The sequence below is a fragment of the Heterocephalus glaber genome, unplaced genomic scaffold, assembly GCF_053883595.1.
Source record: "Heterocephalus glaber isolate CG9 unplaced genomic scaffold, H.glaber_assembly_v1.0 deba00000347, whole genome shotgun sequence".
NCBI classification, from domain to species: domain Eukaryota; kingdom Metazoa; phylum Chordata; class Mammalia; order Rodentia; family Bathyergidae; genus Heterocephalus; species Heterocephalus glaber.
The window spans coordinates 58,475,460-58,686,378 of NW_028258143.1; the positions used below are offsets into that span (position 1 = coordinate 58,475,460).

Below are 210,919 nucleotides of genomic sequence, written 5' to 3' on the forward strand. Positions count from 1 at the left end.
CTAAAGTATATATTTTTGGGCTGGGGATTTAGCTCAGTGGTGCCGCTGCCTGCCTTGCAAGCACAAGGTCCTGAGTTTGATCCCTGGTACCAAAAGAAAAAAAAAATGGAGTTACAGTAATCTAAAGTACATATTTTCATTGAGTTGCTTTTGCTACCTTGGTTCATAAAAACATGTATATGAAAGTTTTTTAAACTGTTACTCTCAGTTATTCACAGACCCAGGTAAATTTGGCTGTGCAGGTCAAACACACCAGGTGAAATAAGTAGTAGAATGTTTAAATTGTAGAACTAAATGAATCTGATGCTGGAAAAATTAAAGAGGGATGGGGGAAATTGAAATGTGTTAATATATGTACCAGTCCCTACAGTGAATGTAATCATTATGTATTGCAAACATGTACTAACAACAGTCAAATAAATAAATGAAATCCAAATATACTGTACAATGAAATCCCCTCTCCTCATCAGCATCTATAGCCTAGTTAGGCTTGAGGACCATTGAATGTTTGTTAGTTAATTTTCTTTCATTTCTGAGACAAAATACCCGACACTCAAAGTTAAAGGGGCAAAGAGTTTATTTAGCTCACAGTTTGTAGAAGTTTCAATCTGCAATCCAAGGCTACAAGGCAGAGTGGTCATGGCATACTGGCATCGCAGAGGAGAAACAGTTCATGGCACCTACACAGTAGCAAAAGCAACAAGGGACCTTACTAGCATCTTTCTGCCCCTTTTATCTTATCCAGACTGCTGAGATTAGGGTGGTACCAAACCAATTAGTGTACTGGTATAGTAATCACACACCATTAATCCCAGCATCACACACTCTAGATTCATCCACCTCTGACCACATGAGGCTTTGGGGCAACATCTAGACCCAAACCATGTGAGTTATAGAATTATTTGGACAGTTTTAAAGTTTTTTCCTGCCAGGTCAATAGGAGGGTTGGGTAGGTAATGCAGCTGAGGTAATGGTACAATTCAGTCAAACCCAAGGATAAATTCAGACTCATTTCTTTCAAAAGAAAACCTTGAGATCACAGAAATGAAAGGAAAATCTTGATTTAGATTAGAATGTAGTACACTCCAGGATAAGGAAGGTATTTTATTTAGACCCACCCACAAAAAGTATTAAGATGTGTTAGTGTACATGGAGCAACTACCCATGATGAGTGCAAGCATTATGTACTACAAATATGCACTAACAAAAATTTGAAAAAAGAAACCTCCACAGGATTCCATCTTATAACTACATTTGGATTTGCAAATCTTGCAGAATAAAATAGGCAGAATCAGTTTCTGGAGAATGCTTTTGTGCTCTCCTGCTGCTCCTCTTTGGCCTTCTCTGCCAGGGCAGCTACTAGGGTCTCTGTCCTCAATCCCGTCACTCCTGCCTAATGGAGGAGCTGTCATATAACCTAATGCACTAGTTGATGCTGATGATATCTGTCCCATTCTAGATGAGGCTGCATTTAAAGAGGATTCTGGACAAGAAGAAATGGAGTTATTACATTAGGAAAGTGCACTCAAAAGCAAACTTGTGAGAGCTGCCCACTCCCTCCTCTCTAATATGATAGCTGTATGCCTTAAGGAAAGACACCCTACCAAGGGTCAATTGGGCAAAACACAACAGGAATGTAATGGCATTTTAGGTCCATTTAAATACTCAATTTCTTTTTCAACAAATCTTTCTTGAGCATTTCTGAGGTACCAACCATTGATTTAAGTACCAGTGAAACACCAGGGAGGAAGACACTTGGGGTCCGTGCCCTCAGAGAACTTGTGTCTAGAAGCGCACAGAAAATGTGAAAGGGATCTGGGGATGGGATGGAGATGAGTGGGCAGAAAGAAAGGGAAGTAAAAATAATTAAGATATGTGTATATATCAATTAAAGATCAATGAAATTATTATGCATCACAAACATATACTAATAAAAATTTTTAAATGTCAATACATAACCAAAATATAGGGCACTGATCATGTGCCAGCTACCCTAGCAAAGACTTTACAAATCACCTCATTTACTTGAGTAATATTCTCATTTTATTGAGGAAGTTGACCTAGATATATTAAATAGCATATCTAAAATCACAAGGTTAGTACAGCTTAATACCGAGTGCTGATCAGACCCTCAGCTACCTTTTGGGGGGAATGATGAGGAATAAAAAAAAAGAGACAATTTTCTGGATATAAAGGGGGGACCAGGAGGAGACCTGCCTCTAGTGGACAGACTTGAATAAAACGCCACAGTTGGCCTGCAGGGGGAGGAATAGCACACATTTCATGAAAGGCAACCATACAGAATGGGCGGATAAGGATTAAATTAATGAGGAACTAGATTTTCTCTCCACCCAAATGCCTCCATATTGACAACTGTCCTCAGCAGATGCTGTCTTGCCTTGGGAGTGCAGGCTTTTGGGCATTTTGCCCATAGGGTCAAGTGGCCTTCTCCCTACCTCCCTGTTCCTGAGGCAAGATAACACCGTCCGGGGTTACCGGGGATCAAACTCAGGACCTCGCACTTGCCAGGCAGGCACTGTCACTAAGCTAAATCCCTGGCCCTTGTGAATTGTTTTGATCATCAATCCAATCACATACAGACTTGGTTGTGGTTTGCTAGTCTGGGCCCTGGGTTTCTGTTTTAGTCTACTTTTTTCTGTCATTAATGTTGATCACATTCTGGTTTTTTATGTCTTTGTTGATAACATGGGTTAGGCCTATATTTTATATGCAAATTTACTACTGAAAACGTATTTATGCTTGAGAATATATGCTAAGTAATTGAGTCATTATTCTCACTAATCTTAGTTGCATCTCCATTTTCTCCCTCCCTTTCTTTTTTGTGCTATTTTCCTACTGTTCTTTTCTCTTGCACTTTTTCTCTCTGTATCCTGCACATTGTTCTGTTCTCTGTTATGCAGTCAATACTCTCTACAAGTACTACTTTTTCCCTTCCTTTCTTCTATTGTAACAAGGTCTAGGCATATAAACTTTTTTCTTTACTCCTATAAATCTACTGGGACCTATAATCCTCCATGGAGTTTTTATTTACTTTTGTCATCAAAATTTATTTCTTTGGTAGGAAAGACCTGCTTCTATGCAATGTTACTTTTTAAAAAACATTTCTTGATTAAAAAATATTTTTAAAGTCACACTGAAGGCATTGTGGTACAGGTAAAAAATATTAAACATGATCAGCAGGACTATGGACCGCAAAGTCAATATAGTTTCAGTGGCATATCAGAAATCGGTGGGATAGTTTATATTTGCTATTTGGAAAAAAACTATCATATCAGCACTTCATAGAATGCACCCAAAATTGCTTCTGGATAGGAGCTTAAAAATGAAATTGCACAAGAGGAACAAAATTTAACCCAAGGAAGAATTTTCTATCCATTAGGGCAATGTAAAAGATCAAAAAGACAGTTGATTAGTAGAATTTAGCATAAAATGAGCATACTAACATCACCAAAATTCATAAAGATAGAATAAATAGCCAACAAGGAAAAATATTTGTTAGAAATGTGAAGGATTATTACTGTTACACTAAAAAAAAAAACTCCTTCTAACAAGAAAAATATTAGAACTGAAAGAGAACTATACAAAATAACAGAAAAGTCACCAAAGGGGAGCCACAATGTTTTATACTCAATTATTATTTTCAGTCTTATTAGCAGTTAAAGAAATGCAAAATAAACCATTTTGTCTAGGATTTGTGCAGGCTTTAAAAAAAACCAGTGCTTCGTGCTGCCATGAGATGGGCTCAGGACTGAGCTAGCAGCAATTGATGAGAGCATAAATTTGCCTAACCCGCTGAAAACAATTTGGCCAGCTCAAAAGCCTAAAAGTATGGTAAAAATATGGTAAATTCCCAGTCAACATTTCCACTTTCAGAAATCAATCTCAAGGAGGATGCAGTCAAGAAGGTAAGTACAGAGATGTTCACTGCAGCATTGCTTAACATCATTAAGAAAAAAACCCTAAAATTGTCTCCCAATAGTGTTACATAATTATGGTACTTACCACAAAATATTAGTCTTTGATTTGCACCAAAAAAATTTAATAAAGGGAAAATTTTACAATTTCTGTAAAAGGCAGGAAATAAAGTTGAATGGTGGTATGATCTTGTTATATAAAATGCAAAGGAAATGCACAAAGCATTAACTATATGCTGTCTGCATCGATGCATTATGAGAAGTTTGTACTTTTTGTACTTTATTACCCAGGAGAGTGATGGCCAACCTTTTAAAGCTTTCAATGATGCAAACAGCCTGCTTTGGCACATGTGCCATAGGTTTGCCACCACTGACCCAGAGTATTTTTTTACAACAGTAGCTACATATTACTTTTAAATTTAAATAGATATTTAAATAAGCATGCAGGAATTCTCCAGCTGATAACCATCAGTCAGGAGACAGAAAGATGGCAGTTGAGGCTTCCCTGGTTTGATCTGGTAATGTTTACCGGGTTTAACGTTTACCATATACGGGTATGCTTATCTTCCAGAACTGGTAATTTCATATATTTGGATTTAGGGGCCCTAGGAGTACATAACATACTTTCCAAAAAAACCACTCAAAAAATTAATTTACAAGACAATTAGACTGGAGGTGTAGCTCAGAGGTAGATTGCTTGCCGCACATGCAGTAGGCCCTGAGCTTGATCCCTAGCACCTGGAAAAAGGGACCAGATAATGTCTTTGAAAAGTCCATATGCTGGAGTTTTTATGAAGAAAGGATATCACAGAACCTGACAATCGGGTGTGTAGTCTTCAGACTGGCAGCCTTAGCAACACCTAGAATCTTGTTTAAAATGCAGACCTTCAATTCTGACTTAAGACTTACTGGATCAAAATCTGCATTCTAGCAAGATCTCCAATTGATTCACAGGCACACTCAAATTTGAAAATCACTGATCTAAAACAAGTTCCAGATCTGTTTACAATGTACACTGTTACTGTTCTTTCTTTGAAACTTAATCTGTGTTCATGTCCTAAGTATAAAGAGACCCACAAGTCTATGGGCGGTAAACATTTTCTTAGAACAAAGCAGCAATGGAATACATTTTAAAAATCCACTGGTAGATCTGTTGCTCATAATTTGCAACATATAGTACCATTAGAGTACCCTTAATGGTACTATCTATGTCATCCTACAGAAGCTTGCTTAACCCACAATGTATCTCAGAAAGAAAACCAACCCTATTTTAAAAGTTGTTTTTGATGGGATAGTGTAATCCCCTTCTAACAGATTCCAGGAAGCCTGGTTTTGCTGAGTACAGGACTTCCCCATAAGCCCAACAGTTCCTATGTATAGACAATTAGTAGACAATTAGTCTTATTCTGAGAACATTCCTTTTTTTGGAGACAGGGTCTTGCTACGTAGTTCAGGCTGACCTTGAACTCACTAGTCCAGACTGGCCTCCAACTTGTGGCAATCCTCCTGCCTCAGCCTCAAGTGCTGAGATTACAGGCATGTGCCACCACACTTGGCTATTCTGAGAACATTCTAAATAGAAGATTAAAACAGATTTTCTAATCTTGTCTTTCTAGACAAGAATGTCAAGGGTTGCTATCGACTCATTCTCATTTTCTCTCTTTATTTTGGCCAACCATAAGTCTACTGACAAGATCACTTATCTTCAGAGGTTTGGAACAAGATTGTGAATACAAGGAATGATTTTTTTTTTAAAAAAAGATGGTGTGTCTCAATTGTGAAAGACGTTGCCATTGAACTCTATAAAAATACTTGCCCTTGCTTTGAACACACTGATCTCATCATATTTGCCACTTTCTAAAGCAATTCTGGAAGTCCTCTGTCATGCCTTTGCAATGTGATAAAAAATATAGTACATGGTACTGCCAAGTGCCAGCCAACGGAAAGGCAAGACTGTAAAAACATCCACTTTATTCATCAGAGCTGGCAAATGAGACTTCTGGCTCTTCAGCAAAGTCAAAATGACTATGAAAGGTAAGGATTTTGAACTGATTCAGGATGTTGAGTTAGCTACAAGAGCCTACCTAACAAGACACACACAAGGACTTCCAGAACTGCTTGACAAAGTGCCAGGAATGGTGGGATAAGTGTGTTGGAAGGTAAGGACAGTGTTTGAGATAGATAAATGGCAATGTGTATTTTACTGTAATATTTTAAAATTTAAATATCCACATATTTTTCATTATACTTCATGTATCAAGTGCCTAATGGGAAATCTAGGTGTGGATACTGCAACTTGTAAAAGAAAATGTTAATATGAATGCATTCTCTAGTTTGCTTGTATGTTGAATTATCACTCCAATGTACTTCATTTGCCAATTTCCAAACTCTAGCAACAAAATTCCTGATCTCTATTCTCGAGCTCCTATTATTTATAGAACACGATGATCTTATTTTAAATAAGGCTCTGATAAACATGGCTAATATGTTTTCTATGTGTAAGACATACTTTAGTCTTAAAAATGATTTCCTGGAATGGAGATGTAGCTCAGTGGTAGAGTGCTTGCCTGGTATGCACCCGGGCCTGGGTTTGATCCCCAGCATTGGGAAAAAAAAAACCTTCTGGGCTGGATGTGTACCTCAGTGATAGATCTCTTGCCTAACACGTGGGAGGCTCTAGGTTCAACCCCCAGTACCAGAAAACAAAAGCAAAAACCAACTGACTCCTTCGTTGGGACAGAGGAAATTTAAACATTACCTTCTGTGAAAGTAAGTCATTTTTGACAATGCAAGATCTACAGACAGAAAGTACTGAATTTCTGTGCCAACCCTGAAGAAAGGTGGATTTGGGTATGCTGGAGACGGAGGGAAAAGCCTCTATTTTCTAAGATTACAAATCATTTCAAAATAAAGAAGTCACATTTTTGTTTTAGTCAGAGATTTCAGAAGATATGTCAAAAGAATTAGTTTTACAAAAATAATTTGAATTTAAAGATGCAGAATTCATCAGATTGTTATAGAGGAAATATAACTTAATTCTCCCTAGATTTTATGAACAATCTTTATTAAGAGAAATCAAACTTACTGTCCAGTGACAGCATAGCAAAGAAATATATATCAAAAATGCCATGATAGTTTTAAACATTTTTATTGCATATTTACAATGTATGGAGCATTATAAGGATTTACAGTAGAAGCCAAATTTCCCAGCCCTTAAAAATCTAATAGGAAAGACTGGATAAATCATACACAAATATCTCTAAATGTGGGCATTGGAAACATACATATGATAATCATCTTACAGGCTAATATAGGTGAATGCGTTTATGTAATAGAACCGGCAGGAAGGATAAAACACAGTGAAGAAGAAAGTCATCAGAGTGTAGTACTGTAGTGAATAAGAGAACAACATTGAAAATATTGTTTTTAAAGGCTAAAATGTCCTGCAAAAGCATAGCTATCCCCTATGCAAAACTGTGAGGTAGAATTCTTCCCACCCTGTTTTCTGCTTTCCTGACAGCCATCTGGGGGACATACCTGTCCAGATGGCTCTCACACTGCTGTACCTGGGAGTGACTAGTGGTACATGTTTTTAAACTCCCCTCTCCAACCCCATCAACAAATAGTATTTTTTTATTCAATGATGAGAGTCTCATTTCACTTACTGAAAACAGGTGGCAAAGGTAATATGAACAAACCAGTGCTGTTTCTTCTAGCTAATATATCATCATCCTCGGGGCTTAACCTTTCATGGAGAAAAACTAAAGCTAAAATTTCAAGCATAGGAACCTTCTGAGAAGCTGTTTCAGGCAGCAAGTCTTTGCTTCCCTCAAATAATACCTACTGTTAACCATAAATGATGACATTTCTACCCCAAACCTACTTTTCCTAATATTTCAATGTGGATCATAAAAATAGTTTACACCTTTCTAACACACTCAAAATATAAAATTTAGGGCACAGTACAACTGCATTGAAAAAAGAAACATTTTCTTTCAAAACTACCCTATAATCAATCCAGCAATTCTAATCCTATTTATCCAAGAGAAAATAAACACCTATGTTCACAAAGATCTTTGTAAGAACGATCACAGCAACTTTATGTATAATTGCCAATCCCGGAAACAGTCCAGGTAGCCAATAGGAAACTGAGGAAACAAACTACAATATACCATGAATGGAACACTAGTCAGTCCTAAGTAGGAATGAACTAATAATATACATCTGGCTATGTGGCTATATCTCCCAATCAAGATGGCAAAGAAGCCTTGCAGAAGAGCATATGATGTGACTTTATTTACAGTGAGCTGAAGAACAGAAACTCTACCTTATGGTAGAAAAAAGAGCAGTGGTTACCCTTGGAGATTAAGCAGGCGGAGATAAGGACTAATGGAAAGGACCATCCGGGAACTCTCTAGGGTGCTGTTTTCTATCTTGGCAGCATTGTATGCATCTGCCAAAAGAGTCACTATAGCATCAAGTCTTACGTATTTCACTGTATGGTAATTTTACATAAAAAGAAACATGGAAGCAAATATTAAACTCTAGTTAATGATATAGGTGCTGATATAGGTGATTTAGACATCTGCAATTTAAATGAATTTAAGAATCTGGATTGATGAACTGATGGATACGTGATAAAGCAAGGATAGATAGTTAATGATAACTAGCATCTAGGTATTATACAAAATTATTTTAACTTTTTACACGTTTGAAAAAATTTGTAATAAAACATTGGGAAATAGGTATTCCCAATTCCCTTAATAACACATTACCAAAAGATGCTGAGAACTTCATTGTTGGTCTCATGCTAGTGTAATCAACAAATTCTTCCAAGTATCAATTTAGAAACTTAAGTTCCTCTAAAGAGCTTGTGAAAGGATAGTCTAGAGCAGTCATGGTGAATCTTTTAGAGCTTTTAATGGTACCAACAGCCCGCTCTGGCACACATGCCACAGGTCTACACCACTGGTCTAGACTATATAAGGGAAGCAATCAGTTCTCATATCTACCCTGATTCAAAACTGCCGAAGTGCTATTTTGATCCTCTCACATCTGTGAAAAAAATCCATCTATTCTGATTGCATAATCTGAGCAAATTTGTTGGTCATGTGGGACTAACACCAGATTTAAAACAATGAAACATTCAAGAAAAAATTAAGTACAGGAAGTGATCTCACCCTTCTAGACTCAAAAAGAATAGTAACTATAAAAGATATGAGGCTTGATCACATGTGGTGAAGGGGCCACCAGGTTCTCAGTGGGGAGGCATCTCAATCAGCCTCTCTAAGAAGAGCTGCATTTGGACACCCTGCAGATGTGGCATTCGACTTGTAAATATTCTGAGGAGCCCCCTACAGGTTTACTAGGAACTTGCTTCAAAGTGCAGAAGCCCTTGTGTCAGAAAGTTTTCCACATGCCAGACTTTGAAGCCTCTCACACCGCCACTCAACCACGGGCAGTTAGTGGTCATTTTTAGTTGTATTCTTAAGAATGCCTATACCATGACATATAGGGATTATATGCTGCATACTGCCTCATAAAGAGTTCTCACAAAAATAATCTTGATTCTTGAAAAACTCACTGGGTTTCGATATATTCAGCTACAGGTCTGGCTTCCTTTTCATCTCTTTATGTACCTAGTACAGGTTCTGCTTTTTCTTTTTCTTCTTTTATTCATATATTTATTGGTACATTTTAGGTATACAATATGTTTATATTTATCATTGGGTGCTTTACCTGAACATGATGTATCTTAGTTCTTATTTTCCCATTACCTGTGAGCCTCTCACCCGCTCCACCCTTCCCTATTTACATAGACTGTTTCCATTTTCTTTTCTTTCTCATAATTTTTCCTTTCCCTTCTTCCCTTTCCCCTTCCCCTCCTGCCACCCCTACACCTTTGGACCTTAGCTTTTTCTTGAAGTACAAGGACTAGTATTCTCTTTCAAGCTTTCAAGTTGCTTTAAACTACTGCTGTATTGCTGACTCATACTCAGCATTTTATCCATGGACCTTTTTCAGTCTTAAGGCCTCCCCTGTATTTATTATAACGTGTGGAATATCCTCAGTTCTGAGTCTATCACAGGACTAGTTTTTTTCTGTTCATCATCCCTGCCTGAGTTTGTCAAGATGTCTCTTCTCTAACCATAACCAGCACAAATGGTGGTCTTAACGTATCATTTTTCACCTCATTACTGGACTACTTTCTAAATATCCTAAACAGACTTACACTTTTCTTGTTTCTACATGTTAGTGGTGACTTACTAATACATACTCCAACTATGATTTTCTTTTACTTGTGTTTTATATTGAGAATTGTGTCATACCCTGGCACTCTCAGAAGAGACAATATTCATCAGTCTTCATACTACTATCATCTCCCAATAAATCAGCAAATTTGTCATTTTCAAAGCCTTATTATGTACTGATAAACTCACAAACTCTGCTTATAGTAGTTCAGATATGTAATTTTGAATGTATGTTTTCCTTTACACTACCGAAATGGGGGTGTGAAGGGGAGATCAAGCTAAAGGGGTGGTCAACATAAACAATTTGCCATTTCCCCACATCCCATGCCTGTCTTCAGACCCAGAAAGATTAAAGAAGACTTGATATTTTTACTCTGAAAAGATAATTATAGCAATGATACCTTCCATTTTGTATAGCTTTTCGATTTCTAACACATTTTTATAAATGAATTATTTTAATTGCTTGATGAGTTCCCTATTTTATATCTCAGGGGGAATTCATTTATCCTTTTTTGTATACTAGAGTCCCAGTAATTGGTAAAGACATATTTTGAAGTCAAGCACTATATTCAAATTCCAAACTCTACTATATTCATTACAGTTATTTTAGTTTTTATGACCATTCCTTTTCAATTCTTGTCACTAGTTATGCTTCTTAGGAAAACCTAGACTTTTTTGAAGCACATAATGAAGCCAAATGTTAAATCTGTACTTCATTTTGCCTCATTAAGATATGTGTTGGCCTGTATACCAGCAGAGTATTTCTATTCCCAAATAAAACTTATGTCTAGGACTGAAAGTTAACACGAGTTAAGTTTACTCATTAGGTTACCAGCTCAGCTGTATTCAATAAATCTTTTTAGTCCTAGAGAACTTGTCTCGTAGGGGCTTAAACAAAGATACCATAATTATACCTCTCATCACCAAGGATGAAGTACGTACTGGTATTTGTTTCTGCTTGTATTATCTCTATGGGTTCGAGATGTAGGGGACTTTAGCAGTCATAGTATATTTAGTTTTTAGTAGCCATGGTATTTTACTACAGCCCTGTGTACTTTAGGTAGGATATGAGGACAGGAGAAGTACCTAAGTCTGGCAAGTAACTTACAGTGAAGCAAAGAACTCTTAAATTATTTTTTCAAATGTACACTGCACATTTTCACCTAACCTCACAATCATATCATTGGTTATAATGGGTTTAGATCAGAGAACACAGTTTGCTTAGCACTATCAGAAAAGTAACTTGTTATGTTCATATTAAAGAGTATGACACTAGTAACAATAAACTAAACACCATACTTCAGCTGACAAGGCAATGAGCAACAAACACATTAAGACTAGATAACATTTGGAAGCTCAATAGCCAATTGAACTCCCTATAAAGTGAAGGAAGCATCCAATCTTACATCTAGCAATGAAACCTAGACCTGTCATCAATTTCCCAGCTGGCAGGCTGAGCCATTTCATCGATATTTCCAGTGAATCACCCTAGCAGAGTAAGGTTACCAACAATGAGGACTAGAAATGAAGCCAACATTAAGCTATCATCTGTACCTCTTAATTCCACTGAGTTAGACATGTATGAACAAATGTCAAACTGCCATTATATACTGAGTTTACACAGGAGCAAATTTGCAGTAAGAAGGCAAAAAAAAAAAGTCCCTCAAACCAAAACCAAACCAAACAAAAAAATTAGTCCAATCATAGGGCACTGCTGGGTTTTCATTCATAACTCTATATACAGATATGCTTACAGAAAGTTGCAGCAAAATTAAATATGAAGAACAATACGTATTTTCTAAAAGCATGTCTAGTTTCATGTAAAATACTGAAATTACAAATAATACTTCCAGATTTTTCCTTATACTACTCTTTCTGTGGGCAGGAGCACTTAAGATACATAAAAATTAATTTATTTAGCAATTACAAGTCCATGAGTTGATGGTGAGAACAAATCAGTTCCTTTTAGCAAAGTCATAATAAAAACATTATAATGACTCCGACATTCAGTAGAGGAAATATATATTGAATATAATAACTAAATATCTAAAGTATCCTATGTAAGTAAAATGCCAAGTGACTTTCTTATATGGAGATTCATTCATAAGTCAGTCCTAGTTTTAGGAAATAAATATGTTTAAAACATACTTCAGACTGCAATACAGGGATCACTGAAGGTTCATTCCAAATACTTACAATAGAATCCAGGGTAGAAGAACTGAGTGTCTATTACATATGAGCAAAAGCCTGAAACTAGAACAAGTAGGACAATATCATTCCCTCAAAAGAGCTTGTAGTATAGCAGGAGGAGACATAAACACTGTAGAACGTGGTTAGCACCATCGTGAAGACTGAAAAGAAGCATAAAAGTTCCTACTCATAGGAATAAAGTCCTGAAAGGCTGAGTGTATTATCAAGTATAAAAAGAACTTCCTGGATGCTCTTGGAAGGAGTGGCAGCATAAGAGGGAACAGCTGAATTTTGCCCCTAGGCATGTTTGACTAGGAAAAAGGGTTGCACCATTAACCAAAATTATTCCAACAGAAGAAAGGTGGCAAGTATGATAAATCCCCCTGTAGGATGAAATGTAAAGTAGGCAGTTGAAAGTGTTAAGTCTGGCACTTTGACCCAGACTGCAATGGAGGACACTGAGATGAAACAGAAAGCCTAGGGATGAGATACTCAGAAAGAACCACAGCATTTGAGGGCAGACTCTGAGAAAGTGCATGTTTAGAAGACATCTTTTAACTAAAACAAAACTATACTCACAGTTATGGCACAGGATAGCATCTTTGAGGGAGAAGACAGTATCTAGGCAAGGCTGCTCAATGGTCAAATATTACAGAAAAAGACTGAAAGGTAAGGAACGCAGCCCTAAGGAAAAACATTGAATTTGGTAACTGGAAGACCACTGCTGACTTTTCAACGAAAGGTGTTATTACAGTGCTGAGCAAAACCAGTCTGCAAGGTGCTGAGCAGTGAATGCTGAGGATGTGGGGACAATGGATGGGGACTTCTCCAAGAAATCTGGCAGTGAAGAGCCTGGAGAAGCCAGCAGATTCAGGGAGGCTTTTGCATCAGAGGTTACATGAGCTAGTTTGCAGACCATAAAAAGGAACCAGGAGGGCAGGGGATTTAGCTCAGTGGTTTCGCCACCTGCTGTGCAAGGTCAAGGACCCAAGTTCGATCCCCAGTACCAAAAAAAAAAGGACATGAGCAATATTTTACAATTCTTGGCCTAATTTTATACTGAGTCTAAGCCTGAAAGAATTTTTTTAATCTTTAAAAAAATCTGAAATAAAAATTAACATAAAAATTAAATTATATTGGGCTGGGGATTTAGCTCAGTGGTTCTGTCGCCTGCCTCGCAAGCACAAGGTCCCGAGTTCGATCCCCGGTACCAAAAAAAACCAAACAAACAAACAAAAAAAAACAAAAAAATAAATTATATCCATTTTACAATTGAAACTACATACAAACATAAGAGGAATAGCATTTTATCATAAATTTTATTTCTAAAGGAGTTGTACAGTGCTGTGATTAGACTACTTCAGAATTGATTTTGCCTCTAGTCTGTCATGAGAAATTAATTGTATTAACAATTGTTATTTTAGTTCCAGAAAGATTATTCTGATATAAAAGATTAATTACACTGAAGTAATCGTGAATGCCTTCTTCCTTAACTCTCCTCCCCTAAAGATACAATATCTTCAGGGTAATTAATAATTTGGACAGTATTTTTTAAGCTGAAGAAGAGAAAAATTAGAAACCGTGTCCTGTTATTAAGACGTCCTTAAAGATCTAAGTTGTTTTTCGCAATTATTTTTCATGATAAAACATGCTTATTATATATACATGCTTACTTATGAATTTCCTGGCTAAGACACATGCAACCACCATGAAAAAACAATTATTAAATCACCCTTACAATCTTAAGAATGCCCTTTTTAATAAGGCACTCATGTTTGGAGATAGGATATAACTACCAAATTAAATAAGATGTTTAAAGAAGCTTTTTATTAAGCACAATCAAGTTTTAATACATTATCAATACAAATAGGAAAATGTCTTTTAATGAATGTAATATATCAAAGATTTGAAGGATTTTCTCCATATTGACACAATAAAAATAATCAATTCTGAAGAATTACAAATTAAAATTTTGAGAATGCCACTGTCTACTAATAACAGTTTAGTTACAACTAAATTTACTACATCACCTGGAGAAGAAGGGCAACCATATTCTAAAGGAGAGAATTCCTAAACTCTTATTAGCACCATTCGAAGCTTATTATCAGTTGTTCATCTACAAATTGACAGGTCAGGTAAAGCTCGAAAGCAAGTTTTCAGTGCAATGTTTACTGCTCCTTCTTTTAAGATACCTGGAGTCTGTGGTCTCAAAGCATGTTAAATAATGATGCCTTGGTAGTTGTGAGGTGTTAGCATGTAGAGGGAAATGTGGCATGGGAAGAAATGAGGCTTATCCTGCTGTGAGATGCATCCTAATGTACTGTGGCGAATGCTGCAGTGTGCCAATGACATGTAGGAGATGAGCTGCAGGTCTGTGGGAAGCTGGTAGCTATTAGCTCTCTGTGGGCACCATTTCGGGATGTCTCAGCTGCTGCCTTTTGAGACTAACTAGTTTCATCCTGTCTCTGATGTGCTCCGCAGTAGAAGCCATGTCACTTGGACTCCCAAAATATTGTTCGGTTCTAAAATCAAAAGACAAAAAAAAGCCCAGATGAATACAAATTCATTTAACTCCAGGGTATGCAACTGCAAGCAAATATTATCATTAAAAAGTATCTTTGTGATGTAGTCTGTGTTTAGAAATTCAGACTATACTGTTTGAGTAGTAATTCCACAGGAAAAATATTTTTAAAATGGTATAAAGTAAATTAGGCGACAAAGAGAAAAATGTGTTAGTGGTACAAATGCCCTACCATGTATATTTATGATATTTAGGCCTTTCAATTCTCCACCCACCCACAAGCATGCACAAACATTTATTTTGTATGTGTATTTGGTTAAAGGTGGTTATACCAATTGTTGACTACAGCTGGCAAGTACAACATCTTTTTTGATGTTAAGACATGGTTTGACATATGAATAAATGAAAGTTTTGGGTATTTTGCACTTGCAAGATACAAAATTAGAGCTGGAAGAGTTTTTGGAAATTCCTGGTGCAACCTCTTCATTTTAGGGCTGACAATGTAGCTCAGTGACAAAATACATTGTAGCATGTGTGAGGCCCTGGGTCCCATCCCCAGAGCCACTAAAAAACAAAAACAAAGCCTAAAGACTAGAAAGTTACATGACTTAACCAAGGTCACACAGTAGAAAACTCAAGGTTTGAATGTGAGTCTTCAAACAGTGAATAAAGAGATGATCAATTCCTGTTATTTTACCAGAATATATAAAAGATGAATCTGAAGAACTTGTCAAACTCTACACAGGATAAAGAGATTGCTTTGTATCAATAATTAGGAATTGACACAATTTGTGATATACTTAATATCACAAAATACCTAAAATATACATATATATTTTTAATACGATATAGAATAGAAAAAATGAACAATCCTAAATATTAAAAGAGGGTGCTTGCATGCTCACTACTTTATGTCTTGTACCTGTGTGACCTACTGCCCACACGTTTACCTCAGGAACTCCCCACTTGAGGAGGAGTAACTTACCTACAGTACCTCTGCTGGAAAGCATACCCAGACCACATTCTCCTCCTTCACCCTCTGCCACAAAGTAAGGATACTTGTACTCTTCTTACTTAATGGTTTTTCTGTCGCTTGAATTAAATATCACCTGGATTATCCCTAAATTACTGTCACTGAGAAAGCCAGATCACCAGGGATAAAGCTCCTAAATTCGACTGGCCTATGTATTTTACTATTTCATACTTTTCACCACTCACTGGCCACTTGAAATGGATAAAATAGTGGAATTAGGACCCAGGTTTTACACATGAACTTAGGGTGCTGTATAGCACCGTGAACAGAAAATGGGCATGGAGCCAGAGGGCCCTGAGACCACACCTAACTGACATACAAAGTTGTGAAGTTCTGGTCACCTTACTTAATCTTTCTAAGCCTCAGTTTCTTCATTTCTCAATCATAAATAAGAATACCAGCCTGATACTATTTGGTCAAAAGTAATGAAGGACAGCTTAGGGTGGTAGCACACATCTGTAATGCCAGCTATTCAAGAGGCTGAGGCAGGAGGATATCAACTAGTACGGTTTGGATCTAAAATGTCCCACAAAAGTCTCATGATCAGAGGTGGGACTTACAGAAGGTGACTGGACCATGGAGTTGCTATACTCATCAGTGAATTAATCCACTAATGAGTTAATAGCTGAATGTGCTGCTAGGAGGTAGGGGCTAGTCAGAGGAGGTGGGTCACTGGGGCTGTGACCTGGAAGGGTTTACTCTTGTCCCTGGCTCCTCCCCTCTCTTTCTGTTCACTGGCTGCCATGGGGCAAGCAGCTTTCCCCTGCCATGCCCTTCCACCATGCCCTTGCTGTTTCTATCTTGCAACCAACTATGCATGGACTGAGACTTGAACCGAAACAAACCTCTCCTCCTGGAAGTTGCATGTGTCAAATATTTTGTCCCAATGATGGGAAAGTGACTAATACAAAAGGATATGCACCTGTAACCCAGCTACTACATAGTAGTAGGCAGGAAGATACCAAATTTGAGGCCAGGGTGAGCAACTTAGCAAGACTTTGTCTCAAAACACAAATTTTAAAAGTCTAGAGCTTAGTGGGAAAGCACTTGCCTAGCATGCTTTCTCACCAATGCATATGGCTCTGTAGCATGCATGCTTACGGCCCAGGGTTCAAGTTCCCCCACACCTCCCCGCCAAAAATAATGAAGACAAAGGGTTCAACTTGGTGTTTGGCACATATCCCAAGTTCACTAAACATCAGTCCCTTTCCATACCTCCCCTTTCCTGAATAAAGCCCAAAGTCTCAATCTAGTCAATGATCATCGTTCTACAGCAGCTGTCAAGCAATATAGCTGATGTAAGCAAGCACCAACTATTGTTGTGGCTAAAAATTGTGTGTGAATTTCTTTCCAGTTTAAACTATCTGAAGATGTGGGCCACAGTGAATTTACTTGGTTTTTTCCCTAACATTTCACTTTAAGAGCTCACCAATAAAATAAAAATTGTAATAGTATGCACCGTACCCATCAGGATAAACTACAGGAACAGTTAGCCTATCCAAAAGTGATTTCCCAACTGCTTCGATTTCATCAAATTGCTCCTCATCATTAATAGCTTCAGGCTCTTCTGGACAGTCTTGCAAAATCTGCAACAAATAAAAGGGAGACATCAGTCACGAGAACAGAATGGGAAGCAAGTTCATGCTAATTTAGTAAACTGAATAGGTGCTTTTTGTTTTACTCTTAGCACTTATATGGACTATTGTATAAAATCAATCTATGACTTGTAAGTTGGCTCAAGAAATTGTAATAACAAAATGAAATACATTAATCCTAATTCACAATATATAATCAGAATATAAAAAGCTCTATGGGTGATTTCAAGAAAAAAATTAATAGTAGGATATTATCTGGAAAGTAAGTTCAACCTGTGTTTAAGAAGTATTCTCTTACTCATTAGGCAATCATTTATTAATCATTTCAATGTGTAGTATATTTATTTAGCACTTTGGGATGTGAATGACTTATAGACTGTCCATAAGTAACTTTGAGACTTCAAAAATCAAAATATAAATTAAAAACAACATATAAAGTACAAACATGTAACTGATATAAAGATCTAGCTAGGCATTTTATATTTAATAATATATGCTGACTCAAATGATTATAATTCATTTATGGTCTCCCATCTTACTTCGTCTTTTACTATTGAAATTTAAGAAAGAATTGCAAAATTTAGGGGAGAAGAAAAACAAGTATTTATTTTGGCATTTTCTGCATTACATTTTACTTAATCCAATCATATTTATTTCACTAGTACTCCAAAATTTCATTTAGATATTTCCCAATTATTATTACTATATAATTTGCTTATAGTTATGGTTATATTTATGCTTACTGGTATAAAACAGAATATAAAGGAAAATAAAAGGAAAAAATAAAAGAAAATTATAAAAAGGAAAATAATATCTGATAACAGAAGGCTTCAAGTAAGTCTTCATAGTGAAATAATTTTACATAAAATGTATTATAAGCAAGGTAAAAGCCAGGTAACAGAAAAAAATGGAAACATTAATTTTCTACTAAAAAGTTCTTAACCAAGTTGGGCATGGTAGCACATGCCTGTAATCCTAGCATTCTGGGAGCCTGAGATAGGAGGTGCACAAGTTCAAGCACAGCCACAGAATTCAGCAACTCAGAAAGATTTTTGTCTCAAAAAAAATTTTTTTAAGGGCAGGGATGTAACTCAGGGTTCAAATCGCGAGTACTGCAAAAACAAAAACAACTAAAAAACTCTTAACTGTATTTATTCTTAAATAATCTCTAAAGAATTCTACATTTTAAGATGTCCTTGCAAATATATTTTAAAAGTAATATCCTAAAAAGTTATCAGTGGTGTTAGAAATTAGGTCAATCAATGCTCACCCTTTGATGGCGCTGTAGGGACAAATATTGTAACCACCAGAGGGTAGGGGGAAATCCGAAGTTACTGGTAATGTTCTCTTCTTTGAACAGTACACTGGTTACACAGGCATGTTTACTTTGTGACATTTCATCAAACAGTACACTCAAGGTTTGTAAACTTTTCTATGCTAAACTTTTTTATTAATAAAAATTTTATCAATAAAAATAATAATAAACAAGCCAAGTCAACTTGTGTTCTTTCTTTCACCATCTTTAGACCCATTTCAATCAAACATGGATCTGCAGAGATCAGAAACCAGGTGAAAGAATTAACTATAGGCACTTCCCAATAGCTGTACTTCATAACACAGACAGAAACTGCTTAATTCCTAAGATTCCTTTAAGTTTTCCATATCTAGAAGTATATTTAATATCCCCTACAGACAAACACTCATTAAAGGAGACCAATATAAAGTTAACTGTAAGACCAATCTCTTTTTCAAAGTGAAAATATAAACCAACTGGGTGCTGTACATTTTCACTGTGAAGTATAGGGAAAGGGTTCCATTAAAATTTTGCCCAAATAACACTAAATATTTTATGTTTGGTTTTTGGGACTAATTACTTTAACTCATTGGATAATAAATTCCAGCATGTACCTTAACACAGTTTAAAAAAGGATTTCTCATTATTTTAGTTGGACACTCTCTAATTTAAATTGTAAAATTACAAAGTGAGCTTTTAAACTTGGTGATAATTAGTATGAGCTGCCAAATCAGCTTCCTCTTCTGGCATCATGAAAAAGCCTGACATCATGACACCAGGAACTGAGAATGCCCTAGCCATTGGGTTAATGAAGGAGAGAAGCAGGTCTAAGTGAGGACCACTGAATGTATCTTTAAAAACATTAACAATGGAACTCACATAATGCTTTAACAAATACATCAATCATATAATTACACTATTAGAATACATTTTAAACATATGTGCAATAAGTATCGTTGAGACGACACTAAAACAAAAACAAAAAAAAAACAAAAGCAAACCTTTTCAGCATTTGAGTGAAATGCAATAGCCATTTCCAACCTATGTACCCTTTCTTCAGATGCTATGGTAAACTGTTTCCACACTCTGTTCAGGCGAGGAAGCGTATCCCCAGAGGACCTCGAGGTGCAGCGCAAAGACTGACACAACACAACTGTGGCCTGCAGCAACTGTCTACCATAGTCATAAGTACTCTAGAACAGAAAGGGTAAACATGAAATTGTAATTAACTCTGAAGAGAGGTGGCTAAAGGAGTGATACTATCAGAAATCAGTGCTCAATGAACAAGTGGCACTTATTACTATAAATGATCTGCATGAATAAGTAATAGAGGGGAAACAATATGTTTAGTTAGTTCATAAGTTTTTTCAGCCTCCTTTTTTTACTTTGCTTTCTCCATCTCAGGCTGCTAAGTACCACTGGCCAAAAAGAATGCCTGTTCACTAATTACCAAAACAAGTGAAATTAGCTACTTTATATTCCATATAAAAAACTACAACTCTTACAGTGTGAACTCACTTACTAGGAAAAATACTGAGATACTGCTCTTCACAAAACAGTTCTGTATTATTATGCTAACATTAGTGAGAGGGAGAATGTGAGGTTTCTAATTTACTGATATTAACATATTTCATATTAATTTCTGTGAGTGACTAGTTGGACTGCCTAAAGAAACCATAATATCGAACATAAATGTAGGAAGTACACAGAGGTGGTCGGTATTGGAGACACAAACCCTCTCACATTTGTGCAGGCTAGTTTTGATGCAACAGCTGGCATTTTCTTACTTCTGTGATTTCTTTGGAATAACAGAAATAAAGTTCTTTGACTTGCAGGGTTAAGTCACCCTATAAGCATGCAGAAAGCTACTCAAACACTGAGCCTGGAGAAAAGGAAGATAACCAGTCCTGCACCTGTGCAACATCAACAAATTTTCGATGCTTTTCCAGTAAAACTTTCGTTTCCTGGGCATCATCGCCCAATCTGGTGTGGGTCTTAAGGAGAGCATCCAGAAGTTCACTTAGCCATTCTACAGCCTGAATGAAAACACACAATGGTAAGGCTGGATTCACAACTCTTATTATATCAAAACATTATTTTCATACAAAGATTTTTATCATATGATCAACGAATCTATTACCTACTACCTAAATTCTTAATAGCTATTTCATTCAATGTAATGGTCTGTGAATTAATGACCTTTTCTACTTCTCATTTTTTTCATGTTACTATGTCAATCAAAAGTTCCCTCTACATCAAGGTAAAATGATGTTCTGACACTAGCTATACAAAGACATCAAACTGCTTATCTGGTGTTATAATTATCTTGTGGATAGAAAGCAATGTGCATTACTATCCTTTATTCTGAGATGTAACTAAATAACCTCATCAACAATAATAACTATTAATTACTCCCAATCTCTACCTCAGTAGAGGATTTCACTGAGAAGTCAAATAAGGTCAGTAAATTATCTGGGAATACCAAGCTTTATTCTTCAACAGGATAATCTAGAATCTGATTTAATGAATTTATTTTCTTAGGACTGTATGTAGTATACTTTTGTTTATGAGATGAAATCAATCTTCTAAGAATAACCACATAATGTGGCTGACTGCTCCTTACCTGGGCAGCGTCCTCTTCACATTTAAATAGCTGCACCATCTGAAGCATCTTTAACCTTCGCACATCTACCATGTCTTCACATCTAATGAATCCAAACATAAATTTAGTTCATCATTTTCATTTTACAAACTTGTACAACACGATCTGGTGCTTTACAGTATACTAAATTACTTAGTCCTATACTATAGAGATTGCAACTATTTTGCATTGACTTCTAAGAATTTTAAGGACATCTAATCTATATCTATGTTACACCAAAACCTCAAAATACCTGAATTATACTGAATGACAAACCCTCTTGAGGATAGCATGGATTCTGTAAAATATTGAAGCAAAGCATAAATGCAACAGCACACTAAAACTCAAAGAAATCTCCATTGCCAATCTACATTGAACAAGATTCAAAGACAAAGATGTAGTTTCTCAAATGCTAGCTTAGAAGATAGGAAAATTTTTATAATTAACACTTTTCATTAAACTGTATTATTTAGAATACTACATAATTCTGATTTTTTTTTAAAAAAAAGCTTGTATCTACAGTCTTAAGGGGAAAATTTCATTGATCTTTGGTGGAAAGAAACACCAATTTAGAGCATTTTTAAACCTCTAAATATACCGTCTGCCTCAATAATATGCAGGTAAGACTTTACAGGCGTCTTGGCCTTTGATCTCAGTTTTGGCCTATCTCCTTCATTCCCATCCATCTCCGTGCACTGTAGGTGGGAATAGTCAGTGCCAAATATCACTAACAAGTTACCTGACAGGCACTGGGCTCCTACTACAGCTGATGTCCTTAAAGAAAGCTTAATAACAATACAGAAGTGGTTATCACAAAGCTACTTTTGAAAAAGATGACCTTAATAAAAGTCAGAGTCTAATGTTAAGATGCGACCTGGTTAAAGTCAGTCTACAAGGGACTGAAAGTAAGTGATAATAGTTATTTTTAAAATCTGAAACTGAAAAATAACATAAGGCACCTTTAATGATAAAATGATATATATTCAACATATTGTGTGTCAAGTATTGAGAAACTAAGACAGTCTCCACTACTGAGATACTCCTTTAAGGGAGATGGTTTTTAAACAATGTGATAAATGCCATTATGCAGCTATACAAAAATTTTTATGGGAATAGGAAGAAGCAAGTGATTAACTTGCCTTAGAAATCCTAACAAGATTCCTGGGAGGGGTATCACTTAAGTCTCAAAAAAAAAAAAAAGTAGTAGGTTTCCATTGACACACAACTTGAGGTAAAAGAAGTATTCTTAGACATGAATACAGGATACACGAAACAGCATACAGCACTCAAGGAAACTGAAGACAACTGTGTGATTTTGTGGGAAAGATATAGAAAATAAGGATTGGATGATGAATAGTCTGTTACACTATTTCAAAGAGATAGAACTTCATCTGAACAAAATAGGAAGTCACTGGAGGAGGTTTTATACAATCTTTATGCTGTATGCAGATTAGAGTACAACAAACTGAAGAGGGACAAGGCCAGAGGCACAATCTTGAATAAAGAATTCAGTGATAACAGAACTTGATTAGGTTTAAGAGACAAGGAACATGAAAAATTTTAGGATAAATTCTAAGTTTGGTAGCTGATATACTTTAATGTGAACTTGAAATAGAAGATAGTAAGTTCTGAGGGGAAATAATTCTAATCTAGACATACAAGGTTTGAGGAGTATATGGGCTATCTAACAAGAGATACTGAGCAGGCAAACTGAATTATGGGTTTACAACACAGGAAGAGCCATAACTACTAGACTACAGTAATTTTTTAAAAGTCATTAAAACAGTGACTGTCCAGACAGAAAACAGAGAAAAGAGAATTCAGGCTCAAAACAAACTTTGGAAGCAATGACTTCAGTGAGAAGACAAAAACATAGGAGAAAAAAAATAAACAAGGGGAAACTGAGTTCCAGAAAGAGGACCATGAGAGCATTTTGAAGAAAGGCAAGGTTGGCAGGGAGTCTCATGGAGAAAGAGAAGGTCAGTTGTGTCCATTACTATTTAGAACCTTGCACGTCAAGACTAAAATATTCTCTGGGCTTTGGTTAAGATCATCAAATGTCTTATTACGTATCGTGATCAAAAGTTACTGGTGGGCCGGGGATTTAGCTCAGTGGTGCCACCACCTGCCTCTCAACCACAAGCTCCCAAGTTCAATCGCCAGTACCCACTTCCCCCCCAAAACTTACTGGTAACACCAACAAGAGTGATGGAGTGAAATGGCAAGGGTAGAAAAGTCAGACTGAAGACAGATCAAAAGGAAACTGGAAGTAGTAATGCAAATTAGACATGCACATAACTTACTTTCAGGAACACTAAAAACAGAAACACTAGAAACATTAGAAATCAGGCAGTGGAAGAAGAAAATGCTACTTCATATAACCATTATTTATGTGCACTTCAGAATAATTTAAATAAGAGAGAGTTAAGCAGTTAAGCAAGGGCAGATTTCGAGTAGAGAATGGTATGTGACAGCACTGGGAATGAGTCTACTCAGCAGCTGGACTTTGTGAGATGAACATACTCCCACTCTGTGGTGACGAGTCTGCAGATACAGGACAGGCAGCAGCAGGGGGAATTCCTGCCTGACTACTTCTTTGTGGGGGAGAGTTTTCTGTGAAGTTTTGTTGATGACTTTAAAATTTCCGAGTATATAGTATTTCACACAACCATGATAGATAGCTATCTTGGCTATATAGTTAATCCTTTACTTTGTAATAATTTTTGCTTTGTAATAGCAGTTGCTACTGTAAACTGAGTTTCCAAAGAATCCCTTAAATTCCTAGTTCCATATCAAATGAAACTAAATATCATCAGTCCACTGTCCAACCCTTATACAGCAAACATGAGAACAATGGATGTGTGACAAGAGATAAAGAAACAGACCAATATAGAGGACAGATTTAACCCCAACTTTAAATTAAATTAAATTAAATGGAAAGCACATTTCTCCCAAAAGGTTTTCTTAGAGCAAAGCAGAGTCATAGGTTATAGCATATGAAGTATTTAAGTATAACTGAAATTCTTACCAACAAATAAAAAGAGGAAAAGGTACTCATTAACTGAACAAATTGCCATTATCTGTTAGTACAATTATATACAAAAATTATTACAATTACAATATAATAATTATTTACCACAAATCTATTACATGCTTATTATATAGCAGGTAAAAACTTTCAGTTTGTATGCAAAACATAAATTAAACAACTTTAGTTTTATTATGTATCTTGATAAATTTAACATTAACAGTCAAACTTTGCCTTTGTTTCCTAAGTTGCATATCTTCCATCACTCCTTGTATGTGATCCACATTTTCTTTATTTTCAATGGTTACATCCTTTCCATAGGCCCAGGATGCCTGATTGGAGATCTGATCCAGGAGACCTTGACCTTTTTCACGCAAACCTTGCAGTCCTACATCTAAAACAAAAGTTACTATATTTAATATCTTAAACTGCTATAGTCTCTCCTTCAAATCCTCTCAGGAGATAGTGCACTTGGATTCTAGGTGTACCAATTTCATACATTAAACCATGCTGAGATGGAGTTCTCTGAACATCAAACACCTCAAGTAATAAACCCCTTTAAATAGGGCTCAAAGTAGAGCTGTCTTATGAAAAATTCTCCCTAAAGGGAATTTTCAAAACATGAATCTCCATAGATAATATTACTATTTTAAAACTGAAAGGGGAAGAAAGAATAATTTCTACTTTGAAAAATAAGTTTTTTCTATTTTTTCCCTTTCTGCTTTTATAAATTCCAACTTTCAGGATGCCAATATAAATATTTTGTTAAAAATACATGACTGAAGTCAGGCATGGTGACATATACCTGTGACCCCAGCATTCTGGGAGGCTAAGATAGGAAGATCACAAGTTCAAGTCCACTCTGAACAACTGAGTGATTTAATAAGACCCTATATCAAAACAAAAAATTTAAAAAGAAAAAGGGCTAAGGATATGTCACTCAGTGAGAAGGCCCTGGATTCAGTTCCCAATATCAAAATAAAACAAAACAAAACAAAACAAAACATGCCTGTAATGTCAGCTGTTCAGGAGCTAAAAAATAATTACAAACTAGAGGCAACCTGGGCAATTTAGGGGAACCCTGTGTCAGTTCCATGATAAAGTCTCTGGTGGGTTCAATCCCCAATACCACACATGCAAAAAAGTATAAGATTTATAAGATTTCAAAACACTCATAACATATATCATCAATGTAAAAGGATGATGAATACTGTAAGAGGAGTTCAGACCTGCTTACACACCATGTTAAGGAACATACACAATATGTTTATAATACTCCAAATTAGATATGTACATAGAATTCTTTTTTAAAGAATATGTGGCTCAAGAAAACTTCTGCTATTTTAAAATAAATTTTATTTGGCCTATTAAGTATGTATTATACATCTAATCTGTTAAATTATAAAGGTTATAAGTAAAATAATAGAAATATTTTTTTCAAAATAATTCCCTGTAGTTGTTTCCCATAATTAATTAATTTGGTTCAATCACATTCACCACATTGTTAATTCTCTGCTTTAAATTCCTGTTTCCTCTCCCTTGTTCCCCTTCGTAGACATCCCCTTTCCATTTTTACAACCCTATATAGGGCATTCACCGTATTTCCTACCCTAAAAACATGTACAAGATCTTGCTGTCCAATGACAGTAAGCTTAATGCAGTCAGGTGGTTGTTCCCTTGGAGACTATGCAACCTTGACAATATTCCCAGTGTGGAGAAACAAGTGCACAGAACCAAATCAACTATTTTTTCCACAAGGTTAGGGTATAGCACCAACAACAAATCACTGCATAAAACACAGTTTGGGGCATACAGGGTTTACCACAGAACACAACTAATTATAGTGTATACATGCACTACAAATAACTGTTCCTCGGATATGCAAGACATAGCACCTGTAGATATATGGCTGAGTAAACAAGAAAAGCTAAAGGCCCAGTGAAGGGAGGAGTGCCTAATCAACAATGGAAAATAAAATTTTTAGTACAAATTATACCCCCTCTAGGGAATAAAACCTTTTTTCTACTTTTTTTCCTGTGTTCCCTACAAGTAATAATTAGTTCAGTATAATATGACTTAATTGTTTAACTATGTAATATTTTTTAAAAGAACTCTTATGTTTCAGCATTTTTAAAATCTGCTTACCAACACTTTTCAGCTTCTCTTCAAGCAGTTTTAAAGTTTGCTGAATCGATGCTCCATCAGCTGGTGCTACATCTACGCACAACATCCCTAATAAGCCATCCAACTGCTGAGACAACTAAAGCAGAGGGACACCAAAGAGATAACCCTGATGTAATCAGCATCTACAGTTTAATGATTAATGAGGTTCGTCTAATGAAATTATCACAATTACACTAGAAAAGACTATGCTGTTAAAAAGACAGGGACAAATCAGCAGAATACATGTTATCTGGAAGATGGGACACATAGATGCATGCATAAGAAAGACAAAGAAGTACATCCAGGTCAGTGGAATGTAAAAAAATTGACACTTTCATTTATTAAAAATTTATTAAAAAGCATATATACTGTGAAACAGTCAAAATGAAATATATCTACTACTTTGGAGCACTCTAGTTAGACAATAAAAGGTTTAATTGCATGCAGAATGACTTATAATTTTTTGAAATCAAAGAATTTTATCTCATTAACCCCCCAGTGTATTATTTTATTTTTTCCAAAAAATAATTAGAAGGCATGCAAACCTGAAAAAATTATGTGTAGATTGTTCAGATCATCTGAGAAAAAGAAAAGTAATCAGAGAAGACACTTACATCTTGGGCAACACCATGAAATTCTAGAGCTGCTTGTAAAAGATTTTGCCTAAATTCCAGCTGACTGGCCTGTCGATAACAAACATCACTAAGTTGTTGCTGCAGTGACTTCAGTTCCACAAGATCTTCCTCATCTCCAGCATTCAAGAGTGCTGCAATTTGCTGATTAAGCTCCACATATACTGCAAACCATTCCTGTAAGCAAGATGTTGCCAAATCAATTAAGGGTCAAATTAAGAGATGTTTTATAGTAACATACATATATGAGCACTTCTCATATACATACGTATACAAGGCAAAACTGTTTAAATTAAGGATGAAAAGTTCCCTATCCCCTCCCTCATTCTTCACTATTATCCTGGGAACTCACCATCTGCCAACAAGAAACTCTTCTGTATCCTCATCCTGACCTCTCAATGTTCCTTTCTTGCTTGCTCTAAGTGAAACCTGTTCAACTCAGAGAGTATAGAGTATAGAGACTATACTCTATTCCCTCAAACTGATTACTGATTGTTTCCATACCCAAAAACATACACGTCTGCCGGGGGTTTGATAGCTGCCTCATCCCTCATTACTACTTCTAGACCATTTTTTCTCTCTTCTTTCAAAACCCACATCTACTTTGAAGTACTTGCTGTGAATCACAGCCTTCCAGCTTTCCCTGATGCATCTCAACTGCCTAGCAGTTTAGCTACAGTTCCTGCTTTCCTCTGAGCAGCAGCCTTCTTAGCGATGTCCACCATGCAGATATCCACCACACCTACAACTCAGATCTTGACTTCCTCCCTCGCTTCCTCATTTCCTCCCTTCTTCCTTCCTCACTCTCCGTCCTTCCCTCAAGCCCCAGCTATCTACTCCTATGGCCATAAAGACTTGTCATCATACAGTACTGGATAGCTCCAAAAACCTCAATTTCATGAATTCCATGCTTTAATGTCCAGGCACTGCCTCCAATGCCCCTTTTTAGCATGATCACAGCTACCATGCTGTGGAGTCCGCCAACCTACTCACCTCAGCAGTTTTAGGATTCAGCAACTGGCAGCCTTTGTCCTCACCTCCAAAGGCTGTAACCACTTCCCATCATACAACCCATGTCCAAGCCCTACCCCCTTACTTCCATCAGATTCACCTGCTGAATTCCCAAACCTGGATTCTCTGCTTCCTGTGTGCACCTTCAAAAAGACTTATCTGCCACAATGTGTCAATAGTGCTGAGGTCAGGTAATCCTGCTGATGATAATACCTGCCTTACCTACTTGATTATTTATAAACCTAATAACATATATAAAATACTTTTGAAACTAGAGTTATTATGATTAAAATGACTATTTTAAAGTATAAAATATTATCTATAAAAATTACCACTGTCATATTTGCCAAAAAAAGGAGACTCCACTATCTCATTTATAGCACTTAGAAAATTACCTAATGCACTAAATAAATTCTAATTCATTGAAGAAGCAGCAGCAATGATTCTGAGAAGAGATTACAGTTCCACGATAGCACTTCTCTGTAAGAACTACCTGTATCAGACCACCCAGGGTGCTCAACAAAATCCCCAAGAGGTCCTTCTCTCTTGACCTAGGCAGAATCTCTGGGGCTGAAGCCCTGGACTATGCATTTTAGCAAACACCTCTGATGAGTTCTGCCCACTAAGCTTTAAGAACCATCACTGTGGAAGGGCTGGGATTTAGCTCAGCGGTTCCGGCACCTGACTCGCAAATGCAAGGTCCCAAGTTCGATCCCTGGTACCAAAAAAAAGAACCATCACTGTGGAGATGATTTTTTTCCTGGTTTGAAGTTGTAAAATACATACAGGTTCTAGCAACCTGGCCAGGGATATATGTACAATGTAAAAAATTAATCCTCAAGAAATTAATGTGAAAATTGGAGATAATGATGTTACTGACAGGAATTGTCATAAAGAAGTAATCCTTCTCTCTGGGATACTGCGGGGGAGTCTGCTTTCATATATGTGTATGTGTAAAATAAGTCAACATGCCTCTTCCTAGAAAATAGAGGAACACAGAATGTGCAGAATTGCAGATAAACAGGCTGAATTTAATTCACGACGGCCACTCACTGGTCTGTCTCTTATGTACATTTATTGTGTGAAAAATGATTAATGTATTGCAAAATAAAAAGTCAACACCAAGATGTGGGGTTAGATTAAGGAGGTAGGCGGGTAGTGAGCCTGAATGCTCAGTTTAGGACAGAACAGTCAATACTGACACTGCGATCACACGAGATCTGGTGGTGGGTGAAGTGGTTTTTACACTCTACATCAAACAGGAATCCCACTGGAGGAAAGAAACACTGCTGACATGAAAAGCCAACCAAAAATCATTGCACTTAGAATACATATTGGGGAAGGGGTCTTGATTTGCCACAAAAACCTGTTCTGCTGCTTTCTACTAGGCATGACACACCAGCATGTGGCCTCTATGGAAGACACTGGAAAATGCTGAAGGGCTTCACAGACTTATGCTTCCACACACTCCTATTCTGTGCTTCCCCACCACATACTCACCCAGGTGATAAAACTGAGACGGTGATTTGAGGCAAATGGGCCGCCTCCGTGTCCTTGGAGCTAGCATTAAATAAATCCTTTTTACCAAAATATGTGGCTTCCTTTGGTCAGCAGCAAGCAAACAAACCTAAGTGTATGAACCTGAGTGGCTGTTAACAGTTTTGACACAGCCAGGCAGGATGTAAGTCCTGGCTCCTGCGAGGCATGCATCCTCTGGTGAGCACTTGGGAAAAGGGACTGACTACCTGAACCCATGGCCAAAACTCCAGGGACAAACAGTTGCCAGGGACATGTTTGCATTCAGGAATCTCCTTCCTTTCCTACTATTAGCTGCCTATAAAAGCTTTTGTTGGTAAAAGGATAAAAGGTTGGTAGGAGAGCTGACATGCCCTGCCAGGTTTCCCACCGGAAAATGCACTCCAGGATCTACTGTCTCTACCATTTGAACCTTCTCTTAGGTCACCTGGCAGTGGCACGAGTGAGTAAGGTCTTCACCATTTGGGGTCTGATTTCAATTTATACCATAAAGCAACAGTGATAAAAATGGCATGTCAGTAGCATATGAACAGACATGTGAATCAATGGAACAGAGGATCCAGAAACATCCCCAGATACAATGAACTATTTGATCTTCGACAAAAGGGCCAAAAGCACATGTTAGAGGAAAGATAGCCTCTTTAATCAGTGCTGGGAAAGCTGGCTATCCATGTGCAGAAGATTTCAGCTAGACCCACATCTCTCACCATGTACTACACGGCCATCAAAATGGATCAAAGATCTAAATATGAAAATGGAAACAATGAACCTACTGAAAAATAAAATAGGTAAAACTTTTGAAGTCATAGGTGTAGGCAGGGGCTTTCTGAACAGAACTCCAATTGCAAAAGAAATAACAATCAACAAATGGGACTGCATCAAATTAAAAAGCTTCTGCACAGCAAAGGAAACAATCAACAGAATGAAGAGACAACCTAGAGAATGGGAGATGAGTGAAAACTTCATGGATTGCAAACATTTACTAATAAAATAAAACTCCAAAAAGATAGTTATATTTGTTATTGAACTAAAATACTTTCAAATTTATTATCAGACACTACAATTATTTCCATATACCTTGGTATTTTCCTGTTGTGTCATATTTTAAAAAATGAACTTCTAATTCACAATCCTTAACAAGGAGCTAGGTTAGGATATTCATTGTTCTGTAGGTTAGTACTGAATATCCTACATATTTGAGTTTTAGCTTTATTTCTGCATTATGCTTTTATGTGGAATCTAAAATTCAATACCTAACATTGTAATAAAATACAAAACAATATGCTAAGTTTTGTCAAGTTCTATCAATACTGGGATTCTGTCATTATTTCATAAGACCTGAAAAATTTCAATAAATACCTTAAACTGTTGAACTTTATTTACCAAAAGAAAAGAATACTTTTAGAGAAATATTAGCATATCTTAAACATCATAAGCTAACACAATTTAGTCACCATCAACCTATGTTCAAGGTGACAATACAGTGCCACCTACTGGTTAAAATAGTGTAATTCTCTTAAAAAAAAAAAAAAAAAAAACCTTATTGTAGAATGAAAAATATCAAGCCTACTCAAAAGTAGAAAGACTAGTACAATAAAACCCTATGTACCATCCTGCTTCAATAATTATCAATTCATGGCCAATCCCATTTCATCTACATTCTCATTTTATCTGTCTCCACTTACCAATGTTACAACAATTCTCAAATAACACACTCTATTTAAAAAAATTAAATTCATGGTAAATTTTTCTTTTCTTTGAGGACCCTGTGTATGAATGCAGATGTCAACATATATGTCCTCAAACATTAAGAATTTAAGAATTTAATAATTAAAAGAACACCATCTTTCAAGCCTACCCATAAAATTTAGTAGACTTCTCTAAGACAGAAAGGATGCCACTTGGGTGTCTAGAGGTCTGTTTTTCTAACTTTGGTTGAGCTACTCACTGTTCAAAAAATGTAGTTCAGTTTCACATCTCTCAGTTTCTTCATCTATAAAAGAAGGTGGCAGTATCTAAATAATCAAAATTCAGATTATCTATCATCAGCATGTGGTACTCTACAATTCAAAAGTTCTGTGTACTGATTCCACATTACAAGTACATTTAAGCACATAGAAAGGGCCACCCATAAATAATTGGTTTCTTTAAGCTGATTTTAAAATTTTATAGTAGAAATACAAAAGAAAATTGAACCCAGGAATTTCTGTGTATATAACTGTAATTTCATCCATCCCATATGCAATTTATAATGTATTTTTCAACTCCTTGTATGAATTTATGTATGTATATAATCTAATTTCTAACTACAATTATTTCTCTTAGCATCTTTTAAAAATAATAAAAATATATAAATCCTGTCCTTATGAGCCTCATGTATTATATACCCTTTTAAATGAACTATTGAGCCAGGTGTGGTGACTCCCTCCTGTAATCCTAGCACTCAGGAGGCTGAGGCAGGAGGATCGACATGAGTGTAATGCCACGCTGGGTTATACAGTGAGTTCAAGGCCAGCCTGAACTGCATAGTGAGTCCCCATCTCAACAAAACAAAACAACACAACACAACTTTCAGAATACTGTTATAACTAAATCTTCTTGGGTGAAGACTAATATGGTTTTTAAAAACTAATCAGGAAATAAAATTATAGAATCCAACTACATAGTAATACATTCCAGAATAATCACCAAGTTTCAAATAAATTACAATCCATGTCAAAAAAAAAAAATCAACATTATATTATTTTAAAAGTACTAAGAGAATTAAAAGATTATAACCTCAGGTACAGGACTTACAAGTTAAATATAAATTATTCAATTCAATTGTTTTTTACCATAAAAGGAAGAACCATGTTGGAACCTGTGAAGTGCATAAAATATATACATTTTCAATTGTAGGATTTCGCTTTTTAAATCTCTTCCAAGTATTAATTACAAAAATTGCAAAGACTATATATACACTATCTTTAGATAATTCCAAATAATGAGATAGTTTTCTTACATATAATTCCTTCAACTAGATTATAACTCTTAAGGGTACAGTATATAGATTATCGGTAAGTATGGCTAAATCAAATGGGAGGATAACTATGTTAAAAACTGTGGGAATTAAACAAAATAATATATATGTAAAAGGAAAAAAATTATTAGCTATCATTAACATATACCGTATCTCTCGTATGACAAGACTTATTCATTCAAATTTAGTCTCAGGGAAAGTATATTATTTACTCTTCTGTTTTAATACACATTTCCTAATACTATCCACCTTTTAATTACTACTTCAACTGGGAAATTTGATGGGGAAAGAAAAACACTGTGGGAATATAATGTTCACATAACCCTAAAAATCTCATCTGGGTCCAGAGTTTAACATTAGTATTGACCAATTATTGAAGATAGTATGAGGAGATAGAAATTAATAATTCAATTTTATTTCTCCAATTTTATATTCAACGTGTGGGTGTGTACATCTATTTCCCCCTTGGATTTTTGACACAGGGTCTCACTATGTAGTTCTGGCCGGCCTTGACCTTGCAGTAATCCTCCTGCCTGAGCCTCCTTAGTGCTGAATTTACAGGCACGTGCCACCATGCCTGGCTCTTTATCACCATGAGAGGCAATATGGCTGGAGGGAGAAGGGGGTGAGCAAGCTGATCCACAAAACAAAAAAACTACTTTCTCAGGAATGCAGAATTAACTATAACATAGTCTGAGCTTAATAAACATCCATTTCCTCCATACAGCAAGTTTTTGCATTTCAAATTCTCTTGAACAGTTATCACCTAGAATCTGAAGATCACTACATTTCCCCATTCACACCTGTGACCAGTCTCATCAGTCTTTCACCATTACAAATGTGAATTCCTAGATTCCCAGAGAATGAAAACCACCCTGCATCCTCTGTATCACTCCCTGCCCGCGGTGCTGACACTGACGTCACCACACACACACACACACACACACCTCGGAGGCTCTCAGTGAGCAGGAAGGGCCTCTCTCCCTCAGAGCATCAAGGATGACGTTTCTATCACAGAGACTATTGACGAAGGCTGTTACTGTATCATCGCCCTTGTCACAGTAGACTTTAATATTTCAAAGGAATGTGTTTCTATGAGAATATAATTAAACTGTATTGGAGACAAAACCTTAGTAATAACCATGTACTAAGTGGTCAAAATGTACTCTGTGACCCCCAAGCATTCAACATACTGTGTTTTATGCCCCATATCAAAGTTTAAAGCCACCTAACACTAAGTACCATGATGCACATCAACGACAGCACTGTAACTTGCAAAGCAGAAGAAAAAGCCTCACACTGTGTTGGCTCTCGATCTCTTCATGCTTCTGCTGCAGGGCCTGGGAAGCCCTGATGGAGTCACCGATCCCCCACTGGGCTCTCAGTTGTTCAGATCCAGGCCCTTCAAGCCAATTCACAACCTATAAATCAAAGTGGAGATGAAATTTTCAAATAATTGAAAGCTTTTCAAACTTTTATTCTAATTGGTTTTCTCTTCCCAAAATTCCTCACCTATTTTTAAATTCACTATGAGCAGTAAATGTTTCTTTTGGAATTAAAAACCTGTAATATGACATTTCCAAACCCTGAATTTGGAAGAATGTACACTGCAGCACCTTGGGCTTTCAGCTATCTGATCATCTACCAGGCTAAATGAAATCTGGAATGCTTCTATAAGAGAGGATTAAAACTTAAATTATGATAAGAGAATCAGAAAATTACAGGATTTGGAGTTGGAAGGGACATCAGAAATTACATTGGTCAAAGTTCTTATCTTTTAACTTAAGAAAATTGAGTTTCAGAGAGATTAAGTGACTTGCCCAAGGTAACCATCCATTGCACAATGACTAGGACTACAAGCCATGTGCCCTGACTCATAGTCTGACATTTTTCCCAAAGCAAATATAAAACTGAATAATTAACAAAGTCAAAATACTAGTTTCTCACTTTAAAGAATATGAATAAACGAATATATAGAATTATAGTCTAGGTGCCTTCTTAGGATCAACTAAACATTCAGACCCACAAGAAGACCCACCGATACCAGTCTGCTCAGAGGGCTACATCTGCCAGGATGACAGCACCAGGTGTCACTCTTCTGAGCCCCTGAAGCAGGCATAAGGAGGTAAAATCCACATGGCCCAGGTATGGGAGTCACTCTAGCATCAGATTTCATGCCCTGTGAGAGTCACTGAATTCAAGGATGCCCAATATAAATGCTTTCCATGGAAAATCAATAGTTCTCCCAATCCAGATCTAGGATAATTTTTACTATAAGCAATATGGCCTAGTCACATAGTTGACATTCCAATTATTATCAGGTTTTCAGGAAAAAAGAGCTAGTTGGTCAAGCAAAGATCAAATCCTCTGGCAGGAGGAGAGACTTGTTAACTCTTCACCCACAGTCACATAGTGAAGAAATTTTAGCAAAAAATATTACAAAGTTTAACTTTTCTAACTTAGGATAAAGAATTTAAGAAGAGAGGTACTCATGCCCTAAATCTAAACTTAGGGCAGCTCCCAAGAAGTGAAAGCAGGTGTCCGTGGCTTATTATTTTGGATGCAGTGTACAGTGTTACATTAGAACCATGCATGAGAACGGTGTGACTCCACAGTGCACCTTTGCTGTTACCAGGTTAACATGTATTCATTTTTAAATTTTTAACAGTTCATGCATCTTCATTTTTTATTATTATATTAAAATACTTCATAAGGAAAAATCATGTATATCTCATTCCATTAACTTTCCACATGCAGAGTTTCCACATACTACTCCACATTTAGTAGCTACAGCTAATTCTCAGAGTGCAAGTAATTTCTATCTTGTGTTTTTCACTTAACATTAAACTACAATACTCTAATGATTTATCATGCAGCTATAATCATTATATTTCATCGGTTTTATAAACCTCTTTTTATGTGAAGACCCACTTCCTTGTTTGTTGCTTGCCCACCTCTTTCCCACCTCTCTCCTCTGCAACCAACTAACCCTCATTAGCTCCAAGTAATATATGATCTCATCACTCTTGCACCTGCCTTCAAGACTCTGCCTCCCTAATGTTGATCATAAAAGTATTTCCAATTTGCATCAGTTCTAAGCATTTATATGATGAAAACATACAGACAGAACCCACCAAGAAGGCCTTTACTGGATGCTGGTCTCTCAACCTTGGAATTCTTAACCTTCAGAAATGTGAGCTATAAATCTCTGTTCTTTAGAATTACTCGGTCTTAGATATTGTTACAATAGCACAAAAGGGACTAAGTATGGAATTTCAGAAGAGCCATAAATTTTAAAATAAATTTTAAACATAGCAAAGACATTTCCTTGGCACGTATAGCTTTAATGTATGCAGAAAGTAATTTTCCTTAGTGTGCAACATCAGTAATGTAGGCACAGTAAATGTATGACTATTTCCAATAAAAATGATGCAAATTGAGGTTGATGTCCCAGTAAACAAGTCTATTTAAATGCATTAATGATGGTGGTTTGCCAAAATGCATTATAAAACTTAATTTCAATCACAACATCTTGCTCAGTTAATCTGAATATTAATTTACTACAAAAACAGTTCTATGCCCAATCTATAACAATGTGACCCTTCAAATGGTTATATTTATATGCAAAGTATAACCTTGGAGATGAGTTCTTAAAATCTACCAGGACAAATATTTGCATAGGCCTAAAATGTTTGTGACTATCCACTATTCTTTCATAGCTGGGCTGATTTCAAAAGCCTGTATGAGAGAATATCAGCAAGTATGCAAGGACAAACTAAGCAGAAAAGCATGTCAAGCAAATCAAGTATCTAACCTGAAGAAAGGATATGGGGACCAAGAACACAGCCCCTAGCTGTACACTTAGGCAACTCAGAGTGCATTCTATTTTGAGTCTATGGTTCTTCTCTACAATGGAAGAAAAGCACATGGATGACTCTAGAAATAACATTTGCAGTGTTAGCAGTAATTACTGTCATAATAAATAATGAGAAAAACGATAACACATTTCAGTGAAGTGGCACTGTCTCCTACCCCACAGCATGTGAAATCTAATTGTTAACTATCACAGCAGCAGCTGAGTGCAGAATATCTGCATACTACATGAAGTCTGATGCTGCCAATTTGAACTGTGGGGAATAAGTGACTGATAACTGTTGTGTTACTACTTACCACATAGTTTATCTAAAGCTATTGATTCTTCTGGCATTATGTTTTCAGTGATAACTCAGTAAAAAAATTTAGAATAAGTCAATTTTCACCAATTTAATATAAACAGACATTCAACTTTATGGTTATCTTTATATAAAAATTTTTTTACATTTTCCCCAAATTTGCAAGACTAAAGGTGCTACACAATCAATGTGTTAATTATAAATTAAATTTCAGTAATCACTTTGGCAAGGGAAATAGATTTTTCCATAAATTATGATCTGTGAAAAAATGAAGGAAAATATTATGTTGTGAATATTAATGTTTCAGTTAATTCACTTGTACCCTTATAGAGAAAACTGAGCTGTAATGAAGTTTATCCGTCAGACCTTGTGCTTGCAAGGCAGGCGGTGGAACCACTGAGCTAAATCCCCAAACCAAAGTTTATCTGTTTTTTTGGGGGGGGGTACTGGGGATCGAACTCAGGACCTTGAGCTTATGAGGCAGGCGCAGTGCCACTGAGCTAAATCCCCAGCCCAGTTTATCTGTTTTTAACAATAATCTCACTACCATCATCACATCAATATAAATACCATCATCATCTCCCTTGTTCAATTTCTTTATTCAATTGAGCTGGCCCAATCATCACTTCAAAAATATGTTTGTCAATACATTAATTCCTTTGTCCGTCTTTAACCCCATAACCCATTTAGCAAAGCACAAATGAATTCTATCACTCATGTTCTCTTTGCCTACATCTCAACAGCCAGAACTTGCTATGTGACAGGCACTAAACACCTTTTTAAAAAATTATCTTTGTAATCTTGATGATAGTCCTATTAAATAGGGAATGCAGTCAGCCCGTTTACTGTGAGGAAAGTAGGCACGGAACTTCTTCCAAGGTCAGGCTGCTTGTAATGGGGAAAGAGCACTGATCCAGACAACTTGGGCTCAGAATCTGAGTTCTGCACCACTTGTGGTTTTCAAAGATAACCTCAAACTAACTGACTAAAGCTTACCTGGGTTTATCAGAAACTGTTCTTCAACATGAGTACATAGAAAAAGTCACATTTAATTAATGTATACTCAGAAATCTTAAAAGTATATGTGGTTATCATGGATTAGAGATCCAGCATTCTGCCTAGAATTCAACATGTTCCCCGATCCAACTCCTACCTCCAAGTCTTTTTTACTATGGCATCTTGATGCTCTAGTTCAAAGGTCAGCAAAATATATATCCTGTAGGTCAATTCTGCCTCACCACCCATTTTTGTATATAAAGTTTTATGGGAGAAAGGGCATGCACATTCATTAACATGCCTATTTCTGCTCTTTACTATAATGGCAGAGAAAAGCAGCAACAAAGACTGGTCTGTGAAGCTTAAATATTTGGCTTTTTGGACAAAAAAATTCACCAACAACTGAACTAGGTCTTTAGAGTTTTGTTCAACAGAAATAAATATCATAGCTATGATTAATTGAATGCTAGGCTTTTCCCAAACACTAGCCTTTCAAAATAAGTGTTATGATCCCTATTTCAATTAGTAAAAGAAGGAAGAGAAGGAAAGATAGAAGGGAAGAAACAAAGAAGACAGCAAGTCATGAGTAGGTGAAGTAATCACTCACTATAAAAATACTTTAATTCAGATACCTTATATAAAAGATACATAGCTAAAATAATTTTAGAATCCAATTTGAAAATGTCTAAAGATCTCTTTATAGTGTAAATAAAAATGCAAAGCCAGTCACCCAATAGAAATTATCAGGGAAAAATAATTTAGAATTAAAAACAGCTATATTCAAATCAGACACCTACCTGCATCACCTTCTGTTGAATCTCTTCTAATTGTGTGCGCTTACTTCGCTGCCTACAAACTTCCTGGTAGCGAGTATACTGCTCTCGGAGTGAATCTAATAATTTCATAACCTGTGGCTGTGCAAGCAGTTCATCATCCATAGGAGACCATGAGACGCCTCCATCGGAGCCATTAAATCTACGCTGCTGTAATTCGGATAACAATTCATGTCCTTTACAAATGAAAGATACCCATTATTAATGCCCATTAAGAAATACATTTCAGGGCCAGGGACTTAGCTCAGTGATTCCGGCACCTGCCTCGCAAGTGCAAGGTCCCGAGTTCAATCCCCGCTACCCCCCTCAAAAAAGAAAAATACATTTCAGCTGGGGATTTAGCTCAGTGGCACCGCAGCGCATGCTTTGCAAGTGCAAGGAACTGAGTTTGATCCCTGGTACCAAAAGAAACAAACAAACAAAAAAAAATTTCTCACCTCTCAATATTCTAAATTCTATTCTTTCGCTTTAAAAATCTATCCATTTACCTATCCCCCTACCTAGAGGTCATACGTAGTAAAATGCAATTTTAAGTACAAAAACTAAGCAACATACAAATATACATGTGGATACATTATTCTATATATGTAGTACTAGAAAATATATGAAAATGCTGTATCACATACTATAAACATATATGCCAATTATATGCTATATAACATATATGATGTGATAAATTTTTTATCTATTCATTTATCACATTCTTTTTATTGGAGGATTCATTACTCAGGACACTGTGCTGATAAATGATGCTTCCTTATACAGCAAAAGTATACTCTGGGATTCTGATGGTACTAATCCAAGCAGCATGTGGTAGGCTTTCAGTACTGATCCATATTCTCAATCACAGAACCAACAAGGAAGGATGACAGTGAAATGAATGTATGATTAGCATAAATGGAGAAAGTTTTCATTACTAGTATGAAATAATATTTACATAATCTCTACAGCATATTAACTGTTGACTCATGACACATCATACGAACTACACTAAATATGGTTCAATTATAGAAAATTAATACAGGAAATCCACATTTACAGGATAAATTAAAATTAGTAGAATGGGCAACTAGTTCTGTAGGAATATACATAACTTTAAAATAAGTTGAAGTATGCTTTTCAAGAATAAAACTGTTCTGATCATTATTTAGATTCCAAAACAATATATATTTAAACTCTCTTCATCTTTATTTAGAAAATATCCCTCTAAATACAAATATCTTTCAATTTATAGAAACAGAACCTTTATTATGGTTTAGAGCTATTTTTAATTTTTTTAAAAAGTCTCCAGACTGTTCTATACTTCTCCATTTTATATTCTTCCAATCCCTATCTTAAGAATTAATAGCAAATAGAATAAGACTTAGTGGCATATAAAGTTAATTTTAAAATACAAATTTTAAAAGCTTAATTCAATGGGTTTAAAATAAGAAGGTTTTAAAATGTTAAATATGTACATAGAATTAAGTTTCAAATATAGAGTAGTACTTTCACTGATAGTCTATTGCAATTCTACACATAACTCAACAATTACAAGTATTTCTTTGTTCTCCAAGGAAAACAGATCTATTCATACTGGGAAAATTTAGGACAATTGAATCAATACAACAAAAATATTCAAAAAAAATGTTTAAGTCTTCATTACATTTTATCATTGGAAAAATATCTGTTCTAAATATTTGTGAAAATGTTTAAAATATATCTTAATCTTTCCAAAAAGTCTACACATGCACATAGAAGGCATTAAAACGAGAATAAATTTATTTTCTCTACTTTGACAATTGATACCCATAATGTGTTCCTTATGGATACCATTTCCATTAGAGAAGCAGCACAAAGTAATTATTTCAAAGAATACACATATTCTGAAACCAAACTGCCTGGGTTCAGGTCCTAACTCTAATGTGTACTGGCTACATGACCACCATAAGCTACTTAACCTTATTATTCTTCAATTTTCTCCCTCTTAAAATAGGGGTGATAACAGAACCTACTTCACAGGACTGTGCTGAGGAATCCATGAATTAACATATGTGAACTGTTTAAAACAGTACCTGGTATACCGTCAGATTAGAATTATGAGTTGTTATTATTATGAAAATTTGATTAGAAATAAAATTACCTCCACTGGAAACAATTCCAATTTGCTCACATAGAATTCATGAAATAGCTACCAGAGAATATATACCTCATGCAGCACTGAGTATTCACTGTTTGCAAGGTCACTGCAACATGCTAACTTTTTACATAGATGACTACAACACAGTGTAACTACTGGCTTTGCCTTTACGCCCATTCTCTGAGGTATGGTGATAGAGTTTCATACTCATTTGATCTTGAACAAGCTGTTCCTGGGGAGGGTTTTTTAAAAAAATCTCTAAGCATTTGCTTTCTCAAGTATAAAACAGAGAAAAAATATTATTTCAAAAGATTATTAGGAGAATGAAATATGAAAATACAAGGCCTGCCACATAATGGGTAGTCAATAATCTTCCTTACAACTAAATGAAGAAGAAATTTTTATCTCTATTTTACAGAATAAGAAATAAATCCAAGGCTAGGGATGTAGACCAGTGGTAGAAGACTTGTTTAGCTTGTCTGAGGCCCTGGGTTTAATACCCAGCAACAGAAAAGAAACAAAGGAAAAAAATAAGTCCAAATATTTCAAGAGTGAGATAAAGTGTTATTAATTTTTAATGTTATAAAGGCTATTAACATACTGTTAGGTTAAACCAAAAAGGAGTTGAAAAATGTCCTCTCAAATTTCTATCACATGTACCACATACACACTGAATCAATGGACCAACCAATACAACTGCTTTATTGGATTATTATCACTAACAGTGAATATTTTTTTTCATCTCACCTGTCTGAAGAACTGTTTCAGGATCAACTGAAGGAAGAAAGTTTAAGTCCACAGACCTGGCAAGCCGCAAAAGAATAATTTTTAAAACATATTTCTATCTATATAACTTAAGAAATTCCTTTATATATAATATCAGAACAGAAATATGCAAGTATGAAAACCTAAAACATTCTATTTTCACCATGCTAATTTCTCTTAAGTATAAAGAAGCCCATTTAAAAAACTAAATGCTAACAGCCAAAGAAATATTAATGTGACAGAAGTTTTAAATTTTAAAATCATAAAATCACACTATGTGGAAAAATACAGTTAACTGTTATTTATACTACTATCTAAAATACATCAAAGAAATCCATTTTTATATTTGTTCAAAATAAAAATATTTAGCTACATAGCAACCAGAAATATACATTTTAAATGAATGCAAGCATTTTCCACTTATCTATAGCAACTTTTGTCAGCTGCAAATATTCTCTGTACCGCAGAGTTATGGGTATCTGGGCGTGTGTGTGCCACATGGGTGCATGCACACACACACACACACACACGCACGCGGTTATACTCTCTCTTCCCTAATCTAATTATGTTTCTTGTGCAGCTGGATCTCTGCCTTATTTTCCTAAAACACATTTGGGAAAAATAATAAGGCAAAATAAGGAACCTGGCAAATCAAAGCCAGGTAACATGCTGCTATAAGCAGTAACTGATCAGCCTTGAACTAAATCCTTCCTTTTTGTCAACTGATCTAAGCCCTCAACCCTGTGTAGCCTAGATGCTTCCTGAGGATTGACATTAAAAAGCTGAAGATGGGCTGGGGATTTAGCTCAGTGGTTCCGCCGCCTGCCTCACAAGGGCAAGGTCCTGAGTTTGATCCCTGGTACCAAAAAAAAAAGCTGAAGAAATTTTGTGAGAGTGGGAACTTTATTATCTGAGTATAAAAGAAACTAAGCAATAACATTTGAGTAACTTGAAGAGGGACTCACAAATACAAGATGTCATTTAATACTTTGTGTAGACACGGCAAACCAGCATTTCCCAAAGTATTACGATATTACTAGTAAAGAAAAAGGGGTCTTACTCGCACATGAGGATGGGACATTCTAATGAAGCAATTAATTAAATAGGTTTCTGTCCTGCAGTGGTTCCTCAGAACCCTTAATCTATAATGTTTAGTTATTCTAAGGAGGAAAATACAGTCAACAACATTACACTCTAGACCACGGACTCATTTTCTACAAGCACCCTCTTTGGATGTCTTTCCTGAGGAATGGAACTTGGAAACATCAAATTTCCTTTGATGGACTAATCAGAAAGCAAAGATATTTGACTAATTTCTGCTAATTTTTATGAAGTACCTTGTGTAACATCTTCAACTCCTCTGTGTGTTTATGAGATAGCTATATACATGTACAAACCATATTATGTATTTGTTTTCATGTGGTACCTACAGAATAGAATGTTCCTAACTGCTTATGGTAACAGTAGATTTACATTCAAACTCTTTGTTTTCACATTTAGAACTTGTTCTAATAAAGATCTAGTATTAAAATTAGAATCCTTTTACATCCCTCTTACCTTGTTGTTTTGGTTTATTAATATGTGACTATATCTGGATTCATGGAATAAGAAGATACATTTATCAAGGTTCTACTCTATATTCAAGGTCAGATACAAAGGAAATAGACAAGGATGCCTTGTTGATTCTTAATAAAAAAAATTTCCTAATGAAAACCTGTTGTCCTCATGACCAGTAATGAAGAGACCAGAAAGAGCTGATGTGATTCCTAAAGTGCTTTTTAGCAAGAGGAAAGGAAACTGGCCTCTTGATCAAAAGAAAAATAAAAACTGGTAACATTAAATTTAATGGAAATCTATTAAAATAATAAATCTAAGTAGCTACATGGAGAATACAACTCAATAATTATTTCATCCAGTGTTATAAAACAATAAATTCTCTAAGTTAAATCCATTCTACAAAAGCCAGAGGAAGCCCTACAAGCTAGGCATTTAAGTGCTAATATATTTAAATAAAGATACAATAATTTTAAGTTGTAACTGTTTCCATACTGTTTACCAGAAAATATTAGAACTAGAGTAGAATATTTCATTTTTAAAATGTTCTCCCAAATTAGTATTTTCTAGTGTTACAAAAATGTAAATATATTACTATTCATCAAAAAGTGGCTTCTATAAAGAAATGATTTAAATTAGAATGTTTTATAAGAAAAGCAAATTTTTATAAATATCTTATTTCAATTTTTACTGGACACTTGCTTATCATAGTTCTTCAGCACTAACAATACAGTATTCTCTAACAGATCAATCATAACTTTGCAAGAATACCATCATATGCCATCAGCCACCTACCTTTCTTTCTCTTGCTGATTTCCTTTATCACTTCCATTGTTAATCAAAGCAAGTTCATCTAATAATGAAGTAGACTCCTTTGTAAACTTCTCAAAAACCTACAGTATAAATTTAATTAACATAATAATATATTAAAACTTGATATGTAATAGGATTTTTAGTTAAGAACAACAGAATTAGCAATTCCCAGGAAGTCACTTAGTACAATTCAACCACTGCAGCACAGCAGTGTACATAACAAGACAAAGACACATCCTAAAACAATCTAGTTTCAATGGAAAAAGAGTGTTTTTTAAATGTTAAATATATTAAGAAAATTTTTTTTATTCTTTATTCAGAAAAGCTTACTTGTTTTCTGAGTGAAATAAGTTACAAAAGGTTAAATATCACATGGTTTCTCTGAGACCCAAAATATAAATTTACAGAGCAAAATAAAAGACATGCTAAGAAAAATGATCCAAGATGTATCAAGATAATCAAGAGTAAAAATGATTAAGATGCAATATACATGTATCAAACCCCCATGCTGAATATAATTGCTATGTATGGAAAACATATGCTATTAAAAATTTTTGAAGTTTTACAAATAAGCGTGTACTATAAAAATAAATTAGTTCTGATTTGTTCAGTTATTTCTAAAAAAATTAGAGCAAATCTGTTTAAACATATTTAATAAAGTAGATACACAATTGTCTGATATCACTGAGCAAATATGGTAGAAAAAGAACTGGTCATCCATTCAGAGATAACCATAAATTCATGATTTTACCACGGTTTTAACACATAATCTAAACTGACTTAATTTAAGACTGTCTTTCAGCAGTTGATTAAAACAATGTCATATTATGCACAGTAGAAGGTTACAGAAGTCTAGACAAAGAAGACACATTTTCGGAAATGAAAAGTTTATTATATCAAATTACTAAAATTGATAAATATTCTCTGAAAAGTATGTATCAATTAAATTACCTCTGAAGATACTGTGCTAGCTTGTCATTCTACTTAAAACATTTTACAACTTTTATTGATGCTACTAATGACAATGGAAAGGTAACTTTCACAGAGAACTAATGTAACATGTTGGGTACTGTCCTAAATGCTTTAGGTATATGTTTATTTTGTTTTACTCACTGGTTAGGACTATTATTATTACAATATTAGAGATGTAAAAAAGAGACATGGAGAGATTAAACACATCCTAAAGGTCATATACCAGCAACTGGCAATCACATGATCTAATTCCAGACTAACTGTCCTCAAACATTAATGTGGTATGCAATGAATTTCTTCATTTTTGTGAAAAGGAAAATAATCTACATTTTTTGTTTATCATAGTAATAAAAGTGTTAAAATATCTGATTTATATGCAATAATATTTTATCTCATTGAAATGTACTAACCAGCCTCTTATTTAACCAGTCCATGTGATCATAGGTGAGACTCCCACCAAAATCTTCTGTTAACTGGCATGGCTCAATGTACCGGGTCAGTTTATTGGCAGACACTAAAATAACCTATGGGGAAAAAAGAAACATTTACCAAACCACTATTAAAACCAGTGAAGTAGAATGAGATTAAAATATGCAATATTGTTTCAACATTTTCATTTAGTTCAATATTTTCATTTAGTTAATACATCTAAAAATCAATAATTATGAATCAATAAATTATGAATATCTGCTAGAAATCTATCAAAAACCTTTTAAAATGAGATACTAGCAATTCAGATGAAATATTTCAGTATTTTTATCAATATTAATTCTTTCTTGGTAATAAAAATCAATTCCTTAATGTAATAATGTAATCAGCAAAGAATTTTCATATTACCTTAAAATTAGTCATGTCCACTAAAATCATAATGAGATATTTTCTAGTCTGATCCTACAGAAATTTATAACCTTAACATCCATGTTGTGACATTTAAATACTATTTCTCATTAAAAGGAATCAGGGCTCATTGGAGAAAGAAATATACGTGATGAGCTTGGAACATCTTATCTAGATTTTTTTTTTTTTGGTACCCGGGATTGAACTCGGGACCTTGTGCTTGGGAGGCAGGCAGTGGAACCACTGAGCTAAATCCCCAGCCCCTTATCTAGATTTTTTAAAAAGCTATCAAAGCCCACGGTCATGCCAAAAGTGTCTGAAAAGGCCTCCAGTGATTGGCATTGTGACAATTTGCACATTAATAAGAATAATAAATGGCACAGACTAAAACATTCAATATGGGTAAGCCAGTAACCTCTGGACTAAGGTAGGGAAAAACTTTCCATACTGAAAGCCAGAAAATAAAGGGAAAATAAGCCACTCAACAGACAAATAATAAAACTAGGCTAAGTTTATTATTATAAAGCATTTATTATAAAAGCATTCCAGCTAGGAAATGAAGGACTGAATAGAGTAAGTTCATCCTTTTACAACTGTTAATGAAGTAAGGGATCAAGGCTCTATATCACTAAATAACACAGCTGCTAACATTACAGGCAAGAAGAAAACTACTCCAAGTCTTGTGATCAAGCAGCACCTTGCCATTCTGTAACAGCCTTGGAAAAAGAAATCAAATGTGGACGTGATCACTGTCTAAATTCAACTATCAATGTACGAAACACAGAAGAATATGTTAACCTATCCTCAGTGCAATCTGTAGATGATGAGAAACAGAGAACTGTATTAAAAATGGAAAAGAGAAACCAAACACTAAAAAGATTCATTTAATGGACAAATACAGAATTCTACAACCAATAATAAAGGATTACATATTCTTTTCAAGCAAACATAAAATAACGAAAAACTTGCTTGTGAATTAGTCCATAAAGAAAGTCTTGGTAATTTTCAAAGAAGCTAACACATGATGTTATCACAAGAAAATTTAGCTAAAAATCAACAATCAAATCAGAAATCATTAAAATGATTTAAAAACCATATCCACTTAGGTATCCTTACAAGTAGGTCCAATAATCACCCAAGCCATAGTCAATCCTAACTGATCCTCATTCACCTTCTGCAACCCATATTACAGTGAAGGAAACTGCAGATGTGACAATTTATCTGTTGTTTAGGTATGTGTCTCCAAAGCATAAAGACTCTAAAAAATAAAAGCCAACACCACTATCTCACCTTAAAAGAAATAATCCCTTAATATGAAAGAGCCAGTTGGTTTCAAATTTCTATTTGATGTTATAAAACTTTGTGTATTCAAAATGTTTCCTAATAAAAAATAAAAATACAAGAAACTAAAGTAAGTAAATATAAAGTATTTGTGAAAAAAACCCTTCCCAGTAAGAAAATTTCAGGTCGAGACAAGTTTATATGGGAGTTTTAAAGAACAAAGAACAGATCATCTTAATCTTAAAACGCTTTTGGAGAACACAAATGCAAGGGAACATTCTCAACTCACCTTATTAGACATTCTAGAACAATGATACCCAAGGATAATTCAAGAAAAGACCACAATGAACTGTAGAGCTTAAGACTGCCAACATCAGATGACTGTCCACTTTCTGCCTTTGGAAAATGACACAGGCTTGCCAAAATGCAACACATAATGACAGACAGCTGCTTCCAAGAGGGCAAACCAGGTCTGCATGAGCAGTCTGAACTCCACTCTAGTGAGGTGTGACTGCACAGAAACAAACTGGAAAGCAAATGATCAGCAAGAGAACTGACATGTTCAAGAGTTGATGTGGTAGAACAAGAGTAGGAAACCATACTAATCCAGCAAACCTGTGAAAGTTTATTAAAGGAGGAAAAGGTTGGGGGTGAGGCCTGAGCGTAGAGCACTTGACCAGCATGCAGTCTGGGTTCCTCCCCAGCACCACACAAAAATTATGAAAGAAATACAAACAAGATTTCTTAAAAGTCCAGCCTTAAAGAGTAATAATCATTAAAATTAAAACCAAAATTAGAAAATAAAGGCTCCCCCAAAATCATATTTAGGTCCTACCTCTTACGTCTAATCCATTTTCATACCATGATTCTAAATATGAAAATAAAACAGTGACATAACTGCTAAAAATTCTAAAGACACATTTTCCATAATTATATAGCTGACAATCTTTAGTGAAATGGCTAATAAGAAATAACACTGTGAGCCAGGCGTGATGGTGCACACCTGTAATCTAAGCACTCAGGAGGCTGAGGCAGGAGAATTGTTCTGGGTTCAAGGCCTACCTAGACTATATACTCAGTTCAAGGCTAGAATGAATTACAGAGTGAAACCCTCTCTCAAAAAACAAACATACAAGGGCCGGGAATTTAGCTCAGTGGTTCTGCCGCCTGTCTCACAAGCACGAGGTCCTGAGTTTGATCCCCGGTACAAAAAAAAAAAAAACATACACACACACACAAACCTGTGAATTAGAACGAAAACATTAAAGAGTACAAAAAGCCACGTGTATAATTTTAACAGATTATATTAATTAAAATATTATATAGTTTATTATCTTCTTCAAAATATTCAAGTACTTATTGATATTGTCACCTATTCCAAGATGTGATTAATTCATAAACATGTATCCTAGCTTGAAAGCAAACAATTCCAGGCTGGAGGTATCGCTCAGTGGCAGAGCACTTGCCTAGCATGTGTAAGGCACCACAAAAATAAAAAATTAAAATTCCTTACATACAGAGATGATGAAACCACAAACAGCATTTTTATTCATTTTTTTCTCAGAAAATATTTTAAAGAGAAAATTTCCCCAAAGCATTCAGCATTTCTTTAGACTGGCCCATCATGACTCTCTAAAGCTGTACGATTTCCCAAACAGTTATGAAAACCTCCCTTCTACCATCCTCATCATTCTATGGTATTTTTCACAGACCAGAATAAGAGGTAGTATATAGTGAATTTTAAGTTTCCCTGAAAAAAAGATTTACTGCATTATTTTTTACTTTTTTTATTTTTTTTTTGGTACCGGGGATCAAACTCAGGTCCTTGCGCTTGCGCAGCAGGCGAATAAACCACTGAGCTAAATCCCCGGCCCTACTGCATTATTAATATTACAAAATCTTGAATATAAAATGACCTTTATAATACTACTTTTCCTACTTTACAAATGACATTAATGGTTTTTAGTTAATTTTAAAAGTTATGAAAGATACAGGATGGTATGACAAAAAATGATTTATATAATTACTGTATTTGTCAGCTTTCCCATTGCTGGGACAAAATACCCAATACACACAACTGAAAAGAGAAGTTTAATTTGGCTCACACTTTCAGAGGGTCTAATTCATTCTTGGCTGCTCCAATGCAGAAACACCAGGGTGGAAAGGCCTGGAGGAGCTCAGCCACTCAGTTCATGCTGAGGTAAGCAGAGGAGGGGAGCAGAGCCAGGAGATGAACACCCTCCTCCACAGGCTCCGCCCAGGGGCCCGCCTCCAAATGGGCCACACCTCCTGACAGCACTCCACCAGAGCCTCAGTGGATTACCACGGATGAGCAGATGGGGCCCTGTGATCCCTCACCTCCCCAGGAGTCTATAACCTCGTCCAGCTGCAAGTAAGCTTAACTGTCAGAATTATCTGCTTTCATGTTAGATTTTGAGGCTATAGTTAGATTTTGAGGCTATATTCAAACTACAATGAAAATGGTATTAGGCCATCCAAGCTGGGGAGGGCCCTATTTTCATGTCTGGATATTTGAAATTCTTTTATACTTTTTTAAAAAGCTGGCTTTTTTTTGTTGTTTGGTACCGGGGATCGAACTTGGGTCCTTGCACTTTCGCAGCAGGTGGCGAAACCACTGAGTTAAATCCCCTGCCCAAAAAGCTGGCTTTTAAAAATAATTTTTAAATTTCTTTTTAAAAAACTGTATGTAAAAAAAATTTGCAGCCCTGGTCTTCTAGATAATTCTTTAAATATGTAGTCTTTTATTCCCCAGAAATAAACAAACTTGATTTAATCATATTTTATACCTTTTTGTCATTATTTCTGGAGTGCTAGACATCATAATGTGCTAGACAACAATTTCCCTAAGATGAATACAATTTACACATAGAGGGATAACTACCTTGAGGCAAATTTGCAGGGTTATTATCCATACTTACGCTCCTTAGTTGTCAATAGATCAAATATCAGTGACTCTTATGACTGATTATTGACCAATGATTCATTTTAAAATGTATAATAGGGCCAGGGATTTAGCTCAGTGGTGCCACTACCTGCCTCGCAAGTGCAAGGTCTCGAGTTCAATCCCCAGTACCAAAAAAAAAGTATAACAAAGCCATCATGTTATGATTTCTAGCTGAATGATAAGTATGAGCAATGACAGGTCTCCCACTAACTAGTCAACTAACAGATGTTTAAAAAATGTAATATATTTTCAATGAAAAATATTGCTTATATTTTTTAAAAAGGTATTATTTAAACAGAGGATTTTTTTAAAGGATATATAAATCCTCTGGTTATAAAATGACACTGCACTGCCGCCTGCCTCGCAAGCACAAGGACCCAAGTTCAAACCCCAGTACCAAAAAAAATGACATCGCAAAACTTTTTTTTTTTTTTGCAAAACATTTTTTTTTAAAAACTCTGATTTCAGCTGGGCTTATTGTTCAAACCTATAGTCTCAGCACTCATGGAAGCTAAGACAGGAGGATCACAAAGTTTGAGTCCCACCTGGACAGCTCAGCAAAACTGTTTCAAAATAAAAAAATAAAAAGGGCTACTAATGTAGCTCAGTGGTAGAGCACCACTGGGATCAATTCTCTGTACTACAAAAAACAAACTCTGATCTCTGCCTAAAATATAAAATTTAAAGAGATTAATTTGATAGCAAAGTATCAAACTTCAGAAAATAGATCCTATTATTCTGCAGTGAATCACTGTTGTGTATGATGTCATGTCCAAATACACGTTTTACAAAATATCCTTTATGATAAAGGTGTAATTCATGTGTCAGAGAAGTTACCTAAATCTTGGAAATAGGCAAAAGATACTAAGTAGTGGATGTGCTTTCATGTGAGGCTGAGCTCGCACCACTGACTGGCTTTGTACAGACTTATCAACAGGTACTGACCTCTGTAAGGGCAGAGCTTAACGTGCAGATTTTATTCAGAAAAATGCAAACAATTTCTGTTTGGTAAAACTGATGATTTCTGGACAGGAGAATAAGAGAGAACCTCAAAGTTTATAATTTATGGATCAACAGGATGTGTTTTTTAAATCTAACTTAAAAATTTTATCTGCCTATTAAAAATCCTATATTCCTAGAATGCCCTTTGAACTGTAGCTTACAAACTACTACTAGTAAACTGATTAAATAATGAATTCAATAATATACTTGATTTATACTCTTTCCTTATATGATTTTCATCTGCTTTAAATGCTAAATAATTTTTAATTATAGTCATTCATCCCTCGAATTTTCTAATGTTTTGAGACCATTAAATTTACATTAAAAAGTTTATTCATTATATTCAAAGCAGCTATCATTCTACTAAGCAAAAATTTAAATTTCATATTCCTCTCCCTAAAGAACTCTGAAACCTAGGACAGTAACTAACATAGAACAATGAGAACCAAAATACAAGAGCAAAGCTACAGAAAAGCAGAAAACAAGATCACTATCACTATCACTATTTCACTTTTGTCAGGTCCTTTCAACGGAAAAAAATGACATTTTTTAAAAAGTACAATCTTACACAAACATTACTTTTCCTTTTATTTTATATAGAGGTTAAAACAAGACAAATAAAATGAATAAATCACAATGTTATATTAGCTAATATGTCACATTCAAGAAATCTGAAGAGAAAGATATTTACTGTATGATCTTTAATCAAAACATTTGTGGTTTTCTTTAGTCTGGAACTTATAGAGATTCTAAATTTGTTTCTCCTTATCTTACTCTTCCATCTGTAACTAAAATACTTTTCTTATTAAGCCATTCACAAAAAAATCCAACCTGAAATTTTCACTACGCAGACATTCAGATGTTTTCTGTTTTCGTTCTGTTAAGACTGTGTGCACAATATCTAGAGACTGAAAACGCATCTTTGTAGGTATCTGTGTATTTCATAGGCATGTGTTCAAAAAACTATTTTGTGTATATCTGCTTCTAACTGTCTCTTGGAGAATATTTCACTCAATAAAGGAAGATAAATTTCTGAAAAAAACTGAAAGAAATGGAGCCAGTGTTCTTGACAAAAGAACATGAAGGTCCTGGATCCTACTATTAGGTAGACATTAAAAAGGAAAAGGATCAGATGTAAGAAAAACAAAACAGGGCCGGGATTTAGCTCAGTGGTTCCATCTCCTGCCTCACTGGTGCAAGGTCCTAAGTTCAAGACCCGGTACCAAGAAACAAAAAAGGCAGGGGAGAAGAAGAAGAGATCAGAAAAGAAAGCAATTTAGAATGGTGATTGGTTTCCATTACCAATAAATAACACTTTTTTATTGTCAAGAGTAACAATAAAGAAGTAGATCCTTTTGATTATTACCCTTCAATGTGAGAACAAGCCAAATGCCAGTTCTATCTCAATTTTATCTTGTCATCAGACAGAATACAGATGCTATCATCTAACCTGTAAAATTTGTCAAGGTCATCAGGTACAATGCTGCTGAAGGACAGAAGGTTGTAGAATATATTATCTGAGTTACTAAAAGGGCAACTATCTGGTACCTATTCCAGAGATAGGAATAAAGACATATAAAAACCATGAAGGTTAGCAATGAGAGATGAATATTCAATGGCCAAGGAGAAACGGAAAAATAAATAGGACAGGTAACCTAGAAGAAAAAATTTAGAAAAGATGATAGGCAAGAGAATGTGAGATTATGTAGTGTGTCACTAAAATGACTAGTTCATTTGATGAACATTGTGAATAGTTGGTAATAAAACTTTGTTAGACATAAACCTATAAGGTAAAACATACATTCATGCTTACAAGAATAGTAACACTTATAACAAAGTTACACATTTTTTAAAAAGTAGAATGTATATAAAAACACAGGATTAACTACAATGGCCCAAATGATTCAAAATAACGCCAAGGAAAATAATTTTTAATTAAATAAGCATCCATGTTGAATGTAATTACAAGTCAAAGCTCTAAGTATCATTTAATGGCTGGTGCTGAACTACCCCTTAAAGTCAAATAAGTTTAGTGGTGAATTAACCAGTATTTAAAATTACTCTCATCTCTTTAGGATAACAGGCTTTTTCATAAGTGCCTAGTGTTATTTACTTGGGAAAATACTGCAGCTGAATAAGAAAAAATACACCAATACAAGAAACTTTTAACTCTTCCACTTTAAAATAACAATCTGTGAAATAAGACTATGGCAGATAGGAATTCTGTCTTTTCCTATCCTTCAAGATACAAGGTATTTAGCCCCCATTAATTCATACAGCATAAGGCCCATCTAGGTATCACATCCCTGAGCCGATGCTTACGCTTAAAACAGGAGGCTTCTCACAAAAGGCATCTGCTCCCTATTCAGTGTTCCAGGCTTTAGTTTCCGAACTACTGGCCCCTGTTCACTTGCATTCTCTCAGAACATTTCCTTCTTGTCCCTGACCATGAACTACAGACCTCTCTGCCTGGGCTGAAGTGCTCTCTCCATGGTCCTGACTCCTGGGGCAACATTCAGGCCTCCTGGCTTCACCTTCTACTTTCTTTCCTTACTACACCTTTGTCTCTTGTCCTTGGGATACAACACCACTACACTACCAAGGGAATACATACTTGCCCTACTGTAATCCAGCAGCCTGGGCCATCTTCCCTTACACTGCTGGTACTCACTCTTCCACTAAGTCCAGGTAGTAGTCAATTCTACCAGTGACAAAGTTGCAAAATAAAGGGGTTGGGAGATGCAGTTTCTACTCAGGATGCAGATATTTATAACACTGCTCCAAACAAAGTAACTCTAGAGAAATGTAAAGGCTTGTGGTGCCTGATGGAAATTAGCAACAACAAAAAGCCCAAATTGAACTCAGCTCCTTGCTAGAATACTCAACACTTCCCCTGCACTGCTAAAAGCCTAGCAAAAGACACAAATACTACTTACCTCAATTTTTACTGTCCTAAAGAAGATATCCAGCATTCAAAGAAAATAAGATACTCACAAAAAGTAAACAACCCAACATGAAGAACCAGAGAAAATAGTATTACCAGAGTAAGATAGACCAGACACTGGAACTACTAAGTAAGAAATGTACTATAATTATAATATAAATACTGCAAGATAACATATAAGAACAGATGAGGAAGTTTCTCTGGTGTAACAAACTGAAAGTGGAAATGAGGACCAAAATGTATAGTTAATATTGGGAAATAGGGAGAAAATGTTCAAATGAGAAGGAGAAAAGGGAGGGGGAAGGGGGAAAGGAATGAAGGGACAAGAAAATAATAGACTAGAAGGAAAAAATGGAAACAAAGCTTTTGTAAATAAGGAGGGGAAGGGGGTCGAAGGGAGGGGAACAGGATGGGAAAAAAAGCAGCAGCAAGATATATCATGTACGGGTACAAATTCCCTATAATAAATGTGATCATTATGTATACCTAAAATGTACCAATAAATGCTTTGTTTCAAAAAAACTAAAAATAAATAAATAAGTAAAATGGTCCCTACAGGGACTAGTTTCTGGACCCATACCTCTCCCGCAGACACCAAAATCTACAGCTATTCAAGTCCCTTACATACAATGACATTGTATTTGCATATAACCTATGGACATCTTCCTATTTACATTAAATCATGCCTACATTACTTATGATACCTATAAAAGCACTATGCAAATAGTTGTTATACTGCATTGTTTAGAGAATAATGACAAAAATTCTATATTCAGTGCAGAAGCAGTTTTTTAAAAAATTTTTTTCAATCCAGGTTTGGATGCAAACTCTTGGATATGGAAGGCTGGGTACATGAGGAAGAACCAAATAGAAAAGCTATAAATGAAAAACATGGTAACAGAGATGAAAAAATTTTACAATGATCTTGTCAACAAACTCCACACTTCCAAGAAACAGTGAACTTGAAAATGGATCAACAGAAAATGCCCAAATTGAGCACAGAGACAAAAACTTGAGAAAACAAAAACAGCAGATAAATCTAGGGGAAAGAATTATTTTAATTAATTTTTTAACTGTCTTGCCATGTTGCCCAGGATAGTCTGTAACTCAGGGGCTTAAAAGTGATCCTCCCACTTCAGCCTGCCAAGTAGCTGGGACTATGGTTGTATGCCACCATGATCCATAAGAAAACTTCAAATAATCCAATATTTGCAGTTGGAATTCCAGAAGAAGTAGAAAAAGAACATCAGTTCAAGAAAATATTTGAAAATAAAATTTCTGAGAACTTTCCAAAGTTAATAACAGATATCAAACAGAGATCCATAAAATTCAAAGAACACCAAACAATAAATACTAGAGACTTACAGACATAATGAATAAAATAGGTGAAAACTAAAATGAAAATAAAATCTTGACAGCAGCTAAGGGGGGGGAAATGGATACATAAATACAGACAGTTAAAGATACAAATAACAGTAGACTTCTTTTTAGAAATTATGCTATTAGAGGGCTGCCCTGCCTTGAAAGCGCAAGGTCCTGAGTTCAATCCCCAGTACCAAAAAAGAAAGTAAGAGAGAAAGAGAGAGAGAAAGAAATTATGAAAATGAGAAAGCAAAAACATGAGAAACATTTTTAAATACATGTGAAGTACTAGGGGGAAAAACACAACCTATGAAACAAAATGCTATACCCACTGAAAATAGTTTTATAAAAATAAAGGTTTTCAGAAGGACAAAACCTAAGAGAATCCAATGTCAATAGCTTTGCATTTTAAGCTACAGCATACCACAAGAAATACTGCAGGCAGAAGGACTAATACATCAGACAACAAGCTGAATCTTCAAAAAGAAAGTATATCAAATATGGCATGAATGAATTTGGAATGCAGTTTTAAACATTTAATTGCTGTAAAACAATAGATTGATTATAGCAAAGAGTAGCAATGTACTCTGTGTTTATAGTACACAGTAAAAGTAAAATGTCTGACAACACTGGGAGAAAATATTGCCAATAGACTTTAAGGTTCTTCTACCGCATGTAAAGTAGAATATTATTTATAGTAAGTGTATGATTAAAGATGTGTACTAGAGCAATGATCAATAATTAATATATTAAAAGCCAATAATGGAAATAAGATATAATCATAAAAATACTTAATTCAAAAGGCAGTAAACCAAAAACATATAAAAACTAGCAAGATGGTAGATTTTAATATAACCATATCAAAAATTACACTAAAGGTAAATAGTTTAACACACCCAGAAAAAGATTATCAAACTGAAATGAAAGCAAAGCCAAACTATACAGTATTTATTAGAAACTCACATTATAAAAGTAACAGATAAGATAAAACTATCTTAAATATTTATGCACTCAACAATAGAGCTTCAAAATTCGTGAGGTAAAAACTGGCAGAAATGAAAGGAGAAAAATCTACAAGAAAAGTTGGAGACTGCAAAATTCCTATTAAACAACCAAAAGAACAAGTGGACAGAATTTTACCACGATACAGAAGACCTAAATACCACCATGAATTATCTAGACAAGTCACTGAACTCTGCCCAGCAACAGCAGAACACATTTTCTTTTGGGTGCACAAGGAATTCACCAAGAGAGACCATATACTGGGTAAGAAAACACACCTTATCAAACTTTAAATGCCTGAAGTCATAAAACTTATGTTTTCAGACCAAAGCTCACACAAACATTAACTCAAAATGGGTCAGAAACCTAAATTTAAAATCTAAATTATACAACTTCTAGAACAAAACATGAGAAAATCCTTTTGACCTTAGGTTAGGCAAAGATTTCTCAGATGTGATACCCAGATCAGGTATGATTCATAAAAGAAAAACTGAAGAACCACACTTCATCAAGCTTAAAAATTTATGAAAAGTACTATTAAGAGAATGAAAAGACAAGCAGACTTGGATGTAACATCTGTAAATCACATATTCCATAAATGACATATCCAGATTACATAAAGCTCTTTCAGATTCAAAAACAAGAAAACAAAGGCTTTATCTCTTTAAAAGACCAAAAGATCTGAATAGACACCATTCGTGATACTGTGATATAAGAAATACTTACTTGCTCTTCATCCTGCTTTGGTTCCTGACAGAACTCCTGAAATCCTCACAATTTTCTGAGTAATAGGAGCCAACTTTTATTATAATACTTAGTCTTGGTCCCCAGTTCCTGATACAAGAGCTTCCAAGACCCTTGGCATCTCCAGAGTGACGTGTGTCCTTCTGTATGCTAATGAATGACTGCTCAGTGGGAGCCCCTAGATGGCTTCAGTATGAAGGCTAGTGATCAAAAACATAAAAATATGAGAAGAGGGCTGGAACTCTCAGCCCCATTTCCTTACCTCAGTGGAACAAAGGCTGAGGGCCGAGGGCCGAGTCTACAAAAACTCCTAGAATTGGGGGTCTGGAGAGCGTCTGGGTTGTCAAATACACCCATATGCCAGGAAGGTAGTACACCCCAACTCCTTGCCAACAAATGCTCAGGATCCTTCCAGATCTCCTATGTATCTCTTCCTCTGGTTCTTTATTTGTAGCCTTTATAATAAACTGGTAAATGTACATGTTTCCCTAAGTTCTGTGAGTCATCATGGAAAACTACTGAATTTTTGGAGGGGATTGTGGGAACCCCTAATTTGTCACCAGGTCAAACAAAGTGTGGGTACCCGAAGTTGTGCACCGCAACTGAAATGGGGGAAGTGTTATGAATGAGCCCTTAACTTTTGAGACCTTGCTAACTCTGGGTAATATTAAAACTGAATTAAATGACAGGATACCAGGTGATGCCAAGGCTGGTGTGGAGACAAAAACCCCATAGATCTGGTGTCAGAAGCTCTTTGAGTGGAGAAACACTGTTTTCCTTTACTACTAAAGAAGATACATGATGGCAAATACGCAGTTGAAAAGATACATCATTAATCATTAGAAAAATGCAGATTAAGACCACAGTCAGAAATGGCCACACAGTCACTAAACAGCTATAATTAAAGTAAAAAAACAAAAACCCAGAAAATCCTAACAATCCTCAGTGATGACAAAGATACAAATAGAACTTTCCTACAAAGCTGGTGGGAATGAAAAATATACTTTCTTTTTTTTTTTTTTGGTACCGGGGATTGAACTCGGGTCCTTGTGCTTGTGAGGCAGGCGGCAGAACTACTGAGCTAAATCCCCGGCCCAACATATGCTCTCTATATAACCCAACAATTTTACCTGTAAGTATTTCACTTCTTAATATAAAAATGTATGTTCATACCAAACCCTACACGTGAATATTCATAGTGGCTTTATTCGTAAGCATGAAAAACTGAAAATAAGCCATAATATTCCTCAGCTAGGAAATGAACTACTAACATCTCTACAATGGAATAGTACTAGTAAGCAATCAAAAGACTAGAACTACCAATACATGCAACAATACGGATGTCATTCTATTTATTACATTCTGGAAAAGGCTAAACTATTAGGACATGAGGCAGACAGTGGTTGATGCAGCTGCAGATAGAGAAGCTGAGTACAGAAAAGTAGGAGTATCTTAGGGACACTGAGGTACTGGCCTGACTTCCTCATTACGGTAGTAGTTTCATAACTTTATGTTTGATCAGAACACTAAGAACTGTACACTAAAATGAACAATTTTCACTGCATGTAAATTGTCCTTTAACTTTTTTAAGTTAAATAAAGTCAGTATTTTTAAGACACTTCAACCTACCTCACTTAAGGATAAATGATGCTTTCTTAAACCTTTCTATCTAATACACACTGGCAAACTTTCCTCTACACCAAAAATATACTGATATAGCATTGACTTCTACAAAAATAAACACGATTATAGTATGGCAAAGTCCAAAATGAATCTTCATTGTCTGACTCTCATAAACATTCCAAGAATCTATATTCTATCTACAGAGTTGGTGTTAGACCTTGTGCCTTTTCAGAGTTTATACATTTTATTTTAAAAATGCAAAATTTAATATTAACTCTTCTACTGGGAAACTGGGAATTTAACAGACTGTGTTAGGAAAAACATGACAAAATTGTTTAAATTTACATTCCATCTTAGGGTTTTTGTCTAACCTACAATAAGATTCTTTTTCACACAAGAAAACTGAGCGCGAGTAATGTAAAGAAAGAACAGATAACTGTGTTCATATATCAAAATCAAACCAAATACTAAAAATAATTGGGACATATTACATACAGAAAATAGACTCTATCTTCAATTTTATAATGTCTGGGATTACCTAATATTTGTTGTTTCCTCTTAGTAATCCAATAAAATTTTTTTAAATAAAAAGGTTCCAGTTAATCAAAGGACTTAATGAGTGATACAGTATAAATGAAAATAAAGCTTCTGTAGTCTCTGACAAAGAATCATAATTTATTCAACAAGTACACTAATTGAGCACTGCTTAGGACCAATCTGAACAAAATAATACCAGCAAAATACTACTTTAAGAGGTATCGCACACTTCTTTTGTTTTGTAATAGATAATGTTTACCTCAAAGCCAAGTCTATCCTTTTCTTTCCAAAAACAAAAATGTGTTACTTTCTTATCCCAGAACTCATCTGGCTTTACTACACAAACAAGGGACACTTCAGCTGGAACAACATTCTGTAAAACATAAAAAATAAATACAAATTACACATGAAAAATGAATACTTTACTAAATTAAAAATTACTAGATATTAATCCTTATGCTAAGTAAGAGACTCTGGAAAAGAAAATAATAAAGTAGAAGAAATTCTCCAAACTTCAAAACATAAATAGCAATAAAGACAGACATGCAAGACAAGCTATTCAGAAAAGATCTCAAACAATGTTGAGCAGATATTATATATGAATTATTTTTGTCTTATTCAATCTATGTACTAGGAGTATATTTAGATTAAATTGCAAGACTTAATTTTATCTGACAAATTATTTAATTAAATGTTTCTGTGGTACAAAAAAACTTTCTAACACTATCATCTGAAGAACTTCTTCAGAAGATGTATGATCAATTTTCTCATAAAATGTTTATTAATCAGCCATTATACATAAGATTCTGTGCTTATGAATTAGAAGAGGATAAAGAGCTAGTCTTTGACAGAATACAATTTCACATTTACTAGATATGGCTATTCATATTACCTAAAAAATAATAGAAATTAACATTTATCAACTTAGTAAGTACAGTGCTGCCTCAGTTCACACAAGCTTAATGTATTCCACGATTCTGGAAAAGATGGCCACAGTCGTCCTCATCACCCGATGCAGAGCTCGGAAATAAAAAAAAAATTTTTTGCCAAACACTATTTGCAAACCAAGTTGTTCACAAACAAAAGCATTCATGAACCAAGGTACCATTGCCTTTCCCATGTATTTTATCAGGAAGTCCCATAGAGTCTAACTTTGAAATACATCCTAAATCTGACCTTTTCTACCACCTGCACTGCTAACATCCCCAAACTAGCCAGGTTTCTCAAATATCCTTGCCTAGCAGGTCTGCCTGCTTAACATTCTCTTATCTAGGAATAAAATTCAAGCCCTTTACCTAGGCCCCTGAGGTCCACAAGGTCAGTCCTACTGGCCTCTCAGGACCTCACCTTGCACCTCTCTCCCTTAGTTGACCTCCACTACCACCACTTGGATGCTGACCTTCCTTGTTCCTTGAATGCAAGTCTGTTCTCACCTCACGACTATGCCAAGTGCAACTTCCTCTGCATGCGAGTTTTTCTAAGGGTACTCCCTCAGCTATTTAAGATTCTATTCAAAATTCTGTTCTCATAGAGGCCTTCCCTGTCCATTCTATCTAAACAGAGTCTCCTAAGTCTCCTTTTACTGCTGTATTCTTCCTGGCACTCATTGCTAACTCATGTTACATTATTTATTAATTTGCTTAATTGCTCACTGACTCCTCAAATAACATATAAGCTTGCCACTTGCAGGTCCTTACCTATTAGGTCACCCCTATATTTCCACTGTCAGCCATACAAAGACACTCCAAAAATATTTGTTGAAAAAGTGAAATCTCATTAACAAGTGCACCTCATTCTTAAAAAAAAGCAGAGTAATTTTAAGCTTCATTGAACTAAAGTATCTCGTCTAAGCTAAAAAGTTATAGAGCTAGAATAGAATCTAGGTCTGTCTGATTCTGAAGTTCTACTACACCATTTATATGTTCTAGATCAGGGGTCAGTAGATTATTTCAAAAAGGGCTAGACAACAAATACTTTAGGCTTTGCAGACCATGCAGTCTCTGTCACCACTATCCAGTTCTTTTGAGGTAAGGTGAAAGCAGCTATGAACACTAAGTAAATGATGGGTATGACCTGAGTTCCAATAAAGGTTTATTTAAACTCAAGGGTCCACCCTTTACTTTGAATTCTAAAGGGCAGCACTAAAAATAATAATAACAGTGATAATCACTGAGAAAATATAAAGTCTTTCAATGTGAACATATCACTGGGCTCAGAAATCCAGCACTCTCCACAATAATTAGGGTGTGACTAACACAAAATAAGCAAAATAAATTCAATAATGTTGAACTTTTCATCAGAGAGTCTGGGAAATTTAGGGAAGATCTGAGGTTTATTCATATATTAACCACTGGAAGTTTATTATTTCAAAATATCTGAAAATGAAATCTGTGAGAAACAAGAGAAATTGTTTCTTAAAGTTATAGGCAAAGGCAGCACGAAGGTCTGGGCTCCCAAACATCTGGCACCAGTATCTTTGAAGATAAAAGCAACACATGACTCATAGGTAGAAACAGTATGACTAGGAATAAACAACACGCCACAGCAACTTCTGAAAATGTTAACTATTAATAAATCCAAAAGTTGTTAAAATACCTATCAGAAAAGAAATCGCAAGAAGGAATTAAATCCATTGATTGTTCTTCAAAACTGCCACAGTCCAGTTCAAACAGCAAGTCCCAAACAGCTCATCTGTGACACAGTTGAATGACAAGATGAAAGGAAGAACACAAAATCATAATTAATGGATTTCTTAGCTAAGAGTTATTTTAACAACTTTTACAGAGAAGAGTTCATCTTTAGGATTTGGGATACAGAAATGTCAGAAACATATTTGGCAAAAAAGTATTATGGGATATCAATCTGTGCTCCCTTAAAAACTGATCCTGTGGATACACCTTTCTAACCCCACAGAGTGATCCTAATGACAAAAGTTTAGGTCAAACACTCATGAAGAATGAGGCAATGGTTGAGAATCTGGAGACCACCAGAGATACATGCTGTGGATAAACACACTTGGTAAGGGGTAAAGCCAAGGACTGCTCCTTAGGTTTAAGTAACTTTTAAGTTATTTAAATTCCTTGCACTTCAGTTGACCTTTAGAAATAACGTATCCTACTCTATGAGGTAGGCTAAAATTAGAGGAAAGATAATTTATATAACAAGCTTAGTACAGTACCTGAACTATATTAAGACTGGACCTAAAACTAAAAACTATAATCACTTTGTTTCTACCCCTGAAATTCCTTTTCCCAATTATCTTAAGCAAATGGTAAAACATTAAGAATCATTCTCCTTAGTTATCACTTAAATTTTTTAATTATATTTCTTTCCACAGAACCCTAAAGCAGCTAGCAATTGTTTCTCATTACTTTTTATGTCCCCTTCTCCTCCCCTTCCTTTAGTCTTTCTTTGAACATCACTGACACTCACCTGAGTGTTCACTAGCCCATGTCCCCACCAAATTATATTCTCCCTATACTGGCCAATTATCAGCTCCCTTCACTGAGTTTGAGCTACCACTAAGCCACACTCCCTGCCCAGAATGGCTTTTCATTTCTGTTCATTTAAATACTAAATAACCTCTTTTTATATAACTCAAAATTTACCTTCTCTAGGAGCCCTTCTAAGGAAAGCCAGATGCATGATAGCAATCCACCCCCCTTTTCAATCACTCAAATGTTTTATTTTTTTCCATGTCACATCACAATATTTTCAATGCTCTGATAATAAACCAATAATATTTACTGGGCATGTACTACATGCCAAGATCACTGAAACATTCTGTGAGGAACACCAGGAAAGGGTCAGCTCTCAAGAATTTTATGATTGAAGATGTGTATTAAATGCTAATCTGTGACCTACTAAACCCCTGAGGAGATAGCACTGTGACCTACTAAACCCCTGAGTATGTTTCTTCTGGGCGACACACAAATAGAACAATCATCATGAATTGTGATGCATTTTGGAAAAAAAAGAGGGGACTAGAATGGAAAGACATACCAGAATCACTTGAGAAGCCTTCAACTAGACTTACGTAGGCCCGCTTCCTGCCTACTGTACAGAACGGAAGAAATCAGGCAGCGTGATGCAGACACAACAGCATGCAGAGCTGCCAGCGAGCTGCACACATCAAAAACCACTGGTCTCCTTGCTTAGATTACTTCAACATGGCACATTGTTTTCAGTCTTCTACAAACCTTTACAAGGGGGCTGACATTTACTTTAATATATGTATATATATTAAATATATAAAATTTAATATATTTAATTTTATTTAATTTAATATATGTATATATATATATATACACACACATACATACAGCAATGAAACTTAACTAATCCAATAGTTCTTTGTGCATTTTCACAACTCAGATACTACTAAGGAGTCCAAGTATAGTCCAATAAAATGCATTTTCACCATGAACTGTTGCTATAAAATAAAAGCCATTTCCTCCTGATAGACAAAAAAAATTACCTGTAGCATTAAGACTACTGTTTTCACCACATTCCACTGTGATTTTCTGCCATCCACAATCACAGTAAATCCTCTAGCTTTACACTTTTCACTGAAACAAAACAAAATTTTAAAATATTAAAACACTAGATTTCATAATTCTAAGTAAAGAAGGTAAAAGGCTTAATAATCTATGGAGTAGAATTCACCTCAGTTTGGCCTAATATCATTAAGTAAAACTCTTCAGAGTATTCTTTCAGCTTTCTGAAGCAATTTATTTTTCTCTTTTTCAGGAAGTATAAATTCACAAGTTAATATTTTAAACACATAAAAACTTAATGTCTTAAAAAGCAATGAAATCAAGGCAACATTCAAGTAGTCTCACCCATCTCTCAATTTCTTCATGTGTAAATGGGATCAAAGCAAGTAACTAATGATTGCCAAGGGTCTTATGTACTTCCTGTCTCTCCTTCCTACCAGAAATACAAGATTTATGAAGTGACAGTTTTGAAAAGGTAGAAAATAACAACTTTTTTGTTCTTTGTTTATATCAAGGTTTCACTATATAGCCCAAGATGGTATCCAGCTGTTGATCCTCCTGCCTTAGCCTCCTGAGTGCTGAGGTTTCAGGAATGCACCACCAACCCCAGCAGTAAGCTTCTACTAAACCACTGGGAGCTAGCTTCTTGGTGGTCTTTTGAGTAAATTTAATGATACAGTAGTACTTGCTATACAAAGTGACTGTAATCTTGAATATATCACATCTGATCCATCTCTACTCTCTCACTCTCAGTCACCTGACCAGCAAAACACGATCCTGAGTGTTAGAAAATGTGTTGTTTTTAAGACATATTTAATTATTCAATTAATTATTAAATAAATCCCAGAAGTCTACCCTAGTAAAATACAACTTATAGGGCCAGGGATTTAGCTCAGTGGTTCCGCTGCCTGCCTCGCAAGCCCAAGGACCCAAGTTCAATCCTCAATACCAAAAAAAAAAAAAAAAAAATACAACTTATATATAGAAAACTCCATCCTGAAGATGAAACTATATAGCTATTATTATTGTTATTATTCTTCACTTATTAACTTAATGCAAGGATCTTAAGTGGCCTCCCTCCAATATAGAGAAAGGAACTGCAGCCTGACTTCCCAGGGCACAGATATGATAATGGAAGCTGTCCCCACCCAAAGTTCTCCCAATCGCATACTTAAAGGAAAGGTAAACAGCAGACCTCTTCTGGGATTTAAGTCCAAAACCTAGGAGTGATGGAGACCACACTTAGAGCGAGCTACAAAATTATAAATTGGCTTTTCATACTAAAAGTCTGAGTCTGCCTATTAGCCCACAAGGGCTTTCCTGAAGAGCTGGCAGTTGGTGTGTGGGAAAGGAACAACTTCCCATGCCACTGGTCACAGCAGATGTCTCAATGATCCATGACGTTGTGACGTCTTGGATAGCAAGGCATATTACAGCTAAAGGCAACATGACTCGTATACAAAATTTTTATAAAAGCAAAATTTAAGGGAAAAACATTTCCCATTAATCAATGATCTGTTCCTGCTAGAATGTCTTATTCCTGTATTGCTAGGACCCTGCTCGCATCAGTGCTCTCCACTCCACTGTTCCCTAAATCACCCTCACCCCTTCACGAAGCTTTGTGTTTGATAAATAGCAGCAAGCTCTAGGAGACAGCATCTTAGCCTGATAAGAGCTTTGACCATCCTAAGCCTCCTTTATGTAGTAAAGATCTTGTCTTGTCTTTTATTATCCTGCCACTGTACCCTTGGTTAGGTGGTTAGGGGTCTGATCAGCCTCCAATATAGGATATTTTATTGGTCCTCCCCAATGCCTTCTAAGTATTCATATGAGTCCCAAAAGGGTTCTTGTCAAGTAATGTGTGTTCCATTCTACTGAGAAACAGTAAGACCACAAGAATGAGGATGATACACTAAAAATCTGAACAAGTTCGTCTCTAGGTAGGGACAGAGGCCCATCTTCCAAAGTAAATAGAGAAGTATTCAAGAAGTAAGGTAAACTGAAACATATGTCCACAGAAAAACTGCACGTAAATGCTCAGTAGTGTAATTTACAATAGTCAAAAAGCAGAAACAGTCAAAATGCCCATCAACTGATTAACATAGATACAAACAACGAAATATCATTCAGCCACGAGAATGAAGAACTGACACATCACAATACAGATTAACCTTAAAAACATTATGCTAAGTAAAAGAAGCCAGACACAAAAGGCCCATATTGTATGACTACACTCACAGAAAATGTCCATAACAGGTAAATCTACAGAGACACAAAACACATGCGTGGTTGACAGCTGCTGGTGGGGAAGTGGGGAGTGACTGCTAATAGGTACAGAGATTATCCTGGATAATAGAAACTATCTGGAATTAGCATGACAGGTTGTATATGTACCAAAAACTACTGAATTGTATCTTACTAAGGGGTGAATTTTATGCTACGTAAATTAAATCTCAAATTTAAAAAAATGTTCTCTCTTTGGATCTACATTACAAAATAAAGGATCAACTGCACAACTGGAGACTGGATAAAGAAAATGGGTTTTTTTACAAAATGGAGTACCACTCAGCCGTAAAGAATGAGAAACTAGAGACATTTATAGCTAAATGGATGAGCATTGAGGCCATACTCTTAAGTGAAATAAATAGGACACACCGAACAGTAAATACTGAATAGTTTCTCTGGTGTGAGAAACTGAAAGTGTAAATGAGGATCAAAATATATAACAGATAATGTGAAATAGGAAGAAAAATTCCAAAGACAAAGGGAAAGTGGGATGGGCAGGGGAAAGTTAAAAATATGAGCAAAGGAAAAAATGAAATCAAAGTCTTTGTTAACTAGGGAGGGGTGGAAAGGTTGAACAGAGGGCAGGGGAATGGGGAAAAAAATAAGAAACAAGATATATTACGTAAAGGTACAAATTCCCAATAATGAATGTCAGCATATTGTATACCTAAAAAATACCAATAAAATTCATGAAATTTTAAAAAGGTGATACAATACAATGTTCACTTCCAGATTAGTAAGTGTATGAAAATGTTCATGTGTGAAGGAAAGCAAGTCTCACATTTAATTACTAGCTGTGGGCTCAGGTAGGGAGAAAATCCCTGGAGTCTCCACCAGCAAGACCCACAGGAAGACCACTATGAGCCCCAGAAAGGTCAGCCTAGACAGGGTAGCTGACGTGAGTGGCCTCTGGACAAGTGGCAACAACTCAGGGACTCTCCTAGTGCATTATGGGAGTCTGCAGGCAGGGGAGCCTGAATGCAGAGCCGTCCAGTGGAGGGCCTTTCCACCAAGAGTGTGCCATTCCCGCAAGTGGTAGATTCTTGTCATCAGCATCTACATCTCTGAGATGAAAATTACACATCCACTCTGTTAAATAAATTTTACAAAAACTACACATTTATATTTCAAAGCACACTATAAATTAATTGTGCATTACAACTAAGAAAGTAATGAAGCTTGCAAATACCATCTGTAAGGATCTCAAAGCAATAAAACACCACATTTATCTTTGCGAGTACTTAAAAACACCCTTAATCATAATTTTCTCACATTTTACTAAGAAAATAAAAATATATACAACTCAAAGATTAAAAGACCATTTGGTTTTTCAAATACAGAAAGGAAATAGTATTTTTTAACTTTATTCCTACAAGTGGAACAATGGTTTAAACTGCTTTTAAAAACAACTTAACTCAGAAGCATGTTGTGCCTTTATGCCTTTATAAAAGGCATGCTGGAAGACCTAAAGTGCTGTTATTAACAAATCCTCACACTACTGCTAATACTGGCAAGTATTTTTAAAGCAGTACAGAAAAAAAAATCTAGAATCCTGCCTCCTGTGTCAACTCCATCAGAGCCTTTCAAAGGTAACGTGGCCAAGTCAAGACAGCTCTGTAAAAGAAGTGAGGCTCTTTAAAAAGCTCACTCGCTTTTGACACAGATTACCAAGGGATCTCCTGGGTCAGTAAGCATCCTGCTGCTCTTCATAGATTTCTTTGATTAAAACTAGGGGCCCCTTCTGTTCCATCCAGAGTTCTGCTTGGCAGCTTCTAGCGCAGTACTTTAAATTCAGAGGGTCTTCTGAAATGGGAGATGACACACATCACATCACTCCTAAGCCGGAACACAATGGCTTTCCTCCTCATTCAGAACTAAAGCCTGCACCATACTCTACCTGGTTGTCTGTATGACAACTGACCCCAGCCTCTCCTTGGGACCACCTCCCAGCCCTCTTTCAAACTGCTGGAACCACAATGGCCTCCTCACTGTTTCTACAGCATGCCAAACTTGCTCCTGCCTCAGGGCCTTCACACTTAACACCCCCTTCTCTCTAACACTTTTTCACCAGGTAGTGTAGGGCTCCCTCAACACTTCAGTTATGTTGGGTAAAATGCTACCTTATCATTTGATAAACTATCACCACCACCACCCTCCCACTCCATCACTCTCCCGACTCTTCTTGCTTTGGTTTCATAAACTCAGGAATGTGTCACACACTTGTGATGTTTTTCTCACCCTAAGGGCGTTCTGGTCACCCTGAATCTGAATTGGCCTTCTTCCCACTTGCTCAGCACCTAGAACACTAGAAGCTCTTGCAGGTAAGCTCCTTGTAGGCACTCACATATCTACTGAGTGACTGAAATCATCACCTTCACGTTTATGTGATTTTTAGCAAGTCATTAACCACTTACAATCTAATTATTTAAATATAAGATGACCAAAAATTGCATTTCTCCATTAATTTTATAAGATAATATAAAAGGAAATATAACAATGATACTTTCATCAAATTTATTTAATAATTTTTCTGTGTATGGTATATCTTAAAATATTCAATATACAACACAATGTTACAATCTGGACAGTAGTATCTAGTCTCTTTTCTGAATTCTTTTTGCATTATTGTTGTTCTTTGAACACACTTTACACTGTCAGGCTGGCCTTTTCATTTTTTCTGTGAGTGGTATAATTTCAATAAAATGTCTACCCACTAAATTAATGGTGAAGGCATCAATGATGGACGTCCTAGTTGACATTTGGCTATCCTCTTTTTTTCAATTACTCGATCTATTAGACCTACTCTAAACTGTAAATGACTTTTTGAACCCCCTTGTTTTGAATAAATAACCAATGAGTTCCATATTGTTTGGTCCAGAAGGTGCATAAATATTATATAATAATATTTTTTCCTTGCTTTTTGATTACAAGGATAGCTTGTTAGTTGTTGGTCAACTCTGTCAACACCATTCATAGAACTATTACAATCACTGATCATTACTGGAAATTTTTCAGTTTTGTTTCTTTCAAGTTCCATCCTTTCTGTTTTATGAGTAGTTGACAACTTTTAATTTCATAACAGATTTTTCCTCTCTGATATGCTAACATTTCTACCTTTTTTAGTTCTTTTGCAGATCTTTTGGCCCTTGCTTCCTATTCAGTCTCAGTGTCCTAAACGTGTTCATTCTGTATTGTAAAAGAATATTACTGAGTTCTGGAGAAATATAAAATTTATATCTAATATACTTATGATAAGAGTTTTTATAGATTGTAGCACAAAATTACAGGTAATTTTTCACAAAATAAACACAAATCAGTAAAAGAAAATAACAAGCACTTATTAATTTCACTAGAAACAAGTATCAAAGGCAAATACAGTATTCTAAATAAAAAATATGCAAAAACATTTGATATGAAACAGACATATGAGTGTATCTCACGCAAACAAAAATCAATGTTGAAATGACACCTGTTGCTCAGCATAGTTAATATGTAAACGATGCGCTGCCCAAGTGACACGGGGTAAACTGTCAAGTGGTTAAGCCTCTTCTTTCTGATGTTTCTTCTATAACAGAAGTTTTTTTCTACAATTTCAAAAAACTGATTTACATGTAGGTCTCTAATCCTGCTGAGGCGTTTTTCAATAGTAATTCTGACTATGAGTAACTTTTTCATATCACTGGAACATCAGATCCAGAACTACACTGTACTCTACTCCTATGAAGTACAAAAAGTTCTTGGATTGATATCAGGACTGACAGACTTTAGTCTCAGCTTTAATACTAACAGTGTGGTCCCAGACCAGTGACGGTGAATGTTTTAGAGCTTTGAATGATACAAACAGCCTGCTGTGGCATGAGTGCCATAGGCTCACCACCACTGTGCTAGACAGATAACCCTAACCGCTGAGTTAAGAGTTATTTCCCCAAATATAAAATCAGAAAGTTGGTTCAGATAGTTTCCAAGTTCCCTGCAACATTTAACATTCCATGAATCCATCTGTGAATACTATTTTCATTGTTAGCTATTAAATGTGCCTAGTTTCTGTTAACTAAAAAGTAATCAGTTAACTAACAGTAAGCAATACAAATTAGCAATCAGCAGTTCAAAGGATTAGTGAGGTTATTCAAAATTAATACTGACTCTAGGATCCAGTGATTTTCCTGTAAAGGAGGAAGAGGAGGAGGAGGGGAAGGGACCAAAAGAGAGAGGAAAGGAGGAAGAAGAAGAGGAGAAAAGAAAAATTTCACTTTAAGAGATTTATATCCCCAATACTGAAAATAATCACCAATAATCAAATCATAGCTCAATAATGGAAGTAAATGTGATTAAAAGCAGTTTTTCTCAAATACAGTTTTAACCTGATGCTCTGCAAAATGATTTAAAATAAACTATTATAACAATAAAATGCAAATACAGGAAGAGAAAAAAAGAATTGTCAACTCTAGCTAAAATGCTTTCAATTCATTCTAGAGCTTTAGAGCATTCTGTAAGAGACCGGCTCTTTTTCGTACTGCTACCTTTTAACACATACACACATAAACCTGCCCTCATTCTCATGCTTTATTGCAGTGTTTTGCAAATCTGGCTGCATGTTAAAATCATATGGGAAGCTTAAAGGATTAAAGAAAATGGTGCTGAACAGATTTGGATCTGAATCTCCAGAAGTAGATCCCCTGGGCATTAGAATTTGAAAAATAAAACAACAAAAACTCCAGACGATTCTTGTATGTAGTTATAATTTGGCCCTGCAAATAACAATTACGAGAGAGGAAATTGGGCAGGGTTTTGTTTGTTGTTGTTGTTAAAAGTGATGAGTAGAGCTGAGTAAACAGAAAGGTTTTTTCGTTTTTTTGCTTCACTCAGGAACTATGAAAATCAGACATTCAAGAACCTATGAATTAAAATATAAATAAACCTTTTTGTATTTTTAAAATAAAAATATTTGAAACTTAAGCTTTTATTCAATTAGAACCTACTGATGCATTTATATCAATACAGTGAAACAGTGATCTAAAAAAATTCACTTCTCTAATTCTTCTTAAATTCCATAGGACATAGGCACATTACTGAAAAGTCGGCAGTACATTCATTTTACTAATCAATCTGTATATCATGAGCATATAATAAAGCATTTTATCTAGTATGTTGTATTAATTACTGATTCTAGCATTTTAAATTATAATTTCACAGCTAATAAAAGCAGACAAAATAGCTAAGTATACTTTAACAACATCAAGAATAACTAAGCCACTAAAAACATTGGTATTTAAGAAAAGACACCTTTAGAGTCACCTGGGAATGCTGAGTAGGTAGTCCAAAGTGACACTCAATTCATCCATATTTGTTTGTTCGAGGCATAATGGAATTGTCAGAATGAGGCCACTTCGTCTGTCTTTTCCTCCTATAAAATAAGTTTAACATAGCTATTAAGACACTATGTGAATAATATACACTTGAACACAAAGTTATTAAAACAATGATAAGTTTAAGACATAATTTTGAAAAATATCTAATGGTTACTTGTTATTTATAAATGTTTACAATAATACAGCAAAATTATAAACATTTAGAAAAAATTTACCCATGAATCACTCAATACAGCAGTTATCATTCTAATTTTCTCCCATTTAGTCTGCTTCCCAGTGTAATCAATTCATCGAACACCTGTTACGTGTTTACCACAATAAGCATTTTCAAGTAAAATAAATTCCCACCTAGCAAGAAAAGCTTTAAGTCAAAAGAAACAACAGTATAAACATGATAATGTATCTGCTAAGTTGTGTATAAAATACATTAAAATATTATAAAAGGTGATTTAGAAAATGGAAAAAAATGATAAAAGCTGGGAAAATTATGAAGTTTCCCAGAGAAGACTTAAAACAGGTAGAATTTGTAAAACAAGTCAAAGAACATTCTGTGATGAAGAATTATCTGAGTTCATTCACAAAAGTCATAAAGGCATTCACTTTTCATAAGGCAATAAAGAGAAAGCCCTGCCCAGCTTAGAATCTGAAAGCCTGAACTGGAATGTATTTCCATTTTATGTGTGTTCAAGGCCCCTCAGTTTGTCCTAAATGTTAAAAAGTACCTTTTAAACACTATTCACTCATTGCTTTTTTTCAGAAGTTCCCACATGCTTGACTTTCACACTGAAGCCTATCTTCTCACCCAACTGACATTTACAGCAGTTTTAGAAGCTTAAAAACAGCAAATTCTGAAGGAAACAATTCCATATCACCTCTAGAAATCTACACTAAAAACTGAAAGGTGTTAAATGAAAAAGACTCACTGAAGTGAATGCAACTCATGACATGCCAACCATAAATGATCTGTAACTTTATCAGGTCAGCCATACAAATTACTGACATTCAACTACATTGTTTAACATCAATAAATGGTAATCCCAAGAGCTCTAAACTTAATATTAATGCCAACCAATAAGAGAAGCTTTTAAAAATACATTAAATAAAGAAGAAACACTGCTAGAATTCTATTTCTTGCTTTGTCCTTTATAATCTATGCTAGGTAAACATTCCAATTTACAGAAACATGTTAAGATATTTTAAAGAAGGGACATTTTTCAAAACAATTATAACTAGACCTAAAGAGAATAAAAAAGAAAAACTAAGATAATATGGTCCAGAAGAACCCTAAATTGGGAGGGCCACAGTGCCTATTTCAAGGTATGTGCAGATTTACTCAATAATCTGAATTCCAGAAAACGGAATTCATGTACCACACCATTACTTTCACCTTAGCAAGGATCTCACAGCCAATACAGACCTCTTGTAAATTCAAGCCTGTGCCAAAACCAATTTCAAACAGTGAAAACAGTGCAACTGATACTTCCTAACTCCACTAGTGCACTGCAACTTTCTCATAGGAAGATCAACACACAAGGTAAGGCACAGGACAGCACAAAAACGAATTATTGCGGATTCCAGAAACAATAATTTAGGTGTCAATTAGTCAACTACTAGTAATTAGTTTTTATATGAGAAGAGAAATCATGACTTCTACCTGCTAGATGTTATTTTAATCCAGTTACCAGATCAGAACAAAAAATGGCCTGCCAGGTACCAGCACTGTTAGCTCACACAGATATTCATTCCGATTAAAAGAACTTTAAAAACTTTCATACAAAAATAAAGTGTTTTCTGTCAAACTTATCACAGAAATTTAAACAAGCTTATACATCAAACACTTCCAGTTTGAAGAAAACATACCTGAAAGGAAGGCTAGTTTTTTCTTCAAAATGGGTAATATTACTGAGGCATCCATTTCACCCAGTCGATGTCCTCACTTCTGAAAACAGAAAAAGTCAAATGTCAACTACAAGGTAACAATTATTCTGTGCAATGTGTATTTATGATGGTTTATCCAGGGTTTCTCAACCTGAGAGCTACTGACATTTTGAACCAGGTAATTTTTTGACGGAGAGTTGTCCTGTGTGCTATAGATCATGTAAGCAGCATCCCTGGCCTCTACCCAGCAAGTGGCAAGAGCACTTTCCCCTCTGCCTTTGACAGCCAAAATGTCTCCAGTCACTGCCAAATGTCTGGAAGGCAAAATCAAAGCTGGCTGAAAATCACTGGCTGGACTGTTTTTCAGAGTAATGCTCCTGGACAAGAATATTGCTTAGTACACAGCTGTAACTCAATAAATTATTTGTTTAATGAATCAATTAATCAAGCACACAGCCAATTTTCTACTGCTTTCCTTATTAACTACACAGCTCAACGTCAGGTATGATTCCTTCTGTTTTGGTACTGAATAGAATTCTCTGATTTCTCATAGCTTTGCTCCCCCATAACACATGGTGACATTTTATCCTCAAATAACGATACTTACTAATATGCTGTTTCAGTTTTACACCCCTCATTAACTGTCCCCCTCTCTTCACATTTTAGTTTTACATTCTTCAGGGAAAAATCTGTTTAACTCAGTTCACTGTTATGAGCCAAGCCACAATTTATTAATCTCGGTTATTCCAGGGTCCTCTCAGTTGTGGACAGGGCCTAAATACAAAAGGGGAGTGAGCTAACACAGCAGGAGTTAGCGAGTTCCCTCAAATGGGAGTCTGGCATGGCTGGCATTCAGAGACTTGGCCAGCCCAGTATACTGCTAAAACAAGATTTGAGGAGAATAGGACCTTTAAAACAAAACAAGCTGGGTGAGGTGGTACACACGTGTAATTCCACCTACTCAGGAGGCTGAGGCAGGAGGACTGCAAGTTTGACACCAGCCTGAGCAATTTAATAAGATCCTGTCTCAAAATAAAATGAAAAGGGGAAGGGATGTAGCTCAGCGCTCCCTCAACTCGATCCCCAGTACCAAAAACAGAAAAAGAAAACCAAAGGCTCAATTATATTGTCCTCTTCCACTTAGTTTTGTGTCTGAGAGTATTTCCTCTCACATTTTACCCCTTCCTCCTTGCTGCATCTCATGCCCACCAACCATATAACAGAGGCCAGGTCCTGGAAGTACACCATGAAATTTTACTCTATTTAGTGAAAGTACACTCTTTAAATTTTCCAGCAGAGCAGAAAATAAAGTTTTTTGCACGAACATGTATTACTTCTCCAGCAAACGCCTGCTAGGAACTTACCCACTTCAGGCAGCATGCTATCAGCTGGAGCCAACACATCACAACCCTGCCCTGCCAAAAATGGGGTCTCCTAAAAAACTGCAGATTAAAGAAAAGGACACCGTCTTAATATTGTCAGATAATGGCTAAGCAAGACTAATTAAACCAGTCTATTATTTTACAGCTTTTGTACAGTACATACAATAAAAAACCTACTATTTATACCTGTCTATAAAAAAACCCCTGTAAACTAAGTAATATGTTCTTTTTTTTTTTTTTGGTACTGGAGATCGAACTCAGGACCTTGTACTTGCGAGGCAGGCACTGGAATCACTGAGCTAAATCCCCGGCCCTAAGTGATATATTCTTTTCAAGTTTTATTCCTTAAATATTTGTTTGTAACTTAATTCGGTTTTGTTCTATACTAGCTCAGGCTACAAACTTGTAGTAAAGAGGAAAAAGTTCACATTTTGGTTTTTTTGGGTTTTTTTGGTTTTGTTTTGTTTTTTTTGGTACCTGGGATCGAACTTGGGTCCTTGCACTTGTGCAGCGGGCAGCGACATTTTGTATATTTTATCTAAAACCAATAGCATTTCATGTTGCCAGATTAGTATTTTGACTTGATGGCTCATTATCCAGCTATACAAAAACCCAAAAAGCCTAGATTCATGTCTTGGATCCATTCTCCTGTGACCAGCTTACTGGGGACTTGATTTGGTAATGATGATCATAATGAGTATGATAACTAACATTTACTGTTTACTACAAACCATTTACTGTTCTAAATTATGTCTTTGTATTAACTTATTTAATCTCCACAATATCCCTAAGTACTATTATTACTGCTGCTTCACAGCAGAGTGAACTGGAGCTCAGAGAAGTTATATGCTGCCCTATTTATACAACTAGTAAGTGCTGAAGTTACACACATGCAGGCAATCTGGTTCCAGCAAGCGAGCTTTCATATCACACTATCTGCTTATTCATTAAACAGCTATGAAATATCTGGCAATTTAAAAAGATTAAGCTCTAGACTACATGCAAAACGAAAATAGCTAGACTACTATCTAGTATAATAAAAAAATGCATAATTGGTCTCAGTCCCTGGTTCCTGGTACAGAAGTCCTAAAGCCCTTGGAATTTCCTGAGGGGCAGGAATCTCCCTTGTTGTTCCTAACAAGCCCTTTCCTATCTTACCTGAGATTATGTTAATACAGTGACTTAGGGTGGGGCCTCTACAAAGCTCAGGAGGAGGCTGCTGGCTGCCAGAAAGACAAATTGTGATTAGAAGTTTAGAACTTTCAACCTCATTCTCCAAACTCTGGGGTTGGAGAGCCAAATCACCAAGAACCAATGATGTGATTAATCACATCTGTGTGATAAGGCCTCTATAAAAAGCCTCAAACGAGGAGTTCAAAGAATTTCCAGGTTGGGGACCAGTGCAGGTGCCTGGAGAGCACATGCAGACTCTGCCTCCCCGTACCCTGCCCATGCATCCCTTCTATTAGGCTGTTCCTGCACTATGTCCTCCACGGAAAGTCAATGGTCTTCTGAGCCCGTGAGTCCCTCCGGTGAATTACCAAACCTGAGGGGGTGAGGGTCGTGGGAATGTCTGATTTGTAGCTGAGTTAGGCAGAAGTATGGTAACTGTGGGACCCATACATACTCGTGAGTGGCATCTAGGTGAGTCTTCCAAGATTACGCCCTTAAACTTTTTTTTTTTGGTACCAACGATCGAACTCAGGACCTTGCACTTGCCAGGCAGGCGGTGGAACCACTGAGCTAAATCCCCGGCCCTCCTTTAAACTTTTGACACTAGTGCTGGTGCTTCATGCCAGAACTGAAGTGCACTGTAAGACACCCAGTTGGTATCCAGAGATATGGAGAATGTATTGGTGTGAGGAAAAGCCCCAGATATTTACTGTTAGAAGTATGTCAGTAAGAAGCTGATAATCTACATACAGCTATGCCATGTTCTTGAGGCACCAGCACTTCAGCTCACCAATCCTTTTATAGCATCAGTGCCAATGTCAACACAGTAAGAAGGGCAAATAATACCTAAGCATTATTATAAAAAATAGTTCTGACCTCACAGAAACCCTGAAAGTTAGAAACAAGAGAAGTGCTGATCTAGGCAGTCAATAGGATGCTCTGACAAAAAAAAAAAAATTCAACTTCAAGGACTTAATTTATAGAAACAAAACTAACTTCCTAGCCAGACTTTTCATATCTAATTATGAGCACAAAATCTGAACTGCTTTTAATTCCTCCCTATATTTTGGCCTATGTCTCCAGCCTTTTCAGCAAGTCTGCAAGTTCTGGAAACCCTTTTTCTACTTCAGTTAGCTAGAGCAGGTTTCTCTTAGTCAATGGAGAAATTTAACTGCACTGGAAATCAAAACTATAATTTAGAGTTTAGTTCACGAAATCTCTGATCATTTCATGTTTTTTTTAAAGTCTGTTGCCATTTATTTTAAATTAAAATGTCCATCGATACCACATGATTTTAATCCTTACTATGTAAAACCCAATTAATAGCACCCAGAATATGAGAACATCTGGAATCCCTAGGATCCCACAAGACATACGAAACAAAAACTGCAGCTGACTCCTGGAGTAAAACCTACATTACTAGAGCTTTGCAAGTCAGGTAACTGGTTTTATGCCAGTAGATGCCAAGGTTTAATTTTTCACCTTTGAGTTGTCTCTATACTCAAAGGGGAACAGGGAATAGACTTCAGTGTCTTGGTCCAGATTCATTTTGGCAAATTAAAATCCTAACCAAAACAAAACAAAAAAATCCTAACAACCTCCATTTTAGCATGTGTCCTTAGATGGATGCTTTACTCAGCTCTCCTTCGCTTTACACAAACAGCTTGGCATGGCAAAATATTATGTTGCTGTTGTTTTAATCCAGCAGCTTGCTTGTTTTAGAACATATTTAAAGTGATAAAGTAGTTTAATCAAAAATATAGGTTTGAGTACAGTATATGAGCCAAGATATTTGATAGATAAAATATGAGCCAGTCAAGAGACCAATAGTTACTTTTTGTAACTTCCCCCTCTTCTAGAGTCTCCTTTGTATCAATCTTTTTTAGTTGTCACTAAAGAGATAAGTAATGAACAATAATGCTTACTGTACCATTAGTTCAAATTAAAATTACTTTCTCACAAGTTATTTTAGACTTTGAAGTGTTTAGCACAGACATTTAAAAAATTAAAAAAAAAAAAAAGAACTAGATGTGATGGTGCACACCTGTAATCCCATCTACTCAGGGGCCTGAGCCATAAGAAGCTCAAGTTTGACGACAGCTGGGCAACTTAGCAAGACCCTGTCTCAAAATAAAAAGGGCTAGAGATGTGGCTCAGTGGTTGGACACTTGCTTAGCATGCCTGAGGACCCTGGGTTAAATCTACAGTGGTGAAAACAAACAAAAACTTAAAAAATACAACTAATCACTATCATCACCACAACGCAACATCAAATAACATAGGTGGCAGTTTATTTCTTCCCCAATGGGATAAATATAAATTATTATTTTTTCACAAGGCTTATTCAACCTAAATATATCTGAGTGGATTATACTCTCAAACAAGGAACAAAGCCAATAAGTGATATTTTAACTGATATGAAATAATAAACAGTGGCAAAGAACAATTTTTTAAAATAATTTGTTCTGGGGCTGGGGATTCCTCAGTGGTTCCATCGCCTGCCTTGCAAGTGCAAGGACCCGAGTTCAATTCCCAGTACCAAAAAAAATAAAATAAAATAAAATAATTTGCTCCCGGACTGATGGTGCACACCTATTAATCCCAGAACTCAGGAGGCTGAAGCAAGAGGGTCACTATTAGTTCAAGGTCAGCCCCGGATACACAGTGAGTTCAAGACCAGCCTGAACTATATAGTGAAACCCTGTCTTAAAAAAAATTTTTTTGAATCACCAAGTAAAGAGGGCTAAGAAATGTAAGAATTAAGGAATTAACAGCATGCTTAACAGAGAAAACACAAAAAAGTACATACTACTATAATTTTCTTATTTCATATACAGTCATTTAAAAGAGTACCTATTTTAAATCACAGTTTACTAAATACAAGAGACTGAAAGCCATTATAGCAGATGTGTCTTGGAGACTGGTGAATATAAAGGACAATACAACTATGACTGCATGTTACCATCAACGAAAAGCAATAAGCATCTTATTTTGGTTCTTAGCAGTTTGCTTAATTAATTAGTATCATTTCTAGGTGCAAAATAAGTTCTACCTAAAACAGATACCTTCTAAAGTTGGAGATGATGAATCCTGAGAACTAGAAATGAAGGGAGACTAGATTTCCACTAATGTTTGTAACCCTCTTTTAGTCTCTTTCCCACAATCTTAATTACTAAAAGGGAAATAAGGTAGTATCTTGTCCCCAAAAGCCAAGTTTTTTACCTTTATATTTTTCACTCATTCAACAAATCTGCATTGAGCACCTATAAGAGCTGAGGTTATAGCTCAGTGGTAGAGTGCTTGCCTAGCATGCACGAGGCCCTGTGTTCAATGCCCAGCACAACAAAAGGAAAAAGAAACAAAAAAGGACCTATTAGATCAAGGCATGGCTGGTGCTGGACATACGTGGCATTCAAAAATACCTAATGGATTAATGGACAGATAAATAAACATAAAGCAGGAAAGCAAAAACACATAACCTAGGAATTCTAACATCACAACCATCTGAATGCACGGTTTTCCTGAAAGCTGTCTTTCAACTGAGAGAGAGCTTCCCAAAGATCCAGCAGCCACGGAATGTGCTGGACGCTGAAGAAAGGCCCATTCTGGAGAAGACGTGGTGGACATCAATGAGTGCTGTGGATGGGGAGCCATTAGGGGGCAGTAGAGGATGTGCCAAGCAGCAGGAACAGACAATTACAGGCCTTTTAATCAAGACTGAGCAAATTAATTTCAAAAGAGATTATAATTGATGATATGACTTGGTGCACTGGAACTCCTCTCTGAATAAGTATAAATCAACCAGCTTACTCGGAAAATTCAGTTAAGATTCTTCCAAGAGCATTTTTTAACCATCATGAGGATTGCCTAAGGCTAACTGAATCACCTCTAATAAGCCTACATCATGTAGACACAATGGCAATGAACAAAATCAGAACACAGACTCCTCAGCCTTTTATTTCCAGAAGAAATTATGAAAGTATAGCTATGCTTAAATTAAGATTAGATATACCTTCAACTGTTGCGACAAGGCAAAAGCAACCTCAGAGATTAAAATATACACCTACACACACCTAATATTGTTCACTACTTACATACTGGGTTCACCACTCTATATATTCTTATACAAAGTTATGCAGAAAGCAGCATTACTCAACTTTAGGATAACACAGCAGTAAAGCCAACAACAGAGGAAAATTTATGTAATTTTTGTTACTGAAGATGCCAGTGCATCACTGTTAATCTAACTTTACAACCATACTAAACAGTTTATAATTGAATAATAAGAATCCTTTGGATGGATCTAAAATGAAAGTCACAAAGCAACAGCTAACTTTCACAACAGAGATCTACTTCAAAGCATAACAACTCCTCTAGATTTCAAGGCTGAAGTATGGTAAAATGGGTGAGTCTCCCTGCCTCAGCAGAGAAAAGTGTAGGTCCAGCCACAGTACGTAACAATTCCATTACAGTACTCCATCTAATTTCTACATTCCAACCTCTCTACATCTGTCTCTTTTCCTTCTTGTCAAATCAGAATTTCTCTAGGTCATCACCAAACTTCTCCTCTCCAGATCTTCCTTCTAGAAAGAAGTGCTTACCCTCAGCAAAGACATACATGCCTTCCACTGAGCTAAACTCAGACTAAATCCAATACTCCAGGCATTTAAAATTCTAATGCATTTGAACAGAGGTTCAGATGTAACACAAGGCCCCTAATTCCAATAAATAGCATACAAATTTTTAGTATCTAATTGTTTATATGGTGGATGGCAGATGACACAAATTAAGAGTACTTTTGTTCAAATAAAATAATGCAACTATAATGTGAATTGAGATTTTGGCACTATGAGCTTTTGTTTCTATAGTGTAAACATTTGGTATGTACCGAACACCGTACTGGGAAAAAGTTTTAAGTTAACTAAAAAACTAAAAAGTTACCAAAAATGGAAACTATTATAGTGTTACTAAAGCAAAAAGAAGCCAGTAGAATATGTGAGTTACTTTCTATCAAACTATAAGCCCCATTTTTAAAAACAATGATACAAGGAGGATCGCTGCAAGTTTGAGGTCAGCCTGGGCTACATGGTGAGTTCAGGACCAGCCTGAACTACAAAGGGAGACCCTGACTCAAAAAAATAAAAAATAAAAACAATGATCGATGTATTTCTGTGATAAAACTAACAAAACAACACTGAACATACTACAAATACTATAACTTGTTCAATAACTGGAATGTCATTTCAGCCTCACATGGAACAAAGTAACATAACACATATATGAAAAATAAAGTACTTATAGAATGATCACACCTTTTATTCCTCATATTTCCTAAGTAAAGACCTTCCCCACCGAAGTTGTTTCTAACATGGATTCTCTTCCCAAGAGTTGTTCTCCCTGAAAGGCAATGTAGTGCAATATAAAAATCATGGCCTTGGACACAGGGTGCAACTCCCAGCCAGCCACTGCCTGGCTAGGTGTTTCTGGCAATTTCTTTAACACTTTTATGGACATATCACTGAACCTACTTCACAGGACTGAGGATTAAGTGAGTTAGTTTGTATGCACAATGTCTAATATACTCCAGGATAGGAAACACATAATAAATGGTATCTATTTGTAGTAGCTAAATTTTCCTTCCCCCATTAATTATTGGCTTACTAATTTACTAATTTACTACCTACCACCTAGTCTCCAAGGAGTCCACAGTAAATGAATTCCCTCTAAGGCCTTTGAGATCTATAGATTTAAACAGTCCCAACATCATCACAAATAACATATTCTGATACTTTTTTGTTTTCCAAGAATATCATTTCATCCTCACATATGATTCGATACTTACACTCTTATTAATATCTCATTTTATCTGATGAGAAAACTGGGCAGAGAGAAGTGATTTGCCCAAGGTCATACAGACACTCAAAGGTTTATAAATCAGAATTAGAACCACAGAGGAAAATCATCTACTGTAAGCTTTTCATCATATCACCAAACTGCATAATTAAAATGGTTGAATTTTATTATGGTATATAAATTTTACCTCAATAAAGCTGTCGAAAAATTTTTAAAATAACAACATAATTGCCCATTTTGTAAATCAGGAAAATCTGGATGTAAATGATGTGCATTTTAAGTACTCAAAAAATAAAAACTAAAAATATGTAAGCAATATGCTCCAGAAAGTCTGTTATATGAATCACATATGCTTAGCAATTTATCCTGATTTCCCCTATAATTAGAACATACTGCTGTGAAACCATTTCAGCCCCAAAGATGAATTTCTTTCAACACTGTACATTCTGGATGATATGAAGGTTATGGGTTTTTTCTTTTTTTAAAAAAAGTCCTTTATCTCTTAGTGTCATGTACTTTAATGAAGTAAATCTGAGTATCCTAGTTTGTTCACGCTACTACAACAAATATCTAAGCCTGGGTGATCTGTGAACAATAGAAATTCACTCTTCACAGCTCTGGAGGCTGTGAAGTCTGGATCAAGGCGCCTACTGGGTCAGGGCCTGGGGAAGGTGCCCGTTGCAGATGACACTGTCCAGGCTCCTCACGGGGAAGAGGGCCCAGGAGGACAGGGGGAGAAGGCCTTGTTTTCTCTTCACAGGGCAGAAGAGAAAAGGAAGAGTGCTCCCTCTAACCTCACCCCCTTAAGGGCTCTCGGACTCCATCACTTCTTAGAGCCACACCTATGAATATCACCACAAGGGGAATTAAGTTTCCACACAGGTATTTTGGGAAAGGAAGACACACCTGGAATAGGACTGGTCATTTGTCAATAAATATTCAAAATGGGTGGTAAGTTCCTTTTACCATTCCCTACGTTTCTGTATGTTTGAAAATGTCCATTATAAAATCTAAAAAAATTAAATCTTTAAACATACCAATAGCATGTGAAAGACTATTACCTTTTTAAAAAAAGTTTTGCCAAGTGTGGTGGTGCACACCTATAATTTCAGCACTCTGGAGGCTGAGGCAGGAGGGTCCCTGCAAGTTCCAGGCCAACCCGGGGTACACTGTGACTCCAAGGCCAGCCTGGGTTATAAGTGAGACCTTGTCTAAAAAATAAAAGTTTTGCTTCAGCAAAGTTTTACTTTAAAATCAAGAGCAAATAGTAAATACAATACATATATTTTTTAAATACTCTCATATCACCATATTCTAAAGCTCCTTGTGGAGAAAGATTTGAGTAACTGGAACCCATTTAGGACTGTTCAAGAGGTAGAAGATCAAGTCTGATACGAGCAACAGCCAAAGGATAAAAAGCAGCTTGGAGGAGTGGGCAGATAAGCCAGCTGATTCCCGGCTTCTGTCACTTATTGGCACTGGAGACTTTCGTCCCGGCCTTTTAAGATTTCCTCACTTTGTGACTGCGGTCATTTTATCAGCAGCCTCCCCATTACCATCACCATGTTATACTTCTCGTTAAAGAGATTAAGTTACTAAGAAAAGCAAAAATGTATGTGTTCACTGTGCCCAGTGAACAGCAGCAAGTGGTCACAAGAGGGAATAGAACTCTTGGGTGAAAAAGCAGTAAATATTATTACCGTTTGATCCCGGAAGGAAATACAGTCCAAACATTTGGTGCATGACACATATTAACACTTAAGGGTGTGTTCCAAATGTAGTAACAATCTAACTCACCAATCAGTCATGGAGCCCAAAGAGTTATTTCTGAAATCCCAAGTAGGTGCTCCCTGGTCACGAGAACCTGTTCCCTTGCCCAGGACAATGCCTGGCACATGGCCAAGGTACAACAGATATCTGCTGAATAAACTCCCTCCTCAGAATCCTGCCAGCTTTCTCACTTAGGTGCCACTTAGCAGAATAATTAGGAAGCAAGAAAAAAGTGAAGGAAAAACAAGTTTAGGTAATTTTAAATTTGTCAGAGCACCATGAATAGAGCATGTATTTAGTTTGAACAGAATATTAAATTACATAGTTCAGGGACATTTACTGAAACATCTTGGGTCAGGTCCCATTAGGATCATGCACAAAGACAGGCACTTTATAAAGCCTTCTTTATGCTGAGCCAACTCTAACTTGAGGCTTTTGGAAATGATTTATTTGACTTCACTACCTTTAAAGCCTAAGTTTTCATTATCTGTATTTCAACACTTGCAAAAGTCACTATATAACATGCTCCTTTTTCCATTTTCTGAAATTACATCTTAACTTTTGTTATAATAATCGCCATCATCCCCCTTCACTTTACTTCTGCATTTAAGTACCCTATAAATACTTCTGAACTCCTAGTTTTTCTTGCAATATTTAGATGGCTCTTGTGCTCACTTCGGCAGCACATATATTAGATGGCTCTTGACTGTGCCACCTCCTTGGCAGATTTTCTGATCTGTAGACTTCACAAAAGAATGACAGAGGAAATTCTGGGATTCCTCTGGATAGTCAAAAAATGAAAGTTTTCACTAGCAAGTACTTCTAATAGTTGAGGCAATTATTTTTGCTGTCAACTACTACTATGCTCTAGAGATGAGACTGTGGTAACTGCTATTTTAAAAGATATTTTTATAGAAACATGCTGCAATAAGAAAGTAAGAAACTATAGCAATTGTTTACAAAAGGTGATTTAAGGTTAAAAGGGCTTTCTGAAAGTAATCACTACTTGCAATAAAAAGGATACTAGTTAGACAGGAGGCACCAGAGCAGCATTTCCCATTTTAATGTGACTTCCGCACTGATGGTGGTGCCTTTAACTTTACTTTGTTCCCGGAAAATGAGCAGAAGCAGCAGGGCACCAGGATTACGACCAGAGCCAGCTCCCTGAGTCGAATCCTGACTATGATCCTCATTGGCTGTATGACCCACAGTCACTTTACCTCTCATCCCGACTTCCACTCCTTAACAGGGCCTGGCTGCCACTCAGAGTAGGGTGATATGCCAGAACTTTTCTTTTAAATCCTTTTTGCTTAAGCTCATTCACATTGGCTTCAATGATTAGAACATTAAAGGGGTCAGAACTAAGACAAGTGCCCTTCCTTAGCCACCTCCCCTTCTCAGGAATCTACCTTGGTATCTATCAACTGCTGAGGAAGCAATCTATTCAGTTCCCACACCTTCACGTGAAAAAAGATGCCACCTCATGTGTTGCCAGGCAGCTTCTATGATATAAGAGACCTCAAGTATGCCATGACAGTGCACACTTGGGGTGAGAGGATGGACAGAAAGGGGAAAGTGTCTCCACACCACTCCCGGGCCAAATGTTATACTTCCTGACTCAACACATTTTATACACTGGGGCCTCCATAGCCTTCTAAAGAAAGATACCCCTCCCCTGTGTGTAACAGGAGTTGGAAGGAGTTCCATTTGGGTGTTTGTGAAGACAGTGGCACACAAGAAAGACATTACAATTTTGCCTTAAGATACAGGCCTGTGGTCGGAACATGGCCTGCCATCCCTAATGGAGAAGAGCCTGAAGTCCCCAGAGTTTATTTTCTATCAGAAGAGCACATAGGCTTCATCCTGAATGCTAACCCAGCCAGTTGGTAGTTTGCACTTTATAAATGTTATGGAGTAACAGGCCCACTTTATTCTTGGCAGAGGAAAAAGTACCATTTGAAATAGTTTCATAAATCATGGATTAAGCAAGTTGTTAGTAACTTATAAACCCAAATCCCCTGATTTGTTTAGTTTTTGAAAGTAGAATAAAACCACACAAATCCCATACCTTCAATACAGCCACAAGACAAACTTTTACCTTTATATTTCCTAAAGTAGAAAATATAAACCCCATGCTATTTCTATAATTCTCTCCTTAAATCATTACAGACAACACAGGTGGCTCTAGGAGGAAAAATGGCACAGAAGGAAGAATAAGGAACAGGAAGCCTAAAACTGACCTAGAAGGAGAAAGCCACTCTAAGGGAAAAACCCTGGAGAAGAGTTACTACTACATGAAAAACCATGAAGCAGGGATCTGAAGTGTGCACCTGGGACTGAAGGAGGAAGTCCAGAGAAGGCAACAGTTCAAGGTGTGCTGGGAAATTCTGTGTGTCAACTCGCCTGGACCACATTTTGTCCAAACCCTTGGTCAAATATCATTTCTGGTATGTGCAAGAAAGTGCTTCCTGAAGAGATCAGCTCTGGCAGACTGGCGAAAGCAGACTGCCCTCCCCTCAATGGGTGAACAACTTCTAACCTGTTAAGGACCCAAACAGATCCAAAAGGGGGAGGAAGGTTGCATTCTCACTGCCTGACAGCTTCACTAAGACACTGGTCTGCTCCTGCTCTTGGACTGGAACTTAACACCACTAATGCTCCTGGCTCCTTACAGTAAAGCCCTTCCTGAATCCCAGCTTACAGATGGCAGATCATCGGGCAGCTAACCTCCATAATAATGTCAGCAAACTTCTTATTATAGATCCCACTCTAGACAGGGAGGGGGATAGAGATCTCTACCTATCGGTTTTATTGTTCTGTGGAACCCTGACTAATACAAAGGTAAAAGAGAGGAAAAAAGAAAGTGTGGAGTCTTTTTGGAAATTAGAATATGAAGGAAAAAGAGGCTAAAAATGAAATTTAATATTTTATAAGAACCCCAAATATGGATCACACACACACACACACACACACTCATGTGTGTGTGTTATTAACTTAACTGGACTAAGAGGCTCCTGGGGAGGTGATTGGATGATGGGGGTGCTACACTCCCCAGTGGATTCGTCCTCTGATGTTCACAGCTGAATATGCTGTTAGGATGTGCAGGCCAACTGCAGTGGGGCACTGGAGGGCCGCTGTGGAGGATGTACTCCTCACTGGCACTCTTCCCCTGTGCTCTGCTCCCTGGCCACCAAGAAGTGAGCCACTCTGCTCAACCACGCCCTTCCACCATGACCTCCCTGCCTTGGAGCCAGCTGGCCACAGACTGAAACCTTTGAACCTTTGAAACTGTGAGGCAAAATAAACCTCTCCTTCTTTACACTGGGAGTGTTAGGTGCTTCATTCCAGCAACAGAAAAGGTAATGGAAACGTATATGTTTGCACACAAATTGTGTATTTGTGGGTATGATACACAATTCTCTTCTGCAAAAGTCGTAAGAGAGCCATGCAACAAATCATACTTTGCTACACTGACAGTGGAGGGCACCCTTCAATTAATACTTTCACAAGACCCAATAAAAAACAACAACCCTATGCATAAAAATAAGTTATAGGCAATTTTCACTTATATAAAACTCTTAGGAAAAATGAAATCAGATCAAACAGATGAAAAGTATTCCAAGGAATCAAAAATAAAGACTAATAAACATTCCAAACTGAATTATCTCTCTTTAAACAGCATTTGAGGATATGAAAAAACACCTTGAATCCAAAATTTAAAACTTAAAAACAATAGAAAAAAGCATAAAGAAATGAGAAAAGGTGACTGAACTTAGGAAAAAAAAACAGAAAAAATAGTCAAAGCTGTATCAAAAATTACTGTTAAAAATATTCAAAAATAGATGCAAATAAAAATAAAAATCACTGAAAACACAAAAAGAATGAAAAGAAGGAAAATGAAATCATGAAGTAAAACTAGTCAAAGATAAAGTTGTTGAAATGGAAGCCAAAAAAAGAAGGTATAATTATGTATAACTGGAGTTCTTGTAGAAGAAATAAAACATTGGAATAAAACAAACATTTAAAACTAGAATCCGTGTTTGTTTCACAAGCAATGAACCTGATCCTACTATATAATAAAAACGTAGCAAGGAAAATTGACCTGCTATAATTAACTCTAAGACAGATCTCAGTAAAAATAAGAGGGCCTTAAAAATAAGAGGGAATAATAACTCAGGAATTCCAGGCAAAAGAATCAAATATCTTGCAAGAGCAAGAAAATCGAGACTGGTATCAAATTTCTCAAAAATAACATTAAAAGCAAGGCCACACAGTAAACAAGGAACCCAGAATTTTGTTTTCAGCCAACCTGTACTACAAAGATACAGAGAAACAATTTTAAATAGTCAATAATTCAGGGAAAAGTATGCCCATGAACTCTTTTTAAAAACCCAATAAAAATTACGCTTCATCTAACCAACAAGCAAACAGATTGATGGTTAAGGATTTAATATATTTAATTGTAGATATAAAAGTAAAAAGACAAGTTAACAAGACAAAATAGATTATCATGCAACTGAAAAAATGTAAAATAGAAAAAAATAAACTCAAAGGTTGTTAAAACGGCAATACACGAGAACTAATACATACCATTAAATACTAACAGAGCCGGCCAGGGATTTAGCTCAGTAGTTTCGCTGCCTGCTGCACAAGCTCAAGGACCGGAGTTTGATCCCCAGTACCAAAAAAAAAACATTTCTAAAAACTAACAAAGCCCTCACCCTACTTAAGTAAAGAAACAGGAACCAAAGGGGTTTTAGAAAGGCATAAACACAGAGAGTACCAAGAAGGTTAAAGAGGGATGAATATGACCAAAATGTATTATATGTATGCACGTGTAAGAAGAAAAAATGCATGAAGCAAAAAAACTGATGGGACAAACATGAAAAATAAACAATTACATTAGAAAAAAGATATAAACACATAGCTACAACAATAATTAACAACAACAAAGCTTAAATATCCAAAGAAATGCTAAAAAGGACAAAAACAGCAAATTATAGCATAAGAAATATTTTTTAAATAATATACAATAAAATACTATTCATAACATATGACCATATGGCAAATTGAGGCCAAATATAACATTCAAATAAACCAGTTTTAATGTGTCTCTTTTTTTAAAAAATGACCCAACCGCTGTATGCAAGAAATAACTACCAGATAGTAGTGCAAACTGCAATCCCAGCACTCTGGAGGGCTAAGACAGGAGTCGTTCCAAGGCCAGCCTTGGTAACCTAGTGACCTAGCAAGAGCCTGTCTCAAAATAAAATAGGGCCAGGGATTTAGCTCGCTGGTTCTGCCGCCTGCCTGGCAAGCACAAGGACCCAAGTTCGATCCCCGGTACCAAAAAAAACCCAACAAAAATGGGATGGGGATGTAGCTCAGTATGAAGGCCCTGGGTTCAATACCCTATACTGCAAAGTCAGAAAGACAGAGAGACAGACAGACAGATAACCAGAGAGACAGAGACAGAGAGAACAAAGACATACAGGGCAAACAGAAACAAAGGATACTGATTTTTATATTAAAAAATAATTCAAGTCAAAAAGCCTTAAATATGACAGACAAGACACTAATGTTAAAAGTCACAATTCACAATAAAGACATGACAGTTGTGTACACCTAAGCATATATAACAGAGCAACTACCTTTCAGAATTTTTTTTCCTTTGGTTTTTTGAGACAGGATCTTGCTGTGTGGTCCAGGCTGGCCTTGAGGTTGACCACAAACTCAGTGCAATCCTCCTGCCTCAGCCTCCCAAATGCTAAGATTACAGGCCTGAGCCACCACACCCAACCACAACAACTACATTTTTTTTTTTTATAAGGGGAATACATGTAACTCCCAGCTGGTAGATGTTAGATATGCTGAGTTTGTGTTCCCCAAAGTTGAAGAATGAATTCTAGGGAACAATGGAGGATAAGAATAGGAAAATTTGTTGGGGAATAGTAATGGAGAATAAGAATAGCTGCTGAGAGACAGGAGGGTTCCAAAAGGGTTGCCAATAAGCCTACTTCTCAAAGGTAGTTTTATAAAGCAAAATTATGAGGGTAGGTACAATGTGGGTAAAAACTATAATCAACCAATAAGATTACAAGTATAGTTGCTTAGGTAATACTGACCCAGTAGTAACAAGGGTATGTGGATGACATCATTAATCATGGCTGATAATCTGTAGTTTTAGTCTTAAATCTTCTCCCCCCCCCATTAAGTTTATTGGTACATTTTAGGTATAAAATACAGTTACATTCATCATTGGGATCTTGTACCATTACATGAGTCTCTTGGTTCTTATTTTTTTCCCCCTTTCCTTGCCCTCCCTTCACCCCCTCCACCCTTCCCTATTTGCAAAGACCTTGTTTCCATTTTTTTCTCTTCTCATATTTTTTCCTTTCCCTTTTTTCCCTTCCCCTACCCCTCCCAATTCCCCTGCTCCTTTAGACCTTTTTTTCCTATTACACAATATCAGTTATACATTTTTTAAATTACAATATTAAGATCTAGGAGACATTATCACAGATTTTACAGAATTTAAAAGGATATAGAAAGCATATTACAAAAAATCTGTTTTGAAATAAATTTGACAACTTCTAAAAAGTATCTTGGAAGACAAATTAATGAAATTCTGGAGGAAATATAAAATTTGAATAGCACCTATTAAAGAAAGTATATTCCTAGCTTGAAAACCTACCTATATGACAACAGCAGGCTCATAAACATTTTAACTGATAAATTATATCAAACATTTAAAGCAGAAAAAAAAGGAACACTTCTCCCCTCATTTTAGGAAATCAACATTGTGCTAATCCTAAAACTGGATAAAGATAATAGAAGAAAAAAAATATGAACATAGATAGAAATTTGTTCAACAAAACAAACTATTAGAAGTCAGATCTGGCAGGATGTAGAAAGTGGTTTTGTTACAGGGATGGCAGTGTTGGTTCGGCATTGGAAGATCCACCCCCAAAAGTTATCATTTTAACAGAGGAAAGGAAAAAGCCATATGATCCTGTCACTAGTTGGGAGAAAAAGTATTGGACTAAATTCTACAGCTGTTCATGGTAAAAGCTATCAGGAGACTAGTAGAACAGAAACTTCTGAACAGATTAAAGACATGTACTCCATACTTCCAGCGAGAATGCTTTATATGAATGGAGAAGATACAATGCTTTCTCCTTAAGGTGGGGAACAAGGTCAGATATGCTTACTCTTTATCTCCTACATAACTTTTAAATTTCAATATCCAGTTCTTCATTTATAGCAAGTATACACAGACCTGAATTTTTATATATACCTTGTGTTTTCTAATCCTGCTAAATTCAAGTACAAGTTCTAGGGGCTCCTAGAGATTTCTTAGTATTTTCTCTGTAGATGATCATTTCATCTACATATAAAGATTTTGCTTCTGCCGTGCCAATCCTATACTAGTTATGTCATTTTATTGCCAGACTATTTTGGTGGGGACTAGGTTTCAAAGTTTAATGCAAATACATTGAAAAAGTAGAAACTCCAAGGTATGTAAAGAGACAGAAACATAATAATAGATAAGACTCATCCACACACATAGACTTTACTGAGAATATAGAACACTTATATAACATAATGTTTATCTTATATGTATATATATAAAACTTTATACCCTGATAATAAAACTACACCTCCTTCTAAATTTGAGATAAATATTGACCAAAAAAGTGATTATATACAAGGTCTTTAAAAACAGTGTATTTTATGAGGTGGAAATTATATGAACACACAAATCGCAATTCTTTTTCGTTTGTTTGTTTGGTACCGGGGATCAAACTCGGGACCTTGCGCTTGCGCGGCAGGCACCGGAATCAAATTGCAATTCTTATAACAGTAGACATTACTAACAAAATCAAGAACAAAAAGGCATTCTACCTCAAAATTTTAAACCTTTCTAGTATTAAACAATTACAGTAAAACAGAAGAGTACAAATCAAAATTATGCATTTTCTAAAAAATGATGGGAAAATGATACTTAACACAAGCCAAAGGAAAATCTGTGTCCCTGAACATTTACACCAATCATAAAAATAAATCCCTAATTCAAAAAGAACAGTAAACCATGGGAAAACAGAATAGAAATAACAAAGATAAAAGAATGAAGCAAAGAATTTAATAAATTATATCTAATTCATAAATCAAAAGCCTGTAATTTTAACAAAAATTGAAAAATTGGATAAGGTTAATTTAGAAATGACAAACGGAGAAAGCACAAATATCAAAATAGGAAGTGATGGGGGAGGATATACTTTGAACCATATAAAAACACATATTACACAAGATTAATCATTGCAGCGTTATTTATAATGGGGAAACACAAATGGAACTGACCATTATGTCTAGATGGACAGGGCAGTGCCTGAATAAAGACTGAGTAAATCCACAGCCTGTACAGTTATGAAAATCAGTGAAGACCTCTTCATAGTCCCAGGAAATAATATGGATATCCAGTACATATGGATCAGTGGGAAAAGACAAGTACAAAAGTGCATGTGTTGTATGCTACCTTTTGTGTGGTAACAAGAAAAAATTATATATACTTACCTTCACTTTATGCAAAGAGAAACAAAAGAATTAGATCCTAAGAAAACACCTAGAGGGGGAGAGTGGTAAGGACAGGCAGGTTGCAAGGTGGTAGAAGACGCCAGAAAGACACCTAACATTTCTCTGGGCATAGCTTTCGGGACAGTTTTTTCTTTTTAACCAAATTTTATTTGTTTTGTTTTGGTTTTATTTTTTACCGGTCCATGTTTGCGGTGCCTAATACTCACACTCCTTGTGAGGAGTTGGTACATGCACATACACATCTTAGTTCTTTTACCACCCCTCCCTCTCACCTCTCCTCCCTCCCTCCATCTCCTGACCCTCTTCCCATTTGAGAAAGATCTCCCTAGGTCATATTATCACTTTTATTTTGCTCTTTATTTACATTTTGGGTTTCTCATATAAACAATATTTAGGCTTTTGTGTCTGATTTATGTCACTTAACTTTACAGTCTCAAGGTGAAACCATTTTCCTACAAATGGCCCATGTTTATCCTTCTTCTTGGCAGAGTAGTACTCCACAGTACGTAAATACATTTTCTTTACCCATGCATCTGCTGATGGGCATACAGGCTGCTTCTAAGATTTAGCTATCATGAACTGTGGTGCTATAAACATGGATGGGTATGCATGTAACACTGTAATATGATGTCTTTAACTCTATTGGGAAGACACTTAGAAGAGGAATAGCTGATTAAACAGAAATTCTAGTTTCAGTTTTTTCAGGTTCACTTTTTTTTTTTTTTTCTTTTGTCGTGCGGGGGATCGAATTCGGGACCTTGCGCTTGCGAGGCCGGCGCCGGAACCCGTGAGCTAAAGCCCCGGGCCTAGTTTCAGTTTTTTGAGGAATCTCTATACTTCTTAGTGGTTGTACTGACTTTTAGAATTATGTTAAAGTTTCCTATACTGAAAGAAAAATACGAAGGTCAGCAAGGATGAAAAAGGAAAAAAAAAGTCTGAAATGGAAATCAAACAGAAACAAGTATCCCCAATGTTAATTCAAATAAGCTGATATAACTACATTAAAGGGGGGAGGGGATTAAAAACCCTGTAACTAAACCAAGCATCTTGAACACAGGATTTTTACTACATATTCTAAGGCTATAAACAAAACTATAAACATACACTAAATTCCAATAAATGGATTTTTATACTATTCAGCAGCAAATACATAAGTAGACTATGATTAACAAGAGCCAGGTGTCTCACTATCAGAGAAGAGAGCTATACAATTACAGAAAAGGGAGATGAAGGCTAGAAAGGACCCAGTAAAGATGCTTGGAATAGGAAAAATCAATGCATAAGCATACAAAGATACACACAGAGCTATTAGTTTTCCTGTAATAGTCTATGCACTGAGAACACTGATGGTTAATTTTATGTACCAACTTGACTGGGCCAGAGTGCCCACACACTTAGCTAAACATTATTCTGGGTTTCTTTGGGGGTGGTTTTGGGCAATATTAATATTTTCATTTGCAGAGTAAGGCAAACTGCCCTCCATAATGTGAGTGGGCCACCTCATCCAATCAGCTGAAGTCCTGAAAAGAATAATGAGCAACCCCGGTAAGAGACATTCCCTCACGTTCCTCCTGCCTCAAGGCCTTCACCTAGGACATCAGCTGGCCCACACCACAGATTGGATGCTCCAGCCTCCACAAACAAACATACATGCATCCTATTGGGTGTTTTTCTAAAGAACCCTGATTACTAAAAGGGCCCAACACAATTACCTCTCAGTAACAATGAGCACAAGTGCCCAGATCTTGATTTTTAACAACATTCCAACTGAAAATAACTAGGATTCCTTGAAAAAACAATGGACCATCCCAGGGCTGGGTAGGGAAGTACAGATGATTCTCAACACCTGTCAAAATATAAGGATGCATACAAGCATTTATGGGAACATATCAAAGGACAAAATAATTCAGGTAAGAATCATGACTGTATGTTAAAATTCATGAATAAAAATTTTATGAGAAACAGGATATTACAGTCTCAAGACAACACCCCACAAGATATACATTAATTAAAAAGGGAAAAATAGTAATTTTATAGTAGGGAGACCTGTCAGGCACCACCATAACTAAGTGTTAAGAGTGTAAATCACCAGTTATGGAACAAAGTGACAGCACGGGCCGGGGTGACACACTGAGACACAGCACTTCTACAGAATTCCAGCCAACAATGCAGAAACTGACTCTCATGAGGAAACATCGCACTCCCTCAAATGGTGAAATGTTTGTAAAATAACTGAGCTCTACTCCTCAAAACATCACATCATGGGCCGGGGGGTTAGCTCAGTGGTGCTGCCGCCTGCCTTGCAAGCACAAGGTCCTGAGTTTGACCCTGGCACACAAAAAAAAATCACATCATAAAACAAGGACTGGGGTGCTGGGGATGTAGCTCAGGGTCACTGCATCTGCCTGGCAAGTGCAAGGTCCTGAGTTCAATGCCTGACCAAAAACAAACACAAGCACTGGGGAATGCAGCTCTGTGTGAAGGCCCTGGGTTCAATCCCCAGTCCCCAAAACAAAATACAACTGAATTAACTGAAAGATTTCCATTCAAGTCACCCTTCACATACTTGCAAACTTAAGCACCCCACCATTTTAACATAACAGTCCTCAATAACCAACTCTTTGACAAAGAGTCCTGTCCAGATTATAGCCCTGCCTTTCATGGCTTGTGCCCTGGACTATGCCACCACCCTGCTGAAATACTCTCATCTAGAATCTCCTGTCTGAGAAATTCCTACTCCTGCCTTAAACCCTATCTTGGCTTTACTCTCTCTGTGCAGCCCTCCCTGACCCGATCTGCAGTGTGAGGATGAGTAACCAGTCTCTCTCCTTCCAATGTGATCTCACTGCAGGATTAGGTCACATCCATTCCTCAGTCACTCAGAATACAACAGGTCCTCAAGTGTAGTTTATTAATATGAAGAATTACATGTACACGCACACTGTATGAGGTTACAGTAAAGGGTAGAAACTGGTAAGAAAGCCTCATTAGAGTCGGGGGTTCAGCTCAGTGGCACTGCGCCTGCCTCGCAAGCACAAGGTCCTGAGTTCCATCACTGGTACCAGAAAAAAAGAAAGTCTCATTATCTTTATATGGAAAAATAAAACTAAGAAAATGAAAAAATAATTTCAAGTCTAATTAATAAACATTTTCACAGGAGAGATGACCCATGCTTTTGCTTGCTACTTAACATAAATTAGAACAAATCCTAGATTTAATGAACTCATCTTTGGAATCAATCTGATGTAATTCTTTCAGCTTTTATTTTCTCTAGTTTTATGATTAAGAACACACTGCTGGTCACAAGCCTTTAAATCATGTATTGAGACCAAAATTAATTTTTTAAATAAAATGCAAACCTAAAAGCAGTTTTACTTTATGGATAAAAACAATGTTTGGACAAAGTGCTTTAAAAGTAATAACTCCTAATTTAAATTTAATTCTATGAAAAATTTAATCAGTGCTCAATCTTAGTTTATCTAAAAGTAAGCTGATTATATAATCTATCAGAAAGCAAGAAAACATTATAAATATTAAACTTGCCTTTCTTTCCCAATACATAGAAGATGGGAAAATGAAATTATTTTCAATCCTAAAACAGATAACCTTAAATTATGAATGAGATAATAATTCACGTGAAAGCTTCTCTGAAAAAAATACTATAAATACAAATATGCAAAATCATAACTATAGAACCCAGCCCTGTTGTGTGGATGTCTGTGACATCTCACTTTCCTTGTTTTTCTGATTGCTTTCTGATGATTACTTTTTCTTAGACTTTTTGGAGGACTTGGCAAGATTTGATCCTTGCTTACCTTAAGTCGTTCCTAAGTATTTCTATCACAGCCTACATTTCCAAGCATAAAATTTAGCATCCACGAAACATGCAGGTTCCAGGAGGTTAGGGATGGAGCCAATTCACCATCTACCTGCCCCTTCCCCACTGTCTCAAGCAGTGTCGAGAACACAGAAGGAACTCAGTGAACAGAAGACAACTTGCTGACTTACTCTGGAGATTTTTTAAGGGCTAACTGTTATAGAGATTTCATTTTCTTTAGGTTCAAGAGATAGTGGGGTTTTTCCAGATAAGCACTGGGAATGAGACACGGATGCCAAATACAGCCTACTCTCATTAAAGGATAACTTCAAAAGTAACCTTCAACAAGTAGGAGCAGGGAGACACCCTTGGGCCCCCTCTCCACAGAAAGAAGTCCATGGAGTCGGCATCCTTATCTCTTGCCACAAAGCTAGAGACCAAACGATGGCACAGAAATTTTGGTATTATATTCTAAACATATAGTTACACTAATAAACCTGTAGAAAACTACTGGCATAATGAAACAATGCCTTTTCATGATCTTCTCTTAATCTTAAATTTCATAAAAATACACATCAATTATAATATTATATTCACAGAATGTAACTCCATTTTAAAAAAAACAGGATTTCACAATAACCCAGTAGGGGCTGGGGATTTAGCTCAGTGGTTTTGCCACCTGCTGCGCAAGCGCAAAGACCAGAGTTCAATCCCTGGTACCAAAAAAAAAAAAAAATCACAATAACCCAGTAACTTTCTCACCATCTTTCCTTAAAAGAAGCCTAATACAAAACATCAGCTGCTTTGCACTAGTCCCTCAGTCATGCTAGTTTCTATAAAAAAACAAAAACTGGATAAATTACTATTTATAGAAAGAAAAGCTGATGTCACTTTATAATTCTTTCCGTATTTTGCCTACAGAGGTCATACATAATGAACTGAACTAAGTATATGTCCCCAAAATAAATAAGGAACTAGAGCACCTAATTTCATTTTCCTCAGAGGAAATGCTGTTGTCACAAAAGTTAATTGAATTCTTATCTTTGATCCTATTTTTTTCCTCATGTTCTCTACTAATTGACCTCTTTTTTCCTTCCTCTGACTTGCTCTTCTTTCCTTAGCCCTACTTTTATTATTAAAACTCAAAACCCCTATCAATGTTGAGTTAAATACATGAACTACTTAGATGTCATAATCTATAACAGTTTTATCATAAGACATTCCAGAGTGCCATATTTACTAATTACTACCAATATCTGACTTCTCTGCTCTAACTATAAATTCCTTATTTACAACTAGTTGACATTCTTGTACTCTTACTAGATGTGTGTCCCAATGTCTGACAGAAAAAAATTCTCAAAAGTCAGATTAAGACTATTAATTTAATAAAAAATTATATAGTTTAAATGAATCATACAGAATGTCATATTCAATGTACTGTTCCTATAAGTACTTTTAATAAAAAAATCAAGAAAATTAAATCTTTAAAAAATATTGGACTTTATCTTTTTAAATTGGAAAAAGAATCTATTTTCACAAAATGTTGTCTTCTCTTGCAAAGCAGAGTATATTCTGTCTAAAGCTTTATGTTAAATCAGATGTGTAAGTAATTTGTGGAATGACATGACTGGGTTTTTTAATTTATTAAGGTAAAAAAAAATTTTTTTTTTGGTTTTGTGGGACAGGGTCTTGCTGTGTAGTTCAGGCTGGCCTCAAACTTGCCACCATCCTCCTGCCTCAGCCTCCTGAATGATAGGATTACAGGCCTGGGATTACAGGTGTTGATGTAAAAATTATGAAAGACAAAGTTCAAAGCCATATACGTGGAAGATGCTTTCAAGGACAAAACTTCTAAAAAGACTAAAGCCATTGGTGTTCACTTGTATTTTAACCCAGCACCATGTTATAGTCACTTGGGTTGCTTTGAAAAATATGTCAAGTCCTCATTTCAAAGCAGTTGGATCAGGAATCTCTGGGTTTGGGCTTGGCTATAGGATTTATTCCAAAACTCCCCAGCTGGCCATAATTTGCAGCTAAGATTCAAAATCACTGGCCAGTCTATGTAATTATTAACATACATAAAAATACTAAGGTATCATTTAGCACTAATAATACTTTATTCTTAAAGAATAGTCATTCTTGGGCCAGGGATTTAGGTCAGTGGTTCCACCGCCTGTCCTGCAGGCACAAGGACCTGAGTTCAAGCTCCGGTACCAAAAAAAAAAAAAGAATAGTCATTCAACTAAATGTAAATATTTAAATTATCTAGAATTCCAATATTTAATCAACAAAGAGTAGGTCCTCCACAATCACATGTTGGTGATAGAAATATTTTAATAACCAAAATTATAATTTGGTTATTTTAGAATACTAAACTATTATAGTACAGAACATATTTTTTTGACATTTTGTAATAATGCCAGCTTTAAGTCTTCCAAAAGAACTGCTGGCACAAACATCTAAGAATTTTCAAGCTACATGGTGCTAAAGGATATAGTCCTGAGTTGCAAGACTGAGATGTTTCAGACAGAAGAACAAATCAACCAAAACCATGTTACACAGACAGTGGAAATGCAGAATCACAGAACCAAGAAGGTTCAGCATCAACATAATGGTGCAAGGGAGAAAAGCTAAGGTTGTTTATACATTGAGAAAGTCTTTGAAGAATAGTATGAAATATAGATGTTAGTCTACAGGCAACAGGCAGTCACTGGGGATTATTTTAAAAGGACTGACTGTGGTGTTTCACTTCCAAAAAGATAGGTAGATGTATTTTCCTATTCCTCTTGCTAACTACAACTAAAAGTCCCAAATAGAACACATAAAACAAGCAAAAGATGGAGAAAGGATGGAGAGAGGAAGGCTACCTGGCAGGGACCTAAGGACTGACAGTGAAGCGCTCCCTAAATTTTCTGCTTGCCTCACTGTATCTCAGACTCAGCCTAAAAGCTGGCTACCTGGGACCACCAACAGAAGGAGAGGGGGGAAAAGCCTTTGGCCACAAGACCTGGAAGGAGCAGTGTAGTAGCAATTCAACAAAACTTTTAGACAATAATAATGCTACTGTAGCCAAACACGATGCTAAACACTGTGACCCTACCCCATTCCTGCCAGCAAAGGCAGAGGAAGGAGCTTAGACATCTTCACATGGTGCAACGGGCACACCTTACTATCCAGGAGACTAGGAGAGAGACCCAAGACCTTCAAAACGGTAATGAGCTTCTCCCCCACCCACAGTCACCGTCCCTTCTGGGAGTAAAGAGCACAGAAAGGGCCCTGCTGGACTGACAAAGATTTTTAAAGCAGCTACAATAAAATGCTTTAACAAACAATTATGAACACCCCAAAACAAATTTAAAAAGTCTCATCAAAGAAACACAAAACCTCAGCAAGAAGCCGAAGATACAAAAAAACTGAACAGAAATATTAGAACTGAAAAATATAATAAAAAGTAAAAACCTCAGCAAATGGACTCAATAGCAGAACAGTGGGGAGAATGAAAGAACTTAGTGAACTAGAAGATGGCAGAGTTATACAATCTTAACAGAAAGAAAATAGAAAACAAATGAACAATCATCAGGGACCTCTAGGACTACAACAAAAGAGCTAACATTTGTGTCATCTAAAACTCAACATAGAGGAGAAAGGCAGGAGAGGAAGAGAAAAGTACTTGAAAGAAGTAATAACTAAACCTCCCTCACTTGGTAAGAAGGACACCTACAGGTTTATGAAGTTGGGTGACTCCATAACCCAAAACATCTTTCCCAAATCACAACAAAACTAAACTTCTGAACACCAAGGACAAAGGCAACATGGAGAGAAAAATGAAATCTTACCCACATTCAAATGACAATGGGTTTCTCATCAGAAAGCAAGATGGCCAAAAGGAAGTGGTCAAGTATTTTTCAAGTGCTGAAAGAAAAGACTGTCAACCCAGAATCCTACACTCAACAAAAACATCCGTTAGGCTTAAGAAGGAAAGAAAGACATTCTGAGATGAAGAAAACTAAGCAAATGTGGCACAGATACACCTTCAAAGAGTAGCTAAAAGAAGTTCTCTAAATAGAAGGTAATAATGAAAGAGGGAGCCATACAATAATGGGGGAGGACTCTGTAAGTGAGACTATAGGTAAATAAAATTGGCTTTTTTTTTCACTATGTGTAGGGGTCTTGTTTGTTTGTTTTGTGGTGGTTGTTGTTTTCCGGTACTGAGGATTGAACTCAGGACCTTGTGCTTGCAAGGCAGACACAGTGCCACTGAGCTAAATCCCTGGCCCTGTTTTTGTTTGTTTTGATACAAAGTATAGAACCCAGGAATTCTCTACCACTGCATCACCAGTCCTTGTTAAATTTTATTTTGAGAAAAAGTCTTACTAAGTTGCCATGGTTGGCCTGGAAGTTGAGATTCTCCTGCTTCAGTCTCCCCAGTAGCTAGGATTATAGGTGTGTACCACCACACCTTGCCTTTCAAAATTGTGCTTGAAATTTAAAGTAAACTGGTGGTAAATATATGCACAGAAAATATTTTATGACAATTATATTATAAATGAGGGAGGGTAAAGAGACATAAAGGAAGATAAAGTTTCTGTAAGTTTCTATACTGCACTCATATCGGTAAAATGATGACCACAGAAACTGTAGTAAGCTATGTGTACAGAGTCTGCCAAAAATATGTACACATCAGGAAAATAAAAACTTGTATAGATTTTTAATACTAAATTTATTGAGACAGCACAAGTTACCTTTGGCCTCTATAATTACAAGAGGTGCTCAAAGTGGTGGCTATGAGCTTCCAGACATTTATTAGTATGGCAAAAACTGCTGAAGTATGTATACATTTTTTGGCAGACTCTATATAATGTACTACTACTGCAATCAACAAAAAGATACATAGAGATATAAAATGAAAAACACAACAGGTAAATCAAAATGGAATTTTAAACTATGATCAAGTAACTTACAAGAAGGAGGAAAATAAGATAAAAATAAAAGACCTAAGCAGAAAAAAACACGAAATGTCAGACTTAAGTTCTACCATTAACAACTGCATTAAGTATATTCTAAGTATAGTTATTAAAAGAGATTAACAGTGAATTTGAAAACATAATCTAATTATGTACTGCTGTATTAGTCAGCTTTCATATTGCTGGAATAAAATACTTAGCCCTTGTAAACTTAAAGAAGAGGATTACTATTTGGTTCATGGTTTCAGAGGTTCCAGTCCATGGTCAGCTGGCTCCAAGGCACAAAGGCCATGGTGGAAGGGCGTGGAAGAGCAAAGCTTCTCATTTCCTGGCAGCCAGGCACAGGGGAAGAGTGCCAGGCCTAGAAAGGAAAAGCCAAGGACCAGACAAAGTCCCCAAGGTCACATTTCCATGACCCAACCAGACACACCCAGAAGTGTGCTTTAACAGTCCCCAGAGTATCCCTCAAAACAATTAAGATGATATTCAAAATTAACTATCACAGCATCCTGTAAGAAAGTCAGTTGAAATTAAAAACGTGGGGAAAGGGCCGGGGATGTAGCTCAGTGCCACCTCACCTGCCTGGCAAGCAAAAGGCTCTGAGTTTGATGGGGGGGGGGGGTGTCATCATTTAAATACTTAACCAAAGGAATACAAAAGTAGCTATAATTCAGAGAAAATTACCAGACAAAAGTGCATTATATAATAAGGTCAATCCACCAAGAAGAGAGCAATCCTAAATGTGTATGCCCCAAATGACAAAGTTGGAAAATAGGTAAAGCAAAAGTTTTTACTGAAAGATGGTCCACAGTTATAGCCGGAGATTTCAATACCTTTATCTCAATGATTCACAGAATAACTAGGCAGAAAATCAACAATGATATACTATTAATCACCCAACAGTTTCTAGCCAACATTTTTAAATACCAAGCAACAGCAGAATACACATTTGAGTGTCCACAAACCATACTAAAATAGACCACACCAGGTAGATACTGAACAATAAAGCAAACCTCAACAAATGTGAAACAAGTGGAATCATGCAAAGTACCTTCTCTGATAACAATGTAATCAACCTAGACATAAAAGGAAAGTCTTGAACCACTTAGATACAAGTAACCCATTTCTAAATAACTCATGAAACCAAAAGACTAATGGTAAAATTCATTAGAAAAATCTGTTTCACAGTTGCCTAAATTCAGCTTTGAGGGGTACATGAAGTAGGAAGTAGCCTCCCATTATCAAGTTTCATTACAGCATAAATTCTTTTATTAGCTAAAGCTGTTATTATTTATAACTAGAATAGGATCATGTCGTTTGTTATTTTCTTTTGTTTTTTGGCTGTATAGGGGAGTAAATCCAGGATATTCTGCCACTAAGCTGATCCTCAGTTTTTTTTTTTATTTTTAGACAGTATCCCCCTAAACTATCCAAACTTGCACTGAACTTGCTATCCTTCTGCCATAGCCTTCTGAGAGGCAGAGATTATAGGTATGTGCCACTGCAACCAACTATGCCTATATTTCTTAAGAGTTTAATTCCTGGGGCCGGGGATTTAGCTCAGTGGTTCTGGCGCCTGCCTTGCAAGCACAAGGACCCGAGTTCAATCCCCGGTACCCAAAAAAAAAAAAGTTTAATTTCTGGACCAGGGATGTAGTTCAGTGGCACAGTGCCTGCCTGGCAAGCTTGAGGCCCAGAGTTTGATCTCCAATACCCCCCCAAAAAGAAAACTGTTTTGTGAGTGACCATGTTAAGAGAATGAAAAGACAAGCTACAGGGCCGGGGATTTAGCTCCGTGGTTCTGGCGCCTGCCTCACAAGTGCAAGGTCCTGAGTTTGATCCCTGGTACCAAAAAGAAACGAAAAGACAAGCTACAGAGTGGGGAAAAAAATTTTGCAAACCATATAACTAACAAAAAACTACTGTCTAGAATATACAAAGAATAATTAAAAAGAAAAAGGTCCAAATAAAAAATGAACAATAGACGATAGATATTCACCGAAGAGAATATACAATATAAAGTAAGCATAGGAAATGGTGGTCAGTATCATTAGCCACCAGAAAATGCAAATTAAAACAACAATGAGGTATCGCTACATATCTAGCAGAATGGCTAAAGTTAAAAACAATCAAAACCAAATGCTGCCAAGAATTTAAAAAAAAAAATACTGAATTACTCATTGTATTATTAGTTGCCTAGAACATACCGTGAAGCTTAAACACCTATTTTCTCATGGTGCTAGAGGCTGCAGCCCAGGATTAAAGCGTCAGCAGGTCTGGTTTCTTCCGGGACCTCTTGTTCTTGGCTTGCCACTCTATCTGCCTAATCGCTGTGTCCTCACACAGTCTTTCCTTTGTGTGCACACATCTCAGGGGTCTCTGTGTCCCCCAATTTTCCCTTCTTATAAGGGTACCAGTCATAAGCCCCACCCAAAGGCCTTCAACTTAAATCACCTCTTTAAAAGCCTTTCTCTAAATAGTCACATTCTAAGGTACTACGGGCTAAGGGTCTCAACATATGAATTGGGTAGGTGGTATTCAGTCCATAATGTTCATAGTATTCCTCATGAGATTTAAAATGATAGTCATTCTGAAAGACACTTGACAATTTATTTAAAAACCTAAACATGCAACTACCATAAAATCCAGAGATTGTACTCTTGAGCATTTATTCCTGAGAAATGAGGACTTAGGTTCATATAAAAACCTATACATAGGGCCACGGATTTAGCTCAGTGGTTCCACCGCCTGCCTTGCAAGTGCAAGGTCCCCAGTACCCTCCCCCCGAAAAAAAGAAAGAAAAGAAACAAACCTATACATGAATGTTTATAGTAGCATTGCTACATCATAACATCCAAAAGGTAGAAACTGTCTACATACCCTTTAATAAGTGAATAAACAAACGGAAGCATATCCATACCATGGAATACTACTCAGCAATCAAAAAGGAACAAACTATACTGAAACAGAGTAGCCCACATATGACTCTCAAGAGAATTATGCCAAAAGAAAAAAAACCCTACCCTGAAAGAATGTTCCAAGATACCCTGTATATATCACGCTTGACCAAATTACAGAAACAGAGAATAGATTGATGGCTGCCAGGTATTAAAGAGCAAGGGAGTGGGTGAGAAAGAAGTAGATGTGACTACAAAAAAGAAACTTTATTTCTTGCTACAGATGGGTAGGAAATGTCACTGAAACTTTTTGCACTTTCTAATATTTGAATGATGTGTTTTAACATAAAGCAGAATAATATCTATGATCATGTAGGGTGGACAGAGAGATTAAATTACCATACGTGAAATGACTAAGGAGGGCCAGGTTCCAGGCTGAGCCAGACCTATCCAGTGTCCATCACCAATGCTTCCCTTCCTTATGCTGTGCTCCATTCTTCAAAATCACCCAGGGCAGCAGCTGCAGCACATGAGATATCACAGAGAATGTCTGGAGAGTCACATACTGAAATCCTCACCTCCAAAGTAAGGGCACTAGGAGATGGAGTCTTGCGAAGGCGTTAGGTCTGGAACACAAAGACCTCATGAATGAGATCAGCAAAAAGAGCTCCTAGAGTTCCTCCACCCTTTCCTCCATGTGAGGTACAGTAATGACAATCTGAACCAAGAAACTTGCCTCACCAGGTTCTGAATTTGCCAGTGCCCTGACCTTGGACTTTCTGACCTTCAGAACAATGGTGAGAAATACTTTTATTGTCTACAAGCCACCTAGAATATGGTATTCTTCTACAACAGCCTAAACAGATAAGACCAGATATAAATAATATTTCTTCTAGCAACATTATTATTTCCATAATATCTGATCTCAATGAAGTATCAAGGAGAAAAGCAGTCATTATCTGCTTAAAGGACTCACACAAAGGTATGAAAAACCTCATAGGTTTAAATATTCTTAAAAGGTACAAAATCAGACTAACTTAAATGGCACTTTAACAGAAACTGTATATTTAGAACAGAATTCAAGTGATGTTGTTTGCTTAAAGCAAATGCTGTTTAAGATCACTACTCTGTTCCTAATTCTGGAGTTCTTCAGTATTTTGGAAATAAAGGGGATATAAATCCCACTTTACAAAGTATTTAGTAGCAGCTTCCATCTAATCACAAGTCAAGATGTGTGTCGAATTCACTACTTGTTCTATACAGAGGAAATGTTTGGAATAGAGCAGTTTTGTCTGTGAGTAAAGATCATCTAAGTGCTAGTGAAATCTGGAAAGCTCCATATGTTAGTCTTCTGAGTTGCCTTTAAGTTTCCATCCTCCTGCCTTCTAAGGGCTCTAGGCTGTCCTTCCTATCTCCTGGCCCAGGAATCTATGGTCTCCAGTGTCCCCTACTAAAACTAAAAAGACTTAGGACCCAAATGTCTTTTAACACACTCAACTTGCATATTAAGGCAGCTGGAGAAATTCTTACCTTTAGGTTTGCTTAGTTTGATTGAGGGTATAGGGGCATTATTTGCTTTTTAATCTGCCAATCCCACTAGGAAAATGGTTTTAGTATGACACCACACTTGGGAGAACTCAGTCCAAAAAGTTAATAGGTTACTTGGGCTGCTCTTTTGCCCTCATCACTCTTTTAAACTTAATTATTCAGAACCTAAGAGTCTCAAATTCCAAGGATCCAGATTCCATTTTAAAGTGTTTACTTCTTTCTCCTGGTTTAATATACCTTTCCTCTTTTCAGCATGGTAACCACTTTTGTATCCCTCCTCGGTCCCCAAGAATCTATCCTCATGTTCCAGAACTCTTGTAGCCTCCATGCTGTGAGTGGTAAATGGGAGGCAAATAAAATGCAGTGGCTAGACTGGCCTCACACAGCCCCAAACATGGAATTCATACTTAAAAGATCAAAGGACCACCACCAGCCTGTCCCCTACGTGTTAACTTTCTATCACTGTAACAAACACCTGAGGTAATCCATTTATAAAGAGAAAAGGTTTATTTTGGCTCACAGTTTTGGAAGTTCCAGTTTATTATTGTTGGGCCTGCTGCTTTTAGGCTAGTGACAAGGCAGCACATGATGACACTGTGCATGGTGGAACAGAGCCACTCACCTCATGGCCAGGAAATGAAAGAGAGAGAAGGGACCAAGTTCCCACAATCCCCAATAACCCAAAGGCTTCCACTTCTTCTTTTTTGTTTTTTGTTTTTATTTGAGATGGACGTATCACTAAATTGCCCAGGCAGGCCTCAAACCCATGATCATCCTGCCTCCCCAGTAGCTTGGATTACAAGTGTGTGCTACCAAACCCAGAGATCCCACCTCTTAAAAGTTTCTATCACCTCTCTACAGCACCAAGCTGGGGAACCAAGCCTGTAACACAAAGACCTTTGGGGGACATTGAAGAGCCAACTACAGCAAACTGATAAGAAGTATGATGCAGCACTTCTGTGGTGAAGAAGAGGACCAGGAAAAGTGGCTTGGGGAGAAAGGCACTTTAATGATAACCATTAAAAGTGTATATGATATCAGAAAAAAAAAACTACTAACCTGCAGTGATCAAGTACACAAAAGAGCACAATGGGAAAGAAAAACTTGTAAGACTGGATATTAGTTATTTATAATTACATAAGCAAACTTTTACTTCATGTCAAATTATTATGCGAAACAATACACATGCATGTCAAAAGATGTTGGCCTGGGCTGGGGATTTAGCTTAGTGGTGCCGCTGCCTGCCTCGCAAGCACAAGGTCCTGAGTTTGATCCCCTGTACAAAAAAAAAAAAAAAAAAAAAAAAGATGTTGGCCTAATTCTGTTTTGAGTTTTACTTTATCTAACTATAACTTTCCTTCCAATTTCCACCTCTGCAGCTTCATTTATAGTCAGGTCCAAAAGCAACACAGTGACTCCCCCTAAAACTAAAAAACATTTCTTCTTTTTTTTGGTACTGGGGATCAAACTCAGGACCTTGTGCTTGCAAGGCAGGCAGCCGGCACCACTAAGCTAAATCCCCAGCCCTGAAAAACATTTCTAAAGCATGTTATCACACTAGAGAAGACATCAGAAATCAGATTGTCCGCCTTGCAATTACAGGGCGGCTTTCTAGTCTTTTCTGGGACTAAACTATTCTATACCTATTTCTATAATAATTTCCTGGAAAAAAAATTTTTTTTTGGTACCGGGGATCGAACTTGGGACCTTGCGCTTGCAAGGCAGGCGGCAGAACCACTGAGCCCCTGGCCCGCGAAAATATTTTTTATCACTACCCAGCTAATGAAACAGAAATGATTCATAGTAAGTAGCATCAAAATCTAAACTTTTCAGTCGGGGGTTTAGCTCAGTGGTTCCACCGCCTGCCTCACAAGCACAAGGTCCCAAGTTCAATCACCAGTACCAAAAAAAAATCTAAACTTTTAAACGGCTCAATGAAAAGATGCTTGAATTAATTCATAACAAAAAATGCACCAAGAGATTGGCAGTCATCAAATAATCTAATGACACACTAGAAACAGGAATACAGATCTTCTGATATACTCCTAGTAGCTAAACACAATAGTACCTCTATGGAGGGAAATTTGATGACATTTACCAAAATTATAAATGCAAGTACTTTTAATCTAAAATCCCATTCCCAGGAATTAACTTATATACAGCTGCCTATCATTTTGTGTGAAATAATATAATATACTAATTTAATGACCACAGCATCATAACAATAAAAAATTGAACTGGGCATGGCGGTGCATATCTCTAATTCTAGTTACTTGGGAGGCTAAAGCAGAAAGATGACCAATTCAAGGCCAACCTTGGCAATTTAGCAAGACCTTGTCTCAAAATAAAATTTTAAAAGGGCTAAGGATATATATCAATGGTAGAGCACTTGCCTAGCACGTGCAAGGCCCTGGGTCCAATGTCCAGTACTGCAAAACAAATAAATAAATAGTAATAAAAAATTAAATAATAGCAACTACTTATCTAGCACTCAGTACAGTGCCAGACACTATCCTAAGCACTTCCTACATTTTCTCAATTCTCCCACCAAGCCTATGACATAGTGTTATTAATATCCCCGTTCCACAGGTAAGGAAAAGGAGGCCAAGTCAAGTAACCTGAGATAATACAGTTAGTGTGAAGCCAGAATCTAGATCGAGACAGTCAAGCTCCAAAACCTGTTCTAACTACTGTAATTTACTAAATCATCTAAATATACATAAATGGGGAAATAGTTAAAAAAATTGTTTATCCATCTAAAGGAATACTAAAATTTTTTAAAAGAAACACCCATAGTCCCATTATAATCATGAAAAAACATCAAACAAACCCAAACCGACAGATACTCTAAAATATCTGACCCAGTACGCCTCAAAACTTCAAGGTCACAAAAAGCAAGACTGAAAACTGCCAGACTCCTCTGACAGAAAAGATTAAGCAATCCGATATTCTGGATGGGTTCTTAGAATCAAAAAGGGTCATTAATGGAAAAACTGTAGATAACCAAATACAGCCTAGCATTCAGTTAACAGTAACATACTAATATTGCTTTCTTAGGTTTGACAAATATACCTTAGTAAGTTAAAGTTGTGAGGAAAATAAAACTGGGTGAGGTATATACAGGAACTCTTTGTACTGTTTTTCCAATTTTTCTGTAGCCCTAAAATTATTCCAAATAAGGGCTGGGGATGCAGTTCAGCAAGAGAGTGCTTGCCTAGTGTATACTGGATCCCTGGGCTTAATCCTCAGTATCAAAAAAAAAAAAAAAGCCAAATGGAAGTTTATTTTTAGGAGGAAGGCTCTTTACGTAGTAATATTAAAAAAAAAAAAAAAAAAGCTCCAAGAAATAAAACCAGTAAGGTGCAGAACACTGTACAAAATATGGAAGCAGTGTGTGCATGGGCATGGAAGTGTCATTTGTATAAAAAGATGCAAAAGCACATCTTTTGTGAATGACAGTGGTCCGCTTTCCAAAGGAGCGAACTCTAGTTAAGGAACAGGACTAAGAGGATGTCTGTCTCAGTTTGCTTCTTTGTTTGGTTTGGAACTGGAGATTGAACCAGTGCAGCTGGGCAAGCACTCCACCCTGACTTGCAACCCTGACCCTTTTAAAATTTTATTTTAAGACAACTTCTCACTAAATTGCCAGGGTACCCTTCACCTCAGCCTGCCCAGTAGCTAGGATTACAGGTGTGTGCCACTATACCTGGAACAAGGAAGTTATTTTGAGTGTGTCTCCTTGTGTCTGTGTGTTTTGAAGAGTAGGAAAATTTACTGGGGAATAGGAATGGGGAAAATAGCTCCTGAGAGACAGGAGGGGTCCCGAATGGGTTGCCATCCTTGTGTTTTTATATTTTGAAATATATCAATGTATTACCTATTAAAAAAACAACTTTTAAAATGGAAAGGATAACAAGGACTTGAATGAAGACAAGGACTATGGAAATAATGTACAGAATTAATTAGAAAACATTTTAGAAGCTTAAAAAAAATCTCCTCCATCTATCCATTCAGGTTTCCCATGCCCCCTTCTTCACTGTCCCACCACCTTTTTTTTTTTTTTTTTTTGTAACGGGGATCAAACTGAGGACCTTGCACTTTCGAGGCAGGCAGCAGAACCACTGAGCTAAATCCCCCAGTCCACCACCTTCTTTTCTTCTTCATGCATTTTATTCTGGCTGAACCAATCTGACTACCAATGTCAAGAAGTTAGTTACAAGCTTTTTCCTCAAACCCACATCTCTCCCTGCACATAGAGCTCTAAACTTAAAAGCCACCCACCTACTGCTGTGTTATTAAGCTTCCTGAATATTTTATCTGTACCAAGGACAGCAAATAGTAGCACCCGTGCTATCACAACTCCTACCCACGACAAGAAGCACTGCTTAGTGATCACAACACTCTTTTCCTATAAATCCAGACATTGCGCCCAACTCTTCAATGCTGCGTCCCAGACAGTGACTACTGTCAGTCACAGCCAGCCCCTGAAACAAAACTTTTGCCTTGTCTGATCCCTACTATATTAATCTATTTGCCTTGATGTGTTCTCCCGTGAACTGTCATGTACATGTATTTAGATATACCCAATTCTGTTCTGAGAAGGAGTAAAGATGCTTACAAGAATGCATCACGTATTAAAAAAAAATAACTAAAAACAAACATTAAGACAAGCACAGTGACTCATGCTTATAATCCCAGCTACTCAGGAGGCTGAGGCAGGAGGATAGAAGAAAGTTCAAGGCTAAGACCAGCTTGGACAAGTGAAGAAGATCCTGTCTCAACATGAAAAATAAAAAAGGGCTGAGGATACAACTCAATGACAGAACATTTGCCTACTGTGGTCATGGTCCTGGCTGTAATCCTTAGTACCACCAAAAAAAAAAAACGAGAGAGAGAGGGAGAGAAAGAAAGGAAGAAAACAAGCATGCAAGCAAGCAAAGGCTAAAATTTGTACAGCATGAAATGGAAACCTATTTGCCCACTGTGGTGTGAGTTACAATCAAGTTTTGGCACTCTAGTAGCCATCACAAAAGGGAAAACTCGGTCCAAGTGCAAGAGATAAGGACAAAGTACTCAGAATGGGAATTATTGTTGGTACTTATTCCAAACGGCAATTTTTATAAAGCAAATAGAGCTCTATAGAATAACCAAGATACACAAGATACATAACCACGTCTTCAAAGGATTGGGTATTTTCTGAGAGTGCTCCTCAGGGGTGACCTTTGGCTTCTTATCAAGCCCAACTCAACAGAATTGATTTTACAAAGAGCAGGCACAAGCTTTAACAGCTCTCTGCCCTTTCACTTCCTTTATTGCCTCCTAATTAGATTATAAACTCTTTGAAGGCAAGAACTATCTCTTTTAATTCTTGCATATAGCTCCAAGGTATTTTGCACTCTACAGAAAAGAAGCATTCATTGTTAGTGAGAATTTACATATTGTAATTCAAGCCTACTCTGATAAAAATTCTCTAACCTCATACCAGTTCCCACTCCTACTAAATAAATATGCTAACTGAAATCTCAGTGGATTGATTCCTAATCCTTTTATATGATTAGTGAATCACAATTTAATTTGTGATGTCTCAACAGCATTTTTTGTTTTGCATATCCCTAGCATAAAGCTTGCAAAAGTACCAAATCAATATCACTGAATCTTACCCAATAAAATGAAACTCAAAAGCAAAAGCTCTGGCAACCCCTATTAAAGGAAAGACAATATTACTATCTTTCAAGAATATAATCAATAGCTCTTTACAAACCAGCTGACAAAGGCAGCTTCATTTCCTAAATGACTCTGCAAATCCACTAGAAGACAATGAATTATAATGCAGATTTTGTCTACGTCTTTGCAAGAATCTGCAGTTTTTGCATATACCAAACTGCCAGAGAACTGTACTTCCCAACTTTTTACACACACACACACACACACACACACACACACGTCACTACCAAAACAAGCTTATACTTCCCCTTATGGCCATTACCTATCCCCCCCCTTACTTGGTCAAACTGGAAATGCAAAGAAAACCAAGTAATAAATTATTTAGGTAAAGTGATTATGAGCAACATAAAGTATAAAAAACTTAAATTACTACTCTTTAAGTATAGGCATTAGGGGGCCGGGGATTTAGCTCAGTGGTTCTGGCACCTGCCTCGCAAGTGCTAGGTCCCAAGTTCAATCCCTGGTACCAAAGGAAAAAAAAAAAATAAGAAAAAGTATAGACATTAGGACACATTAACAATCCTGTATTTCTTATACATGGGAATCATTAATAAATGAATAGTCTCATCCCATACTGGATTGGTTGTTTTTTATATACACTTAGTTTTCCTATTTCCAGTAGCTCCTCATTTGGTATTCCTGTACACAGGGGCAAGCTCTTTCATCCCCAGAAGGGGACAGTTATAAAGAGTGAAAGAACTTGGCCAGGACTGAGAAGTGTTAGTTTCCTTGCTCTTTTGTTACAGGTAAGGAAAGAAAGGAATGTGAGCAGTTAAGTGTCTCATCCAGGCTAGTAAATGTAGTACAGACTAAAATGTATGTATGACTTGGGGCCTAATGTTCTTTCCACTACACTACACTAAGCCTCTACAAAATAATGGACTACAACATCTCATGTCACTCTTGGCCACTCATTACATGAAAAACAAAATAACTATGAACAGCCACAGATGCCAGGTACTAATTTCTTTCGTCATTAACTACTCCATAAAGTAGGTGTTGTTATCCCATTTTGCTGAAGAATTTAATTTACCCAAAATCATAAAGCTAACAAGTGACAATGTGTGATTAATCTATTCTAGGTCTATCTACCCTCTGCATTATCCCCTATTATCATTCATCAAAAAAGTACAGGTGTTTGTAAATCACTGTCTGCCAAAATTAAATTCTAAATAGCCTGGGAATTTTTATAGACCCTGCCAATTTATTAGTGGAAATCATCCATAGCTCTAATATTCTATCTTCTTAAATTCCTCCCTATTAGGCTAAAGCATAATTACAATATCCATAGTAAAAAAATGTACATTTGTATACCACCTTAAGTTTGTTACTATAATTGTTTCCATCTTCACTAGGTGCAACTACTGAGCCTTTCATGTATTACTTCGTATCATGCAATACTTTCAAGGTAAGGTAAGAATTACTGTCATTTTACAGGTGAAAAAATACTTTGAAGAGGGCAAAGTGGCCTGCCTGGGGTTATACTGTAAATAACAGACATGTAGGACTTTACTTTGGTCTAAGAGAAAGCCCAGAGGCTCTAACATACACTGATTCATTTAATCATTTGCCCCAGTACCAACTCCACACAAGGAATGTAAACACTATGTACTGCAGACATGTATAATACACTGTTTTCAATGTGTGGAAAAAAATTAATCATCTGCCTTCATCAACTTACTCATAAAATGTACCCCCCCCCAAAAAAAAGCAAAACTTGACAGAACAATGAAAGTGGAGGAAATCGGAAAGGTCCTCTCAGATGTCTTCCCACCCCCTCAGATGTCAGGTGACCTCTGATTAACACTTGACAAGGCAAACATCTTAAACTGTTCCCCAGCAAAGCAAGGAGGGAAAAGTGCCCCACCCACCCTTGGGGACTGGCTTGCTCTTGACACCAAATCAGGCAAGGACAGCAAACTAAACAGGAAACATAAACAAGTACACCTTGTGTGAATACAGACACAAAAGTCTTAGAACATATAGGTTAGAAAAAGAAAGGACTATGTGTAGTATAGCCCATGTGTAAAAGAAAAACATTGTAAATACACACCATGTACACTGGAATATGTGTATGTGTAACTGTACACACATGCACACATAAATGCAAAGATACTGCATAGGTTTGGAAATAGAAACTGCAAACCTCACAGTTGTTATCTGAAACAGGGATGGTCTCAGGTTATGAAAAAAGGAAAGGAGAAAAAAAGCAAAGGGTGTTTGAAACTTTTAATCTCTCGATCACATTTTATTTGAATTTTTTTTTTTTTTTTGGTACTGAGGATCGAACTCGGGTCCTTGTGCTTGCGCAGCAGGCGTCAAAACCACTGAGCTAAATCCCTGGCCAATTTGAATTTTTGTATTTCACATGTATCATGTCTGACAATTAAAATATATAAATAAAAAGCAGAGCCTAAATATTCTTTTCTTATAGCTCTTCTATTTGTTATAGCAAAAGCTAATTCTTGTATTCATTCACTGCTCATTCATTTATTCAACAAACATGCAGGGTACAATTTCTATGTTTGACTATTGAGCTAAGTACTCACAAAACGAACATGTGGCAGTCACCAAGTACTTGTAGATTACAACAGTTGCTTCTTTCTATAAAATACAGTGTTAAGTAAAATTCTAAATTTTATCACATATTTTAGATCATGCCATCTCTGGAATTCCAGATTTTCTACAACTTACACTACTTTTTTCCTACAAAATAGATAATTTTTCTTTTTTTAATTAAAAATGCATTTGTATTCATTCACTCAACAAGGGTTAGAATCCTTCCTATGCATCCGGCACTATGCAGGACAATGCATAAGCCAAGGTGGAGAAATAACATATGGTCCCTGCCTAGTTTCCAAGGAGTTGAGAGTTTTGCACACGTTATGTCTCAGAGCAGTACATAAAAATCCTGCACTTCAAAGCAAAACTGGCAGACTGCCCACATCAAAAATAAAAGTTAATCTCAATTTAACACAGAAGAAGCTTAATGTTTACATAAAACGTGAAAATGTTTAATTATATCACCGTTAGAAGGAATAAATTAGTGGAAAGACAGACCATGGGAACTGCAGAAAAATGGAATGAGTTTTAGTGAAAAGGGGATCTAAGATCAGTTACGCCATGAGGAAGCTGTTAGTAGGTTTAATCACTATTTTCCTACTGGAAATACAGCAATCAGACCTATCCTAGAGAACCAATAATTCATTTGAAATTTTAAAAAATCTGGTGAGTTTAAGGCAATATGGCCCACAACACCTGCTTCTTTTTGTTCAGTTGACTTTTTCAAATTTATTTTCCCCCAACTTTGTCACTGATTAGCCAAGCAAATTCCCAAACACAATGTAACTTCTGTATGCTTCACCAAGTAGAAAGAATGCAGGAAGTAGAGTGAGACAACCTGAGTTTATATTCAGGTCCTGCCTCTAAGGTTAAAAAACAAGCAAATTCCTGAATGCCTTTGCATCTTAGTTTCCTAGCAGGAAAGCAGGTATAACCCATCTTATAAGACTATTTTAAAGATTAAATAAGAAAATATATGTAAAAAACCAAAGACTGAGGAACTATTATAAAAAGTCTCAAGCCAGGCATGGTGGTGCATGCCTTATCATCCCAGCACGCAGGAGGCTGAGGCAGGAGAATTGCCAGGAGTTCAAGGCCAGCCTGAACTACAAAGTGAGACCCTGTCTCAAAAACCAAAAAAAACCCAAAAAGTCTTCAAAGATATTCAAATGACCAATAAAAATATGAAAATATGAAATATAAATGAAAACCACAATGAGACACCACTTGACAGCAGTAGGATGGCAGTCTCAAAAAGAAACATTCAGAAGTGCCAGCAAGGATACAGAGAAAATGGAACCCTCACAGTGCTGGTAGCAATGCAGAAGCTATGGAGAAGTTTAGTAGTTCTTCAAAAAGTTCAGTCGGGTCAGCATGCATGACTCAGCAATAAACTTAAGAGAAATGAAATCATGTCCACACAAAAACTTGTTAATGATTCTCCACACCAGCATTATTCATAATAGCCAAATACCCAGGAACTGATAAATGGATAAACAAAACATGGCATATTCATACAATGGAATATTTATTACCTTGCCATAAAAATGCGTGAAGTGTAGACACATGCTGTAATATAAACTCTGAAAAGATGCTAAGTGGAAGACACAATGGGCCACATACAGGACAGCTAAATCCGCAGAGACAAAAAGATTAGTGGTTGCAATGCACAGGGGAGTGTGCTGGGGAGTTTGAGGCCAGCCTGGGCGACATGGGCAGCCTCAACTGGAGTGAAACCCTATGTCAAATCCCTCCCCCAAAAAGTATAAGGGAGGCGGAAATGGCAATCAAAGTAGGAGATTAGGGTTTCTTTTTAGAGAGACAAGGTACTTGAATTGGTGCACTTTTGCACAATCTTGTGAAGACACTAAGATACTGAATTACACACTTTTAAAAAGTAAATTTTTTTTTTGGTATGGAGATTGAACTCAGTACCTTGCACTTTCGAGGCAGGCGGCAGAACCACTGAGCTAAATCCCCAGCCCTAAAAAGTAAATTTTGTGAGGGGAAGGGGAAAGGAAAGAAGGGAAAGGAAAAATTATGAGAAAAGGAAAAAAATGGAAAGCAAGTCTTTGTACATAGGAAAAGGTGGAGGGGGTGAAGGGAGAACAGGGAATGGGGAAAAAATAAGAAACAAGATACATCGTGTACAGGTACAAGTACCCAATGAAACATGTAAATGTATTGTACACCTAAAATGTACCAACAAAAGAATTTAAAGGTGGGCCAGGGATTTAGCTCAGTGGTTTTGGCACCTGCCTTGCAAGAACTAGGTCCGGAGTTCGATCCCCGGTACCAAAAAAAAAAGAATTTAAGGGAAAAAAAAAGTAAATTTTGTAACATAAAATGTATCTAGGGGCCAGGGATTTAGCTCAGTGGTTTCACCGCCTGCTGTGCAAGAGCAAGGACCCGAGTTCGATTCCCGGTACCTAAAAAAAAAAGTATCTAAAACAACTCTTACAGAAATTCAAATTTCTGCTACTTCTCATTAGTAAATATGCTGTTTTTCTCCAGAGGTTCCTGTTAGTTGTGACAGCAATAAAAGCTCTCTGAAGTTAGACATTACACTATAAATGGAATTTTCAGGAAAAACTGAGGCCAATGAAACTTTCTAAAAATCGGATTAATCTGATATAATTTAATTTGTTCTCAAAACATGTCCATTTTAGTATCGAGTTTGTTTTTACAAAGTGGAAAAAGCTTCCAAGGAGTGGAAAAAGCTTCAAGAATACTTTTTTTTTTAAGTCCAAAAAGTGTTATTTTTAAATTAGTGGATACTTAGTTTTCATATATGCTAAAAAAGACTGCTAGTTTAAAATGCTGTTAAAATGACCATCAATGAACTAAAACTCGAGGACCGTAATGCAGATGGAACTTTTCAACCTATATTTGCCATTTTCTATGTTCTCCATCCCGCTAACAGATTTTCAGCCCATTCCTAGACTTTGAATCTCTTCCATGGATTATTTCTTACAATTATTAGTCACACGAGCTGTAATTCTTGATAAATTCTTTAAATGTGATCAATTCATTTTTTTCCCTGTTTGTCAACTCAGTGAGTAGGCCTAATTTTTAAGATTAAATTTAGTTCAGAAAGGCTGCATAAATATTCTAGCAAAACGATTTCCTGCAATTTGGGATATAAAAACAATCAATAGAGCTGTGTAATGTTTTCTAGCTCCTCTGGGAACTTTTTCATGTATTTAGTCACGGGGTAAAGACAGTCACCAACTTCTGTCCTCAAAGAGTATTATGTATAAAGGCTTCCTGGTTCTAGAACAAAGAAGTATTTTATTGCTCAAAGCAAAAGGAAAATATTTTCCTTCTATTTAGTATTGTTATACCAAAATAGCATACCAATGAAACCATCCAGGTACTGGCATGACCCAAAGTAGGTAAACAAAGACAAATTACTGTGTGTTCTTCCTTGAGGGAGAGGGATTTCTCCCACTAAGAAAGTAAGATTTATTAAACCAAACTGTATGGATTCAGATTTTCCGACATGGGAGTGTGTTGAGTGGCAATTTTAATCTGAAGGCTTGCCGAGCTGCAGCGGCGGCGGGCTGCACGGTGGCTGTGCTCCACACAGACAAAACGTGAGGAGGGATGACCTGTCAAACAGCTGCGGTCTCCTTGCTCCCTCAACAGCTTGGCAACTTCTCCGGGCGAGGTCTGCGGATGAGAGCCTGTCAAAGCGCCTCGCGGACGGCCACGGGGCCACCACAGCGGCCGCAGGTCCAAACCCTGCATCCCGGGGAAGCCACCCCGCCCTCGAGAGCGGGTCAGACTGCGGCTCCTCTCCAGCGCGTCCGCCTAAAACGCACAGGGCCAGGGCCACGGCCACGACTGAGCGCCCGGCCGCCGGCTCTCCCCGTCCTTTGTGGGCCCTCCAAAGGTGGCCCACGCCGTGCTGGGGCGACACGGGGCCTCGGGCCGGGTCCCCCGCCCGCCCACCCGCCGACAGGGCCGGGCACCGGTCACACAAAGAAGCCCGCGCGGGCGCTGGACACGGGGACCCGCCCCGCAGCCGGGCGACGGCTCTGGGCGCTGCACGCGAGGGACGGGCGCCCGGGGAGGAGGCTGCACGCCCCGACCTGTTGCACGACTCGGTCCCTTTCACCCCGACGTGCACTAGGGCGCCGGGGCCAGAGCGCGGCCAGGTCCGCGGGCAGGGCCGCATCCGGCGGCGGCGAGGACGCACGGCGCCCGCAGGCTCCCACCTCGGGTCACGCTTTGTCTGCAACTGCGGCGGCGGCGGGGACCGAGGCGGGGGCGAGGGGGCGCGGGGGGGGGGGAACGCAGGCCCGGGCGGGAGCGCCCCCTTCCCGCCCGCCACTCCCCCGCGCCCCGTGCGGCGGAAGGACCGGGCCGCCGTCGCTCCCGCCGCGCTCCCGCCCGCGCGGGGCCTGCGCGCTCCTCCGCCCCGGCCGCGCGGCGGCCACACTCACCTGGCTGGCGCGGGCGGCCGCGGCTCGGAGCGCCCGGGAGGACGCGGGGACGCTGGCGAGGCGCGGGCGGAGGCGGAGGCGGAGGACGAAGCGGAGGAAGGCGGGCTGGGGGTGGGGCGGAGCGGGCCCGGCGGCGACGACGACGGCGACTGCGACGGCTCCAGTCACTCGCGGCAAATCGCGTGCCGGCCCCTCCGTGCGTCAGGCGGGGGGCGCCGGCGCGGGTGGCCCGGCCACCTCCCGACACCCGCGTCGTCCGCGCGACCTCGCGTGCGCCAGGCAGCAGCGGCGCGGCGATCCCGCCCGGGCCGGGAAGCGGGCGGGGCGGGCGTCCGGGTCCCGATGGGGGCGGGGCGGGGCGGGGCGGATCCCCAGGCGGCGGCTGCGGCGGCTGCGGCGGCGCCCACCCGCGCCCACCCGGAGCTCCCGGACCGCGGAGTGGAGGGGGGAAAGGAGCCCTGGAGCCGGGTCAGGAAACGTGGGCTTGAGGAAGGGCCGCTGCCTGACACCTTGGCGAGTGGTTTGTCTCCTCTGGCCTCATCCTGACGTGGTCGCCAAGGCTTCAGAATCCTACCGCTCTCCTCGCGGTCTGAGGGGATTCCTTTGCTCCAAGTACCCGCCGCAAGGAGACGCCGGGAAAGGGCTCTGTGCTGTGGCGGAAGAATGGAGGCGGCTGGAAGGCGAGGGGTGTGGTGAGGACGGTTGTATTCGAGGACGGTTGTATTCGAGGACGGTTGTATTCGAGGCTGGTGTTCCACTTTGAGGATCTTTCCCTTGGGTGGAAAATTAGTCCACATGGACCCCTGATAATGACTGCCTCCTCGTAAAGACGAGGTTATTTTTCTCCACATGTACTGACTTCAGAGCCCTCTTCCTTCTCATTTGATTGCACAGATCATTTTTAGGTCATTTCCTGAATTCAGTTCACAAGAGTTATCAACTAATTCACGAAAGACCACAGTGGCTACAAGGCTGCAGCCCAGGCATTCGGTAGTATCCACTCTGCCACTCGAGTATCACCCGTCTCCGTTGGTAAAGTGTTGTCATTCCAGCAACAACCAGGCACCCAGATTTCTCTGCCTTAAAGTTCTCTGGTTTAAAATCCCCTGGATGAGTGCTCACTTCGGCAGCACATACACTAAAATCCCATGGATGAATTCTTCCTCCTAATTCTATGATTCACAATCTGTCTCCGCTTCCTAATTCCTTTGACACTTTTTAGGCCAAGCCTTTCTAATTTCACTTCCATGGACCTGCTTGAGAATGCTCCAGAAACAGGCGAGCACAGCGCTTCTCTCTGAAATCCTTAGACGTTCTCCACCTCTGAGGTTGAATCTTGCTCAAGCTCATTACCGTGGAAGACAAAGCCGTTTATAATCTGATTCCTTCACCTCTTTAGTTCACCCTCCAACTCCTGCCTTACTCACATAGCACACGGAGATTCCCCAGACTGTGAGTCTGGGTCTGGTTTCCCGCGCCTGAAGTACATCCATCGTTTAACCAGGTGAACTACAGTCCTTTAAGATAATGAAGACAATGCCTTGCTTCCTCTTTGGAATCTTCCCTCACATCCCATTCTTCACAGCCCCACATCCTCACCCCACACACCTACACAGAATTAGTCTCTCCTCTGCTTTCAGAGTCCTTTGGTCTCTGTGATATTCCTTAGCACTTTCTTCCCCCCCCCCCCCTTGTTTTCTTTGGTGGTGTTTTCTACTTAGTGTGTTCCTTGAAATGAGAAGGATTTTGTCTGCCTCATTTTTGACTCCCCAAAAGACAGAACAGTGCTCAGCACAGGGCAGGTTCTCTACCTATTTGTTCAAGTGTTGAAATCCATAGCCCTTCCTCGTATTCCGGTATTCCATTTTTTCTCTACTGTGTGGCAATCTTTGCTTATCATTTCAAACCCTGCCAATAACCACTCACATTCTTGGCTTATCTTTCATAAAGCAAGAGCATGCCAAACAGTCCTTTATAGTAATTCGCAAAACATCCCTTCCCTTCCTGTTTCCATACTTTGTGGCTCCTCATTGTATTACCCACTTATTACTTGAGGGGCAACTGATACAAGAACAACAACCAAAATTGGACTGTAAATTCAGAGACTAGTTAGGGTGCTCTGTCTTCCAGTAACTACTGAAATGAATTCAGCTCAGTTACTTTAATTTCACTTGGCCCTTTCCAGGGGTTCATTGGCTCTATGATGAGCATTTGTATGTAGTATTTTGTCACTGAGGTAAACATATGTGAGGGAGGCCTAGCAGATCCGTGCACAGCAGGTGTGCAGCAGCATTTCCAAGTGATAGGGAATTAACTACTCACAGCAGTATTCATCTTTGAACAGTCCTGCCAACTCTAACTTTGAACTGAAATGTGTCCCCCTACAGATTTGGTGGGTCGCCATGGATGATATCGGTAGAAACGTCTCAGGGCTTAAAAGTCAGAGTGACATGGTCAAATCCTGATTTCACAGTTTCCTAGTTGTGTGACCCTAGGCAAACAGAAGCACTCCAATTATGAGTTTGTTCAACTCTAAAAAGGAAAAATAATGATAATTGCACCTTATGTCATTATTATAAATATGAAATATAAATAATTCTGTAGTATTACAAATAATTATATCAATATATATTAATATATACTATTATAAATATTTTAAAATGTATATTAAAGCGCCCACTGATCTGAATCTAGTACTAAAATTTGTTGAGTACACAGGGGTATGGTTCCCCCTCTATATGAAGCCTTGTAAACATTTGAGGACAACACAGTATGTTCTTTGCTATACCTCACCTTTATTCATGCCCCATTCATCTGCTCTATGAGCTTTTTCTTATTTAAATATGTTCTAGTGGGGCAAGGATGTAGCTCAGTGGCACCATGCCTGCCTGGGAAGCACAAGGTCCTGAGTTTGATTCCCAGTACCAAAATAAACAAAAATGCTCTAGTGCCATATGTCATCTAGAAATGAATCCTGTATTCCATGTATGAAGAGAGGAGTAGAGAAGTATAATTTCCTGCTGAGGATGCCATTTCAAAATTTAGCTTTATAGCACATTAATATTTACATTAATATGAATTCATATTAATATTTTCTACCACCCTATGTCAAATTATCACCAACTAAAACAAAAATACCCCTAAATATTTTTAAGTCTTTAACCTGTATACTACTATAAAGCCATAGCCCCTTCAACCTGTATTTTGCAGTTTATTTTTGTCTTTGCCTTTATTCTTCATAAATATTATTTGGACAGTTATGTACGAGAAGCGCCTGCCAACTAGATATCAGTCTGAAGTGAGAATAAGATTTTAAAATATTCAAGGTTGGGGCAAAGAATCCTTTCCTTGTCATTTTGGTACTGGCACAGGAACCCAGGGCCTCGTGTGTTCTAGGCAAACACGCTAAGCATTGATTTTTGAATCATCTTTTAAAAAGTGTAGGCCGGCGATTTAGCTCAGTGGTTCTGGTGCCTGCCTCTCAAGCACAAAGTCCGAGTTCGATCCCCAGTACCAAAAAAAAAAAGAAAAAAGTGGACCACTGGCTTAACTATTCTAATATCGTCTCAATAAAATGTAAGTATTAAAAAGATCAGCTTTGTGCACTGAGGACATTATGCGTTAAGACACAAAAGTTGTTGGTATATATCATAGGTGGAGGAGGAAAGGTTGCAGGTTGGATGAAAATGTAACTGATTAGAATATCTGCTAAGAATTGCATCGCTTTCCCACCCCCCCACCCCCTCCCCCATCCCTGGTTATGTGTCTCTGGGGCATAGTTAGGATAGTTAGGACATCATCTGGACTTGCAGGTAGACGTATCTTTGGATAGAACCCTGTGTACCCTGTGTATCCTTTGTTAGCGGTGACAGACTGTTGTTCTCACTGTGCTGGGGGAAGAGACTGAGGTGCAGCCCACTCTTCCATGCTGGTGTTATCAATCAGAGCAGTTCTCTTACTACTCAGGTACTTCACATAAGCACTGTTAGAAGGTACAAGTGTATCAATATCACCAGCTCTGAGGAGTTTGGGTACATTTGTCTTAATATAAGTATCATGTAACTTTTTTTCCTTTTGGCAAAACTACTCTTACCCTTTTTGGTCCAATTGACAGTCTACTGTGAGAATGAGATGACATATCTACTGTGAGAATAACATAAATGATAGTTTATTTGAAAACTTTTATACTCACTGGTGTTTTATATATTAAGATTAAAAATATAAGGGCCAGGGATTTAGCTCAGTGGTGCCACCGCCTGCCTTGCAAGCGCAAGGACCCGAGTTCGATCCCCGGTACCAAAAAAAAAAAAAAAAATATATATATATATATACATACATACATACACACATGCACATCACATCACTCTACTGTGGAGTTAATGTGAATTTTTTAAAAATGGAATTGCAACTACAATTGTATCTAAAAGAACATTCACTCCTAGTGAGGGTTTACAAAAGCCACTAAAAGAAGACAGTAGATGATGAAAAATGCAAAGAGCCATCATTTTGGAGGTTATTTTTGTTTAAAAATTTTTAGTGCTACTTTTTTTTTTTTTTTTTTGGTACAGAGGATCATACTTGGGACCTTGTACTTGGGAGCCAGGCGGCAGAAGCACTGAGCTAAATCCCCAGCCCTTTAGTGCTTCTTTTGAAAGAGAATTGTTTTTATTACTCTTCTCTTTGTGACTGAAAAGTTGTGTAATAGTAAGCAATATAGAAGCTACTTTTTAACTGCTGGCAAACTGCTGTAAGTGCACTTTCTTTGATTATACTTCCATTTTATTTTTTGGTTAAACTTGAATTTCTGAAGCCTTTTATGTACCACTGAGCAAATAATTTTACTTTTTTCTTTTCAGTACTGAGGATCAAGCTCAGGACCTTGTGCTTGGGAGGCAGGTGCAGCGCTACTAAGCTAAATCCCCATACCATTTTACTTTTAAATAAACCAGATTTACATCTTTATTATATTTCTAATTGTTTTAAAATGTACTTGCTAAAGTATCTTCAGTCTTAAAATATAGCTGGGAAACTGTGATGAGATCCTTTTCCCCCAAATCTAAGCACTAATTTTATTACTTTTTTACATTGCTTATTTTTGAATTCTGTCCCTGACTCACTTTGTTTTGTTTGAGATTTAAAGTTATTTTCTTACTGTATTTATCATAATTGTTTTAATAATCTGTTTTCTTTAAGTGCAATAAATCCCCAATGGATTGCCTATTCTTTATAATCAGTGACTTTGGAGTTTTTCATTACTTGTCTTATTAAAGCTTTGGATTAAAAAAAAATCCCAAGCACACTGCACTTTATGGCCAGGCCTAGAGTGAAGAATTCAGAAGGCATTTTAAGCGGTAAGTTTCTAAATTCCTTCTTTCTCCTCACAACTTTCCCTAGGCTTTTTAAAGCATATTTTAATGTCATTTAAAATTATGTAACTTCTCACACTCATCTTGTTTTATTTTTATAATAAGTTAATATTGAAAGCATTTTTTATGAGTATATTCTATACATTGTTCAGTTGAACCTCAGAAGAATTCACTAAAGGAAGACCGGCTGATGTTGTTAGACCATTTTATTGAAGTTTCACGGGAGTAGGCAATTTGTAGAACATTCACTCCGCACCAAAGTCAGCTTCTCGGAGAAACTCCTCCCCTCATCCCTTGCTATGAGAGTAGCCCCAGGCTGTACTCTTCTGTGCTGTGTTTTTATGATCCTTGATTCTCTGTAGGTTGCTGCTGGGTAAGTACTGACCTGACCAGGTCACAAAATGACCTGGGGACAAAATTCCATCCAAAAAAGCTGATCCAATAGGTGATCAGTTGAGGAAGCTGAATCCAAAGGAGATGTAGAGGGTAGCTGGTGCAGGAAGGGCCTGGATAGATCACCAGTGAGCAAAAGTAATGTCAGCCAGTGACCGAGCAGAAAGCATTCACCCGCACATTTATTCACTCCTTCGGGCAACAAGTGTTTCTTAAGCACCTACTCTGTTTAGTTGCTGGGGTTGCAATATGGACAAAATATACAAAAATGTTTCCTCTCAGATCTTGGATTCTAGTGGAGGGGACAATAAATAAGAAAAGTATGTAGCATATTAGAAGGTAATGAGTGTTGGATAAAATAATGCAGAGAAAGAGTGCAGGGCTAGGGTGCAGTTGCAGTAACAAGCCAGGGAAGTGTCACCTCTGAGAAAAGACTTGGAGGAGGTGACACGGGAAGTTTGGAACAAACATAAGGCACAAAGCGTAGAAGCTGAGGGAGCCAAGAAGCAGTGGCATCATCGTGAGGCAGACACCAAGAGAGCAGCAGCAACAGGTGACACAGAACAGTGCACTCGAATTCTAGCTTGGGGCTTTCAGAAAACCAAAGGGAACCAGGGATTTCCCCGGGTGTACCAGACGAGAACCTTAACCTATGAGGGCCTTAAAATCTCTACCTTAAAACACTCCTCCCATGAGAACCTGCTCTCAAGAACACGTCCCCAAACCACTTTGCTGTCCTCCTCTGATCCTCAGCTGTTCAGCTGTTCTATGATCCCTGGGAAGCTTGATATCAGGGCTGAAATTTCAGTTTCTCTAATTTCCATAAGTATTCTTTACAAACCAAAGGAACTAAAACCACACCCAGACTCCCTGTGCCCTGAGGTAGAGTGATTGAGTTTCTGCATCTTGCAATTGAAATTGCAAAACATACCAAAGTCATAGAGCTATCAGCTATGTGGTCCAAAACTGCACCACAGGGCTGCTATTTCTCCTCCTGTTACTCATGCCCTAGGGGCAAAACCAAAATGAAAAATTAAGGTTTTAAAAAAATATATTTTGAAATCAATTTCTTTAAAAATGTCAAAGTGGGGCTGGGGTGCAGCCCGGGCTAGAGCATTGCTTAGCGCCGACAAGACCCTAGGTTTGATCCCATCGCTGCAGCAAGGGAAAAGGAGAAAAAGTGTAAAATATTATATTCTAAAACATAAAAGTGTATAGCATTAATTTTTTAAATGCACACTCAAAACATTATTGAACATTTTCTTTTTTTTTTTTTTTTTTTGGTACCGGGGATCGAACTCAGGTCCTTGTGCTTGCACAGCAGGTGACGAAACCACTGAGCTAAATCCCCGGCCCCATTATTGAACTTTTTAAGAAGAAATATTTAATATTTTTATAAAGAAATCACCGAGTACCCAGGTCATCAGTTTTCACATGTGCTATTTTAATTTCCAACTCCAAATTTCTCTTTCACTGAGGCAAGTATGAAGATCTGGTCTTCTTTTTAAATATGCTCTCATGATATTATGTAAGTGACATTTTTAAGATTTGTGGGGGAGGTTTTTTTGTTGATTTTTGCCCCTTATCAGTTCACCATCTAGGCTAATGACTTTGGAGTCCTTTAGACAACAGATTTTTTCCCAAAGCCAACACAGTTTGCATTCATTTGTGTCCCAAGGCTTTATTTTCCCCAGTCACATTCACAAAATGCTTTTGGTAAACAGGCCAAAGGAAAGATTATAACAAGCAGTATTTGATTTTTCTTTTTTTTCTGTAAAATAAGCAGTCTTTTTCTAACAAAACTGACTTCTTTTTCTAGCTGTGATGGTATAGGATTTTAGAGCTAAAAGACCCTTCATCTAGAACAATATCTTCTTTTTCCTGAGCTCCAAAGAAGCTAAAAAAATCCAACTCTCGAGTTACCACAATTTCAAAGACTAGAATCCAGTCCTCTTGACTACCAGTTAATACAAGCAGAAAGTATTTGAATATTTGGGGTATCTGTATGTGTATCAGGAGGTATGGTACATAATTTAGGGATAATACAAGTGTATCTCTTAAGCATTAAAAATACTTTAGGAGGCCCAGGGATTTAGCTCAGTGGCTCCATCGCCTGCCTCGCAAGCGCAAGGACCCGAGTTCAATCCCTGGTACCAAAAAAACCAAAAAAACTTTAGGGCTGGGGATTTAGCTCAGTGGTTCCTCTGCCTGCCTGGAAAGCACAAGGTCCCGAGTTCAATCCCTGGTACCAAAAAAAAAATACTTTAAAAGCATTATAATATAAAATAAAATATCAGACCAGGTTCCCTAAGTGTTTTCTGGGTTTTTTTGTTTTTGTTTCTTAGTTTTCTCTTTCTTTTTTCTTTTCTTTTGGGTGAGTGGTTTTTTGAGACAGGGTCTCACTGAGCAGTCTAGGCCTTGAACTCACTAAGTGGCCCAGGCTGGTCTCAAACTCCCAGTGATCCTCCTGCCTCAGGCTCCCAAGTGCTGGAACTGCAGGCACATGCCCCCGGACCCAGCTGGCATCCCTAATTTCATGATCAATTTACGGTCACTCTTACCTAATATGTTTTGTACTAGATAGAGATTCATAAAGGAGGCTAAGTGAAAAGCAAAGTCTTCAAGCAAATTATTTTAAATGCTTCTAATAATATACAATATTTTACAAAATAGAACAGTAAACTGGCTATGCCAATTTTTATAGTTTTCACCAAGAAAATTTTTCCCATGAGCATTAAATATCAATGCAACATACACTCGAATGGATGTTCCTGAATTAAAATACTCTGGTTGCAAGTGCCAAAGCCAGTTTGAGCTGGATCAGAGTGGAAAGACTGGATATCTGGAACAAGGTGCGGTAGGTGAGAGCACTGAAGTAAAAGCTGTTTGAGGGACCTCAGAGACCAGAACCAGAGACCCAAGCAAAGCCAACATGTTTCTTTTTACCCCTTCTGTCACATCTATCTATTCATCTCAGCCTTATTTTCAATGTGTCTCATGGCAGGCAGATCAGTCTGTTTCACATTATAAGAAGCAGAGCCCTTGGTAGCAAGAGCTATACATCCTCTAGTATATGGATAGCTCGTGTAGAAAAATACTGAGTGGCTAATACTTTAGGTCACATCGATGTTCAGACACCATGGATCATACAAGAAGACTGGTTGGGATGCAGAGGACTGGGTATCTTATGGGCAGCTCTCATAATGCAAGGAAATTTACCCTCCAGGACAGGGGTATTATCAAAAGAAGGAGAAGACAAGAACGGGGTAGTGCACAGGAAAAACAATAGAGATCACTGCGAGACCTGTGCTTCTGTAAGCCTCATATTAGGAAGAGGATTTTTGTGAAATACTTTATTACTCACTCCCATACTTAAATTATAACATAAGTTACTCTTACCCTCATCATTTCATATTAGAAACTTAGACTTAACTTTCTTTCTGGGTTGTTGATGTTCCTCTAAAGACCTACCCAGAAAAATTCCTTCAGTATTTTCAGAATAATGGTAGAAAATATGATTTTCCATTTTTACTTGTCATTATATTACGTTCAAAAATTCTAAGTGGAAACATATTTTATTCAACCTACACTGAAGAGGTAAAATGCTTGATTATCAAATTCATTCTGCATAATGAAATATTCAGGTCTGGTTGAAAAGGCATTAGGTAAGTTACAGAGAAAGCTCTTTAGTTTCCATTACATGGTATTTCAATAAGGGGCTAGATCCTAGATAATAGCAAGATAGAAAAGAATGTTAAAAACAAGCCAGGTCCAAGTCATAAGGTTCCCTTATTATTTTTTTTAATGTTTTCCAGTCATCAGCCTGCACACAAAGGTCAAGATTATTTACTTCAGTGACCATGCAATGTGTTCTGCTCTGGACTCTTAATGGGGCCAGGACTGAAGTGGCCTTCCTAGTTTCAATTCTCTGGTGGTCAAAAATGGCTCTCTTGTTTATCCACATTAAAAAGAAAAAAAAAGTCTATGTTCTTGAACAAAATAGGGGCAAACCACACTTGAAAATAAACTCCACCCATCACTCAGCTCCTTCTGCTGTGTCGGTCTTTCCAGCTGCACTGGCGAGGTGTGTAGAACATCTGTGATTACAGCTGAATGGGAACCCATGAGAAGTACTGCTGCATAAAATCGTAGGAGGCACTAGCAACACAGAAGCAAAGAATTGATTTGGTTGTCTGTCGGATAAAGTAGAAAAGGAGAAGAATTGCCTTTTGTATCAATCCAACTTTTCCTCTCCTTCTGAATAAAACATTATTATGTAACAAAAGGGCCTTTAAACAATTTCTTTCTTTTCTTAAATTGGCAATGTGACAAACACAGATTGTGTCATCCTGGGTTACAGCCACTTCTTAGGGTGTGGAGTTACTTGTTTCTGGCACAGTGGATCAGGGAACTCAAAACATGTGACAAGAGCTAGGTTTGTGCCTCCTTTATTTTTATATGAAACTTAGGGACAGAAAAGAATGAGAAATGTATTTCTCTTTGGGAACCTGAAGAAAAGCCTCAGAATAGCCTTACTTGACTATTTTATTCTGAGCTTTAACTTTCTGTAGGAAAAAAATTTTTCAAGTAAACCAATAATATATTCTATTGTCATTCCTAATGATGAAAAAAAAAAATCAATCTAGACTTCCCCATGTAAGGAGTGAAGTGTAGCTGAGCTGTTCCTGTTGCTCAGCACCCACCTGATAAATGATCTTGAATATCTTGTCTAAAGATACTGTGCCTAGCTGCGTAGGAAAGACAATATCTTACTCTCAAAGCATTTGGAGATTTTGTGTTCAGGACCAACTTTATCCAGGAACATACACTGTTCTAATGTCATACAATTATTATAGACAGCTAAGTTAGGTAAAAATATTATAGGCAGCCAAACAGGGCTGACCCCTCAAGGAAGTCAGTGCAGAGGATGAGAACATATTGCAACTGTGGCTGGAGATACATCTGTTAAGGGCTAGGCCTCGAGATAAAGACAAAATGACCAGGCCTACATACCTGCCCAGCAGATAAGATAATATCACTTGGTCTACTAAAGTCTGGCTAGACATCAGTCATCCAGGTGGGTGACCAAGACCACCTCATCCATCCCTTCCTAAAACAAGTCTTTCTTCTTTCCATGTACACTTACCACATGACCTGCTTCCCCATTAGATCATTACCTAAACAGCTATACTTGCCATCTTATTGGTTGGTACCCACGTTGTACCCACCTGGTTATTTTGTACCCACCTTGTGATTTTGCTCTGCAAAACTTCCCTTGAGAATTGGGTTCATTGACAACCCACTTTTGGATCCCCCCCCCCCGCCCCGTCTCTCAGGAGCTATCTTTCTCAATAAATATTTCCTACTCTTAACCTGAGTTGTTGCTAAGAATTCATTCTTTGATTTGAAGGAGCACAAACTTGGAATATCTGACATCTAGCCGGTTGAAAGTTATTTTCTCCCACTGTATCACAATGGCCAAGTTCTAAACACTTTACTTGGAAAAAGGATGGGAATGAGCAGAGGCCTAGGAAAAGACGGTTAATGATTTCTTTGTACAGGCAAGCAAAAGTAGAGGCCGCCACTGAATCTGAGACCTGGGGACAAAGACAAGGAGGTCACAAGTTTGCTTTCAGTCTAATTGGGAGACAGGAACCCAAACACACACTGAATGCAACCTGATCCAGACTAGAGTTGTAACTAAACTCCACACAAAATGTTACCTAGACCCAGAGGTGAGTCACTGCCAGGTGTCTAGCGAAGGGATCATAGAGGGTTTGAACTTGAATTGACTCAGAGTGAAGAGTCAGAGTTATCTAGACTGAGAAAAGGGAGAAAAAGCAAAAGAAAGAGTGGATACAGTGGCCAAGAGGTACTGAAGAACGTGTGGTCTGCAGGAAAATTTTCATATTCTTGCTGTGGCTGCAGGACCAAAGGATCCTTTGAAACTTGGAGTGGAAAAGCCAATGGCCTTCAGAGGCCAGGTAGAAAATGTGATTGGAGTCACACAGGTTTAGGGGCAAAATGCATTTGCTTTGAGCACTGGAACTGATGGCTCACTCAAGGACTGTAATTTAGAGATTTGTCCCTTTCCTCATACTCTTTCCTGTAATGAGGATTCACCATCAGTTTCTTCATTCACTCAGCAAATATTTACTGAGTTCCTCCTAGTCGAAAGTGGTAGAGTGAATTAAACAAAAAATCTTACCATCATGGAGCTGATAGGGGGAGTGAGTGAGGGGGAGACAGGAAAATATATAAAGGAGTCAAATGTGGAGTTGTTGGCTAAATGCCATGGAGAAACAAAGGAGAGACCTGTTAGAAAATGAGAGAAAGGTTGAACTGTGTTTAGTGGGATCTGAAAGGGCTGACCGAGAAGGGAACCACTGAACAAAGTCTGGGAGGTAGTTATGGGGACAGTCATCAGTGAGAAGAGCAAAGCCAGCAGAGGAAACACCCAATGAAACAGAGAGGTGACATGCACTGCCAGGGCAGGAGCTAGAGGGAATGGGGTGAGACTGGTGACTTTGCTCTTCCCAAGTTGAAAAATTTGACTAGTTAGGGGCAGAGGAGTGAGATGTGGGATTTGTGTTTTTAAAGACTCACTCCGGCTGTTATTTATAGCCAAAATGAATGCTTTGAGTAACGGTAGAAACAAAGAGACCCCTGAGAGGTGAGACCTACTACTCAAGACAGACATGGTGGTGACTGTGGTCACAACAGGGTGGTAGGAAGTGGTTGGATTCTAGTTATATGTCAAAAGGAGAACACCAGCATTTCCTGATAGATTGGATGTGGGATGGGGCGGGGGGAAGGAACCCATGGATAACTCTGAGGTTTGGGAGCTGAGCAATTTAGAATGATATCCTGTTTATTATGCAGAAGATGATGAGGAGGAAGAGAGAAAAGAGAGAGAAAAGAGCTCAATAACTTGGTTTCAGAAATGTCACCTTTGAGACGTCAGACAACAAGCATAAACTTAGCAGAATATATGAGTCTGGTAGCAAAGGAAGAGGTTTGGATTGAAAATTGTTAGAATCTGTTGGTGTATCAGGGTGTATATATAATGTTAAAACCAGGAGACTCAGTGTGATAAACAAAAGCAAGTGTTTCAAGACAGCTCTGTAACATGCCAATACTTAGTGCCTGAGAAGATGAGTAGGAGTTAGCCAGGGAGGCTGAGAAGGAACAACCAATGAGACCGGAGAAACCCCAGGAGGTTGTGTTATTCTAAAAACTACAAAACGAGTCTCCAAGAAAAGGTGTGATCAACTCGTTAAATCTACTAACATAACAAGTGATTTGTTAGGGTTCTCTAGAGAAACAGAACCAGTAGGATGGATATATTTCTGCAAAGACATTTATTTTAAGAATTCGCTCCTGTGGATGGCTGAAAAAGCTGATAGTGCAGTTCAAGTGTACAGGCCCTCTGCATACTACAGAATTCCTTCTTGCTTGGAGACATGGCCTTGGGTTCTATTCAGGCCTGAGACTGAGTGGATGAGGCCACTTTATGGAGGTCAATGTACTTCACCAAAGTGCAAAGAAAGTTCACCTTCACACAAACAGCTAGGAGAATGTTTGACCAAATACCTGGCCACCATGGGCCAGCCAAGTTGACACATAAAATTAACCATTACAGTAAGTACTTTCAGGCTGAGACATGACATTGCCATTTCACAGCATGGAGGTTACTGGTGACCTTAGGAAGTATAGTTTTTATGAAATGATGGGTGGGGAAAGTGTGACTGGAGGGATTCATAAGAAAACAGGAGGAAGGTTTCTTTTACAAAACAAAAATACCATGAATTTCTAAGCTCACAGGACATAGGGGAATGAAAATGAAGCAGTGAGTCATAAGCCGCCAGGGCAAGTTGACCTGGTGCCAGTTGTGCTCAGAAAAGGAGCCTGGGGCCAACATGAGAGACTCATGGAGAAAGATCTCATGAAGCCAGGAAACCAGAATGGGGTCACAGTGGTCCTTGATGAGTAGGAGGGCATGTGGCTCCACACAGAAAATGAAATTTTATAGAAACACACCCTCAATTTAGGTCTCCAGGATTGCTACAGATTAATATCAACTACATATGGGTACATAATCAATAGTTATAAAAACAGAAGCAGGCAAATTCATGAGGGTATCAGAAAGATCAGATTTAGTCCTCTAGGAGTTTTAAATATTGTAGTTATTAATGAATAAGGAAGTTATTATAAGAAAACTTTAAAGAAATAAAAGATGGAAACAAAAAGAAGCAAGCGATAAGAGATTCTCCTCTGAGAGCAGATGAATTTGTAAATAATCTAGATAAAGCATTTGGAAATAAAAAATAGAATTGTTCAATTAAAACAAATCTCAGTTGATTGGTTAAAATGCATATTAGGCATAGCTAAGTAAACATATTAGTGAATTAGAGGACAGAACTGAAGAAATGATACTAATCACAGCATAGAAGATAAGCAGATGGAATGCATATAAGATTAAGAAATAGGGAAATAGTCACACCAGGTTACTAGGAGGAGATGGAGAAAGTCCATTTATTCTACATGCCAAGCACCAGGCAGCCCGGTGATACAATTTCCAGGGCCCGGTGCACACTGACCCTGAGCCTGCTGGGCTCCACTAACTCTTAGATTGATCTTGTCACCAGATGGGACCAGGAGCTTCCCCAAAGAGAGGATAGGGACCTCAGCTCACCCCAGCTGAGGTGGGGTGTGGGTTCACTGACTTTTGTCACACTAAAAGAATTTTTAGGACCTGTCCCTGAGAGGCATAGTGAGGCTAATTAGGCAGCATTGTAAATAGTCCACAGAGAGAATAGAGAGGGGCCCTCAAGAGAGAGGTGCGCTGTGGTCTGGGTCTCAGGGTATCCTCAAAATGGGTGAGCTAGGATGTTATTCCTGTTGTCTGTCAGGATACTCATTTAGTGGGCTAAGTTAGAAGAACCAATTGCAGGCATTTGAAGTTGAGAAATGGCGGCCACCTAACAGTGCTGCTTTCTCAGGATGGAGGCCTGTGGGAGGGACGGCAATTTACAGGTGAAAAGCATGGGCCCAGCGCTCAATTAATAGGCTTATTGAGTCTTGAAGACATTTCAGGATTTTTTTTTTTTGTACCAGGGATCAAACTCAGGACCTTGCGTTTGTGAGGCAGGTGCAGCACCACCTCCCCTGCCCTGGGGATCTTTTTTGAATGAGTTTCCTGGAAGGGAAAAAGGAACTGGAGTAACTACCATTTTTTCTTAAAATTACAATGTGTCCTTTCTCCTTTTTTACTTATCTTTATTTTATTTTTTTTAATTTATTTATTTTTTTAAAATCCTATTTCAGTCTGATTAGTATTTCCTCCTGTGAGGGATGGAGAGCAAACCATCCAGCCAGCAGAAGTTCCTCCTGCAAGTTAGCGACAATAAACCTAATGTGGGAACCATGGGGCACTTGCATATTTGGTTAATTTTCATTTTATATTTTGGATCTGGGGATTGACAGGGCTTCTCCATTCAGATACATACCTAGCCTTCTTTTCTTTTTCTTTCTTTCTTTCTTTTTTCCCTCTTTCGTTTCTTTCTTCCTTTCTTTCTTTCTTCCTTTCTTTCTTTCTTTCTTTCTTTCTTTCTTTCTCAATTTCATTTTTTTAAAATATAGGGCAGTTACAGCAAACCTATGACACACATGTTATTGTTTTAAGACAAAAGATTTAAATGTAGAGTTGTTTTTTCTAAACTAAAACCTCAGCATTCAATTTTCATTGCAGTCTTGGGATTTTGTGATATATAAGTGGGTTTTGGGTTGCAGTTTGGCACTTAGTCTCTAAAAGGTTTGCTGTCACCGATATAGGGTCTTACTAAGTCACAAAGTTGCCTAGGTTGATCTTGAACTTGAGGCCCTCCTGTCTCAGCCTCCCAGAGTGAAGTGATTATAAGGATGTGCCACTACTCCTAGCTAAAATGTGCATGTTTTAAAACGGAACAGCAGTGGTGCACACCTCTAGCCACCTTGGAGGCTGAGGCAGGACAACTGCAATTTTAATGCCAGCCTGAAGAATCTAGTGAGACCCTGTGTATAAATAAATAAATAAATAATATATTTTTTAAAAGGGCTGAAGATGGCTGGGGATTTAGCTCAGTGGTTCCGCTGCTTGCCTTGCAAGTGCAAGGTCCTGAGTTCGATCCCCAGTACAAAAAAAAAAAAAAAAAAAAAAAGGGCTGAAGATGTAATTCAGTGCTCCCTGGATTAAATTCTTAGCATCAAGAAAAAAATCTACCTATAAATCCAATCTTACCATGTGACATCAGAATTGTCCTGTGAGTAGGTTTTTTTTCCTTCTGTGTCTACAAATATATTTCAGTTTCTTGTATTTATAGCAATCAAAATTCAAAGAATTTTTTCAAGCTGTTATCTTCTTCCTTCCATTCAGTGACAGATTCCTGGGTGTGGGGGTGGCATGTGGACTTGAAATGAGTATTTGTTTACCATTCATTCATTATTTGCTGCTTCTCCACTAAATCAATTGAAATAGTTTTTTCAGAATTAACAATGACTACTCAATTATCATGTGCAATGATTTTCCTTCTTCTCCTCTCTCTTTATGTACTTGATACGATTAACTACTCAGTCCTTTTTGCCTTTAATCAACAAACATTTATTAATTTTTTTACTATTCTCTGAAGTAGGCCCTGGGGATAAGAAGATTCATCTGCTGAAGTCAAATCCTTGGCAGTCTACTTACCAAAGAAGACATGTGCACAACTAAGGGAAATAAAGCACTAAAGAAAAAAGTAAAATTACAAATGAAGGAGTCATTTCTTCTACAAACAGCTTTAGAATTGAACTTCTTTGAGATTATAGGTAGGCCCGGTAGATGGTAGCTGGCCATGGAATCATTTGAGGCAGAGAAAGCACATGGGCCCAGGTATGGGGCATAGATTTGAATGTTTACTGAGTACTGAGTGTGTAGCCAACTGTCCAAAGAGCCTGGAACGTGTGCACCAAGGTGGCCACCAAAGCTAGAATGAAAGGCGATGAAAGATGGAGGAAGAACCAGAACTCACCCATGCAAGGACTTTGGATTTTATCTTACAGGTACTAAACAAGGTGCTAACTGGTTCTCCTTCAAATATATTTATAATTTAGAAATAATATTCTTACAAGAATCTGGAGGCTGAATCAGGAGGCTATAGTGATATAGGGGAAATAAATACAACTCCCAAACTGCTAGATGTCAGATACGCTGAGTTGGTATTCCCTAAAATTGAAGAATGAATTCTAAGGAACAATGGAGATTAAGAGTAGGAATTTTTTTGTGTGTGAGAGATAGCTCCCAGAGACAAGAGGGTATCCAAAAGTGGGTTGCCCATGAGCCCACTCCTCAAAGGAAATTTTATAGAGCAAAATCACGAGGTGGATACAAAATCATGATGTGGGTACAATGTGGATCAAAACTATGATAAATTAATAAGATTACAAGTGTAGCCCCTTAGGTAATATTGATCCAGTGGGGAACCAGGTTATGTAACAAGTATACATGGAAAGAACAAAGACCTTTTTAGGAAGGGATGGATTAGGAGGTCTTGGTCACCCACCTGGGTGACTGATGTCTATTTCGACTTTAGTGGACCAGGTGATACTACTTATCTCCTGGGGAGGTACGTGGGCCTCCGCATTTTGTCTTTATCCTGAGGGCTGGACTTTAACAGATGTGCCTCCAGCCACAGTTGGAATGTGTTTTCATCCTCTGTACTGACTTCCTTGAGGGGCCAGCCCTGTCTGGCTGCTTAGAATATTTTTATCTGACTTAGCTGTCTATAATAATAGCACTGGTGGTATGAGACCAGTTAAGGAACTTTTGGTATTGAGGATCTGAATTAAGAAGGGGGAATCCAGTTGTGAGAGAAGGTGACTAGAGTGAGTGGCAGTCCACTTAGCAGGAACAGAGCATACAAGGCAGAAGGGCAAGATTTGGGTAGATTGTCTCAGGGATCAGGGCTGTGGGGTAGGTAGGTATCCCGAAAGCAGTCTGTTTCAATTGATGACCATGTAATCCTTTTGGTCTTCTTTCTTTTGATATCTTTATAATATTTATTGTTTTCCTCAATATAAAATATGTATCTTTTCATTGAATTATTTGAAACATCTTGAATGTGTAAAGAAAATATCTCATAATGTAGCTACTTTAGAGTATTTAAAAATATGATCGTGAGGCTGGGGATTTAGCTCAGTGGTTCCAGCGCCTGCCTCGAAAGTGCAAGGTCCAGAGTTCAATCCCCAGTACCCAGTAAATAAATAAATAAATAAAAATATAATTGTGCATTTATGCCTATTTTTAGAAAATTGTTTCATATAATGTATAGGTTATATCCTGATTTTAACATTTAATTGTGTATCATAAACCCTATTCTGCATAAGATAATGTTTGAATACATAATTTTATGAATGTCCAGTATTTTATTCTGTGAATAAACAATACTTTTACCTATTGATGAACATAGAAATTGACTTCCATTTTGCTGTCAGATATAATGCTTTAATGAACATCCTTGCATATAACATTAGATGGTTCTGATTATTTCCTTGGTAGAGGTTCTTGGAAGTGAAATTACGTCAAATTTAAGAACAATTTATTTTCAAATCTCTTGATGCATACTAGCAAATTGCTTTCCAAATAAACTGTACCAATTGGTATTCCCATGAGCACTGAGAGCTGTGTTAAAAAGTCTTCTCTAAGTAAATAGGTAAAGGTTTCTACTTTAATTTGCATATCTCAAATTATAGTCAATGTATTTATTGGCAATTTGTATTTATATTTCCTTGTTTTTTCAATTTTTCCTTCAGCTCTTCAATAATTTTTCTATTACAATATTTTTCCTTCATTTGTATTAATTTTTTTGTATTAATTTTTTATATACCAAGAATGTTGATGTTTTTGGTCTGCCACCCCCCTCCCGCCCCCATACTGGGGATTGAACTCAGGATGTTGCACTTGCCAGGCAGGAATAGCACCACTGAGCTATATCCCCAGTCCTGTCTGCCATATTCTTCTGAAAAAGATATATATATATTTTTTTTTTGGATACCGGGGATCAAACTCCAGACCTTGTGCTGTCAAGGCAGGAGGCAGAACCACTGAGCTAAATTCCCGGCCTTGAAAAATATTTCTATACAAAGATTTATAAGCACTTTACAGCTAAATGCATTCATCTCTTGTTTTCAAACTCTTAATTCCTTCTCAAAACTCATCTCTTTCAATATCTTTCAATATCTCTTTCAATATCTGTGACTATTTTATTCTTTTCCTCAGTCCATTTCTCTATGGTGTCCAACCAACATGTCTTCCTTCAAATAGAGACATGTGTCACAGTTTTGGCCCTTTTGGTAAGTATAATTATTCTCAGAGATCTAATCTATCCCAAATTCTTCAGTGGTTTTAAATATTGATGTTCTCAATGTAAAAAAATTTTTCGATAATATATGTACGTTTATTAGCTCTGTGACCTGGGGTATTATTTTTAACTTCTCTGTGTCTGTATAGTAAGGATAATAAGCATGCCTGTCTACTACAATTTTAAAGATTACCTGGATGCATAGAAATGTCTTGGGATAGCATCTGGTATGTAGCATGGTTCATTAGCAGCTATGAATATATCAAGCAACTGGAATGAGATTTATTTCCTGAGCACATACAATAAAATGGAGAAATATTTATTGAATTAGTGTCCTTAAAATCAAGGTAAAATGGAACCTGTCTGATGATGGCTAAGCATAAAAGGGAAGTGACTTATTTTGAAGGCCATATGTAGGGATCTGTCTGATTGGGTAGGTTAAAAAGACAACCCAATGTCTGGAGCAGAAGAAAATGACAAATTCCAAAGCTGGGCAATTATTTGTATTGTCAAAGTAATGTAAAACTTTAATATTTAGTACTTCTTTCCTAAGGAATGATCACTTGGTAGCTTAAGTAATATCTGATAATTTGTTTAAATCACTGGATGGGTCCAGATTTCTGTTTGTAAAGCTATATATAGATCTATGAGATTTAAATATGACTGCAGAAATTAAAATCTGTTCATCACTAGTGGGCATTATTGGCTTTAATATGTTAAAAAAAACTTACATGATTTAGTACAATAAAAGGTAATCCTCTGTTTATTTTAGCTTCACTCATTCATTCCATGAAAACTGGGTGAGCATACCAAATGTGCTACACTCTGCACATTACTGGATTCTACTAGCTGATGTATTTATGAGTATGTGCATTTGAATATGAATTGTATATGAATATAAAATGTTTTATAAAGAGCAAAAACACTTTACATACATACTGCATCAGTTAATTTCAAGTGTCCCCTAATGTGAGGAAAGAATACATGGCTTTTATTTCCATTTATATATAAGTTTAAAAAGCACCTTTTTCTTCTTTCTAGTTGTGAAACTTGCTCATATCTATTAATGCCTGTAACCAGCTCTCTGACACAGCATAGATATCAGTTCCATCTGATAGATAAAGACTTTTTTTTTCGGTACTGGGAATCAAATTCAGGACCTTGCATGGACCAATAAGATATCTTTTTTTTCTTATCTTTTTTTTTTAATCTTCTTATCTTTTCTTCAAAACTTGCTTTTCTTTTAGAACCTCATCATGCTATAGGACTGGTTCCTTCCAGAGTCTATCACTCTAGTCCACACATGAACAAGTTTTAGAGTCAGGAATAAATTCATATCTGGTTATTCTCAAGTCAAATTTTCAAATGACTGGGGTCCAAAATGTCTCCTACAATCTTCTTGGTGTTGAAGGACTGATTGTCAGCTAATGGATGGGCTTTTGGGAAGAGATTGGATCAGAAGGGTTCTGATCTCATTAATGTACTAATCTATTCACAGGTTCTTTATTGAATGAAAAGTTGGAAGGTGGTAGAAACTCTAGGAGGTTGGGTGTGGTTGAAGGAAATAGGTTACTTGGGGCATGACTTGGTAGGGTATATCTTGTCCCTAGTCCCTGCCTTCTTTTGTCTTTCTCTGGTTCCCCACCACCACCTCTGTCACCATGAAGTGAGTAGCTTTTCTTCACCACAGTCTTTCACCATGATATTTTTGCCTTGCCACAGGCCTAAAGCAATGCATCTGGCTGATAGTGTACTGAAACTTCCCAAACCATGAGCCAAAATACATCCCTCCTCCTGTAAATTGTTATTCTCAGGTATTTTGTCACAGTGACAGGAAGCTTAAAAACACAGAAAATTGGTACTGAGAAGCGGAATTGTTGCTGTGATCATACCTGACCGTGTGGTTCAGGTTGCCTTTGGCAATGGTTCGTGGAAGAAATTAGGAAATATTTGGAGAAGCAGGCTAGAGAAAGCTTAGAATGTTGTAAGAGAGCTTAGTGAGTAATTCTGATGGGAGCTCAGAAGACCAGAATGCTGATGGGAAGGAGAACAGTAAAGGCTGTGCTCATGAGATCTGAGATGAGAATGAAGACTCTACTGGGTTCATATTACATCTGGCAAAGAACTTGTTCACATTTTTTCTATGCCTTGAGACTGTGAGAGGTTGAATTTAAAGACAATGGGTTCATTAATTTAGCAGAAGAAATTTCAAGGCAGCTCTATGCTCAGGGTGTGGCATAGGTATTGCTGGCTGCTTTTAGTTAGATTTACAGTGAGAAGCAAGAGCAAAAAGAGTATAAAGCTTTGGAAAAAGGAGTGGCCAGAAAAGAAGCATATTTGAAGTTGGGGTCAAAGGGAGTGCAGTTGCTGAAGAGCTTGCTGCCATTAAAAAGAAGTCAAGCCAGGGCCAGGGATTTAGCTCAGTGGTTCAGGCGCCTGCCTCGCAAGCACAAGGTCCTGAGTTTGAACCCTGATACCAAAAAAAAAAAACAAAACTAAAAAGAAGTCAAGCCAAAGACTTCCTCAATAGAATTTCAATAACATCAAGAATCAATGAATGAGATCATATCAAATTAAAAAGCTTCTGCACAGCAAAAGAAATAATCAACAGAGTAAAGAGATAACCTATAGAATGGGAGAAAAGCTTTACTAGCTACTCTTCTGGTAGGTTAATATGACTAGAATATACAAAGAACTCAGAAAAATTAACTCCAAAAAATAACCCAATGAGGGCCGGGGATTTAGCTCAGTGTTGCTGCTGCCTGCCTCGAAAGCACAAGGTCCGGAGTTTGATCCCTGGTATCAAAACAAAAAACAAAACAAAACAAATCCCAATCAATAAATGAGCAAGTTAATTGAACAGATACTTCCCAAAAGAAGAAGTATAGTCAATAAGTATACAAAAAAATGTTTGACAACTTTGTCCATTAGGGAAATGCAAATCAAAACCACTTTGAAATTCCATCTAACTCCCATCAGAATGGCTATCATCAAGAATTTAAAAAAAAAAAGAATGCTAGCAAAGATGTTGGGTTGGGGGTGCAAGGAAACCGCCTACATTGTTGAGGGGAATGTAAACCTAGTTCAATCACTCTGGAAATCAGGTTGGAGATTCTCAAAACATTAAAAATTAAGATACTACCTCATCTAGCTGTACCACTCCTGGGTAAAAAAAACACCCACTTACACCAACAAGCACTCTCCTGGGTGCTTCCAAACTTTCAGCCTTGGATTAGGGCTGAGTCCTTGACCTTTTTCTGAGGCTTACAGCTTCTTAGACTGAGCAGCTATGGATTCTTGGCTATCCAGCATGCAAACAGCCATTTTGGGACTATCCAAATCTCTGATCTTGTAAGCTAATCTAATAAATTTCCTTTTATAATTATATTTTATTGATTCTGTTTCTCTAAAGAATCCGGACCAATACACCACTGTACTTTCCACAGCTTTATAAATATGTTATAAAAGAAAAAAAATACGTTATAAAAGGTTCTCTTTTTTCTAAGTCTGAATAGCTAAACCCTGCATAGACAATAAGCACAATTAACATTTTAGTTTCTAGGAAAACTTAAGCCATATAAAATTCATATCTATTCAGAAAAAAACCTCTTGTATCAGAGGAATTTTTATGCTGAGTTTGTTTAACATTTTGAACCAAGGGACAAAGGGCATTTTATGCACATAAGAGACAGTGGAGCTACCACCTACTCACCATTTTCCTACTCTTTTCTTTTTTTTTTTCTAAGTAATGTGAATTTGGAGCTCCCTATCTACATGGAAATTCTTCAGTGAAGTCTGAAATATGAAAATTCTGGGTATATTAAATGCAGCTAAAATATTTCCAGGGCATCTGAATGTGGAAGTTGGCACATGTGACTAGCAAGGAGATCGTTTTCCCATCTTACATTTCCTCACCCCTTTACCATTACCTACAAATGTTTCCACTGGAAATGAAGATTCTTAGGTATGCTGGAGTAAGCTATTTATTACTGAACATTTTTCAATAACACGGTTTTGTAGAAGACTAGAATAAAAGCAATCCTTAAGGGCAGGAACTTTTCTTTTACTTGTTGCTCTTTGGTGTGCCTACTTTTATTTAAAACAGCGAGAGTGCCAATAACACGAAGGAATTTGTGATTCAGCCAGGAACACTAGAACTCTGGATTAGCTGAAGAGTTGGTCCAATACTCACATTTTCAGACACAAGGGGAAATACCAGTTATGCAGCCAACCTAAAATTTTTGGCTGTTACAACTCAATTTTCCCATCTTGTGTAATAATTGCAATGACACTCAGAAGAACACTCTGAAATAGGCAATTATTGAATGTCTGTGATTTTTCTATGAGGAAGAAAAACTATTTCAGGGTTCAGTGTCTTCAAAACTCCTCAAAGTCTTCACATAACTTTCAAAATTCCCTTTAAGGCCTAAGATGAGTTCCCTACATAGAGACCTTAGAATGAAAAGTTGTGTCTGGACCCAGCAGTGCTCTCTGGAAATACACTGGAAATGAGGGAAAGGGAAAAGCTGAACTGCAGTTGGTTTTACCTGAGGCCTCAGCCAATTGTAAGGGTGGAGCAAACTGAAGCAGGAAAATAGGCTGTTACATTCCCACATTAGTCAGTCATTTGTCATGGGCCCTGAAAGGGATGCAAGCTTGGAGAAGACAGTTTCCTGCAGCAAGGGCAAGTAACATGAAAAGACACCTTGCAGGAGCAGGTGGAGTAGCTCCAAGAGCTTGAGGACAGGATCTGGTTGTGGTTTCATTGCATTCACCACAAAGCCTACACAATGTGACCCCCTGTATTAGTCACTTTCCCATTGATGGGACAAAATATTTGACACCTCCAATTTAAAAGAAGAGAGGCTTATTCTGGCTCACAATTTCAGTCCATGCTTGGTGGGCTCCAAGGCAGAAACAGCATGGTGGAAGAGCCTGGTGGAGAAAAGCTTCTCAACTCATGGAAGACAGGAAACAGAGACAGGAGGGAGGAGCCAGAAATAAGAATACACCTTTCCAGGTCATGTCCCAGTGACCAACCTCCAACACTTCCAAACACATGAGACACTGTAGATATAAACCATAACACACACACACGCCTTCAAATAGCTGACCTCATGTGCTCTTGAGCTTGCCTGGCATCCTGACTAGTTTCTGCAACTTTCAGGCATGCTTCTGACTTAGGGCCTTCGTGCTTCCTGTTTCTCCATCTGGAACACTCCTAAGGTGACACCTGTCCTAGTCTCCCTGGGCTAGAACTAGTCTGAATTCACCCATGCATGAAATAACTAAGTATGTCTAATGTTTTATAGAAAGTGCATAATTGCTGATTAGTAAGAAATATATGCTGTTCTTTAATGATTAGTTTAAAATATTTCAGGTTATAATCATTTATCATTGTTAATTATTTGGCAATTATGCTTGTAAAAGGTCAAATTGATCACAGAGCCATTTCTTCAGTAAGCAAATGGAGCAAAGATTTAAAATTAAATCATTCTCTTTGGTGGTTGATGGTAATGACCTACTATTTTTAAATCATGTGAAAGAACTGAACAGATTACTTATTTAGAATTCACAACTTGAAAAATAGGCTGGAAAAAATGGGGCGATCCAATTGACTGACAGCATTGCTCAACGTGAAACTAATACATGGCAGCAGCCATACCCTAAACGATAAACAGCAGCCCCAGGACAGCTACGAAATCAAGATTCTGAAAGCTTAAAGTCAGAGCATTAGATCTCGCTCTATCTTCAGTGATCTATGCCTTCTTCATAAGAAGGGGAAAGGAAGCAGTAATAAATGTTTATTTGTACATGAAAGAAAAGTTTTTAGGGCTGGGGATTTAGCTCAGTGGTTTCGTTGCCTGCTGCGCAAGTGCAAGGACCCGAGTTCGATCCCTGGTACCAAAAAAAAAAAAGAAAGAAAGAAAGAAAGAAAAGCCTTTAGAAAACACAATAGATGCTCAAATGCCTCTATTCTCATTTCCACAAATGTAATAGATGCTTTGATTCTTCTTTCTATGAACCTGGTCCATACTAAAATTCCCTCTGTTCTATAGAGTGAAATTTGATAAATGTGAAGTGGCATCTTGCAGTATCTTGAAAGAACTTTTTCCCTCCTTTGGATTTAGTAGAGAATTAATATTCCCCCAAACTCTTGCATCAGCTAACCCTCAATACGAACAAATAATTATTCTCAATCCATGGAGAAATTTTAAAACCAAAAATGTAGCACATTTTCCTTTCCTTTTATTTCTGACGTACTTTATTCTCAAGAAATAAATGGAGTGTGAGGGACTGTAGGTCAGTGGATGAATGTGTGGTTAGCATAGATGAAGTCCTGAGTTCAAACCTTAGCACAAAGGGATGGGGGGAGAGAAACCAACTGAACATAGTGTATACACCTTAGCTTCCTCTGATTTATATACCATATGGTCGGAGTTGTGTCTTTGTTCTGTTTGCAGAACAATAGAGGGAGCTAATTAACCCAAGTACTTTACCGGAAAAAGTCTATGCTTATAATACACAGCCCTAAGGCTCCCTGTACGATTCATACTTTTGTTTCCTAAAATTTAAAAGACAGTGGGTATAGTACTGATTCTAGGGACAGGGCCTCATGCATGGCAGGCAAGTGCTGTACCACTGAGCTACATTTGCAGTCATTCAATGAATATCTATTGTATCTTTGTTAAAATTTTACTAAAGATTAAAATATTTTTATGCTTCTTTAATTAGTTTGGATTCTTCTTTTAAGCTGTAATTTAAACTCCAACTCCATAAACTCCAAACTCCAAACTCCATAGAGTTCAGGAATAGAAGAAAACATTTTTTTTTTTCCTTTGGTACTGGGGATCAAACTCGGGTCCTTACGCTTGCGCAGCAGGTGGCGAAACCACTGATCTAAATCCCTGGCCCAAGAAAACATTTTTTTAAAAAATTAAATAAAATTGATTAAGTACTATCTCAGGCTGAATTTTAGCTATTCCCCCACCTCCTCCAATTCATACATTGAAGCTCTAACCCTCAGTGCCTCTGAAGTGACTGTGTTTGATGATAGAGTCTTTAAGGAGGTGATTAAATTGAACTGAGGTCAACAGAAAGGGCCCTAATCCAATCTGGTGGTGACCTTATAAATCTGGACACACAGAGAGACACCAAAGACTGACACAGGGGAAAGACTCTGAGGATGCAGTGTGAAGGTGGCCATCTGGAAGCCATGCAGATCAACTCAGGAGACACTCACCCTACAGCACCTTGAGCTCTGATTCCTGGCCTCCAGAACTACGAGAAAAGGAGTTCTGTTGGTTAAGCCACCCTTCTGTGGTATTTTGTTATGGAAGACTGACCAGATTAACACAATGTACCTTTTCCCCCTGGTACCAGAGATCAAACTCAGTATCTTGTGCTTGCGAGGCAGAAGCTACACCACTGAGCTAAATTCCCAGCCCATATGATGTACTTTTTAAATGAAGTCATTGTTAACCTTAATTATTACCTAAGTCACTTTCCTGTTAGTCCCTGATTAAAATGCTATTTAAGTTCTTTATCTATTACCTGTTTTATGGACCTTGGCTTGAGGCCTGGGTGAATTTTGCGGGACCAGGCCCTTCACCAAATGCTCCTTGTTTATTTTCTCCAGATATTCTCCCCTTTCTATCCCGCCCTTTGTTCTACTTCAGCTCTTGAGTGCTTTTGAAATGATCCACATGCTACAACCAGATGTCTCAGATGTGTGAAAGGGAAAACTGTTAAGTTTGATTTTAAATGAGAGAGAGAGAGAGACTGAAAGCTAGGCAGAAATAGGTAGTACCATACTTCCTGAGAATTAGAATGGCATTCTTCTTTGCCTTATAAAAACACATTTCTTAACATTTAAGCAGAGTTCTAATTAAATTATCTTTTAAAAATCATTTAGTGATTTTACAGTTTGCTATCTTGTATGCCTCTCTTATTCTCTTCTCTTTTCTTTTTTCTTCAGAAAAAGTTTTTTCATTCCCCTCCCTTTTGATACCCTTCATTTTTGCTGTGCCTTTCCATATTCCTAACCATTTCCCCTATTAGAATCTAACATGGAAAATAGTAGGCATTTGATAAGTGTTTGATGGATGAATACATATCAGAATGCATGCTGACATTTTCCATTTCTCTCCATTGCCCCTGCTCAGGCCCTGGTCTGAGCTTTCTCCCATCTTTTCTGAAATATGAGAGAGGCACCTGGCAGTCTCCCTACTGCCCCTGCTCCTGACAGTCTATTCTCAGCACAGCAGTCATGGTCTCTTTGGAAACATGAAGCAAATATGTTACTACCCTACTGAAAGCCTGGCCACAACTCTCCATTCCACTCAGTAACAAGCCACGATTTTACAATGGCTCACAAGAGGTTGTGCTCTCTGCCTCACCTTGGTCTCAACCCCAACATACCTTTAGTAAGTTCCCATTTTAGGACCTTTGTACTAGCTCTTTCCTTTTCATGAAATATGCCTGTGGTACGCTTGTGTGCATTACCCTGACACGAAGCAGCCATCTTGAGTTGTAACCATCATACTTGCCCCTGAGTAGCCCTAGTTGGTTTTTCCTGAAGTTTCCCAGCAAACTATAAACAGACAAAACCATTACAGTGGTATGCAGAGTTTTACAACCAGACCCTGATGCCAAGAATATGCCTGACTCTTTGATATTAACTTAAGATAAACCAGGTACTAGGCTAGGGTGAAGTAAGTCACCTTTGTCCTGCTTAATACATTCTCCCCACATCCTGACCCAATTTGTAATGGGGATCCATTTGTTCAAGATTTCTGGTGCCCTAACAATGGAATAGAATTCGAACCCAGGCAGTCTGATCATAAAACCTGTGCTCATAATCATATTTTATTGCCTGTTGGAATTATTTCATTGATTTACAAATCCATGTACTGCTGGCCTCCAATACCAACTTTTAATATTCTTAAAGTTGTAGTAGGAAAAATAAGGATATACATATATTTGAATGCAGTTTATACAAACAATAAGCTATAGATTCTGGTTTTGATGGGAATATAATTAAATGTCTTATTTGAAAAATTCCTTCTATTTGGCCTCAAATTTTTCCCTCAGGTTGAGTTTCTTACTCTCAATTACATTTTTTCCCCTCAGGAATAGGCATGCCTAATAGCACTGTCATATTCGATGGCTCCATTTTATATTTTGGAGTGAAGTTTAAGTGAAAAAGAAGATAAATGGAAAATACCAGAAAAGAATAAACATGGAATAAGTTTATGTTTATAGTATTTAATTAGAAAGGCAAAATATCGATTATTTAATTTGATAAAGTCACAAGGCAAGAAAGCTATTATCTTGAGACTATGGCCGTTGGAAAACTTTAGTCTTTATGTTCACAGTATTGGATGATTTATGTCCTCTTTTTGCATCCAAACTGTAATCTTGGGGTTGGCAGTCCCTGGAGAATAGTGGTGTTTTAAATTATGATTGCTCAACCACTTGACAGGCTTACTTGAGATATGAATAACTGACCAAAAGAAAAATGCTATGGATTGAATGTTTGCATCACCCCAAATTCGTATGTTGGAATCTGAGCCCCAGGGTGTTGGTATTTGCAGGTGGGGCCTTTAGGGAGTTAATCAGGTCATGAGAATGAAAACCTCATGAAAAAGATAAGTATATTTATAAGAAGTAGTCAGAGAGTAAGATAGTTTTCTTTCCACCAAGTGAGAATACGATACAGCTTCAGTAGTCTACACATCAGAAGTGGATCCTCCCCAGGACCCAACCACCCTAATCTCAGAGCCATACACTCCAGAACCAGAGAAAGAAATCTGTGTTGTTTATAAACCATTCAGTTTATGGTGGGGTTTTTTTGTACTCAGGTCCTTGCACTTGCACAGCAGGCAGTGAAAACACTGAGCTAAATCCCTGGCTCCAGTTTATGTATTTTTAATAGGAACTTGAACTAAGACAGAAGACTAGACCAAAAGCTATCATTTCACTACAAAAATTAGTTCTGTAAATACTAAGGTTTGCCTTATACGGCATAATGAACTAGTGCTCCCTTAGCACCCTGGAGTCCATCTAAGATGGGCCATCAATGGTGCACAACCATCATTCTGAGACTGCTGTTAATGCCTTCCTTACTCTTGACATTTGTAAATCTTCATTAGTATTCTTAAACACTCTGCTCCTATTATATGAAAAGAACAGGAATTTTCATGGGGACAAAAGTCCTGTTTCCTGCTCCTCCATGTCAAGTTTATCTGGGACTCTACTCACCTCTAATCTTCCCCACTTTCCCTGCCAGCTCTAGTATTTACCTCTCTCTCCTATATTTCCTAATCTCCATTTTCTTCATCTCCTGTTCATTCTTCGACCCCTGAGATACTAGTTAATAAATACAATAGACATTTTAGCTCTCCTCTTACTTGATGCTCATCTTTTGGATCATTCTTGGGTCTCTTTGGCTGGCTTCTTTTCCTGCCCTCAACTTCCTGCCCCTGTAGCTCATAAAGGGGCACCATTCATTGCCCCATGTTTAACCAAGAAATCTGGAAGTCATCCTCCATTTCTTCTCTCCCTCACCCACACCATCGAGTCTAGCAGCAATTCCTGTGACATTGCCTCCAAAACGTATTTCAAACCAATGTGCTCTCCATCCTCCCTTTCTTTTCCTAGTGCTAGGCCACATTCATCTCTCCTCCAAAAAGCACTCATTGCTTCTATTCTGGTTCCTGTGAGCTCTTGGCTCTATAGCCTCCTTTCCAACTCCAATATCATATTTCAGGTCCTTCTCCCTTCTCCCTTGGACCATAGCCATAGCATCCTGTCTACTCCCATTCTAAATTTACCACCATATTGCTACCAGTTGGAACTTTTCAACATGTGAGATCCACAATCTTTAGCATAGTATACAAGGCTTTTCATGAGCCAATGTCTTCTTATGCCTGCAACCCTGTTTCCCTGCCTTGCTTTCTATCCACAGTCACAGGACATTGCATCTCAACTTGTTTGCTGCTCTCAAGACCCCAAGCCATTGTTTATCTCCTTCACTTCTACTGGTCCTTTAAGAGAGATAACGTTTATTTTTCCTAGAAAATTTCCCCTTGGTCTCTCACAGTTTAAGAAACATGGCCCTTGACTAACTTATCTAACTTATATTAGGGACAGTGCTGTCTGTCCCACCTGTGGCATATGTATTCACAGATTGAAAAATTTGAAAGCAGAGATTCAAAGTGTATATGGCTGGCACAAAGTGCTTACTAAATATTTACTGAATAAATTGATAGATAAGTAATAGAGCTTTAAAGAAAATCAGAGAAGTACAATATTGGGCACAAATTAAAATGGCAACATCAGCTTAATTCTGGAGAGGATTGTGAGACAGAGGGTTAAGTAAAGGAAGAACTTTCATTTTTCTTGTTATGTGCTTAATTTAAAGAAAAAGGGATGGCCTGTTGTACAGAAATATGAATCACAGCAGGGTTGTCAGCACATTAGACTCCTAACTAATTAAATTACCCCAGACAAACCACTTAACTGATCTGAGTCTCATTTTCACCATCTGTAAAATCAGAGGGCTGGCTGGGTGAGGTGGTATATCCCTGAAGTCCCAGCTACTCTGGAGACTGAGGCAGGAGGATTCTAAGTTCAAGGCCAGCTGATCAACTTATTGAGACCCTGTTTCAAAGTAAAAAAGGGCTGAGATTGTATCTTAGTGATAGAGTGCTTGCCTAGCATGCCCAAGGTGCTCGGTTCAATCCTTAGTACTACAAACAAACAAATGAATGATAAATAAAATCAAATCAGAGGATTGGCTAAACTACATGTTCTGCTGAGATCTTTCCCAGATTTAAAATTCTACTATTTTACAAATGGAGCCAATTAACAAATTAATAATGGAACTTTAAGTTCCCTTCTTCTGTTTTGGTTTTTTTTTTGGTACCAGGGATTGAACTTGGGTCCTTGAGCTTGAGAGGCAGGCAGTCAAACCACTGAGCTAAATCCCTAGTCCTCCCTTCTTCTGTTTTAAGGCTTAATTTTTTCTACTCTTCGGATGTTAAAAAAGCTATTCCACAATTCCATATAAATATCTCAAGGAGGTGCCATCGCAGGGTCCTAAACCTCTTGCCTATAGGATACCAAGGAAGAAAATGTTCATTTGCTCCCTTGGTACACCTGACCTTTTTATGAAAAGTCTGAATAATTCCCAGTTTTGTTTGAGCTTTTCTCCAAATTGACAGATCAAAAGATGGAAATCAGTCGCCTCACTAGAGATCCAGTACATTTGAGACACTGCTGTATCCTAGAGCCATTCTTAGAGATGAACAATCTCTTTTGCCCCACTGGAGGCACAGAGAAGTTGTGCATTATAGCAATGTGCAAAATCCAGCATTTCCCTCATTACTGTGAGTCCAGGACACTTTTCATGGCACATATATTCACATTTGTGGCAACATCTTCTGATGGCACCAATGTGGAAAGCTCTGGTTTAGAGCAACTATTTATTATTTGCTTTAGTTTTTTGTTCCATGAAATTTCCTGTATGAGCAACTTGATGTAAGGTAGCACTGTTCCATGGCTTGATAAGTGCCCTTGATGATTCCTTTCCAATCTGGTCATTACCTCTACTAAATTCACTTTTCTGAATTACAATGTCGTAATATAAAAGTTAATTTCTATAGAATTCCTTAAGGGTGTCTATATACTACTTTCAAAGACTTCCATTTCGCTTTTTTGCTACTGATTATAGTCACTATAACATGTTCTTTATAACGTTTTAAAACACATCTGTATAGATACACAGTTATAGAAAAATTTCCAGCTGATCTAGTTGGCACTTGGGCTTTCCTGAAAAAAACACGTTATCTTAGAAATTGCTGGCGTTTTTGTCCAATCACACTTGAACCATACCTTATTGGTAGTTAAAGCACTTAAAGTAAAGAAAAATATCTTCTTTCCATATTCCTTTGCACATAATAGCTGCTATTCTGAGAAGTCAGCTGAACTCTGAAAAGACTATATCATCCTGTTGTCAACAGTAAAAACTGAAAATCTGTAAAATGTTTCTCTCATACCTTATTATTCCAACAACAGCTTCTCACCTCTCCTCTAAGCCGATCCTACTAATGCTTCATCCACTTAAGATCAGAGTTGAGACCCTGAGCCGAAAAATTACAGAGCTTCAATTACTTGTCCTACTTTATAGGGATTTATTTTTAAGGCAGACAGTTTTCTGACGGTCCGTGTTGGTGGACCTCACATGCTGAGCATGACTGCAGACAGCTGCAACCCAAGTGAGCAAGAGGCTAACTGGCTCTGACCTGGCTCCGCGGAACTCCATCAATAATCTGAAGCGAATGCTGGAGGCTGTAGCCAAAGAAGTTGACAGCTGTCTCCTTAGGAGCATTTCAGAACAATTTCAGTGAGCCTCATTATAACTTCTTTTTGAAATCCTCTGCTTTTGAATTTGGGGAGACTGAGTAGTTGAACACAGAAGATCTGAATAACGTCATAACAGTGCCACTCAGGACTGCAATGAGACAATACGTTTGATGGAGTTCTGAAACCAACACTGTTTAGAGAGAAAGCAAGGTATCATTATTATTGCCATTGTTTTTGAAGAACAGAGTCAGCTCTAAAAAGGAAACTGTCGTTATAAAATATAGTTAAATACACTGACCAAGGTTAATAGGAATGGAACTATAAGTATTTTATTTTGTTTGTTTTTGGGTTTTTTTTGGTACTGCGGATCGAACTCGGCACCTTCTGCTTGCAAGGCAGGAGGCAGAACCACTGAGCTAAATACCGGCCCCATAAGTATTTTAATATATTTGTGGTCATTTTATGGCATGATAACTAAAATAAATTATAGGCAGAAGAATAAACAAATTAATAGAATATACTAAACAACCCAGAAATAGATGTATAAGAATTTAAAAGTGGATAAAGGCAGTGGCACAAACCAAAAAGGGATAAGAAAGTTATTGAATAATGTCATTGTAATAGCACAGATACAAAAGTAATTATCCTGATCTGGTGTTTCTAGTAGGAATAGGTATCTTAGCACAAGGGAGCTTTTAGAGCTAAATAAATAAATAACTTAAATATTAAATAATAGGGAATTACTTATGCAAATTATGGCACATTTATGAGCTGAAGTTATAAAGTCATTTAAGTTCTGGTTACAAAGATGATCTGGCAATAAAAAATATATGATATAAAAATATATATGATATAGTGTTAAGTGGAAAGGGTGAACTATAGCAAAATTCATGAACCTATATTACCTAAGATTAAGTTCAAGTGTGTATGAAGCAAATTTTAAATAACAATGGTTTAAGGCAGATTGGAGCTTATTTCTCTATTAAATAAAAGTCCACTTGGCAGTCCAGGGCTGGGACTGTGACAGAGCAGATATTAAGGCTGCTGTTCTGCTCTGCACAGACTCAAACTCAAAGCTGAAGATGGAAGTTTTCTGTGTTCCAGGCAGCAAGATGAAGAAAGAAATGAAGAGAACAAGACAAAGGGTGCATGGGCTGGCTCTGAAGGATGATTCCCAGAAGCTGACACATGACCTTTCTGCTTAGAGACCTCTGCACTGAATTTAGTTGAGAGGAAAGATGGGAAAGGCAGTCTTCTCCAGAGCCAATGGTGCAGCCAAAACTCAGGAGTTCCATCACCATAGAAAGGAGAAGAGATTTGAGGGCATGGTCCAACGTCTCTGTTATAAGATTGTTTTACAGCTACGTGAAAAACAAAGAGGAAAGAAAAACTAGAAGAAAATGAACCAATGGAAGAGAATATTACACTAGGAGGAATGTACCTTTCTTGTTTGTACCACTAAGACGAGTTTTTTCTCTTGGCCCATTTTCTTTACATTGTCTTTGCTTTTTCCAGCACCTGTCTTCTGGATTACCCTCCCCAAACACCCAAAATCTAAATGCTCCTCAGAGGAGCTCAGCTCTACCTGTTTTATTGTTCAATATGTGTATAGGTGGTCAAAAACAACAAAAGACCTGCAGGTACCAGGATCCACTGTCGCAAGGCAAGAGAGTGTGTTACTTCTCCTCACAGCCCTTATTTTCACCAAAGGAAAGTTGTAGCAAGTCACGGGGATAGTACTGCCCCTATTAATCCCTGGCCCCAGCTTGTCCACAAACAAGCTCTATAGGGGCTAAGCTGCCCTATTCCTGACCCGGAGCTGCAGGAACCCAAGCTGACTGGACCAGCAATGAGCACCTGGTGGAGAACAACCTGGAATGTAACCTGACGAGGTAGAAAGGGAGGTGAGTAGGGCCAAGTAGGAAACATATTCTCACAGCAAGCAGAAGCCTCATTATGTGGTAAAGGTGAATCAATAAAGAAAGGGGGATTTGTCAGTCATAGTACTTCCATGTAGAAATGCCTTCCCAACATTCCTCAGGAAATTTTTATGTTTTTCTGAATGTTGAATTCCTAGAAAAATCAGTGAAGAAATTGAGAAAACAGGAAAGAGTATTATTATAATTCTTTTATGAAAATTAAAGCTTAACAATCAACATAGAGCCAGGTGTGGCTATGTACTCCTGTAAGTCCAGTACTTGGGAGGCTGAGACAGAAGGATCGCCACAAATTCAAGACAGCCTGGGCTACATAGTGAGTTTACGGCCAGCCTAAACTGCACAGCAAGGCCCTACCCCACTCTCCCCTAAGAAAAACAACACCAACACACCAGAGACATTGCTGGTTCTGTGGAAGCCACTTACATCAAGTCTACAGCAAGAAATGGATGGGAAATGGTGACACATGAGTCAGTTTCAGGTTGACATTTCTGGGAATAGGACATGTGGAAGAGAAGTGACACAATCCAGTCAGTTCTGCTTGTAGCTGTAGCCATATTACAAGGATAATATGGGCTTTCATGGCCCATTTCTTGTTAATGGTAAGTTATTCTTAAAGATAAAAATTATTAAGTTTATATGACTGTAGTTCATACAAATCTTATGAGTGGTATTTCAAGAAATAAGTTTAAGAAACAAAATACAAGATATGATTAAAAAATTCAATGACTGCTAAAAAATTTAAAACATTACAGTAAAAGACAAATTGCTGCCAGGGATTTAGCTCAATGGTTTCGCTGCCTGTTGTGCAAGCACAAGGACCCGAGTTCGATCCCCGGTACAAAAAAAAAAAAGACAAATTGCTATTAATCTTCCTTAAAATCCTCCTCCTCACTTAGAACACACTTATCCCATCATTCTTCACATTCTAGAGTCTGGGAAGTCCTCCTTGGTGAGTTTCTTTAGTTGTGCTCTCATGGCTCCCTTGATGTCCAATATTGATTCAAAACATTGACCTTTCACAGTCACTTTTACTTTGGGCAACAGCTAGAAGTTGCAAGGTGGCAGATCTGGTGAACAAGGGGGATGAAGACTTAACTATGTTTTTGCAAGCCTGCCTTTTCATTAGATGACACTTACCAACAGCATTCACTGTACTGTATTTGTGATCACAACTCATAAAGACAGGAGCAAAAGGGGAACATTTTGAATGATTTTAGGGGATTAATGTATCTTTCAGTATAATATATTTTTTAATTTAAATTCACTATATATTTGATTACCTTCTCATCAGCCAAATATTTTTTAGCAAGTTATGTCAAATGGAAACATTGTAATGTATCCTCATCTACCTTACTCAGAGGATCTGACACAGTGCGACTTCTGGCACTTTCACAAAGTCAAAATGACCATGAAAGATAAATGTTTGAATCGATTCAGGATATCAAGGCAGCTATGACAACACAAGTAAAGACATTCACAGAAGAGAGTTTCCAGAATTGTTTCAGAGAATGGGAAGAATGGTGGGATAAGTGTTTTTGAAGCAAGGGAAGATATTTTAAGGAGAGTTAATGACAATTTGTCTTTTACTATAATAACTTTTTAAATTTAAATATTCAACTTTTATTTTGATCACCCCTTATAAGTCCTTAAATTGGCAATTCTGTGAAGTGCCATGAACCTTGCTCTGGATGCCATGAACCAGAGCTCTGAATGCCAATTATTTGATTACTACCCAAAAATATTTGCTGATGTTTTCAGTGTTGTAATATTCACTATATAATATAGATCTATAAAAGTACTGATACTGCACAGGAAGTAGGTTGTGGCAAAGCAGGCTGGGAAAATAAGAGGGACCTGTCAATTATAAGATCCCAGGACAGCACCACATAGTTCCCAGGACCCCATATATACAACTTCTCCCAGGCTCCCATGATATATGAACAACATATAAGGACACAGACACCAAGAGGAGCATGTTAACATGACTCCTCACAGTAGCCCGCTCTGCGTGTTGTTAGTTTTGCTTTTTCCCTTCCTCTCTTTGTTCGGCCCAAGTTCTAAGTTTGTTCTACAAAGCTAGTTTTTCCCTTACTTCTTCACTCCTCACTTTTCAAACAAACTTTTGGCACCATTTTGGCTTTGTTTTGTTCAATTCTTTGCTTAATGCAAGAAAGACCTGGAATAAGTTTAATTGGTGAGGCATTTCTAAAGGAACTCCCCAATACCAGTACTGTAACAGAAAAGTACAGTGAGTACATATGCATGCTTCTATCAAAAATCAGAAAAAAATCCAAAATTTGAATTAATAAGAGCAATATTGATTTCAATAGCAAAACTTAAATCCAATCCAAGAACATTTGCATCATTAAATAAATAATGAATTTACATGAAGCCACAGCATCCCCCTACCTAACTTTAGCATGCTTTTGAATATCCTCTTAACAATTTGACTAACATAGTGCAAAATGAAAAAAAACTTTCTAATTTTAGGTGTGTTTTAATATTTTACCTTAAGAATGATAACTGCCGGGGATTTAGTTCAGTGATTCTGTCACCTGCCTAGCAAGCACAAGGTCTTCAGTTCAATCCCCGGTAACAAAACAAAAAAACAAAAACAAAAACAAAAAAGAATGATAACTTAAATATTATTTATGGAATTCTAGTTCAATTAAAATTTTTTATTGACCATTATTTTGTATTATTTTTGTCTTCAGAGTTTTAAAAAAATTATCAGTTTATTTTTACATTATTGAAATAATACATAATAATACATTAGTGTCATGATAATAAAGACATAATTTATTATAATATCACTTTTATAGAAACCTGAAAATTTTAGTATAATATTATCACAAAAAAGTATTCACCGATTATTATGATAACTTATTATTATTTAACAATACATTAAATATTATGAAAAGTATAGATAACTTGTAATTCAGAAAATCACTGGGAATTTTCAGGAATTCTGATTTCTTGTCTCTGAATCCTGAAGATGAGTATCTGTTGGGAATTTCATGGCAAGATGGAGAGAAACAGTGGCAGAGAGAAATAAGGCACCACCAATGTGGGAGACAGAGTCCTTCGTGCAGTGGGGGCAGGACCCTGCCTTCCACTAGGAAGAGCAAGGCTTCCAGTGTTCAGATTTCTCTCCTGTGCCCTTGAGCCCATCTGGAGTTCCTTCAGAGAGAATGCTGTTCTCTTCATTGCCACATGTTACCATACCGTAAATTACTGGAAGTAATCTTGGTGTGTCAAAAGACTCCAACATGCATAGAAATTTAGGGCCAAACAATCACAGTGTGCTTGAACATTTACTTTCAAGTAGGTATAAACAATGAACAAGAAGTAATTTTATTTCCCCTCCGGATTGAAGAGCTTGATTTCCATTAAAATATGGTATAATCCTAAAGTCTATGATCTCACAAGCCCGCGCTACCTCAAAAGCCTAGAACTGACCTTAGCCTGATATCAGAATTGTTAAACGGGCTAATGAATCATGCTGATTCCCATGGGAGTGCTGTAAAATGCCTACTATACCATTTGCTAGTACAATGCAAAATTATTCATTTAGTCTATAGCTGTTATCAGGAAGAATGTCAGCACTTCCAAAATAGAACTAACCATTGAAAATTGTGCAGATCTATGAAATTTAGAAAGTGTTTGACTATTTCACCAAGGATGCTTCTTCTACATAACTAGTCAATTGAGTTACTGATTGCATTATTATTTATTGCTTCTTAAACTATATCTGGTCATTTCTTTACTTGATTTTTCTGTCGCTTGCTGTTTTGCATTACAGACTAAAGAAATTTTGTATCATAGACTCAAAAGTGCCCCCAAATGAAACTGATGTATAGATTCATTTCCACATCTATTTATAATTAATATTTTTTCTCTTTTATTGCAAGGACAAGATAAATTCATTTTAAAGGACTTGTGTATTTGGTGTCTTAGCATGTTTCCACTTGGAATATTAGACCTTACATGTTTACATAATTTAAACATTATTTCATTCCAGATGACTTTATGATAGTTTGATACTTCATTTAAATCAAATATGAGTATTATTTTTCATTGCTACACTATTTATTGCTGGGATACATACTACATTGTACAGTATATAATATACAAGGTGTCAGTAAACTTTTTGTGAAGGGCCAGATGGTAAATATTTTAGGTTTTGTGAGTCATACAGTTTCAATCAAAACCATTCAACTCAGCCTTTGTAGTACCAAGTAACCATAGATAATTTATAAGTGAATGAATGTGGCTGTGTCCTAATGAATATTTATAGACACTGAAATTAAATTCTATATAAATTTTATGTATTTTAAAAGTGTTCTTCCTCCTTTGAATTTTTTTCAGCTACTTAAAAATGCAAAAAGTAAATTTGTGGGCCATCCAAAAACAGATAGTGGGCTGTCTTTGGCCCAGGGGCCATTGTTTGTCAACCAGTACTATGGCTACAATCATATGTACTATTTTTTTTTTTTGTACCAGAGATCGAACTCAGGACCTTGTGCTTGCTAGGCAGGCGCAGCACCACTGAGCTAAATCCCCGGCCCTCATATGTACTATTAATACCTTCAAAATGATGTGTCTGTCCACTTGTACTGGTAAAGAATGAACACTACAGCAAGGTGTGGTGGCATATTCCTGTAATCCCAGTACTCTAGAGGAGGCTGAAGCAGGAGGAACACTGTGAGTTTGAGACTACCCTGGGTTACATAGTGAGTTCAAGGCCAGCCTGAACTACATAGCAAGGCCCTGTTAAAAAAAAAAAAAAGAACACTATAGTACAATGTTCAGTGTTAATGAGCAGAAATCCAGGTTCTTCTTTTTTTTTAAGCTGTGGTCTCACTATGTATCCCAGGCTGGTCTTGAACTTGCAGTGCCCCCACTACTGCTTCAGCCTCCAGAGCGCTAGGATTACAGGCATTTGCCACCACACCTGGCAGAAATCCAATTTCATAGGTAAACCTCTGATAGTTTTGACCTATTTATATATTTCAACACTGTGGGTATCAGAATGACAGGGAGATAATAACTAGCTTTCTTTTGAGTCAAAGCAGTTGAATTAATCATATACTGAAGTAAAATTGGATTAATAATGCTTCCTTCTCATCCTCAAAGAAGATTTTACATCACATGAGAAGGAAAATTGCTATATAAATACCGAATTTAATAAGGCATGTGGACCTGGCTTTAATCAAACCCAACGAGGAATATCTAGATTCACACAAAAGAGGCTCTGGGGTGACTGCTAACTTTAACAGATGATGCATGCTTGTCTCCTCTCATTCCACAAACTCCATAAGTGCATTTAAAATATAATTTGGTTTACACACAGCTTTTCCACAATTTGTCTCATAAAATGAAGAACTGTAAAGTGATACAAAAATATCTATAAAAATTTCACCCACCCACTCTCCATCATGCACACTGAAAAGCACAAATTGAAGTTGAAAGGGTATCATCTGGTTCACACTTCCAAATGCTCAGCAGAGCCATGGAAGGCCTTTTGCTGTCACCCTACAGAAACTTTTCTCCATGCCTCAAAGATGCCATTTGGTGTGCAGGCAGCAGAACTTACTTGTAGACTGACTTTTACATTTGGAAAATTCCAGAATGCTAGAAAATAACCCTTAGTCTCATCACTTGCTAAATCTTCCTCTTGACTGGCCCTTTCCTACTCACCATACTTTGTGGCAGGCCCTGCTGAGCTCAAAACCTTTCCAGTTAAGGCTTGAAGTCCAGATGAGGGAGTGACCTGCAAGCCAGGGATGATCTGCTCACTGTGCCTTTGGAAGCAAATTATGGTGCAGCTTCTTGGCCCCAGGTGTGGGAGCGGGCTGGGATCCAGGTGCTTTCTCACTGGCAGTGATCTGTGCTTTATGGTTTTAACATGAACTGGAAAGTAGAAACTCCTATGCCAACCAAATGTGTGCATAAAATGACTGAAATAGTCTGAATTTGGCCTGGGTTCCATCCACTTGTGTCTATGTGGCCAGGCGGTGTGACCTGGTGGTTTTGGAGTCAAACTTTCCCACATATCTCAAAGGTTTATGATTCTTGTGAGGTGAAAAAACTCTCAAGTTTCATAAGTCTCCTCAATATTCAAATTGGAAATATTTCCAACGAGGTATCTTGAATTTCTTTGTTGAGTCTGGCCTTTTCAGTTTTCTTCATTTTTGGCTTAGCTATAACCAGATTATCCCAATACAGAACTGACATAGTCTCAAGTGAGGTATTAATTTACTTTCTAAGGGAAAATTAGATTTTAAAATTCCAGATTTCCATCGTTTTCCACAAAGTACTTCATCTGATACTAAGGCTTACCCTCATTAATGTCCTTACTGGTAACCATTTTACAGACATGGAAGTTGCCCAAGGCAAATGAAATGATTTCTCTAAAAGGTGTCAGGGAATCTTAAAATTCTTGAATTTGAATATTTTATCATTTTGAGTTACTGTCCATTTTAGATTTTTAAAATCAGCTTAAAATCTTATTAAGTTAAATAGAATTTTCTTAAGGTTAAGTTAAGTGTATTTCAATGTCATAGAACATTCCAGAAAACACAGTTTCAAATAGCATAATTTTTTCCTCTTCAAATTTCTATAATAAATTTCCATTTTTAACCTTAAAACATAAAATAGCCTCTTCAATATACTTTCTCTAATTGGAATTTGACTTTTTGGTTCTTATTTTCTACTCAGAATGACATTTCAGATGGGTTTGGAAAGGTTCACCATTACATCAACTATTCAACAGGACTCACTTTTCATTTTCCAGATAAAGTTACTCTTACAGAATGAGTTATGAAATAAATTTTTGAAAGTCAATTCTTTTTATAGTCAAGGCTTAGCCCAATGAACCATACAGTCTCTGTATAGCATAAGAACATGATGTACATAGTAATATTTTCTTTTAGTGAATACTTTTGCATGTCTCTATAATGACCATAAGACTAGGCTTTCATTTTTTAATTTGTGAGTTAGCACTATTATGAACAACCTACATATATCTCCATATTCATAATGGATTTGATATTGAGACCTTCAATAGACCAAGAATCAGAAGAGATTATTACAGAAGATATTGATGACACTTTCCTGTGTAGTCCAGACCAGTCTTAAACTCACTCTGTAGCTCAGGCTAGCCTTAGACTCCAGATCCTCCTGCCTCATCCTCCTCAGCAGTGGTGAGGTAGGAGACTAGGCAGGGCAAACTAGTTGAACTATGAAGAGCCTGTCAGTCATAGAGACCCAGGACATATGTGAAGGACACAGAATCAGAATGACTATGCAGTTCCCAAACCCTGGTGGGATCAATCAGAAAAGTGCCATTTTCATTCTTCATTTACGTCTGGCAAAACCAAGCTGGACTTTGACAAAGCAACTTAAATCTGACATCAGGCCAAGTGAGTTTCTGTCCCAAATGCCTTATATGCACGAGGGAGAAGCAATCTAGGAAAGTGAGATACAAAGGATCTCATCATTATCCCTGTGGCCTCTGTGAGCCTTTTCATTGATTTGCTGTTACTCTATGGAACATATTCCTTTTCCATCACCAACAAATACAAATTCTTGCTACATTTTCTAAGTGTCTTGTTCAATTCTTTGTTCCAGATACCAAGAACCTGGAAGGAAATCTCGATGAGCCAAAAACTCAGCAACACTGTGATTACAAGTGTGTGTGCCACCATAACAGGTGAGTTTTACAAATTGTTGGGAAAAGAAAGGAAGCTGCTATTAGTAGAAATGGCAAAAAAAAAAAAAATGAACAAAAAATAACCTAGCATCTGAAAGTGATTATTAATTAAAAGACAAAACCAAAGAAATAAAGGGTATAGCTTGTTCAAAAACCAGAATTTAAGTCTTGATTACAACACAGTTTTCTAAAAAGCAAAGAAGATACTAGTTTATTTAGTCAGATTCTGAATGAGACAACTAAACAGGGTGAAGGGCTGAGATAGAATTAAGTAGTAGCCCACACAAAGAGGAATTTAAATATAAATAGTGAGCTACGACTTTGGACCAGGAATACACATTCCCACCCCATTTCAGACCCCTCCTGGAAATCCAGGAGCTATTTTTCTTATTTCCAATAAAACCCTCCTAACCTCCTCCTTTGGTTCATGACTTCATTCTTGGATGTTTATGGAACCATGAGCTCAGTACACACGGTATCAAAAGTAGACCAGGCAACTACTATAGTATTCATCTTTTCTCTCAATAAGTAAGAATTTCTTGAACAGCTATGATGACAAAGGGATTCTACCCTCTGGAAATGCAAGTCAGACTCTTGCCCACTAGGACCTTATAATTTAGTGGGGAGGCAATATCTTACTTTTCTTATTACTGAGACAAAATACCAGATGCCCAAAGTTAAAGAAGGAAAGGTTTATTGTAGCTCACAGTTTGTAGAGGTTTAAGATCATAGTTGGCTGACTCCAAAGGAGGGTGGCAAGGCAGATGGGCATTGCAGAGAAGAAACTGTTCATGGTGGGCAGAAGGCAGAAGGAAGCAAAGCAGCAAAGTATCAGGGAAGTAAGCTATTGTAGACAGATGAGTCAATTAAATATGTTATAGGCAGTTGGATAGCATCAGGCCCTCAAGGGAGTCAATACAGGCCCATTTCCTGAAGGCCACAATTAAAAAAAGAGGAATGGGGCTGGGGATTTAGCTCAGTGGTTTCATCGCCTGCTGCATAAGCACAAGGACCTGAGTTCAATCCCCAGTACCAAAACACACACACACATACACACACACACACACACAAAAGAGGATCTACTACACTCATATACTTCCCGTAGGGAAGAACAGTGATAAGTGATATTCTAAATATGTAGCAATACCTGGATGGGGGACTAAAACCTCCCTAATTCATTCCTTCCTGGAAAATCCTTGTTCCTTCCATGTACACTTGCCACATGACTTGCTTCCCCATTTGATCCCCATTTAATCAATATAACCTAAGCAACTATACTTGTAGTCTTCTGTTGACCATAATTTTGTCCCACATTGTGATTTCCCATTGGATCAATATTACTTAAGTGACTATACTTGTAATCTTATTAGTTGACTGTTGTTTTGTCCCACCTTGTACCTGCCTCACTTCATGTCTTTGCTCAATAAAACACCATTGAGAGGGCCAGGGATTTAGCTCAGTGGTTTCACCGCCTGCTACGCAAACGCAAAGACCCAAGTTCAATCCCTGGTAACAACAACAACCACAAAAAAACACCATTGAGAAGTGTGATTGGCAGGCTATCCACTTTCTGGACCCTCTCCTGTCTCTCTTAGACAGAAACTATCTTTCCCTGGATAAATTCTTTCTACTCTTAACCTCCATTGTTGCTAGAATTCATTCTTTGATTTTAGAGAACATGAACTCACTGCTTCTGACATCTAACAGGTTGGGAGTTATAATATTTCCCTTATATTATTTGGAGGTCCACAGGTCATATGTCTTATATCAAAGTGACCAGCCACAAGCGAAAATAGCAGCCCACTTTCTGTCCCTTATATTCTATCCAGGCTACATGGCCTTAGAGCAGATAGCATTCACACCCTTAATCCTAGCATTTGCACCATTGATATAAGGATAATATAAGGACCTTCAAATGATATAAGAGAAATATTATAACTCCCAACCTGCAGATGTCTGATAAGCTGAGTTCACGTTCTCCAAAATCAAAGAATAGGCCCGGGGATTTAGCTCAGTGGTTCCGGCGCCTGCTTCACAAGTGCAAGGACCTGAGTTCAATCCCTGGTACCAAAAAAAAAAAAAAATCAAAGAATAAATTCTAGGAACAATGGAGGTTAAGAGTAGGAAATATTTATTGAGGGAGATAGCTTCTGTCTAAGAGAGACAAAAGGGGAACTGGAAAGTGGGTTGCCATAGACTCTACTTACAGGGGAGGCTTTATAGACCAAAATCATGAGGTCGGTATAAGGTGGGACAAAACTATGGTCAACTAATAGATTACAAATCTATTATAATTACTTAGGTAATATTGATCCAATGGAGAAGCAAGTCACCTAAAGAACACAGACCTTTCCTGGAAGGGATGGGTCAGGAGGTCTTGGTCCCCCACCCCAGTGACTGATGCTTATTTAGACTATCAATCATTATTGTTTATCCCTGGGGAAGTAGGTGTAGTCATTTCATTTTGTCTTGAGGTCTGGGCTTTAAGGAATGCACCTCCACCTACTACATGCGTTCTTCTCTTCTTCATTGGCTTCTTCGAGAGCCTAGCCCTGTCTGACTGTCTATATTTCTAACTAACTTAGCTGTCTAAAATATCATGACTCAATCTCAGCATCACATCCTTAATACCAGCATCACACACTCTAGATCCAACCCCCTCCAGAAAGCTCCACCTATGTCTACATGAGGCTTTGGGGGATATCTACACATGAGCCATACAGGCAGGAAGGCAGGGTGTGGCTAATGCTGGGTGGGAAAGTAGGCATGATCTATTAATTCCAGGACACAAGAGCAGAACAGTTCTCAAATCCCTGAATGAGTCTTCTCTGGAGAACTTGAGCAGGTTTTGGATAGGATGTCCCAGAGGTGATTCCAGCATGGGAAATAAGGGACAGGCATCAGTAAACAGCTGCTATTGTGTCTCTTCATGGTATCCCACCCTACCCTGTATAGTCTATTTTTTTCTCCTTTTTCCTTTTTTTTGGTACTGGGGATTGAACTTTGGACCTTGCGCTTGCAAAGCAGGCAGCAGAACCACTGAGCTAAATCCCCAGCTTCTTTTTCCTACCTTTACTTGGCTCAGCCTCACTCTGCAGAGCTTGTACTTTTTTTCCTACCTTTAATCCCACACTCACTCTGCAGAGCCCACTGTTTCCTAGCTTTAATAAATGTAAAACTTTGCCACTGTTTATTCTTGTTTTGTTCAATTCTTTGTTTAAGACATAAAGAACCTAGAGGTCACCTCTAGAAGGAGACTCCAGTGCCCCCAAGCCTGGTAATGATGGGAGAGGCTTGTTATCTGTAAGAACAAAGCATGTTATACCATTTATAATGAAAAACTCACTGCTCAGTTCAAAGTTCCACAGGGATGGGAGCACAGCTCAGGGGCAAAGTGATTGCCTAGTGTGCACGAGGCCCTGGGTTTGAAAAATAAAATTCCAAGGATTTTTAAAATATATTAGCAAAAGTGTATTGAATGTTCACAGAAATTGCTTTAGATAAGGTATGAAATGGCTTAATTTTTAAATCTCAGTGGTTAAGTGTAAGATGCTTTATTGTATTCAGATGTTCAAAGAGCTGTCCCCTGGGATGAGTAAAGTGTTCAGACATTTTGAAAAACAGGTGTGTGAGATGTAAGAGTGTTGTTTCTCGGGGTTTTTTTTTTGTGTGTGTGTGGTACCGGGGATCGAATTCAGGACCTTGTGCTTGCAAGACAGCCGTGGTGCTTTTGGATTTTATTTCTAGATACCATCAATGAAGCATGGCTCTTATCCTTTCGGTGGTTCAGTTTTCCCACTTACAAAGTAAGATGCTTGGTGCCGGCCTGTAATTCCAGCTATTTGGGAGACTGAGGCAGGATTGATACTGGAGAAATGTAACTCCCAACCTGCTAGATGTCAAGTGTGTCGAGTTCAAGTCCCTGTAAAATCAAAGAATAAATTCCAAAGGACAAAGCAGGTTAAGAGTAGGAAAGGTTTGTTAAGAGATAGCTCCTGAGAGACAGGAGGGGTCCTGGAAGTGGGTTGCCACCCAGGCTCTTTGTCAGGAGTAATTTAAACAGCAAAGTCACAATGTGGGGTACAACCTGGGTCAAACTACAATCAACCTACAGGATTACAAGTAGACCAGTTTAGCTAATTGATCCAATAGGGAAGCAGGTTGCATAACAAGGGTACATGGAAAGGACAAAGGCGTTTTGGGGAGGGATGAGTCCGGATGCTCTGGTCACCCACCTGGGCAACTGATGCCTATCTGGACTTCCTGGACCAGGTGGTGCTAATTACAGTACAATTCCAACTGACTGCTTATCCCTTAGGGAGGCATGTAGGACTGGCCACTGCATCTTTGTCTTGAGGCCTGGCCATCTTTAGATGCTCCTCCAGCCACAATTCTGATGTCCTTATTCTTTTCTGCTGACTTCCTTCAAAGCCTAGTCCTTCTCTGACTGTTTATTAATTTCTATCTAACTTAGCTGCCTATAATAGTATGATTTCGAGTTTTAGGCCATCCTGAGCAATTTAGCAAGATCCTTCCTCAAAATAAAGAATAAAAAATGGTTGGGGATATAGCTCTGTTGCAGTGTTTCTGGGTCCAATCCTCAGAAACGCACATGCTTAGATTAAATTTCTAAAATCCTTCCTAGAATATAATTTAGCATATTTAAAGAACTTAAGAAAGGGAAGACATTGGTTTATTTATCATAGTAGGACTGATATGAGTTGAACAATTATTAGCTCTATTCTTAAATGATCAAGGAACTATAATAAGCAGGAAGAAAAGAAACCACATGGAAAAGAAGAACGTTTGATACCAGCATTAATAAAAATTCATAACAACCTGGTTGGAGCATGCCTGGGTTGAATTTGTAGGACATTCATCTTAGCAACATAAAGTCTTGACCACTTATCTCCTGCCTGCTTCAACCTTGCTTCTTTGCTTCCAATTCACAGCAAATCTGAAGAGCTATCGTTTGTTAGCTCCACAATCTCTTTGCTGTTGAGTTTTGGACCTTTTACTCCACTAAAATGGCAGGGTTTTTTTCACCACTGCTTTACACATTGCAAAGTCCAGGGTTACTTCTGTGTCCCCTTCTCTGGGCAGGACCAGCATATTAAACTAATCTTCCTTTCCCTTTGGTCCTCCAGGGCCAGCTCCTGGCTTTCTGGCTGCCTCACTGACAACGCAAAAGTTCCTGTTTCCAGTTCCCCAATTTGCAGCTTGATGGGGTCCAGTCTTTTTTACTTACACCACTTTTGAGGCAGGACCAAAGAAATAAAGGTAGTTAGAACAACGGAGACGAGGAAAATCGAAATTTTAAACTTGTACTTTTAAGGAAAACTGCAGGTTCAGGACACAAAAGTTAACTGAGGCCCAATTTAACTGTTTTTCCTTCTCCTGACACAATAAGCCTGGGTGATTCCTTTTCACCTGCAAATTGGCTTTTTTCACCAGTGAATAGACCACCTCTTTTCACCTTAAATTGCACTTATCCTTCAGGAAGCAGCAAAGTTAGTGGGGAGCAGATCTCAGATTCATGCACAAATAGTTTGCATTCTGACACAACCTACCAGATGGGTAATCTGACAGAGAGCAGGAATGCACATCCCAGATCACCCCCAAGAAGACACCTCCAAAGACCCCATAAATATACTCAACCCCGGATAATAATGTACCTCTCCCTCAAGAGCCCCCCACTCTATTTCTTTAAGTGTATACTTCAAAGTTTCTGCCTAATAAAATCCCTTTATGCCTCTTTACTGATGCACCCTGAAAATTCCTTTTGTGACAGGGGTCAGCAAACCCGCAAATTAATTTTACCAGGACAGTGGGTCTAAGTGCTTCATCTCAGTGGGAACCTGCTCAGACCCTGTCCAGTGACGCTCTCTGTCCCTAGATGATCTCATTTGCCCTGTGGCTTTGAAAACCATTTGTGGACTGGCAGCTTCCAGGCCTCACCTCCATCAAGTTCCAGATTTGCAGTGCTCCTTCTAGGCCAGCTCTCTTCCTTGGATGTGGATAAGCATATCAAACTCAACATAGGTGAAGAGAATACTGGAAACAATTCCCTACTGCCCACTCTCGGAAAGCTGTTGTCACTTGAGGTTATCTTGGGAATAACTTCTTGGGAATAACTGGGCTGAGTTTCAGAAACGTGAGGAACAGGTAAACAGGCCACTAAACCTAGTTACATAGCAAGTTAATAGCAGAACCAGTGATATAACCCCGTGATATAAGAGAAATATAACCCCCAACCTGCTAGATATCAGACATGCTGAATTCGTGTCCCCAGAAATAGAAGAATGAATTCCAAGGAACAATGGAGGTTAAGAGTAGGAAAGATTTATTGAGAGATAGCTCCTGAGAGACAGGAGGGGACCCAAAAGAGAGTTGCAATCAAGACCCTTTTTCAGGGATAATTTATACAGCAAAGTCATGATGTGGGTACAATGTGGGTCAAACTACAATCAACCTATAGGATTATAAGTACAGCAGCTTAGCTAATATTGATCTAATAGGGAAGTGAGTCGTGTAGCAAGGATACATGGAAAGAACAAAGGCATTTTGGGAAGGGATGGGTCTGGATGCTCTGGTCACCCACCTAGGTGATGTCTATTTGGACCTTCCTAGGCCAGGTGATATCAATCACAGTACAATCTCAGGTTATTGTTTATCCCTCAGGGAGGTATGTATGTATAACCGCTGCATCTTTAGCTTGAGGCCAGGCCTACAACGGATGTACCTCCAGTAACAGTTTTGGTATGATCTCATCTTTTGCACTGACCCTCGAGGGCCTATCCCTGTCTGACTGCCTATTAATTTCTGCCTAACTTAGCTGCCTATAATACCAGGTCACTTTAGAATAGTACTTATCATAGGCCAGGGCATGCCTTCCTATCAAACTGCAGGCTAAGGAACACATCACCAGCAATCTTTAAGGGTCCTGGTCCTGCCTAGGGATCTGCCTCTCTAACTCTCAAAGAATAGCCACAGTAGAAAAAGTAGCCCATAAATCATTTCTTGGAGAAATACCCAACTCAGGGGCAGAAACACCTCAAAGTATTCAAAAGTAACCTTTGGCTGTGGACAAACTCAGTTATCTACTACTCACCCATATTATATGCATCTCAATAGATAGAGTTAAAACAATGAATTATGGGTAAGGAAATATGCAGTTGACACAGAGGTCCTGTCTCAACATATGCTGTCAAATGCTCCCAGGGCACCCTCTGGGGGAGACTTGGACTCTTGACCAGAAATAAAAGACATCCCCCTTGGGGCTTTCTAGAGTAAGCATTCTCCTCTTTGATGCATATTATCACATCAGTAAACTTTGCTTTTTTTTTTTTTTCTGGTACTGGGGATTGAACTCAGGACCTTGTGCTTGCCACGCAGGCACTGGCCGATGAGCTAAATCCCCGGTCCTTGCTTGTTCTTTTCTGTCTGTGTGACTTGTTCGATTCTTTGTTCATAACACACAGGAACCTGGACCCTTGGAACACACCAGCACCCTGGAAACCAGGGTCTTGGTAACAACTTGACTCTCAGTTCAAGCTTTATATAGTCCATATGTCATTGATAATTGTGAGTAGGAACCCAGGTGTGATTTTTGGCTATCACAGTTTCTGATATTGAAGTCATTTTTTTTTTTCCCATGAGGGTGAACTCATTCTGCTTCCGACAATCCCGGCAAGGTCTACTTGACTTTTCCTAAACTAATAATATTAGTTAGAACTTTAAAATTGATCAAAGAAAAATAGAATAGAGGGACATTACTCCTAATTAAATGTTAGAACTACTTCCCCTTCCCCCACTAGAACTTATTATGCATGAAAATGAAGATGTCCTCCACATTGTTGCTGAGCAAACTGAAGAAGTCTCAACATTCCAACCTGAGGCTAATGTGCACATTAGAAGCACTATCACAGGAAAAATGCTATGCTATTGTAAGAATCCAAAATTTATATTTTGCCTGTAGAAGCTCTTTTGAGATCTCTCTTTTGAGATCTGTTTGAGGCAACATGGGAAAAGAAGCATATATTCTGGACATCAAAGATAACAAAAACTGCATTTCTGATTCTAGTGATTTAAAAAATTTTTAAGAATGCATGAGGCAGGCACACACAAAAGATGTAAAAATCTAAGACTGTGTTTTTCTCTTGTAATTTTGGTTCCATGTCTTAACTCAGAAAATTCCTAGATTAAATTTTTGCCCATTTTTCTCATATAAGGTATAAAATAAACATCAAGACTAAAATTTCTGTTGAGAAAGCTTCATCCTCCATAAAAAAATCCTCTTTGTCACAAAAGGAATATAATTTTTGTTATTTAGGAGAAAAACATATTAAAGTAGGAGAAGATCCAATCATGTGCAAAAGGAATCTTGAAATAATTTAATTAACAGTACGGTATTTACAATTAATTCAAGAAAATGAAAGGAATAGATTCATCCCTGGTACTGACTTGTGAAAATGTTTTATGCTGTGTTAGTAGGGAATATCTGTGCTATGGCATTGAGGAGTCTGAGTCCAGGCTAAACAGGGAGGGCTGCTGAATACTTGTCGAGCTGCAGAAGTGGGAAATAATAACACTTACACAGTGTTATTTGCTGACCTGAGTCTATCAGGATTAGTATATTGTCAAGAAAGTATGGAGAGTAAGATTTAAACATGATCTCTGACAATGAAAGGGAAATTCACCACAAAATATCTAAATCAGTGGAGAGAGAAAACAAAAAGTCTGTTCTGGCTTTTGAAACATATTGTACATGCTGGTAATATTTAGAATTTACACACTTGATATAGATGAAATAGGATGATACAAGGGGCGAATTATCAAATATGTAGTGGGAAATCTACAAATCAAAACAGGAAAAGTGTACATTCTTATTGTCTAGGGATGTGCCACCTAAACAACACTGATCAGTTCCATTAAATCTGAGACTGAAATTCTTGAATGAAAAACAATATAAGCCTGTTAGACCCAGCGAGAAAGAACCAACCAGAGACCCATATTAAATCCACACAGGAGTTTATTACCGGTTGGGACCCAAGCTGAGCATCAGACTCAAGCCCTGACTGGGGGGAGACAAACATGTTTTAGACACCTTTGAGGCCAACAGTTTCTAGGCCCCCCTATGGGATAGAACTAGCAAAGCAAGCGAAAGGTACAGAAGCAGAACGTCCTGCTGTTGGAACATTTGTAAAACAATAGTTGATTGTTATTTCTAAAGAGACTTTCTAAAGGGAGGAGGTTTTTAAGCTTCCTCTTTCTGAGTTCAGCTGTTTTTTTTTGTTTTTTTTTTTTGGTACCAGAGATCGAACTCAGGTCCTTGTGCTGGCAGGGAAGGCAGCAGAACCACTGATCTAAATCCCTGGCTTTCTGAGTTCATCTAAAGGGCAGGCAGGTGGGTCAAGCAGCAATATGGAGTCTTTCTTGCTAACTAGGGTCCTTCAAAGCCCAAAGATTAAACAAAGAACTAATATTCAGTCCCCTTTTCACTTTATCCTTGTTTTTGTGCTAGTTCCAAGTAGACCTTTTCCTACAATTTCCCAATCTGCATCTCTTTTTCTCTTTCTAATTTAGTTTCTTTTATAAAACAATTCTGAAATGAGGTATAATAGGAGAAAAAGGACAAAGGAAATTAAATGACTAATCACCTAATTATATGAGAGTCTTATCTTCTCTTTTTCTTCTTCTACTTGGTTAACATCTGTGCATTTATGAAGGGTTCAGTGTACTTTGCAAAACAATAGCACCAAAATTAAGCTTAATCTATTTATTTCACAGCTAGTTCCATAAAGTTGCTTAGGAAACTGATGTTCCTTACCACATTTTGTAGATAATTTATGTACCTAAACTGGCTATTTTCTCAAGACAGGTAGATCATAAAAGTTCATGTACATTATTCTATCCATGATAAAATAAAGTTTCAAATCATTGGAAGGATAAAAATTGTTCTGTTCATTCTGTCTGCAAGCTTATTAAATTTACTATGTGATTAATCTTAAGCTGACATTTGTGTCTTTCTCCTTAAACTTTTGAGAAGTTAGTCTTGAGGAAAGAGCAGACACTTAACCTCTTCAAGAAAAGCATCAAAGAGAGGTGGAAACACAACCCACAGATGATGTATCTCGAGGAAGAGGTAGAATTGACATCTCCTCAAGTTACTTGGTTAGTTCTCGTAACACTAGAACAGTAGCTATTTGGAAAAATATGCACTAACAAATTTGATTAAATAAATACATATTGAATATATACTTTACTATGTACAAGTTAGTATAGAAAAATATCAGGATAAACAAAAGACTTTTTACCCAAGCAGTCACAGGCTAGGGGGAGATTTAAGCATTTCTACAAATCTTTCTATTTATAAAAATTGTGATAGGTAAACAAAATATAACTAGAGAGCTAAGGTCAGAGAATTAGCTCACTCAAGACAGTTTATCTGGAAAGTAGCAGAGACAGGTTTTGACTCCAGGTTTTTATTTTTAATTTCATTGGCAACTCTTCACCACTCAAAAAATACTCATGAGTTATGAGTATACTGGAAAGAGCTCCATGAAAGAGTAGTAGGGAAATAGGGTTTGGGATATGTAGGAGAAAAACAATAGAATAAGAAGACATTGATTAGCTACATTATTTACTGGGAACAGCAGGATGACAATTCCAACTTAAAAACAAGAGAATGGTAGTAGTACAACAGTGCCAGGCCTAAGATAGAGTCAGGTAAATACAAAGAAGGTAATTCAATCCATACAACTAATTAAGCTTAAAAATGAAAAGTTAAATACAAGAAGAAGAATAAAAATTACAATAAGAGGGCCAGGGGTTTAGCTCAGTGATTTCGCTGCCTCCTGCACAAGCACAAGGACCCGAGTTTGATCCCCAGTACCAAAAAAAAAAAAAATTACAATAAGAGAGGAGATAAGGACTTTTCCTCCCAGGAAGAAGGTACAGTAAGTTAGTTGACAGCTCCCCCCTAACTTCCAGCCTGGATTCTGGATTTGGAAAAAGGTAAGACATGCATGGTAAGTAGTTTCCTTTCCTTTGAACTCTGGTTCCTTTGAACCAACTAAATAATTTTCTTTAGACCCTAAATCCACAAAGCCAGATTTTAAAAACAAGTCCCGGGCTGGGGATTTAGCTCAGTGGTTCTGGTGCCTGCCTCACAAGTCCAAGGTCCTGAGTTCAATCCCGGGTACCAAAAAATAAAAAAAATAAAAAATAATAAAAAAAATAAAAACAAGTCCCCATGCTCTGCATAAATATAAAGAAAAAATAAAGAAATTCCACATTGGCAATTTGACTTCCAGAATCCCTTCATGGTAGACATCCATTAGGTGCTTCATTTACTTATTTTTATTTCCAATAAACTCCCTCCTAACTTCCTCCCATTGTCTGAAATTTCATTCTTGAGCTTGGATTTGTACAAAATTAACTGTTTCAGTAGCTTATAAACATATATTAATTTTTGGTTGTAAGGTTTATGTTTTCCTTTATTCTAGTTTTTCTGAATTCAAGCTTCATCTTACAATTAGCATTTGCATTTAATAGAAAACTGATACTAAATTAATGTTACTCCTTTTTTTTTCTTTTTTATTATTTGCATTCTAATCCTAGGTTTATTAAATACAATTCCTTTACTCTACACAACAAAGTACAAACACAACCTTATCTAAAATGTTACAAAGTTACAAAACTCAAAATTTTTTTTTTTTTTTTTGGTGCTGGGGATCAAACTCAGGTCCTTGTGCTTGCAAGGCAGGCGGCGGAACCACTAAGCTAAATCCCCGGCCCCACAAAACTCAAATTTTATAGCACTGACTGTACAATAAAAGGCAAAAAAGCAATGTATATGTTGCCAAAGTAACCTGCAAGACCACCATGAATGCCAGGTGAAATGGGGGGCTCCATGGTGACCTGCAAAACTGGTTCTCAAATTGCTCACCAACATTTGAGAGTCAAGAAGACAAATGGGGTGGGTGTATAGGTGAGAACATAGAAAGACAGAACCATTATGACAACTAACACTGGGCACGGCAAAGTCTTTCCAGGTGTTTGATCCTAGAGGCTGGAAGAGGACTCAAGCAGGGATCACAGGGCCAAGTCTAATGAGAATGGTGGATTGATTGGTCCCCAAGGTATGATCACATTGCCAGACTGCCCCCAAGTCATCTAGAAAGGTTGGGGCATCCTGCCACTTGGAGGCTTGCTTGTTCCTACAGGCTCTGCCACTGAACAGACTCATGAGATGTGAATGGTGAGCTTCCTAGACAGAAAACTGCAGGGTGCCCTTATGGGCACAGCCCTGAACCAAGAGCACTTTTGTAGCTAGAACCTGCCTGAAGATGGTCTCCACTGCTGCCTTTGAAGTCTGCCTGAGTGAGGGATCCTCTTCTACTGCTCCTCATTATACTAGAGAAGTGACAAAACTGAGCTGAGTGGGACATAAGTTACAAGAGTGAGCTTCTGTAGTCTTGCTTATCGGGAAGAATTGGAGCTAGAGCGGCTCCTATGGCGGCGGCGGCCAGGAGAACGGGACCGCCTGCGTACAGGGGACCTGCGTCTTGGGGAGCGTGACCTTCTCCTCATCCGTGGGGGTGACCTGCGCCGCGTGGGAGGTGGTGGTAGCATTCTCCTGGGAGGGCTGAATCGTCAGGGTGGCGGCCTAGGCCAGGGGGCCAGCACAGCAGTAGCAGTTATCTCCTGACCACCGATTTGTCCTCCATCCATGTGCTTCAGCGCTTTCTCTGCTTCATCTGGATTCTCAAACTCCACATATGCATAGCCTTTGGATAGATGAGGATGCATGCTTTCTACAGGCATGTCAATCATTTTAATCTTCCCATAGGTGGAAGATATCTCCATGATGTGATCCTTAGTCACATTCCTGATAAGCCTCCCGATGTGCACTTTGGTGGGTTTAGGGGAAGGGCTTCGCCTTCTCCTCTCCTTTTCATCTCTTTTAGGTCTTTTGGATTTGGAGCGGGAGCGCCGCCTGTTGTCGTGTCTGCGCCGTAAAGGGCTCGGAGAGCCAGAGGAGCTGCTGAAACTGGAGCTGCGGGATGTACTGGAGCTTCCAGAACGGCTGGATGCTGAAGAGGAACTGGAGCCACCACTTGAGCCTGTGTGGGTGCTAGAGCCTGAACCGGAAGTTGAGCTGGACCGAGACCTGGTGCTGCTGCTTCCACTGGAAGCACTGCGCCTCTTCCGGGTCTTATCCTTGACGGGGTCCTTCTCACTAGATTCCTTGGTCGCTCCCTCGTCTTTCGAGCGATCCTTAGACTTCTCATCAGAGCGGTCCTTGCGTTTGGTAGAAGGAGCCCTAGTGCTGGACTTTTTATGGCGCTGCCCGGGGGGCACAGATGAGCAGGTCCCAGCTGCAGAATGGGCTTCTTGGGCTCACTGACACAGTGGCCAGGGTGGCTGTCGAACTCCAAAGCTTCCCCAAAGAATTGACTGGAATCCAGCTCTCTGTGGGGCTCCACCACCTTCTGCCCACCCCGAGAGTACTCCTCCTGACTCTCCAAGGGTAAGGGCTCGGGGTTGGGTTCTTTCTTACAAAAGTGATCAAACATGTTGCAGTTCCGGGACTGGAAACTTGGTTAGTGGCTCCAGGACTGGGCCCCCCACGGTCCCACACCCAGGAGGGGGTGGAAAATAACTGTTCGAGTGCTTGGGCTTTATCCTAAACCCGTTATCTTTGATGGAATCCTCAGGCTCTGGGCTAGAGATCGGGCTGAACTGGTTGAAGGTGGGTAATGGCTTGTGTCAGGTAAAAGGGCCGAAGACCAAGACCAGACCAGGCCACAACAAACCTTTATTAGGGGACTAGATCTGCCAGGCTGTCTCTGAACAAAGGAGAGACAAAAGCAATATGGCCGAGGCAGGGAAAGTCTTTTATAGAGACTGGGGTGGGGTTTGTAGGGGCTGAGGTGGGGTTGAGTGAGGTAGTGACTAGGGAATGGAGGAGCCAGTGATGTCACCAGGTGATAGAAGGTGAGCGAGTGTTGGGTTACTCTCTAGGCAGGAACAGGGGCATGCTGGGAAGAAGACTTTATTCTTTGGTGGGAGCAACCATCTTGGTGTGACGTCACACAGGGAAGGGGGCAAGGCACTATAGGAAGAGGGCAGCTACTATACATAATAGCTGCTGAGGTGGTGGGAGACCTATCACTTGGACTTGGGAGATTCCAGCTTTCCAGAGAAACTCCTGGCACTGTCTCCATTTAAGAAAGTGGAGTCAAAGTTCCCACAGTTGGGAGATTCTGGAGGCAGATGTGGACCCCGGAAGCCATTGTGCAGGAGGCTGGGGGTGACATGGTCTTTCTCTGCCTCAAAGGACTTGGCGACTGGTGTTCTTGACAATGACACTCACAGCCGGCACATCCACGGCAGATCCTGAGTGAAATAAGGACACACTCTCATCCAGACACATGCCTGAGGGCTTGAGGGGACTCTCATTCTCCTCACTGGGAGTCTGGATGGCCTCCTTGGCACCAAGGCTTGTGGGGTCTAGGATGTCGAAGGCAGCAAGAAGATCATCAAAATCAGGGATTTGGGGCCGGGGATTTAGCTCAGTGGTTCCGCCTCCTGCCTCGCAAGCTCAAGGACCTGAGTTTGATCCCTGGTACCAAAAAAAAAAAAAAAAAAAAAAAAAAAATCAGGGGTTTTCATATCCCCCATGGCTGGAGGCTCACCAAGGGCCTAGTGAGGTTCTCAAAACAAGGGTGTGGTGAGCGTTGCTGGGGGAGTAGAGCTGCAGAGACAGGAAAAACTACCTAGGCACATGGTCTAGTGTCCAAACACTACCTGGCGGCGGCGGCAGCGGCGGCAGACGGCGGGCTCGGCCGCGCGTTGATGTTACTTCTTATAATCAGTGACATCTAAATGAAGAAATCTTGGGCCTGCTACCCATTATCTATATGATCTGGGCTCTCTGGGTCTCATTTCTCCTTTGTTATCTACATAATGGGAGTGAGAATAGAGTTGATGAAGATTAAATGAGATACTGTATGTCAGTCACTTAAGTAGTATCTGGCACACAATAGGTCCATAGCTAAATGGCTATTGTCATTTTTATTATTGTTGATGTTTACTAGTTCATAGGCCGAGCACAGCTCAGAACTGCTCTGTCACAACTTTATCATCATACACAACACACAGATAATATTCCAGACATAAGCCTACTCCTTGAAGGAAAGGGATTATAATAGCAGTTGGGAAGATGAAGCAAATTAAAGGAGGAGGGTTGCCAACCATTGAACACTGTCTTTGGGAATGTGACATCTAAGAGAAAAAACTATTTCTCTGAAAGCATGCAGATGCATCACAAGACACATCAATTTTCTATTCTGTTGGAGGATGAGCAAATTGTGGCTTATCACTGAATTCAATAGCGACAATATCACAGTTATCCGATGACAATGGGAGTCAGCAATGGGGAGAGAGACTTCAGAAGAAAAACAATGATAATTAGACCACAAAAAGGAAGCCAGAAGAATACAGAAAAGAAAGGGCTACATACAATATTGCTGAGGTCTCCTAGCAACAGGGTAGCATTTCTTTTTGTTAGAAAATGGCAAAATGGAATGGTAAGAACAGGATACAGCACAGCCCAGGCGGGCTAAAATGCGTGACTATTATCAATGAGGCAATCATTGCATTCATAGCAACATCAATGTATAAGGATGTTTTGTGGCACATGCTTCAGGAGACTGGTTACATAAATAGGGTGTGTGTGTGTGTAATAATTTCAGAGTCACATCAATAGAAAGAAGAAATGGAATGGGAGGTCAGATGGTATGGGAAAAAATCTTAGGTACCACCCCCAACTGAAAAGTGCAGAACAAAGAATTAAACTGAAGGAGACATTCTACAGAAACCAGATGTGAGTTGGCAAAACATGTGACTGTTCTCAGTAATATTTACATTTTCAGAGGCAGCTCCAGGAGATGAATTCTTTTAAACTGTAAGGTACAGGGATAGGGATTTCAGCACCTGCAAAGTAGATATTTTTGAAATTGAAAATCTTCATAGCAGCTGAGACGAGTTTACAGCATACAAGCTGTTCTCTTGTCCAAGGTCAGTGTGTCCAGACGAAAAACCGTCCTCCTTCAGAAAAAGCTAATATAGTCTGCAGCAGCAGCTATAGAACTGCGTATGTTATCTGTTGATCTAAACTAGTATGATGAAAATTATTCAAATCAATCAATTAAAAGTAAACTCACATGAATAATGCATTTGCCACCCAACTTTGTTCTGTTTTCCTGCCTGGGTTCATAATCAAGGGAGTTAACATTTTTTAAAATGCAAATATTCATGTTTTTAATCTTTAAAGACCTGGCTAAATAGACAATAAATACAGTTCTATCAGGCGTAGTCCAGGAAAACTTTCCGAGGGGAAGGACTTGCCAGACAAATTTCAGTGTAAGTCAAAAGGAGATCAAAAAGAAAGTGACTTCCATATCTTTAGAGTGGTACTCCAGGATCTTTCAACACCATGCAAATATTCACTGATGTGTTCCCACACCTCCTGCATTCCGGGGAAGGACAAATAGGCAAATGCCCAAATCATTCAGGAAGGAAGGGAGGCATTCTAAATGTCAGGTAAAAGGGCCGAAGACCAAGACCAGACCAGGCCACAACAAGCCTTTATTAGGGGAATAGATCTGCCGGGCTGTCTCTGAACAAAGGAGAGACAAAAGCAATATGGCTGGGGCAGGGAGAGTCTTTTATAGAGACTGGGGTGGGGCTTGTAGGGGCTGAGGCGGGGTTGAGTGAGGTAGTGACCAGGGAATGGAGGAGCTGGTGATGTCACTAGGTGGTAGGAGGTGAGCAAGTATTAGGTTACTGTCTAGGTTGGAACAGGGGCATGCTGGGAAGAAGGGTTTGTTCTTTGGTGGGAGCAACCATCTTGGCATGATGTCACACAGGGGAGGGGGCAAGGCACCATAGGAAGAGGGCAGCTACTGTACTTAATAGCTGCTGAGGTGGTGGGAGACCTATCACTAAACCAGCCTTCAGCTGAGCCCAAGGTCTCCTGCTTCCTAAAACCTTCACCTTTATTCTTTGGATCTTTCCTCACTGTGTTTATTTTATTTTACTTTTTTGGTACCAGGGAATTGAACTCGGAACCTTGCGGTTGTGAGGCAGGCAGGGGCACCACTGAGCTAAATGCCAGGCCCCTCACTGTGTTTAAACAAATACAACAGAAGTCTTTAATTCATGCCTAAAATGTCACCAGTCACATGCCTTCTTCAGACAGCAGAGATACCCAGCCACCCTGGGCTCCCCAAGCAGTTCTCCCAGCACAGGAAGCTGTGCATCTGGAAAGCATTGTTTGCTGTTTAAGCCATCACTCCAACTGTGTGCTGCTGGCAGGGGTTCCAGCTACTCAGACTTTTGGTATTTATTGGGAGAGCCCTGCACAGTGGTGCAAGGATGCCCAGAGGGAGTTCTGGAAAATCCTTTCCAGCTTCCCACTGGGCTCCTTTTCAGGCTGCATGGCCGGCATCCGGCATCCTATTTGGACCGTGTGCCTTAGCTTCTGACCGTGGAGATGGAGAGATCAGACCCCCTCTATTGTCTAAAGGCCTCCAAGTTTTTCCACTATCCAGCTCTGCTTCTGTAAGAATCCAGGAGTTGTTTGATTCTTCGAGGATCTCAACTTGTGATTGATTCATTGGTACTCAGACTGAAGTATGGTAGGTTTCCATAAAAAATAGTATAGATTAAAGGCACATTGTCTAACTCTGAGAAAATGGAATTGTTAAATTCAAGGTAATTTTATTGCATAGCAGTTATGGAAAGAGAATTAAAATTGGATTTTCTGGAGCAGTTAACTGGAATTTTAGTGGATCTTGAACTCATTCCTAAAACTTCCTGATGTCAAAGTTGAGAGAAGTAGTTAGATTTTATAAAGGACATCAAAGTTGTCTTCTAAACACTCTCCCTTCCCTAACCAGGCCTTAGCCTGGATACCTCTAAACCTGTCACCGCTAAGGCCAGTAATTAGCACTTCCAGTTGCCCTCGTTAAGGGTTGGAGGAATTTTGCCTCTTTTTCTCTTTTGGATGCAAATGAAGAGCAGGTGGCCCGGGAGGATGCCAAAGTCATCTTGTGAAGTCAGCCTGAGGGCAGAGCTGATGTAAGAGGAAGCTGACTCAAAGAACTGTTTTCCAAGTGTCTGTACCCCTATTTAACCTTAACCCCCACAAAAGTTCTGGGCTTTTAGCCTTTTGCTGCCAAAAAAAAAAAATCTCATTTATTTTTTGAGCTGGTGTGTGCTGCCTTTTGCTTCTTGCATCCTAACGAGCTTCAACAGACACAAATTAAGGAGCAATGGGAGTATCCACAAATTTCCCCAGCCTTCAGGGCATCTTTCTGTTTTAAGGCTGTAACTCAGGCCTCATCTGGGGAGGCCACTGAAAGTACCACACACTTTCCAAGTCTCAGGATCACCAGGGAGGGATTCTTGCTCTTGCTCTGTTACCTTTTCTCTTGTTACTAAGGCCACTCATAGAAATCCAAATTGTTTCTCTTTCCCTTTTTAGTTCTAGGATGACAACTCAGCTGTTTCTGGAAAAATTACAACCTTGGCCAGGACGTTCCAAATAAGTTAAAACAATCTCTACATCTGAGGGAGACAGCCTTTTACGGTGAGTGGCTTAACACTTCATTGCCTTAATATCACCAAGATTAGGAATCTAAATGTGCCCTACCCTCAGAATTTGTTTGTAGGTTTCCCTAATCTGTCATGGAAAAAGAATTTTCAGGACATGCCAGTAAGAGGCAAAAATGGATTTATTAGGCAGCAGTTTAAAAGTACACACTTAAAGAAATAGAATACAGGAGGGAGAGAGAGAGAGAGAGAGAGAGAGAGAGAGAGAGAGAGAGAGAGAGAGAGAGAGAGAGAGAGAGATTTTACTAAACTGGGAACATTTATACTTGTCTTGAGAGGGTGGAAACCCCAGGAAAAGGTGGCCCAACCCAAGAAGGTTACTGGCCATTTAAAAAGTATGAGCCCCATTTTTTTTTTCTAAGATGGATAATTGAAGCTTCATTTGAATTCTTTATTTTATAATCAGGTTCCTGCTCTTTATTTTTCTTTTCCTTTTTTAAAAAATTTAAGCCAATCCATGGACTTACAGTATTTTTGAGGAATTTTGGGTGTGATGGGTCTGGAAGGAAAGGAAGCTAAATCAACCATGGAGATGCTGAAATGGATCACCTTGGGTAACTTCTACTGTGTCCTGAAAGTTGTAGTTTTTCTTTTCTTTTTTTTTTTTTTTGGTACCAGGGATCAAACTTGGGACTTCCTGCTTGCAAGGCAGGCGGCGGAACCACTGAACTAAATCCCCGCGGCCCAGTTGTAGTTTTTCTTAAAAGTATAATTTCTTTGTACTGATTTTTCTTGTTTCCTTTCTACCTATCTTTATTTTTTCTCTCTTATGTCATTATTAGCTCCCAATGACTCACCACCTCCAAATACTACCCTAGTTTCAGGACTTACTTGTTTAACCAAAAATACATTAAAATGTTTTTCTGAAGAAATGGACAATTTTCCCCAAAGAAATTGAAGTTATCCCTACTAAGGCAGAAGAGACTTTGGGTTTCTATGTTAACACATACGTAAATACTAGGCAAGAAACGTGTGATTGTGGCTAAAATGTTTCTAATGCATAAAATTGCATTGTGCATTTCAAACAATAACGAATAAGATTTGGGAAAATTAATAAAGAGTATGAACTTGTTGACTAACAGCACATAGTGCAACAAATACTTAGAAGTTTTATAAATATTACTTAATGCTCAAGTATAAAGTCAGTAGAACAAATTTCTTATTTTATTGAAGACCTTTTTTTGGATGTGATTTAGTAGATAACATTCTTTCCATACTCTCTTATATATTTTTTCCATTAAGAGAGGATTTTGTTAAATCTCCCTATTCATTAGAAATGCCTTTATCTAATTTATTTTTCCGTTTCATCAGTGCAGGGCTAGGTAAGTAAATATCTTGGGGAAAGTACTATATTTGACTTTAGAAGATAGTATTATGATTAATATTATGCTTTAATTAAGTTACATTGACATTCATAATAGTTCTCAATCTGGCTAATAAGAACTAATATTTTCTTGGGTAAAGAGCAATGCAAATTCTAGACAGTAATCAACTAGTGTTTGGTTTCAGCACTTTGGATGAAGTGGATTATATCCTATGGGGAAATTATGGAGCTAATTATGAAGAGTTATGATGTTCTGAAAAAATAGATTATCAGCAGAAGATAATTATAACCACTTCTGATAGGTCTAAAATTTTTAATATCTAGGACTTTATGAGTGGGTTGGACTTCTACATTGTTTGTAATGCTCTCTTCAAGTGTCATCATGATTGAGCAATCCAACATAACTCATGGTGGCATACAACATGAAAAAGATAAGCTCAGACATTTCTGTTCATAATGAAGATATTCAAATAGGTCTACTGTTCACTCAAGTGAACCTAGCTCCAGTATTCAAGGCAACTTCCTGTCCACACAGTCCCAGGTAGTACAACCGCCAAGTAGCACAACACCCATACTGACCCCTGGTAGTATAGCACCAATACTGACCCCTGGTAGCACAGCCAGGCTTCACAGCAGAGCTTGGGGTCTTTGGACAATTACAGTGTGCTCTCACAATACCTGGACTTGCCCACCTCTCATACCACATTCACTGAATCTTTGCCAACTATTTTTATACCTACCACTTGATCAACCCAATACAGGCCCACTGATTCTTTTTCCTCCTCAGACTTGTTAAACTCAATCTTGACTTGGGGCTATTTTCTTAGCTGTCCTCTGATTCAAGTCTCTTCCTGCAAGCCTTATAACAAATGTCAGTGTTGGTTCATGGATTAAAGTGTCATATTCTTAGAGAGCCCTTTCCTGATGGTTCAGTCTAAGGCTGTTCACTTTCCACACTCACAATCACATTATCTTGTTTTGGTTTGTTTCCTGTAATTGTCTAAAAAGAATGTTTGTTTGACCAGTTGTCCATCCTCTCACACTTTAAAAGTCACCTCCTCTAGACCAGAGAATTTGTTTGTTCTTCTAGATCTCAAGCATGTAGAAGTGCTCAAAAGCATATGTTGAAGGAATGAAGGGGAAAAATGAAAACCGAATAAATGAGTGGAGGTAAAAATGAAATGAAGCTGGGTGTGATGGCACAGGTCTGTAATTCCAGCTACTCAGGCTGAAGCAAGAGGATTGCCAGGCCTCTGAGGCCAGTCTGGGCAACTTAGCAAGAACTAGTCTCAAAAATATAAAAGGGCTGAAGAGGTAGCTCTATGGTGGAAAGCTTGCCTACCATGTGTGAAACCCTGAGTTCATTCCCCGGTACCTCAGAAAAAATTATGATGAGAAAAAAAAAAATCACCAAAAGTGAATCTTTAGAAAGGAGGAAGGGTTATCTCACCATACAGACTTGAGTGACAGGAAAGGCTTGAACTGGTTTTATGGCTGGGTAATGATAACTTCCTCTCCCCTCCTATGTGGCCTTCCTGAGTCGCTAATCAGTCACCCTGTAACATTTCAAGGGTGGGGCTTGGGAGATTCATCATATGAATTAGATTTCTTTTTTTCCTCTCAATATATTCTGGCACCAGAAATAATGGAGGACTTACTCAACTATAAATCAATTTGAAGTGGTGAATAACTGGGAAATACACAAAATTTATAGGTCCAGGAAGCCTCATATTTTTAGTTTTTGGAATATTCCAGTGCTTTTTCAATCTCCTGTCCTTTTACCTATTAAAAGGGAAAATACTGGAGTATTTTGGGAGGGTGTTAATGCCACACTTTAAGTATACAGGTCACTTTTACCAGTTGGTTGGAATAACTTATTGATTTTTCTTTTTGGGCTAGGAAACACAAGTGTGTTTTATTCTTTTACCTTGAGTCCCAGATATCTGAAGCCAATGAAATGATAAGGATGTAAAATCTTTCTTGCTTGGACTACTTGTCTCTACCTTACACACTTTGTACACCCTGGGCTCTGTATTATTTTTTGTTGTTGTTGTTGTTGTTTTTGGTTTTTTGGGGGGTATAGGGGATCGAACTTGGGACCTTGTGCTTGTGAGGCAGGCGGCGGAACCACTGAGCTAAATCTCCAGCCCCCTGGGCTGTGTATTAGCAGAAGCAGGCACCAAAATATGGGGAAAGACCCTGGGATAACTCACTGAACATGGTAAGAACAACCCCACGTGTGTGAGAGAATGTATTTATTTCCCTTTTACTCCAAACAGACTTAAAGCAGTTGACACCAAAAAGACATAAATAAAGCCATAGCTTTCATTAATTCACCAAATATAAATGATGGCAGAGAGATAGAAACACTAAATCAGGAAATGTGATTTCTTGGTGTTCTCTTGATTGGTTTGTTTGTCCATTCATTTCCTGAACATCTGTTTATCAAAGCGTTATTCCAAGTGTTGAACATGCAGTTTCTTGCCCATGTCATGCTGGTAGGGAAAAAGTGGGATTCAAATACAAGCAGTGTGGCTGTAGAATCCATGGACAGATGCGCTTCTTGGAAATTACGTGTGTCCCTCCTATTCCCAAAGAGGGAAGGTCTGGCAAAAAGGCCCCCAAACCTCTGAACCTAATGAGAATTACTAGGGGATCTTATTAGGAGGGAGATTCTGATCGAGTGGGTCTGGGGTAGGGTCGGAGACCCCTTTTCTAACAAGCTTCCCAAGACGCTGATCCTGCGGTCTGCAGACCACAGCGGGAGGACGAAGAGTCTAATCCAGAACAGATGCCGCTTCAAATTGTTTTTATAGTTACTGACACGCTGCCCTCTTGTGGCTACTGAAATAACTGCCCTCTGGTGTTTTCTTTCCTTTGGAATGAGACATCTGCCATCGTTCTTTAATCATCCTAAACTAATGCTTTGCAAACCCCAGTATCCTCATAACACTTTCATATTTTTGCCATGTGCACATATTTATATATCTTACTGCCTTAACTTTAATATATCTATGCACAATCTCTTCTCCAAGTTTATTATTTTAATTAGCTTTCTTTTCTTTACATACATCTATTTTCCAAGGGAATTTTGTATCACTGCCTCAGATGGAAAGACCAATATTGTTATTACAGATACAAGGTAACTACAAAAATAACTAAAGGAAAACAAAACACTGTTTAAAAGTCTAGGTAGGTGCCTTCCCAGCTCCCAGCCTAAGACTCTGCCTTTGTTAAAAGGAGATTAACAAGTGTTAGAGTGTTAAAGATTCAGAGTGGCAAACTTGCTTGTGTTTCTATAGCAGGAGGATCAAAAGGCAGCTGAATAGAGATTAATGCTTTATGTAGTTCAATGTTCTTAATGAAGTGAATATGCACCACTTAAGTCATCCTTTGGTGAACTGCCGGAGACTATGTGTTAAGGACTTGTTCTTCTGCACCTTCGGTGTCATGTGTGCTTGAGAAGTGTGTTTATGGATCTAAGTTAATTAGTTTTCAACAGGATTGGCCTAAGGAAGTGTGTGGGAGAGGGGAGCTCTCATCAGCTCTTTCTGCATAACCAGTGGTGTGGGGCTCAGTGGGCTCTGCAATCAGACAGGCATGGTCTGTTTCCATGCTAATTCACATTTTCTGGATGTTATTAGAATTACCTCCTGTAGTCATAGACAAGCTTGTTGTAATTCATTCATCCATTCAGGAGCATATGTTTATTTAGCCTTAAATATATAAAAGTTTTTGGTTCAAAGGGGTAGGGGAAGTGGGAGGGGTAGGGGAAAGGAAAGAAGGGAAAGGAAAAATTATGAGAAAAGGAAAAAATGGAAACAAAGTCTTTGTAAATAAGGAAGGGTGGAGGGGGTGAAGGAGGACAGGAAATGGGAAAAAAATAAGAACCAAGATGCATCATGTAAAAGTGCAAGTACCCAATGATAAATGTAAATGTATTGTATACCTAAAATGTATCAATAAAAGAATCTAAGGAAAAATATATAAAAGCTTTCTTTTTCCTTTTTTCTTTTTTAGATGGGCTCTTCCTGTATTACCCAGGTTGACCCTCCTGCCTCAGACTCCTGAGAAGCTGGCATTAGGGTGTGCACCACCATTCCCATCTGAAGTAAGGAGAATTTAGATGGATAGTGGGCAAATTTGCCTTCCCTTCAGAGGATTAACCAAATTAGTTCTTAAATCCCAACTCCTTTCACTAATGAATGGTTCAAGTTAGGCAAGCTGAAGTCAGCATGTGCCAATGAGATGCAAGGAGAGAATGAGTATCTACGTGAGAAATAAGCCTTCTTGTTCTTACAACCCCAGGGAGGCAGCCCTCCTCTCTCAGACCTGAGTGAAGCATGCCTGGTTACCTTAGGCTACCATGGCCCCTTTCTCCAGGGAGCGTAGCAAGGGTTAAGGGAAGCTGATCTTGTAGATGTTGGAGCAGAGAGAAAGAATTTAAGTCCTTAATGACCTTGCTCATTGAAGAATCAGCCACCCATCAAGCCTGCCATGGCCATCTTTCAAGGGAAGGTGATCTATTTCTTTCTTGTTTAACCTGGTATAAATCTGGTTTCCAGAATTTGCAGTCAATAGTATTTAACTGACACAAAGAATACAAAAGAAACATGAGCCATGGAATTTGTAATATAATTTGAAGAATCATAAATAAATGAACCACAAATAAAAAGAACCACAAATAAAAAAGTTATCAGGCCATTTCAATCCAAGTAAAGGGTGACACATGGTCACATAAGCATCCAGTATGAGATAGGCATCCTTCCCATGCTTTACACACATTATCCCTTGTAATGCCCTACCACAGCAGGTAGACATGCTTATCTTAATTTTAGAGCTCAGGAAAATTTAAGGTTCAGACACCTGAGAACCTGAACAGTTACACAATGAGCGAATGGCGTGGTGGTGAATATGATATGTTATCCTGTTAGGGGCTGGGGATGTGCTTGCATCTGCCTGGGAAGCACAAGGTCCTGAGTTCAATCCTGGGTACCAAAAAAAAATTCAAATATTATGCTGTTTCTGTACACTAGCTGGAAGCAGGAAGTTAGAGGGAATTAAGCAGATTGACCTGCTTAACAGTAAAGTAGAGTGGCTTTTTGTTCAGAAAAGCTAGGCATCCGCTTCTTACTGTAATGTAATTTTAGATAAATTATCTAATTTCTCTGAGCCTCAGTTTTCTTATTTGAAATGTGAAATAATTATATCTCCCTCATATGGTTCTTCTATCTGCCTCATATGTCAGGATGAATAACATGATATATTTATAATGAACTCACATTACTTGAATGGTAGCTGGTGTGATGATTGGTACATGGGGTGGATTTGAGAAGGATGCTATTTTAATACCATACTAAAGACATTATTTTACAGAAAGCTTCTCTGGGTTTATAGGACCAATACACATTTTCAAACATTTTAAATCTTGCAATATTATTTATTCATAAGAAATTCCTACCAAGACCCATTTTAAAAGTCAGTATCAAGCTTTTCCTGTAGAACCTGCTATAGTGCTGTAGTTCAGTCTTTTACTTAGAATTGACTTTTTTCTTTTTTTTTGGTACGGGGGATCAAACTCAGGACTTTGCGCTTGCGAGGCAGGTGGGTGAACCACCGAGCTAAATCCCGGCCCTAGAATTGACTTTTAATAGAGTGCCTTTTGGGAAATATTACATGAAAAGTTCAAATGTATACAGGCTTTGCTTTTGAGGCAGTAGATATTTAAAGATCAATAGCCAAATCAAGGCACCCAAAAGCTCAGAACTTCACACATTCGTGTCTCAGTACCCTTCTATTAGAGTAGAAGCAGAGGTCATCTTCTCCCAGGAAAACCTGAAGGTGGATACCATTAGAAAAGAAAGGATGAGAATTTAGTACAACCCTCTGCAATCTTGCCCTAGGGCAATGAACAAAAGAATATTCCTTATTGCTGAACAAAAGAATTTTCCACGCATGCCACTCTCATTTATGAAATAGGATTTTCCTTGTGCTCTGTATCTTTCACCCTGCATGAACTTCTCACCTACTTTCTAGATCCTCTAAATTTGCTCCCTTTTGGAAATACCCTTTCAAGTCCTGGCAATGGATTCTGTTTTCTGTCTGCTGCTGCTGCCCACGGGAAGTCTGTTGGTCCTTTCAGTGACTCAGCACCTTAGAGAGGCAGATGGCTCTGGAGGGAAAGTTGACGGGGCACATTGGTGTTGACAGGAAAGAAAGGGACCAAATGCTGCCTACAGGGCAAGCTGAGACACCAAACTAATACTGAATGGAAAAAAACAACAGACGATGGAAACCCTGTGAGGACAAGGAAGAGGAAGAGGAGGAAGGGGGGGGGAAGGGGAGGAGGAGGAAAGAACAACAGAAGCCTTCTTAGGTTTGAACAGAGTATGCTGCACAAAGCTGTGTGTGGATTTCTTGGTAGGCTTGAGCAAAGTGGCCCTAACACATGAACACCTTGTTGGGGGGCAGCCAGAGCTTATGCTCCTGTGTTGTGAGATTTAGCTTTGTCCTCTTTTTTCTGAAACTCATAATCTGTCAGTGGAGTGTGAATTGGTATAGAATGTGAGCCTGAAATATTGCAGAGAAACACAGAAAAAGGTTCCTCTCCCCTGTTGACCACTGGGCCCCAATGCAGCTGGCCTGTTCCCCGAGAAAACAGTTTATTTTAGGTGGTCACTCTTGCCAGAGTGGATCTGTCAGAGCTGTGTGTACCTAGGATTTGGACTCTTGTCAATTCTTCTTGAAAACAAGCAGTGGGGGAAAAAAAAATCTTTGCTTTGCTATGTTTTCCTCCTGTCATCTTTTGAGTTACTGTAGATTGTTCTAGAAAAGCAGATGTAGCAATAGAACTCCCCCCTCTCTCCCTCCCTCTCCTCTTTCTTTATCAAGTTTTTTTGGGGGGGTACCAGGGATTGAACTCGGGATCTTTGGCTTGCGACACAGGCGGCACCACCACTGAGCTAAATCCCTGGCCCCCTTCATCAAGTTTTTAATTCCCTATCTCCTTGTTGTAGATGACTTTGAAAGAACAAATGAAATGGAAAGTGGAGTTGTGTGTGTGTGTGTGTGTGTGTGTGTGTGTGTGTGTGTGGCCGGGATCAGTTCCAGGAGAAAATCAGAGACCGGCATGTCACATACCTGGATATTTGCTGGAGGAATTTCATATAATTGTCCCAGAGCTTTACAGCAGCTAATAAAGAAGGATACATGTGATATATAATTTATAAATCAACAGTATAAATTACATTGTCCATAACATAAAAACAAACTCCTCGTGTGGAAGAATTACAGTGGTTTTTTTTTTTTTTTTTTGGTACCAGGGATTGAACTCGGGTCCTGCACTTGCGCAGCAGGTGGCGAAACCACTGAGCTAAATCCCCGGCCCTTACAGTGGTTTTTGACCTGGGAGAGATTCCCTCATACAGTGTGGTGAGGTGGTGAACTGGTTCTGTAGCAGCCACATGTAACGCACAACATGGGCTTCAGGGGCTGTTACCACTGAGCTCCCTCAGTACAAGCTGAGGGTTCCATGGGCAAATTCCACTCAGGAAAGTGATTCTATATGGAGCCCAACTTTGTAGTTGTGGGATACACTTGTATGACTTGGGGAAAATAAATATCAGATCCCAAAGGAAAGGACTACATGGTCACCGGTCACCTAAGTTTTACCTGATTTTTTTCTTTTAACAATAACTTTTTAATTGTTTTTGAGCCCCTGAGTTCAAGGTTATGCTCTCTGGAAAGATGCTGAGTATAGATAATCTATGAGGCCGATGAAGGAATGCATCTGTCAAGAGTCAGTTGAGTCATTATTAAAATTGATATATATATATTTTTAAATGAAAACTAAGGAGTCTAATCCAGACAAAGGCAGAGTGGGAGGCTACCTCCTCCCTGTGTTCAATGCTAGATATCAGGAGAGGCTCATTTTGAGAATTTTTAAATGTTAGCATGCCTTAACTTTTGGACTTAAAAGGTAATTAGCCATAAAAAATTGGAAATAGAAGCATAAAGAAAAAATTAAAATGACTCTATCCAATCACTAGAAACAATCAGCATTGACCTTCTATTTTGTAATTTTTAATTATGGGTTTTTAATTATGCAGACAACTCTCATATACTATTTCATTTAATATTACACTGTGAATATTTTCCTGTGTCATTATATATATTTGAAGTTATTGTTTTATTTATATTTTATTATATTTGTTGTATGTTTATTTTGTTCATGTACTACCTTTGATGCATGGGAAAACCATAACTTATTTATTTAGTCATTTCAATATTTTGCCCTTTTCTTTTTCTTTCTTTCGATATTCTAGTCAGGGGCCTGCTTATTTGTTTTCTATAAAGATACTCTGCTCTGCAATCAAACTACTTGAGTTCAGATGTCAGTTCAGGGGCTGGGGATTTAGCTCAGTGGTTCCGGTGCCTGCCTCACAAGCACAAGGTCCTGAGTTTGATCCTCGGTACCAAAAAAAATAAAAACAAAAACAAAAAAAACAGATGTCAGTTCAAACACTGTGTGACTTCAAAAAAAATTACTTAATCTTTCTGTTTCACAATTTCTTCACCTGTAAAGTGGGGATAATTTTGGTGCCTGTATCCTAGAGTTACTCAGTAGAAAAGCTCTCTGAGAGATAGCTCATCATGATTGTCTTCCAGAAGAGGTGATCCAGAGTTTGCCACATCAAGAATTTAAGTTCACATCTTGGGTGCCAGACCACAAGCAATGTGACCTGCTTCTAAGAGAGTTATTATTTCACAAGCCAACCTTCAGGACAAAGGGAAAAAAGGCTGTCATCATGATGAACAGCTTAGTATGTAAAGGTATCAGATGAAAGATAAAGAGAAAACAGTTATACACAACCAGTCTGTCTTAGTTTGTTAGGGCTGCCGAAACAACAGATCTGGGATGTCTTTCACAATAGAAAGCGACTGGCTCAAAGTTGTGGAGCTGGAGGTCAAATCAAGATGGCGGCAGGGCTGATTCCTTTTGAGGGCTCTAAGTGGAGGAAGTGTCCTAGGCTTCAGTCTTTGGCTTAGAGATGGCTGTCTTCTCCCTGTGTGTTATTACATCACCATTCTTCCTCTGTGTTCAGAGTTCCCCCTTTTTTTAAAATAAGGACACTAGTCATATTAGATGAAAGTCTATGCTAATGACCTCATTTTGATTATCTCCATATATGCTGTCTCCTCACAAAGTCCCATTCTGAGGTACTAGGGATTAGGACTTCAGCATATTAAATTGGGGGTTGGAATAAGAGGGACACAATTCAATTCATAATTTTCCAAAGTGAACTTCATTTTATTTTACACTTTGGAGGAAAATCAGTTGGTCATGGTCAAGAAAGACAAGAACCATGCCCATTGTAACATTTTTATAACCCACAATAGTATAAAAAATATGTGTGCAAAATGTAAACTCTCTGTGACAGCTATGGGAGATGGTGAAGGGGTGGATGTGGGGGAAAGAATTATTTTTTTATTTTTGTATTTTTTTTTGGTACCAGGGATCGGACACAAGGCCTTGCGCTTGTGAAGTAGGCGGCGAAACCACTGAGCTAAATCCCCAGCCCAATAATTAGATTCAATAAAGAAGCTTAGGGAGCCACTCTCAAAAATTCTACCATGCAAAGGGTCTATTCCACCATTAAGCAATTTTTTCCATGAGTCCTGAGGTATTCATTTCATTCTTGAGCTAACTAGATGAACATTTCGCAAGATGTGCAAAATATGGTAGTATGAATCCTGACACTGCTTCAGAAGGTAAATCTAAAGGGTCTTCATTACCCTCGTAAAAATGAGAAAAGAAAATCAAACTTCTAATGAGACCTGACAATGAGCTGAAAAGATAAGAGAAGGGAAATCATAGAGAAAATGTTTTCTGCTCTTCAAAACTAAAATAATAAGCTGATAGGTAGTAGTAGATTTAATTGGCTGAAGGAAATAAGCAGTCTAGAAATATTTTTTAGTATACGAGCTGCTGAAGCAAGCACAGCAGTCTATAGATCACATAAAAGACTCAAAGCTAGGCAAAATTGTCCTTGTCTGTAATTCTAGCTGCTTGGGGGACTGAGGCAAGAGAACAGCAAGTTTATAGCCAGCCCAGGAAACTTAGGGAGACCTTTGTCAAAATAAAAAGGGCTCAGATATCTCAGAAATATATAATATAGGGGTTCGGGTCAATGGAAGCCCTTGATCAGCAAAAACTGGGAACAAGAATAATTGGGATGGGGCATGGACTAGCTTATTCGTGGTCACTCTCCCCAAGTACCAAGAATAGACTCATGAGTCAAGTCACCAAGATCATTCATGCATTTACAAAATTCCAGAACTCGAAGAGGCGTTAAGTGTGAAAGTGGCAAGCAAAGAATTAGTGATGAAAATGTAATTCAGAGCTGAGTTCTTGTTGTCTATGAAGATTGTTCAAGGACTCAAGCTCTAATTTTTTTGTACCAAGGGATGGAACTCAGGACCTTGCACCTGCAAGGCAGGCACAGTGCTGCTGAGCTAAATTCCCGGACCAAGCCCTAATTTTTTTTGCTTTAAATCTGCAGAGGAAAGGGTCAAAATGATCCTCCGGAGTCCAGAAGCATGATAGATGCAAAGGTCCCTCCGGCAGATTAGATGTCTGACTTCTGGGGGACCATGTGCTCCTCACAGGGCGCTGTCTGGGTCTCCCTGGTCTTGTGGGGAAATTCAGCATGAAGCACTACTCAGGAAATCATGTATCCTGGATCCCTGGCCAGCATCCTTCCAGAAGTAGAGGTGTCAACTAAAGAGCCTTTAGAAAAGAGTGGAAACTGGAATAGAGCAGAGCTTGAAAGCACATTTTACCAGTGGCTTCTGGTGTGTTTTCAGATGTGGAAATTTCCAGTTTGAAGAGTTTTAATATTCCCTAGCCTTTCGAGTTGAAATATGGTTTCTTCCTTTCTAACTATCAAAGGATGCCATCACCGCCCTTCTAGGTCATTTAGAAGGAAATCAGAAGTAGATTTTTGGAAATATTTTCACCCAGTGTTTGATGGACTTGGACAGCAGCAAATTGTAGTTCTTCCTGAGAAATATTTGCTTCTGTATTTTATGTCCAAACTGTCATTTGGATGTGTGCAAACATTGAGGCTGTGGGGAAATATTGTTGCCTCCCAGACAGACTTCTTCTCAATTTAGTAACAAGCCAAATACATAAGCATCATTTCCTTGCCTTTGAAATGATATTTATAAATATCTCATGACTTATTTCAGAAACCTTCAATTTAGTGGTTAGGCAATTTTAACCTCCTCACCAGAAAACTCAAATGCAGAGAGATCTACTAGAATTTTAGTTTTACAGTCATGATAGAAATACACAGAGAAGGGTCTATAAATAAAGGGGGATGAGTGATTTTGGGCCATCAACATTTTAGTCTCAGTTGTTTTTTTTTCTTTTTGGTACCGGGGATTGAACTCAGGTCCTTGTGCTTGCGCAGCAGGTTTAGTCTCAGTTTTATGTTTCTCTCTCCATCACATAGACCTGTGATATGTGGCTGAAGCATGTACCTGTGACAAACTTCTAGTACGTGCATAATATGAGGAGTAGAAATGTCTTAGCAACTTAGTTTTATTGTTGTCATTTGTTTTTGTTTTGTTTTTGGTAAGGTAGCAAGGACTAGCTCACCTGGAAAATTGGACTGCTACATTCTTAATAAATTTAAGAATGAGTTAGTGATTGCTTCCTGCTTAAAAGTCAAAATTAGGGTGTCTTTCCCTAGGAATTATACTGTGCTATAAATAATATTTGCTAATAATATTAATAAGGAACTGACCTACTTCCTCTTTTTAACCAAGAGATAAAAGGTAACAGATTTTCCAATTACTGACTACTGCTCTTGCTATTAACTTGTCTTAATTCATACATATATTAAAGTAATTTAAATTGCAAATGTAGGAGGAAAAGGCTGGAAGAATTGAAAATCCCTGGTTTTCTTACCAGGACAAGCAAGAAAGTATGCCTAAAACTATATCTGGCTCTTTGGTCTTGTAGCTTTAGGAAAAAATATTTAGATGTTTCAGTGAAAACCTGATGAAGATAAATTGCAGTGTGAATGAAATGACAGGGAAAATCAAATGCCAATTTTATTAGAAAGAACCCACTGGGGAGACACGTTGAAACCAGGAGCTCATGGCTGAAGACTACATGGCTAGAGACAAGGTAGGTCTGTTGCCACTCAAAAAATGTTTTAAAACAATATAAAATGAGTTCAACAATTACAGAATGCAATCAGACATCTAAGTTCATCAGATGGCCATGGCCAAGCCATGCTGGCACTGGGCATGATGTCTGGGTGTGTGCACTGGACTGTGACTGCCCCAAGGGCAGCAATTCTCTAAACTTTGACGTCCGGTGAAATATGATATATGCTTATTGCAAAAAATAAAGTATCAGCTGGGTATGGTGGCACACACCTCTAATCCCAGAACCAGTGATTTAGTGAGACCTTAGCTCTAAGGGGATGGGGGCTGAGGATGTAGCTAGTGGGAAGGCCCCTGTGTTCAATCCCCAGTACCAAAGGAGGGGGGGAAGGAAGAGTAAAAGTAATTGAAAATACCCAATGAAGAAAACAAAAGCAATCTATGATCAATTCCTTTAGATTAATTCATTGTTAACAGTTTAGTTTCTCAATGTTTTTTTTTTTTTTGGTACCAGGGATCGAACTCAGGTCCTTGTGCTTGCAAGGCAGGTGGCGGAACCACTGAGCTAAATCCCCAGCCCTATTAACAATTTAGTAAATCATCTCCCATCCTTTCTATCATTTGTCTATTTATATTAGATATAAAAGTAGAAATATATTTGTCTTAATTGTTGACCTGAAAATTTACCATAGATTGAGGGTAGTTTTTGTTAAGAAAAATAACTTAGACTGAATCAAAAAGGTGAAATTTAAGAGGTATTGGCCAAGCTCTTGGTTGATGCCTGATCTGCAGAAAATAGGACAGAATCTCTATGCATGAAAGGAGAGGAATTCATCCTTTTTTTTTTTTTTCCAGTAAGGGGCTGAGGACAGAGCAGAGAAGAAACATTGAGGGAGAAGTAAATGAGGGGAGAGAAGAAGAAACTGAGGAGGCCGTGAGCCTGGATGCTGCATGGGGGAGTGAAGAATTTGAATTGCTGGGATGGCCAAGAAGTGTTTGGAGTCCAGCATCACTCACTGGGGACATGATGACGTTTGTTCTGCAGCAGGTAGTGCCCCTTTCCCTGAGCCTCAGTAGTTTAATAAAGACCATTAGATGTACAAAATGCCTGGTGGGAATGAGCTTTTCTTGTGCAGTAGGCGAGATGGCTGAGTGCTAAGATTGCACTGAAGCTGTGTGAAGAGGGATGCATGTGTGGGAGCAATTCCTGAGGGCTGAGAGGCAGAGGGGACCGGAAGTGTTAAATCCCTTCCTCCTTTGCTACCCTTGAATTCACAGGGTGCCTGGGAAGATTTTGGACTCTATAGGACACGGACTTGAGGGTAGATGTTGAGTCACTTTCATCTTTAAGGGCCAGAAAGATCCTAGGTAATATTTGTGTTATAATGATGGTGAGATCCTTCTTCATTCCCCTGTCTATTGATTAATGTGAGATCTCCTACCAAGAATGCCCCTCAGATATTTCTAATGACTTTTTGGTACCTAATGTGCTAAGGGCCATAACCTTGTCATTATTCCCCTCTAGTCCCCAATTCTTGTCCAAGTGTTCCTCCTTATTCTGGTGATAACAGTCATAATCTCTGCTCCAGAGGACATGGCTGTTCTCTGGCACTGACGGCTGACCTTGAGGGCAGACAGTCTGCACTGTAATTTCTCTTTGCAGAAGAACAGGGGATTATGGAAGGAGCAAGTCCAGCAGGAAAAATAAATGGTTGTGTAATTTAAGTCCAGTCTGCCCAGGGTACCCTCTGGACCAGCAATCATCCTGGCTTGTCATCAGCTTGTCCCCATGTGGTCAGGCAATGTCAGGGCCCCTGGTCCTTCATCATTGCTGAGGCTTAAACTCATAGAAAAGAGGATGTTTTACTCCTCACCTTAGTCTAATTCCTGTCCACTAAGTCCTTATTTTTTTGTCCCAGGGAATGTCTTCCTAGCATGACTGGCAGTGGAGAATGTCTGTCTTTTACTGGAAAACCCAACTCCTACATGAATATGCGATCTGGCTCTGGGGCCTCAAGAAGAAAATCACAATAATACTTTTTCTATCATCTTCATTTGATGGCATTATCCTTGGTAACTTGATATAATTTTTTTTTTGGTACCGGGGATCAAACTTGGGACCTTGCACTTGCGAGGCAGGTGCCAGAACCACTGAGCTAAATCCCTGGCCCAACTTGATATAATTTTTATAAAATAAATTTACTTCTCTATTTCTTCTACTTGACAATATGTCTTGTACTTTATTCCATGTAAGTACAGGTCCACTTCATTCTTTTCAACAGTTATGTTATTGTGATATATTATAATTTGTTGATGAACATTTTGGCCATTTAAAAATAGTGTAAAAACTATTTCAAAAATGCTTTAAGAGATAATGTGAGTGCAGTGAGTATTGTTAACATTTGCCAGGCAATACTTTTTAAATTGCTGTTAAATATATGTAACAAAATTTACATTTTCAACACATTTTAGCTTACAGTTTTGTGTATTAAATGCTTTCTTACTGTTGCACAACCATCATCACCATCTGTCTTCAGAATTTTTTTTTCTTCCATGACTAGAACTTTGTGCTCATTAAAACACTAATTCCTCATTTCTCTTTCATGCCAGCTCTTGAAATTCTCCTACTTTGTGTCTCTATGAATTTGGCTACTCTAGGTACCTTGAAGAAGTGGATTTATAATACACTTTTGTGACTGGCTTATTTTACTTAGCATATGATGTTGTCAATGCTCACTGGTATTGTAGCATGTATCAGAATTTCCTTTTTTTTTTTAAAGGAGTTTATCAGTTTATTGTATGTATGTGCCACGTTTTATTTAATCATTCATTTGCCAATAAAAAGCAAAAGAGAAAAGGCAGCAAAGGTAAAAGCAAAAGATAACAACTTGGGTTGCTTCTACTTTTTGACTATTGTGTCTAATGCTGCTATGAACACGGGTGTACAAATACTCAATATCAGTTTGAGTCCCTACTCTCATTTATTTTGGCTGTATATCCAGAAGTGGAATTACTGGATCATATGGTCATTTTGTGTTTAATATCTTTAGGAACTGCCATGTTGTTTTTCACAGTGGGATTTGGGTCTTTTTTTTTTTTTTTTTTTTTTTTTGGTTACCAGGGATTGAACTAGGGATCTTGTGCTTGTGAGGCAGGCAGTGGAACCACTGAGCTAAATCCCCAGCCCTTGGGTCATTTTTAATAATGTAAAATAGTTGTATATGTGTATCTGTGCACATTTGGGTAGAGTATTGCTGTAGGACAAAGTTCTAAAAGCACAGAAACAGAATTACTGAGTGAATACCGCTAAATTTGTCTTGAAAAAGATTGCCTTCATTTAAATTCCTAGCTATAGTACAAAAAATTCCTGCTTTAACACTTGTTGACAAATTTGGCATTATCTATCATTTGACCTTTGTGAAGCTGACCAGCCAAAAATTTCATTTTGCTTAGATTTCTGTTTCTGTTTAGATTTGTGTTTCATCCTTGGTGAGGTTGAGTATCTTTTCATTGTTTCCTTTCCATTTATATTTGTTCTCCTGTGATTTGCCTGTTTATGTCCTTTGCCAGTTTTGTTTCTGTTGTGTTGTCTTTTTCCCAATGACTAAAAGGAAGTCTTTGTAAATTAGAATATTAATATCTTGTCTCTACAAATGTTACAGCTATTTTTTTTTTTTAGTTTTTATCTTCTGGCCATAATTACTGAAGACTTCTACAGTGTTATATTTATAGATACTTTTCTTTATGGCCTCTGAGTTTCATGTTCGGCTCATAAATATTTTTCTCACTTCAACATTTTTTCCCCCTTCCCCTGGCCTCCCTTCACCCCCTCAACCATTCCTTATTTGCAAAGACTTTGTTTCCATTTTTTTCCATTTCTCGTATTTGTTCTTTACTCTTCTTTCTCTTCCTCTACCCCTCCCACTTCCCCTGCTCCTTTAGACCTTTTCTTCCTATTATACAATATCAATTATACATTTTAAAAATTACAATATCAAGATCTAGGAGACATTACTGCAGATTTTACAGAATTTAAAAGGATATAGAAAGCATATTATAAAAATCTGTTTTGAAATAAATTTGACAACTTCTAAGAAGTACCTTGGAAGACAAATTAATGAAACTAACTCTGGAGGAAATATAAAATTTGAATAGCACCTATTAAAGAAAGTATATTCCTAGCTTGAAAACCTATCTATATGACAACAACAGGCTCATATACATTTTAACTGATAAATTATATCAAACATTTAAAGCAGAAAAAAAAGGAACACTTCTCCCCTCATTTTAGGAAATCAACATTGTGCTAATCCTAAAACTGGATAAAGATAATAGAAGAAAAAAGTATGAACATAGATAGAAATTTGTTTAAAAAACCAAACTATTAGAAGTCAGATCTGGCAGTATGTAGAAAGTGGTTTTATTATAGAGATGGCAGTGTTGGTTCAGCATTGGAAGATCCACCCCAAAAGTCATCATTTTAACAGAGGAAAGGAAAAAGCCATATGATCCTGTCACTAGTTGGAGAAAAAGTATTAGACTAAATTCTACAGCTATTTATGGTGAAAGCTATCAGGAGACTAGAAGTAGAACAGAATCTTCTCAACAGATGAAAGACATGTACTCCATACTTCCAGCAAAAACATCTTATATGAATGGAGAAGATACAATGCTTTCTCCCTAAGGTGGGGAACAAGGGCGGATATGTCTACTCTTCATTTGTTCATTCAACTTTGAAACATAGGCCCAAACCAAAATAGTCTGGCAATAAAATGACACAATTAGGATAGGATTGGCAAGGTAGAAGCAAAATCTTTATATGTAGATGAAATGATCATCTACAGAGAAAATACTAAGAAATCTCTAGGAGTGCCTAGAACTTGTATTTGAATTTAGCAGGATTAGAAAACACAAGGTATATATAAAAATTCAGATCTAGGTATACTTGCTACAAATGAAGAATTGGGGATAGAAATTAAAAAGTTATGTAGGAGTGCAAAGGATCTAGAAAAGTAAAAAGAAAAAGAAAAAAAACAGTGTTGGAAGATGTTTAATATCTAATTTTAAGACTTTCTCTAAAGCTACAGTAATCAAGGCAGTGTTGGTGTAAGAAAAGACATATAGATCAATGGAATAAAACAGAGAATCTAGAAATAGAACCACACATATATGTGTCCATTGAGTTTTGAAAGATTATTTAACATTAACATTTTATAGAACATAAACTCAATTCAAGAGCTGAGGAAAAGATAGTGTTTTCAGCAAACGGCACTAGAGCACCTGGTATCCGTATATAGAAAATTAACCTCAACCCTTTATTTCCATACATAAAAATAACTTGAAAGGATCTATGAACCTAAATATGAAAGACTAAAACTATAAGACTTTAAGAAGAAATTATAAGGGAAAGTGTTTATGAATTTAGGGTAGGCAAGAACTTCCTAGGATACAAAAAACATGATGTATAAAAGAAAAAAATTGATAAATGAGATTCCATCAAAATTTAGAACTTTAAATGACATCACTAAAATGGAAAGTAATTCTTAAACAGACCATATTTACAATGCATATGACCTATGACCAGAATATATAAAGAACTCTTACAGCTCATTAATACACAACCCAATTAAAAAGTAGACACAAGAAGATGATTAATAGCCAGTACAGGAGTAGGAAAGGTGTGCAACAATAGAATCAGAAAAATACTAATCAGTACAATAACAAGATTGAGTTATACACTCATTAGGGAGATAAAGTTAAAAGTTTTAAAAGCCTTGTCATGACTTTTTCTTTTTGTTGGATTATCCTCTTTTACATTTAATTTGTCATACCCATTAATTTTGTCAGCCCATTCTGCTTGGCTTCCTGGGGTTGTGATCCTCATTGTCTTTTCCTAGGATATTGTCTAAAATTTTTTGGAGTGCTGGTTTTGTATTCATGAAGTTCCCAAGGTGCTCTTTATCATGGAAGTATCTTCTTTCTCCATCAATTTTAAAAGATAGTTTTGCAGGGTACATGAATCCTTTAGGGCTTGAAATACATCACTCCAAGCTCTTCTTGCCTTGAGGGTTTGTATTGAGAAGTCTGCTGTGATTCTGATGGGCTTTCCTTTGTATGTGATTTGTTTCTTTTCTCTCACTGCTTCTAAAATTTTGTTCTTCTGTTGGGTTTCTGGAATCCTAACAATTATATGCCTATGTGTAGCTTTTTTTTGATCAAGGCTAGTTGGAGTCCTATATGCCTCACTTATCTGAATGTCAGGTTCTTTTCCCCATCTTGCAAAGTTTTCTGCCATCACTTCTGTGAACAGTTTTTTTATGTCATCTGTGCACTCTCCTGTTTCTTCATTGACTCCAATCAGTCTTATGTTATTTTTCTTTGCATCGTCTAGCAGCTGCTGGATTGCTTTCTCGTGGTCTCAGACAATTTTAAAGCAATTTTTCTTTTCCTGGTCACTAATTGCAATCTTATCTTCTATATCTGAAGTTCTGTCCTCACATTGGTTCATTCTGCTGTGTAGACTTTCAGTGGAGTTTTTTTTTTTTTCCTTTGGTACCGGGGATTGAACTCAGGTCATTAGCTTGCGAGGCAGGGGGTGGAACCACTGAGCTAAATCCCCAGCCCTTCAATGGAGTTTTTAATCTCCTGGAAATCTGTTTGCATCTGCTTTATGGATTCCATTTCTTTCCTATGCTGGGATTCCATCATGTTCCTCAGATCCTCTATTTTTTTATCTGTGTCCTCTCTAGATTTATTAATCATGTCTTGCATGATGGGCACAATTTCTGCTGTTATCTGAGAAATTACTTCTGATTTCATTTTTTCCAGATCCTCTTTTGTTGACAGTTCAGGGAGTCCAGGTTGTTGAGTATTATACTGTTCCATCTCATTTCCCTTTGTGGTTGCTGTAGGTGATCTGGAAGTCTGTTTTTGAGGCTTGTTTACATGTCTTTTCATTTCCACGGGGTGGGGGGTGCTGCTGGCTCCCAGGTGGTTCACCTCCTCTGCCCTGGGACCAGTGCAATGGCGGCCTGGGAGCCTCCTCCTGGGCCCTGGGATTGGCTTACCTCCTCTGCCCTGGGAGCAGTGGACTCACTTCAACATTTTTTAAAATATTCATTTATTTTCAGTATTTAATTATGTTTGAAAAAAATTGTTTTTTCTGGTACTGGGGATCAAATTCAGGACCTTGTGCTTGCTAGGCAGGCGTGGTACCACTGAGCTACATCCCTGGCCCTGTGTTTGAAAATTTAGTTCATGGATCCGAAACAGATTTTGGTATGAAGTGAGGTATAGCACATTGTATTTTGTTTCCAAATTCTTAACTAGTTATTCTAATCCCTTTTTACAAACTCACTAATTCAAAAGGCCAATTGCAGGAGACCAACTTGAAACCACACTGAGCAGGCTTTAGATGTTATTGACTTGGCTTATAACCCTTTGGCTGGCGTTCAGAGATAGGCTTCTCAATGCCAAAGGTCACAATTGAGGTCTCAATGATCTGTGAGGTTGTGATTCTCTAATAGCAAGGAAACATGGAGTTGGGGCATTTTGACTGTGTGCAACCATTCTTCAACATCAAACTTTAGCTAAATATAACACAGGTGACTTGTTAGCTATGACCTACACGATAGCAAGGGTGGCTTGTTATCTGTGACCTGTCTTTCACAAGAATACACAGTTACTCTCCTTTTATAGCCTGGCTCATTAATACCTTAGTTCTGCCATTCCTTATATCTGCCTTCTCGTCCCTTTGCTATGTTGTATAATCATAAATACTGATTAATCCTGAGCTCATGGTCTTTAGCCAGGAGAGAGCTAAGATCAACTCCCAGCCCCTCAAGTAATAAACTATTGTTTGTTGTTCTTTATTCCTTGTTCTTTTTATATTATTCTTTCATCTTCTGCTATACCCCCATTCAGGTGACCAGGCATCACCTGATAACTGGTCAGACTATCAACCTGACAGCCAATATTAGCTTTTGCTAAAATAGCACATTTCTGTTTGTTTTTTCTGTTCCATAGGGATACCTCTTTTGCTGAGATAACACACTTCTATTTAATGTGACTTCATATCACCTTTTTACACATATTAAATCTAGTCCTTCCCTCTATGACCTTTATTAGTTAATTTTGTTCTTGGCTATACTCATTTGATATTCTTTCAGATAAACTTTAGAAGCAGTCATTAAAGTTTACTAAAATTCTATTGGCATGGCTTTGAATTTATAAATTTAGGGAAATTGACACCTTACAATACTGAGTCTTTGTATCCATGCATGTGACATTTTTATCTATTTATCAAAGTCATTTTAATTAGTGGTTACCTCTGATTATTCTCAGTTCAAAACAAGTTTTAATTTCAAGTTTTTGTTGAGAACTACCTGTTCTGCTTGATTATCTTTTGTTTTTCTTACCTGCTTTTATTCTAACCTTATTTACAAACTAGCTCATTACAATTTGGAGACAAGAACCTTAGAATAAAAATATCTAATTAAATTTTTATCTCAGAAAAAAACTAGATAAAGTGATAGCAATACTCTTAGCCCCAGCTCTTCCAAAGCATGTGGTTTCTGTCAGTTGAAAGATGTCCCCTGTCGCATTAGGGTGGGGAAAAATGGAGAGCAGGGAAAGCAGAGAAAGAGTGTAATAGCAGGATGCTAGATGAGGAATTACATGGATAAATACTTAGTTCTTGTGGAACCAGAAATTTCATGTGTGGCTTCTTTATTTCAACTTTTTTGAATTCTTAGAAAATTACATGTATTCATGACTAACCATGAATGTAAAGGTCCTCTAAACTCAAATATAAGTGATATTTTGGGAAATGTATACTTCTGTGCTATTCTCTGTGCTATGTATACCTCCTTCTGTAATAGGAATAACTACTGACTCTATTTCAAACTGAAAGGAAGAATCAGACATTTTAAAAGACTAGAACAAAATATAGGTTAATAAAATAAGAGGGAAATGAGACAATCTCTCATGAAACTATTTGAATGTGTTTGCAAACACCATGACATCATTTATATTTTCTTAAAGGTTGATAAAATTGTTTTATATTGTGCATTTAATTTACAGTAAAAGGCTGAAGAAATATGTATTTTTAAAAAGAATGGCGTAGTTACCACTAGAGGGTACAATAAGCAACCTTTCTTCCAGATATTTGAGCAGAAGAATATTACGGAGGAATAAAAGGCAACTTAGAATCACAGCACTTGATACAACCTCAGTAGGTCATCTGGAAGAGAAATGGCTTTTGGAAATGGTCATCAGATTTGATATCTAACTATGGCAAAGAGTGTCAAGAGACTTTCAAGGACAATGTATGTCTTGGTAGAAGTAAAGTGAAATTATCAGTAAATACAGAAATGTTTCTGAATTGAACAAAAAATAAACTTCGTCTATGTATGTAGAACTGTGCAACTGACTCATTCCTTAAGCCTGTTGAGTAAAGCTACTCCTCCAGGGATTTCCCTCCACGAAGACAAACTCCATGAGGTGTTGAAAACAAAATGATGACATAGGCCTTCCTGACTCAGTAAGATCCAAGTTGGCAGTGAAAGAAAGAGACAACATTCTCAAACCAGCAGTGCTGTTGGCGTGAACTGGGTAGATACAGAGGACATGGACTCCTCACTTAGGATGCTTCACCAGTCTTTCAGAACCCATGCGGTGACAGATAAACATACTCCTTATTAGATTCTAAGAAAAACAGGTTTTTTTTTTTTTGTCTGTTTGTTTAAGTTGGACCATCTCATCCAATGTACCACCTAATCTGCTGTAATTTTTCTTGGCAGGGCAGGGTGGGGATCTTTTTTTAATACAAGGTTTTTCTCATATCCCATCATAGACAAGCTTCCAGCCTTGAAGTTTTAAATATTCTTCTGTATTCCAGAATAGGTGTTCTTCTTAAAGCAAAATAACAACATTTGCAATCCAGTTGCAGTCTCAAATATAGGAAAATATGAAAGAAGAACACCTTATTATAAAGAGAAAAATTTAAGCCTTTATTAACTATTTTTCTAAGCATAATATTGCTTAATAGCTACCATTTACAATGAATCTTTACAGTAATCTTTCCATCTAGTCAGGTAGTTTTTTGTTTGTTTGGTTTTTGGTAGGATTACAGGCAGGTGCCATCACACCTTACAGGTAGATATTTTTATTCACAGTTTTGGAGTGGGGAAACAGAGATTATAGTGGTGCAAGACTTTACCCAAATCCCCTACTTAGTAGAAGAGTGAGCTAGGACAAAAGAAGTTTGGACTCCTTCCTAATCCAGTCCTTATACTGTTATAGTTGGGCTCCTATTTGGTATTAGAAATCTGCTTAATGGCACATTTACATCCCTGCAAGAACTTCAGATTTAAGGAGGATTCTTCTCTTTGTGGGTATTGCTGTGTTTATGCTCGGAATCTAGTCATACAGTTTTGATTTCTTGGTCAGTTTAGTTTCTCAGTTCCATTTCATTGTATGTGTATGATACCCAGCCAGTACATCATAAAAAGATTATTAGATTTCTTGAGTGTTTGAAGTCCCTTGACTTTCATTATAACATCATCCTTTCTTGTTTTATTGACTATCTGAAAACACTTTCTCAAAATGTACAAAGTTGCTAAGTATTTACATCTATTTAGCATTTTTAAAGGATTATTTACCTATATTGTTACTCAGCAATTATAATGAATATGTATTGAATATAGAAAAGATATTTATATTTTTATATTTTAATATCTTGAATATCAGTGACAGTTATTTTACTCAGCTTTTCATCACTGGACACATACCTGAGAAAAGCAGTTGAGAAAAGGAAAGCTTATTTGTTTTATTTGGGTTTCAGAGGTTTTGGTGCATGGCCAGCCAGTCCCATTGCTTTTAGGTCTGCTGTGAGGCAGAACCATCATGGCGGAAGGGCGTGGCAACCAGAAGCGGAGAAAGAGGGAAAAGAGCCAGTGAAGAAGGGGCTGGGAAGCAGATAGAGTCCCCAGTTCATGTCCCCTTCATCTACTCCCTTCCCAGAGGAAGTAGGTCCCATTTCCTTTGTCCATCACTTCCCAATAATGCCATTAAGTTATAAATTCATCAACAGATTAATTCACTGATTAAATCAGAGCCCTTATGATCCAATCACCTTCCAGAGGCGCATCCTCTGAACACATGAGCTCTTGGGGAGCATTTTACATGTAAACCACAATAAGAGGACTCTAGAAAAGCGTAATAATGCCTCTTGCACACCAATAATTTCAATATAGTAGGAAGATAGGATTTTATAGGAACATTCTTTCCTAAAAATATCTAATATACATCCAAATTTTGAACTTATTATGAGCACTGAATGGATCACTTTTGAAGAGATTGTCAAGATGTTAATAATTTCATGTAAATTGGGTGTGGGGAAGATTTGTCAAACTTCAAACATTTAAAGATTTTTACCTATATGTCATCTGTCCTTTTTACTATATGCATATATATTCATAAAATCAAATTTGAATAAAATTATTTTCTAATATATATTAATGTTTAACTTAACCATTTATAATGGCTTCATTATTCGTAATATTTTAAAAATATTCTTGGGAAGTGTAATTGGGAGGTATAGTATATTTTGAGAGATACTGGCCTAGGTGTGAACAAGGAAGTTGATGCCTAGATTATGGTATAAATATTAGTATTTTTTAACTTTGATCATTGTGTAAATCAGTTGATCTCTTGGAGTCTAAGTCTTACAAAGCTGTGAAGATTAAGGCTAAGGACCATAAAGATATTTGCACATGCAATATATTTAATAAATGGTTTTATCCCTTGGAGAAAATTCAACTGATTAAAGACCATGTATGTCCAAGTCAAGGCAGTATGAACTCAGTCCAAATACCATCTCCTCTGTGCCATTCTCATCCACACAATATGTGACAAAATGCTGATACAAGGCCAGGCTTTTGATGACACCAAGTAAGGACACAGATCCCCACTACAGATGCTTTTTTGGAAGTTCACACAATTATCTATCACATCCTCCTAGGAATTCTATTGTTCCTTTCAAGACTTCAAGACTGGAGGCCCACTAAAACAGCTCCAATCAAAGGGGAAGTGCGCTATTGTAGGTACTTGGAGATCTCAGGGACTATGAGGACACCTAGTGTACTGCAGGTAAGTCTCAGAAAACCAACCTCTGTCTTTCAGAGGCATTGCGATCTGTCTCTATCTCAGTTGTGCTTGCCTGTGGCTCTTTCTTGTCATAATTTCCCCTTTCACTCATCTTCCTCATGAAATGGCAGTAAGAAGATTCTGGTTCATTTTATATAATTTCACAAAGTCAAGGGTCTCTGCTTTCCAATGGGTCAGCTCTTCTAGGAATCCACTTCCAGAAAATAAGCTGTGTCATCCTAGGACAGTGAATGGAGGGGAGCTGTCTGCCACACATTCACTTAGGAATGTGTAAATCCCTTACACTGTGCAACCTTCCCTTCCACAGCACCAGTTAGTCCTTGCTAGGGGCTGGGGGCATACTGAAGACCTATAGGTGCTCGTGGTGTTAAGAATGGTACTTTTGTATGATATACAACATGATTGAAAAATACCATCAGTATACTACTCTTTATTCTTTTTGATGCTAATTGCCACCTCAGGTTGTTTTGGCTCCTTCCAAGAGCTAGGATACAGTCACACTTAAATGATTTTAAAAAATTTCTTTTCAGAGAAATTTGATCAGCAGTATCAGAATCCCCTATGAAGAATCAACTTCAGCAGTTCCTCTAAAGTGGGAAATGAGGAAAGAGTATTAACACTTGCCTTGGCAGCTCATTGACTTTGACAAACATGATGGTGAAATATTTCATTGCTTTAGAACGGAGTCAGTCATTGATTTCCCCCACCCTCACCTCCCAGAGTTCTGGGATTATAGGGTCTGTGCCGCCATGCCAAGCTAGAAACTACCTTTTAATTAAGAACCCAGATTACGTTGAAGCCAGTGCTGTGAGAACTACACTTGGGGAAACTTTTTGGAGAAAACTACTTGCCATAGATGAAAATAGTCTAAGGGTGTTTCCTGGGGCATGACCTGCTTTTCATTTGGGGATGATCACATCATGAACTTTATGTCTGAGGCACCCATGCACTAGTTAGTTATAGGACTGGCATAAGTCCTACTTGCCAACTTTGAAATAATTATTTAAAAACTGATTCTTTGAAGATAGTGTTTTGAAGCCATTAAGCACAATTGGGCCAACCTGGTGTGCTGAGAATCTGGTGTTGGGTTAGTGTTAACCCACAGCACTTAGCTAGCATGCATTGCTTAGTGATAGTCTGTGCTTTCCCATTGCACAAAGTTTCTTACTCCACTTTGGAACAGGTGTTTTGCCAAGGGAAAAATGTTCTTTGAAACCAGATACATTTTCTTAGGTGTTAGGATGTGTAATCATGTCAAATTATTATACAAAGGCTATGATATTCTTTAAGGCTATTTTCAAATGTCATATCATATGATTTTTGAATCATAAAAGCTTACAAGTGATACCAGTTTAAATTGAATATTGTATGACTAAGGTACTTAAGCTTTTTTGAAGCCCACAGGGAATTTTTAGTATCTCTACAGGGAAAATGTAGGAAGATTGAAGGCATGTAATAGCATGAAAGACTGGGTTGTTTATCATAAAGATCTCCTGGGTGGTAAATGGAGTTTCAAAGAAAAAAAAAAGATTGTTCCAACCTGAAAAAGATTTCAGGAACCAACAAAGGCAAAACTTATTTTCCAAAGCTTAACCTGTGTTTTTACCCCTAATGCTTTCTTCATGCTGGTGATAAAGCCCCTTTCTTTAGTCTTATGTTGGATGCTGACCTCACATCCTTGGAAAAGCTTTATCTGCTTTAAATATTTTCTTCTTAGCCATGGCCAAACTTGTTTTTGTATTTTATTTTTTATATTTTTCCACTTTGGACTATGAAGAAGTTAGATTCTGAGAACTTGTTTATTTTTCCTGAAATTTTTTTCCCCTTGGAGATTTAAATCATCTGCTATTGCACTTTTTCCAATCTCATTTTCAGAAACCTCCAATCCTTCTACAACTGATTTAACTCCTAATTAGTTGTATACTATTAAAACACAGTTTATTTTAAAAAACTAGTTAGACTTATCTACTAGGTATACTTTTTCCCCATGATGTTCTTGCTACTAAAATGGTTTTTCTTTAGCCTCTAGTCTGAAATATCTGTTTATCCATATATAATAGGCTCAACTCAGTGCACCCTTTTTTGAAGACTTTCTTGAAATTCTATGCCTCCTTCAATATTCTTAGCACCAGAGATTGTGAGACACTGGGTTTTTTCTTCTCTCTTTTAGCTTCCTGCTGCCAGGAAGGTGAGCAGCCTTCCCCTTTTCTCTGTTCTCTCACTGTGAAGTAGAGTGCTGCCACAGACCCAAAGCAGTCATGGACCAAAGCCACTGAACCCATGAGACAAAGAGGTCAGGGGTCGTAGCTCAGGGGCACCACGCCTGCCTGGGGAGCTCAGGGTCCTGAGTTTGATTCCCAGTAACTAAAATAAAAACAAAAGCAAAATAAACCTTTCTTCCTTAAATTGTGCATCTTAGGTGTATTTTGTTACAGCAACCGAAATCTAACTAACATTATAATGCAAAGCTAACACAAATGCTGTCTGTCTTGCTGTTAGTTTATAGATTGATAATAATTACTGACTCAGCCTCCGATCGATCACCTGATATTTGTTGGTTCTCTCAATCACCCTTTGTATATTTTTGTGGATTTGTAGACTCTTGTATTAAACCTCTAATATTTCAAGCCTGAATGGAGTCCTCAAGTCAAGGTGTTAGGCTTTGAGAATTGGAAGAGGGTAGATGGTCAGAATTCTGGCAATCAGATTTCACAGTTGCCTCGCTATTTCTAGGGAAAGAATAGTATTTGCCTGGTAGGTGTTGTCTCCTTATTCACACAAAGCTCTTTGGGGCTAGGTCTCTTAGTCAGTTATAGTTCATGTCTTAGCAGTCATTGCATCTCTAAGGTATTTATGAAAAGTTACTAATTAAGGGATGGTAATTACCAATATTATAATTTATACTTGAACATGGGCTATACCTATTTCCTTGACAATTCTAGGTCACTATTCCCTTTACTCTCCAAGGGTTATATTACTTGAGGTCTTGATTTCTAAACAAAGAAATCAACTTTGGGTAGTTTAAGAAGAGGAATTCACTGGAAGTTGGTAGAAAGAAGGAGGAGAACCAGGTTTGGAAAATAGCAGAAACGGAACTGCCTCTAGGAATCTGGGTAATACCAAGTACATGGCAGTCCTCTCAGGACGCTGTTCCAACATTTTCCTTCCTCCCACCTAAAATTCAAAATCTTAGGAGAAAGAGGCTCTAACTGTCCAGAGAAGGACAGAGAATCTTGTTTTATGTTTCTAGGGTTGGCACAATAGAGACGGTTATTTCTTAAAGTAAATTGGGAAAACCGAGGTTGGGGAAGAAAAAAAACAACAAAAAAACCTATTCCCCTCTAGTGGCAGTGAAACCATGTCTTCTTCCTTGAACAGCCCTTTCTATGTGTTACCACATTGAGCCCACCCACGTTAAGTGCAGACTTAGATGATCTTGTGTTTTTTAAAGGCATGCTGGCCAAGAGCAATAATCAGTCTTAGGATAACAGAGAATAATGAATCAAGTGCTCTTTTCTGTGACTAAGTGGGAATTTCTTAGACAGAGTTGTTAAACTTGCTGTAATATCATGAAATAGAAAAAACTAAGAATTATAACATTTATACTCTAACTTCTGATTATTTACTTTTCTGGGCTGAAATCGTGTTCCTCTATACACCCAACCCCCACCAAATCCAAATGCTGACACCCTAACCCCAGTGCCTCAGAATGTGATTGTGTTGAGATAGGGCCTTTCAAGACATAAGGTTAAATGATGTCCTTAACAGGGACCTAACCCACTGTAACTGGTGTCTTTATAAAAAGAGGCATTTAGGATATAGTTACATGCACAGAGGAATAACCATGTGAAGACACAGGAAAGAGGGCCACCTACAAGCCAGAGAGAGAGGCCTCAGAAGAGACCAGCACTGCCACAACTGGTCTTGCATTTCCAGCGTCCAGAACTGTGACAAAATAAATTTCTGTTATTTAAGCCACCTACGCCCCTAGCAAAGTAATAATACCTATAAACTAGTTTAACAGGTTGACAAATGTACTGACATCACAACTCTCATGAAGAAATAAACACTGTCCTCTATCTTTTTCTATGATTGATGTGTTTTTCATCACAAACTCCACCTAATTGGGTAACGGGAAAAGGGAAGGATAATGAAATTTTAATTATTTTCTCTAATGCTGACTTCATTTATGCCTTTATTCATCTCGTTTGACTATTGACCCAGGAGATGCAGTTTTATACACTGTCTTTTCCCCTTTTCTTCAGAGATGGAATATGAGGATGGGGGAGACCATTGAATCCTATGTATTTTTATGGGGCTGGGTGGAATGGTGCTTGAAATTATAAACTGTCTTGCAGATAAATTTTGAGTGACCTGCTCACCTGCTGAATGTGGCAACTCTTGGGGCCTCACGGGTCTCACAGGCCATTTGGGGGTTATTCTTGGCACTTCTCTGCCAGTGACATCTGTGGTAATGGGCATTTGCTCTGAACTGAAGTCCCAGTCTGGAAGCTCTGTTGGTTCAGTGGCGCTCTCGCTGCCTCTCTTACCAGGATGTGGAGGATTTTCTGGATATCTGATGTGGGGAAATAGGCTACCAGACCTTTGCACTTTCTGCTTCCACCTTCATTTTCCTGCTCTTTTCTATATTGAAAGTGGTTGGGTGCAGAGCTTCTGCTGGGCTTTTGGTGAAGGATTCATACCAATAATCTGAAGTTCTTGGGTTTCAACATACCCAACAGGGTATTTCTAGACCCCCAATGTATTTTGAGATTTGGTGCCGGAGGCCTAGGGTGGGAGGGATCAATAGTCTTGATATCTCCCCACCCCACTGCTTCTATTTCCTTCTCTACTATTTTTACTTCCTAGTCAACCAGGTTGAGAATGGATTTATTTTCTCAGTCTTCCTGTGTTTATGGGATCTTTGGTATGCAAAAAAGTTTTGACTAAATTATCAATCTTAGCTATCTAAAGCTTAAAAAACCCTTTGTTGTTGTTGTTTTCCCTGGTACCAGGGATCAAACTCAGGACCTTGTGCTTGCCAGGCAGGCCCAGCACTACTGACCTACATCCCTGGCCCTTGTTGTCTTTTTTTCTAACCAAAGTTTCAGTCATCCTTTTGTATATTTATGGAGCTAATTCCAGGATCCCCCACAGACTCTACAGTTGCCTGAGTTCCTTATAGAAAATGGGTGTCTGTATCTTACGCATGCATGTCCTTCTGGGTACCTTAAATCATCTCTAGGTTATGTATAATACTTCATACTGTGTAAATGGCATGTAAATAACTATGATCCTGTAGTAGTCTGGGAATAATGACAAGAAGAAAGTCTACATGGTCAGTATAGATGCAATTTTTTTCTTAATATTTCCAATCCACAGTTGGTTGGTTCCAAAAATGTTGAACCTGCAGATACTAAGGGAGATTGTATTGCATTTTTTTATACCAAATGCTGAATATTAACACTATTTTTCTCTTTGTATTCTTGTTTTAATAATTTAAATCCAAATTTATCGGTAGAAGATAAAATAGAAAACATTATTAATATTTTTAAAAGTGCATCATTTTATCAGCTCTCAAAAACTACTATGGAGTGGATTCTATTGTCCACTGAGAGATGCAATTATGTTTAACATAAATTCAATGCATTATAGGAAGCATCACCTTTGCTCAGGGTGTTTTTGTTTTTGTTTTTTGAGGTAGTTCTACCCCTTTAAAGAGCTAGGCATCCTCTATGCCAGGTAAAAGAATTGAATGACTAGAAAACCCACTGAAAAATAAGGCATTCCTACATGATCTCTGCTTACCCTTTCCAACCGTATCTGAGAACTTAAAGAGAAATATCACTGCAATTTTTAATGCTGTAGTCAGTTCTCCTAAGCACAGTTTAAAATGGTTGAAAAGTAGCCAAAAGAGAGAGAGGACACAATCACTTTGGAAATGTGATTGAGAGCATTTTATTTCTATTTTGAAAAATGTGTCACTTCAGATTTGCGCCAGGATGTAGTTGTATTAATTCTCTCCAATTATATATGGTGTTTAAATTAGAATTCACATCACCTGGGGAGGAAACTTTCTTTATGGACTCCAAACTATATTGCCTTCCTGAACCTAAAGCAAATCAAGTCATTTTTCATAGGATGAGGATAGGAGAGGTCAGTCAGTATATTCTCCAGCAATGTTAAATCACCTTCTCCCTTCTCCTTTAGGTGCCTACTGAAAGTCATTTTGGGTATTTGTTATTATTCTCAATTTATCTCAATTCAAAGTATTGAT

General features: G+C 37.8%; 1 protein-coding gene, 2 long non-coding RNA genes and 1 pseudogene across 4 annotated transcripts; 2 read left to right on the forward strand and 2 right to left on the reverse strand.

Annotated features, from left to right (window-relative positions):
- Positions 1–7,067: 7,067 nt before the first annotated feature.
- Sestd1 (SEC14 and spectrin domain containing 1) lies at positions 7,068–118,809 on the reverse strand. Of its 2 annotated transcripts, none has more exons than XM_087196643.1 (18): positions 118,642–118,809; positions 73,382–73,460; positions 71,448–71,556; positions 63,848–63,938; positions 59,630–59,743; positions 45,484–45,597; positions 44,084–44,181; positions 41,717–41,772; positions 38,815–39,026; positions 34,148–34,270; positions 27,266–27,460; positions 26,634–26,748; positions 24,723–24,882; positions 21,443–21,524; positions 20,733–20,855; positions 19,821–20,012; positions 17,395–17,516; positions 7,068–14,898 (listed from the first exon to the last, which is right to left on the reverse strand). In XM_087196643.1, exons 2-18 carry the CDS (start codon positions 73,434–73,436, stop codon positions 14,769–14,771), a joined length of 2,091 nt encoding a protein of 696 aa, XP_087052769.1. In that variant the 5' UTR covers positions 73,437–73,460; positions 118,642–118,809; the 3' UTR covers positions 7,068–14,768. The 2 variants fall into 2 exon arrangements, with proteins under 2 accessions (XP_087052769.1, XP_087052765.1); XM_087196639.1 differs by lacking the exon at positions 118,642–118,809 and adding an exon at positions 118,133–118,414.
- Positions 118,810–119,188: 379 nt separating this feature from the next.
- LOC147829983 (uncharacterized) lies at positions 119,189–126,182 on the forward strand. Its single transcript, XR_015445592.1, has 2 exons — positions 119,189–119,636; positions 122,989–126,182. It is a non-coding gene; the product is annotated as an uncharacterized LOC147829983 (long non-coding RNA).
- Positions 126,183–172,768: 46,586 nt separating this feature from the next.
- On the reverse strand, positions 172,769–177,807 carry LOC101718205 (uncharacterized; annotated as a pseudogene).
- A 495-nt stretch (positions 177,808–178,302) lies between these two features.
- LOC110346356 (uncharacterized) lies at positions 178,303–193,756 on the forward strand. The gene is made up of 3 exons (XR_002390346.2): positions 178,303–178,950; positions 184,318–184,408; positions 193,330–193,756. It is a non-coding gene; the product is annotated as an uncharacterized LOC110346356 (long non-coding RNA).
- Positions 193,757–210,919: the final 17,163 nt, after the last annotated feature.

Excerpts from the sequence above, each read along its gene's own strand:
- Sestd1 (XM_087196643.1), bottom strand. The coding sequence starts at position 73,436 with ATGGATGCCTCAGTAATATTACCCATTTTGAAGAAAAAACTAGCCTTC. Across the intron at positions 39,027-41,716 it reads TGAAACAGTTCTTCAGACAG|GACATGAATTGTTATCCGAA; the intron begins GTGAGATGAAAA and ends TCATTTGTAAAG. Across the intron at positions 17,517-19,820 it reads TTCACTCAAATGCTGAAAAG|ATTTTGCAAGACTGTCCAGA; the intron begins GTTTGCTTTTGT and ends TATTTGTTGCAG.